This window comes from Lithobates pipiens, unplaced genomic scaffold (genome assembly GCF_037356315.1).
Source record: "Lithobates pipiens isolate NorthernLeopardFrog02 unplaced genomic scaffold, aLitPip1_a1.2 Scaffold_27, whole genome shotgun sequence".
NCBI classification, from domain to species: domain Eukaryota; kingdom Metazoa; phylum Chordata; class Amphibia; order Anura; family Ranidae; genus Lithobates; species Lithobates pipiens.
Window position 1 is genome coordinate 130701577 of NW_027507788.1, and position 288358 is coordinate 130989934.

The window sequence follows — 288358 nt, forward strand, 5'->3', positions numbered from 1 at the left end:
TTCCTGTGATCATAGACAGGATTAATACACAAGTCCACATAAAAAAACTATGCACTTTAGAAATGGAATTCATCCTGAGTGTGTTGCAGAATGTATGAAATATTCAGTATGGATGTCTGACATTTTAAGAATATGAGACAGGCTTTTTTACATCACCACTTTGCCTCCGTGCAGAGAGGCGTGACTAGTATTCTTATTTCCGTTAGTGTGAAGCTGTCTGCAGCAGACGTATTACTTCACCATAACTATATGGTCAGACTTCCTTTGGGAAGTTCACTGCTGATGGGTATACAAGGAAATGAGAGCTGCAAATAAAGATATATATATTCTAAAAGTAAATCACATCCCGGAGCAAAGAAGTACAGGAAATTTCTAACGTGTAAGGTGAGTAAACAAAACTGAATGTCTTTACAGTAATGGAAAACAACCTGTGACTTTGTATGCATGCCAACAAGATACTAAACGAGAGCTAGCATTCTCATATTATATAGTACAGGTTCTTAACTTGGGCTACCTGTACCCCCGGGGTAATTTCTGATCATGTCACTGGTTATTTTTGCTTTATGTATAAAATTCCTCACAACAGTTTAAAGTCTTAGAAAATCATGTATTTCAGTTATTTCAGTACATAATGGATCATTTGGGAAATGTTTAAAGCGGGGAGTTCTGCCGTTTTTTTTTTTTTTGTTTTTTTTTTTAAGTCAACAGCTACAAATACTGCAGCTGCTTTTACTTTTAAAATATGGACACTTACCCGTCCAGCATGAAAGAAGAAAACCCCTTTAATTGGATGGGATTTTAAATGACCACCAACGTCCAACAAAGATTAAAACATATACATACCCTTATACATACTTACCCGTCCAGCGCGTCCGCGATGTCGGCATCCGAAGTCGATCTGTCGCTCGGCTCTCAGGTGCTGCTGCCGCCACCTTGGGTATGGGAATCAGGAAGTGGAGCCTTGCGGCTACACTTCCCGGTTCCCTGCTGCGTGTGCGCGAGTCGCGATGCACAATAAGGACGGTCCCTGCTGTCTCTGGGATCCATGTGTTTCCCAGCAGACAGCATGGGGCCCCACAGGAAGTGGCGTAAATACCAGCAGATTCTGCCGATATCTATGCCTGGAAGAAGGTGCAGATACCTGTATTATACAGGTATCTGTACCCCCTTCCCCCAATTGTGGTACCGCAGGGGGGGAGGGTTCTGATGAGCGGAAGTTCCACTTTAGGGTGGAACTCCGCTTTAAGCACAATTAGAGGTAATGGCAATAAACGTACCCACACCCCGGTGTACTTGAGATCATGTGTCCCACACCAAGGGGTACTTAAGTAAATTACTTTTATAAAGGGGTGCACATTTTTTTATTATTTTTGAAAATCTGTTTATTAAGATTTTAGCATCCAAAACAGTAATGCCGCGTGCACACGACCGGATTTTCCAGCAGACTAGGTCCGACGGTCTTCCCGACTGACTTTCCACGGAGTTCCGACGGACCTTCCGAATGAACGGACTTGCCCACACACGAACGGACTAAGTCCGTTCGAAAGTCCTTTTCGTTTTGAACCTGATGACGTAAGATGGGACTAAAAAAAGTTCAATAACCAGTAGCCAATAGCTGCCCTTGCGTCGTATTTGGTTCATCAGACCACCATAAAAACGAACGGTTTTCCGGATAGGAATTGAGTCAGTCGGACAGATTGGAAACATGTTCTATTTCTAGGTCCGTCTGATTTTTTTTAATGAAAAACTATCAGATTAGCCCCCACGCGATCGGATTGTCTGACGGACTGATTCCATTAGACCTAGTCTGACGGAAAGACCGGTCGTGTGTACGCAGCATAAGTCAACAAAAACAAACATACTGTAGAACAAACATTCACAGAGATGAACACATGCAGAGGCCAAAGACATAAACAGACAGCGGCGCGCAGGCGCACTGAGCGCGCCGCTGTCAACGGCGATATGCCATGAGTGGCGGCTCCCGTGCGCATGCGCGGGAGTGAAGTCATTGCGGCTTCGTCGAATGACAGCGGCGGAGCAGCGAGACCCACCGAGACCCACCAAGAAGATGGATGCTCAGGACTACAGGGGACAGCGGTGACTTCGCTGGCTCCTGTATCAGGTAAGTGACACATAATAGACTACTATGCGATGCATAGTAGTCCATTATGCTTTACCTTTGCAGGGAATCAAAGAGGAAGTAAACTCATCAGGGTTTACTTCCTCTTTAAAAGAGATAAGCATCATCCTGTGGACATGTCAGAAGCAGCCAGGGGCTTGTCTAGCCATTTAGACCATATGCTGTCGTAATTTTCTGGTGCAAATTCTATTGAGATATGCATCCTTGTACAAGGGTAGACTATATTGACCAATTGTTTCCAAAATGTGGTAGGAGAGGAGGTCTTTTTCTAGTGTAACGTTATATACGCGTAAAATAGTATGGGAACCAATGACATTTGATTTACCAGGGACAACACTTCAATTTTAATAGACAGTCATGCAGAGAGACTGAGGTTTGGAAGGGGAGATCCTAAATATCTTCCCAATCATCATTATCAAAGTCTGGTATGTCCTGCTGCCACCGAGCCCTAAGCCCTTGTACACACGGTCAGAGATTCCGACGGAATGTGTCCTATCGGACCGCTTTGTCGGATATCCGACTTTGTGTGGTCTCCATTGGACTGTTTCCATCAGAATATCCGATGGACCAACTTTTCCAACTTGCCAGTAAAATTTTCCGACAAAATGCTCCGATCGGACATACTCCGATCATGTGTAGCCTACTCCGACGGACAAAGTACCACGCATGCTCAGATCAAATTCCTAGACCAAAGCTATTGGCTACTAGCCTGAACGTAGTCCCGTCGTAACGAAATAACGTCATCACGTTATGTACAATCGGATTTTCCGACAACTTTGTCCGACCGTGTGTATGCAACATCACTTCCGGACCTCTTCCGGTATTAATCCGTCGGAATTACTCCGACGGATTTGGTTGTCGGAATTTCCGACCGTGTGTACAAGGGCTTAGTCCCTCTAGAGCAGGGAGAGCTGTAGGTAGGAAAGTTGGTTTATATAAAAATGCTTTGGAAAACTTGTACAGATTGATACATAACACTTTTAGAATTTCAGATATTTGAGATAAGTTTGAGTCAAGCTGATTTTCATTTTTTTGTGTATAATAAATTACGCAATCGGGGAGCTTGCAGATGTATAACTTAAACACATTCACCAAGGTTACATCTAACAGCTAAAAATAAAAATAAAAACATATCCAGGAGAGAAGCTTGTGAACACTAAACAAAATGTGGAAATAAAACCTACTTTACATTACATGTCTTACATGATTTTTTTATTTCTAGTGCTTTAGAACAGTCGTTCTTAACCTCAGTCCTCAAGTACACACAACAGGCCATGTTTTCAGGTTTTCCTTTACTTTGCACAGCTGCTTTAAATCAATATCAATAACATGGTATTGATAAGAGCTATTTTATCTAAGGGAAGTTCCCAAAACATGGCCAGTTGGGGGTACTTGAGGTTGAGAACCACTTCTTTAGAAGATATAAGTAGACTCATTTACAGCTTAACCCCTTCCCGACCAGCCACCGCAGTCATACTGCGGCAAGATGGCTTCTCTGCGCGAGCCCTCATAGCTGAACGTCGGGTCTTTAAGACGATTTAGCAGGCACGCGCGCATACCCACAGCAATGACCATCGGGCACCCGTGATCCCTCTTGACAGAGCGAGAAACACACAAATTCCCATTCTCTCAGAGGAGAGGAGACAGATTGTATGTTCCTATTAATTAGGAACACTGATCGGTCTCCTCCACTAGTCAGTCCCATCCCCTCCAAAGTTCGAACACACTTAGGGAACACAGTTAACCTCTTGATTGCCCCCTAGTATTAACCCTTTCCCTGTCAGTGATATTTATACAGTAATCAGTAGCTATTTTTAGCTCTGATCGCTGTATAAATGTCAATAGTCCAAAAAAGTGTCAAAAGTGTCCGATCTGTCTGCCAAAATGTCACAGTCACGATAAAAATCGCTAATCACCGCCATTACTAGTAAAAAAAATAAAAATAAAAATGCCATAAATCTATTCCCTATTTTGTGGACGCTATAACTTTTGCACAAATCAATCAATATACGCTTATTGATATACTCCTCACTTTAGGAATATTTCCTTTTAGTCTGTCTGGGACAGGAAGTAAATCTCTGGGAACACAGGCAGCAATAGAATGAGTCTTTTCATTTCATACACTTTAGAATATATCTAAGGCCAAAACATTTTATATATTTGTATATATTTAAACTTTAGATTGAGTAGGGAGTAGTTAAAACCTTCATCAGGGCTTTTTGGCATCTGTGTCCCATTGGGGAGATTTGTGTTCACTTCCTGTCCTGTAAACACAATAATGTAAAAACATTTGTATATCCTAATATTGCTACAGGTCAGTTTACGTCTCACACTTCAGTCTCCATGTGCTGGTGCCGACACACTTTGGCTGATAAAACGTATAGCTTGCAAATAAATAAAAAAAATACTGCATATCAGGATGCGTGAATTGTTTCGTTATTTAGTCACAGCATGCAAAAACAACCCCTGAAGCAATTTGTGGGACAACACAGTGCTTTTTCAGTATTTTGCCTCTTTGAGAAAGCATTGTGCTGTGGTGTGAAAAGCATCAGTGTATGCAACCTCAAAAACCTCAATGAAGTACACAGGACGTACATGAGTGCACCCCATCCTTCTCCCCTTTCTAAACACTGTTTGAAATTGAGATAGTGAGATGCAAAGTAATTTTTTTTACTTTGTGTTTACTCCAGTCTGTTCATTCTGTTCATCTGCAGATCAAAGTTGTGATGCCTAATCAGCATACAGAGAATCTGAAAAGTATTCACAGCACTTCATTTTTTCCACATTTTGTTATGTTACAGCCTTATTCCAAAATGGAATAAATTGATTATTTTCCTCAAAACTCTACAGACAATACCACATAATGACAACATGAAAGAAGTTTGTTTGAAATCTTTGCAAATTTATTTTAAAAAAACAAATAAAGCCTCAAGTGTTTTTGAGTATGATGCTACAGGCTTGTCACACATATTTTTGGTCAGTTCCTCCCATTCTTCTTTGCAGGACCTCTCAGGTTCCATCAGGTTGAATGAGGAGCGTCAGTGCACAACTATTTTCAGATCTCTCCAGAGACGTGGCTGGGCAACTTAAGGACATTCACAGAGTTGTCCCATAGCCACTCCTTTGTTATCTTTGTTGTGTGCTTAGGGTAGTTGTCCTGGTAGAAGATGAACTTTTGCCCCAGTCTGAGGTCCAGAGCCATCTGTGGCAGGTTTTCATTAAGGATGTCTCTGTACCATTCTGCATTCATCTTTCCCTCGATCCTGACGAGTCTCCCAGTTCCTGTCACTGAAAAACATTCCCACAGCATGATGCTGCCACCATCATGCTTCACTGTAGGGATGGTATTGGCCAGGTGATGAGTGGTGTCTGGTTTTCTATAGACATGATGCTTGCCATTCAGGCCAAAGAGTTCAATCTTTGTTTCATCAGACCAGGGAATTTTGTTTCTCATGGTCTGAGTCCTTCAGGTGCCTTTTGGCGAACTCCAGGTGGGCCATTGTGTGCCTTTTACTGAGGAGTGAATATAAATGCACTGATTACTGTATAAATGACACTGGCAGGGAAGGAGTTAAACACTAGGTGGCGATCAAGGGGTTAAGTGTTTCCTAGGGAGTGATTCTAACTGTGGGGCGGATGGGCTACATAGGACATGACAGCGATCACTGCTCCCGATGACAGGAAACAGTAGATCTCTGTCATGTCATTAAGCAGAACGGGGAAATGCCTTGTTTACATCTCCCCATTCTGCCGCTCCATAACACGATTGTGGGACACCGGCGGACATCGAGCCATTTGCGCAACCATGCCGTTGTGCCGACGTATATCATTGTGCACTGGTCAGCAAGCGGTTAAAAGGACTTCCTACACAATTTTCCTACACTCACACATTCCTGTAAAAATGGCTGTATTTATAATTGGGTGCTGAAGTGACCGCCGACTGGAATCGTATATAGTCATAGAGAGAAATGTCACCAGCACACCAGTATCTCCAAAAATTGGTCGAAAACTTTAATCAGCAATCACATATTTACAGCAGAAGGCTGCTGTAGATATGTGATCGCTGATTAATGTTTTGGACCCATTTTTGGAGATCCTGGTGTGCTGGTGACATTTCTCTCTCTGCATTAAAAGAAAGTACATTTACAATCTTTAGTGCACTGTGGTGCGTAGGCTGCTTATTCAAAGTGAAGGGTCTGCTTTAATGCAGGGTACACAACCCAACAAACACTGCTTTATTACAGCTTGTGCATTACTCCAACACACAAAGTGATATTTCACTGAGAGAAGCTAGCACTGACATCATTACATACGCTCGGTTGAATGGTGCTTGTGTTTTTTTCACTTTATCCTTTCTGCAGTGTCTTGTGAGTACCAGTTTGAATGATAAAGAGTGGTGGTTTTATATACTACACTATGCTGGCTCCTTTGTTATTTTCCATTGTGCTTTTTATTACTTGCTGAGAACAAGGTGGTTGTTGAATTGCTTTTGGATTTTAATTTGCACGTTATGGTCACAATTTATATGGATGTTCTAATTGGTTAGCACGTTTGTTATATTTATACTCACTTTTCTGGCCATTGTCACTTGTGATTGGCTTTCACTGTGTTTTTGTTTATGCTTCACTGGTTAGCAAAACAAAAATGAGATCTATTGTAACCTTCGATTTTGTTAAGATTCTTTTTGGACTAGATAAAATGGGCTGTGGTCATTTATGAAGTAGGGTTAGTAAGGAAATGATTCATTTTGTCTTATGCCGTGTACACACGATCGGACTTATCGGCAGACTTGGTTTGGACTTTGCTGAGGAGGTCCGCTGGAGTTTCCGAAGAGCGGACTTGCGCACACACGAACGGACTTTCTGGTGGACTAGGTCCGACGGACATTCGGCGGAGGTCCGAATGACTTTCCAAATGAACGGACTTGCCCACAGATGGACTAAAGTCTGTTCATTTTGAACGGGACTCCAGGAACGACGGGACTAGAGAAGGAAGTCAATCTCGCCGATTTCATCGGCGAGATTGATACCTTGCAAGCCCCGTCGCCTGGTATGCATTTTAAGGGTAACCCCAATGCTGAAAAAATGGCGTGGGGGTCCCCCCAAAGTCCATACGAGACCCTTATCCAAGCACGCAGCCCGGCTGGTCAGGAAAAGGGATGAGGACAAGTGAGCGCCCCCCTCCTGAACCATACCCGGCCACACGCCCTCAACATGGGGGGTGGGTGCTTTGGGGAAGGGGGTGCCCTGCGACCCCCCCAACCCCAAAGCACCTTGTCCCCATGTTGATGAGGACAAGGGTCTCTTCCCGACAACCCTGGCCGTTGGTTTTCGGAGTCTGTGGGCGGGGGGCTTATCGGAATCCGGGAGCCCCCATTAACAAGAGGGCCCCCAGATCCTGGCCCCCCACCCTATATGAATAATTATGGGGTGCATGGTACCCCTACCCATTCACCTGGGGGAAAGAAAGTCAATAAAAAAACACACTACACAGGTTTTTAAAGTAGTTTATTAGGCAGCTCCGGGGGTCTTCTTCTGACTTCAGGGGTCTCTTCCGACTTCTCCGCGCTTTCCAGCCTCTTCTCCCGCTCTCCGGTTCTTCTGCCGGGCTCCTCCGCTATCTTCTTCCAGCTCTTTTACTAGCGTTGGCCCGGTCTTCTCGTTCGTCATTGCCCTCCAGTCCGGTCGTGTGTACACGGCATTAGTTAAGACTACTTTTTTTACCTGTTTATTTAATGGAACTTGTATTAATGGATGTTCATAGGTGGACATTTATAAAAAAAAATTTGATAAAGGAATTATCAAACAGTGTGGTGTTTTTATTTACACTTGTCATTTATTGGTAAATAAGTAGGGGTACTATGTTGGACCTGGAGCCTCCTTTTTAAGGGGGCTTCCAGATTTTGATAAGGCTCCCTCCTGCACCCCCACATCCACAGGGGCAGGGTTGTGGGGAAGAGGCCCTTGTCCTCATCAACATGGGAACAAGGTGTTTTTCCAGGCCCCAACTCCCCCATAAAGCACCTTCTCATGTTGAGGGTACATAGCCTTATATAGTTCAAAGGGGGGGGGGGTATGCTCATTTCCTCCCCTTTTCCTGGCCTGCTGGGCTGCATTTTCAGAAGAGGGTCTGGTATGAATTTTGGGGGGGACCCCAAGCCCCCTTTTTTTTTTTTTTTGGTATGAGGTCTCCTCCGAAATCCATACCAGAGCCAAAGGTCTTGGTATGGATTGGAGGGATGGGACTACACGCCATTTTTTTTCTTTTTTACTGTTGACTCTTTTGTTTACATTCTGTTGACAGTGGAGAATCCCTACTTAAAGCAGCTATGGTTGTCAGGAGGCTGAGGGATGCCGGCCCCTTAGCTGCCAACAGCCTTGAGCTGAACTGTCACATTTAGCGGTGGTAGGAATATCACCGCTCACATCCAACTGCAGGCAGATGGGCAATCTGCATTAAATTAACCGGTTCCCGACCGGCGCACGCCGATGTACGTCGGCAGAATGGCACGGGCAGGCATATTGGCGTACAGGTACGTCCAATCTTTATTGCCGCCCTGCCATCGCGAGCGCACCACCAGCAGCGCGCTCGCGTGCCGGTCGGGACACCCGTGAGTCCGGGCATACCCGCGATTGTCTCAAAGGGGATATATCACAGGGCGGCTGAATGGAGAAATGCTGTTGTAAACAGCATTTCCCCATTCTGCCTAGCAACTAGTGATGCTGATCTCTGCTCCATGTGATTGGAGTGTTCACTAAATGAAAGCCCAGCCCCCCACAGTTTGTAACACACCCCTAGGAACACTTAACTCCTACACTGCCACCCACTGGTTAACCCCTTCACTGCCAGTGTCATTTACACAGGATTCACTGTATTTATATAGCAGTGATTGCTGTATAAGTGACAATGGTTCAAAAAATGTGTCAAAAATGTCCGATGTGTCCGCCATAATGTCGCAGTCCCAATAAAAAAAATCGCTGATCGCCGCCATTACTAGTAAAAAAAAATTATTAATAAAAATGCCATAAAACTATCCCCTATTTTGTAAACGCTATAACTTTTGCACAAACCAATCGATAATCGCTTATTGCGATTTATTTATTTTTTTACCAAAAATATGTAGAAGAATACGTATCGGCCTAAACTGAGGGAAAAAAATGTTTTTTTTTATATATTTTTGGGGGATTTTTATTATAACAAAAAGTAAAAAATAATGTGTTTTTTTCAAAATTGTCGCTCTATTTTTGTTTATAGCGCAAAAAATAAAAACCGCAGGGGTGATCAAATACCACCAAAAGAAAGCTCTATTTGTGGGAAAAAAGGACGCCAATTTTGTTTGGGAGCCACGTCGCATGACCGCGCAATTGTCAGTTAAAGTGACGCAGTGCCGAATCGCAAAAAGTGGTCTGGTCTTTGACCAGCAAAATGGTCCGAGGCTGAAGTGGTTAAGGTGCAAAAACACATGTTAAATACTGCAAAATAAAAAAAAAAAAAATTAACTCATGCTGTATGTAACATGTTTTTTTGTGAATTACAGGTTCCAGAGTTAAATACCACACAAGTTATTTTAAACCAATTACTCATGTGGTGTTTAACTCTTACTGAATTTGGGTCACTGTGAGGTTTTGTTCTCTATGCAGCAAAATAACAATAATGAATAGTGTAAGATTTTTTTTTCTATTTTATGATAGTATTTCCGCTAATCAGAAGTTTTTCTTTTCTTTGTTCAATTTGTATCCTGCAGTTCTGCTTTTTTTCAGTTTCACAAAAAAAAAAAAACACTCAGCTTAGAAAAGGGAAATGTCATATAGGTACTGAATGATACATATTCGTTTTGCAATTTTGGAATTTTTGTTTAGACTTGTTGGTTATAATTTCACTGTGAAATGTTATTACTTTTTTTGATACAATTGGTGGAAAATGTTATTTGTCAGCAAAATCCCTGCTTGTGGAAAAAATGTCAGTGTATCACTAAGCAAATTATTTTAATAGCTTTCTCTACCTTATGGAGGCATCTTTTAAACTCTGAATTATTCAGATATTCAGACTAGGGATGGCCTTGCGGTTCGCCCGGCGGTCGCTTCGCAGTGAATTTTGCGTGTTCGCAATTCGCCAAACCAGCAGACTTCTGGCGCTGTTCGCGCGCCGGACATATGCGTTTACATTGTGAAAGAAATTTGACCCATGATGACACATCCATCATGGGGTACAGGACAGCCAATTGAAACATTTCAGCACATGGACAATTGGACATCCCCCTTACCTTAGAAATAGACCTGATCTGGCGGCCATTTTACATTCTGTCTTTTGTCAGTGTAGGGAGAGGTTGCTGTGTGGAGCAGGGACAGACTGTAGTGACACAAATCACTAGCTATTAGGTCCACAAAAGTCCTTTTAAGGACTGGTATAGGTATTGTGACCTGGGGGGACAGGTAGCAGGTATAAAGCTCCCTGGGATGAGCAGTTTCTCAGTCACAGACCAACAGTGCTGTGTTTATTTGTGGTATATACAAGTCCATATACAGGTGCTGTACAGTGCTCCAGAAAACAAAATAAAGGGCAAAGTAGCAAAACACAAAACCTAGCCGTGTCACGGCTCTAGCTATACAATCTGCAGGCCCTCATTACCAGGCCGAACAAGCCTAACGCTTGTCAGTCTCTACAAAGAACTGCTTAACAGGTTTTACCAACCTTAAGCCGCGTACACTCAGGCGGACTGTCTGGCCAACTTAGTCCGTCGAAACACATTTCAGCGGACAGTCCACTCGTGTGTGGGCTTCAGCGGACTTTTTCAGCGTGCAGTCTGGTGGACTAAGTATTTCGGAATTTCCGTAATATTGTCCGTCAGACTTTGGTTTCAGCGGACAATCCGCTCATGAGTAGGCTAGTTCGACAGACTAAGTATGACGCATGCTCAGAAAGGATTTACACGGCGAAAGGTTGCATTGCTGTGTATTGGACTTCCTATTTCTAGTCCCGTCGTACGTGCTGTACACGTCATCGCGCAAAATTTCGACGGACTGTTTGTGCATCCGTGTGTGGTCAAGTCCGTTCATTCGAAAGTAGGACGGACTGTCCGTCGGATTGTCTGACGGACTAAGTTGGCCATACAGTCCGCCCGTGTGTACGCGGCTTTACTCTCTTCACAGACCAACTTTGTGTGAATGTCCCAGGCAGAGAGCAAAGGCTCTCTGCTCAGGTGAGCTTAAATTAGCCTGGGGAATAGGACCAAGACCCGAACTGGATCATGGATCACAGATTCCTGAATGTGTATGAGAGGAGCCTGGGAGAGGTATAAACCCTGAACAGGACTTTTCCTGCCTCTCTCTGGGACGCTCTGCTACATATCCTCCCCCCTTGTTTCAACCCCAGGGTTGGAACACCTGTGGCCCAACAGGAGTGAACACGGGACAGGGCATCTACATTCCCCATCTCAACACCTGGCCTGTGTTTTACGGTGAAGGAGTAATCCTGTAGAGCCAAAAACCACCAGTTCACCCGTCTATTAGTCTCCTTCTTTTGGGCCATCCACTTCAGGGGAGCATGGTCAGTTACTAACTCAAACCGGCGCCCTAACAAATAGTATCTGAGCGCATCCACGGCCCACTTTATGGCTAAACATTCCTTTTCAATGACTGCATACTTTTTCTCATGGTCATTGAGCTTTCTGCTTAGGTACACCACAGGGTGTTCTTCCCCATTGTGTACCTGCGATAGTACTGCCCCGATGCCAACATCAGACGCATCCATCTGAACCAAAAAATCTTTGGAGAAATCGGGGGAGTACAGTACTGGCTGTGCACAAAGAGCCTTCTTCAGGACTTGGAAAGACTCCTCTGCTATTGAGGACCACTTCACCATTACAGAGTCTTTACCTTTCGTCAGGTCTGTCAGAGGGGCAGCTATAGTTGCAAAATGTGGAATAAATCTTCTATAATACCCCACAATGCCAAGAAAGGCCCTGACCTGCTTCTTGTTTGCAGGACGTGGCCACTTGTTAAGTATCGGATAAGACCAGAACTGTGTGGACTGCAACAGAGGAAACCCAAATATGTATAAGTGAAATATAATGATTTATTAAGGAAAGTGAATAATATAAATACAACCACACAGTGCAATAAATCAACCAACAGAGACCCCCAAACAACAACAGACAGATATGTACAATAAATGGGAAATACCAGGATCGTAAACGATAGGCAGGCCAGGGTCATGCACAGAGGATCAGTAGATAAACAAGGGCAGTCCAGAATCAGAGATACAAGCCAGGCCAAGGTCATACATGGGGAGATCAGCAGATGGGGTAAGGAACACAGGACAGGGAGAGGATGGACGGATCAGACTGCAGGACAGGGATGATGGTAACAGGTGGGACAGGGTAGGGACCAGGACAGGGAAACAGGATCAGACCCACGAGTCACAGTTTCAGGGTGCAGAAACAGGTTCAGAATCAGGCTCAGGATCACAAGCAGCAGGTCAGGGCACAAGGACAATACCAAGGCAAACATATGAGTGCTTGCCAGCTATTTATAGGCCTGTGATTGGCCTCAGGTGACACCTGATTGCAGGAGGTGCTGCCTGCTCCATACTGCCAGGATCCATCCGCTGGTGGACTCCAGTACTGCAGCCCAAAGATGATATAACATCAGCAGGGAAAAGCTCTCCTAACAGCTCAAAACTGACAGGAGACACCTGCTGGTGGACCTCAGTACTGCACGCCAAAAGACAGATATTATCAGCGGATGGAACATTTCCTGACACCACTCCTGGATGGCTTCTATTTTACTGACTTGAGGTTTTATGACACGACGGCCAATAGTGTAGCCCAAATACTTGGCTTCCTCTAGACCAATGGCACATTTTTTTGGATTTGCCGTAAAATTGTCTTTGAAGAGGGAATCAAGGACAGCCTGGACACGAGGCAAGTGAGACTCCCAGTCAGCGCTATATACCACTATTTCATCTAAATAGGCTGCTGCATATCATCGGTGGGGTCTTAGGGTCCTGTCCATGGCCCTCTGAAATGTCACGGGGGCATTTTGCAACCCAAAAGGCATTTTTTTATATTGAAATGAACCCTCTGGGGTCACAAATGCAGTCTTCTCTTTGGCGCTATCAGTCAGGGGTATTTGCCAATACCCTTTTGTCAAGTCCAAAGTGGTAATATAGCGAGCTTTGCCAAGTTGGTCTATAAGTTCGTCTACTCTGGACATTGGGTATGTGTCAAACTTTGTCACTGCATTAAGCTTCCTGAAGTCATTACAGAACCTCCAAGTCCCAATCCGGTTTTGGGACTAACACGATGAGGCTAGACCAATCACTATTGGATTCCTCAATAACATCCAGTTCCAACATTCTTTTAACTTCTTTGCTGATGTCTTTTCTCCTCGCTTCAGGGATTCTGTATGGTTTGAGCTTAACACGTACCCCAGGTTCAGTAACAATATCATGCTGAACTGCTGAAGTCATGCCAGGTAACTCTGAAAATTTCTCTCTATTCCTTATCAGGAACTCTCTAGCTTCCTGTTTTTGGGAACATGACAAGGTATCAGGAATTGTGACCTCAGGGATCAGAGGGGACTCAGTGCCCTTAGGCGTTACCGGGAGGGATCTCGCAGTTAACGCCAGTCTATCCTTCCAGGGCTTTAACAGGTTTACATGGTAAACCTGCTCGGGCTGCCTTTTTCCTGGTTGTTACACCTTGTAGTTGACTTCCCCAACTCTTTCAATTACTTCAAAGGGACCCTGCCACTTAGCCAGGAACTTGCTCTCAACAGTAGGAACCAACACCAGGACCCTGTCACCAGGTGAGAAAACCCGGAGTTGGGCCCCCCCATTGGCATGATTGCTGCAATCCTCTCCTGCATTTGAGCGATCTGCTCAATGACACTTTTATGGGGTGTCTGCTCCCCCTCCCAAGTTTCTTTGGCTATGTCTAAAAGTCCCCGAGGGTGTCTCCCATAAAGCAACTCAAATGGAGAGTACCCCATAGAGGACTTGGGAACCTCCCTGATGGCAAACATCAAGTATTGTATCAGGAAGTCCCAGTTTTTCCCATCCTTGTCAACAACCTTTTTTAACATGTTCTTTAACGTCTTATTGAAGCGTTCCACCAAGCCATCCATTTGAGGAAGGTACACTGAGGTTCGCAACTGTGTCACCTTAAACAACTTGCACAGCTCCCTAGTTATTTGTGACATAAATGGGGTGCCCTGGTCTATAAGGACTTCTTTAGGGATGCCCACCCGACTGAATACCATAAACAGCTCCTTGGCGATGGTTTTAGCAGAAGCGGTGCGTAAGGGAACCGCTTCAGGGTAACGGGTAGCATAATCCATGATTACTAGGATATGCTGATGACCCCAGGCAGACTTGGTGAGTGGACCCACAAGGTCCATGGCAATCCTCTCAAAGGGCACTTCAATAATAGGTAATGGTACTAAAGGACTTCGGAAGTGGGGTAGTGGCGCTGACATCTGACACACAGGACAGGATTGACAATAATTCTCAATATCTTTCTGTACCCCGGGCCAGTAAAACCTACGCAACACCCTTTCAGTAGTTTTTTCAACCCCTAAATGGCCTCCTAGCAAGTGCCCATGGGCAAGTTCCAACACCACCCGTCTGTATGGCTTAGGGACCACCAATTGTTCAACCACTTCATCATTAATTTTACACATACGATAAGGTAAATCCTTACTGCTGCTGAAATAAGGAAAACAGGGCCTGTCTCCTGGTTCGACGGGTACCTCATTAATCACTATTACATTTTCCCAGGCCCTGGCAAGGGTCTGGTCTTTTCTTTGCTCTGTACCAAAATTTTCTTTGTGCACATTAAGGTCAGCAAACTCCAATGTAGGCTCGGATTCAGCAGACGGCTGTCCAGCTCTACTGGTGGTGGGGACTTCCTCAGACTCCTCCAGTTCTCCTGCCATAACCGATAGAGGAAAACACGGGGAGTCCTGAGAGGAACCCCCTGTACCCACCTTGTCAGTAGTGGCCAGGAGTTCTGGCTCTGCCACTGAGTCAGGCACTGCGACCGGGTCGGGACAATCCCACAGTCCCCAAAACTTAGGAAAGTCCCTACCAATGATGGCCCTGTGCACCAAGTTGGGGACAAGTCCAACCTGATGGGTCACCGTACCTAAGCCAGTTTTAAACTGAACAGTGGTTATAGGGTACCCCCTGGTATCCCCATGAATACAGGTCACAGCAATTTTTTTAGCATGACAATTCACAGGTTCAATCATTTCAGCTGTAACCAAATTCACTAGACTTCCAGAGTCCAGCAAGGCTGTAATAGGCTTATCATTAACAGTCATTTGGCACATAGGTTTTCCCATATTTGGCGCTGCAGCGCATGAAACAGCGGCAAACATAGACTGTCTCCTTATGGAAAAATCGCACTGCATCGGTTCATCTGTCAATGGACAATTTGCTGCAACATGTCCCAGTTCTTGGCAATGAAAACACATGACGTTTCCCCAGTTTGGTTTGCTGACAGGCGATGGCTTCCCTTGTTTGGGACGCCAAACTTCAGTCCTGGCAACAAAATTCCTCCCCCCTATTTCCTTGCCATCTTTATCACCCACTTCCCCTGGAACAGTCTTACCGGTTGTCTGGGGAGACCATGGCTTTGAGTGGAAAGTCCGCGCAGTTGTAGGGGTGGTGACCAGGTTTTCTGCAGCAAAGAACCTTTCAACGAGTTCCACCAGGTTTTCCACCGATTTGGGGTCTCCTTGACTCACCCACTTCTGCAGGGGAATTGGTAGTGACCTCAGGAACCGGTTCATGACCACACGCTCCACTATTTGTGGCCCAGACAGGGACTCCGGGTGTAGCCATTTCCTCACCAGGTGAATTAGGTCGAACATCTGCGATCTTGGGGGCCTCTCCCCTTGAAAGAACCAGCTGTGGACCCGCTGTGCTCGAACTGCCAAAGTGACAACAAGTCGTGCCAGGATTTCCCGTTTGACCTTTTCATAGTCTCCCACTTCTGCTGATTCCAAATCATAATAGGCCTTCTGCGATTCTCCAGAAAGCAGGGGAGCAACCAGTCCTGCCCATTGGGTTTTAGGCCAACCTTCCCTCTCAGCGGTCCGTTCAAACGTTAGCAGAAAGGCCTTTGGATCATCATCTGTAGTCATCTTAGAAAGAAAGCAACCCACATGGATGGCTGAGGGCTTGTCTCCAACATCAATTTTAGCAGGTGACCGCTATGCTAGCGTCTCCACAACCTCCATCAAGGTTTTTCTATGCACTTTGGCATCAGTGGCTAGCTGTTCAAACAGCCTCTGCGAATGCTCCTGTGCGATAGCATTAGCTTGCTGTAGTGCAGCATTAATTGCAGCATTTGTTTGCTCCTGTACAGCACTAATCTGTTGGAACAGTGCCTTGGTTTTCTCCTGTGCGATAGCATTAGCTTGCTGTAGTGCAGCATTTGTTTCCTGCTGTGCAGCGTTTGCTTGCTGTTGTGCAGCGTTGAGTACAGCGTTTGTTTTCTGCTGTGCAGCGTTGGATATCATCAATTGTTTTAGGATTTCCTCCATGTTTTAGTCACTCTAGGTACCGGACTTTTAAGTAGTAACTTACTACAGCTGGTCGCAGCCTCCACCATATGTGACCTGGGGGGACAGGTAGCAGGTATATACCAAATCCAGAGATGAAGTGACCAACAGTGCTGTGTTTATTTGTGGTATATACAAGTCCATATACAGGTGCTGTACAGTGCTCCAGAAAACAAAATAAAGGGTAAAGTAGCAAAACACAAAACCTAGCCGTGTCACGGCTCTAGCTATACAATCAGCAGGCCCTCACTACCAGGCTCTAACGCTTGTCAGTCTCTACAAAGAACTGCTTAATAGGTTTTACCAACCTTACTCTCTTCACAGACCAACTTTGTGTGAATGTCCCAGGCAGAGAGCAAAGGCTCTCTGCTCAGGTGAGCTTAAATTAGCCTGGGGAATAGGACCAAGACCCGAACTGGATCATGGATCACAGATTCCTGAATGTGTATGAGAGGAGCCTGGGAGAGGTATAAACCCCGAACAGGACTTTTCCTGGCTCTCTCTGGGATGCTCTGCTACAGTAAACAGTATACAGTATAGGGTTCTGGTGCACTGCTGCTGACTGCTGTGCTGCTGATTGCTGAGTGCACTGCTGACCGATTCTGCAGCTGTCTTTTGTCAGTGTAGGGACAGGACGCTGTGTGGAACAGGGACAGTTAGTTTAATCATTAGCTATTACTATTAGGTCCACAAAGGTCCTTTTAAGCACTGGTACAGGTGTACAGTATATAGGGTTGTACACGTATAATATACTTTCTTTCAAATATAGAATGTCTATTATACTTGACCGCTGACCAATTCTGCAGCTGTCTTTTATCAGTGTAGGGACTGAGGGACAGCCTGCAAATCACTAGCTACTAGGTCCACAAAGGTCATTTTAAGGACTGGTGTAGGTGTACTATTTGGTGTGCAGTATATAGGGGTGTAATACACGTATAAAATACTTGCACATATAGAAAGCATAGTATAGTGCATTTCCACTGTGCAGCATTGTGACTGCTGAGCGGTTCTGCAGCGATACTACAAAGAGTGACAAACGCAATTTAAAAAAAAGTATTTTAACTGGTGTGATAGACCAGTGGCCCCCAAAAACGACAGATTGAAGCGAGGTATTATATACCTTCTTACACATACATACTGCACTTCTCTAGAGACTTTTGTCACAGGGTCATTTAAAAAATCACAGGCAGAGGAAGAGGCAGGCCCTTCCGCAGGGGTGGTAGGGGTAGCGCAGGGGCAACAGACTTGAGCCAAAGTGGCAAATTGCAGAAGGTGCTTGCGATCCATCACAAGACATTTCCGATGCGCAGCCACTCAGCAGTCTGACGACAGTACCCAGATCAGCCCAAGGAGGAGGTTGGTCCCTGCTGTTGGTGCCTACTCTGAGATCTCTAATTATAGCGGTGGGGAAGGTGATGTCGATGATGACGTGTCTAGTGATGTCACGTGGGTGCCCACAAGAGAGGAAGGGGAGGGGAGTTCAAAGGGAGATATGGACCAGCAGATAGGGAGGAGAAGCAGGAAGAACTTACATTGCACAGGAGGGACAAAGCAGACTGCTAATGTATCAGGAGCGAGGCATCAACCATGTACGGTCACATCTGGCGCTCCCAGGATGCTGGCACATGGCTCCACAGTGTGGGCTTTTTTTTATCGTGTCCGCTGCTGACAATAGTGTTGCCATCTGCAATCTTTGCAGTCAACGCATAAGTCGCGGTAAGCCCAACACTCACCTAGGGATGACCGCCTTAAGAAGGCACATGAGCTGCCATCACCAAGCCCAGTGGGAGCAACGGAACCCACAAAGCCACACTCCAGGCTCTCACCGTCCAGCCTCGTCTTCTACTTCTCCTTCTCCTCACAATTATCCTCCACTCCACCTTCTATCATGCCATCCTCACTTTTTTCGGGAAAAAGGCAGGCTTCCGTGGGCCAAATGTTCGAGCGTAAAAAAAAATGCCGCCGGATAACCCTCTTGCCCAACGGTTGACGGCTGGCTTGTCAGAACTGATAGCCCGCCAACTACTGCCATATAAACTGGTGGACTTGGAGGCCTTTCGAAAATTTGTGGCCATTGGAACACCACAATGGAAGGTCCCAGGAAGGAAGTATTTCTCACAGAAGGGCATCCCAGAGCCATATGACTATGTTCAGTGGCACACAGTGTCGGTGGCAAGATACATCTGACCACAGACACGTGGTCTAGCAAACATGGGCAGGGAAGGTATATAACTTTTACTGTCAACTGGGTGAAACTTCTGATGGCCGTCAAGCATGTAACCCGTGGCACCCGTATAGATTTGGTTTTACTGCCACGGATTGCTTGCAGGCCTACCTCTTCTTCTCCTCCTCCTCCTTCTCCTCCTCGGCTGACTCCTCCTTTTTGTCTGCTAGCGTCTCTTCCGCTGCGCTGCCCAAGCTTCCCCAGAAGTGCTGGACCAGTGTGGCTCTTGGCTTCCAGGCACAACAGACGCAGCACGACATGGCAACGTCTCACCTGGCATGTCGAATAGGTTTTGGGGAGCTTGGGCGGCGCAGCGGAAGAGACGCTAGCAGCGGAAAAGGAGGAGTCAGCCGAGGAGGAGAGGGAGGAGGATGGAGTAGGAGGAGGAGGAAAAGAAGAGCCAGGCCTGCATGCAATCCATGGCGGTAAAACCAAATCTACACGGGTGCCACGGGTTACATGCTTGACGGCCCTCAGAAGGTTCACCCAGTGGGCAGTAAAAGTGATATACCTTCCCTGCCCGTGTTTGCTAGACCACGTGTCTGTGGTCAGATGTATCTTGGCACCGACACTGTGAGCCAGAGATACATTCACTTGCCGCTGAACATGGCCATATAGCTCTGGGATGCCCTTCTCTGAGAAATACTTCCTTCCTGGGACCTTCCATTGTGGTGTTCCAATGGCCACAAATTTTCGAAAGGCCTCCGAGTCCACCAGTTTATATGGCAGTAGTTGGCGGGCTATCAGTTCTGACAAGCCAGCCGTCAACCGTTGGGCAAGAGGGTTATCCAGCGTCATCATTTTTTTACGCTCGAACATTAGGCCCACGGAAGCCTGCCTTTTTGCAGAAAAACGTGAGCTTGGCGTGATGGAAGGTGGAGTGGAGGACAATTGTGAGGAGAGAGGAGAAGAAGTAGAAGACGAGGCTGGACGGTGAGAGCCTGGAGTGTGGCTTTGTGTGTTCCGTTGCTCCCACTGGACTCGGTGATGGCAGCTCATGTGCCTTCTTAAGGCGGTCGTCCCTAGGTGAGTGTTGGGCTTACCGCGACTAATGCGTTGACTGCAAAGATTGCAGATGGCAACACTATTGTCAGCAGCAGACACGTTAAAAAAAGCCCACACTGCGGAGCCATGTGCCGGCATCCTGGGAGCGCCAGATGTGACCGTACATGGTCGATGCCTCGCTCCTGATACATTAGCAGTCTGCTTTGTCCCTCCTGTGCAATGTAAGTTCTTCCTGCTTCTCCTCCCTATCTGCTGGTCCATATCTCCCTCTGAACTCCCCTCCTCTTCCTCTCTTGTGGGAACCCACATGACAACAATAGACACGTCATCATCAACGTCGCCTTCCCCACCGCTATAATTAGAGATCTCGGAGTAGGCAGCAACACCGGGGACCAACCTCCTCCTTGGGCTGATCTGGGTACTGTCGTCAGACTGATGAGTGGCGGTTCTTGCTACCTCCTCTTCCTGATCCAATGCCAAGAGTGGCTGCGCATCAGAAATGTCTTGATATGGATCAGAAAATAATTCCTGTGACTCAAGCGGAAGGATGTGGTGGTGGTGGTGTTGGTGGTAGTGTCTTTGGGGGTGCACATAGCAGAGAGTGAAGAAGAGGGTGCAGATCGAGAGGATGAGGAAGGTGCAGAAGAGTAAGGCTGAGTGAGCCACTCAACCAAGTCTGGTGCTTCCTTTGACGTAATCGCACGCACCTTCTGCAATTTGCCACTTTGGCTCAAGCCTGTTGCTCCTGCCCTACCCCTACCACCCCTGCGGAAGGGCCTGCCTCTTCCTCTGCCTGTCATTTTTTAAATGAGCCCGTGACAAAACTCTCTAGAGAAGTGCAGTATGTATGTGGAAGAAGGTATATAACACCCCGCTTCAATCTGTTGTTTTTGGGGGCCACTGGTCTATCACACCAGTTACAATACCTTTTTTTTGGATTGCGTTTGTCACTCTTTGTAGTATCCCTGCAGAACCACTCAGCAGTTACAATGCTGCACAGTGGAAACGCACTATACTATGCTTTCTATATGTGCAAGTATTTTATACGTGTATTACACAACTATATACTGCACACCAAATAGTACACCTATACCAGTCCTTATAAGGACCTTTGAGGAAATAGTAGGTTGTGATTAGCAGACTGTATCTCACTCAACCCTATATACTGTACTACGCTATACCATACCAGTCCTTATAAGGACCTTTGTGGAACTAGTAGCTAGTGATTAGCAGACTGTACCTCAGTCCCTATACTGATAAAGGACTGCTGCAGAATAGGGCAGCAGTCAGCAGTAGTGCACCTCAACCCTATATATTGTGGACCTATACCAGTCCTTAAGGATTAGCAGACTGTACCTCACTCAACCCTATATACTGTACTACGCTATACCATACCAGTCCTTAGAAGGACCTTTGAGGAATTAGTAGGTTGTGATTAGCAGACTGTACCTCACTCAACCCTATATACTGTACTACGCTATACCATACCAGTCCTTATAAGGACCTTTGTGGGACTAGTAGCTAGTGATTAGCAGACTGTACCTCAGTCCCTATACTGATAAGGGACTGCTGCAGAATATGGCAGCAGTCAGCAGTAGTGCACCTCAACCCTATATATTGTGGACCTATACCAGTCCTTAAGGATTAGCAGACTGTACCTCACTCAACCCTATATACTGTACTACGCTATACCATATGAGTCCTTATAAGGACCTTTGTGGAACTAGTAGGTTGTGATTAGCAGACTGTACCTCACTCAACCCTATATACTGTACTATGCTATACCATGCCAGTCCTTATAAGGACCTTTGTGGGACTAGTAGCTAGTGATTAACAGACTGTACCTCAGTCCCTATACTGATAAAGGACTGCTGCAGAATATGGCAGCAGTCAGCAGTAGTGCACCTCAACCCTATATATTGTGGACCTATACCAGTCCTTAAGGATTAGCAGACTGTACCTCACTCAACCCTATATACTGTACTACGCTATACCATACCAGTCCTTATAAGGACCTTTGAGGAAATAGTAGGTTGTGATTAGCAGACTGTATCTCCCTCAACCCTATATACTGTACTACGCTATACCATACCAGTCCTTATAAGGACCTTTGTGGAACTAGTAGCTAGTGATTAGCAGACTGTACCTCAGTCCTTATACTGATAAAGGACTGCTGCAGAATAGGGCAGCAGTCAGCAGTAGTGTGGACCTATACCAGTCCTTAAGGATTAGCAGACTGTACCTCACTCAACCCTATATACTGTACAACGCTATACCATACCAGTCCTTATAAGGACCTTTGTGGAACTAGTAGGTTGTGATTAGCAGACTGTACCTCAGTCCCTATACTGATAAAGGACTGCTGCAGCATAAGGGCAGCAGTCAAGTATAATATTCTTTCTATATTTGGAAGAAAGAATATTATACGTGTACAACCCTATACCATACCAGTCCCGAAAAGGACCTTTGTGGACCTAATAGTAACAGCTAATGATTAAACTGACTGTCCCTCACTGCTACACACAGCGTCCTGCCTGTCCATCTGTACACTGACAAAACACAGGCTGCTGCAACAATCACTTGAATAGCAGTGCACTCAAACCTATATCCTGTACTACACCATACCAGTCCTGAAAAGGACTTTTGTGGACCTAATAGTAACAGCTAATGATTAAACTGACTGTCCCTCTCTGCTACACACAGCGTCCTGTCTGTCCCTCTCTGCACTGACAAAAGACAATCTGCTGCAACAATCACTTGAATAGCAGTGCCTCAAACCTATATCCTGAACTACACCTACACCATACCAGTCCTACAAAGGACTTTTGTGGACCTAATAGCTAGCGATTTGGGTCACTGCAGTCTCTCCCTGCTCCACACAACAACCTCTCCCTCTAGTGACAGAAGAAAAAATGTAAAATGGCCGCCGGATCGGGTCTATTTATAAGTTGGGGGAATGTCAAATTGTCCATGTGCTGAAATGTCTCAATTGGCTGTCCTGTACCCCATGATGGATGTGTCATCATAGGTCAAAGTTCTTTTACACAGTAAACACGTAAGTCCGCCGGGCGAACAGCAGCAATAGTCCGCCGATCGGGCGAATCGCGAACAGCCGAAATTCGCCGCGAACCAACCACCGGGCGAACAGGTCGGCCATCCCTATCTATCACGATGCTGGTGTCAGTGCTCTCTATCACAGTGCTGGTGTAGTGTCAGTGCTCTCTATCTCGCTGCTGGTGTCAGTGCTCTCTATCTAGGTGCTGGTGTCAATGCTCTCTATCTCGGTGCTGGTGTCAGTGCTCTCTATCACGATGCTGGTGTCAGTGCTCTCTATCACGGTGCTGGTGTCAGTGCTCTCTATCTCTGTGCTGGTGTCAGTGCTCTCTATCTCGGTGCTGGTGTCAGTGCTCTCTATCACGGTGCTGGTGTCAGTGCTCTCTATCACGGTGCTGGTGTCAGTGGTCAGTCTCTGTCTCGGTGCTGGTTTCAGACAGTGAGGGAGATAGCAGCGGAGAAGCCAATCAGCAGGCAGTGCCAGCACCATGGCTGAGGATCAGCACTGGACTGGCACCTCCGAACCACCGCAGTGGAGCCCTGCATAGGTGGGGGTAAGGGCCGGGCAGAGGGAGGGGCTCAAGCACAGGTTGGCACACTGGGACACTGGCACAGGACTGCGCTGCCATGACTGTGGCACTGATCATCTCCTGCACCCCCTTCATAGCCTGGCCTGACCTTGCCTCTCCTCCATGGCCTTCATTCGCTCCTGAATTGTCAAAATTTCACAGATAAAAAAGAATGCTTGTTGTTGTCAATCCCATATTTACTTAATACTTCTGTTATGTCAGTGTCCATGTTGTGGGACTATGTGTGCACAGCTAGTAAGTATTTTGTGGCTGAAAATATAACCTGGAGGTTTTTAAGGTTCACCTGCCATTAAAGTCAATGGGGTTCGCAACCTTTTGGATGCGTTCGTGAAACATCCGTCGGATATTTGTCCATCACTACCAATCATGGCTCTCTATTTTTTCTGTGCTTTGATTGGCCAAATCATTCGGGTCACAGTGCATTCTTGGCCAATAATCAGCCAGCAATGCACTGCGATGCCGCAATGAATTATGGGCCGTGACGCGCCACTCGAATTTGGTGCGAACGCCCCATAATGTTCTGATTTCGCCGAACGGGCGAACAGCCGATTTTCGAGTCGAACATGGGTTCAACTCGAACACGAAGCTCATCCCCATTTAGCGGTTATCTATGAAACTATTTATATCAATATCGATGTTAAAGAGGAGCTGCACCTAAAAAAAAAATATTAAAAGCCAGCAGCTACTAATATTGCAGCTGCTGACTTTTAATAAAATCACACTTACCTGTCCCAGGGTCCAGCGATGTCGGCGGCAGATGACGAGCGATCGCTCGTCTCGCTGCTGCCACCGCCGCCATCCTCTGTCAGGGAATCTGACATGCGCGAGTCGCGCTGCACGTCTCTTATGGTCCCCCGCTGTGTCTCTGGGAACTGTGTGTTTCCCAGAACACAACGGGGGGCGGGGCGTCTGCGGGGGTCTGCGGCGGTCTGGCCGGAAGTGGGTGCAGTTACCTGGATTATCCAGGTAACTGCACCCCCCTCCCCCCTGAAAGGTGCCGATTGAGGCACCGGAGGGGGGGAGGGATCAGATTAGCGGAACTTCCCCTTTAGGGTGAAGAACCGCTTTAAGACCTAGGGGGAATAATGTACACTTCGCATAAATCCACCTAGTTTCCAACATGAACAGCATTCTACGTTTATTGCACCCTGTCCAATGGGAGCGAATTAAGTGTACCACTACAAATTTATACCAGTAGGGTCTCTATGGTGGCACTCTCTAGAATGTCTAGAGAGAGAGTGCTTCTTTTGATATTATAGAGGTGCTCCCTCAAACAGTCCCTCAATCTCCTGGTTGTCCTTCCTATACAGTGTATTGTCATTTATTTGTTTGATTTTCTTAATTAAAAGTTTAGTATACTTGTCAAACAAAAGTCAGCAGTGGCTCATAGGGGTTGATTTACTAAAACTGGAGAGTGTAAAATCTGGTGCCACTGCATAGGAACCAGTGACATAAATATAGTGAACAGTTCTAATAATATACACTGTCACTGTACTAATGACACTGGCTTGGAAGGCGCTAACATCAGTGGAGATCAAAGGGTTAACCGTGTGCCTAGCTGGTGTTTTAGTGTAGTGGTGGAGGTGCTTTTTAGTGGAAGGCATGGATCAGTGTTCCTGCTTTACAAGAACACAGGATCCATGCCTGCTGTACTGACAGAACGGCAATCTGCCTTGTTTACATTCTTCCTGTGTACCGAATGATCAGTGGGTGCCGGCGGATATCAGGCACACTCACACCTAATACCCAGAAGTGCAGGATTATATAAGTGATTATGCACAGCATGAAACTGCTATAGGGCAGTCGGCAAGTGGTTAAAGCAATATTAAAGTCTGTTTTTTTTTGTTTAAAAATAACAAACATGCTATCCTTGCCAAGTCACTTGCTTTGGGGGAACCTGAGCTGAGCCGCTGCTCTGTGTATCCTTTCAGATACTCCTCATTGGCTCACTGACTTTGATTGACAGCAATCAATGGCACCCTCTGTGCGTCTCAGCCAATCAGGAGGGAGAGTCCTGGACAGCCGAGTCTCTTGTGCCACATCGTTGGATTGAGATGGGGCTCAGATAAGTATTAGGGGGCTGCTGTACACAAAAGAATGCATTAGGATAAAAACCTTCAGCCTTTAGAACCCCTTTAATTGAACAAGCTGAAGTTAGAAGCTGATTGGCTACCATGCACAGCTGTATCAGATTTTGTACCCTCCAGGTTTTGAAAAATGCTACATGTGTTAACATTCCAAAAATAAAATAAATTTTACCAAACACCATTATATTTCCCGTTTATTATCCAAATATTGCAAATTCAATTTGGAATTTTTTTTAAAATAATTTTTCAGATATATATTTTATACAGTGGTGTGAAAAAGTGTTTGCCCCCTTCCTCATTTCCTGTTCCTTTGCATGTTTGTCACACTTAAGTGTTTCGGAACATCAAACCAATTTAAACAATAGTCAAGGACAACACAAGTAAACACAAAATGCAATTTGTAAATGAAGGTGTTTATTATTAAAGGTGAAAAAAAAATCCAAACCATCATGACCCTGTGTGAAAAAGTGATTGCCCCCTAAACCTAATGACTGGTTGGGCCACCCTTAGCAGCAACAACTGCAACCAAGCGTTTGCGATAACGTGCAATGAGGCTTTTACAGCATCCTGGAGGAATTTTGGCCCACTCATCTTTGCAGAATTGTCCTAATTCAGTTACATTAGAGGGTTTTCGAGCATGAACGGCCTTTTTAAGGTCACACCACAACATCTCAATAGGATTCAGGTCAGGACTTTGGCTAGGCCACTCCAAAGTCTTCATTTTGTTTTTCTTCAGCCATTCGGTGGTGGACTTGCTGGTGTGTTTAGGATCATTGTCCTGCTGCAGAACCCAAGTTCGTTTCAGCTTGAGTACACGAACAGATGGTCGGACATTCTCCTTCAGGATCTCTTGGTAGACAGCAGAATTCATAGTTCCTTTTATCACGGCAAGTCTTCCAGGTCCTGAAGCAGAAAAACAGCCCCAGACCATCACACTACCACCACCATATTTTACTGTTGGTATAATGTTCTTTTTATGAAATGCAGTGTTCCTTCTACGCCAGATATACTTGGACACACACCTTCCAAAGAGTTCCACTTTTGTCTCATCGGTCCACAGAATGTTGTCCCAAAAGTCTTGGGGATCATCAAGATGTGTTGTGGAGAAATTGAGACGAGCTTTGATGTTCTTTTTGCTCAGCAGTGGTTTTCTCCTTGGAACTCTGCCATGCAGGCCATTTTTGCCCAGTCTTTTCCTGATGGTGGAGGCATGAACGCTGACCTTAACTGAGGCAAGTGAGGCCTGCAGTTCCTTGGACCTTGTTGTGGGGTCTTTTGTGACCTCTTGGATGAGTCGTCGCTGCGCTCTTGGGGTAATTTTGGGCCGCCGGCCACTCCTGGGAAGGTTCACCACTGTTCCATGTCTTCGCCATTTGTGGATAATGGCTCTCACTGTGGTTCGCTGGATTCCCAAAGCTTTGGAAATGGCTTTATAACCCTTTCCAGACTGATAGATCTCAATTACTTTCTTTCTCAATTGTTCCTGAATTTCTTTGGGTCTCGGCATGGTGTGTAGCTTTTAAGGATCTTCTGGTGGACCTTACTGTGTCAAGCAGCTCCTATTTAAGTGATGCCTTGATTGTGAACAGGTGTGGCAATAATCAGGCCTGGGTGTGGCTAGAGAAATTGAACTCAGGTGTGGACAACCACAGTTATAGTATGTTTTAACAAGGGGGGCAATCACTTTTTCACACAGGGCCATGATGGTTTGGATTTTTTTTCACCTTTAATAATAAACACCTTCATTTACAAATTGCATTTTGTGTTTACTTGTGTTGTCCTTGACTATTGTTTAAATTGGTTTGATGTTCCGAAACACTTAAGTGTGACAAACATGCAAAGGAACAGGAAATGAGGAAGGGGGCAAACACTTTTTCACACCACTGTATTAGATTAAGCCTAAAATGCCTAATTTGCTGTTCTAAAAGGAATACTAAAATTCTAAAAGGATACTAAATACTAAAATTCTAAAAGGAGTGATTGTATACCATTTTTAGGATATGTAGAACTAGGGAATACTTTTTCTCTCTGATTTTCTTTGAAAATTACAGTTGATGTTAATTCTCCTTATACTTAACTTTTTTACATTTATTTTTCTTTAGATCGCAATATATGTTCTGTCCTCTTTCATGAAACCATGAAGTCTTCTGACATGGGCTACTATTACTCAATCAAGCATATCATTGAATTGCTCACCGTGACACTATATATTGCATCACCAATAAAAGCCTTTGGCTATGCTAAATGTTTTTTGACCTATAAAAACAGAGGATATGCTAACTGCATAGGACAAGGTGTTATGAATTTAACAGAATCTATTCAGCATCTTTCAAATCAAACTGTATCGTTAAATATATCACAAAATTATATTAATGTAGTAGAGGACAAAGCTTTTTCCCACTTGCCCAAACTTCTAGAGCTTCAGCTAAATAGAAATAAAATTAGCACAATCTGTTCTGGAGCTTTTTACAATCTAGACTCTCTTTACTATCTGGACCTCAGCAATAATTTATTACAGTCATTGCAAAATGTGGACATGAAGCACTTGACAAGCCTTCAAATTCTTTACCTTAGCAATAATAAGCTAAGCACATTCGAAAATGTACGTTTTAATCCTTTAAATGTTTTACAAGAACTTGATCTGTCTTTCAATCAAATTTCAAATTTTACATCTGTGGCTGAAACAGTGAAACACTTGAACCATTTGCGCAATCTTAATATGAGCTCCAATTCAATAGCCGATTTACAAAGTAAACAAACTCTGTTGGTCCTATCATCGCTCAACATTTTAGACCTAAGCAATAATGTAATATCAGTATTAGATCTTAGTCAACTGTATATGCCTAATCTAACAGGCCTCAATATGATGAGAAATAATCTGAGTTCAATAAATGGAAGTACTTTCAATAATGCACCCAACTTAGCAGATATTAACTTTGATGAAAACCCTTTAAATATATCAGTGCTTCTTAAAACTGAAATCCCCAACTTAACTGGACTTCACTGGTCAAGCATGAGACCTGCACTTGACTATGACTTATCTATTGCTTGCCAGGTTTTTCAGTCCTTTCCCAAAATAAGGATGCTGGACATCAAGCATTCAAAGATCTCTGTTTCAAAACTGCACATCATCGGTGAATGTACTAACCTAACTTCACTTATTCTTTCAACAAGTCCACTTGAAAAACTAGTAAACACAGAACTTCAGGCTTTTAAATACATTGAGGTTTTGTATCTTGACAAGTGTAAACTCAAAATGATTAATAATACTACATGGATTGGTTTAAACTTTCTTCGAACCTTAGTACTTGAAAGAAATGCCCTATCAAGCTTACCAAATTTCTTGTTTAGTCCTTTAATCAATCTTCGTTATTTAGACTTGTCAAAAAATCATTTAACCTACATTAACGAAGACGCATTCAAAAGTTTACACAAATTAACTCACCTTATTCTGAAAAGCTGCAAAATTGCAGTTATTTCCAAGAACAGTTTTTATCATTTATGGAATCTGAGGTACTTGGATGTTCAAGAGAATAGCATATCATTGGTGAAGAGTAGGTCCTTTAAAAAGCTGAATAGGCTTGAGACACTTTTATTGTCAGGAAATAAAATTCAAACAGTACAGAAGTTTGGATTAGAAGGGCTCAACTCATTGGAGACTCTTTCTTTATCTAATAATATTATTTACAGATTCACGGATAATATTTTTACAGGGTTAACATCTCTAAAACATTTGAATATAAGCAGAAACCAATGGTCTTTTAATAAATATGAGTCTAAGAGACCATTTGAGATGCTTAAAGTCTTGGAAACATTAGATATAAGCTACCAGGTACGTCGTTATGAAGACAGTGTCCCAGAAACACTGTTTGAAGGCATGGATTCTCTTAAAAAACTGGACATGAGAGGTATTTCAGTCTCTCTTTTCAAAAATGTCTCGTTTTCTCATTTAACAAATTTGACCGATTTGGATTTGTCAGAAACCTTTCATGAGTTAGATCAACATGCCACAGTTGCGTTTATTCGCAATTTTTTCCATATAAGATACCTTAAACTTGACAATAACAAAATCACAGACCTACCAGAAGATACATTTGCTAATTTCAGATTCTTAGAGAACTTATCATTGAAGAACAACAAACTTAGAAACATTAGTCAGGACCTTCTGATGCCGTTGACTAACTTAAATTATTTTGATGCCTACTTGAATCCCCTTTCCTGTTCCTGTGAAAACTATTGGTTCCAGAATTGGTCACAATTAAACCCTGACGTCCAAGTACCCTTCATACAATCATACAGTTGTTTTGGCCAAGTAGCACGTGACTTGAATTTTGTAAACCAGGACCTCAGCTTTTGTGGAACTGATATCTCCGTGTTCTTTTTCATCGGAAGTTTTAGTCTAACTTTACTATTCCTAGGGACAAGCCTTGTGATGGTGAAGCTGAAGTGGTCTATACATTACTTTTACCACATGGCCAGAGTGTGGTGTGAATGGAAGCTACAAAAGGAACACAGAATTTACAAGTATGATGCCTTCATTTCATACTGCTCCGATGATGAAGAGTGGGTCATGAAGGAATTGTTATTACACTTGGAATGCAAGGGCAGAAGGAAATATAAAATTTGCTTCAGACCTAGAGATTTTATTCCTGGAGTATACCATATTGACAATATTCAGGACGCCATAAATAATAGTCGTAAAACCCTATGTGTAATCAGCAGAAAGTACCTGGAAAGCCAGTGGTGCAGACTGGAGATTGAAATGGCTTGTTCTAAAGTTTTCTACCAAAGAGAGGATGTACTGCTTGTGGTATTTTTGGAAAATATTCCAGATTACAGGTAAAGTGATATATTTTATGTATAAATGTCAACACTGGATTTTGCCCCACCACTGGGTTGTGGAAGAAAACCTGGAAACTTTGTAAAGCAATCCCCCTTCACACTCATAATAAACATGTTAATCTTTTACCTAGCATTATCCTGAGCAGTAATTTACCCATCTTGCTTTATATTATAATTTTACGGTAGGTGCATGTTTCAAGTAGCAAAACAATTATAATGCTTCCTCATAAATTATTCCTAGGAATAATGAGAACAAATGCTGAGTGACTGTTCATGACCAAGGCAAGGTTAGAAGAGATCAACCCACAAGGTTTCCTGGAAACCCTGGGCAACCAGGCAGAGTATCAAATCCTGTCCTATTCGCTCCAAAACACAATAATCTGCTGTGTAGAGTCCACCTTTAACCCAAGAGGAATGAGAGGTTATACAGTTAATTAATCAAATACAAAAAAAATAGTTTTTGTTGTTAGTGTCATCACATTATTAAAGTAATATTCTGTAATAACCTGTAGATGGAAGTCATTGCCATTGCATAGCTATCCGTGGAATTTCTTACTTTTGGAAGCTGCAATTCTAACTTTCAAATCCAGAAGTTATACAAAAGCTGCAGATACAATTTAGATGACCAATATTACTCTTTAATTGCAATATATAAATATCCAGTAACAGAGTACAGTATGTGAATCCAACAATAAAACTATATGATATTCATATTGTCAGCAATTCTGGCCTGACATCTTTCTTAGCGCTTTTCTGAGCTGGAGGGTCCATGTGGAGGAGCTGTTAAAATTAAAATAAGCTCCAATAACTTTCCGTCCCAGCAGTAGCAGTAACACATTGCTGTTTGTGTGTATTAAGGCAGCAGTGTTAAACCCAATTCTTGGATTGTGATGGCTACAATGCCTTGAAAAAGTATTCATACCCCTTGAAATTTTCCACATTTTGTCATGTTACAACCAAATATGTAAATGTATTTTATTGGGATTTTATGTGATAGACCAGTGATGGTGAACCTTGGCACCCCAGATGTTTTGGAACTACATTTCCCATGATGCTCATTTACTCTGCAGTGTAGTGGAGCATCATGGGAAATGTAGTTCCAAAACATCTGGGGGGCCATGGTTCGCCATCACTGTGATAGACCAACGCAAAGTGGCACATACAGTATCTCACAAAAGTGAGTACACCCCTCACATTTTTGTAAATATTTTATTATATCTCTTCATGTGACAGCACTGAAAAGATTTTACACTTTGTTACAATGTAAAGTAGTGAGTTTAGAACTTGTAGAGCTGGTAGAGACATCCCCAAAAAGACTTGCAGCTGTATTTGCTGCAAAAAGTGGTTCTACAAATTATTGACTGAATACAAATGCATGCCACACTTTTCAGATATTTGTAAAAAAAAATGTGAAAAACATTTATCATTTCCTTCCTCTTCACAATTACAGTATCTCACAAAAGTGAGTACACCTCTCACATTTTGGTAAATATTTTATGATATCGTTTCATGTGACAACACTGAAGAAATTACACTTTGCTACAATATAAAGTAGTGAGTGTACAGCTTGTATAACAGTGTAAATTTGTTGTCCCCTCAAAATAACTCAACACACAGCCATTAATATCCAAACCGCTGGCAACAAAAGTGCGTACACACCTTAGTTAAAATGTCCAAATTGGGCCCAAGGTGTCAATATTTTGTATGACCAGAATTACGTTCCAGCGCTGCCTTAACCCTCTTGGGCTTGAGTTCAACAGAACTTCACAGGTTTCCACTGGAGTCCTCTTCCACTCCACTGTGACGACATTACCAAGCTGGTGGATGTTAGAGACCTTGCGCTTTTCCACCTTCTTTTGAGGATGCCCTATAGATGCTCAAAAGGGTATAGGTCTGGAGACCTGCTTGGCCAATCCATCACCTTTACCCTCAGCTTCTTTAGCAAGGCAGTGGTCGTCTTGGAGGTATGTTTGGGGTCCTTATCATGGTGGAATACTGCTCTGCGGCCCAATCTGCTTCAGTATGTCACAGTACATGTTGGCATTCATGGTTCCCTCAATGAGCTGTAGCTCCCCAGTGCCAGGGGCACTCATGCAGCCCCAGACCTTGACACTGCGTGTTTTCTTGTACATCATCTTTAGAAGAGGCTTCCTTCTGGGATTACAGCCATGCAGGCCAATTTGATGCAGTGTGCGACGTACGGTCTGAGCACTGACAGGCTTACCCCCCACCCCTTCAATCTCTTCAGCAATGCTGGCAGCACTCATATGTATATTTCCCAAAGACAACCTCTGGATATGACACTGAGCACGTGCACTCAACTTCTTTGGTTGACCATGGCGAGGCCTGTTCTCTTAAACTGCTGCATGGTCTCGGCCATTGTGATGCATCTCAGTTCCAGGGTCTTGGCAATCTTCTTATAGCTTATGCCATCTTTATATACAGCAACCATTCTTTTTTCAGATCCTCTGAGAGATCTTTGCCATGAGGTGCCATGTTGAACTTCCAGTGACCAGTATAAGACAGCGAGAGCGATAACACCAAATTTAACACACCTGCTCCCCATTCACACCTGAGACCTTGTACCACTGAGGCCGCGTACACACGCGGGAACTGTTCGCTCAACTTTGTCCGCTGAACAGTGTTTCGGCGGACAGTCCGCTCGTGTGTGGGCTTTCAGCGGACAGTTTCAGCGGACATGTGTAGGCTTGTTCGTCAAACTAAGTTCCACGCATGCTCAGAAAGGATTTACACGCCGAAGTTTGCATTGCAGTGTATAGGACGTCGTTTTCTAGTCCCATCGTACGTGCCGTTCACGTCATCGCGCACGGTTTCAGCGGACTGTTCGTTCGTCGTGTGTGGGCAAGTCCGTCCATGCTAATTTTGAGCGGACTGTCCGCTGAAACTGTTTGACGGACAAAGTTGGGCGAACAGTCCCCGCGTGTGTACGCGGCCTAACGAGTCACATGACACAGAGGAGGGAAATTGGCTAATTGGGCCCAATTTGGACATTCTAACTTAGGGTGTATTCACTTTTGTTGCCAGCAGTTTAGACATTAATGGCTGTGTGTTGAATTATTTTGAGGGGACAGCAAATGTACACTGTTATACAAGCTGTACACTCACTACTTTATATTGTAGCAAAGTGTAATTTCTTCAGTGTTGTCACATGAAACAATATCATAAAATATTTACCAAAATTTGAGAGTTGTACTCACTATTGTCAGATACTGTAATTGTGAAGTGAAAGGAAACGATAAATGTTTTGCACATTTTTTTTTACAAATATCTGAAATGTGTGGCATGCATTTATATTCAGCCCCCCTAAGTCAAAAATTTGTTGAACCACTTTACGCTGCAATTACAGCTGCAAGTCTTTTTGGGGATGTCTCTACCATCTTTGCACATCTAGAGAGTGACATTTTTGCCCATTCTTCTTTGCAAAATAGCTCAAGCTCTGTCAGATTGGAAGGAGAGCATCTGTGGTTATTTGCAATCTTGCCACAGATTCTCAATTGGATTTAGGTCTGGACTTCGACTGGGTCATCCTAACTCATGAATATGCTTTGATTTAAACCAGGGGTCTCAAACTGGGGGCCCTCCAGCTGTTGCAAAACTACAAGTCTCATGAGGCATTGCAAGGCTGACAGTTACAAGCTTGACTCCCACAGGCAGAGGCATGATGGGACATGTAGTTTTGCAACAGGTGGAGGGCCGTCAGTTTAAAACCCCTGATTAAACCATTACATTGTAGAAATGGCTGTATGTTTAATGTCGTTGTTTTGCTGGAAGATGAACCTCTTCCCCAGTCTCAAGTCTTTTTTAGATTCTAACAGGTATTTAGCTCCATCCATCTTTCCATCAATTCTGACCAGCTTCCCTGTCCCTACTGAAGAAAAGCATCCCCACAACATGATTCTGCCACCACCATGTTTCACGATGGGGACGGTGTGTTCAAAGTAATGTGCAGTGTTCATTTTTTTCGCCACACATGGCGTTTTGCTTTTAGCTCAACAAGTTCAATTTTGGTTTCATCTGACCAAAGCACCTTCTTTCACATGTTTGCTGTGTCCCCCACATGGTTTCTTGCAAACTGCAAATGGGACTTCTTATGGGTTTCTTTCAACAATTGCTTTCTTCTTGCCACACTTCCATAAAGGCCAGATTTGTGGATTGCATGACTAATAGTTGATTCTCCCACCTGAGCTGTGGATCTCTGCAGCTCCTCCAGAGTTACCATGGGCCTCTTGGCTGCTTCTCTGATTAATGCTCTCATTGCCCAGCCTGTCAGTTTAGGTGGACAGACATGTCTTGGTAGGTTTGCAGTTGTGCCATACTCTTTTCATTTTTGGATGATTGATTGAACAGTGCTCCATGAGATGTTCAAAGCTTGGGATATTTTTATATAACCTAACTCTGCTTTTAACTTCTCCACAACGTTATCCCTGACCTGTCTGGTGTGCTCCCTGGCTTTTATGATGCTGTTTTGTTTCCATAAGGTTCTCTAACAAATGTCTGAGGGCTTCACAGAACAGTTGTGTTTATACTGATATTAAATTACACACAGGTGGACTCTATTTACTAATTAGGTGACTTCTGAAGGCAATTGGTTACACTAGATCAGGGGTACTGAATTAAAATTCACGGGGGTCCGGTCAGTAAAATTTTCTTCCCGCGGAGGTCCGAATGTCATATTGGTCATGACTCCGATCCTTCACATTACAACCTTCCTGTGCACATCACAATTGTTTTCTATTGCCCTTGTAGATACCTGGGTTTTTCTAGGGCAGAAAAACAGATCTCTGCACAAGTGTGGACAAGCCCTTACATCAGTGCCCTCAGTCCCCCCTTCACAGCACATTTCTCACTTTTACATCACAGTCCCACCATCAGAAACCCCGCAACCCATTACAGACTCATCACAATGTGTCCTTTTAAAGACCCCCATCACAGACCCCCCCCCCCACAAACACAGATCCCCCCCATTACAGATCCTCTTCACCACAGACCCCCCCCCCACTCAGCACAGATCCCCACTCCATCACATATCCCCCCCATCACAGACCCCACTCCATAACAGATCCCCCCCTAATACAGACCCCACTCCATCACAAATATCCCCCCCGATACAGATCCCCCCTCCATCACAGACCCCCCCCCCCCGATACAGATCCCCCTCCATCACAGATCCCCCATTAACGGCCCCACTCCATCACAGGCCCCCCCGTTACAGACCCCATTCCATCACAAATATCCCCCCCGATACAGATCCCCCCTCCATCACAGACCCCCCCCCCCGATACAGATCCCCCTCCATCACAGATCCCCCATTAACGGCCCCACTCCATCACAGGCCCCCCGTTACAGACCCCATTCCATCACAGATCCCCCTGCATCACAGACCTCACTCCATCACAGACCCCTCTAATACAGACCCCATTCCATCACAGATCCCCCCCCCAATGCAGACCCCACTCCATCACAGACCCCCGTAATACAGACCCCCCATTACAGATCCCACTCCATCACAGTCCTCCCTCAACATTACAGCGTCAGACTGTCCCTTTCATCATCGCAGCATTCCCGCAGCATTCCCCCTTCCTCCCCCTCCCCACACTGCCCTACCTTATTCACACAAGCCGGGAAGCACGCATGGCAGGTCCGGACAAAGGGCGGGACTTTTCAAGTTAAAAGGGTGTGATTGGTTGCTGGACCGCCCCACTGCCTAGCAACCAATCACCCACTTCGTAACTTGATAAGTCCCGCCCTTTGTCCGGACCTGCAGCGCTTCCAGGCTTGTGTGAATAAGGAAGGGGAGTGATGCAATGATGCCAAGCCTCACCAAGGATTTTAGCGGCAGCGGCGGGCTGGCAATCCGGCAGTGGATAAAAAACACAGAGGCAACTATTTGCGAGTCTGCGGGCCGGATATGGCTGCTACTCGGTCCGGATTCGGCCCGCGGTCCGCCATTTAGTGATGCCTGCACTAGATTTTAGTTAGGGGTATCAGAGTAAAGGGGGCTGAACACAAATGCACTCCACACTTTTCAGATATTTATTTGTAAAAAAATGTGAAAACCATTTATCATTTTTCTTCCACTTCACAATTATGTGCCACTTTGTGTTGGTCTATCACATAAAATCCCAATAAAATACATTTACTTTTTTGCTTTGTAACATGACAAAATATGGAATATTTCATATTTTAGTTTCCTTTTTGGGCTTTCTTTCTTCTATTTTCATCTGGTGATCCAGACAGCAAATTTTTTGTTTTTCACAAGCTCAAGCTCTTGAGCAGAATGTATCAGTTTACATGGATGAGACAAACAATTTAACACTGGCAGGGGTAATTAAAATTATCAACTTTTATTTATTCATGCCTTTATCCCAAAAGGAGAAAAAAACAGTACGCTCTAACTGATTATAAAGTGTGAGCTGGAGTTTGGCTTAAATGTATCTGCTATTACATTTAACATTATCTTTCCCTGCATACTGACAATGCTGCTGTCTGCAGTGCCTCTTGTGCCTCCTCCTTCATTCAAAGTTGTGTATCACTAATACAGAAGGTGTGTTACTGGCCAGATCACTAGGGGAAAATAGAGGGAAAAAAGCCAAAAGAAGAGAAAACTGATGTAGCCACCAATCTAAATTACATTTTTGGTTTTGGGTTTAATACCACTTTTAAGCAGTATGCTCAGGACAAACCCATTTTAGTCATGGTATCTGGGTAGTAGACTCTGGGTTTGAAGAATATGTGTTATATGTATAAATACCATTTCAAATATTCCAATGTAGGTTATAGCAATTGAGTGACAATAAATCATGGCACTCAAGACAAAGGTTTAAAATAATATTTATATAGGAAAAGTGTGCGCTGCTGCAAACTACAAATAATATATAATGAATGTAGTTATCAATGACAGTAATACAAACATGCAAATTTTAAACCATGAGTGCAAAATGAATAGTCCAAATGAATAATATAATGTATTGATGATGCAATGAGATATAAAAGAAAATTCAATTAAATTAAAAATCTTCTCATAAGGAACTTGCTTCAAATTCCACTGTGACAAACGTACTTCACAAAAAACAGCAATCTGTGACTAGTGCTCCCTTTACCGGGTACAATGGAAGCTCACCTCCTTCATAGACCCTAATAGGGTCAAACACACTGAAAACTCTGAGTGATTCTCATCAGCACGTGATTCCACATTGACCTCCAATGACTTCTATAAAGACCTTGCAGGGCTCTGCACATTGACCCCCGCAGGGTCTTATATTACAGGGATATATATTACAGATCACTCATTTCACATTATTGTGTGTTCATCTACTACACTATTCACATACCACTAGGTGGTAGCACACAACTACCTTATTTATTGTAAAATAATATTATATTAAAATCTTAAAATCTGTTACAGGTTTGCAGCTTTGCCACTAATCTGTCTCTTCTATTCCCAAAGACCAACAGGCATGGTGATAAATGTTGTTCCATGGCTTTGATTTGATTGGTTGTTTATGTTTATGACTAGATAACCCCCTGCTGTTGATTCAGTTAGCTACATGCTCAGTCCAGCTAGGCCATCTCCCTTCCTATTTAAGTTTGGCCCTAAGGCTTTGCCTAAGCAACATGTAGGTAGGTGCTGTTTGTCCCCCTATCAATTGTTCCTTGGGGACTCAGTCGTTTTAACAGGTGTTGTAGCTGCAACTTCTGATGACCTCTGACAGCCATCTTGGTGGGACTCTATAAATGAGGGTGACAGCACTATTCAGGTGCACTTGGAACAAGTGAAAAGTTGAGGGACAGAGACCCCATTAGTGAGAGTGTCAATGCAGGGAGAGGTTACTGTTCGATTAGGGACAGTGCAGGGTGGTTTCTCCAGACATTCCAGTATCTGGTGCAGCATTTGGAGTAAATCTTTATCAGTATAGTGTCCCTTTCTCACATCACCATCCGCCATCCCTCCAGCTGTCTACAGGTAAAGCACGCTAACACTGTCTTTCCACAATACTGTGCCAATGCTGTCATTCCTGAGTAATATGCTGCTGCAATACTGTGCCTTACTGAGTGTATTATCACTACAACACTGCGCCATTAAAGCGTTTGTAAACCCCCCTAAAAAAAGGGAGGGGATTGCTAGATGCACTAGTATATTTAGATAAGCTAAATAATTGAAGCCAAACTTCACCACATACTGCAATTACACAGGTTGTTACATCAAATCATTTTTTTTCTTTTCAGATAAAGGTTTTACATAAATAAAAGTTGATCATTGCAACCCCCCCCCCCCCCCCCCCCTGTAAATTGTTTGTCTCAAAACAGTAACAGCTACTTTTGCAGGACAGTTTGTTCTTTTGAAAAACAACAGTCTTAGGCCGCGTACACACGGGCGGACTGTTCGCCCAACCTTGTTCGGCAAACAGTTTCATCAAACAGTCCGCTCAAAATTTGCATGAGCGGACTTGCCCACACACGAGCGGACTGTTTGACGAACAAGGTTGGGCAAACAGTTCGCTCAACTTTTGAAATGAACGGACTCGCCCACGTAAGGCGGAGGCAAGTCCACCCATTTCGAGCGCGTGTACAGGTAGGCGGGGCCCGCGAAGGAGACGTCGCGGGCTCCGCCGCCTGGAATGGGCTTAAAGGGGAACCCCAACGCCGAAAAAAATCGGCGTGGGGGTTCCCCCCAAGTCCACACCAGACCCTTGTCCGAGCACGCTACCCGGCCGGCCAGGAAAGGGGGGCGAGCGAGCGCGCCCCCCCTCCTGAGCCGTACCAGGCCGCGTGCCCTCAACATGGGGGGGTGCCTTGGGGAAGGGGGGGCCGCGCGGCCCCCCCACCCCAAAGCACCTTGTCCCCATGTTGATGAGGACAAGGGCCTCTTCCCGACAACCCTGGCCGTTGGTTGTCGGGGTCTGCGGGCGGGGGGCTTATCGGAATCCGGGAGCCCCCTTTAAGAAGGGGGCCCCCGGATACCGGCCCCCCACCCTATGTGAATGAGTATGGGGTACAATGTACCCCTACCCATTCACCTGTGAAATAAAGTACAAATAAAAACACAACACAGGGGGAAAAAATATTTTATTGCACAGCCGGGGGTCTTCCGTCTTCGGGGGTCTTCTCGCCGGACTCCTCCGCTATGTGTGTGTAGCTCTTTTGCCAGCGGAGGAGTCCGGCTTTCTTCCTCCCCGCCGCCGGCCTCTTCTCCCGACTTCGGGGGTCTTGTCCCCCTCTTCGGTTCTTCTGCCGGGCCACCGCGCCTGGTCCGGTGGCCCGGTCTTCTGTCGCCGTCTTCCGTCGCCGCCTTCGGTTCTTCTGCCGGGCCACCGCGCCTTCTTGTAGCTCTTTTACAGGCGGTGGCCCGGTCTTCTGTCGCCGTCGCCGCCTTCCGTTCGTGTTCTTCTTCTTGTTCTTCTTGTTCTTCTCCAGGCGATGTTGACACGTCGCTCCCTCCGGCCGGAATGCCGGGGACGCGCTGTGCGGTCACTTATATAGTGACAATGGGGCGGGGTCACATGGTATATGTCACATGGGTTGATGTCACATGGTGACCCCGCCCCCTTACGATGTCATAGTCCCCATGTGACATCAACCCATGTGACCAACCCATGTGACATATACCATGTGACCCCGCCCCATTGTCACTATATAAGTGACCGCACAGCGCGTCCCCGGCATTCCGGCCGGAGAGCTCGTCGAGTCAACATCTCCAGGAGAAGAACAAGAAGAACAAGAACGGAAGGCGGCGACGGCGACAGAAGACCGGGCCACCGCCTGTAAAAGAGCTACAAGAAGGCGCGGTGGCCCGGCAGAAGAACCGAAGGCGGCGACAGAAGAACGGAAGACGGCGACAGAAGACCGGGCCACCGGACCAGGCGCGGTGGCCCGGCAGAAGAACCGAAGAGGGGGACAAGACCCCCGAAGTCGGGAGAAGAGGCCGGCGGCGGGGAGGAAGAAAGCCGGACTCCTCCGCTGGCAAAAGAGCTACACACACATAGCGGAGGAGTCCGGCGAGAAGACCCCCGAAGACGGAAGACCCCCGGCTGTGCAATAAAATATTTTTTCCCCCTGTGTTGTGTTTTTATTTGTACTTTATTTCACAGGTGAATGGGTAGGGGTACATTGTACCCCATACTCATTCACATAGGGTGGGGGGCCGGTATCCGGGGGCCCCCTTCTTAAAGGGGGCTCCCGGATTCCGATAAGCCCCCCGCCCGCAGACCCCGACAACCAACGGCCAGGGTTGTCGGGAAGAGGCCCTTGTCCTCATCAACATGGGGACAAGGTGCTTTGGGGTGGGGGGGCCGCGCGGCCCCCCCCTTCCCCAAGGCACCCCCCATGTTGAGGGCACGCGGCCTGGTACGGCTCAGGAGGGGGGGCGCGCTCGCTCGCCCCCCTTTCCTGGCCGGCCGGGTAGCGTGCTCGGACAAGGGTCTGGTGTGGACTTGGGGGGAACCCCCACGCCGATTTTTTTCGGCGTTGGGGTTCCCCTTTAAGCCCATTCCAGGCGGCGGAGCCCGCGACGTCTCCTTCGCGGGCCCCGCCTACCTGTACACGCGCTCGAAATGGGCGGACTTTCCGAGCGGGAACAGTCCGCTCATTTCGAAAGTACAGCGGACAAGCCCACACACGGGCGGACTGTTCGCTCAAACACAGTTTCAGCGGACAGTTTTTCGGAATTTCCGAAAGACTTTGTCCGTCCAACTGTCCGCTGAAACTGTCCGCTGAAAGCCCACACACGAGCGGACTGTCCGCCCAAACACTGTTCAGCGGACAAGGTTGGGCGAACAGTCCGCCCGTGTGTACGCGGCCTTACTGGCTAGATCACCAGGTAAAACTAAAAGAAAGAAAGCCAAAAAAGAAAATGAATACAGCCATCACAGCTAAGAATTGTCAAGTTGCTTTTGGGTTTAATACTGCTTTTAAGTGTTCAGTATGACTTTGTTTGTGGTTCATTGGGTCTCATTATTATCACATGAGGTGTCCCTATCAATGTGTGTGTGTGTTGAAAGGTGGAAAATTCAGCATGACACACCATCTTCTATGTTAAAATAAACTTTATTTGGTAAGCAAATGCGTCACACATTGAAAAGGCTATATTCTTACAAAACACATTTTCTTTTTATATACCTGTAATTCTCATGTTGATAGAGGCAGTCCAGGAAGGGGTCTTTCCATTAAACTAAGGATTTACAGTAGGTTTTGGATATTCCTCCTATGTTATTAGAGGAAAAGGATGGAGCCAGAAAGTAATTGTCTAGTAACTAAAATAATAGGAAGAAAAGTATGGCTTTACCATTGTGATTTGTGTCAGATATTTTTATAGAAGTTTCTGTTAGAGAAGGGCAATTTAGGATTGTTTTGTGAAATATCTCAAATGTAAGGCATGAGACCTTACTGAAGCTCGTATATCTCTATTACCCAAGCATGGTTAATTGTATGACTGGAGTAGAGTATGTACTACCAAATGTAGAGGTGAACAAAAAGATTTAGAATTATATTTTTGTTTAATATGCATAATAAAGAAGTACTATATCTGTAATCTACATAATTGGTTCCATGTCCCTTTACTATTTTGTTTTCTTTTAAAACAAAATATTTAATACATATCAAAATTTATAAAAGTACAGTGCCTTGCGAAAGTATTCGGCCCCCTTGAACTTTTCAACCTTTTGCCACATTTCAGGCTTCAATCATAAAGATATAAAATTAAAATTTTTTGTGAAGAATCACCAACAAGTGGGACACAATTGTGAAGTGGAACAAAATTTATTGGATATTTTAAACTTTTTTAGCAAATAAAAAACTGAAAAGTGGTGCGTGCAAAATTTTTCGGCCCCTTTATTTTCAGTGCAGCAAACTCACTCCAGAAGTTCAGCGAGGATCTCTGAATGATCCAATGTTGTCCTAAATGACTGATGGTGATAAATAGAATCCACCTGTGTGTAATCAAGTCTCTGTATAAATGCACCTGCTCTGTGATAGTCTCAGGGTTCTGTTGAAAGCGCAGAGAGCATCATGAAGACCAAGGAACACACCAGACAGGTCCGTAATACGGTTGTGGAGAAGTTTAAAGCCGGATTTGGATACAAAAAGATTTCCCAAACTTTAAAAATCCCAAGGAGCACTGTGCAAGCAATCATTTTGAAATGGAAGGAGTATCAGACCACTGCAAATCTACCAAGACCTGGCCGTCCCTCTAAACTTTCAGCTCAGACAAGGAGAAGACTGATCAAAGATGCAGCCAAGAGGCCCATGATCACTCTGGATGAACTGCAGAGAACTACAGCTGAGGTGGGAGAGTCTGTCCATAGGACAACAATCAGTCGTACACTGCACAAATCTGGCCTTTATGGAAGAGTGGCAAGAAGAAAGCCATTTCTCAAAGATATCCATAAAAAGTCTCATCTAAAGTTTGCCACAAGCCACCTGGGAGACACACCAAACATGTGGAAGAAGGTGCTCTGGTCAGATGAAACCAAAATCGAACTTTATGCCCACAATACAAAGCGATATGTTTGGCGTAAAAGCAACACAGCTCATCACCCTCAACACACCATCCCCACTGTCAAACATGGCGGTGGCAGCATCATGGTTTGGGCCTGCTTTTCTTCAGCAGGGACAGGGAAGATGGTTAAAATTGAGGGGAAGATGGATGCAGCCAAATACAGGACCATTCTGGATGAAAACCTGTTGGAGTCTGCAAAAGACCTGAAACTGGGACGGAGATTTATCTTCCAACAAGACAATGATCTCAAACATACAGCAAAATCTACAAAGGAATGGTTCACAAATAAACGTATCCAGGTGTTAGAATGGCCAAGTCAAAATCCAGACCTGAATCCAATCAAGAATCTGTGGAAAGAACTGAAAACTGCTGTTCACAAATGCTCTCCATCCAACCTCACTGAGCTTGAGCTGTTTTGCAAGGAAGAATGGGCAAGAATTTCAGTCTCTCGATGTGCAAAACTGATAGAGACATACCCCAAGCGACTTGCAGCTGTAATCGCAGTAAAAGGTGGCTCTACAAAGTAATAACGCAAGGGGGCCGAATAATTTTGCACGCCCCACTTTTCATTTTTTTATTAGTTAAAAAAGTTTCAAAAATCCAATAGATTTCGTTCCACTTCACAATTGTGTCCCACTTGTTGGTGATTCTTCACAAAAAATAAAAGTTTTATATCTTTATGTTTGAAGCCTGAAATGTGGCAAAAGGTTGAAAAGTTCAAGGGGGCCGAATACTTTCGCAAGGCACTGTACAAGTAACAATGAACTTGCAATTATGTATCTGACACTAGTCCTTCAAAGTCTGCTTTGTTCCTTCAAATCTCTACCCATAGAATAAAGAAAACTTGACATAGATATACTGATTCCTCAATGGTTGTGCTTTCCCACTTGATCTAAACCTTACTGAGTGTTTAACTTCTATAGTCGACATATAGTCCGGATATAGTATAGTTCTATAGTCGAGAAGATACTGGAGAGATTAATAAAAGACCACATAGAAGTTCTTGCTGGAAAAAAAAACATTTTAAGCAACAGACAGCATGGATTCATGAAAGATAGAAGTTGTCAAACAAACCTGATTTCTTTTTATGAAGAGGTAAATAAAACCTTGGACAGAGGGGTAGCGGTGGACGTGGTATACTCGGATTTTGCAAAAGTGTTCGACACAGTTCCCCACACACGGCTCATGTGTAGGGTAAAGTCTACAGGCCTGGAAATATCAGTTTGTAAATGGATAGAAAACTGTCTAAAAGACGGAATTCAGAGAGAGTAGTGGTTAATGACTCGTACTCTGAATGGTATAAGGTTATCAGTGGTGTACCCCAATGTTCAGTGCTGAGACCCTTACTTTTTACTATCTTTATAAATGATATTGGGTCTGGGATCAAAAGTAACATTTCTGTCTTTGCAGATGACACCAAGCTATGCAGTGGAATAACGTCCTTACAGGATGTCTCCAATTTACAAGCCGACCTCGATGCTCTGTCTAATTGGGCGACTATGTGGCAGATGAGGTTTAATGTTGATAAATGTAAAGTTATGCACTTGGGGGCTAAGAATATGCATGCATCATACATGCTAGAGGGAGCACAACTGGGGAGATCCATAGTGGAGAAGGATCTGGGGGTTTTGGTAGATTATAAGCTCAATAATAACATGCAATGCCAAGCTGCGGTTTTCAAAGCGAGCAAAGTCCTTTCTTATATTAAGAGAGGTATGGACTCCAGAGAGAGAGACATAATTTTGCCCTTGTTCAAATCATTAGTAAGACCTCACCTGGAATATGCAGTTCAGTTTTGGGCACCAGTTCTCAAAAAGGATATCGGGGAACTGGAGAAAGTGCAGAGAAGGGCAATCAAACTGATAAGAGGCATGGAGGAGCTCAGCTATGAGGAAAGATTAGAGGAACTGAATTTATTCGCTCTTGAGAAGAGGAGAATAAGGGGGGATATGATCAACATGTTCAAATATATAAGGGTTCCATATAGTGAACTTGGTGTTGAGTTATTCTCTTTACGGTCTACCTAGAGGACACGGGGGCACTCTTTATGCCTAGAGGAAAAGAGATTTAATCTCCAAATACGGAAAGGTTTCTTCACAGTAAGAGCTGTGAAAATGTGGAATAGACTCCCTGCAGAGGTGGTTCTGGCCAGCTCAGTAGATTAAGAAAGGCCTGGATACTTTCCTGAATGTACATAATATAACTGGGTACTAACATTTATAGGTAAAGTTGATCCAGGAAAAATCTGATTGCTTCTTGGGGGATCAGGAAGGATTTTTTTTTCCCCTGCTGTAGCACATTTTAGCATGCTCTGCTGTTTTTTGTTTTTTTTTGCCTTCCTCTGGATCAACTGTGGGTATAAAATTGGGTATATTGGATTGTACCATACTTTTTATTTATTTATTGTTTTTAAGGTTGAACTGGATGGACTTGTGTCTTTTTTCAACCTTACTAGCTATTTAACTATGTAACTATGAGTGAACTAGACCAGTGGTTACCAACCAGTAGTCTGTGGACCACTGGTGATCCACAAGAAAATGTTGGTGGTCCTCAGGGGTTATGCCGCAAATCAACATTGTGGCTGATGTATACAGAGAGCTAGAGCATTGTCTGTATAAGGTATGTAAAATTTATGTTAGTGGTCCATGAGATTCAAAAATTTGTGAGTTTAGTGGTCCATGAGATCCGAAAGGCTGGTGACCACTGAACTAGACCACCAGAACTAATCACATTAACTTTGCCACCTGGGAGTTTTATAGGTAAACTGAGTTAAACGTTTTGGCTACGGCACCCCTTACAATGCTTGACTCTTTGTAGGCTTGACTGGAACCCCAGCCTACTGTGAAAGACCAGGGTACTTTTCAAAAGATGGACAGAGCAGGTCAGCATTTAGAAAAGAGTATAGGCGAGGCATATTATGGACTGCACTAAGATAACACTTTGATCAAGGATTTTGTCAATTCCAAAGAATGTTATATATTGACAACATTGTTTTTCAGTTAAAAAGTTTTGTCTTTTTGTAGCATTTCAGACCCATTCTTTGAGTAGAAGAAAAACTATCAATTACAGGACTCTAGAAAAAGTTGTGCCAAATAAGAAAAGATGCATTTTGTGGCCAAGGAAAAGACACCCTAAAGAAAAACTTAGAATCATGCTCACTAAGAAAGCAGCCCTGCTATATTAGTGTCAGTGGAAAGGGGCCCCAATTGCATTGGTGTCCAATAGTGATAAGCCAAACTGCACTGGGTTCAATTCGGCAGTCGTTCTGTAAACTTCAAAGTGTGGATGCCAGATTTGAACCCTATTGAAATGAATGGAAGCTAAATAGGCAAGGAGGTATTAAAAAATAGCAGGGGGGAACATGTTCCAATTCCAAAAAAAAAATCTATTTGGCCAGGAGCAATGATTTTGTTTTTAAATGCTTGAAGTAGAATATTAAAAAATGCTCATTATCCTTTAAATTAAATAAATTTCAAAGTAAGAGAGCTCTTTGCAGTACAGGCAGCTGGCAACAAGGTGCACATACAAATCTCATAAAAATAATAAAGTGAAAGGTGCCACGCCCCAAAACAAATCAATAACAAAATACATAAAATTTATGATATATCTTTTATTAATTTATTCTTTTCTTGAAAATACTTTTTGTAATTAGCAGCATAGGCTAGTGGTTAAGAGGTCTGAAAGGGATGGGACAGATATGATTAAACAACCACTGTGGTGGGGTTCCTGGAGGGCTGAAAGAAGCTCATTATGAACAAAGTATAGGTACACTTCAAGAATTTGTTAGGGTTTGTCACCTGCATTTAAGGAGATACTTTCACCTTGCCCATGGAGGTTTCTATTTGGTGAAATTATCTGTCAGCATCTTAGAGAAAAGCCTAATATCAGTATATATGCAATAGGGATGAGCTTAGTGTTTGGTCTGAATATAAGTTCGGACTGAACACTGGCTGTTTGAATGTTTGTTCAAACACCAAAAGCTTGCAGATGCAAAGTTGTTATCAACCACTGATGCCTCCTAGTCCATTCACTTACATGGTCAGGAAACCTTGGCTATATAAGCAAATGGGCAGGGAACAGATCAGGTTACATCATTGCCTAAACATGGCCCCATAGCCATATTAGGCGAGTGATGTCACCACTATCTCTAGCTGTCAATGGTTGTTAAATCTGTGTGTTTTGTTTGTTTTTTGTTTTTAACAAAGAAGCTGGCAATGACAATTGTCAAAGTCGTTTTCTGACAATTTAAAAAAAAATTCCTTTCTGTACATCAATGAGATGCACCCCTTCATTGGCACCCCCTGGCATGCTTTTTAACCACTTGCTTACTGGGCACTTAAACCCCCCTCAGTCCCAGACCAATTTTCAGCTTTCAGCGCTGATGCACTTTGAATGACAATTGCGCGGTCATACAACACTGTACCCAAATGAAATTTTTATCATTTTTTTCCCACAAATAGAGCTTTCTTTTGGTGGTATTTAGTTACAGCTCGGAGTTTTATTTTTTGCTAAACAAACAAAAAAAGATGCAAAAAAAAAAAAAATCATGTTTTAATAGTTTGTTATAAAATTTTGCAAACGGGTCATTTTTCTCCTTCATTGAAGTGCGCTGATTAGGCGGCACTGATAGGCTGCATTGGTGGGCACTGATGGGCTGCATTGGTGGGCACTGATAGGCTGCATTGGTGGGCACTGATAGGCTGCACTGGTGGGCACTGATAGGCATAGTTAAGGCGGCACTAATAGGCACAGATAAGGCGGCACTGATGGGCAAAGATGGGCACAGATAAGATGGCACGGATGGGTGGCACGGATAAGTGGCACGGATGGGCACTGATAGGTACCACTGATAGATGGGACTGATGGGCACTGATAGGTGGCACTGATAGGTGGCTCTGATAGGTGGCACTGCTGGGCACTGATGGGCGGCACTGCTGGGCACTGATGGGCGGCACTGCTGGGCACTGATGGGCGGCACTGGGGTGCAGCACCTTTGAGGCAGATTGTGGGCACTGTGGGTGGCACTGTGGGTGGCACTGTGGGCACTATGGGCACTGCTGGGTGGCACTGACGGGGGGCACTTACTTTTATTCAGGATGGCACTGCAGGGGGCAGGTGGGCACTGGCAGGGGGCAGGTGGTCGCTTGTATTGCTGGCTGTGATCGGGACTGATGTCCCGATCATGGCCGTCGGTGATCGGCTTTTTTTTTTCTCCTCGCGCTGTCAGCGCGAGGAGGAATAATAGCCGATTACCGGCTCCGTTTTATCACATGATCAGCTGTCATTGGCTGACAGCTGATCACGTGATAAGGGGTCGGGATCGACCCCTTGCACGGATCGGTGATCAGGCGAGTCTCATGGACTCGCCGATCACATAGCGCGACGGGCGCGCCCCTCAGGGGGCGCGCTGGCCGCTCATGCACGGGACGACGTCAATAGACGTAGTCCCGGAAAAGTAGGTCCGCGCTAATGCCGTCATTTGGCAATAGCACGGATCCCAAGTGGTTAACCACTTAAGGATTTGCCCTGACGATGTTGTACACAAACAAAATGTATGTCCTTTTTTTCCCACAAATAGAGCTTTCCTCTGCGTTTTTTTATTTTTTGCGCTTTAAACAAAAAAAGAGCAACAATTAAAAAAACAAAACAAAAAACAATATTTTGACTTTCTAGAATAAATATCCCCAAAAAAAATTTCTTCTACATATTTTTGGTAAAAAAAACGCAGTGAGCGTATATTGATTGGTTTGCGCAAAAGTTATACTGTCTACAAAATAGGGAATAGATTTATGGCATTTTTATTATTTATTTATTTATTACTAGTAATGGCGGTGATCTGCAATTTTTAGCAGGACTGCAACAATGTGACGGACAGATTGGATACTTTTGACACTTTTTGGGGACCATTGACATTTATACAGCGATTAGAGCTAAAAATAGCCAATGATTACTGTATAAATGTCACTGGCTGGGAAGGGGTTTACACTAGTGGGCGATCAAGTGTTAAGTGATCAGAGAGATGTTTCTAACTGTTAGGGGAGTGGACTGACTGAAGGAGGAGAGAGATCCCTGTTCCTGATCACTAGGAATAGCAGATCTCTCTTTACTCCCTGTCAGAACAGGGATCTGTTTGTTTACATACAGAGATCCCTGTTCTGGCTTTCTGTGAAGCGATCGCGGGTGGCCGGCAAACATCACGGCTGCCAGCCACGCACACCGGCTCCAGCGTCACGCCGCGCCCGTGTGCGCCCCCTATTGCTCTTAAAGCGCCCAACATACACCTACGCACCGTGCCAACCTACCGCAGTATAATGACGCCGGCTGGTCGGCAAGCGGTTAAAGGAATTGATCATGTTTATTATTTCACTTAAAACATTTGAAGAATCATTGCTCCTGTGGAAATTATTTATTTTGTTTTTTCATTGGTACACGTTTCCTAGGACCGCCCCCCCTTCCCATCCCAATACTTTATTTACACCCCTTGCATATTAGCCCAGAAAATGAGCATTTTTAATTTGACAGGTTCGGCTCCCTCAGACTTTAACATTAACCCAGGGCAGTTCGGCTCATCCTAAATAGGCAGAAATTGTTTTTTTGTTTTTTTTTTAATCTTTGAGTATTGTGGGGGTCTATATCATATCACACCATTTTGCTATTACAAAAATTTAGCTTGCAATATGCATTTTTAATTAGAACCAATAAAAAAATGTTCCAAGTTGTAGCATAGGGATGTTACTTCTCATTGTATGCCAATGAAAAATCTCAAGGGCAAGAGAAAACCTGATTGAGAACCCCTGCTCTAGGTGTTCCTACATAAAATGTAAACATATACACAATTGACAATCATCAGCAAACATTTTATAACCTATCTTCACCAAATGGAAATTGGAGTCATGTGAGAGCTGTGTGTAATTATTATAGCTAATCTAGGTGGATGATTCAACTTTCAAGGAGTTCTATAACATTAATTTTAAAATAAACATTAACAAACATGAACAAGTGAAACTTAACATTTGATGAAAGAATGCAAAAAAATTGATAAACAGGTGAAAATTGCCTAACTTTTCTCCTCCCACCTATAGAGCATTCCTATTGGTCCTGGATGATTTCATTAATCAGTAGGGAGGCTCGGGAGTTAGGTGGGTGTTCGCTTTTATGGAATGTAAAGATTTACCTATGTTTTCAGGTGCCTTTATCTACTGATCACAGTAACAGATGGACTTCATTGTAGGGTAACCTTTGTTTATACTATTCATCATATGCTTATTTGGAATTATGGAACCTGGAATTATCCAGGTTTATTATAAGTTTACTTTAAATAAAACAATTAAGCTGAGGATGCTCCAGGCATGTATGCAAAACTGTTCATGCAAGTAAACCTTGCCTGAAAGATCTAATAAATTAAAAGCAGTGTAATGAGAGCCAAATAGGATAGGATTATGTATGTACAAGTACAGTCGTACACTACTTGCTGAAATCCACATAAGATGCAGAATAGGATAACCTAGATAATACGAGGGCTAAAATACTGTTATTTGCTGGTTATTTTATCATTGTAATATTTAAATACACAAATTGTACTTCTTATTTTAGTGTCAGTACTGTTCAAAGAGTAAATAGGTCATATATAATCCCTGAAGTAAAAGACAATTAATTTTGTCCATTGTTCTTCCTAGTATGGAAATACTTTACCTATAGTGAACTTATTGAAATCTTAACAGAAAATTAGATGCTAATTAGGGCTGTCCTTTGTGTGATTTGCCTAAAATGACAAAATGTATGTCCTTTTTTTCCCCACAAATAGAGCCTTCTTTTGGTGGAAGTTAATTACCTCTGTATTTTTTTTTGCACTATAAACAAAAAAAGAGTAACAATTTTGAAAAAAAAAAGCAATATTTTTTACTTTTTGCTATAATAAATACCCCAAAAATGTATTAAAAGAACACATTTTATGTATTCTTCTACATATTTTTGGTATAAAAAAAAATCACAATAAGTGTATATTGATTGGTTTGCGCAAAAGTTATAGCATCTACAAAATAGAGGATAGTTTTATGGCATTTTTATTATAATTTTTTTTATTAGTAATGGTGGTGATCTGCGATTTTTATCGTGACTGCGACATTATGGTGGATGCATCGGACACCTTTGACACTATTTTGGAACCATTGTCATTTATACAGCGATCTGTGCTATAAAATGCACTGATTACTGTGTAAATGACACTGGCAGGGAAGGGGTTAAACACTAGGGGGCGATCAAGGGGTTAAGTGTGTCCTAGGGAGTGACTCTAACTATGGGGGGAGGGGCTACCAATGACATGACAGCAATCACTTCTCCCGATGACAGGGAGAAGTAGATCCCTGTCATGTCACTAGGCAGAACGGGGAAATGCCTTGTTTACATAGGCATCTCTGCGGCTCCGTGACACGATCGCCAGGACACCGGCGGACTTCGAGTCCATGGGTCCCATGGGCATGGTCGCGCTGTACACCGCCAATTAAAGGGGACGTACAGGTATGCCCATTTGCCCACCGCTGCCATTGTGCCAACGTATATTGGCGTGCAGCAGTCGGCAAGTGGTTAATAAACACAGGGCTAGGGTTACCATTGGGGTTAGCATTAGAGTTAAAGCTAAAGTTAGGATTGGGTTTTTAAGATAAGGGTTATCATCAAGGTCTTTTGTGGCACATGAATAAGTCCAGGATATTGAAAAGAACTTCTCTAATCTTAATAAGCTTTTAAAGGCCATTGCAGCCTTTATAAAAACAGCTTTTTCTTCACTATTGACTTCAGTGCCTTTCATTGACAAGTACAATTTCACAAAAATGTCTTGATTTTTACTAAAATGTCTGAAATTTTGCCAAAAATGTTGGCAAAGAAAATCTTGCAATTTTACTCATTCCCTATATATAATTCAGATACAAAAATATGTTGGGTGTCCTTTTCATTCCTAATTGTAATCTAAACTTTGCATATGAATTACGAATGTAACATGTTTCATTTTCTGATTTAGAAGCTACCATACTCTCTTTTATAATAATTTGCTTTCAGAAATTCCATTAGCAATAAAGTTAAGAGACCTTTTGTATGATGAAAAACTTTACTGTGTTCTGAGCTTTTACTTATACAGCCAAATATCCTCACAGCCTATTATGTTCTTCCATTTCTAGACTTTCCGGCTACCACAAGCTAAGGAAGCTGATCAAGCAGAATACATACATTAACCTCCCTGAAGATCCTCAGGGCCATGAATTGTTCTGGTTCAAGCTGCGGAAAGCATTAGACATCAGGGTATATGAAGAGGACGCTATCCAGCTTTCTGTAGTTAATTGATCATGTTGATGCTATCAACTGGACTTTTCTAATATATTAGAATTAAACATACAGATATGTTGCTATTTTATTCACAAGTATTTTTACACATGCAAATGATAAAAATAAAACCAAAAGATGAACACAGCTTACAAGTGTATAGCACAACTTGGCACTCAGGATAGGAGCCCCGAGTTTTCTACTGGCACACTGGGTCTCCTGCTGTAAGTATTTCTGCCTTTCGAGATATTACAAACATACTTAAAGTGAATCTGAACACCAAATAGGAAAGTTTGCTATGTTATGGGGGAACGTTTAGAAAATAACGTGTGCCTAAGCAGCACCCTCAAAAAATCTACCTTTAGTCTTGCATTCCTCCTGAAAAAAAAGCAGGGCCATTCCTGGTATGTGAGGGTATCTGTTCACTGTGCTCTATCCTGTGGGCTCTGTCATGGGGAAGCAAACCCCTGCCTCTACCAAGATGTCTACCTCCACACAGAGACACAGTGCAGAACAAGGCATGGTAAGCCAATAATGGGGGAAGATAAGTTGTAGGGAGATCACAGGCAATACCGGTGACTAGTCCATTGCCCTCTGCCTACCTTTTTTTGAGCCCCGCTTCCAGAATTTAGTTTCTCCCTAAGTATTTGTTAAACCTAGGTTGTAAATATTTTTAGTGTATGCAATCTCCACTAATAACTTTATTTTCACTCATAGTTCTCTTGATTCATACTAGGAAAATCATGTAACAAATTACAATATCTAATCAGTTTAACAAGCTATTAGTTGAATTTCAAAATGCATATTTCTTTTTTTTTTTACTGAATAAAGGGGATCTTAACCATTTCACATTTGCAGACAACCCCCCAATGAATTACTCAATATGCTCCATATCATCACTACCTGTTATATACTAGTATGACTTCAAAGAATGACAATAGCTCAGTTTTACAAATTATATTCATGTATTGCTTAGGGAGCTTGCCACCTCAATCTGTACGGATAACAGTAATAGTTAATAGTATAACATAACAAGGGTGTTGCTACCCGTTATTAGGAACCCTTTAACACACTTTATTACTAAAAGTATTGGGACGACTGCCCCAAACTTGCTCATCCATGTCTTTATGGACCTTCCTTTGTGCACTGGTGGCCTGTCATGTTGAAACAGGAAAAATGTCTTGGTATGCTGACATCTTAAGGGTTCCCTTTACTAGAACTAAGGGGCCAGGCCCAAACCCTGAAGAAATAATCCCACACTATAATCCCCCTCCATCAAATGATTTGGACCAGTGAACAAAGCATGGTCCATAAAGGCATGGATGAGCGAGTTTGGGGTGGAGGAACTTGACTGGCCTGCACAGAGTCCTGAGCTCAATAGAAATCCTTTGGGATGAATTAGAGCAGAGATTGCGAGCCAGGCCTTCTCATCCACATCAGTGCCTGACCTCACAAATGGGCTTTTGGAAGAATGGTCAAACATCCTCATAAACATACTGCTAAACCTGGACAGCCTTCCCAGAATAGTTGAAGCTGCTATAGTGGCAAAGGGTGGGCCAACTCAATACTCAACCCTATGGACTAAGACTGGGATGCCATTAAATTTAGGTGCCCCAATACTTTTGGTATTATAGTGTAGATTAACACCCAATGATTAACAATGAGCTCATGCACAAAGTATTTTTTTTAAACATAATGAAGTTGAGTTACTTTTGATTTTGTTTAGCATGGTACAATATTTATCTTTTTTGTAATAATGTTGCATTTGATGTATAATTTTAATCATGTTTATTTATGAAATTTAAGTTATAATGGTTTAAGGCCAATTTATTAGTATCAGCAAAAAGATTAAATTCGTTTTAGACCCTGATCTGATCCTAATGCCGCGTACACACGACTAGGTCCGACGGGCTTCCCGACAGGCTTTCCACAGAGGTCCGACGGACTTTCCAAACGAGATGACTTGCGTACACATGAACGGACTTTCCGGCAGACTAGGTCTGACAGACTTTCAAACTGAACGGACTTGCCCGTCCGCTCATTTTGAACGTGACTCCAGGTACGATGGGACTAGAAAGGGAAGTCAATCTTGCAGCTTTCATCGGAGAGATTGACACCTTGCAAGCCCAGTTGCCTGGTGTGGATTTTAAGGGGAACCCCCTACGGCAAAAAAATGACGTGGTGTCCCCCCCAAAATCCATACCAGACCCTCATCCGAGCACCCAGCCTGGCCGGTCAGGAAAGGGGGTGGGGATGAGCGAGCGCCCCCCCTCCTGAACCGTACCAAGCCGCATGCCCTCAACATGGGGGGTGGGTGCTTTGGGGAAGGGGGGCACCCTGCAGCCCCCCACCCCAAAGCACCTTGTCCCCATGTTGATGAGGACAAGGGCCTCTTCCCGACAACCCTAGCCATTGGTTGCCGGCGTCTGCGGGCGGGGGGCTTATCGGTGGGCATCCGGCCTGGTATGGTTCAGGGGTGGGGCGCTCGCTCATCCCCACCCCCTTTCCTGACTGGCCGAGCTGTGTGCTCGGATAAGGGTCTCGTATGGATTTTGGGGGGGAACTCACGCCGTTTTTTCGGCGTAGGGGGTTCCCATTAAGATCCATACCAGACCTAAGGGCCTGGTGTACAGTACCCTGTAGCCAAGAACCAGCGTGATAGGATCACTCTGGAAACATTCTCGCCGGTAGGTTACTGTTGCTGCCCTTGCATATTATTTGGTCCATCGGACCAGTATACAGACGAACAGGCTTCCTGACAGGAACTTGGTCCGGCGGACCAAGATTTAAAACATGTTCTATTTCTATGTCCGTCTGACTTTTGGGAAGAAAAAGTCAGACGGAGCCCACACACGATCTAATTGTCCGACGGAGTCTGGTCTGCAGGATCAAGTCTGCCGGAAAGTCCGATCATGTGTACGCGGCATAAGAGGATTTTTCACATACCAGTGAAAGGCATTTTCCAGTATTAGCTTATTTCTGTATGGCTTTAATTTGGGATACCTAAGGCATGGTGGAATCCTCAGTGCTGTAAGCTACTTATAAGTGTCCTTTGTGACTGTTCTGCTTCTCTGGCCTGGAACAACCATCAGCAGAGAACCAGAGCAGTAATGAAATAATTTGATGGACGAGAAGCACTGAGAGGAGACAAAATCAAAGAATGAGAGGACAACAAACATAGAAGAGGTATAAAGGAAAAAATGACATGTGAAACAAGAAACAGCCTCACACACTTTTAGCTATGTAGTACTACAAGCCCAGACCATTTAAATTCAGGTGCCCAGAGTGGGCTTGGGTTTTAAAGGACTCATGTAACGCCCCTAATGTCTTCCAGTTCGGATTTAGGAAAATAAAGTGCAGTCCTCTTAGCCACAAACTTGAAAACTGTATTGTTACCACATCTAAGCAACGTTACCGAAAGCAGAATTGAAAAGTTGGTACATCACTGTAAGCCCTTGTAAACACAGTTGGACATTCCAACTGAAAATGTCCGATCGGACCATGTTGTCGGATAATCCGACCTTGTGTGGGCTCTTTCGGACTGTTTCCGTCGGAATATCCGACCGACAAAGTTTTAGAGCTGGGCTATGAAATTTTCCAACAACATGAACATGAACAAAGTCCGATCGTTTGTAAAGAATTCAGATTGGACAAAGTGCCACGCATGCTCAGAACAAATTACTAGACCAAAGCTATTGGCTACTAGCCTCAACGTAATCCCGTCGTAACTAAATTACGTCATGACGTTACAAACTTTGTCTGACCGTTTGTATACAACACCAGTTTTGGACAAAATCCGTCGGAATGTCCGACCGTGTGTACAAGCGCTAAGAGATATGTGCAGTAAGTTTGGAGTTTTTTTTTTTATTTGCATGCTTTATTCTTTTATCAATAAAAAGCAACAATAAAGTTTGCAGGTTTGTAACTAAAAAAAAAAAAATACTGACAAACTACCTGTCAAAGTCATGTAATCAGCCTAGGGTTGCCAACTTTGTTCTGGCAAAATAAGGAACGGGGCAGAATAGCGCTTAAAGAAAATAGGTTCACATAACATTTGTATGATAGGCCATCTTCTTTGCTTCATGTTTCAACAAGGTAATCAGGAAAACATCAGGGTCTTACTGCCCTCTTAAGACTGGGGGAATCCTCAAAGCTAAATGACAAGACAAGAAAGGCGACCAGCCTTGTGCATTACTTCAGATACCATTCATTGTGTGAAATGAGCATATGTAGTATACTCACAAACCAACTTGATCATAGACCTATAAAAATTGACAGGAGGCCAACCTTGCTATCGAATACATAGGATTTTCGGATCATTACTATGGTGCTTTTGACAGCTAATTCAGGTTTTTCAAGCGACAAAAGCTGGATGTGCTGACTATAACATTTTTGTCCTATGTGAACTGAAAGTACACATTGCACATGTATACTGCAGTCCTTGCACAGAATCAAAATTCTTGCAGCACACCTATAGATAAGTGTATTTGTCAATTAGGGCAATCTTACTGACAAGATGGGACCCTGCTAGGAAGCAATATGTTGTTTATATTGTGGCTTTCTTTTGTGTGGGAAATGTTTTTGTAATATGACATAATTATTAAAATAAATTAACTATTGTGTAAATTTACCATTGAATTGACATTTGTAGTTGAGACATACCAAATCCACAGTACTGCTATAGACCTGTCCCTCTCACTGTCTGCATACAACCAGTGTGCTGGCTCTAAGGTGCCAGTCTTTGCACACAATTCAAAGATATAGATTAATGATTTCCTCACTCCAATATCTGCTTTTCCAGGCATTTTTTATTTAGCTATCAACAGAGCAACCATATCCATAATGTCTCCACCTAAAAACCTGAGTTCCCCTGAGTAGTATTTAAAGTTACCATCCAAAACTGATATTTTAGTCATAGATAGAGCCTGCAGGCCTCCTCTGGCTTCTTTCATGTATTGGATAACAGCAATATTACCCTGCCATAGCTCCTGGTTTTGTTCTTGTTTTGGGCATTCCCACCTACATTTTCATGCTCCCTATGGTATTTTCATGCTACCTATGGTATTCTCTATAATATACAATACATTTTAAAAACTCCAACAGAGAAAGGCAATTCTTTACTGATGGAGGACCCGTTTAGATTTGCATCGATCCAAGTTGCTGTTCCGGTCTCCGAATGGTTTTCAGAGACCGGAAGCAACGTTGTGATGACGCAAGCAGATGTGACGTGGTCACATCGTCTTTGACGCATATCACGTCGCTTCCTCACATACATCTTTTAGTCCAAACTGCGCAAAAGTGGAAACGATAGTGACATCCCTGCGTGTGATGATACGCATTGCATCACTTCCTCCCACACATGCGCACTACATCAGGGACACCATCTGCATCCCTCAGTGCCATTCCTCTTGTTTTCACCAATGTGAAGCCATGCTGTCTCCCTCTCTCCGATTGCCGGTCCCTGGGAACTCCGTTTTATGCTATATTTGACACTCAGATATGGGATCTTTGGATCAATGCACTTTTGGCCCAAGGATTTTTCAAGTAAGCTATTTTTTATTAGTTACAGGGCTAGCCTTGTGGGGAATAACATCCCAGGCTGACTCAATATCCCCTGAAATTGAGATACAGTTTGTAAGGGCGCTCTGAACTTCAGGACCAAGCAAAAACAGATGTCTTTATGAACCAGAAAGTCTATAATAGGGTATCCCCTAAAATTGAGACTAATTCTCTTCCCAGTGCATACATTTTTTGCTCTTTCCCTTCACCCTACAGAGCAAAGTTTTCCAGTGCCATCTAGGGCAATTTACATCAGGCAACCAATGGATGTTGACACTTTGGTGTCCTATTGGGGGAGGTTTTCAATGGCCGACGCATGGTATCAGCTTCTGCTAAACACAAATTTTTTGTAAGTGCATGTGGAAAACAATTTATATGCATATTTTCATACAATCATGTTTTACTAATTTAAGCTGTTCTTTCAGAAGTGGTATTATACCCTGATGAAGATTTAAAACAGTACATTTTGAAATGCGTTGGGTATCCCTTCTGCTGTATTCCTTGCCGCAATCAATGATGAAAGGGAACAGCAAGTAGATGGGGACTACCACTTTATGGCTAACAGCCAAAATGTGCAATGTTCATGGCATTATTGATGTAATGCCTTGTATTCTCAATATGAGATTTTTTAATGCAATTTTTCTATAAAAAATAATAATAATTTTCTATATATGAAGTTTTATATATTTTTTCAAATTGCCCATAAAATCCAATCTTTTAGAGGTTTATTCTATGTATTACTAAGGGATGGTAGCAATTTATATGTCTGGTCTGGTGAATCACTCAATTCCACATCCCACCTTATAGCCAGATATCATTATTAGGCTCAGCAGTGCTCAAGGCTCAGATACTCATGGCTCTCTATCCCTCTCGATCTTTCTTAGCTGTGGAACCCTGCTGCTGGGTTAAACTGCTGAGGGCTAAAAGAACACTAAAATAAGTACACGTGCTGCTTATTTGTTTTGGGGAACCCATTAGTGGGCATCCTGTGTCAGGTGCTGACCAGAGTTTAGTTAACGGTTTGGGTGAACAGATGTTTTGTTTGCAGTGGACTTGCTGTGTGAAGCCATCCTACATTAGAAGCGAATAGCCATCCGAATTGTGAGTTGTTAATGTGTAGATCAGCTCCAAATGGTTCTGTCACATTATCATTGTTCCTCTTTTCTTGCTGCTTTTGAGTCCGCCCCTTCAGTGGAGACCCCTTTTGGAAGAGCGCGCCTGTTCCCTTTATCTCCGTATTGGTGCCTGTACGGACGCATGGGTCAAGCTATGTGGAAGCTAGACTTATAAATATGCGGGCTGTAGTACCAGCATATGCACCCCGCTGTGTCCTTTGATCGACAGTATTGTGGAGGGCTCTTTTGAACCCTCCTACTGTCCTTCTCACGATCCCCGCTACTGCCTGAGACGGCGTTTTAGTCTCCGTGGTTACGGAGACGCCGCCGCAATGCACTGTGGGGGTTGTAGGCTCACTTGCTCGGGACGCATGCGCAGTCCCGCATCTATTGTCCGCTCACACCCGGCGTCGCTGATGCGACGCCGGATGTTGAGGGAGATAAAAGGCACATTCACAGTGCAGGTGTGTCGGCCCTGCAGAGCTTGACTGTGATGATCCCGCCGTGAAGGTCAGTCCTTAGAGAAGCACTTGATCTGTCCACACAGCTCATGCTGCTTCTCCAACCTTTATTTACATTTACTTTTATCCTTATGATTTTTCAGGATCTGTCCTGGTTTGTTTTCTATATTGTAGATCAATCCCTCTAGCTGCTGTACCTGTTGTTCGACTGGTTCATCTCTGCAGTCTTTTGCCATATAGTGACCCTATGCCGCTTTTTGTTAAGCATAGCAACAATTAATTCCGTTTTTTCTTTATGCTTATGGTAAGCATCTATTAATGACCAAAGTAAACTTTCTTGAGCATACTGCTACTCTATATTAAGTGAATTTTTTCCTTCTTCGCTCATCTCTATGCCTTTTTCATTCATTCATTCTGATATCACTTATCTGCTTCATTCTGAGAAATTCTCTAATTGCCCCATTACAACCTAGGTTATCATATTGGCTTCAAAAAATCCTAAGGACCTTTCTATTTGTATACTTCAGTTCCCCTTACGTGACATACTTCACATTAAACTGTTCAGGTAGGTTTCCCTTCATTTTAAAATCTACATCTCACCGAAATGAATTTTTCATTCTTTATCTAATAAATATATTTATGGGAGCCTTTTTAGGCCCCATGATGACTTTTTATGAAATTGGACCTTTTGTTTGTTCCCTTTGTCTCCTGCAGTCACCTTCCTTTTTTTGGGGGTTTCGGGGACCGGCTTGCTCTCCAATTTTGAGTGGTGTCTTCACTCTAGTGTATAGGCGAGGCTTTTTCTCTGAGATTGGTAGGTATTATTATGTATTTATCACCATAATGACATACATTATTGGCTTTCCTTTAAACCTATTAAACCCTCGGAGATAAGTGGGCATCGTTAAGGGTTTAGGCTGTGTTTTCTCATTATGACCGGATCCACTAATTCTGTTGTATTCTATTTACAGTGAAATTTTCTCACCTGTTGTTTTTAAAAAAAACTTTTCTTCCATCAATTACTGGCTCCCCTGAAGAAGCCTCTGAGTAGGCGAAACATGTCGGGATTTCTCATCTGAATAGCCAAGAATTTCGTTATTTAAACTAACTGATGGATTGTGAACACTGTCTGTACGGATATTAATATTTGTAGTTTCAAAATTTTGAACTTACTGTACCCTTGTGGCCGTTTTTTTGTATATTTAATAAAATATTCTTTTTTACAAATATATTATTCTTCTCACTACCATTAGCACCGTAACAGTCCCATTTATCTCTCTCTCTTTTTCTCCATATTTGTTACAATTGGGATGAGGTGCGCTGTTAGATTCTTGCCTGACCCAGTTCTCTTCATCTCCCCATTAGAAGCAGTTTCTGTTTGCTACCTTGCTGAAAAAAGTTTGAAGGACAAACATGCATGGGCTGTTTCTGGGTGTCCTTGTCTAGTGCATGGTATATTGCTGCCAGTATCACTTGACCCTGTGCCCCGTACAACTGCCAAACTTCAAAATGTTATGAAAAGATGAAGCTAAAGCTGGGCTTAAACCATTTGCAACCCAGGCACAGCACATTTACTGCGGCAGGAAGGCACAGGCAGGCAAGATCATGTACATGTATGTCATCCTGCTCTCGGGGCTGGGCTCAGCCCTTCCTTCCTCTGAGCTGACCGCTCAGCTGTCTGCTATTTCTTGCAGCTCCTATCTCTCCATAGTGACTCACCTGTTGACGATATCTTGCTCGTCAGTCCTGCCTACTTAAGTCGTCCAGCCCAGATGATCTCTGCCTTCGCCTTGGTCAAAATCAAAGAGACTATCTCCTGTGTTCCTGTTAAAGACTTGCTTGGCTGACATTTCTTCTGTCTCCAGATCCTGCTTGCTGTTCCAGTACGCTGATCTGTAGCTTCCTGACTTTGTGGCTTGTCTGACTATCCGTTCCGGTTACCAAACTTTGGCTATGTTTTGACTATGTTTGTTCTATTTACATTTATTAATAAACAAGTGTGATTTAGCTGTACTTCTGTCTGATTCATGGTTTCTGACAGTAGGCGAAGGCCATGAATTCAGAAGATGCAATCAATCCACTTGTTGGTAATATTTTTTCCAGATTGGATGAGCAGTATCACCGCATTGATAAGTTTGCCATGGCGTTACAAACACTCCTGATTCACACGGCTCACCTGGAATCTCCTACGGTGGCTGCTCCAGTACAACCTGTGTTGCAGGCCATCCCTGCTGCTGCTCCAGTCTCTGCACAAGCACCCGCCTCAAGTTTTACCTCATACGAGGTATGTCTTTTTCCGCTCCGCTTCCCCAGCAATTTGGGGGTGATCCAGTCCAATGTTCAATGCAGAGGGTTTCTCAACCAGGTTGATATATACTTTGAGATGCTACCCTAGGCGTTTCCCACGGACAGAAGCAAAGTAGGTTTTGTGATATCTTTGCTTTCTGAGAGAGCCTTGGCCTGGGCAAGCCCTCTATGGGAGATGCAAAAACCTGTTCTCTTGAGTTACCCTGAGTTTGTGGCTTCTTTTAAAAGGGTATTTGATGTTCCAGCATGCTCTGCTTCTGCTGCTAAATGCCTCATGTCCATCAAACAGAGTACGAGAACTGTTGTCGATTATGCCATTGAATTTCGTACTCTGGCAGCAGAGGTTGCTTGGAACAATGAGGCCTTTGTGGTTGCTTTTTCTCATGGTCTCTCGTATACCATCAAGGATGAGATAGCAGCCTGAGATATACCCATGTGTTGTGGTTTATCTCAATGATATCTTCATATTTTCCAAGTCTCTGGAGAGCCACCACACAGGTGTCTGTCGTATGTTTCAGAAACTAAGAGAGAACAATCCCTATTGTAAATTGGAGAAGTGAGTAATCCATTGTGAACAGGTTAAATTCCTGGGTTATGTAATTTCCACTGCTGGTTTTTCGATGGATCCAGAGAAACTTTCAACAGTCCTACAGTGGCCTTGACCCACGGGTTTACATCCTCTGCAATGTTTTCTTGGCTTTGCCAACTATTATCGGAGGTTTATTCATAACTTCTTGTCTCTGGTCAAGGCCCTGACTGATATCCCCAGAAAGGTCAGTAACCCACAGAGTTGGTCCCTGGAGTTCATTAAGGCCTTTGAGAGTCTCAAGGCTACCGTTGTTTCTGCTTCTATGTTGGCACATCCTGATCCTATGTTACCTTTTATCCTTGATGTTGATGCTTCTGAGACTGGAGTTGGTGCCCTTTTGTCTCAACGTTCTACCTCTGAGAGGGCTATGCATCCTTGTGGCTACTTTTCAAGAAATTGTCACCTGTGACGTACAATTACGAAATTGGTGACAGCTGTTAACGATCATTTTAGCCCTGAAAGAATGGCGACATCTCATCGAAGGTACTTAGTGACCATAAGAATCTCACATTCTTGTCTGAGGCTAAACGCCTCTCTCCCAGAAGGGATAGGCTATTTTCTTGTCAAGTTTCAATTACATTGTCTCCTTGTCTCCTTCTTACCCGGTACTAAGAATGTAAGGGCTGAGGCAATTTTCCTCCACTTCCAGGATGGAGTCGGTTCCGTTTCCTTTGATTTCTCCTGATCGTATTTTGGCTACGGTTCGCACCAGTCTCACTTCTCGATTGGGTGACAAAATTCTTGCTGCTTAGGTCCATGCTCCTCCTGAGAAACCTTGTGACCGCTGTTTTGTCACAGAAAGTCTCCGTACTGCTCTAGACTTACCAAAGGCAGCTGGTCACCCTGGGAGGAATCAACTCTTTTGGGCCATTTCCAACAATTCTAGTGACCTAGTCTATGTGCTGATGTAACCGCCTTCATAGCTGCCTGTTCTGTGTGTGCTCAGAGTAAGACTCCATGACACCTTCCAGAGGGCCTGCTACAACCCACAGTTATCCTTATGGTGGTTAACCGGCTCTCGAAAATGTGTCATTGTATTTCACTTAAGAAATTGCCCACTTCTAAGGAACTGGCTTCCATTTTTGCTTGGGAGATCTTTTTCTTACATGGGCTTGGACAGGGGTAGTCAGTTTGTGTCCCTGTTCTGGCGAGCCTTTTGTGCACAGTTGGGAATTCAGCTGGCTTTTTCCTCTGCATATCACCCGCAGTCTAATGGGGCCGCAGAATGAGCCAATGAGTCCTTGGAGCAATTCCTACGTTTCTATATTTCTGACCATCATAACAATTGGTTAGACCTTACCATGAGCAGAGTTTGCTCACAATAGTGCCTTGAATTCTGCTTCCCGATTGTCCCCTTATATGGCGAACTATGGTTTCCAACCTTCCATGTTGTCTGACTCATTGTCAGTGCCCATCATATAATGGGGTCTACTGTGCCCATGCACGTGAAGTAACACCTCACCCAAAGGTGTGCTGACCAATATCTGGGACCAAGTGAAGGCTGCGGTCATGTGAAGAATTAAAGATTAAAGCAGTCCCCAACTCAGAGATGAGCGACCTGTATGTAGAAATATTGTGCAGAGTTCCCTATAAAATGACATTGTCCCATGTTACTTCTCACTTGTACCTGATATGTTGCATTTGGAGGGACGTGCAGAGTCTTCTCCCACTCCACCAGTCCAGCATACCTTTGTTACCTCACTCCCAGTAACAGAATGGGGTCGCTGTGCACATAGCGGGCCCCATGTATGCTCATTAACTCTTTTCTTCTTGTACCTCATGACCAGGCCTTGAATCCTGTCTAACACTAGTCTGCTCCTGGTGACTGAGTCAAGTCACTGGCCCCCTTACTACCGGAGGTCCTGTCACCTAACTAGGTACCACACCAAAGGACTGGTTTCTGTAGCTGTTCTTCCTTACAATTACCTTTGTCAACTACCTTATCTTCCTTGCCTTGCGAATTAAGCTTTTGTAGTGGCGTTACACATAACCCTTAGTGCTTTTATAGACCCAGGTTCTTAGGAATAGCCAAGACCCAATATGCTCCCCTTGAATAACTTCGGACCAGGCTTATGTCAGTTGAACTACTTTTACTGAAAATCCAGCATAACGTACAACAGGAATAAACATCCTTTTCCCTATCTATCTCTAGTTTCAGCTACCCCAGTGTACCTGTGCAGGTATAGTTCTTTCTGGTGTAGTCCATAACTGGAGGATCTGGAATAGAGGTTTCCATGTTTGCGGGGATCCCAATGAGTCGATGCTCCGAAGGTGGACCACAAGTCTCAACAAGTTTCTGCAAGTTCCCAATCTCTTGCCAGTTTCACCCCCTGAACCCGGACATCTTTTCTTTTTATATGCCACGGCAAGGGAGGTCAGACCAAAAAAGGCTTGCAAACATGATCAGAAAAGCCAGCAAGAAATATTAACTTCATCCCCCTGACCTGGGCAGCCAAGTAACTAACTAGTCACAGTAGGCAACCAGCCTACAACCTGGCACAACGTATTGTGGCTTCCGCTTTGAGCGGCTAGGTGATCATGTGATCGTTATCGGATCACATGATCACAATGAAAACAAAACTGTTATGAAGGAATTGCAGCTATGATTCCTATAGTGATGCTGTAAATGACCCACAGTTACCACATGGTACCTGGGCCAATCCCAGCACTCTGTACCCTGTGATAGGTGTGGGCCAATGACAGCACACAATAGTAAATCACAGCTGTTAATAAATAGAACCCAGTTACAGTGATCATCGGTGATCACTGTAACAAGTGTAAAAAATAAAAGTATGTAAAAAACTTGTAAGAAAAGAAAAAATGATTTTAAACATAGTGGGCTCTATTCACAAAGCAATATGTTTCCCCTTTAAAATGTGATAAAATACCACTCAGAATTTTTCAATTTTTTTTTTGATATCCATAAGAAAATGCTACTAAAATATCGCATGAGTTATCTTATGAAGTTTTGAGGTATTGTAGTAGTGAAAACATACAGTAATTTAATGCCCGGCACTAGCCGGTGTATTTATTAACATTAATAAATAGGTGTTGCTAAGCAGCGGGCGGCCACCGCTGACAGCTGAATGTAAAAAAAAAAGCGTGAAAAAAAAATCTGAAAAAAAAACTTTGTGGGTCTGGTATGGAATTTGATGTTATATTTTTTTTTAAATGGCGTGGGGTTCCCCCAAAATCTATACCAGACCCTTATCCAAGCATGTAATCCGTCAGGTCAGGAAAGGGAGGGGACAAGTGAGTGCCCCCCCCCGAACCATACCAGGCCACATGCCCACAACATGGGTGGTGCTTTGGTCCCTGGCCGGAGGTTGTGGTGATCTGTGAGCAGGGGGCTTATCGGAATCTGGAAGCCTCCTTTAACAAGAGGGCCTCCAGATATCTGCCACCCCCATGTGAATGAGTGTGGGGTACCCCTACTCATTTACGGAAAAAAATAGTATAGTGTAAAACAAGACATTAGACAGTTTTGACAAGTCCTTTATTTAAATAAATAAATGTCCCCTGATGTAGATTCATCGTCAATCACATCGCCTGCCACCACCGACGATCCGACCCTTGGTCAGACAGAGGAGCTGGCAGATGGCAGGAACTGACTTTTTTTTTCAGGTTAACTGTGGTGGGGGGAATCGTGATTGACATTGGCGGCCGCTCGCTCCTTAACAACTGGTACATGTTCCACAATTACCGCATGCCTGGACCACTACCTAATTTCCGCATACATTTAATTATTTATTTATTTATTTCCTTCTGTGAATGGATTTTAATGCCTGTTTATTTACCAAGCGTTTTCAGTGGTTTTCCGAACATACCGCACAAACGGTCTAGTGAATTGGCAGTTTCAGGATCACATGGCATTTTTACAGTAGGCAAAATGTGTCCTGACACCTAAATATCTCATGCAAATCCATTCTGTAAATGGAGTCCACAGCCACCAGTCAATATCCCTGATCACCGCTACACCAGTCATATGATAATGCTGTACTACACAGGTGACAGTATGCAAAATGAAAAATTGTGGAAAAAAAGGTATTTAACCACTTGCCGACCAGCGCACGACGATGTACGTCGACAGAATGGCACGGGCAGGCAAATGGGCGTACATGTACGTCCCTTTAAATTTGCCGTCCTGCCATCGGGTGCGCGCCGCCGGCGGCGCGCTCCCGCGCTGGTCGGGGCCCCCGTGAGTCCGGTCGCGGGACCCGCGGACTCGATCGCCGTGGGCATCCCCGCGATCGTGTCACGGAGCGGCTGAATGGAGAAGTGCCGTTGTAAACAACATTTCTCCATTCTGCCTAGCAACTAGTGACGCTGATCTCTGCTCCAGGTGATTGGAGCAGAGATCAGTGTTCACTAAATGAAAGCCTAGCCCCCCACAGTTAGTAACACATCCCTAGGAACACTTAACCCCTACACTGCCACCCACTGGTTAACCCTTTCACTGCCAGTGTCATTTACACAGGAATCACTGCATTTATATAGCAGTGATTACTGTATAAATGACAATGGTCCCAAAAATGTGTCAAAAATGTCCGATGGGTCCCCCACAATGTCGCAGTCACAATAAAAATCGCTGATCGCCGCCATTACTAGTAAAAAAAAAATAATAAAAAATTATTAATAAAAATGCTATAAAACTATCCCTATTTTGTAAACGCTATAACTTTTGCACAAACCAATCAATAATCGCTTATTGCGATTTTTTTTACCAAAAATATGTAGAAGAATAAGTATCGGCCTAAACTGAGGGAAAAAAATGTTTTTTTATATATTTTTGGGGGATATTTATTATAACAAAAAGTAAAAAATAATGCGTTTTTTTCAAAATTGTCGCTCTATTTTTGTTTATAGCGCAAAAAATAAAAACTGCAGGGGTGATCAAATACCACCAAAAGAAAGCTCTATTTGTGGGAAAAAAAGGACAATTTTGTTTGGGAGCCACGTCGCACGACTGCGCAATTGTCAGTTAAAGCGACGCAGTGCCAAATCGCAAAAAGTGGTCTGGTCTTTGACCAGCAAATTGGTCCGGTCTGAAAGTGGTTAACCACTTAATAACCGGCCCATAACCGAATGACGGCTACAGGGCAGTTTGTTAACTCTGGGAGGGCGTACAGTGACGTCCTCCCAGAATTCCCCTCTCGCGCACCCCCCTGGACCGCGCACCTGAGAACGTGGCCGTTTACCACGTGATCGCTCCGTCAAATGACGGAACGATCATATGTAAACAAACCGGCGTGATTTCCGGTTCCTCCCTCCCCTCTCTGTCCAGTGTGAGCGGAGAGGGGAGAGATCTGTGGCAGCAGCACTGTGGGCTGCATGTGTAGTGCCCACAGCGCTGCTTAGTGGGAGATCCATCGATCAATCCATCCATGCTCACCCATCCATACTCTGCATACCCAGCCATACTCTGCATACCCAGCCATACCCAGCCATACTCTGCACACCCAGCCATACTCTGCATACTCAGCCATACCCAGCCATACTCTGAATACCCAGCCATACCCAGCCATACTCTGCATACCCAGTCATACCCAGCTATACTCTGCATACACAGCCATACTCTGAATACTCTGAATACCCATCCATACTCTGCATACCCATTCATCCATACTCTGCATACTCATCCATCCTCAGCAATACTCATCCATCCATCCATGCTCAGCCATCCCATTCACCCCCATCCATAATTAATCATACCCATCCATACTCAGCCATACTCAGCCATACCCAGCCGTACTCAGCCATACCCAGCCATGCTCAGCCATACTCAGACATACCCAGCCATACCCAGCCATCTCATCTATACCTATCCATACTCAGCCATACCCATCCATACTCATATTGTGTAAATGGACAAATGGTAGATGGTAGAAAAAAATGACATGTTCAAAAGACTTGATATGCCTCATAGATTATACATTGGGTTGTTGCGAGACTGAGTAATTGTCATTCAAAATGTGAGAGCACCGAAAGCTGAAAATTGGTCTGGTTATTAAGGGGGTTTAAGTGCCCAGTGGTCAAGTGGTTAATTTCTTAATTTTCCAACAAACTGTGACCAAAAAATTACAACTTCACAAAAACGGCCTCTTACTAAAAATGTCACTTACTAAATACAGTACTTCAGAGTGACTGTCTATTTTCCAAAAAGGATAATTTGGGTGTATTTGTACTGCACTTTTAAGGGTCTTAAGAAATTAGATTGGCTGTCAGGATTTTAAAATATGAACACCATAGTTTGAAGATGCTATAACTTTCACACAAACTTACACTTATTGGGATTATTTTTTACCAAATTCTTTTTTTGAAGATATATGATTTTATTGGATATGTTTTCTAACAAAATGTAGAAAATATTTGTTTTCTGGTTTTTTTCAAAATTCTCTGCCTTTTTTTATTTATATAGCAAAAAAAACGAAGAAAAAAAAAAAAAAACAATGGTGATCAAATACCACCAAAAAAAGCTTATTTGTGTGGAAAAAATATATTTATTTGCATACAGTATTGCATGACCACACAATCACCAGTGAAAGTTGCACAGTGCTGAATAGCAAAAAAAAGGGTAAACCCTTCCGGAAGTCAAGTGGTTAAATAGCAATGCTTCTTCCTATGTAAAGTACTGTCTGCCAAACACTGAACTTGCTTAAGGGAAAAGAAATTACTTTATCAATGTTCTACTGTTTCTTCATTGTCCATTCATAAGCTGGCATGAGATCTTGACAAGGCTATATTGCTCAACTGCAGTTTGGTCTGCAAGAAAACACAGGACTTGGCTGAGCTGTTTAGTATGGGTGTCTTGATCACAAGATTCGCCAAGCAGAATGAAAAATCTTTTGTATTTCAGCCTGTATTTTTTAATATACTTTTTAATAATTACATAGGAATTTTTGGTTGGAATTTACTTGTGTATTGCATGCTGAGACATAGCCTTATTAAATACCTGCATTAAAAAGGAAAAACTATTGTGCATATTTTGGAACTTGTTATAGAAACAAATCCTAAAATTGTGTAATAAAAATAAATAAGCATAGCAAAATGTATTGTTTAATTGTGTTACTATTCTTTTCTTGCTTCTTTTAGCTTAAATATTTATGTTTGTAATATTTTCCAGTCTTTTAAATGTAAAAAAATATAGGTAAGGTATTCTAGGTTCTAGCCCTAGTATCTGTTGATTATTAAACTCAACAGATTTATACTGACTGTCTTGAAGTGATTCCAGGGCAATACTAGTTTACCAGGGCATCATCTCCTTAAAGTCCTCCTGAGTTTATTAGCTATGTTTAAAGTAAGTCTTTGATCTTCTCTTGCTGCATGTAGGGCACTGAGACTGTAGGTGGGGCCTTCTGCAGATTTAAGAACATTAGCCTTCTAACTAATACCATTTCCAATCCAGGCTGCTGGAACTAGATAGGCATGAAATAACAACAGAAGAGGATTTCATCATTACAGAGGGAGGTGACACCTGAAACACAGCAAATCAGATTTTTAAATCCCCTGAATGTCATTTGTCAATTAAGAAGGACAACTTGAACATTGAGAGACGGAGTGGCAGTCAAAAAGGGACAGAAATTCCATCTTCTACAGAGGAGTGTCGTCTTTGGTAAACAATGAAGCTTTTCCCACTTTTTTTGACAGTCTTTACTCTCTTGTTAAACATATGTTGGAGTGAATACTCTCTACCGAAATTTGTCTGCACCCCAATGCCTCTGGATATGGACTGCCAATCTAATGTGCAGCGTCATAGTTCTGGTGGAGGGGGGCATTGGGTAGGCATGCAGGAAGAAGCAAAAGAAACTATTCTTCACCTTCGTGAAACAGTGGTTCACCAAAAAGAGACTATCTTAGATCAAAGGGAGACTATCAGGGAGCTGACTGTAAAATTGAGCCGTTGTGAGGGGTACCCTCATAGCAGAGTACATGAAGAGGGTTATGGTCATTCTGCTGAACATGGACAAGAAAGAGAACATGGGCATGAAGAAAGCTTAGGACATGAAAGTAGCATTGGACATGAAAGTGGACATGGACATGAACGAGAGCATGGGCACAAAAGAGAACATGGCCATGAATGGGAAGAAGGACATGAACGAGAACATGGCCACGAATTGGAACACCATGAGAGAGAACATGGACACAAAAGAGAGCATGGTCATGAATGGGAAGAAAGACATGAAAGAGACTATGGCCATGAAAGAGATCATGGATATGAGCGAGAACATGGTCATGAGAGAGAGCATCCTCATGGGCATGAAGATATTCATGGACATAACAGAGACCACGAATATCATCATCTCACCCACCGGGAGTATCGGGAACAACCATCACATGACTCCTATCGCAAGCCAAGTGCCCCACCAAACACAATGGAAGACCCACCAGAGGTGACACCACCTGGAATTCCCCAAATGGAAAGATTGCTGGAGTCACTAAAAGACAGACTGGAGCACTTACAGGTACTCATGTTTACTATTGCATTTCCCACTAAAACATTTTTTGTTTTCATTTTGGCCTAAGTGGGAACGCTTTAGAATTTTCTAGGGCTTTTATTGCCAACTGGGGATCCCTCACTGTCTGTTTTAGTGAGAATAGCTTTACCAGACAGGAAGTTAAGGTAAATGTGTAATAGCAATACATACAGAAATAAAAATACTCTCTTACTACAGCAAGGCTGGTCATACATTATACAATCTTCTTATGCAAATTTTCCATTAGATTCACTAAAACCATATAATATGAGGTCGTACCTAAACACTTCCACCTTGTAAGCAATCAGGCAGGCCCTTATTGCTGAAGGTAAATCTAAAGGAAATTGAATAAGAAATTGTATAGGGCATGGCCAGCTTTGGGCCGTACCCTACTGGGTTTTTATTTTTGTCTGTACAGCATCTGTATTTGTGTTGCAGATTTTTCTCTTTCTTCCTGTCTGACAATACTATTGTCCCTAGGACAGAAAGTGAAATTTTCTCAAAATAGAGACTCAGATATCAGCAAAAAAACAGGTTCCAGCCCTTCCCCAGTAAAACTAATATAGAACAGTTTTGTTTCCTTAGTGGGAACTAATTTCTGCAAATGGAAAAAAAAATCACTGAGAGTAAATGAGACTGTCATTTTTTTAAAGTGAACTTATCAAAGCCTCTGGAATTACTAAGGTAAATTGATAAATATTAAGTTAATTTTTATTTTTTAGTATGTTACAAAATGTCATAGGTATACATATTAAAATCAATACTTAATTCAAGTTAATATTTATCATAATTTAGAAGATTGAATGTGAATAGTAAGTGAATATTAAGTGAGTGAGTGAATGCACAGTAAGGCCGGGTTCACACACATGCAAATTGGATGCGGGTTTCCCCGCATCCAATTAGCATGACAGGAGAGTGTGACCACCTCCGAATGGACACATTTAAAAAGGGTCCTGGGCATCTTTGTTTCTGGCTTACATGCAAATTCAGGCAAAAATGCGGACCTGATTAGCACCGCAGCATTTGTGAACCCAGCCTCAAGGTTAGTCAGAGATAGTCCATGTGGTCACAAGGCAGAGTGTTGATCACACAGTGGTGAGATGTGACTGCAAGTAGTAAATATCCAAAACCATGTCCAATTTTATTCAGTCAGAGACCAGACTGCATCACAGGTGCACCCAGACCTAAATATTTTATGTGTACAGCACCGATGACCACATAAATGCAATCCGAGCATCTCAGTCCATATATCTGTATTAATTGTGATGTAGACAGTTCTTTATTGCTGAAATGCCACAGTAAATACCCTACAGTAGTATTCGCCAACCCATAGATTTGTACTTATACTAACCAATGAAAGTTTTCCACCTAGGGCCCCTTGCACATGGGGCCATTCAGCTGCAGCATATTCCCCCTGATATTTTAGTGTACCCGAGTGGAACAGGTGCAGCATCCAACCCTGCAGCAGGCTGCCTGTCAAAGTTTATAGCAGGCTGTGGCTGTATGGGGCTGAAAACTGTACCAAAGACCTGTGTTCTGGACCTTCATCTGTAAAAGAACAGGGCCCTAAACCCCAGTACCACTCAGTACAGTGTTCAGCTCTGTCCAGCTGCAGCTTGCCATAGACTTTGACAGGTTGACTGCAGTGGGGCTGGATGCTACACCTGCCCCTCTCGGGCACACTAAAAGGCCAGGAGGGGCGCACGGTGGCTGGATGGTCGCAAAAGCAGGGAGCCTTAAAGTGAACATTTCGTTTGTTCATGCAGAGTTAAAAATATGTTCATGTATCTGACTCCCTCCCCAGCAGCACACATTCGCTCTCCTGCCACCCTATTGAGTGGCTAGGAACAAAGAGTAATACCTGGTACTTCCTGAGACAGGGATCATGTGACTCGCTACCATGTGACAGTGCTGCTGCTTTCTGATTGGGAACTCATGTATCCAGCACTACCACATTAGGGTGAGCAGAATGTTTTCAGCACTGTGTAAGCTCAGAGTTAGAACATACACATAGCTTCCTCTTTCTTCAACTACTAGCAGCTGATTGAAATGGAAAGGACAATGCACAGGTTTGCTTTAAAAAAAAAAAGCAGATGCTCCCTGCAAATAAAAGTCTTTTAACACTTATCTGGCCTGCCATTTGCACCGCCATTCTCCTTTGTATTCCTGAGCTAGTGCTGCATGAAGTGTACTTTTCATCTGACACAAGTGTCTGTTGTCTGGTTCCATTCTAAATCTACAGTTCATTCTGCTGACCCATACGTCAATACAGTAGTGACATTGGGGCAGATAGAAGGAACCTCAGCCCACAAAGATGGGAGGCATCTAAAACATATGGCAGATTTCAAAATGCCAAAGAGAACTTCAGGCAGGTTATCTCAGGAATACTGGGGTGGATGTATTAAAATTGGAGAGTGCAAAATCAGGTGAAGCTCTGCATGGTAGCCAATCGACTTCTAACTTCAGATTGTTCAATTAAGCTTTGATAAAAAATCCTGGAAGCTGATTGGTTTCTCTGCAGAGCTGCACCAGATTTTGCACTCTCCAGTCTTAGTAAATCAACCCCACGTAGAACAGCAGCTCGGACAGTGGGACAGGTAACAATTAGTTGACAGTGTCGTAGAAATGTTCCTTGTATTCATTATCTGTAAAATTCCAGGCTAACTACAGCCCATGCAATATCTTGGCGTATTTGATATTGCTAATAGCAAAGATGATGAGCTAAGTGCAAAACAATAATAATATGCAAACAAAATATAACACCAAAGTAAGGGTCCTTTAATTATGCTGCTGGTAGCATATGCATTAATAGAAAAAATAGGATACTATTAAAAATACACAATTTTTTTATTGCAAAGACCTGCTCCATAAAAATTAGAAGAACAAATACAAGACATTATAAAACCATTCATTGAAATTGCGGCAAAATTGTGCGACTTTGGAGTCACGGTAGTGTGAAAGGGGCCTTAGTCTAAAACGTAAACAGAGCAAGTCAGCAAATAACAGAAAACCACTAAAAAATAATGGGTACACATATGAACATGAATATTAATAACAATAAGATAAACCATAAAATCAGGAGGAAAAAAAATGCTGCTGGCATTGCTTACTGTAACACCTATACAATCACTATTATGGTTTTATAGTGTCTTTCATTTGTGCTTTCAAATAATATGGGACATATCTGTCCATTCTTTACAATACAAATGGTGTATTTTTAACATCCTTTTTTTTCTATTCATGCATATTCTCCTGGTGGCATAAATAAAGTCTCTTATTTTGGTGCTTTCATTTTGTTTGGATATATTTCTGGGATGATGCTCCTGTGGTCTTTCCTAAATTTTGACTCCTATTAAGCTCTATCACATTTAATATTGAATATTTATTTACAGTAAGCAATAGTTGCTAATTCATTCCTTTATTAAATGGCTGATGATTGCTTGTTGTGGGTTAATGCACTACATTTCTGAAAAGAAGCCTATTTGTAATGAACTACAGTTTTTTTAAATATTAATAATAATTTAAATAAAAATTATAATAAATAATAATTCAAATAATAATAATAAATTATATTTTGAAAAACACGTGGGATATAAAAAAGGAAAACATTTTACAAAAAGGCAGAAAAGGTTACATTGGAACAGGCAGCTGAAATGTGTCATGATAAATGTATGTTTGTAAAAAATAAAAATGTGCAGTACATCTCTGGAATACATGCACATTTATCCATGTTTTATCTATTGAAAGACCCTGTAGGTACAAAAAAGTTTTTGATCTACCAGAAATGCACTCATAAAGTGCTATTAAGCTAAATAAATTCAATATATATTGCAACTTAACAATACTTAAATGTGGTGGCTGCATCAGTTTTATTTTTTAGGCTTTTTTTCCTGGTGATCCTGCCAGTAACAAAGTTCCTGTGTTAGAGAGTCTCCACTCTGGATGGAGGCACAACAGAGACACCCTTGGACAGCAGCAGTGTCAACCTGAAAGGGTAGCGTTAGATGTACTAACAGATTTTGACAGACTTGGTTAAATCACCAGATGAAAATAAAGGAATAAAAACTTAAAGTGCTATTAAACCCAGAAGCAAACTTTTTTCATATTGCAACTTACCAATTCTTAGATGTGATGTTAGCAGTAGTTTTCCTTTTTAGGCCTTCTTTCTTTTATTTTCACCTGGTGATCCAGTCAGTAAGTCCTTTGTCTTTCAAAAGAACAAGCTGTCTTGCAGATTATGGACTATGGGATTTGTAGTGTGCATAGACCCAGAGGCGGCTCTAGGCTTTGTGAGGCCTTTGGCAAAACATAGACATGAGGCACCACTAAACACCCATAATGGGAAAAATAATTAAAGCGATAAAAATTAACTGTATTAGGAGGGTACAGTACAGGGGGTGGATAAGTGTACACAGTACGGGGAGCAAGACGGTACAGTAAAGGGGAAGGGTATGTGGACACAGTAAAGGGGGAAGCAGGAGGGCACAGCACAGAGGGAGAGTAAGTGGACACAGTACAGGGGCAGGAGTGTACAGTACGGGGGGCAAGAGGGAACTGCACAGGGGGAGGGTAAGTGTGTACAATACAGGGGACAGGAGGGCACAGTGCAGGGGGAGGGTAAATGGACACAGTACAGGAGACAGGAGGGCACATTACAGGGGGAGGGTAAGTGGACACAGTACAGGGGGCATCAGGGTACAGTAGAGGGGGGAACTGGAGGGCACAGTACAGGGGATGGGTAAGTGGACACAGTACAGGGTCAGCAGGGTACAGTACAGTGTGTGAGTAAGCTGACACAGTACAGGGGAGAGATGGAGGGCACAGTACAGGGGAGGGTAAGCAGACACAGTACAGTGGCAGGAGGGTCTCCTCAAGCAGAGCTGTGCAGGGAAGCTGTTCTCACAGATCCTAACTATTCTGTCAAGCTGTCACTGGGCTAAATATACACTGGAATGACAATTCCTCCTCTACTTCCACATCTAAGAAAGAAAGAGAGAGAAGTGGAGGTAGAAAGTAAGAAAGAGGGATGGAGTGAAAAAGAAAGCGTGATGGAGGGAGAAAGTAAGATGGAAATAGAAAAAGAAAGAAAGAGAACGTAAGAAAGGAGGTTTGTATGACCAAGGGTGTGGTTGCTGTCATCCCAGTTATTAGTTATCTACAAATTGGATTCCTCTATTTAGTGAGATTGTGAAGGGCAACTCAATTATATAATTAAAGCATAAGAAAAGTATTGGTATTGTTTAGAAAATGTTTTTAAATTTTATTAAACCACATAAAATAAAAGGCCCCAAACAGGGGTGAAGGACATAAAAATACTTTAGAACTTTCCATTAGAAAAGAGAAGATTTACAGTTATACTTATATAGTGTCAGGGAACCCCGTCGCACTCCGCTTGAGTGCTTCCGTCAGTACACTGCTTCCTCCAGTCTGGATCTTCAGATATCAGATATTACAGCCAAACATACAACACTAGCTGTCACTAGCTTGCAGGAACATGGAATCTTTGACAAGAAATACAGGCTTTTATACATTTGAGAAGAGCATTCCCCCCTCCTGATCATATTATACTAACAATACAACTATAACCAGAAACATAAATAAAAATGAGCTAATTAACTAATCATTTAAAATGGAAGTAAACCCTTCCAAACAACTTTGACCTACAGGTAAGCCTAGATTAAGGCTTACCTGTAGGTCCAAGTAATATCTCCTAAACCTATATGGTTTAGGAGATATTTGCCCGAAAATGGGCACCGCTGTCTACGGCGCATGCGCCGTAGACAGCGGCGCGCATGCGCACTAAATGCGGCAAGTCCAAGAATGGATTTGCCAAATTTGTCGACTCCCGTGCGCATGCGCGGGAGTGACGTCATCGCGGCCTCGCCGTATGACAGCGGCGGAGCTGCGAGGCGCGACTCCCGTGCGCATGCGCGGGAGTGACGTCATCGCGGCTTCGCCGCTGTCATTGGTCGGAGCTGCGAGACGCCACCAGCAAGATGGACGCGGCGGACTACAGGGATCAGCGGCGACTTCGCTGGCTCCTGTGTCAGGTAAGTGACACATAATGAGCTACTATGCGATGCATAGTAGTCCATTATGCTTTACCTTTGCAGGGAAAAAAAGAGGAAGTAAACCCATCAGGGTTTACTTCCTCTTTAAATAGCCTAGGTGACTCAGAGGTATGACCTTTCAGGCCAGACTTGTCATCTTTTAGCTCAGAAGACACAGCATACATTATAATAATTGTAAGCAGAGGACACCTTTACATAATAGCAGCTGCTTTTAGATATAGCGGATGGTCTGTCTCCTATATTGCAGACCATGGAATCCACATCCAAGCAATGCTTTGATTAATCAGGGATTGCAGACGGCATGGCAACAGTCTACAAAATTCTTACAATGTTTCATCATTCTGATACAGTGGAATTAATGTATCATAGATTTCTTGAAGGATATTGTTGATAAATATTACTGTTCCATTTTAAGGAATCCAAACCACATTCTCAGTGTCCATTATTTTCTCAGTCACCCTGTGTCCCTGATAGACACAGGATGACTTAGACATAAAAGACATAAAAGGTGCATGGGGAGCTGGAACAAGGGTTTCCCAACCTCTCCAAAGGATTCTGGGTTCCACGGCCCAAAGTGACTCCCATCACATCTCTCCCCTTTCGGCAGCAGACTAACACAGGAGGAAACCCCAGACGGGTTGACTCTGAAGTTAGGTAGTTCCAGTCCCCCAATGCCTATACCCACACAGTACCCCAAACACATTGTCCCAACAAGAGCATTACTCAACCAGCCAACCTCTGCCTCTCTCGTAGAACATACCCGCTGCTGGTCCTTTCCCCTGGAGTCCCTTCAGCCGCTGGAGAGAAGACAGGGTGGCTGGGCTCACTCGGTCATGCTGTTGGGGATCTGGGCCGGCTGCCCACCATCCCTGGGGTATACAAGTGGAGACCATAGTCTCATCCACTTTAACAGGAAATCCATCCTTTGTTAGTGGAGGACGGAGGCCAGCAGCGCTCTGTCCTGTTGCCAACGGTTCAGCTGGGTTATAGAAGCTTTACTACATCAGCTTGTTGCAGTGGATGGAGACCGACTGCCATGGCTCCCTGGAACTCCAAAGTTGTTGCCATTGCTGGGCAGAGGTTGGTAGCACTCTGCCTTGTTGCCAGCACTTCTGCTGGGTTTCTGTTAGTGGAGACTGCAGACCCATTCACCATCACCAGCTCAAGCTGCCGTTGTGAGGTGCCGATTGCAATCTCTCCCTGGAGCTCCTGTGGAGTGGATTGTTGTGTGCAGAGGCCAGTAGCGTTCTGCCCTTTTAGTGCTTCAGCGCTCATATCATCCATTCCAGCTACATGTTGGCGAAGGAAGATAGTTTCCTCCACTCTGGCTAACTGTATGGGGAGGGAAGAGCACAACCTCCTCTCCTTTCTCCCCCTGGATCCTGATCTGATGCTTGGGAGTGACAACCACCTCCTCACCCTGGGCCTCCAGAACTGCTGCAGGTGTAGGGCTGAGGTGTAATGCTGAGGTCTTGGACCTTCTGGCAGGTTACACTGGTGAAGAAGAACCGCCACCTTCTCACCTCGGGCCCCTGAAACTGCCACGGGTGTGGAGCAGGGGTATGCGGTACTCTGTCCTGCTGCCAGCACATCTGCTGGGGTTTCGCTAGGTGGTTCCTCCTCTACAGAAAAGTCTATTACATCTCCATTCTCTGGAATTGCTGAAAGTCCAGGGCATGGGCCGGTGGCCCTTGGGCCAGGTACCAACACTTTGGCAGATGACTCATCATCCATAACATCCTCTGATGAAAAGTCAATGTCTATGGGACACGGATGTGAAAAATCAAAAGTGTTAATTTTAAAGGCTTATATGCAAGTTATTGCCCTGAAAAGTGTTTGGGGACCCGGATCCTGCCCCAGGGGACATGTATCAATGCAAAAAACGTTTTGAAAATTACAGTTTTTGTGGGAGCAGTGATTTTAATAATGCTTAAAGTGAAACAATAAAAATGAAATATTGCTTTATATATTGTGCTTGTGGGTGTTCTTAGTATGCCTGTAAAGTAGCACATTTTTCTCGTGTTTAGAACAATATCACAGCAAAATGATATTTCTAAAGAAAAAATGGCATTTAAAACTGCTTTCGGCTGTAATGTATTGTCGGGTCCTGGCAATATAGATGAAAATCATTGAAAAAAACAGCATGGGTCCCCCCCCAGTCCATTACCAGGCCCTTTGGGTCAGGGTATGAATATTAAGGGGAACCCCACACCCAAATTGAAAAGAAAATGGTGTGGGGGGCCCCCAGGCACTATATATTCTAAACAGCAGTAAATATTCTACACGGCCTGCTCTAAATACTCTGCAGAAAATTGGGCCTTAGATGTTAGTGCTACCAGAACACTGTAAACCCTCACTTGGTGGCCACTCTAGGTGGGCACAGGAATGGGCCCTGGTCCATGTAATGGGGCCCTGGTCCATGTAATTACATGCCCCTTTTAAATAGGGGCAGAAAAATTGGGCCTTTGGTGGTGGTGGTACCAGAATATTGTAAGCCCTCGCAGGTACACTTGGTGGGCACAGGAACAGGCCCTGCTGTGAAATATCATATCAAGAATTGTAATCACATGCCCCTGTTAAACAGGGGCAGAAAGATTGGGCCTTGGGTGGTGGTAGTGGTGGTGTTACAACATTGTAACCCCTCACCAGAATATTTTAAACCCTCGCAGTTACTCTTGCTGGGTGCAGGAACGGGCCCTACTGTGAAATATTAGATCGAAAATTGTAATTACATGCCCATGTTAAACGGGGACAGAAAAATTGGGCCTTGGGTGGTGGTGGTGGTGCCCTAAACCAAAAATATTGTCAAGATTGAGGAGGAATAGAATAGTCAGCATAGGCAGTCTTCAAGGGATCCCACATTTATAGCAAATTCAATCAGTTACATCAGCATCAGGTGCTTGATAGCTCCTGATCCAAGACTGATTAATTTTGTTGAATGTGAGCCTAACAACGGAGTCTGTGGACAGGCACACTCTTTGATCCATTACAAACCCTCCAGCAGCACTGAATGTGTGTTCATAAAGCATGCTGAATGCAAGACAGTAGCTCAATTGCATATTGAGCAAGTTCTGGCCAGTGGTCCATCCTCAAGACCCAATAACCCAGTGGATGCTCTGTTGGAAAGGTCTCCAAATCTGCTCTTGACCCCAGATATTCCTGCACCATGTAATGCAGATGCTAGCGATGGTTGCTTGAAACGATCAAACTTTGGTGCTGAGGTGTCAGGAACTTGGTAGGAGGCCGAGATGCCAGACAACCCTGAAGATAACACAGGATGCGGTGCCCACAGAAGCACGGGTTGCCTGGTAGTGGAAGTTGATGCCAGGAACTTGGTAGAACAAGAAAAGTCACTGGAAGCAGACGTGCTTAAGAGGTCCGGCAGAGAGGACGAAATAGAAGTTCAGTAGCAGAATCAGAAGCCAGGCCAGGGGTCCAACACGGTAAGACAGTCCAAGATCAAGAGTGGCAGGTACAGGAGACCTGAATACACGGAGTCCGTAAGCCAGGCCGGAGTCAGATGCAGAAAGCAGGCAGGAGTAAGTCAGATGCAAGCTGGAAGGTCGAGCCAGGGGATCAGAAAGAGCAGGTCAAACAAGCCGGGTCGGTACACAGGAGATCAGGTAAACATTGCGCATCCATGTATTTGGCCATCCTGCAGAAATGCTATCTGGATAAAGGGGGCCTCCTCTTCCTCCCGCTGTTCTGCCTCAAGTGCCCTATCCATGATTCCACGAAATGTGTGCTCCAATAGAAAGACTAGAGGGACAGTGACACTGTTGCATGCATTGTCGCTGCTCACCATCTTTGTGGCCTCCTCAAATGGTGACAGGACAATGCATGCATTCTTGATCAGTAGACACTGGTGTGGTGAAAAGAAGCCAAGCTTCCCTGACCCTGTCCTGGTGCCATACTCGCACAGGTAGTAATTAATGGCCCTCTGCTGCATGTGAAGCCTCTGCAGTATTGCCAATGTTGAGTTCCACCTGGTGGGCATTGCACAAATGAGGCGGTTGGTGGGCAGGTTGCATTCCCTTTGAATGTCAGCCAGCCGAGCACTGGCATTGTATGACCGGTGGAAATGAGCACACAGTTTTCTGGCCTGCCTCAGGAGATTATGTATGCCTGGGTACCTGCTCAAGAACCGCTGCACCACCAAATTTAGGACGTGTGACAAACATGGAACATGGGTCAAGTGTCCCTGTCGGAGGGCGGAGAGAAGGTTGGTGCCATTGTCGCATACAGCCATTTCTGGCTGAAGCTGGCATGGCATCAACCACCTCTGGGCCTGTCCCTGCAGAGCTGACAGAATCTCTGCCCCAGTGTGGCATCATTTAGCCGGACTGCTTGCTTAGCCCCTTGAATGCTTACAGAGCACTGCAGGTTCAGAGGACAAATCTGCAGAAGAGGCCATAGAGGAAGAAGAAGCGGAGGGGTGGAGGAGAGAGCTGTGGCAGAATCACCACTAGCATTTTGGAGGTGTGTTGGTGGAACAAGCTCGAACAACACTGAACCCTGTCCTGCATCCTTCCCAGCTGCCAACAGAGTTACCCAGTGTGCCATGAAGGAAAGGTAACCTCCCTGCCCATGCCTGCTGGACCATGAGTCAGCGGTAATATGCACCTTACTGCTGACTGCCCTGTCCAACAAGGCCAAAACATTGCCTTCCACATGCCGGTAGAGAGCCGGAATGGCCTTCCGTGAAAAGAAATGGTGTTTTGGAACCTGCCACTGAGGTACAGCACATTCCACAAATTGACAAAAGGGGGCAGAGTTTACCAGATGAAAAGGCAGCAGTTGCAGTGCTAGCAATTTGACCAAGCTAGCATTTAGACGCTGAGCATTTGGATGGCTGGGACTCAATTTCTTTTTATGGTTCAGCACCTGGGGTAGTGAAATTTGCCTGCTAAAATCAGATGGTGGTGTACTGCTAGCAGATTGACTGCAGGTACTTGGGACACCTAGTGTTATACCTTCATTCCTCTCAGTGCAGGTTTTTGAGAGGACTGGAGTTATAGTAGGGTTGGAGATCCCAGATGAGGAGTAAGAAGATGTCTGACTTTTTCTTTGATGTGGGTCTTTCAATTGCTGTTGCCTATGGACTGCATGGCCAAGCATGTGGTGCCGAAGCAGCTGCTTTTCTGGCTATGCTTGATCTGCTTCAGACATAGGTTGCAAACAGCAATGGTGCAATCTGCTGCACACATGTTGAAAAAGGCCCACACCAAGGAACTTTTAAAAGTCAACGTGGAGTCAGCAGTGCCCTGTCCTGCGCATCCTCCAGCAGCATGCACCCGTCACTGTGTTTGAATAATTCTGAGGACTCCTCCATGCATGATGGTGGAAGGAGTGACTGTGGACAAAGAGCCAGTGGAATAGGCCACTTTGGCAGCTGCGTTAGAAGGCAAACTACTCTGAGCCTGGGTGACAGAGGATGAGGAGGACAATCGTACCCCATGACCACCTGCAGAGGATGCACCGTGTCCACAACCAGCACTGCTGACTGTAGATACAAAGGCTGCTTGCCTCTTTTAGTGGCCTGTGAGCGTCTACCTCTCCTTAGTGGTCTTCTGGACACGATGTATATTTTGTTTTGCAACACTGCACTACACTGTATTAGATACTGTGTACACCATCAGAAGTGTAGTAGAAACTGTACACACTGTATTAGATACTGTGTACACTGCCTGCACTGTATTAGAAACTGTACAATGGTTGCACTGTATTTTATACTGTGTACACCACCAGAAATGTAGTAGAAACTGTACACAATGTATTATAAACTGTGTACACACCCTGTAATATATTAGAAACTGTACTATGGCTGTACTGTATTGTATAATGTGTACACCACCAGAAGTTTAGTAGAAACTGTACACACTGTATTAGTTACTGTGTACACCGCCTGCACTGTATTAGAAACTGTACAATGGTCACACAGTATTTTATACTGTGTACATCACCAGAAGTGTAGTAGAAACTGTACACACTGTATTAGATACTGTGTACACTGCCTGTACTGTATTAGCAACTGTACTATGGCTGCACTGTATTGTGTACTGTGTACACCACCAGAAGTGTAGTAGAAACTGTACACACTGTATTAGATACTGTGTACACCGCCTGCACTGTATTAGGAACTGTACTACGGCTGCACTGTGTTGTGTACAGCACCAGAAGTGTAGTAGAAACTGTGCACACTGTATTAGCAACTGTACCACGGCTGCACTGTTTTTTATACTGAAGAAACAAAAGTATAGAAAATCACATTGTATGATTTTTAAATAAATAATTTGCATTTTATTGCATGACATAAGTATGTGATACATCAGAAAAGCAGAACTTAATATTTGGTACAGAAACCTTTGTTTGCAATTATAGAGATCATACGTCACTCATTCATTCATTCACTGCAGCGGGGATTTTGGCCCACTCCTCCATACAGACCTTCTCCAGATCCTTCAGGTGTTGGGGCTGTCGCTGGGCAATACGGACAGCTCTCTCCAAAGATTTTCTATTGGGTACAGGTGCTAGGCCACTCCAGGACCTTGAGATGCTTCTTACGAAGCCACTCCTTAGTTTCCCTGCCACGATCCATCTTCAATGCTCTTACTGAGGGAAAGAGGTTGTTGGCCAAGATCTCGTGATACATGGCCCCATCCATCCTCCCCTCAATATGGTGCAGTCATCCTGTCCCCTTTGCAAAAAAGCAGCCCCAATGATGTTTCCACCTCCATGTTTCACGGTTGGGATGGTGTTCTTGGGGTTCTACTCATCGTTCTTCTTCCTCCAAACATGGCGAGTGGAGTTTAGACCAAAAAGCTCTATTTTTGTCTCAGCAAACCACATGACCTTCTCCCATTCCTCCTCTGGATCATCCAGATGGTCATTGGCAAACTTCGGACGGGCCTGGACATGCGCTGGCTTGAGCAGGGGGACCTTGCATGCACTGCAGGATTTTAATCTATGACGACGTAGTGTGTTACTAATGGTTTTCTTTAAGACTGTAGTCCCAGCTCTCTTTAGGTCATTGACCAGGTCCTGCCGTGTAGTTCTGGGCTGATCCTTCATCTTCCTCATGATCATTGATGCCCCACAAGGTGAAATCTTGCATGGAGCCTCATACCGAGGGAGATTGACCGTCATCTTGAACTTCTTCCATTTTCTAATAATTGAGCCAATAGTTGTTGCCTACTCACCAAGCTGCTTTTCTATTGTCCTGTAGCCCATCCCAGCCTTGTGCAGGTCTACAATTTTATCCCTGATGTCCTTACACAGCTCTCTGGTCTTGGCCATTGTGGAGAGGTTGGAGTCCGTTTGATTGAGCGTGTGGACAGGTGTCTTTTATACAGGTAACAAGTTCAAACAGGTGCAGTTAATACAGGTTATCATTCGAATTCATTCGTTATATTTCTTTCGTATTCATTGTTATTCGTTATTTTTTTATTCCGATATTCGGATGCATCCGAATGTCCGAAAGATGCAAAATTCGGCCGAATTTTGATTTGTTACGAAAAGATTTGCACAAGCCTACATAAGACCTCTGCTTCCATAGCTGTGGGCGGAGATGGGTAAAGCACACTGTTACTCTGCTCCATTGCTGACCCTTCAACCCAGATTTCAGGACTGTCGGCTGGTACTTCTGGATAGTCCCAGGCAAAGGGAACCCAACCATTGCACCGAGTATAGTCTATAAGCTGTCTGTAGGTGATCTCCAGCTCCCATTCCTGAACAGCCAGAAACTCTATATCTTCCAGTGCGCTTCCAAGACATTCAGTATTTCTTCTCTGAAATCCATGATTCAGCGTTACTCCAAATTGCTCCCAAAGTTAGGGTCCCCTGACAGCTTCACGTACAACAAGCCCAGGCCACTGTAGCCAAAGCCTTCCATTGGGCTGTCATCCTCTATCCAAGGCCAAGGTTGGGATACATGCCACCAGAGGGCTCAGTAGCTCTCACAACCTCCTTCCAAATTGCTACTCCATGATGGCTGGTATCTGTATCTCTCCTCTTCTACTATCCGGACCTTGGATCCAGGTGGAGATTTGGATGTCCCAGACTGCAGGAGGCATCCCACTGCTTGCCACCAATGTCACTGAACCCCATCGCGCTCCGCTTGAGTGCTTCCATCAGTACACTGCTTCCTCCACTCTGGACCTTCAGATATCAGATATTACAGCCAAACATACAACACTAGCTTGCAGGAACATGGAATCTTTATTAGACAAGAAATACAGGCCTTTATACATTTAAGAAGAACATTCCCCCTCCTGATCATAATACCCTAACAATACAACTGTAACCAGAAACATAAATTAACATGAGCTAATTAACTAATCATTTAAACAGCCTAGGTGACTCAACACACATTATCTTAATTATAAACACAGGACACCTTTGCACAATAGCAGGAGCTCCCAGAATCAGCAGACGGTCTGTCTCCTACATTGCAGACCATGGAATCCACATCCAAGCAATGCTTTCATTAATCAGGGATTGCAGACATCATGGCAACAGTCTACAAAACTCTTACAATGTTCCCTCATTCTGATACAGTGGTGTGTAGTTGCTGTTAAGAGCTGGAAAAGTTTCCAACACGTTTCAAACATTCAACTTTATCTTCTTCAGGATTATTTACCACTCTGCAAACATAAATACAACCATTTACAAATTTCCATTGATTCACATTCATATGTATATCAAACCACTTACATTAAACATTTAAAACGTTAACTCCCAGACACCACCTGGGCAGATTACATCAATCCTCCTCCTAGCACACAAGGACCATCAGAGCGCTCTCCAGTCACATAATTATTTTTATTTCTTTCCAGTATCGGGCAGGGCCATCTTTAATATTGATAGGACCCTGGGCAAAAAAATATATTGGGCCCCCTCCATGCAGTTTCGCTCTCCACCTGCTCTGAGACATATAATAAATAGCAGCTAAACTCAAAATCAGTTTACTGAATCAGATCAGGCAGCGATTGCAATTGGTTATCAGAGGTTACAGTGTATCATTACCACTCACTGACTAGTTGCTAGAGGTTACAGCACATCATGTCCTCACTGCCTGCACACCATGTAGAGGAGGGGAACCATTAATAGACAGAAAACTCCTAGGGATCCTAGCAACGCTGATTTAATTTTTTTAGCGACTACCAATATAAAGAGGAGTTTCAACACTGGCTACCAATGTAATAGGGGTTTACCCTGGCCACTAATTTAATAGAAGCATTCACAGTAACCACCAATGTAAAGAGGGATTTATACTGACCACCAATGGTCAGGGGGACATTCACACTGGCCACTACTGTGAACAAAAGAATTCTACAACAAGCCCCAATGTAATGAGAAGATTTACACGGACCACCAATGTAACTGAGACATTTAGCCAGCTTTCACATTTGTGTGTGTGGGAACGCATGCAATATCACTTTCCTTACACCAGAGAAACATGCTAACCTTTAGCAGATACACAGCAGTGCCATCAATTGTTAATGACACCCTCATGCATCTGCTGACATGTGCCTTGGCATAGTGTAATTTTGAAAAATGGTTTGGGACTTTCTTCCACATTTGTAGCGCATAGAGCAGCCCATTGAAATGAATAGGCTGCCCTTCACATGACCTACATCTTTATCCACCCTGTCAGTAGACCTTTGCATCCTAAAACCCATGCTAACCTCTGCACCCCAAACCTCCCCATCCAATCTCCCTGCCCTTTAACTCTACCTGCCTCCTCTGCTCATCTTTGTACCTCCATACATCCCCTCCTTGCTCACCTGTGCACCCCAAACTGTGATTCATTCTCTCCCTACCTCTGTACACCCCTACCCTCCCCCCACTGATTTGCTTACCTTTGCGAACAGGCTGATGTTAGGCTTAATGACCATAGTTGTAGGCAGGACTTTCAAGCGTGCCCCTTTAACCCCCCAGTGGGAAACATTCAGTATAGGTGATGGTGGATATGACCTCAGGGGAGCATGATATACTTATAATACTGCTTCTATTTACATATGAATGCTGCTGGTCCGCCACCATTTACATATAAAGGCAGCCACCATTTACATATAAATGCAGCCACCATTTACATATCAATACCGGTATTTACATGTAAACACAGGGTCTGCAGGTGAGTCATCTGTACACAACAATAAGGCAGAGCTCGGCAGCATTAGTAACAGACCTTAACACTGAGATATCAGGACAAAGCACAGGACTAAAACCTCAAGGGAGGAGGAAATTTAAACTGGGATAGTTGGCAATTATGAGGCTGCAGCTTTGGGCCCCACAACAATGACAGGGCCAGGGGCAACTGCCCTTTTTGCCCTGCCTCAAAGACAGCCCTGTGTAAAGGAAAGATGTCTATAATTCTGAGGGAGTTCTGGACCAGTCACATGATCTCTTCAGCAGCAGGCTTCAGTGTAGAGTAGAAAGCATGGACAAGCCTGTGTGGTGACATCACCCATATGCTTACTATGGGGCATTTGTTGTCAGCTGTCCCTCCTCTACACTGAAGATGGTGCTGAGAACAGCCAGATTCTTTGGCATTGGTCACAAATGTTTTAAACTTGTTCCATAGTAGTATGGATGTTTATGTGCCTGTGGGTCTATTGGGAAAGCTTATTGATGAAAATATGGTTTATTAATATTGTGAATTATGGTACTCTGATAGGGAGTTTTAGCTTTGCAATTAAACTAAAACCTGTAATAACTTTTTTTGTTGAGAATGGGGTTGATTAACTGAAGCAATAGTGCATGCTCACTTTCAAAGTGGAGTTTTACTTAGCTTAGTAAATAAAGTGAAATTGTACTGACTTAAATTATGCAAACATGTGCATAAGTAAGTAAAAATTCAGTTTTTCCTTTTTTTTTTTGCACTTCATTGAGTATTGTTCGCAAAATAAATTTTCACTTTAATTCACCCCATTCACTAAAATAAGTGGATTTATCATGCAAAGTGCAAATTTATTGTGAAAGTGAAAATTCTCTACTTCTTAGTGATTTTATAAATGCGATTGTACAGCTATTACCTGAATTACAGTAATAAACCAGTATCTAAATGTCAATTCACTATGAGCCTGCACAGAAAATGGCGAGATATTTTTTGTATTCCCTGAGAAACTACATTTTCCAATGCATTACCCAGTCATCAGGCAGAAAAGATCGAATCTGTTGATAGTCAGGCTGTGCAGACATTTTCAAAGTAAATCAGGTGATCCATTTGGTGGAGTTGGTTGTTGGTTATAGCTGTTGTAAGGTTGTTTCTGTTACACCTTGCTTCAGCTCTTACAGAGATGGTCTCTTCTGTATACGTGGTGTGACCATTTAATTCCTGGAATGCCCATGGTGTAGCACATTTTCGCTTAAGCGTGTTCTAACCTGCACTCACCTGGGCAAGACCAGTTGACTCAGTCTTTATGGAGTAGTAGAAGAAAAAACACATGCCCAATGATTTTGCTTTGTATGTGACAAGATTGCAACACAGTGAAATAATTACCCTATTCCTCACTTCCTCAGGCTTCCTCCTCTTCATAAGACTGATCCCCAAAGTCAGACCCCTTTACTGTCTGACAAATTAAGACAGTAAAGGGGTCTGACTTTGGGGATCAGTCTTATGAAGAGGAGGAAGCCTGAGGAAGTGAGGAATAGGGTAATTATTTCACTGTGTTGCAATCTTGTTAGACCAAGTAAGCATTTAACCTTTGTAATGTGGAAGGGATCCCACTACAAGGGTAACTTTTTGTTAATCCTGGATATCAGTTTTAACCTCCATTCAACATCACACAGTTAACACTAACAGCTCAAACTAAACTTTAAGTTTAAATCAGGTAAATACATTCCAGGCGCATCAAATACAGGTGTTCAAATTCTTACAGTTTGTTTTCCTTATAAAGCAACCCTATCCTGAGTAGAAAAGCATGTCCACTGCCAGCATGCTGTAGAGAAGGACCCTAGCTCTATGTGTGGAAGCAGTGGTCTCTCTGCAGAAGTCTGATAAGCACCCTGCTTAGTCAGTCCTAGAGCTCAACAATCAGCAGAAGACATGCTTCCTATTCAATGATGAGTTCTAGGACTGACCTCTGAAGAGGTCTGTGCTTCCACATAATCAGCAATGGTCTTTCTCTGCACCAAGCTGGCAGGGGACAGACTTCTCTACTTAAAGAAAATAATAAGATTTTACATGCCATCTGTTTAGATACACTTAGAATGTATTTAGTGGATATAAACAGTTCAGTTTGGCATTAAGGTACATCTAAAGCCCAAACTTTTTTCAGATTTAGATATAGTGTGAAATAGAACTTCTGCCAGCTTCCTGTTGGGGATATTTGTCCTGTATATTTATCTTGGCGTTCACTGTCAGTAGGACTGAAAGTGATGGATTAACCAGTTACATTTTCACCAGAACTGGAATGGTGGGGAAATCTTCTAAAAATGTCCCCTGATCTGGTAGTAGTTGTCTAAGCCCTTGTACACACGGTCGGACATTCTGACAACCAAATCTGTTGGATTTTGTCCGACGGATTTTGTTGCATACACACAGTCGGACAAAGTTGTCGGAAAATCCAATTGTACATAACGTGATGATGTTATTTTGTTACGACGGGACTACGTTCAGGCTAGTAGCCAATAGCTTTGGTCTAGGAATTTGATCTGAGCATGCGTGGCACTTTGTCCGTCGGAGTAGGCTACACATGATCGGGGTATGTCCAATCAGAGCATTTTGTCTGAAAATTTTACAGGCAAGTTGGAAAACTTGGTCCGTCGGATACTCCGACGGAAACAGTCCGATGGAGACCACATACAGTCGGATTATCCGACAAAACGGTCCGATAGGACACATTCCGTCTGAATCTCTGACCGTGTGTACAAGGGCTAAGAGGGGATTTTCCTTTGCATTGGAGAGATTTCCCTTCACTTCCTGTATGGTCTCCAGATAACAAACAATACCCTGCCATAAGTTCAAACCATTCCTTACTTTATTCAAAATAAGTTCTGGCTTCTGACACACTTAAACCTGTTTCTTTACAGTTAATCTTCCCAACCCTGACACTTAACCTTAAATCTACAGTATAAAGCCCTTAACACCCCTAAAACACTGAAAGCGTCTGGATGCTCAACCTTTCCTGAACCTAAACCATCCATGCAGCACCAATATTCCTCCAGTAGAAGAAGTAACTTCTGTAACAAAATATTATGCATGCTCCACGGTGACTTCTGTAATAGTTCTTGTTTTGCCTCACATTTTACATTGGATTTATGGCTTGTCATGTGATATCAAGATGAAGAACATAACTACATGCAGTGTACGGAGCTCAATCACTCCTGGTTCTATGAGTTTGGAAGTCTCCAGCATAACTTTTCTGTTTTACCTTCCAACTTTCCGAGGTAAGAAAGAAGGATGACTTCTCTCACAAAGTATGTAGGCATACACTTAACTCAGTTATACTGACAATAAATAATTAATACTAATGCTTGGTTTAATACACAGCTTTTTCACCACTGCTTTTGCTTTATGGGTTTCAAATAGCAAATGCAAAAAAAAAAGCAATTTTAGGCTCAGAGTAGTATTACACTTTTTAAAGTTATGTAATATGTTTGTTAACAGTGGTCTTTAGTCTTTACTTTAGACCAAAAGAGGAACTACTGTGTAGGAGAGAGAAACAGTCAGAAGCTATGCTTTTCAGCAACTTCCTTTTTTCCTCTCTAATGCAACAATAAAAGAAAGTAAATTAAATCAAAGACATTATCGCTCAAATTGGGACTGTCATAGGCATGAAAATGGGGAACTGAGTTTATAAAGGTTTTATTATTGCACAATAGAAGAAAGTACAAAAAAAATATAAAAAACACTGGTGCAGCTGTTACATGCATATACCATATACCAAAGGTTTGCATATATGGCGTGTTTGCTTGATTCTGTCCACAAAGATATGTGAACTATGAAGACAGAGGTTTTGAATATTTTAATTCTTTTACATTCTTCCTCAGGGGTACAGACATGCAGAGTGTAACAATTCTACAATGGCAAAACTCTCATTAACTAGAGTGTCAAAGGCAAATACACATAGTAAGGTACTATACATAAGGTACTGACTCTTTTGTATATGACACAGATTAAAGCCACTTTCATAAAAACATGGCATAAAGAAGCATGCGGTTGTCTTGGTACAGGGATTCCCACTGTAGACATTAAATGAGGGGATTGACCGCTGTAACAGCAAAGGCCCAACACCCCCAAGCCTGCTGGGGCCATCTGGCCAAGGCCGCAAAACTGTCCACAGCTGTTTAATAAAGGAAGCGAGGAGTACTGAGGCTGCTAAAAAGAATGTAATATAGAGAATATGAACAATATGAAGAACGTGTCAGAGCACATACATTTGGTATTGATTTGAAAGTGCTTTTTAATTGTTTAAAGTAGGATAAGTGGAGCATAGGAAGTCAGTCAGTGGCTGTAATGATCTCCTGAGCCTCTAGGGGCCAGAACAAATTTAACGATGATGGCATAACTTTTATACTCCAAAGAAACTGGCAACCCTACTATATAAGAAAGTATGTAAATATAGCCAAGAATCCATAGGGTGTATGTCTATATGGAAAAATTGTTTTGAGAGTTAAGTATCGAAGATGGTAGGTGGGTTTCAATTTGTGTTCGATCCAATAAAACAAGATTTGTCTGAATTGTTCCTCCTGATCTTTCAATTAGGATGTAAGGTCCTCCATAGTCATGATTTCTTTTATTTAAGCAAACCACTATCCAGTCTTTGGGGGTGAGGACTGGAGTTCTTCTTTAAAGGTGGAGTACTTGTTTTTCCCGCATTAGGTATATAGATAAGTAGCAAAAATTTGTAAGCATTTCTGGATAAGGAGGTGAGGTGAAAATTTATTGCTAGGGGGTCATTGTAGAGGGGGAGTCTGGTCAATTTATTTATAATCTGGTTAACTGAGGACCAGAAGGGAGCGAGTTTGGAGCACAACCAGAAAATATCAAGGAGCATCCCTTCATCTTCCTGGCATCTCCAACAGACACTAGGGAAAAAAACTGTAGTTCTGTAGGTTTTCTGTACCAAAGAGTTAGGAATTTATAGTTGGTCCTATGATATCTGTTGGCTATGGATGTCATTGAGCAGGAAAGGCAGCCTCTGTTATTTTCTCTTTGAGCTTTCAATTATAAAAATATCACATTTTATTTATCACTTAAGGTGAAATAAATTGTAATTTGAAATATAAGTGGGAATCTTACATTCTAAATCAAATGTTTTTTGTTATTCCTCTGGTCCAGTACCTTGCTTTAGCTCCTTCATACCAAAAAGATCTTCAAGGTATGATCTATGGTGTGTAAATATGAGATGTTTTTGCTCTTTTTCAGGGAAATAGAAACTCTTCTTTGTTTTCAACTTCACTGAGAGATACCTTACAAAAGAAGATCAGTATTCTAGAACATCAGATATTTGAGAAACACAATAGCTCAGATCACCAGAATAAAGAACACGACCAAACACATGAAGACTTAGTACGGCACAAGATGGATACAGCCTCCCACAGCAAAGAAAAAGGTATGTATTTGTATTTGAGGCAAGGTATTTTTATGCCACACTATTGCTTAATACACATATATTATGTTAAAGGACCTGTCCACAAAAACTGAAGGTGGAGCCTGGGTTGGGTCACCCTGTGGTTGCCACAAGCTCTCCCGTTTCTAGTTCTTGGCTTAGTTAGTACCTGCCTGCCATTTATAGTTTAGGCTGTTCCCATTCACTTTTGTATGTTCTTAGTTATTTTTATGTATTCTCCATTATATAAAATAAATATCTTTCATGGAGTGTGGGACACTCTGATAAAGTACACTTTAGGTGTACAAGTCTGGGAACTCAAGATCAGAAATCTCACGTAAGAGTCCCAGAACAATATATACTGTAAAACCTGTTAGATGGTTTACCTTCCCAACATTTACCAAAAACAGAAATATCAGTTTCGGTAGACCAATAATTTAATTGTTTTAAAGTGATACTAGACACTCACTGTTAAATATACAACGTCACTTCTATTTCTGTATGTGGATGATGGCACTGTAATTATTTTAATTTAAAAAAGTACCTTTTTCCTAATTGATATAAAGATGTCACATGATTCACCTCTTTCCTAGCCTGTCTGCAGGGAAATATAAGCAGGAGGATCTTCTAGTCCAGGGATATGCAATTAGCGAACCTCCAGCTGCTGCAAAACTACAAGTCCCATCATGCCTCTGCCTCTGGGTGTCATGCTTGTGGCTTTCAGAGTCTTGCTATGCCTCATGGGAATTGTAGTTCTGCAACAGCTGGAGGTCCGCTAATTGGATATCCCTGTTCTAGTCCTTTAGTGCTGGTCACATGTTTACGGGTATGTCCTACCCTTTTTCGGCCACCAGAGACTGATCGTGTGCCTGCTGCACGGCAGGCACAATCACTGCCGTCTACATGCGATCACGTGCACGAGCACCAGCACAGGGATTTGTGTGTGTAAACACACAAATCTGTCATGGTCCTCCCCGGAATCCAGTGGCTTATGGAAGGCCTACCCACGGAATCCCCTCGTTGAGAGTTAACAGGTATCCATGGGCACGCGTTGGCGCGAACGGACGCACGCGGGTGCGTGTAGGTACGAACTTAAGGAATCTGTTACAGTGCCCCGGTGCTGTCTAGTCTACAGCGTGTCCGGTTACTCTGTCTCCTGCTTACCTGATTGTTCCTGATCCTTGTTACCCGGCCTGTTCCTGATGACGCCTGCTTGCTGCCAGCCTCTGACCTCCGGACTGTTTGACCACGCTTCTGTCTTCCCCTGTGTACCGTTGCTGCCCGCCTGTTACCGACCCGGCTTGTACCTTGACCTCGCTTCTTCTACCAGCTGTTCCAGTCTGACCACCTGTGTCCGCTGCTGTCTGCTGCCTGCCTGCCAGCTGTTCCAGTCTGACCACCTGTGCCTGCTGCTGTCTGCTGCCTGCCTACCAGCTGTCCCAGTTTGACGACCTGTGCCTGCTGCTGTCTACTGCCTGCCTACCAGCTGTTCCAGTCTGACCACCTGTGCCTGCCATTGTCTGCTGTCAGCTCCAGGGCCGGTTCTACTCTTCACCAGCTCGGCACTTGTGCCCTCTGAACTCTAGAATTCCTGTCCCCACTTCCAGGGATTCTCGAGCCAGAGGCTTACGAGAGGCCGCTCCCTGCATTCTGGGCTCCTCTACCAGGTACGTGACAGTACTGGACAGCCATGTCCGAGCCCACGCAGGGAGCCTCTCCTATGGACGAGCTCTGCCGCCATCTTGCAGGACTTACTCAAGCGGTGAAGAACCTACAAGAAGGCTATAGCCAGTTGGAGGAACGCGTCCAGGCCCTGTCTGCTTTCTCACCAGCTGTTTCCAGGACTCCTGTTGCACCTTCCGTGGTAATGTTGCCGCCAGAACCTAGGGTACCCACACCCGAAAGATTTGCAGGCCACCGGGAAAGATTCAGGGCTTTCCACAACTCCTGTGAGCTTTTCTTTGCCCTTCAACCAAGGACCTTCTCCCTTGAATCCCCCAAAGTGGGATATGTCATCTCCCTGTTGACATGCGAACCCCAGTCCTGGGCTCATCGTCTATTGGAGAAGAAGGATCCTTCTCTCGATACTCTGAGCACCTTCTTTCAGGCCATGTCCCGGCTATATGAAGATCCACAATTAACTGCTACCGCTGAAGCAGCCTTGCACACACTGCAGCAAGGCCGCAGACCAGTGGAAGACTATGTATCGGAGTTTAGACGTTGGAGTGCTGACACAAACTGGAATAATGCAGCACTTCGTCACCAATTCGGAACCCCTGAAGGACGAGCTAGCCCGAGTGAGCATCCCTGAGACTTTGGAAGCTCTAGTGGATTTGTCTATCCAAATAGACAGACGCATAAGAGAACGTCGTTTGGAACGCTCCACAGCAACCTCTCGTCCAGTGTGGATGCTACCCCGGGTACCTAACTCCTCCTATCCAGCCTCTTCTAATTCCACCGCAGTGAACCAGGACTCTCCTGAACCCATGCAGCTGGGCTTACTTAGACCTTCCCTGACAACCGAGGAACGCCAGCGCCGTCGGGCAGGGAACCTCTGTTTGTACTGCGGAGAACCGGGACACTTCGTGCGCACTTGCCCTGCAAAGCTCCGTAAGTGCCTCTCCATGTCTCCTACCCTTACTTCTGACTTACCGAGTAGTACTTCCCATCTGACTGTACCCATTCTTTTGCAGCTCCCAGGAGGGAACATACAAACCAGTGCAATTATTGATTCGGGAGCTTGCAGTGGCTTCATAGACCTGTCCTTTGTCTCGAGACATAACATTCCCCATCGGCCCAGGGCAAAGGGACTTTCCGTACATCTGGCCGATGGTTCAACTCTCAAGTCTGGTCCAGTAACTCAAGAGACTTTGCCTTTGTTTACCACCATTGCCGGGATTCACCAGGAGTTACTGTGTTTGAACGTCATCACGTCCCCTTTATTTCCTATCATATTAGGTATGCCCTGGCTGAAGGCACATAACCCCCAAATTGACTGGTCAACTGGAAAGATGAAATTCCTCTCACCCTACTGCCTCCAACACTGCCTGTCGGGGACTGACCAAGCTTCCTCCTCTTTGCTCTGCCTGGAAATAGACGCAGAAACCCGTCAAGCCGTGCCCCCTGTTTACCACAGCTTCCTGGACGTTTTATAGCAAAAAGGGCGCTGAGACTTTACCCCCTCACAGGCCATACGATTGCCCGATAGAATTGCTTCCAGGTGCATAAATTCCTTTTGGGAGAATCTTCCCATTATCTGAAACTGAATTGGTAGCCCCGAAGACCTATCTGGACGACAACATAAGGAAGGGATTCATTCGTCCCTCTACCTCCCCGGCAGGCGCGGGAATCTTCTTCGTGGAGAAGAAGGACCAATCCTTACGTCCCTGTGTTGACTATCGGGCACTCAACAAAAATACCATAAAAAAACGTTATCCTTTGCCGCTTGTGCCTGAACTGTTTCAGAGACTGGGGTCCGCAGCGGTGTTTTCCAAACTGGATCTTCGGGGTGCCTACAATCTCGTTCGCATTCGGAGTGGAGACGAGTGGAAGACCGCTTTCCGCACTCGCTTTGGGCATTATGAGTACTTGGTCATGCCTTTCGGCCTATGCAATGCCCCCGCCACGTTTCAGCATTTCATAAACGATATTTTTAGAGACTATCTGGATCTGTTTGTTATCATCTATTTAGACGACATCCTGATCTTTTCTTCCTCCCTGGCCGAACATCGGGAACACGTCAGGAACGTGCTAACACGACTCCGTCTTCATGGATTATACGCCAAGCCGGAAAAATGCATCTTCGAACAACGAAGTATTCAGTTCCTTGGCCTGATCATTTCTGTAGACGGTATTGAAATGGACCCCCAGAAGATTTCTGCCATTCGAGATTGGCCCGCTCCTACAGACAGGAAAGGGGTCCAACGGTTTATCGGATTCGCAAACTTCTACAGAAAATTTATTAGAGGATTTTCCACCATCATTTCTCCCATCACAAGACTAACTAAACAGGGCCTGAGATTCCAATGGTCTTCCGAGGCTCAAAAGGCCTTTACCACTCTGAAGGACTTGTTCGTTTCGGCCTCTATTCTTAAGCACCCCGACCTAACCTTGCCATACATTCTGGAGGTCGATACCTCCGAGATAGCGGTTGGGGCGGTACTTTCCCAAAGACATGGACCAAGATCTCTTCTGCACCCAGTTGCGTTCTTTTCCCGCAAGCTATCCGAAGTAGAAAGCAATTATGATGTCGGAGATCGGGAACTATTAGCCATCAAGGTGGCTCTTGAAGAATGGCGTTATCTGCTGGAAGGAGCAGCCCATCCAATCCTCATTTACATGGACCATAAGAATCTGGAGTACTTGAAGTCTGCCAAGAGATTGAGACCACGTCAGGCCAGATGGGCACTTTTCTTCTCCAGATTCTCCTTCCACATAACTTACCGTCCTGGTTCAAAGAATACTAAGCCGGACGCTTTGTCTCATATGTTCAACGAACCCGAAATCTCCTCGCATCCGGACACCATTCTGCCCTCAGGGAACTTCCTCCTGCTTCAAGGAAATCTGCTGTCCCAGATCAAGCAGGCATCCGTTAGTGCTGTTCTACCACCTGATATCACTCTTCAGGCCAAGGACGAACTCTTCTGGTACAAAGACAAGATTTTCGTTCCTCAGGAAATACGAGTTCCGGTCCTCAGTTCTTGTCATGACCATTTGCTGGCTGGCCATTTTGGAGTTCATAAGACCTCCGAACTGGTTCAACGAACATTCTGGTGGCCACAGTTGAAGTCGGATTGTAATAAATACGTGGAGGCATGTGTCACCTGCATCCAGAACAAAGGCAGTAAGTCCAGGGCTTGGGGTCTGTTAAAACCACTACCTGTCCCAGAAAGACCCTAGCGGATGATCTCTATGGACTTCATTGTCGAGCTACCACCTTCAGAAGGCCACCTTCACGATCTTTGTGGTTGTGGATAGGTTATCTAAGATGGCTCACTTCTTACCAATGAGGGCTACTCCCTCCGCCGCGGAAACAGCCAAGATATTCATTAAGGAAATCGTGAGACTGCATGGCATTCCTGCGAATATCACTTCGGATCGGGGAGTACAGTTCACGTCTAAGTTCTGGAGAGCTCTTTGTGGGGTCTTGAAGATCGATCTCTGTTTCTCATCTGCCTACCATCCTCAAACCAATGGGCAAACTGAACGAACGAACCAGACGTTGGAACAGTACCTACGCTGCTTCTCTTCATTCTCTCAGGATGATTGGGCCCCCTTACTACCTCTAGCCGAGTTTGCATATAATAACTCTGTTCACTCAGCCACGAAACAATCTCCGTTCTTCGCAAATTACGGTTTCCATCCTCTGTTCCTGTCCAACGATCTTCCAGAATGCCCGGTACCTGCGGTTCAGGAAAATCTTGACTTCTTTAGATCCAACAACAGGCTTCTGCGGGAAACCATGGCAAAGACCCAGGAGTATAATAAAGAGGTGTTTGATGAGAGAAGAAGGGGAGAACTTAATCTCAAGGTCGGGGATCAGGTTTGGCTATCCACTCTGAACCTGAAAATGGCCTGTCCATCTACGAAGTTGGGTCCAAGATTTGTGGGTCCCTTTCCAGTTGTGAAAAAGGTGAATGATGTGGCGTATGAACTAAAGTTGCCAGAATCGTTTCGGATTCACCCTGTCTTCCACGTAGCTTTGCTCAAGCCAGCCGTTCCAGATTCCTTTGACAGCCGGAAGGTTGCTCCACCTGAACCCGTGATCATCGACGGTGAAGTCGAATATGAGGTGGAATCCATCCTGGACTGCAGGCGAAGACGCAATCAAATCCAATTTTTGGTAAAATGGAAGGGGTATGGGCCTGAAGAAAACTCTTGGGAGCCTGAGTCCAATATTTACGCCAGAAGACTGATACTTGCCTTTGAGAGGTCTCATCCGGGTAAGATGGCACAATTGGGCATCCGGAGGCAGCCCCTTGGGGGGGGCAATGTCATGGTCCTCCCCGGAATCCAGTGGCTTATGGAAGGCCTACCCACGGAATCCCCTCGTTGAGAGTTAACAGGTATCCATGGGCGCGCGTTGGCGCGAACAGACGCACGCGGGTGCGTGTAGGTACGAACGGGCGCACGCGGGTGCGCGATGTTGAGAACGAGCGCACTCGGGTGCGCGATGGTACGAACGGGCGCACGCGGGTGCGCGGGGTCAAGAACGGCTGCACGGTTTCACGCGGGCGTGCGCAGACACGCCGTGCGACCGTTCTTGGCGCCCAAAGGGCTACTTAAGGAATCTGTTACAGTGCCCCGGTGCTGTCCAGTCTACAGCGTGTCCGGTTACTCTGTCTCCTGCTTACCTGATTGTTCCTGATCCTTGTTACCCGGCCTGTTCCTGACGACGCCTGCTTGCTGCCAGCCTCTGACCTCCGGACTGTTTGACCACGCTTCTGTCTTCTCCTGTGTACCGTTGCTGCCCGCCTGTTACCGACCCGGCTTGTACCTTGACCTCGCTTCTTCTACCAGCTGTTCCAGTCTGACCACCTGTGCCCGCTGCTGTCTGCTGCCTGCCTGCCAGCTGTTCCAGTCTGACCACCTGTGCCTGCTGCTGTCTGCTGCCTGCCTACCAGCTGTCCCAGTCTGACCACCTGTGCCTGCTGCTGTCTACTGCCTGCCTACCAGCTGTTCCAGTCTGACCACCTGTGCCTGCCGTTGTCTGCTGTCAGCTCCAGGGCCGGTTCTACTCTTCACCAGCTCGGCACTTGTGCCCTCTGAACTCTAGAATTCCTGTCCCCACTTCCAGGGATTCTCAAGCCAGAGGCTTACGAGAGGCCGCTCCCTGCATTCTGGGCTCCTCTACCAGGTACGTGACAAAATCCTTGTGCTGTCAGGGAAGAGGAAACATATTGTTTGTTCCTACTAAGTAGGAAAAATTGTATGTTTCCTCTCATCCCCACACAGTTAGAACACACTGAGGGAAGATACAGTTAACCCCTTGATTGCCCCCTAGTATTAACCCCTACCCTGTCCGTGACATTTACACACTAATCAGTGAATTTTTATAGCACAGATCGCTGTATGATTGTCAATGGTCCCAAACAAGTGTCAAAAGTGTCTGATCTGTCCATCACAATGTCGCAGTAATGTTACAAATCACAGATTACCGCAATTACTAGTAAAAAATATATATATATAATAAAAATGCCATGAATCCTTCCCATAGTTTGTAGATGCTATAACTTTTGTGCAAACCAATCAATATACTCCTATTGCAATTTTTTTACCAAAAATATGTAGAAAAATATGTATTGGCCTAAACTGAAGATTTTTTTTTATAGGAAAAAGTAAAAAATATTGTTTTTTTTTTCAAAATTGTTGCTTTTTTTTGTTTATAGCGCAAAAAATAATTGCAGAGGTAATCAAATACCACCAAAAGAAAGCTCTATTTGTAGGGAAAAAAGGATGCAAATTTCGTTTGGATACAGCAATGCATAACCGCAAAATTGTCAGTTAAAGTGACGCAGTGCCAAATTGTAAAAAGAGCTCTGATTAGGAAAGGGGTAAAATCTTCCGGGGCTGAAGTTGTTAAAATAAAAACATAAAAACCTTTTAAAAAAAAGTATTTAGGATAGAGAGTAAAAATAAATAATTAATATCAATAAACGGTTTTAAATTGTCATACAAATATATATTTGCAATCAAATCTTTAATTTTTTTTGGCAATAGCATGGTGTGGCCGGATTTCTGCCAGTCACAGGTTGTGTCATATCCCTCTAGTCTGTGTCTTAGAATAACAAAGGTGAAGCCTCCATCAATCAAGATGTAATATCTCACCCCCGATGTGTTTAGCTGGTTAGTGGGCATGGAGGAGGAGGGAGGGTGTGTGCACAGTATACACCCACATATGTGACTTTATAGTCACATGGATTGCTCAGATGTGATGAGGAGGAAATTCTCAGCATAAAAACTGAAAACTAAGCATTTGCAGAAGTTCCAACACTGCCCTGCAAAATCCCCAGCTGTATTTGGAGAGAAGGGGGATATAGAAAACAGCAGGATCAACCAGGTTTTTGCAGAATACAGAAAACAAATCCCATAGTGACTGAGTATGAGCAGCATGGAATACAGCATTTATTGATCGTTTTCTATGATGTGGGTTTAGTGACACTTTAACTGTGAAAATATTAGTAATTCTGCTAAGCCACTTTTGTGATGCACATGCACCTGCCACACTGCACAGCTAGGAAAGCAGTGGTGGTGCATCCATTAAGGGTGCAAGAGGGCAGCCCCCTTTCTCCTGTCACCTCCCTCTTACCATAGATAGATTCATGCATTACATGAATCTATCTATGATCACCGCTGCCGCTCCCTATTCAAGTGTCCACCCCCTTGTCGGGCGCCGGGCACCTGAATTACAGTGGCGGGGTTTGTAAGCGCCTGATTAGAGCCATCGGCTCTAATAGGCTTCCAAAATGCTAAACAGCGGGTGCAATGCTGTGCGTTGGCTGTTTGCTCAGTGTTGTGTTAGGAACACTGACCCGCCTCTCAGCCAATCAGGTGCTCGGTGGCTGATTACCTGTCATCTGATTGGGATCGGAAACATCGAGGAGCGTGGACGTGGAGGACACCACCATGACCCGCTGCGAGACAGGTAAGTCCCGACTCCTGGGGCGATGCACACTGGCAGCATTTGATGGGGCACAGTAGCAGCAATTGATGGGCACACTGGCAGCAATTTATGGGGCACCGTAGCGGCAATTGATGGGGCACAGTAGCAGCAATTGATGGGCACACTGGCAGCAATTGATGGGGCACACTGGCAGCAATTGATGGGAACACTGGCAGCAATTGATGGGGGCACACTGGCAACAATTGATGGGCCCACTGGCAGCAATTTATGGGCACACTGGCAGCAATTGATAGGCACACTGGCAGCAATTGATGGGGCACAGTATCGGCAATTGATGGGCACAGTGGCAGCAATTGATGGGCACACTGTCAGCAATTGATGGGTACAGTAGCTGTGTTTGATGGCACAGTGGCAGCAATTTATGGGTAAAGTGGCTGCGTTTGATGGCACAGTGGCTGCCTGTTTGATCAGGATTTCCAAGTCATGGAATGAGAACAATCATGCTACTAAGTAAAGTCAGTGTCAGATTTCTTATCTCTCTACTCATTCCCAGACAATGACTGGCAAAGTAATTAGCCAAAGCAAACAGGGAGATCAGCGTGGCAACTTATATATTTCTGTTAAGACACATTTCTGGCAGTATCATCAGGCATGTCAGTCATTTTCAGCAATTGCAGTGTTTAAAGATACATAACATGGCAACATGCACATTGCATGTACTGGAGAACTGTGATGGATATTTTTTTTTAGATTTAGTCATCTACTCCTTTAGACAAGCTCCATGTGTTAGAATTACAGCTCTGTGAAATTTAATAGAGCCTGGTTGTCTGACATTGTTGTATCCAGATCAAGTCTATTTATCATTACTATCAGAAAAAAAAAATCATTTGGGGGTGCCAAGAGGCCCTCTTCATCAGGGCTTAAGAATGTAGGAAGGGCTAATATCTGGATCGTATTCAGTATAATCCTCAGAGGGAAATCTGGGCTGTTATGGTGTATTTGCTTCCACTCATCCGTCTGGCAGCCTAATATCAGCACTAATTCCCATCCAAGGACTATGCCAGATTTAAGCCCTTTCTAAGCCCTGGTGAAGGTGCTCCTTTTTCTTGAGCGTGATGATCAATAACCTTGCTCTGTACTGTACTGTGATCACTGTGAAAAAGTAATTAATAATATAAAAAAATACAGATTAGTTAGCATTCTTTTACTAAACATGAAAAAAAAATAACTGATGTTAGGTTCATTGTAGGAATTTTTTTACATCTGAGGTTTGGCTTTTGTTTATCTGTTTACACTGCAGTCAATGGATTACAATACCTCCAGATCTGTGTAAGGAAATGTTGACCTAGGCAAGTGCAAAGTGTAAACTATGATAACTTTGTCAGGCTTCACCCATACTGATGCCAAACATGTTAGATCATTTTTACAGTGAGCATTAAATCTCAAACTGTATGATGGAGGCAAGTGGCTGGTTTGAATGCAGAGGTATAAATGGTCTACACAGCTAGTGGAAAAATAGAGAAGGTTGCATATTACTTGAACTCGAAATGGTCTTGCGAGTCCTTCCAACTTTGCAGCAGCTGCCTCATTCTGCTTAACTCTACCCCCAACAGCTGGCCATTAGGGATGAGCTTCGAGTTTGAGTCGAACTCATGTTCAACTCGAACATTGCCTGTTCGCCTGTTTGGCGAACAGTGAACAATTTGGGGTGTTCGCGGCATATTCGAAAAGCCGCGGAACACCCTGTACAAGTCTATGGAAGAAATCTAAAGTGCTAATTTTAAAGGCTTATATGCAAATTATTGTCCTAAAAAGTGTTTGGGGACCTGGGTCCTGCCCCAGGGGACATGTATCAATGCAAAAAAAAGTTTTAAAAACTGCAGTTTTTTCAGGAGCAGTGATTTTAATAATGTTTAAAGTGAAACAAGAAAAGTGTAATATTCCTTTAAATTTTATATCTGGGGGGTGTCTATAGTATGCCTGTAAAGGGGTGCATGTTTCCCGTGCTTAGAACTGTCCCTGCACATTTATGCGGGAAAAAAGTCATTTAAAATCACTTGCAGCTATAATGAATTGTCGGCTCCCCGTAATACAGAGAACAGTCATTGAAAGTCATTGATAAAAAAAAAAGTGTGGGGTTCCCCCAAATTCAATTACCAGGCCCTTCAGGTCTGGTATGGATATTAAGGAGAACCCCACGTCAAATTAAAAAAAAATTACGTGGGGTTCCCCCTAAATATTAATACCAGACCCTTCAAGTCTGGTATGGATTTTAAGGGGAACTCCACGGCAAATAAAAAAAAATGGCATGGAGTTCCCCCTAAAAATCCATACCAGACCCTTTATCCAAGCACGCAACCTGGCAGGCCGCAGGAAAAGAGGGGGGGACGAAAGAGCGCCCCCCCTCCTGAACCATACCAGGCCACATGCCCTCAACATTGGGAGTCACAGACCCCTCAAAGCACCATGTCCCCATGTTGATGAGGACAAGGGCCTCATCCCCACAACCCTGGCCGATGGTTGTGGGGGTCTGCGGGCGGGATGCTTATCAGAATCTGGAGGCCCCCTTTAACAAGGGGACCCCCAGATCCCGCCCCCCTGTTTGAAATGGTAAGGGGGTACTTGTACCCCTACCATTTCACAAAGGACGTGTAAAAGAATGTTAAAAAGGCACACACACAGCTGCAAAAGTCCTTTATTAAAAATATATATTTTTTTAAAAAGATTCCAGCGGTGGTAATCCACTCTTGCTATCCAGCAACAGATAATCATCTCTCCGGGTTCCAGCGATGGCTGATCTGATCCAGCAACGGGTGATCTCTCCCTGCAGCGCAGCGCATCCATCCTTTGTCTCCACTGACGGAGACACTGCGGGGATCCCGGCAGCCTGACATTTCTTATATGAGGAGGGAAGGGCCACTCGTCACCTGACCCCACCCCCTCTGACGCAAGTGGGAAAGCCTGGCTTCCCCAATGACGTGTGGGTGATTCCGCCCCCTCTGATGTAATGCAGGATTCCGTTATAACTTCTGTGCTTTACTGTGCTGCCATAGATACAAGCCCAAGAGTGCCACGTGGAAATGCAAAGCTGAGTGTTTATTGGTATATCAATCAGTAATCCTAAAGTGTTACTAAACCCACAACAGTAAAATTAGTCTGTATATGAAGTAAAGCATGCTTTTTATAATCACTGTGGAACCTAAGGGGTTAATCTGCTGCATTGTGTAAAAAGGCTGTTCAATCCTGTCTTCTCTGATCCTTCCCTTCGTCCACTGTTCCCAATCAGCTCCTGATAAAACAGAGCCTTTGGAGTCATTCTGCATATGCTCAGTTGCTTGGTGTGTATAGCTAGAGAGTTGTATTTTTTTTTCTGGGTGGGTGCATGTGATCCATAGGCTCTAATAGGCTTCAAAAAAGCATGGGCTTGGGTCGCAGAGCATGCGTCCTAAGCCCACCCAGGTGTGTTGCAACAGCGAATGAATATTCACTGTTACAACACTGATCCTCCTCCTGGCCAATCGGGAAGCGGGTCTGGTACCCATAACTCGATTGACTGACAGTACAGGTGATTCTATTGGATGCCTTGCAAGGAGGTGCATCTCTATGAGAGGAAACAGAGCCGCTCCCGGACACATCTTGCTGCCATTCACCCGCAGCCTGACCCACCACTAAGATGGAGTAAGTGCCTGGCAGACAGCGGGCAGAGGGGTATCGCTGGATGAGTCTGCTGGCAGGGGGGTTGGTTGATTGCCACCCCCCCCCCCCCCCAAAAAAAAAACAGAAGCTGCCACTGGTTGGTGCTATATAACCTATAATAAATATAATTGTTATATGAAGTAAATTCAATTAGACCTCAGCACAGGGTCAATCAGCACTGTCTAGACAGAGGGTCAGGGGTCCTGCAGCCTCATAGAACGATCAAAGGAGAATGAAAACTCCTCCTACAAGCTTTAACCAGTGTTCAGCCAGAAACTGATAGAAGTCACAAGACTGCTATATACTACTAAAAAGGTATTTAGAAGTTTATATTTACTAAAACAATTGCATTTCCATGTTCTGTGTACTGTGGGAGACCAGATATAGTGAATGAAGGGTCATGAGTTTAGTAACACTTTAACTTAATAGGGGATGTTATACTCATTTACACACCACTGCCCACTATAAATATCTCTGGATTTGCACTTGCAGAGTGATTTCTAGCTTGAATATTTGCTATTCTCACTTTAATCCTCCTCCCGGCCAATCAGGAAGCGGGTCGTGAGACCCGTCACCCGATTGGCTGAAAGGACAGGCGACTCTATGGATGCCTAGCACCTAGGAGGAGGAGAAAGGAGACGGACGGCGGAAGGAGAGGAGGAGGAGAGGACACAGGAGCCGCCACCTGTCACCAGCCGCCACTGGACACTACAATCCCTGAAGTAAGGTTAGTTGGCTTTAGATGTCAATACTGTTTGCAGACATGAATAAACTGCAACCAAAACTAGCAACCAGAAAGATGTTTGCATTCTAACCTTCACTACTAAAATAGCAGCTTAAATCTGAAATCATGCCTTCAGTGATGATAGCTTTGACAAAATGCAACATTAAACAATAAGCAATTGACATTTTACCAGTTAGAGAACATTTTGTTCTTTTTTATTTTTTTTTGTACTGTTATGTTACTGACAAAACAGCCAACTCATTTAGATTGTAAGGTTTATTATATCACAATCATAGAGGTATATTTAATACAAATTTCTATAGGTGTACAGAATTGGATACTTTGCATCATGGTGGCACTAACTATAAAAAAAAGCATTTTTCACTGATAATTGTTCTTTTTTTATGTATTGTATTTATTTGGCAAATTTTGAATCAGAATGGGTTTAGTATAGTTCTTCTTTATGGCTATACAACAGTATTCTTTGATCATGCTGTTGCAATTATTCACAATTGTTCCAGCTCTCTGCAACCCATTTCACAAGTCACACTCTACTTTATGCATGTATCAGCATAATGATATCTCTAGGGTGGCATTGGGTAAAGACATATGAACTCTCAGGTTGGGACCATTGTCTTAGCCCGACTGGCGACATCTGATGAGTGGACAGGAGAACCATATAATGGAACCATATAATATAGACACGCATAGTCAACGAACTGCTTAGGCACTGATCACTTGCTTTGATAATATTCCCAATCAGCTGCCCACATGACATTAAATAATTGCCATGAATATAGCAAAGGGCAGGGTTTGTGAACTGTCAGCCTATTATTATCATGATTGCAAAGAAATACATGCTACTGTTATTCTTTTGTTTTAAGAAAACATGAAACTAAGTACCAGTTACCAAAATGGATATTTACAACCCTTATTAAAAAGATATTGAACATGAGCAGCACAGTGGGCAAGTAATAAGCCCTTCTGCCTAGTAGCCAACCAACCATGGCACTACCTACATGGAGTTTGCATGTGCTCTCTGTGCTAGCATTCCCCCTCCCACACTCTAAAGTCTGCTGGTAGGTTAATTGGCTCCTGTCTAAATTTGCTCTAGGATATGTATGAATGTGAGTTAGGGACCTTAGATTGTAAGCTCCTTGAGAGCAGGGACTGATGTAAATGTATATGTAGCACCCTGGGGTTTAGTCAAGGAGCTTCTCACAAATTTACTTGCCAAGAGTAGGTATCTTGATCGATTGATAGCGATCTATTGATTTCCCTAAGCTTGGCCTTTTTGCACTTTCTCTTCTACCACTAGGTAGTCGGGTACCTGGTGGTACTAGATATGAGAAGGGCAACCCAAGGTCAGGTTATGAGTATATGGGGTATGTCAGCCAATGGGCAGGGGTTTCTAGGCCAGAGATCGAGCCTATCTCAGCAGCATCTGGCTGCTAGGCTGTCTGAGGGGCCTATTCAGAAGTAGGGATGAGCTTCGTATTCGAGTCGAACGCATGTTCGACTCGAACATCGGTCGTTCGTGCGTTCGCCGAATTCCGAACGTTTGGGCCGTTCGCGGCAAAATTCGTGTGGCCCACAATGCACTGCGATGGCGCAATGCATTGCTGTCTCACGATTGGCCAAGCATGCACTGTGACCCCGCATGCTTGGCCAATCGCAGCGCCAGTAGCGAGGAGAGCAATGGTTGGCCACAGGCATCCTGCCTGTGGCCAATCATAGCTCAGACTGTGTAGTGCACGCCCCACACTATATAAAGCTGCCTTTCAGGCGGCCTCGTGTAGTGTTTGTTAGCATCTGAAGCAGTGGGTGTTCTGTGTACCTTCAACACAGTTACACACCAATCGTTTTTGGCTGATTTACTATTTTGCTCTTGTGTAGTGGTTACTGTCTGTGCCCTGACCGCAGTATACACCACTATATTCACCTCACCTATATAGCTAGTGATCTAGCTTTAATAATAGAGCTTGCAGTCAGTAGTGTTAGTGCGTGCTGTCTGCGTGCTCTGTACCCAGTACATACCACTATATACACCTACAAAGCTGTTCTCTATTTGAGCCCGATTGTCATTTGCTGGAGTTATTGGAAGTTGTGTGTGCCTCCAGCACAGCACAGTATACATCTGTATATACCCCTTTAACTCTGCTGTTTTCTTGTTATTGTCTGCGTGCCCTGACCGCAGTATACACCGTGATATTCACCTCACCTATATAGCTAGTGGTCCATCTTTAACAATAGAGCTTGCAGTCAGCAGTGTCACTCAGGAGATAGTGCGTGCTGTGTGCCTGCTCTGTACCCAGTACATACCGCTATTATCCACCTACATAGCTGTTCTCTATTTGGGCCCGATTGACATCTGCTGGAGTTATTGGAAGTTGTGTGTGCTTCCAGCACAGCACAGTATACATCTGTATATACCCCTTTAACTCTGCTGTTTTCTTGTTATTGTCTGCGTGCCCTGACCGCAGTATACACCGTGATATTCACCTCACCTATATAGCTAGTGGTCCATCTTTAACAATAGAGCTTGCAGTCAGCAGTGTCACTCAGGAGATAGTGCGTGCTGTGTGCCTGCTCTGTACCCAGTACATACCGCTATTATCCACCTACATAGCTGTTCTCTATTTGGGCCCGATTGACATCTGCTGGAGTTATTGGAAGTTGTGTGTGCTTCCAGCACAGCACAGTATACATCTGTATATACCCCTTTAACTCTGCTGTTTTCTTGTTATTGTCTGCGTGCCCTGACCGCAGTATACACCGTGATATTCACCTCACCTATATAGCTAGTGGTCCATCTTTAACAATAGAGCTTGCAGTCAGCAGTGTCACTCAGGAGATAGTGCGTGCTGTGTGCCTGCTCTGTACCCAGTACATACCGCTATTATCCACCTACATAGCTGTTCTCTATTTGGGCCCGATTGACATCTGCTGGAGTTATTGGAAGTTGTGTGTGCTTCCAGCACAGCACAGTATACATCTGTATATACCCCTTTAACTCTGCTGTTTTCTGGTTATTGTCTGCGTGCCCTGACCGCAGTATACACCGTGATATTCACCTCACCTATATAGCTAGTGGTCCATCTTTAACAATAGAGCTTGCAGTCAGTAGTGTCACTCAGGAGATAGTGCGTGCTGTGTGCCTGCTCTGTACCCAGTACATACCGCTATTATCCACCTACATAGCTGTTCTCTATTTGGGCCCGATTGGCATCTGCTGGAGTTATTGGAAGTTGTGTGTGCTTCCAGCACAGCACAGTATACATCTGTATATACCCCTTTAACTCTGCTGTTTTCTTGTTATTGTCTGCGTGCCCTGACCGCAGTATACACCGTGATATTCACCTCACCTATATAGCTAGTGGTCCATCTTTAACAATAGAGCTTGCAGTCAGTAGTGTCACTCAGGAGATAGTGCGTGCTGTGTGCCTGCTCTGTACCCAGTACATACCGCTATTATCCACCTACATAGCTGTTCTCTATTTGGGCCCGATTGGCATCTGCTGGAGTTATTGGAAGTTGTGTGTGCTTCCAGCACAGCACAGTATACATCTGTATATACCCCTTTAACTCTGCTGTTCTATAAAAAAGGCATCTGCAGGAGTTAGTGGGTGTTGTGTGCCTCCAGCACAATATAAACTACCCAACTACTGTTTTACCCAACTCCCTTCAGGCCATTACCATGTCTGGAAGGCCAGCAAGGAGAGGCAGACAGGCGCGAGCCGATAAAAGAGGGCAAGCAGGCTCTGTGTCTAGAGACAACAGTGCTGGTCGTGGACGCGGTGCATTGTCATCAGCACGTGGCCATGGGACATGCTTGTCCTTCTTTTCTGCAGCTGGACATGTTGAACCGCAACATGCCAACGACTTGGTAGAGTGGATGACCAAGCCCTCTTCATCCTCCTCATCCTCTCTCACCCAGTCTCAGGGTAGTAGAAAAGCAGCTGCCAACACATCGTCGTCCCTCCTCTCAATGTCATCATCAGTGACTCCTTCCCTAGACCCACCACGTCCTCCTGAGGAGTCTCCTGAACTCTTTGAGCACAGTGTTGGGTACATGCTCCAGGAGGATGCCCAGTGTTTGGTGGGCTCTGATGATGACACTCAGCTAGAGGAAGGCAGTAGCGTGAGCACAGAGAGAGGGGATGCTCAAGAAGGACAGCAATCTGGCAGTCATGTTCCACAAGCTGCAGCATACTGCCAGGTTTGCTACAGCGATGAAGAGGGAGGGGATGATGAGGGCACTGACTCCACGTGGGTGCCTGGAAGGAGGGAGGAGGAGGAGGAGGAGGAGGAGGAGGAGGCACATGTCCAACGAGGCAGGATGCCCTCCGGGGGCCAGCTTAGGGGCAGCACACCGACTGAATCACACCGCAGAGCTCCGCCTGCGCAGAGCGCTTCCTCTGCGCAGAGAGCTTCCTCTGCGCGTTATTCTAAAAGTTCTTTGGTGTGGGCCTTTTTTGAGACGAGTGCATCAGATCGCACCGCTGCTATTTGCAACATATGTCTCAAGCGTATCTCACGTGGCCAAAACATCAGCCGCTTGGGCACCACATGCTTGACCAGACATATGTTGACCTGCCATGCAGCTCGTTGGCAAGCATACCTCAAAGACCCACACCAAAGAACAAAGCGGACCTCTCCTTGCTCCTCATCAGCTGGCATCTCCAACCCCACTAGACCTTCAGTCCTCTCTGAAACCTGCTCTGAGAGGAATGAAGGTGTAGAATTAGGTGTGTCACAGCCAAGTGCTTCCGGGAACTCTGCTAGTGGTACATCCACGTCCGATTATAGCAGACAAATGTCCCTGCCCCAGCTGCTGGACCGGCGGAAGAAATTTACTCCCAGCCATCCACATGCCCAGCGGTTGAATGCTAGCTTGGCTAAATTGCTAGCACTTCAACTGCTGCCTTTTCAGTTGGTAGACTCGGCCCCCTTCCGTGAGTTTGTACAATGTGCGGTTCCTCAGTGGCAGGTCCCCAAACGCCACTTTTTCTCACGGAAGGCAATTCCGGCTCTCTACCGGCATGTGGAAGGCAATGTCCTTGCCTCGCTGGACAGGGCGGTCAGCGGTAAGGTGCATATTACCGCTGACTCATGGTCCAGCAGGCATGGACAGGGACGTTACCTGTCTTTCACGGCCCATTGGGTCACTCTTCTGGCTGCTGGGAAGGATGCAGGACAAGGTGCAGTAGTATTGGAGGTTGTTCCGCCACCACGCCTCCAAAATGCTACTATTGGTTGTGACACACCTCTCTCCTCCACCCCCTCCTCTTCTTCTTCCTCCATGGCCTCTTCCAGTGCTCTGTCCTCAGAACCAGCGGCGCTCCGTAGGCGTTGCAGGGGCTACGCAAGTACGCGGTGGAGAAGGTGGCCGTCTGACTGATGCTTTCAGACAATTTTTTAGTCCGCAGCCCCAAGGTATGATTGGTTCCAGCACCCATCGCCAGCGTCTAATTTACATGGTGCAGGAATACCTAGGGGCAAGGTCAGACTTGGACATCTTTCCCACTGAAAATCCTCTGGCTTACTGGGTCTTGAGGATGGATCACTGGCCAGAGCTTGCACAGTATGCAATTGAGCTACTGGCCTGTCCTGCATCCAGCGTTCTTTCGGAACGCACCTTCAGTGCTGCTGGTGGCTTCGTTACCGATCACAGGGTGCGCCTGTCCACCGAATCAGTTGATCGACTGACCTTCATCAAGATGAATCAGTCTTGGATCACCCACAGCTACCAAGCACCTGAAGCTGATGTAACCGAATAATTTTTTTTGAAATACCACATCCCTTCAAGACTGCCTATGCTGATGCTGAGTGACTGTCCTGTTATGTTGATTGTCTATCCTCTTCCTCCTCCGCTGATATGTTGGAAGAACATTTTTGGTTCTGGGTGATGCCAGCAGCCCAATTTTTCTGCCCCTGTTTAACAGGGGCGTTTAAGTAAAATTTTTGATGCAATGCTTTGCAGCAGGGCTAATTCCTGCAATAAAACTAGAGTGTATGGCAGAGGTTGCAGTGTGATGGCACCAGTGCCTAAGGCCCAATTTTTCTGCCCCTGTTTAACAGGGGCGTTTAAGTACAATTTTTGATGCAATGCTTTGCAGCAGGGCTAATTCCTGCAATAAAACTAGAGTGTATGGCAGAGGTTGCAGTGTGATGGCACCAGTGCCTAAGGCCCAATTTTTCTGCCCCTGTTTAACAGGGGCGTTTAAGTACAATTTTTGATGCAATGCTTTGCAGCAGGGCTAATTCCTGCAAAAAAACTAGAGTGTATGGCAGAGGTTGCAGTGTGATGGCACCAGTGCCTAAGGCCCAATTTTTCTGCCCCTGTTTAACAGGGACATGTAATTACAATTCTTGATATAATATTTCACAGGAGGGCCCCTTCCTGTGCCCACCCAGAGTAACTGTGAGGACTTATAGTGTTGTGGCACCAGCACCACAACCACCAAAGGTCAATTTTTCTACCACTGTTCAACAATGGCATGTAATTACAATTCTTGATATAATCGTTCACAGCAGGGCGCTCCAGCGCCCACCAAGAGTCACTTTGAGGGCTTACAATGTTGTTGCAAAACCAACACCTTGTTCCGCCATTTCTGCAGAGCATATAGGGCAGGCCCCTACTTTTAAACATCCAACTTACAAACATCTCCTACTTGCAAACGGAAGGAGACAACAGCAAGTGAGATGAAAAAAGATGGACGACAAAACAAATTATACAGGGGTGATAACCCTTCCCTATGTTTTCCAAAAAGCTTAAAAATATTTTTTTTGACTGGAGCTACACTTTAAAAATGTACCAGTTGAAAATTACAAACAGATTCAACTTAACACAACAAACCTACACAGTCCCAGTCTTGTTTGCACCGCCTGTATACTGCTGTTCTGAGTATATAGGGCCTGGGGGCCACACGCATTTCCTTTTTTTAATATGGGTACAGGGTTCCCCTTAATATGCGTACAAGACCCAAATAGGCTGGTAATGGGCAGGGAGGGCTACCCATGCCATTTTTCTGAATGATTTTCAACCATATTGCAGGAACCAGATATAACATTAAAACCGCAAGCAGTTTTAAATGGTGTTATTTCCGCTTAATGTCATTTTGTGCAGGGACTGTTCTAAACACGGGAAACACGTGGCACTTCACAGGCATACTACAGACACCCACCAGGCACCATATTTAAAGGAATATTTCACTTTTTTTTTTCACTTTAATCGTCATTAAAATCAGTACTCCCACCAAAACGGTAGTTTTTAAAACTTTTTTTTGCAGTGACCCATGTCCCCTGAGGCAGGAGGCAGGTCGCCAAACCCTTTTTAGGACACTATCTTGCATATTAGCCGTTAAAATTAGCACTTTCCAATTCGAACGTTCGAGTCCCATAGACTTCAATGGGGTTCTAACGTTCGTACCGAACGCGGGGGTCGTTCGCAAGTTCTGGTGCGAACCGAACCGGGGGGTGTTCGGCTCATCCCTATTCAGAAGTAAAGAGAGCAGCGCAGGGTTGGGATTGCGGCTTGCAATCCAACCAGAAGTGATGGTTCTGCTGGCCAGAGAACCTGTCAGAGGTTGGAGGTAGAAGAAGGGTAAAAGGGAAGCTGTCGCCACTAAAGGACCAACCACCTTTACCAGGAACCACAGTGAGTAACTGAAGCAAGTACCAAAACCATATTCTCACCGAAAGGGCACCATGGAGAATCGAGAAACCTCAGGTGGTGATCAAGTCAGGGAACCCACGGAGGAAGTCCTTCCAACCCGCGGAGGAGACACTTGCAGAGCAGCCTTGTGAGTCAAGCCAGGGACCTCACCGGTTAGCAGGGGTGCTTAAGAAGCTTAAGAAGTATCTGGGGGGCCAGGCTAGGGACCCAGCAGAGAAGCAGGGGTGACGCTTGAGGGGATACCACAGAGAGATTCAGAGTCAGTGAAACAGAGGGTCTAGTGAGAGACCGGGAGCTTAGTGTTGAAGAACTACCAGAGGCAGTTGTAGTGGAGCTGAAAGGACTTTTACGTTTGAGTTAGGAACTGTTAAAGACTGTTAGCATAGGAGACAGCATTCCTGCATGTGCAGAAGTGGCACCTTGCTGGGGCCTTTCCCTGCACGGCTGTCCTCCTACCGAAGTCTCAGATTCTGCCATTTGAATCTATAACTACTCAAGGGTATCCTGGCCCTAACCCCCTTTCCCCCAAAAATACAAAAAGGACTGTCAAAAGAAATAGAACCTCTTTTACATTCAAGAAGTGTCTGGCGCCCAATGACTTTCACCATCTTTGCATCCACTATGCCTCACAACCCACTACATATTGAAGGATGTCAGCTATCTTTGGCCTTGGAGGTCCTCATTAGATTGGAAGAGGCTAAAGACTTTGCTACATGTATATAAGTCACATTTTGTTTCTCTCCTCTCCACCCCCTATATGCAGTGGATAGATTCATGCAAAGCATGAATCTATCCATGGCCACTACCACCTATTCATGTGTCTGGCCCCTTTGGGGGCACCAGGCACATGAATTAGAGCGGCCAGGCTTTTCTTTTGAAGCACCTGATTAAATCCATAGACTCTAATAGACTTCAAAATAGCGTGGGCTCGGGTCACAGAGCATGCGTCCTGAGCCCACCCAGGTGTGTTGCAACAGCGAATGGAATAATCACTGTTGCAACACTGATCCTCCTCCCGACCAATCGGAAAGCAGGTCTGGTACCCATAACCCGATTGGCTGACAGTACAGGTGATCCTATTGGATGCCTTGCAAGGAGGAGAGAAGATGCGCATGGCGTCTCTATGAGAGGAAAAAGCCGCTCCCAGACACATCTTGCTGCTATTCACCTGCAGCCTGACCCACCAGTAAGATGGGGTGAGTGCCTGGCAGACAGTGGTCAGGGGGGTATCGCTGGATCAGTCTGCTGGCGGGGGGGTTGGTTGATTGCTGCCCCCCCTAAAAAAAAAAAAAAACACAAGCCACCACTGGTCAGTGCTATATAATAAACTATAATAAATATAATTGTTATATGAAGTAAATTCAATTAGACCTCAGAAGGACCTAAAGAATAAGTTTCAGCAGGAATAAAAGTTTACCTGCTGGCTAATTTAAAACAATTATCCTTCACTTTAGAAATGATATGTAAACTTTTTGTCAAAAGAGCACTTCTCCATGTCTTGTAATATTGCCTGTGAGTTCTACCCTGTGTGTGTAACAACCTATAAACTTTACACATAAGATGAATATTTAATGCATGATCAAAACATTCCACAAATTAGCACCAAGAGTTTGTTAAAGACAGAGTTTAGCACAAGTAGTGCCCTTTCAGGCAAGTTATCTGTCAATGAACCCTTAAAATGGAGTTGTCAGAAAGTGAATCCCTGAAAGTGAAAGTAAATTGCACATTTTAGGTTGTCACCAGAACAAGTATAGAGGGGAAATCTTCCTTTGGGGATACTAGTTATGGATACCCTGGTGAAAATAAGGAGTTCCCTCCCTTACTGGAGAATTTCCTCTCACTTCCTGTATTGACTATGGAATGAAGTCAAGGAAAATGTCCCCAATTGGACACAGATGGTAAGAAAAAACCTGACAGGGGTTACAACCCTCCCTTACTCTATCCCAAAAAAAAGCTTTGCCTTTAGTTCTATTTGAATTCCAACACAGTATTGGATATTTTCTTTTGTATTCATATATCTTCTGCACAGTAGTATGAAATTAAATTCTATATAATTTCTGAAAGGTTAATTATCCACTACAAGGGTTTAACTATTAACTAGACTGCAATTCATATTTATACAGTCAACAAAGAGTTAGCAATGGTTTTATGAAGTGTAGTATTTGATGATGATATTTGTTTAAGGGTGAATAACAAACCTGTTCTTCCTTGTTCCTTATTTCATCCAACAGGACATAAATCAGACAAGAAATCCAATGACTTTAGAGTCAGTTTCCCTCTCAGAACAAATTACATGTATGCCAAGGTCAAAAGGACTCTTCATCATGAGATTTTCGCATTCACCATCTGCTTGTGGCTAAAGTCAAATTCATCACCTGGTGTGGGCACACCCTTCTCATACTCCGTTCCCGGCCAAGCCAATGAGGTGGTGCTTATTGAATGGGGTAACAACCCAATGGAATTGCTTATTAATGACAAGGTAACACGTTATGTAGTATTGATAAACCCTTCATAACAAGATGGAAATTTAAACATTTGAAAAAGTTCTATTTCATTCGTTAATGACTGTGCATGATCGTTGGTAGACTTGTTCAATCTGAAAAGATGTCCATAGAGATTTTCCTGAGATGGATGAATGATGGGAGGCATGTTCACATGTGCTGTGAGGCTTGTCAATATCCATAAAACTCAGAATCAATCTTAGCCCTTGTATACACGGTCGGAGATTCCGACGGAATGTTTCCTATCAGACCGTTTTGTCGGCTATTCCGACTGTGTGTGGTCTGCATCGGACTGTTTCCGTCGGAATATCCGACGGACCAACTTTTCCAACTTGCTGGTAAAATTTTCCGACAAAATGCTCCGATCGGACATACTCCGATCATGTGTAGCCTACTCCGATGGACAAAGTGCCACGCATGCTCAGATCAAATTCCTAGACCAAAGCTATTGGCTACTAGCCTGAACGTAGTCCTGTCGTAACAAAATAACGTCATCATGTTATGTACAATTGGATTTTCCGACAACTTAGTCCGACCGTGTGTATGCAACATCGCTTCCGGACCTCTTCCGGAATTAATCCGTCAAAATTACTCCGACGGATTTGGTTGTTGGAATCTCCGACCGTGTGTACAAGGGCTTAGACATTTTACAACATGTACATAAATGTACGCACAATTTCAGGTGCTCCAACTGAAGTCTATTGAGGCCAAAAATACTCAGTCATAAGCCAAAGACTTTTTATGCACGTTGACTGAGAGCACATCGCTCAGATGTGAACAAGCACAATAGAATAACATGAAAATGTTGTCTCACGTGTTCAAGTGCATCTGAAAATATGCTTCAAACGCAGTTGTGAATGGGAGCTGAGAAAGCCACAAATGATGATTTCTGTACAGCACTTGACTTAAGTTCAGTGTCACAAATCAAGTCTGTAGATACTAAAACAGAGGGCAATCCCAGAGACAGTTTAGGTGAAACCATCCCATTTGACCTCCACCTTCCAGTGGTTAGTCAGCTTTTAGGAGAATCTAAAGAGGTGGATGCAACTATTCTAAAGCCGCGTACACATGGTCGGAGAATCCGTCGGAATGCGTCTTATCGGACCATGTCGTCAGATAATCCGACTGTGTGTGGTATGCATCGGACTGATTCCGTCCGAATCTCCGTCCGACCCAATTTTCCAACATGTTGGAAATATTTCCCGACCAACTGGGGCGGTCGGACGTAATCCGATCATGTGTAGAGAATTTTGATCGGACCAAGTGCCACGTATGCTCAGATCAAATTCCTACATCAAAGCTATTGGCTACTAGCCTGAATCTAGTACCATCATAACGAAATTACGTCATCACGTTCTGAAAGATCGGATTTTTCGACAACTTAGTCCGTCCGTGTGTATGCAACAGTTTCGGACACAATCCGTCGGACTAAATCTGACGGACAAAATCCGACGGATTTGGTTGGCAGAATCTTCGACCGTGTGTACAGGGGCTAACACCAGAGAAAGTCCACAGAACCTCTTGAAAGGCTGCATACAGCATAAACTCAAAACCTAAAGGTCCAGAAATGTCAAATGACACTACCATGTGTACCAAATGACATTTCCTGCAACCACGGTTTGCAGGAAGGAAAATTGCAGTGATATAGCTGCTGGCAATAATCACATGAAAAAAATCCAACTTGCTTGTTGTACCCAAGTCGATCGATGGATTGACTTAGGTACAACCAGCCTGTCCATAGATGGTACGAATCCCAGCTGGTCCCTGCTGAACCAGCCGAGATGCAAACCACCAATGGATGGCTTAAAACACATTCAGTTTTTCAATTTCAAAGAATCTACTGGTAACTACGGTTGGGACAGATTAACTTAAAGCTTAGGGTAAAGCTGGATACAGGCATAATACCCCACTTTTAAGTACACAATGGGGTTTATTTACTAAAGCTGGAAAGTGCAAAATCAGGCTCACTTTTGCATAGAAACCAATGATCTTCCAGGTTTTATTACCAAAGCTTAATTGAACAAGCTGGGGTTAGAAGCTCCTTGGTTTCTATGTACAAGTGAGCCTGATTTTGCACTTTCCAGCTTTAGTAAATAAACCCCAATATGTACTTAAAAGTGGGGTATGCCTGTATACACATATACATTTCTTTCCTTCAGAGAGCAGTCTGAACAAAAGAAATCTAACAGATTTCTCCATCCATGCTAACAGTGCGGATGGGCAGATTCCCTCTGCTGGACTATTGTTAGCCTGCCATAATACCCGAATGACTTTTGTTGAATGGAACAGTGCCAGCAAGGCCACATGCTGCTTAAATTTCAGCCGAAAAAGCAAGAATTAGCCAAAATTCAGTGTATGGCCAGCTTAAGTGTTTTTTTTTTCATTGTTAAAGCTAAGATTGCCCCAAGTGCACAGGAAACACAATACAACCCACTGATAATAATAATCATCATAATAATGAAAGTGTGATACAGAAAGCAGTGGAAATTTGAATTTGCCAGCAGAGTCTTTCAGGGAAATACTCTAGGGATCCAACCTCTACAAATTTAGAAATACCCATTGACCATTGGACTTTTTTCTTGACATTTGCCTAAAAGCAAATCTGTTCTAAGGGAAACATACAGTATATCATTACTGACCATCTTTAAGAATACTTGTTGCCTGGCACTAGGTTGAGTGACCTGCCTAATAATAAAATAGCAGACATACTAAAAAATGTATAGAAGTATTTTCCAGGACTCCAATTTTTGTAACATGTTTTGAAAAATCCATATGTATAACTTATAATACCCAACCTTTCAATTTGTACATTTTATTTACAGGCTGCCACACTACCACTGGCCATCAATGATGCAAAGTGGCATCATGTATGTGTAACTTGGTCAACCAGAGATGGTGTATGGGAGTCCTACCTGGATGGTGTGAGGCGAGGAAATGGAGAAAACCTGGCAGCTTGGCATCCAATAAAACCTGGTGGAGTTTTTGTCTTGGGACAGGAACAGGTATTAGTCAATTTATAAAGCTTCTCATAGACTTGAGATGACAGATGTCTGTTTCACTGAAATCGGACAATGATTCAATGGCTGCTATCTTGGGGAGCTACTGGTGATGAAAGTATATTAGCGCTGTTGGACAGAGGCCGATCTACCCACAGAGTAAAATCAGCCATACGTGGATCAAAATTCAGCCGGATCAGCAGTGACCAGACGAATTTCAATTCATGTATGAGCACTGTGGTTGTGCAGAAATCAGCCCGTCTAATTTTCCCCACTCGATCAGCTCTGCAGGCTATAATATTTTACTAAAGGTGTAGAAATTACATTTTACACTCATTGTGCACTCATACACTGCCCAACAAGAATTCTCTTGCCGCGCTCGCTCCCAACACACAGACAAATGCTCTGCTCTTTAGAGGTACCGTTAATTCTTAATGGTACCCCACACATTGGAAAAGGTGGGGTGCTTTTGGTGCAGTGCAATTTAAAAAAAAAAAGCTCTGGGACTTCTTTCCCTGCATTTCCTGTGGGTAGGGAAGCCCATTGAAATGCATGGGCTGCCCTACACGCAGCATGTAGCCACGCAGATGCGAACCAAGGGCTTGTTGGAGGGGCAGTAAAACCACATGGTTAAGCTATTTTTACCACCCCCAACTTCTCCCCCTTTAGCTGCAGAGGGAGCAGCTGGGGGTGTACACATGCTGTGGCTGCAGCTGGAGGTATACCCATGGTGAATGGGCCTGCACTGCAACTATCCCGCAACTGTGTGGATTTCACAGTTGTGGTATAGTGATGCTGCATTTACAGGCTTAAAACAGGTGGTGAGGAGGCAACATAATGCCTCTTTACCACCTTTCAAATGCATCTGAAAAGCGATCTGTGTATGGATTGCTTTTCAGAGGAGCAGCAGTCCTGGCTGCTATCACACACACAAGCCCCACAAAAGCAATTCTGATGGTACAAAAATGGGGGGGGGGGGGTCTGGATTAAAAGTAACACACAGACACATACACACACATACAGACATACACACAGACATACACACATACAGACACATGCATACACATACATACAGACACATGCATATACTTACATACATACAGACACATGCACACACACACATACAAACACAAGCATACACATACATACAGACACATGCATACACATATAGACACATGCACACACATACATACAGACACGTGAACATACATACAGACACATGCACATACATACATACATACAGACACATGCACACACATACATACAGACATACATACAGACACATGCACACACATACAGACATACATACAGACACATGCGTGCACACACATACATACAGACACATGCACACACATACATACATACATGCACATACATACAGACATACACGCACATACATACAGACATACATGCGCATGCACACACATACAGACATACATGCACACACACACACACACACACACATACAGACATACATGCACACACATACACACAGACACACATGCACACACATACATATAGAAACACATGCACACACATACAGACACACATACATGCACACACATACAGACAGACATACACACACATACATACAGACACACATGCACACACATACATACATACAGACATACATGCACACACATACAGACACACATACATACATACAGACAGACATGCACACACATACATACACACATGCACACACACATATAGACACACATGCACACACACACATACAGACACATAAATAAAGCCCTTTTAAAACGAATCTAGCTTGTAGCACAGTACTGTACCTTTCCAGCTTCCTCATTCAGCCGGGTACTGCACTGTAGGGGGAATCAGAGAGCATAGCACACCCTGCATTTTACTTTCACTTTTGAAGCCGACGGAGCTTCATACAGTGCTGGGATGGGGCTCATCTGACAGCCCTGATCCCGCAGCACACCAGGCGGGCCATTCAAAACCAGACCACGGGCCGCGATTGGCCCGCGGGCCGGACTTTGGACATGCCTGCACTAAGCTGAGTGAATAATCACTATACAAAGAGGAAATTCACTTAGCCTACTGATTGATTAAACTGTGCTGACATCAGTCAACAGCGCAAGAAAAAAGCCTGTTTTTTATTTTCCTTGTTTTACTTAAAGGATAAGTTCAACTTGTATAACATGTTACACCCGTATCCAGGGTGCAAGATGTATCGTGTTACAGATGCAGCAGCCCCGGCACCCCCCGAGCGCCCATTGTGGCAGCGGGCTAGGGATCTTCTCCCTGCACCCGCTGCCACAAAATAAAAAAAATGCTTCACCTATCTGGCCACATCATTCATTCACTCACAGAGTTCTGTGAATGGGGGAACTATAACTACTGTCAGCCATTGGGGCTGATAGCTTCTAGTTCTCAGTCAACTACCAAGGTGCTAATGAGCACTCGAGTAGGTAATTGATGCTTAATGTGATTCTGTAAGGCTCGGTTCACACAGTACGCGGCACGACTTGCAGCGCCGCGACCTGCACACGATCAGCGGCGACTTGCAAAATGACTTCTGTATAGAAGTCAATGCAAGTCGCCCGAAGTCGCCGCAAAAGTAGTACAGGAACCTTTTTTCTAAGTCGGAGCGACTCGAGCCGCTCCTATTAGAATGGTTCCGTAGTACAGAACGGGGGCGACTTGTCAGGCGGCGAAGTCGCCTGGACAAGTCGCCCCTCTGTGAACCGAGCCTTCCAGGCCTGCCTGTACGAGGTGCGAAGAGACAGCTACACTGACAGTCTGCAGGAGCCTGAGACTGCACCCATGAACTGCTGATTGCAGGTGCAATACTCTGTAGGCTCCTAATAAAAAATAATAAATGCACATTTTTTTTACCTGCAAAAAATTTAGCATTTTATTTTTTGGTGGTTTTAAAGGTTAGACATTTTTGCCTTAATGCATTCCCTGCATAAAGGAAAAAATATCCCAGTACTAGTATTGCTCTCTCACCCCCTGAATACTTACCTGAGTCCTCACTTTATCCAGCCCTGTGTCCGACTGTAGTGGCTCTCTCCCTGCTCTCACAGGCTGTGATAGCAGCTAGATAGCAGCAGCCACTGGCTCCTGCTGCTGTCAATTAAATCCTGTGAGGAGGGAACGGGGTGCAGGTTTGAACTGCGTTGTGTGTCAATGGATGTATACAGCCGGTTCAGGAGCGAGCCTGCAGGTGCATCAGCGTAGCAAGCAGATTTCTTTTGGAGTTGCACTGAGAAAAAGAGGAGCCTAGAGCACTGGTGGGGGACCCCAGAAGAGGAGGTTTGGGGCTGCTCTATGCAATGCAATTGCGAAGAGCAGATAAGTATAACATGTTTGTTATAAAAAAAAAACTAAGCCTTTGCAACCACTTTAATTCAATATGATAAGTCAAAATTCAGTGTGCTTGGTATAAATTCAAACGTTAAAATTTAACATAATCTACTCCTTTAGTAAATTAACCCAAAAAGCATACTTATATGTTTTCCATTAGAGAGCATACTAAACATCCCTGAATATACCATGACAATCATTCTAAACATTGTTACACAGTTAAGTACATACTGTACAATGAGTTTATCTTGAAAATAACTAAACTATCTTTTTAATAATTAGGACACATTGGGAGGAAGATTTGATGCCACACAAGCCTTTGTGGGTGAAATTTCTGACTTTAATATGTGGAGCCACATCCTAACTCCAGGTGAGATCTACAAGTTGGCCACATGTGCAGCTCACTCCACCGGCGATGTCATAGAGTGGACGGAGTCTTCAATGGAGCTCCATGGAGGTGTAACCAAACTCCCATTTAATTCTTGCCATTGACATGAGGGGTCCCTCCACATGCAGCATGCTCTGAAAGGAGGCCCAGACATGGAATGGGCTTCCACCACCCCAAAGACTATTGCTTCAAATGGAGTAGAAACCATTGTATGTCCTATTTTTCCTATTATATCACTGTTTTCATTGTTTTTGTGATTCAGCCTACAAATATGTTTGTAGTAGTGTGTAAGGGTTTGACAGAGATGAAGGCTTTTATAATAAGGTAAGGCAATGCAAAGTGTAATAAATTAGTTGTTATTGGATGCAGCACTTTGAAAATTGCTATTTGCTTATTAAATAAGCCCGATAAAGTGTAATATTTTGCGGATTAAAGGCAGAAGCTGGTCTAGAAATGTTGTCATACACCAGTGTAGATCTGCTTTCCCAAATCAATGGATGCTGGTATCTTTACAAATGATTAGGGAAAAAGAATAAGCATCCAGATTTATCCCTTCAAGGAACAAGCCTGTCTTAAGGCTCTCAGGTGTTACCAGACAAGTTAGAGATTTCCCCTGAAAGGTCCTCTGTTGGTGAAATCTATAACTGCAACATGACCGTAAGGCTCCATTCACACCTGAGCAGAGTGACTTTCATGCGTTTTTTTTTTTTCTTCTGAATTTTTAGAAGTGTATTAGAAGTGTTTTGCAGCTTCGGGCTTTTTGTTTAACCAATAGAAAGCACTAGGGGGGAGGTGAGGGGGAGAAAATTAGGGGTGGAGAGTTGTTCGAGCAGAAAACATCCCCCAAAGCGCTCGTAAAATGCTCGTCATGCATTTTCCGGATTTTCTATTGAAGTCTATGGGGCCAACAGTGCTTGTAATCTGCCATAAAGAAGCTCATGTACTTTTCTGAGTGACAGGCATTTTCTTTCAGGCGGCAGAATGCTTAAATGTGAACAAGGACCATTGAAATAAATTGTATTTGGCTTGTTGGGCGTCTTAGAGCTACAAGCTTCAAGCAGAAAATTGCTCAGGGGTGAATGGAGCCTTAAAGTCTCTTTCAGACGGGCACAACTTTTCTTCCATTACAAGACTAAAACCAGCCATAGATTGTTCGAATCTTGGCCGTTTCAAACCACATATGAGCAGGCTGAATGTATAATCAAATATAAGAGTGAAAGGCCTCACGCTATGGAGTAGGAAAGACTGCTTAGAATTGAATTAAAAAATATATTATTAAGCTGCTCCCCTCAAAGTGCACAGGTGCTATCTTTGTCTGATTTGGGGTGTGTAATGGTAGGGGGCACCGTAAGTGTTAATTTATATTCAATTGTGACAATACTTTTACATATACAAATTAAAGTGCATAGTGCTAATTAATAATATAGTGCACTCTTAATGGAACCTAATAATCCAGTGCCAAAATTGATTGATAACAGTGATTCAAAATATTACATCAAACAGAGTCCATAAATCTTTTTTGGTGCAACTTCAGTTCTTAAGACCATCACCAGTAGCAAGCTTAATGTAGATCACCCGGTGGATGTAAGTGAATTGCCTACTCACCAGACCACCATGACCTCTTTACCTAAAAAGAAAGTCAGGTTAAGCTGTTAGCATGGATTAGCGGTCCTGCTAGTGTGCCAAGGAGCTGTAAATGGGAACCTTGTTGCTTCTCCACCACGATAGCCCATTAAAAGATAAAGAGAAACGAGACCATAGTGTAACACAATTTATTTTAAAAAAGATAAAAAAAACATGCCCCAAATGGCTGCTTACATTAGTAGGTGCCTTCTCCTGGCACTGAGGAGAGTAGCATGAATCACTAGACAGATGGATACTACAGCCGTCCCGCTTGCGCCGTTGTAGATCGGCACGCATTTCACTACCGTAGTGAGATGAAACCGAATGTGGCCGGATGTGACGTGACCGGGATGTGCCTCATACGTCGACGTGCATCACATCCAGTCACTTCTTGTTTCATATCACCATGGCAGTGAAACACAGGTCGATCAAGAATGGAGCAAGCTGGACCTACTAATGTAAGCAGCCATTTGGTGCATGTTTTTATCTTTTTTTAAACTAAACTGTTACACTATGGTCCCATTTCTATCTATTTTTTAATGGGCTATCGCGGTGGAGAAACAACAAGGTTCCCATTTACATCTCCTTAGTACACCAGCAGGACCGCTGATCCATGCTAACAACTTAACCTGACCGTCTTTTTAGTTAGGCCCCTTTCACACTGGGGCGGTTTTCAGGTGCTACAGCGCTAAACATAGAGCCTGTGTAGCGCCTAAAAAAAAACAGCCCCTTTCACTCCAGTGTGAAAGCCCGAGGGCTTTCACACTGGAGCGGTGTGCTAGCAGGGCGGTAAAAAAAGTCCTGCTAGCCGCATCTTTGGAGCGGTGAAAGGAGCTGTGTATTCACCGCTCCTAAACTGCTCCTACACATTGAATTCAATGGGACAGTGCGGCTATACTGCCGGCAAAGCGCCGCTTTGCGGGCGGTTTTAACCCTTTTTAGGCCACTATCAAGGGTTAAAAGTACCCCGCTAGCGGCCGCAGACTGCCGCTAAAACAACGGTAAAGTGCCGCTAAAAATAGCGGTGCTTTACCACCGACGGCCGCACCGCCCCAGTGTGAAAGGGGCCTTAAAGAGGTCTTGGTGGTCTGGTGAGTAGTCTAGTGATCTACATGAAGCTTGCTATTGGTGATGGTCTTAAGAATTGAAGTTGCACCAAAAAAGATTTATGGACATTGTGTTTGATGCAATATTTTGAATCAGTGTTATTAATCAGTTTTGGCACTGGATTATTAGGTTACATGAATTGCGCACATCTTATTAATTAGCACTATGCACTTTAATTTGTATATGTAAAAGTATTGTCACAATTGATTATAAATGAACACTTACAGCGCCCCTTACCATTAGACACCCTGAATGTATAACCAGCCTGCCAGATTTTACATGCGATTATTGCTAGCGGCTATAACTGTGTTCTCTCAGTAAGGGTGGCTTCAACCTGTGGTTGCAGGAAAGTTGCTCTGTCTATGTGATCTGTGCAGCCATAGTATTGCTTCTGCAGTTGATAATTGTCCCCTGCACACAATAGCGCTGTGAGGAGTATTCCTCCATCCACCTTGATTATGTGGATGGGGGAGTCCATTTGTTTTTTTGATCAACCTGCTGGCTGTTCAAAAAACAAAATCCATGTATGGCCAGACAATGTATTAATATATGGCACAGACAATGCGTAAGTACAATCCTGTCTCACAAATTTTCATCATTGTCAGTTTGATTTTGTAATTGTATTCAATGAACCTGAACAGAAAAATGTTAGTAGGCTTTGTTGAGTATTTTTTTAAAGGTCCAGACTCTGGAGGTTTTATTTTGATTCTAGTTCTGTACCTAGACAGTCACTGATCCCAGAACAAGACTTTGCTGGCAGCATGCTTATTCCAGGTTCCTGACTCGAAAATGGAGCTAGGATGAGAGTGACAGTTCTGGAGTCTGCTACCATAAAAAGTAACCATCAGCTACAGCTTTCATATTTCTCTCCTCACAGGTTCTTTAAGGAAAATCATTGTAAATAATTATAATTGTAGTAATGCTTATTTACACTGTTAGCCAAGAAGAGGCCATTTAAAAGCCTTGTTGTGTGGTTTTGAAGTATTTATATTCTGCCTGTACATAAATGCTGCAGCATAGTTCACACTTTATATTTACTGAGATGTTTTGATGTGGATATATATTTTTGGTAGATTGTGTTGGTAGATATTATATACAATCTGATGTGTTGTGTGTCTCTTGTATTTTGGGGGTCAACTCAGAGCATTTTTAAGTTTAAACCACTTTAACCAGTGCTACATATGCTGGCCACCATCTTCCAGTATGTGCTGCATGGTGGAGGATTGTCCATGTACTGTATATCGATGCATATTGACTGCATTATTTGATGTTTTTGTGTGTTTTATTACTGTGCTTTAGCAACCTGTATTGCTGTGTTTATATAATACATGTGGATAACTTTGATCATTGTGCCCTTTTTAGAATTTGATTTATGTGATTTAAAGTGTGCTATTTCAAGTGAGTTCGCTGTATACTTGCAAGAATTGCAGACCAGTTCCTGGCATCCTACTGGTCACCAGTGTCTCAATCTCTACACTAAGTGAGGATGAGAATATGCATGAAGACAAGATTCAACAACACATGTAAATGGAATTATAGTTCTGGTAACAGAATAATACATTTTTGAAAGGAAAGATTTCTGAACATTAGGGCAGAGAAAAACGGGTTGCCATGCAGACTTGCCAAGACTTCTTTTGACTAATTTATTATTAGCAACAAATTGGATTTCAAGTAATCATGACTAAATGAACATAGCGCTGAAATCTAATTGGCTGCAATGGGTTACTGTACTATGCAATGACTTAAAGTGACACTAAACTCTGGTTTAAAAAAACATATATTCAAGCATTCTTAACTCCAAAATGTTCCTTTTATTGCTCTCAGCCTTCTCCAAATATCCAGATTTATTTTTTATTTTTATTTTTTTCTACTGTGATCTGACTCAGTGGCTAGGTTTGTTCTCAATGGTCTCCCTGTATAAAAAAATAACCCTATTTGATGCGTCTTTTGAAATTTTGACTTGAACCTTACAGAAATGTAAGTGAGGGTGCAATGGATCCAGTAATAACATTTTGGATTAATTGCACATTGTTCACTAGACTTTAGCTGACGGTACCATCTGGTGTAAAAAAATTTACAAAAAAGTGGCAACCACCTCATCCTATAACTTGCCTTTGCAGTAAGGTGCACATGGAAGGGCTATGCACATCACAAACAAAAGATTTCCCAGCACACTTACCAGGGAACCTGCAAAACAACCAAACTGATCCTGTCTAACAATTCAGTATTAAAAACAGAGGGTTTTGTTTGCCCAAATATATGCATAAGCTGCAGTGCCAGGCTACTCTGTATACTGTAGTCCTAACTCTATAATTGTCAGTCTCCCAAGTTAGAGCACAAAAAGCAGTAGATAGATTAAGTTAGATAGATAGATTAAATTGGTTGTAACCCTAAAAAGAAAAAAAAGCTCCTGTCCCTTTAAGGCATGATCTATAGCAGTGATTGTGAAACTTAGCACCCCAGATATTTTGGAACTGAAATTCCCAAGATGCTCACGCACTCTGCAGTGTAGCTAAGCATCATGGGAAATGTAGCACAAAGCTTTTGCAGTGTCAGTTGGCCCTTTCCATGTTGTATAATATCCTGGTTGTACAATACCTTACATAGTTACATAGTAGGTGAGTAAGGATGAACCAAGACCACAGTCAATCCAGTTCAACCTGTGTAAGTGTATGTGTGTCAGTGTCGATAATCATTTCCCATATCCCTGTATGTTGTGTTCACTAAGATGCACATCCAAGAGTCTTTTAAAAATATCTATACTCCCCACTGACACCACCAATTGTGGAAGAGAATTCCACATCCTTATCACCCCTGACAGTGAAAACCCCTATGCAGCTTAAGGTTAAACTGCTTCTCCTCCAATCTTATTGTGTGGCCCCATGTCTTCTTACACTCCCTGAGACTAAATATTTTTTTTTTTCCTATGCTGGGATCACCATTGAGGTACTTGTATATCGCTATCATGTCCTCTCTCAAGCGTCTGTTCTCCAGGAAGAATACATTTAGTGCTTATAGTCATTCCTCATAATTGAAGTCCTCCAATCCCCTTATTATTTAGTTGCCCTTCTCTGCACTCTCTCCAGCTCTAGCACATCCCTGCTGAGGACTGGTGATCAGAACTGGACGGATTACTCCAGATGTGACCGAACCAGAGTTTTATAAAGTGTCAGGATTATAGTTTTATCTCTGGAGTAAATTCCATTTTTTATGTATGCTAATGCCGCGTACACACGTAGCCGTCCAACTTTCCGAACGGGCTACTTGCCCACACACGGCACTTTTTCAGCGGACTAATACGGCGTACTAAGTCCGCCGTACTATCCACCGTACTATCCGCCGTACTTTTGAAATGAACGGACTCGCCCACACGAAAGTCCGCTCATTTCGAGCGCGTCTCCAGGTAGGCGGGGCCCGGGAAGGACCCCGCCACCTGGTATGGACTTAAAGGGGAACCCCAACGCCGAAAAAAATCGGCGTGGGGGTCCCCCCAGGTCCACATCAGACCCTTGTCCGAGCACGCTACCCGGCCGGCCAGGAAAGGGGGGGACGAGCGAGCGCCCCCCCTCCTGAGCCATACCAGGCCTCGTGCCCTCAACATGGGGGGTGCCTTGGGGAAGGGGGGCCGTGCGGCCCCCCCACCCCAAAGCACCTTGTCCCCATGTTGATGAGGACAAGGGCCTCTTCCCGACAACCCTGGCCATTGGTTGTCCGGGTCTGCGGGCAGGGGGCTTATCGGAATCCGGGAGCCCCCTTTAATAAGGGGGCCCCCGGATACCGGCCCCCCACCCTATGTGAATGAGTATGGGGTACAATGTACCCCTACCCATTCACCTGTAAAATACAGTAAAAAAAAAACACAACACACAAGATAAAATAGTTTATTGCACAGCTCCGGGGGTCTTCCGTCTTCGGGGGTCTTCTCGCCGGACTCCTCCGCTATCTTCTTCTAGCTCTTTTACTAACGGAGGAGCCCGGCTTTCTTCCTTGCCGCCGGCCTCTTCTTACGACTTCGGGGGTCTTGTCCCCCACTTCGGTTCTTCTGCCGGGCCACCGTGCCTTCTTATAGCTCTTTTACAGGCGGTGGCCCAGTCTTTTGTCGCCGCTGTCATCATCGTCGTCGTCGCCTTCTGTTCTTCTGTTCTTCACTTCTCTTCAGATGTTGACTCATCGCTCCCTCCGCTCACAATGACGGGGACCGGGCGTGCGGCGACTTATATAGGGACATCACCGGATGATGTCCCCGCCTATTATGATGTCACAGTCCCAGCATCCTCGACAGAAGACTGGACAGTGCAAGTATACTTGAAGTGCAGTGAAGTCACTGTAGATCTGAGGGGGACATACATGGACATACATGTAAAATAAAAAACAGCATTTTAGCTTGCACATAACTGGATGATAAAATCAGCAGAGCTTCCATTCATTTCAGATCTACCCCTTAGATTTAGAGCGACTGCACTTCCAAGTGCACTTTCAGTGCAAAGTGGATTTGCCTTTCATAAATAACCCCCATAATGTTCTTTAAGGCAGTCTGTAATGGAAAATTAGAAGTATTGTGCCTGTGATATCAACATGTTGTTTTTAATATTGAATTAGATTGTACATTTAATTTTATAGATGTCAATATACCTTACAAACAAAACATAGGAAAACTGGTTTGGATTGTTTTCAGATGATTATGTAAATCCAAATTTATCTAAAAAACATATTTAAAAATAATGTGGTCATAATTTGATTTAAAGCAGCGTTCCGCCTGCATGAAAAAAATAAAAATACTGCAGCTGCTGACTTTTAAAATAAGGACACTTACCTGTCTGAAGCTGACCCGTCCCCCGGCTCCGGTAAGTAAGGGAAACAGGAAGTGAAGCCTTTTGGTTTCACAGCTTGTTTCCCTAGTGCGCATACGCGAGTCGCGCTGCGCGTTCTGACTGATCCCTGCTGTCTTCTGGGACCTGTGTGTCTCCCAGAAGACAGCGGGGGGGACGGAGGAGGGGATGGACATGGCATACATTGCTGCGGCGGATACTGCAGTGATCTATCGTTGGAAGTGTGAGAAAATACCTGGATTAGACAGGTATCTGCCCCCCCCCCCCGAATGGTTCCAAATGTGACACTGGAGGGGGACCGGATCAGAGAAAGTTCTTTCACAGGTATCCTGTTCCCACTTCCGGGAGCCTCAGCCAGGGGTATTGACATCACTGCCTGGGCTCCCTCCTACTTCCCTGGCTGCTGGGCTAGTAGGAGAGAGGAGCTGAGCCTCACGAATGTGCAGTAGGGTTCCCGGCATGACGCTCTAAGGCCGCGTACACACGGGCGGACTGTTCGCCCAACTTTGTCCGCTGAACAGTGTTTCAGCAGACAGTCCGCTCGTGTGTGGGCTTCAGCGGACAGTTTCAGCGGACTGTTTGACGAACAAAGTCTTACGGAACTTCCGTAAAACTGTTCGCTGAAACTTGGTTTCAGCGGACAGTCCGCCCGTGTGTGGGCCAGTCCGCTGTACTTTCGAAATGAGCGGACTGTTCCCGCCCGGAGAAAAGTCTGCTCATTTCGAGCGCGTCTCCAGGTAGGCGGGGCCCGCGAAGGAGACGTCGCGGGCTCCGCCGCCTGGTATGGACTTAAAGGGGAACTCCAACGCCGAAAAAAATCGGCGTGGGGGTCCCCCCAAAGTCCACAACAGACCCTTGTCCGAGCACGCTACCCGGCCGGCCAGGAAAGGGGGGCGAGCGAGCACGCCCCCCCTCCTGAGCCGTACCAGGCCGCGTGCCCTCAACATGGGGGGTGCCTTGGGGAAGGGGGGGCCCCGCGGCCCCCCCACCCCAAAGCACCTTGTCCCCATGTTGATGAGGACAAGGGCCTCTTCCCGACAACCCTGGCCGTTGGTTGTCGGGGTCTGCGGGCGGGGGGCTTATCGGAATCCGGGAGCCCCCTTTAATAAGGGGGCCCCCGGATACCGGCCCCCCACCCTATGTGAATGAGTATGGGGTACAATGTACCCCTACCCATTCACCTGTAAAATAAAAGTACCCAAAAAAAAAACACAACACACGAGATAAAATATTTTATTGCACAGCTCCGGGGGTCTTCCGTCTTCGGGGGTCTTCTCGCCGGACTCCTCCACTATCTTCTTGTAGCTCTTTTGCTAGCGGAGGAGTCCGGCTTTCTTCTTCCCCGCCGCCGGCCTCTTCTCCCGACTTCGGCGGTCTTGTCCCCCTCTTCGGTTCTTCTGCCGGGCCACCGCGCCTTCTTATAGCTCTTTTGCAGGCGGTGGCCCGGTCTTCTGTCGCCGCTGTCGCCGTCGCCTTCCGTTCTTCTTCTTCTTCTTCTCCAGGAGATGTTGACACGTTGCTCTCTCCGGCCGGAATGCCAGAGCTGCGCTGCGCGGCCACTTATATAGTGACAATGGGGCGGTGTCACATGGTATATGTCACATGGGTTGGTCACATGGGTTGATGTCACATGGGGACTATGACATCGTAAGGGGGCGGGGTCACCATGTGACCAACCCATGTGACATATACCATGTGACACCGCCCCATTGTCACTATATAAGTGGCCGCGCAGCGCGGCTCTGGCATTCCGGCCGGAGAGAGCGACGTGTCAACATCTCCTGGAGAAGAAGAAGAAGAAGAAGAAGAAGAAGAACGGAAGGCGACGGCGACAGCGGCGACAGAAGACCGGGCCACCGCCTGCAAAAGAGCTATAAGAAGGCGCGGTGGCCCGGCAGAAGAACCGAAGAGGGGGACAAGACCGCCGAAGTCGGGAGAAGAGGCTGGCGGCGGGGAGGAAGAAAGCCGGACTCCTCCGCTAGCAAAAGAGCCACAAGAAGATAGCGGAGGCGTCCGGCGAGAAGACCCCCGAAGACGGAAGACCCCCGGAGCTGTGCAATAAAATATTTTATCTCGTGTGTTGTGTTTTTTTTTGGGTACTTTTATTTTACAGGTGAATGGGTAGGGATACATTGTACCCCATACTCATTCACATAGGGTGGGGGGCCGGTATCCGGGGGCCCCTTTATTAAAGGGGGCTCCCGGATTCCGATAAGCCCCCCGCCCGCAGACCCCGACAACCAACGGCCAGGGTTGTCGGGAAGAGGCCCTTGTCCTCATCAACATGGGGACAAGGTGCTTTGGGGTGGGGGGGCTGCGCGGCCCCCCCCTTCCCCAAGGCACCCCCCATGTTGAGGGCACGCAACCTGGTACGGCTCAGGAGGGGGGGCGCACTCGCTCGCCCCCCTTTCCTGGCCGGCCGGGTAGCGTGCTCGAACAAGGGTCTGTTGTGGACTTTGGGGGGACCCCCACGCCGATTTTTTTCGGCGTTGGAGTTCCCCTTTAAGTCCATACCAGGCGGCGGAGCCCGCGATGTCTCCTTCGCGGGCCCCACCTACCTTGACACGCGCTCGAAATGAGCGGACTGTCCTCCTCGTGTGTGGGCGAGTCCGTTCATTTCAAAAGTTGCGCGGACTTAGTACGACGAACTTAGTCCGCTCAAAAAGTGCCGTGTGTGGGCAAGTTCGTTCATTCAAAAGTTTGAGCGGACTGTTTGACGAACTTAGTTTCGGCAGACAGTCCGCCCATGTGTATGCGGCCTAAGGCTTCACTGCTGGGTTCCCTTACTCCCAATGGAGGCGGCATGCACCCAACAGCTGATGGAAACATCAGCTGTGGTGCCGACATCGCTGCACTCCAGGACAGGTAAGTGTCTGATTAATTATTATTATTATTATTATTATTATTATTAAAAGTCAGCAGCTGTAGTGCAGCTGCGGGCTTTTAATTTTTGCAGTGGCGGGTGGACCTTCACTTTAACACCTTTTCTTACAATGGAAATAATTTACAGTGCATAGAAAAACTATTCATATCCCTTGAAATTTTCTACATTTGGTCATGTTACAACCAAAAACATAAAGATATTTTATTGGGATTTTATGTGATGGACCAACACAAAGTGGCACATAATTGTGAAGTGGAAGGAAAATACAAATGGTTTTCAAAATTTTTTACACATAAATATGTGAAAAGTGTGGCGTGCATTTGTATTAAGGCCCCTTTACTCTGATACCCCTAATAAAATCTAGTGGAACCAATTGCCTTCAGAAGTCACCTAATTAGTAAACAGAGACCAACTGTGTATAATTTAATCTCAGTATACATGCAGCTGTTCTGTGAAGCCCTCAAAGGTTTGTTAGAGAACCTTAATGAACAAACAGCATTATGAAGGCCAAGGAACACACACCAGACAGGTCAAGAATAAAGTTGTGGAGAAGTTTAAAGCAAGGTTAGGTTATAAAAAAATATCCCAAGCTTTGAACATCTCACAGAGCACTGTCCAATCCAACATCAAAAAACTGAAAGAGTATGGCACAACTGCAAACTTACAAAAACATGGCCGTCAGCCTAAGCTGACAGGCCGGGCAAGGAGAGCATTAATCAGAGAAGCAGCCAAGAGGCCCATGGTAACTCTGGAGGAGTTGCAGAGATCCACAGCTCAGGTGGGAGAATCTGTCCACATGACAACTATTATGCACCGTACACACGAACGGAATTCCGCTAAAGCTTGGCTTGCATACACACGGTCACATAAAAGTTCTCTGAACTTTCGACCGTCAAGAACGTGGTGACGTAACATGACAACGAGTCGAGAAAATGAAGTTCAATGCTTCAGAGCATTGGTCGAATTGTTTCCGAGCATGCGTAGGAATTTTGCGGGTTGGAATTGGTACAGATGATCGGAATTCCAGATTGGAACTTTTTCATACCGAAAAATAGATAACCTGCTCTCAATCTTTTGCTTGCGATAATTCAGCCAGCAAAAGTCTGATGGAGCATACACATAGTCAGAATTTACGACCAAAAGCTCACATCGGACTTTTACTGGCGGAATTTCTGATCGTGTGTATGGGGCATTAGTCGTGCACTCCACAAATCTGGCCTTTATGGAAGAGTGGCAAGAAGAAAACCATTGTTGAAAGAAAGCCATAAGAAATCCTATTTACAGTTTGAGAGAAACCGTGTGGGGGACACAGCAAACATGTGGAAGAAGGTGCTCTGGTCAGAAGATACCAAAATTGAACGTTTTGGCCTAAAAGCAAAAAGCTATTTGTGGCTGAAAACGAACACTGCACGTCACCCTGAACACATCATTCCCACTGTGAAACATGGTGGTGGCAGCATCATGTTGTGGGAATGCTTTTCTTTAGCAGGGACAGGAAAGCTGGTCAGAGTTGATGGGAAGATGAATGGAGCCAAATACAGGGCAATCTTAGAAGAAAACCTGTTAAGCCGCGTACACACGGGCGGACTGTCTGGCCAACTTAGTCCGTCAGACAATCCGACGGACAGTCCGTCATACTTTCGAATGAACGGAAGGCGGCGGCGGCGGCGACGGCGGCGACAGAAGACCGGGCCACCGCCTGTAAAAGAGCTATAAGAAGGCGCGGTGGCCCGGCAGAAGAACCGAAGAGGGGGACAAGACCCCCGAAGTCGGGAGAAGAGGCCGGCCGCGAGGAAGAAAGCCGGACTCCTCCGCTAGCAAAAGAGCTAAAAGAAGATAGCGGAGGAGTCCGGCGAGAAGACCCCCGAAGACGGAAGACCCCCGGAGCTGTGCAATAAAGTATTATATCTCGTGTGTTGTGTTTTTTTTGGTACTTTTATTTTACAGGTGAATGGGTAGGGGTACATTGTACCCCATACTCATTCACATAGGGTGGGGGGCCGGTATCCGGGGGCCCCCTTATTAAAGGGGGCTCCCGGATTCCGATAAGCCCCCCGCCCGCAGACCCCTACAACCAACGGCCAGGGTTGTCGGGTAGAAGCCCTTGTCCTCATCAACATGGGGACAAGGTGCTTTGGGGTGGGGGGGCCGCGCGGCCCCCCCTTCCCCAAGGCACCCCCCATGTTGAGGGCACGCGGCCTGGTACGGTTTAGGAGGGGGGGCGCTCGCTCGCCCCCCTTTCCTGGCCGGCCGGGTAGCGTGCTCGGACAAGGGTCTGTTGTGGACTTGGGGGGGACCCCCACGCCGATTTTTTTCAGCGTTGGGGTTCCCCTTTAAGTCCATACCAGGCGGCGGGGCCAGCGACGTCTCCTTCGCGGGCCCCGCCTACCTGGATACCCGCTCGAAATGAGCGGACTTTTCTCCGGGCGGGAAAAGTCCGCTCATTTCAAAAGTACGGCGGACAGGCATACACACAGGCGGATTGTCCGCCGAAATGCGAGTACGACGGACAGTATTTCGAACATTCCGAAATACTTAGTCCGCCGTACTGCGCGCTGAAAAAGTCCGCTGAAGCCCACACACGAGCGGACTGTCCGCTGAAATGTGTTTCGGCGGACTAAGTAGGCCATACAGTCCGCCCGTGTGTACGCGGCATTAGAGTCTGCAAAAGACTTGAGACTGAGGTGAAGGTTCCCCTTCCAGCAGGACAACATCCCTAAACATACAGCCAGAGCTACAATGGAATCATTTATATCAAAGCATATTCATGTGTTAGAATGGCCCAATCAAAATCCGGACCTAAATCCAAGTGAAAATCTGTGGCAAGACTTGAAAATTGCTGTTCACAGACACTCTACATCCAATCTGACAGAACTTGAGCTATTTTGCAAGGAAGAATGGGCAAAAATGTCACCCTCTATATGTGCAAAGCTGGCAGAGACATACCTAAAAAGACTTGCAGCTGTAATTGCAGTGAAAGGTGGTTCTACAAAGTATTGACTCTGGGGGGCTGAATACAAATGCATGCAACACTTTCAGATATTTATTTGTAAAAAATAAAAATTGAAAACCAATTATCATTTTCTTTTCACTTCACAATTATGTGCCACTTTATGTTGGTCTATCACATAAAATCCCAATAAAATACATTTCTCTTTGTAGAATATGTCAAGGGGTATGAATACTTTTCCAAGGCACTGTATATACATATATTATCTTAGCCCTTGTACACACGGTCGGACATTCCGACAACAAAATCCGTCAGATTTTTTTAAGATGGACTTTGCCCAAAACTGGTGTTGCATACACGCGGTCGGAGAAAGTTGGCGGAAAATCCGATCGTTCGGAACATGATGACGTTCTTTCGTTACGACGGGACTACGTTCAGGCTAGTAGCCAATAGCTTTGGTCTCCTAATTTGATCTGAGCATGCGTGGCACTCAGAATTTCCGACCGTGTGTACAAGTATCATTTTTTTCTCAATAACAATTAGTGATTTCCTGGTTCTATGATGAGAATGAAGGTCTATGAAGGTCCTGTATCTGTAAATATTATGTGTTATTCCTTTTATTTTGTTATGTGCAGAATCTAGTTTATTTTATCTACATTTAAAAGCAAAATGCGGGTAGATGCAAAAAGTTAAACTTAAGCATAGTACTCACAGGCCGAATGTCGGGTGGCATCAGTCGGTTCAATAGAAACCGGTTGACATTCGGCCCATGTGTATTAGAGTCGGTCCTACAGAAGCCGGCCATTTGGCCAGCTTCTGCCGATGGAGCATGACTGAGAAAGGTCCGCTGACCAGCTCCTGATCACTACTCTCAGCCAATAGCTTAGAGTGATGACCGGAGTGCTCTGGCTTTGGCGTCCCCCTGTCAGAACACAATAGCTCAGCAGGGGAGATCGATGTACTAACATGGCTTAGTTAGTACAGCGGCTCCTCCTGAGCTGTCAGTTTTTTTTTTCATTCAGCCCTACTCGGTTGTATGGAAAAAACTACTGGTGTGTATGTGGCTTGACACCCCCATGTAAAATAAAGTTTATTTTTATACAGCACCGAACACTGCTGCTACCCAAGATGTGTGCTGGATAGCTGAATACAAAAGTAATAACCTTCTTTTACAGGGGCTACTGGTTTAACTTTTGGTACCTAGCTGTAGGACAGCTCTAAAGCTAGCTTCCTATGGGCAAACTCAAAAACAAAGCAGCTAGCATTCATAAAGCTACCATTACACATTTGCTTTTTCATTTTCATGCAGTGCATTTGCACATCAATGTGCTTAAGCTACATTTTTAATGCATTTTACAAGCCTTACCATTCTTCTCTATGGAAGGTACATTTTGCTGGTAAATGCACTGTATATGCCGTAAGCATTAAAATGTGGAGATTGGAGCATAGCCTTATGTATACCATGCACTACACATTTCTATATAATATTTTTATTCATCCAAAAAAAAATGCCAAATGTTTGCTTTGCAGTTTATACGAATAAATGAGGACTCTAGCTTTGATTCACATTGCATTACTCATTAAAGTGTATTCCCACTTTTGCAGCCCAATAACACAACACCTTCTTTATGTTTGTTAAATGTTCCCATTAATAGCATACATTAAAAAATATTTTAAAATTGCTGGTTACATTTTTAAGTGCTATTTACTTGCTTAAAAATCATTACATGCTCCCCCTGCTTTGTAATGTTTAGGGGGGGGGGGGGGCTGTGGAGTAATGTTTAACAAAATTAACCCTGTCTGAACCGTGTTCGCAGTTCTTATTAGTTGTAAATTGGATTTGAACACGGTCTATCCCAACAAGGGGTTCGAAATTTAGAAACCCCCATCCTGTATTAAATGATAATGAGGGTTAGCTCTGTTTGTTTGGGGACAAAGACGTCATGGGGTTGAATTACTAAAACTGGAAAGTGCAAAATCTGGTGCAGATGTACTTGGTAGCCAATCGCCTTCTAAAGCTTGGTACACATTACTACTACAGCTGGGTTGAACAAAAACAACTGAAGAGCTCAGGAGATGAGGCTGTAATAACTATCCAAAGTTAGTACATCGACGCAGAAACCCACCCACCACCCCAAACTCACCGGTCAGCGTTGACCGAAGACGCCAATCAGCAGACCTTTTTTGGTCATGCCCCTTTGACAGAAGCGGTCGGCTGCTGTACACACAGGTCGAATGTCGGGTGGTTTCTATTGAACCAGCCGATGCTGCCTGTTATTCAAAGGTTTGAAAAAAACATAGATGTGAATGTGTCCCATAGGAAACCATGTTAAATGGACTGTAGTGTTTCTGCAAAAAGCAATAAAAAAATGCATAGGTGTGAACCAGGCCTAAGTAAGGCTGGATTCACACCTATGCAGTTTTAGTGCTTTTTGCATTTTGCAGATTTGCACTACAGTCCATTTAACATGGTTTCCTATGGAACACGTTCTGTAGTGCAAATCTGCAAAATGCAAAAAGCACTAAAAATGCATAAGTGTGAATCAGGCCTAAATCAGTACACATAATTCTGAAGGTGAAATAAGAAATTAAAAAACGATTATCTATTCTTGGCCAGACCTCTACTTTATTAAATAGAAACCTTTTAAAAATGTTATTTATTACTAAATAGCAGTTAGCACTACAAGCAAATAATTTACTTATAAACTTGGTCAACAGAAAAAATGTAAATGTTTAAACTGATTTTTCTGCATTTTTACATGCAAATACATTTCCAAATGTATGGAAAACTATTTTAATCACCCTTCCAGGAATATAAATCAAGGAAGATCCGATATTTCAAAACCAGACTTTGAAACATTATTCACTCATATTGCCAAAGAAAACATTTTTCTAAACCCAGCTCCAGGCTTCAGTTCTCCTCTTGTCCTTCTGGCTCTCCTTGTCTCTGGAGCTCCTGTAGTACCATTCACAGAATAAAATCTATACGCTTACATTTTAGATCAATGTCTTTGGTCCAGTCACAGATCCTCCGCCTCCAGCAGTGAGCAGACTCTTAGCCCTTGTACACACGGTTGGACATTCCGACGACAAAATTCGTCAGATTTTTTCCGACTGATTTTGTCCAAAACTGGTGTTGCATACACACGTTTGGACAAAGTTGGCGGAAAATCTGATAGTTCGGAACGTGATGACATTCGTTCGTTACGACAGGACTGCGTTCAGGCTAGTAGCCAATAGCTATGATCTCGCAATTTGATCTGAGCATGCATGGCACTTTGTCCGATCGGAATTCTCTACAAATGATCGGACAAAGTCAGATCGGATCATGTTGTCGGAAAATTTTATATCCGGCTCTCAAACTTTGTTGGGCAGACATTCCGATGGAAAAAGTCAGATGGAGCCCACACACGGTCAGATTATCTGACAACATGGTCCGTTTGGACATTTTCCGTCAGAATGTCCGACCGTGTGTACAAGGGCTTAGGCCTGATTTACACCTATGCATTTTTTGTGCTTTTTGCATTTTGCAGATTTGCACTACAGTCCATTTAACATGGTTTCCTATGGAACATGCTCTGTATTGCAAATCTGCAAAATGCAAAAAGCACTAAAAATGCATAGGTGTGAATCCAGCCTAAATGCTGCAGCATTCTTCAGGATGGAGCCTTGACACCCTGGGCTCACGGGAGATTTGTTTCATAATGGTGGGTGTTGAGTCTGGGGGGGGGGCACTGATGTGGATTAGGTGAGTTTAGCAGCCAAAGCTACTTTTTTATTTTTAAAATGCTGTAGAGAATTAATTTGTTTCACTTTTGCTCAAGCTGGAACTGAGCATTAGTGAAGATTAAAATGAAATGTGGCAGATAGGGAAAATGATTTTTAAAAAATCAACGTGATCAAGTGTATGCAAATCTTCAATTCATCTAGGACACGTGTCAAACACTAGGCCAAAGGGCTGAATTCAGCCCACCATGCCATTTCATATGGTCCTCGCTCCCAGTGATTTTTTTTCAGATGGAACGTGGTGGAACTCCATTCCACCACATCCAGCTCTCACCTTCAATGCCCCCTCACCACTGTATTTACTAGGACAGCTTTCCTTCCACCTACACAGCCGGAAGGTACTTGAGCTGAGCCAGGTAGGTGAGATGCGAGGAAGCTATTTTGGGGGAAGGAGAGATGAGAGCGTGGAGGTAGATGTGCAGAAGTCAGAGCCAAGGAGGGATGGAAGTGAGATGTGGACGGCCTGTGAAAGAGGGCTGAACCCTGCAAACTGTGCATAGCACACTCCTCAACCCTGCTTTACACAGGGTTCCCCTGAACTTTGCACTATGTATGTAGGGCACCCCAGAAACTGCACTCTGCACATACCTCACTCCTGGTATTTATTGTCCTTTTAAGATCAGCCCACTGTAAAATTTGATTACACCCTGCACCTATTCCCTGAGGAAAAAAAGCCCTAGATAAATGTATATAGCTCTACAAATAGAACTGGCCCTTTGAGGGCAACAATAATGCTGATGTGGCACACAATGTTATTGGGTTTGGCACCCCTGATCTAGGAGGTTGGCATTTGGTCCAATCCCCATTTACTTAGAGGTCTCTCTGCAATGGGTAGTCTCATAGACCAAGAGGTGCAGGTGGTGAGGGGGGGTATGGTCAAAAGTCAACCTACATGGGGGAGAGATATCAACATTAGGGTGCCTTTGGTTTTGACTTCTGAAAGCTCTAGAGATGTTTACAGATGTGCATGCACTTTTCGGTGTTTGCTGTATTTTTAAAAATCTTCAGTTTGGTAAGGCATTACAAAATTTACAAGTATTTATGTTTTTTAAACATGAGTCTACGGTGATTTAATTGCCCTTTAACAGAAAGTTGCAATCGAGCTATGTTGGAACCCCTTTGGACATATTCCTGCTTTGGCAGCTGTAACGCTGAGGGAATCAAACTGTAGGATCAACGTCTACTTAAGATCTTGGCTTTATCCTTCACTGAAAGCAAAACCTTGTGCTGATTATCCCGTTTGCAAGAGGATCAGTGCTGATGTCATCTCATGACAAAGACAAGGTCAAGACAATATATCCATGTAAGCTACTCTGCATTTCTCAAACTTTATTTGTTGCAGCTAGAAGAATTTACCTGGCGCTACACAGAAATAATATATTTTTTTATTGTAGCTGTTATGCAGCTAAACCACAAATCAACATTCTAAAGTTAAAGTGACCATGTCAGTACAATATAAAATAAACCCCCGTCTACAAAATATTTGCTGCCCAGGCCAAGGAACAACACTCCGATCAAGCAAAATCGTCAGCTGATGTCTGTGTAGAAAGTCATATTCAGCGGTGTCAACTTCCTGTATCTTTACACAGCACTCAGTGCTTTCTCCCACTGATCCCTATATCACTACTGTGTCCGGTCCTGATGATAGGGTTGATGGACAATATATAGACATAGAAAGTAAAGTGGCCTTCAGACTTCTCTAGTGCAGCTGTTCCTAGGTGCACAGTGCATAAGTTGCACTTGCATTCAATTCAAAGTGAGTTCCAGAAGCCTTTCCTGATGATAGGGTTGATGGACAATATGGACAATATGGACAATACTTAGACATAGAAATAAAGTGGCCTTCAGACTTCTCTAGTGCAGCTGCTCCTAGGTGCACAGTGCATAAGTTGCACTTGCAGTCAGGTCAAGGTGAGTTCCAGCAGCCTTTCCTGTATATATAGGTATCTCTACAATAAGATAATTAAAAGATAAGACATGATTTTCATCTATAGGGCCCTTGGTCTGTTAAATATACTGTTAAATACGCTTATGCCGCGTACACACGATCGGAATTCCCGTCGGAAAAGGCTCTGATGGTTTTCCCGATGAAATTCGGCTCAAGCTGTCTTGCCTACACACGGTCACACCAAATTCTGATTGTTTATAACACGGTGACATACAACGCGTACGACGCGACTAGAAAAAGGAAGTTCAATAGCCAGTAGCCAATAGCTTCTGTCTCGTAGTTGAATCTGAGCATGCGTGATTTTTGGCATGTCGGAATTGCATACACACGATCGGAATTACCGATAGAAAGTTTTTCCGTCGGGAAAATTGAAAACATGCTATCAATTTTTGGCTGGCGGGAATTCGGACAGCTAAATTCCAATTGCATACACACGGTCGCATTTTCCGATGAAAATCTCTCATCTGTCTTTTTCTGGCCGGAATTCTGATCGTGTGTACGCGGCATTAGTTATATCTGGTCAATAAGTGCAAAATAAATACAGAAATCTTGTCTGCCAATAACTTCCTGGGCTTTCTGCTGAACTTTTCAGTTACATTATTTCCAGCTATCTGAGGACTATAGAATCTCTACCCTGTGTTGCACAGAAGAGAACGTTATAATAGTCTAAATTAGAAGAGCAGCCTAGGGTGACAATGCTGCTTCTCCATATATTCAGCAAGTGAGTGTTTTTACCCTAGAGCAGGCCAGAGGACATCAACTGTTATCTTGCTCTTTTACCCCTTATTGTCCCTGGCCTGCCCCTGTTATTCATTGGATTGAAATTCTTTCAATCAAGAAGGCCCAGCATCACATGTAGGCATTTACTAGGACTGTATGTAAATACAGTCTACCAAGGAAGCATGGTATTGACAGGATCACTCTGTGAAAAAGCATAAAAACAAAATTCACAAAGACTTGTCTAATGCAACCATCACATTCAAGGCCTCATGCCCCTAGGACGTTTAAAAAATGCCAGCGCTGCTGCCAGGAAAAAGCAGTGTTAACAATGCATTATTAGCTGCGTTTTTTAAGTAAAAAAACTCCCTATAATGTAAAAACCCCAAACAAGGCCAAAAGCTTGTTACAGCGTTTAGCAGCATTTAGAGGCATTTATCGTTTTTTTACATCTCAACAGCCTCGGCTCCTGGATGCACAGGCTGTCTTTTTTTTTTCTACTGCCTCTAAAAACGCTTATGCCTCCAAACGCCTCTGGCTGTTTATGTGCATAGACGCATAGAGGGCGTTTAACCACCTCAATACAGTGCACTTGTACCCCGATCCTGCCCAGACTAATTTTTTGCTTTCAGCGCTCTCACAGTTTGAATGACAATTACTCAGCACTACCCATATGAAACTTACGTCCTTTTTTTCACACAAATAGAGCTTTCTTTTGGTGGTATTTAATCACTAGTGGGTTTTTTATTTTTTTGTGCTATAAATAAAAAAAGACCATAAATGTTTTGAAAAAAATGCTTTTTTCTTTGTTTCTGTCATAAAATTTTGCTAATTAGTAATTTTTCTTCATAAATTTTGGCCAAAATTTATACTGCTACATATCTTTGGTAAAAATAACCCAAATTAGTATATATTATTTGGTCTGTGTGAAAGTTATAGAGTGTACAAACTATGGTGCCAATCACTGAAAATTGATCACATCCGATCAGGCCTTAAGTACATCAGGTGTATCTCATTTCTTGAGACACTAACAAGTCCGGAAAGTACAAACACCCCACAAATGCCCCCTTTTTAGAAAGTAGTCATTCCAAGGTATTAAGTAAGTAGCATGGTGAGTTTTTTTAAGTTGTAATTTTTTTCCCCACAATCCTTTGCAAAATGAAGATTTTTTTTTTACACGATTGTCATATTATCAGGTTATTTCTCACACTCAGCATATGCATACAACAAATTACACCCCAAAATACATTCTGCTACTCTTCCCGAGTATAGAGATACCACATGTGTGAGACTTTTACACAGCCTGACCACATACAAAGGCCCAACATTGAAGTGGCATCTTCAGACGTTCTACGAGCAAAAATGATTCATTTCTCAACCACCTATTACTTTTGAAGGCACTGGAGCACCAGGACAATGGAATTGCCCACAAAATGACCCCAATTTGGAAAGCAAACAACCCAACGTATAATCTATGAGGCATAACGGTTAATTTTTTTCCAGAAGTTTTTGGAAAATGTGGACACAATTGAAAATGCATTTTTTTTACACAAAGTTGTCAATTTATAAGATATTTCTAACACATAGGATGTATATAGCAAAAATTACACCCAGATACATTTTGCTACTCTTCCCGAGTATGGCAATACCACATGTGTGAGACTGGCCACATACAGAGGCCCAACATTGAAGTAGTACCTTCATGCATACTAGGAGCCTAAATTACACATCTCATTTCATTCCTACCCATCACACTTTTGAAGGTCCTTGACCACCAGCCCAGTGGAATTACCCACAAAATGACCGTATTTTGGAAAGAAAACACCCCAACGTATATTCTATGAGGCATGGGCTGCAGATAGAAACTCGGGTACTCTGATGGGCTGGAGACAGGTACTCAGATACTCTGATGGGCTGGTGACAGGTACACGGGTACTCTGTTGGCCTGGTGACAGGTACTTGGGTACTCTGATGGGCTGGTGACAGGTTCTCGGGTACTTTGATGGGCTACAGATAGGTACTTGGATACTCTGATGGGCTGGTGACTGGTATTCGGGTACTATGAAGGGCAGTGACAGGTACTCAGGTACTCGGTACTCATATGGACTTTGACAGGTACTCTGATGGACTGTGACAGGTACTTGGGTACTCAGATGGATGGTGACTGGTACTCGGGTACTCAGATGGGCTGCGACAGGTACTCGGGTACTCAGATGGACTGTGACAGGTACTCGGGTACTCAGATGGACTGTGACAGGTACTCAGGTACTCAGATGAACTGTGACAGGTACTCATATGGACTGTGACAGGTACTTGGGTACTCATAAGGGCTGTGATAGGTACTCGGGTACTCTGATGGACTGTGACAGGTACTCAGGTACTCAGATGAACTGTGACAGGTACTCATATGGGCTGTGACAGGTACTCGGGTACTCAGATGGGCTGTGACAAGTACTCGGGTACTCTGATGGACTGTGACAAGTACTCAGATGAACTGTGACAGGTACTCAGGTACTCATATGGACTGTGACAGGTACTCGGGTACTCATATGGACTATGACAGGTACTCGGATGGACTGTGACAGGTAATCGGGTACTCAGATGGGCTGTGACAGGTACTCGGGTACTCTGAAAGACTGTGACAGGTACTCGGGTACTCTTATTCAATTTATGTCATTACTTTTTACATATATATTTTATTTATCTAGCACTGGTTTACTACCAGTGGTTTCACTGTCAGTGCAGCTATCTTTTCCTTTTCTTCATTACTCTGATGGACTGATAGGTACTCGGGTACTCATATATGGACTGTAACAGGTACTCTGATGGACTGTGACAGGTACTCGGGTACTCAGATGAACTGTGACAGGTACTCAGGTACTCATATGGACTGTGACAGGTACTCGGGTACTCATATGGATGGTGACAGGTACTCGGGTACTCAGATGGACTGTGACAGGTACTCAGGTACTCATATGGACTGTGACAGGTACTCGGGTACTCTGATGGACTGTGATAGGTACTCTGGTACTCAGATGGGCTGTGACAGGTACTCGGGTACTCTGATGGACTGTGACAGGTACTCGGGTACTCTTATTCAATTTATGTCATTACTTTTTACATATATATTTTATTTATCTAGCACTGGTTTACTACCAGTGGTTTCACTGTCAGTGCAGCTATCTTTTCCTTTTCTTCATTACTCTGATGGACCGATAGGTACTCGGGTACTCATATATGGACTATAACAGGTACTCCGATGGACTGTGACAGGTACTCGGGTACTCAGATGGGCTGTGACAGGTACTCTGCTACTCAGATGGACTGTGACAGGTACTCAGGTACTCTAATGGATTGTGACAGGTACTCGGGTACTCTGATGGACAGACCCCAGATGACGTCATCCTATGACGAAGCGCAAATCGGGTGGACAGAACGTGCTGACGTCATCACGTTGGACTTTCTGAGCAAACGGTCACTCTTAAGCCAGCCGGCTGTTTACGCAAATTTTACCTCTATGTTTGTAAGTGCTCTTTATATCCTTTACATTAAACTAGTTTACCAGTAATACACTATGGGAAGTTCCCTTTTTTCTATTTCTGGGTGATATCTGCTATACAGTGGTGTGAAAAAGTGTTTGCCCCCTTCCTCATTTCCTGTTCCTTTGCATGTTTGTCACACTTAAGTGTTTCGGAACATCAAACCAATTTAAACAATAGTCAAGGACAACACAAGTAAACACAAAATGCAATTTGTAAATGAAGGTCTTTATTATTAAAGGTGAAAAAAAATCCAAACCATCATGGCCCTGTGTGAAAAAGTGATTGCCCCCTAAACCTAATAACTGGTTGGGCCACCCTTAGCAGCAACAACTGCAACCAAGCGTTTGCGATAACGTGCAATGAGGCTTTTACAGCGTCCTGGAGGAATTTTGGCCCACTCATCTTTGCAGAATTGTCCTAATTCAGTTACATTAGAGGGTTTTCGAGCATGAACGGCCTTTTTAAGGTCATACCACAACATCTCAATAGGATTCAGGTCAGGACTTTGGCTAGGCCACTCCAAAGTCTTCATTTTGTTTTTCTTCAGCCATTCGGTGGTGGACTTGCTGGTGTGTTTAGGATCATTGTCCTGCTGCAAAACCCAAGTTCGTTTCAGCTTGAGTACACGAACAGATGGTCGGACATTCTCCTTCAGGATCTCTTGGTAGACAGCAGAATTCATAGTTCCTTTTATCACGGCAAGTCTTCCAGGTCCTGAAGCAGCAAAACAGCCCCAGACCATCACACTACCACCACCATATTTTACTGTTGGTATAATGTTCTTTTTATGAAATGCAGTGTTCCTTCTACGCCAGATATACTTGGACACACACCTTCCAAAGAGTTCCACTTTTGTCTCATCGGTCCACAGAATGTTGTCCCAAAAGTCTTGGGGATCATCAAGATGTGTTGTGGAGAAATTGAGACGAGCTTTGATGTTCTTTTTGCTCAGCAGTGGTTTTCTCCTTGGAACTCTGCCATGCAGGCCATTTTTGCCCAGTCTTTTCCTGATGGTGGAGGCATGAACGCTGACCTTAACTGAGGCAAGTGAGGCCTGCAGTTCCTTGGACGTTGTTGTGGGGTCTTTTGTGACCTCTTGGATGAGTCGTCGCTGCGCTCTTGGGGTAATCTTGGGCGGCCGGCCACTCCTGGGAAGGTTCACCACTGTTCCATGTCTTCGCCATTTGTGGATAATGGCTCTCACTGTGGTTCGCTGGATTCCCAAAGCTTTGGAAATGGCTTTATAACCCTTTCCAGACTGATAGATCTCAATTACTTTCTTTCTCAATTGTTCCTGAATTTCTTTGGGTCTCGGCATGATGTGTAGCTTTTAAGGATCTTCTGGTGGACCTTACTGTGTCAAGCAGCTCCTATTTAAGTGATGCCTTGATTGTGAACAGGTGTGGCAATAATCAGGCCTGGGTGTGGCTAGAGAAATTGAACTCAGGTGTGGACAACCACAGTTATAGTATGTTTTAACAAGGGGGGCAATCACTTTTTCACACAGGGCCATGATGGTTTGGATTTTTTTTCACCTTTAATAATAAAGACCTTCATTTACAAATTGCATTTTGTGTTTACTTGTGTTGTCCTTGACTATTGTTTAAATTGGTTTGATGTTCCGAAACACTTAAGTGTGACAAACATGCAAAGGAACAGGAAATGAGGAAGGGGGCAAACACTTTTTCACACCACTGTACATCCGAGAGTCTCCGTTACATCTTATTAGCGGTTTACCGGCCACTTTGGGTTCCTGGTTTGACGCCCTCTGAGCTGTTTATCCCGGATTCCCTAGGACAAGACCCTGGCTGGGTGTTAAGCCACAAGCTGTTTGTTGCTTGCCTCTGGTAAGCGCTTATTTCTCACGGTGATCAGCACTTATTGGTGATGGAAGATTGCACAATTTTATCACATTTTCTCAGTTGATAATTGGGACTTTATTGAGTATTTGATTTTTTTTTTATGTTTCACACTCACTTTTATTTTTACTTTTACTTACTTTTTACAATATATATATATATATATATATATATATATATATTTAATTTATCTAGCACTAGTTTACTACCAGTGGTTTCACTGTCAGTGCAGCTATCTTTTCCGTTTTTTGGTGTTATATGTGTGTATTCCATATATTAGCTGCTGCTTTATGTTTGTGTTTAGTTTTAATTAATTTTGTTAGGAGCACGGTATTTTCCTTTTCTCCGTTACTCTGATGGACTGGCAGGTACTCGGGTACTCGGGTACTCGGATGAACTGTGACAGATACTTTCATGGGTGGTGACAGGTTCTCTTTATTGGGGGGGCAATCAGTGTGTATTGGTGTACACTGTAGGCGGTAATGAGATGTTACTGCAATCTCCTCCTCACACACGATCGGTTTCCCAACGTCGGTGACGAGCAGTGCTCCCGGAAACACATCGCTGCTGTCATGATCGCGCTCATGCACCGTGCAAAGTGGGGCGGTACCATCTGTGATCGGCCGAGACTTTATCACGGCCAATCACGTGGTAAACAGCAATATCCAATGGCTGTTCACCCCCCCTCGGTGGCGAGAGGTGTCTCCGTGACACACCGCCACCAAAGGAACAGGGAAGCGTGCGCACTCCTCCCAGAACGAGAGCCACGCTGCCTGCCTGTCATATGACAGCCGGCGGGCAGCAAGTGGGTAGAGGTAGTTAAAAAAAAAAAAAGTCAGATGCCCCCCAACAGCAGCTGTAAAAACATCCTGTGTACCTGAGCCCTTAAGGCTATGTTCCTGTTTTTTTATAATGTACCTCTGCTGCAGAAAAGAAAACATTTTCTCCATCTTCTGGAGCAGGCATTACGACAGGCTCTAGGTTGTTGTATGGAAAACTCTTCTATTGCTTCTTGCTACCCGTCCTGGTATTTGAGATGGGACAACTCATCCTACACCTGCCCTCCCCCTCCAAGAGATTTCTCCCACACACCTGTTCTCTCTCTATACAAAGCAGTGTCTTTGTCTACTGATCAATCCTTTTGTATGTTACCTTGCATAGATTGTTCACTTGGCAGAGTGTGCAGGAGCTGAGCGATCAAATAACAGCCTATGTGCAGCAGAGCTGTAGTATTAAAAACAGAAGTGTGTTCCTGGAAGTCTGTACAGCTCCCTATACCTCTCTTTTAGATCTAACATCAACTATGTAGTGCAAGGGGCTGCCTGATTGAATCCAGATTGATTAAATAGATAATTGTGTCCTCCTATTATATAGGTTTGGTAAATCTAGGAGGAGATCTGATTGTACAATCTCCTTTGATTTTTGGTAAATCAAAAGAGATTGTACAATCAAATTGTATATTGTATGGCCACCTTTATACACATAAAGTTACCTAGTTGCACTTTCGTTGCCATTATTTGTTAACAGCACCCCAAACGCAAATGTACACTTTGTCAAGTGCAAAAATGTGCAAATGCACAGTTAAAAAAAAAAAAAAAAAAAAAGGTGCAAACTGCAACACACCAAAATGCCCCATGAGCTACTTGCGTTGCTCACACATAGAGCAGCCCATTTAAATCATCACATTGCCCTATGCGTGTCATGGGGAAAAAAAACTCACCAAAAAACACGCACATCCTCTACACTATGTGAAAGTGAAATTGGTGTGCTTATACCCTCCCCCTCCCTGAGCTGGACCTGGATTACAAGAAGATTGACAGCTGAATGTCTCCTTCCCATGTACACTACGCAATATGATTTTACAATCTCTGAACAATTAAATTTAGATGTACCAAAACTATGCAAAAGGGGGACCCCACCTGAACAAATCAAGATGGCCCGTGCCCCACATAGCTGATAATAGTTACGATGGAGATTGTATTGTAGGTCACCCTAAAGAAAGGAGGAGGAAAGTTGGAGAAAATAAAATAAAGAGGTGGTATAGTAATAAGGGAGCCCTGGTCCACAGTGCCCTATTCTGTGATGCAGTAAGGCAGTGCATGGTAAGATATGATGATATAGGAAGTTAGGGTTCAAAAATAATTTTTTACAATTTGGAACTGAGAGGTGAAGATTGAAAGCTGCCATGGAGTAGGTGAGTGACAGACAGGCACATTGGAATGGCTTGGGCAGAAGGGACATTAGAAAAGGCTTCTATTTGTTATGAAAAATATAATTCTGGCTGAAAAGGTGAACTTAGCCTTTAAAGTGGTTGTAAACCCATGGGGGGGAAGCAACCTGCAAGGTAAAGGCATAATGAGCTAGTATGCATAGCATACTAGCTCATTATGAATAACTTACCTGACAGCGAAGCGCCCGAAGTGGTCCTCCGTCTTCATGTCTGCCACGGATCCCGGAGTGATTTCCGGGTCTCGCTGCTCTGGCACTGTGATTCGCCGGAGCAGCGATGACGCCACTCCCGCGCATGTGCACGGGAGCCGACACTCGCGGCATATCGTCGCGATCTGCGGCGTGCCCAGTGCGCCTGCGCGCCGCTGTCTGCGGCACAGGCGACCCACTCCCGCTGAGATCACACACAGTGGAAGCCCAGCAGCAGGTACCGCAGACTCAATGTCCGCTGGCACCTGCTCATTAGACAGTATACAGGGAGAACAGCAATTATGTAAACAAGGCAGATTGCCGTTCATTCAGAAGGGAAGGTATTTATCCTGTGTTTTTGCAAAGCAGGAACATGGATTAATGCTTTACCCTAGCCAAAACACCTCCCACACAATGAAAAAGCATAGGCACACAGTTAACCATTTGATTACCCCTGATGTTAACTCCTTCCCAGCCAGTGTCATTAGTACAATAACAGTTCATATTTTTTTTCATCACCGATTACTGAATTAGTGTCACTGGTCCCCAAAAAGTGTCAGTTAGGTGTCCGATTTGTCCGACGCAATATCACAGTCCCACTATAAGTCACTGATCTCCGTCATTGCTTGTAAAAAAATAAATAAATGTAAAAAAAATTAAATATACTCTAGTTTGTAGATGCTATAACCAATCAGTATACGCTTATTGGGATTTTGACACCAAAAATATGTAGCAGAATACACATTGGCCTAAATTGATGAAGAAATTATATTTTTTACATTTTATTATTGGATATGTTTTATAGCAGAAAGTAAAAAAAAATGGGATTTTTTTTTCAAAATTTTCAGTCTTTCTTTTCTTCGTTTATAGCCCAAAAAATTAAAACGCAGAGGTGATGAAATACCACCAAAAAAAGCTCTATTTGTGGGGGGGGGAAAAGGGCCATACATTTTATTTGGGTACAGTGTCGCACCACCGTGCAATTGTCAGTTAAAATAACACAGTGCTGTAACGCAAAAAAAACGGCTTGGTCATGAAGGGGGGTAAACCTTCCAGCCTTCTTACCCTGCTGTGCACCATATCCTGTGCCCATACCCTGTTGTGCCCTGCATCCAGCCATGCCATGTACACTGCTGTTACCTGTACCATTCTGTGTGTCCTATACCTTGCTGTGTACCCCATGCTATGCTGGTTGCCCCATGTCCTGCCATGAGCCCCTTGATGTGCCCCATGTTTTTTGTGAGCCCCATAATGTACCTCATGTTTTGCTGTGTGCCCTGTGATGTGCCCCATGCCCTGCTGTTCCCCATGCAATGTGCCCTGATCCCCCCTCATATTGGGTCCTGACCGCCTGTGCTCTGCCCTGCTGTCCCCTGTGCACTGCTTATCTCAAGTTAAACCCAGAACTGAGCATCTGTGCAGGAGAAAAACAACACACATTTCACATAAAATAAGTTCTAATATTTGTTTCTATTATTTAATGGCATTTCTTAAAATAATTGTTTTATATCACAGCTTGCTGATCACACCAATGTTGCGTGAGCTTTGGATCTGAACACTATGGGTTACAGCACATAAATTGTTAGCCCCACTCCTGAACCCCGAATGGTTGCCTTACCCATACCCCAGTTCATTTTAATCACTTGAATTATTTTTCACATTATGGGCGCGAGTGGGGCCTCATGTCTAAGTTTTGCCTAAGGCCTCACAAAGCCTAGAGCCGCCTCTGATCATCTGCCCTTACTTAAGATGGCCACTGGGTTGTTTTTGTAAGTGATTTCTCTGCAAAATAAAGCATGGAGACGGGTGGATGGGGTTTGATTTAAACATGGAACATGAATCAAATAGTTTTTTTGGTTTGTGGTGCTAATACAGGGTGGTGCCGCTTTAACAAAATTTCAGCTTGTAGTCTAAGGATGCAATATTCTGGGTCCAAATGTTAAAAATTTCCTGGGGCCAGATGGCAAAGGACAGCAGATGCCCGCCACATTTTGATGAGTAGTTGCACCCCCTTAAAGGAGGACTTGTTTGAGGAGCTGAGGGACTTAGGGGTACAGAACTTATAGCAAAACTGCGTTCTAGGCTTTGCCTTGGAGGCTGTGAGAAACGAAAGAACACTCTTAGGCTCAGATGAAGTGAGTTTCCAGGAAGAGGGTTTTGCTTTCTTTTCTTGGAGCAAGAGGGTACTTTGACTTTCGGTGATCCCTTGATCAAATTGTTTAAGGATTTGCCAAAAAAGTATTTCTTGATCATACATCACGGGACACAGAAGCTTCATTACATAGTGAGTTATATAGGCACCTCTGGTGATTGGACACTGGTTGACCCCAATTAAGGAGAATTCCTCCCCTATATAACCCCTCCCATATGGGAGGCACCTCAGTTTTTTCGCCAGTGTCTATGGTGGTTGGTCACGTAAAACTTTAGCTCTGTGCAGGTCCCTGCGGGGGCCTAAGAGCTACAACAAACCGGATCCATACCTCGGGCTGATATTTGACTCCCAAGATGGTATGGTACCCGGGCCTTGTCAGCCGAAGAAACGAGGTTTGGCCTGTAAGTCCTCTCCTATTGGAAGACTGGGCTCTGGGAAAACCAGACTTGGTGTACTGTTTACACAGAGCACACGAAAGTTTCTGGCAGAGTCTTTTACATGGTCCAGGTAGGAGGCTCTTCCGAGAAAGAGCCCCAGATAAACCTGAAGGTTGGCTAACACTGCCCGCCGTGATGGGTGAAGGCTGGAATTTGTCTGTTTCAGCAATTCCTGCGGCGAGGACAGGTAAGAGAAGTTAATCCTATATATATAATTATATGATGGATTTCTTCATTTTGAGTAGTCGTATGTCTTACCTGGTTTCCACCACTAGAGGGAGTAAGAGCAGCCTGATGCATACTTACATGTCTTTCAGTACACACGCTCAGTGAAGCCTGGTTCTCCAGCTGTCTCATGTCTCCACTGCAGTCCCTGCCACAACAAGGTAATACAGGGGTCCCACATAGTCTGGGGGTCCCATGCAGCTCCGGTGGAGTTCTCCTACCCCCCCCCCCCGGATCCCGCGGTCCTCGTGCACGTGCACCGGGCGCGTTCCCAGCCTAATGGAGGAGGGGGGAGTGTGGTTGTGAGCCGTGCACGTCAGTGTGCACGGCGCTGTACTGCACCGGCGCCAGATTTAAAAAGCCCAGAGCGTCAGGGGGCTGTAAGTGGAGACACAGGAGCTGTGGGCAGTAAGCATCCATGGGGATTGGATCCAGGCAAACCTTAGACACCTACTCAGCATCAGGTTGTGCAGTTTAAGCATATATATTTATTGTGAGACTTTAAGCACAACAGTGATTGCACTTGTACTAATACCTCTGCTTTGTAGCTTAGGACTATGTCTCCTCATAAGAGGGTCTCAGGGGGAGGTAACAAGGGCACTGGTAAATCACCGCCTAGGTCCAGGGGTTCTAAAAGTGCCTGTAAGTTACCATCCCCCCCTGCAAGACTGGAGACAGCCTCTCAGGACGAGTCAGTGCCCCTGTCAGGTTTTGCAGCCTCTCCTAATGTCCCAGCCCCGGTTTATGTCACTGAGGACTCCCTTAGGGCTACATTGGAGGGTTTTGAAGGGAGAATAATTAATTTGATTTCTGCTTCCCTGAAAGATAGCAGGAAAAGGGGTAGATCCCCCCTCCCTCTGCTGAAATTCCTCTCTCAGATGATTCTTCTGACAATGAGGAGAGATCCCTGTCTGGGGACAGGGATCATGAGCAGTCGGATGAATCAGAGGAAGAGGAGAGAGTCCCCTCCCTCCCAGGCGCTCAGAAAACAGGTGCAGTATTATACTGAATTGGTGCGTACCACATTCAGAATGCCTGCTGCTGAAGTCGCTACGTCCTCTCTTTCTTCCTTGGGAGTCAGGAAGGCCCCACAGACTGCCTATTCCTTTCCAATTCATCCCTTAATGGATGAATTGTTGTATGAGGATTGGGGACATCCCGATAAACTGTTTGCTCCGCCTAAAAGGTTTTCTATGCATTATCCTCTGGAGGAGAGTTTCACCAAGAAGTGGGGGGTCCCATCTGTTGATGCGGCTGTTTCTTGCGTGAATAAAAACCTGGCTTGTCCCTTGGATAATGCGCAGGTATTTAAAGATCCAACTGATAAGAAGCTGGAAACCTTATTAAAAGCCTCCTTTTCCATGACTAGCGCTGTAGTGCAACCTACAGTCGCAGCCGTGGGGTTGTGCCAGTTCCTCAAGGAACAGGTTAAGCAGATGCTTGGGCTCCTTCCCAGCGAGGAAGTAGAGAAGTATGCAGAGATGCCTCATATTCTGTGTTTCATGATTGATGCGACTTTGGATTCTGTCCAACAAGCATCACGTTTGTCCCTCATGTTGGTAAACATGCGAAGGGCCCTATGGCTAAAGAATTGGGCAGCTGAGCTATCATGCAAGAAGCATTTGATTGGGTTCCCGTTTAAAGGGGAACGTTTGTTTGGAGAAGAATTAGACAAGTTCGTCCAAAAAATTTCAGGAGGTAAATCTACTCTCCTTCCAGTCAAAAGGAGCAAACGTCCTTCATTCAGGCATGCTCTCTCCCCCGGAGCATCAAGCTCTAAGCAGTGGCGACAGCCTTCTCAATCCTCCTCTACAGGAAAGTCTCAGGGCCGAGCCCAGGGGCAGTAAAAGACTTGGGGGCGAAAGCCTGCCAAGCAGAGCCCAAAAGCTTCCTTGTGAAGGGGAGCCCCCACTCGGCCGAGTGGGGGGAAGGCTCCTGCAGCAGGAGCCTGGCGGGAAGAGATCCGGGAAAAGTGGGTGATCGCTTCGGTATCTCTGGGCTACAGGCTAGAGTTTCAGGAGATTCCACCTTCTCGTTTTCCAAGGTCAAGGATCTCCAGGGATCCAGTAAAGCAAAAACCGCTAGTTCTGGCCTTAGATCACTTACTATCCCAAGGGGTGATAGTAGAAGTGGACCCAAAAGAACAGGGTTCAGGGTTTTACTCGAATCTCCTTACCATTCCGAAGCCAAATGGACATGTCAGACCTATCCTAGATCTGAACCGTTTTTTACGCATCCGGTCCTTCCGAATGCAGTCAATCCGCACTGTGGTCTCCTCCCTGCAAGGGGGAGAGTTTATGGCATCAATAGACATCAAAGATGCATATCTCCATGTGCCAATTTTTCCCGCAAACCAAAAATTTCTAGGGTTCGCGGTAGAATGGTGCCATTTTCAATTTGTGGCCTTGCCGTTCGTGCTTGCTACGGCCCCTCGAGTCTTCACAAAGATTCTGGACCCTCTCTTGGCAAACCTAAGAGCTCAGGGTATAGCCGTCATGGCTTATCTAGACGATTTGCTTCTCATGGAGAAAACAGTAGCATTCCTGAACCACAGTGTTGCCAGAACGCTAGAACACCTGGAACGCCTAGGTTGGATTATAAACCTAGAAAAGTCGTCCCTACAGCCTGCCACCAGGTTGGAATACCTGGGTATGATCATCGACACCGCTCAGGGCAAGGTGTTTCTTCCAAGGCGAAAAGCCTTGGCCATTGGGGATCTGGTGCGCCTAATTCTGGCAGGAGATCATCCCCCATTCGATTGTGCATGAGACTGTTAGGGAAAATGGTCGCCTCCTTCGAGGCCGTCCCATTCGCCCAGTTCCACTCAAGGCCTCTGCAAAGATGCATCCTTGCGGCTTGGAACAGGAAGCCCCAATCCTTGGATCTTCCTATGCGTCTATCCCCAGGGACACGCAAGAGTCTCGTCTGGTGGTTACAAACCAAGAATTTGCTGAAGGGCAAAACCTTTCTTCCTCTTCCATGGAAGATTATCACGACAGATGCCAGCCTGACAGGCTGGGCAACAGTGTTGGAGGAGACGTGCTCGCAGGGGAAATGGTCTGCGATCGAGAGGCTATTGGCCGTAAATGTCTTAGAGATCCGGGCAGTTTACATGGCTCTCATAAAGTGGTCTGGCAGACTACGAGGTCTCCCTGTTCGGGTTCAGGCCGACAATGCCACAGCAGTGGCTTATATCAATCACCAGGGCGGTACCAGGAGTCTGGTTGCGCAAAAAGAGGCGAATCGCATACTTGTCTGGGCAGAAAAGAATGTTCCGTGTCTTTCTGCAGTCTTCATTCCAGGAGTGGAAAATTGGCAGGCAGGTTTTCTGAGCTGCCAGCAGTTGTGCCCAGGAGAATGGGCTCTGCACCCCGACATGTTTCGGAACATATGTCACAGGTGGGGTACTCCAGACGTAGATCTGTTTGCATCCAGGTTCAACAGGAAACTGGACAATTTTGTGTCAAGGACAAGAGATACACTCGCTCAAGGGTCAGATGCTCTGACAGTTCCCTGGGATCAGTACAATCTGATCTATGCCTTCCCCCCGAGCCCGCTTCTGTCGCGGTTCCTGGGAAGAGTCAAGAGGGAGACAAAATCGGTCCTTTTGGTAGCCCCGGCTTGGCTCAGGTGACCGTGGTACACAGAGATCATGAAGTTGGCAGTAGGCAGGCCATGGATCCTCCCTCTTCGGCCAGATCTGCTCTCACAGGGTCCAATTTACCATCCTGCTTTACACAGTCTAAATTTGACGGTTTGGCTGCTAAGACCCAATTCTGAGAGACCGTGGCCTTTCGGGGCCAGTCCTTTCTACTCTGGTCAATGCCAGAAAGCCGGCCTCCAGGCTTATTTATTACAAAATCTGGAGGGCATATGTTTCCTGGTGTGAATTCAGGAAATGGCATCCTAGAAAGTATGTCATTAGTAGGATCTTGGCCTTTCTTCAGTCAGGCCTAGAAATTTGTCCATAAGCACTATCAAGGTGCAGATTTCGGCCCTGTCAGTGTTTTTTTCAGAAGCCACTTGCATCGCATTCCCTGGTGCCGGCGTTCGTCCAGGGGGCCATGCGGATAAGACCGCCAGTCAAACCTCCGGTATGCCCATGAGATCTGAATTTGGTTCTCTCGGCTTTGCAGGGGCAACCATTTGAACCTTTGCATCTGGCTTATTATTATATTATATTAGTTCTCCTGACTAAAAAATTGGTTTTCTTGGTAGCCATATCCACGGCTAGAAGAGTATCAGAGCTAGCAGCTCTTTCCAGCAAGGAGCCGTATCTAATTATTCATAAGAACTGGGTGGTCATGCGTCCCAACAGGTCCTTTCTACCCAAGGTGGTTTCGGGATTCCATTTGAATCAAGACGTAATCCTACCATCCTTTTTTCCGGACCCACAGTCCGCAGAAGAAGAATCTTTGCACACTTTGGATGTGGTTAGAGCAATCAGTATATATCTTCAAGCAACTGCTCAGATAAGGAAAACTGATTGCTTGTTTATTTTGCCGGAAGGCCCTAGGAAGGGCCAGGCGGCTTCAAAATCCACTCTCCCAAGGTGGATTAGACAGGTTATTTCTCAAGCCTATAGTGTTAAAGGGAAGATCCCTTCTTTTCAAGTGAAAGCGCACTCTACTAGGGCTGTAAGTGCTTCTTGGGCAGTGCATCACCAGGCTTCCCTGGCTCAGATCTGTAAGGCTGCAACTTGGTCATCAGTCCACACATTCACCAGATTCTATCAGGTGGATGTCAGAGGGCAAGAGAATATCGCCTTCGGGCGCAATGTACTGCAGGCTGCAGTTTAGGTCCTCACGTCCCTGGCGGTCTATAATTAGGATCTGTGTCTCTCTCCCCTCAATCTGAGCATTGCTTTGGGATATCCCACTATGTAATGAAGCTCCTGTGTCCCGTGATGTATGATCAAGAAAATGGGATTTTTATATACAGCTTACCTGTAAAATCCTTTTCTTGAGAGTACATCACGTGACACAGAGCTCCCGCCCCTCTTGGGTTTTACGTGGTTTCTTATTGCTTTTCTACAAAACTGAGGTACCTCCCATATGGGAGGGGTTATATAGGGGAGGAATTCTCCTTAATTGGGGTCAACCAGTGTCCAATCACCAGAGGTGCCTATATAACCCACTATGTAATGAAGCTCCTGTGCCCCATGATGTACTCTCAAGAAAAGGATTTTACAGGTAACCTATATATATAAAGATCCCATTTTCCCATCAAAGAACATTGAAGCTTTGCAGACCAACATTTGAGCCAAAGGGTCCTTTGCACGTGCACCAAAATGAGGCCCGTGCAGGATATTTTGGCGAATATTATCAGCTAGTCTGTCAACACAAGAAAGCAGGGTGAGAGAATGTCCCCAGCACATCAAGGATCTCCAGAATGGGTCCTAAGCTTTACTCAGAAATCAGTGTTACAGCAAATCGCAACATTTTGGAGCCTCGCGAGACCCCTTCATCAAGCATGTGACATGAAGGTATCCTGTATTTGCTGTAGCGATGTGATAGCTGCATAAAGCTTTGGACCCATTATGGAGATGCATGGTGTTCTGATGACATTCTCCCGCTCAGTCTATTCATGGTTTCAGACGGTGGTCGCTTCAGCAGCACCCAATTATATGAACAGCCATTGCTACAGAAATGTGTGCATTAGGCATAGGGTGTTGGAATCACAATAAAGCAAGGCGACAGGCAAAAGCTCCAGTTGTTGGAGGATTGAAAGGTCTATCAGGCTTGAACAAGGATCCTAAGACACGCTCTTGGACCAGGGAGCTAAGGTCTGGCAAATGGACACAGTTGCAATGGCAGGTTGCAGGGCAGGATCTGCAAGCAAGAACAAAGTCTTGGTTAGGGTTTTCTGCCTTTTATCCACAGGGTCTTATATTAAGTCAACTATTTTAATAACAATTACTCAATAGAGCCTTGCTGGGCAAAACATTTAGGCGGTGTAATGATTTTATTTTTTTAAAGATAAGGCCTGTCACTGTAGAAAAAAACAAGCTGTAAAAGTAAGTGTACAGGGAGGGTTCTAGTAGACTGGCGACCTTTGGCATGGTAGATTCAGGTTAAGGCAAGTGCAAACTGCATCAATAATGACCAAAATGCCATCCTTGGGTTTAGGAAATACAGTATGTCTAAACTCATTATACTAGGTCCTCAAAAACCAACTAGATACTACCCTCATCCTCCGACACCAAGTGAATAAAAGCAGCTGCAGCCAACTGAAAATCATAATTGAACTTTGGAGAAGAGGGCGTGGGTACTTGGTTGCTACCCCTGCAGTCTCAGATAGCCAACATGGCTGAAATTAAGCCTGTAGACTCAGACATATTGGCAGAAAACTCTTGATAATAAGGAGGAGGGGACCATCCCAGAAGGGGTTAGACACTTCTGAGGAGGATGACTCATGCAGGAGACAGTTCTCCAGGACTCTGTGTAAGGACCCTTATGGGGTATGTTGTAACCCTGTTTCTTCCCCTCAAGCTGTCAGCTGATCATAGGCTGGTAAGGCCTGCAGGGCTGTCCTCTTCAGTTTATGATTTAAGATAGAAACTGCTAGAGCATGGCAGAAGAGAGTGACCAGTCCGCCCATTTGTTCAAAAAAATGGCACACACATACAGGGGGTTATTTACGAAAGGCAAATCCACTTTGCACTGCAAGTGCACTTGAAAGTGCAGTCGCTCTAAATCTAAGGGGTAGATCTGAAATGAGTGGAAGCTCTGCTGATTTTATCATCCGATCACGTGAAAGCTAAAATGCTGTTTTTTATTTTCCTTGCATGTCCCCCTTAGATCTACAGCAACTTTACTTCCAAGTGCACTTGCAGTCCAAAGTGGATTTTACTTTAGTAAATAACCCCTACAGAGTACAACCAGAAGGATCCATAAGATGTAAACCCCATCCAAACGGTGACAAAAAAAAAAAAAAAAAAAAGTGTTGCAGCCAGTACTCCAAAAGTTAACCCAATAGGGAACTCAGACAAGCACATCCAGGCACACAAAACTGCAGTCCCCACAAGATAAGCAGGATCCAGGGACATGTCCCATCCAGTAGTCTTCTCCCCCTTGTGGGCATACTCCCTCAGTAGTCTTTAGTGACAAGACTCCCTCGGACTGGTGGAGAGCGGCTCTGGACTAGTAAAGCACCCTGCATCTAACTAGGTTTCAAAATATAAAGTGCAGTGCTAAAATTAAACTAACAATTCCTGATGACAATAACAAAGAAAATTGTGCTGGACAAAGAACACCCATTATAGCAGCAATACCACGTGAGATACACACCAATAACAATAAAAATCCAAAAAGGTTGCAAATTAAATACCGTATATACTCGAGTATAAGCTGAGATTTTCAGCCTCTTTTTTGAGGCTGAAAGTGCCCCCCTCGGCTTATACTCGAGTCATCGCCGTCTGCCTGCCCGATCAGCGTGTCGAGCAGACAGACGGCAGCCATTCTACTATTCAAAAGCCGCGCCTCCCTCTCTGTGATAGGCGGAACACTCAATTTCCCAGCAGTCAGTGTTCCGCCTATCACGGACATCCGCTCATCCTCATACTATGGACGAGGATGAGAGGATGTCCGTGATAGGCGGAACACTGACTGCTGGGAAATTGAGTGTTCCGCCTATCACAGAGAGGGAGGCGCGGCTTTTGAACAGAGGAATGGCCGCCGTCTGCCAGGAGGAGAGCGTGGCACACAGAGGCTGCAGATTGGCACAGGTAGGCAGGGATGGACGGACAGCACAGCACAGCGATGGACGGGACACAGCGACGGACGGGACACAGCGACGGATGGGACACAGCGACGGACGGGACACAGGGATGGACACAGGGACGGACGGGACACAGGGATGTCTCACCCTCGGCTTATACACGAGTCAATAAGTTTCCCAGTTTTTTTGGGGGTAAATTGGGGGCCTCGGCTTATATTCGGGTCGGCCTATACTCGAGTATATACGATATGTATAAAAATAATTACCTAAAAATAAATAAATTCATGATGTGAACAATAAACTAAAACAAATGAATATTGAATCCAGTGAAAAAAATTACCAATAACAATTCAACAAATTCATGTATGTGATCATAAAAAATGTATATAAGTATGTACATGAAAATCAAGAAAGAAAAAAAAAAAGAAAAATAAAGTGAAAATTAATATATAAATCAGTCCGTGAAGAAATTGAGTGACGGCTGGAATATTTTCCACAGTAGTGACTTGTGCTGAAGGAATCCCACCACCAAGTAAAGTGCATGCTTACCAGCTGTGAAAACTTGAAACACATATGCTCGAAAGAAGGGAAAATGGAGCAATCATAAATAAAACCCGTAGGGCACTTTTAAATAAAAGTTAAAAAAAAAGCCACAGCGTATAGACAAAAAAAAATAAAAAATTTGCATAAAATTGTGGCCGGCCAGCTACAGAACACACGTGCTTACAAACAAATGGACGTAGCGCGCGGTGACATTAGAGCGTCGCTCCTCCCAACACGTTTCATCACAGATTTGACGTCATCACAAATAAATTTTTTGATGTTGAGATATTTTATCTATATAATACCGTGAGGGGGAGGTTTCTTCTAGTAAGAGCATCTTGTTTCCCAGATCCAAAATGGCGCTTTGAGGTATGTAGCCATTTTGCCACTCAGATCGAGGCTTGGTTTCTGTATATAAAGCGGTGCGTCAGCACGCCACCTGTGCCCCATGACTACCGTTTGTTTGTAAGCACGGGCGTGTGTTCTGCAGCCGGCCGGCCACAATTTTAGCGTTTTTTTTGTTTATACGCTGCTGCGTATTTTTACTTTTATTTAAAAGTGCCCTTTGGGTTTTACCTATGATTGCTCCATTTTCCCTTCTTTCAAGCAAACAATTACCTACCTTTTGCCATATCATGGTACCAGTGGAGAGCCGATTAAGTTGGGCTGGGTGACCTTTGCAGAGGATTTGTCAATTGGATCGTTTTGGCGATTGGGGAGATCTTTCTGGGGAAAAGGCCACGGCCGGGTTATGGCCATATGTGTTTCAAGTTTTCACAGCTGGTAAGCGTGCACTTCACTTGGTGGTGGGATTCCTTCAGCACAAGTCACTTTACTGTGGAAAATATTCTAGCCATCACTCAATTTCATTCCCGGACTATGGACTGATTTATATATTTTAATTTTTTTCCCTTTCTGAATTTTTATGTACATACTTATGAATTTTTTATGATCACATACATTCATTCATTTTCATTATTTTAGATTTATAGCAATGAATATTTTATTCATTGTTTATTTACATTTGTATAGGTATTTGAATTGTTATTGGTAATTTTTTCACTGGATTCAATATTCATTCATTATTTATTGTTCACATCATGAATTGATTTATTTTTAGGTAATTATTTTTATACATTTTTTTTTTGAGCGCAACCTTTTTGGATTTTTAATTCATCGATGACACAATGCATATTGTATGTGATAAACAAAGTGCATACATGCAATGAAACAGGATATGGTGCCAACTATGACTAATATTCAGTACCAATACAATGGCGTGGAATGGAGCCTGCTTTGCTATTTTTAATGCCATAACACCTGCAAGGCACCTCAGTGTGAAAGGGGACTTAAAGTTTGCGTTGCAGTTAGAAAGTGTTACAAAGGCCTGCTCATTCAGTCCCAAAAATGCAGTACTTCCAGCTTTTGTCACACATGACATTCCATCCAGCCTACCAGTCAACTTTCTTACTGTCATGCGGGTTTTGAATTTCCGAAAAAAAAAAAAAAAAAAAAAAAAAAAAAAAAAAATAGTACAGGTAGGGAAAATGGGAAAGGCAATACAAGGTGGTTTATGGTGCTTGCTTCCTAACTGCAGTGTTTCCTTCATCCTAGAATTTTTCCCTTTACACTGACTCATTACATTTTTCTTCAGTACAAATCATTATGCACACTGTGAATTGTGGGTCCAGGAGAGGAACTTGGCAAGTTCCATTCACTTTGACTTGTTTAATCCTGGTTGCAGAGGAGAAGAGCTGCATCTTGACGACAAATGCTCAGGATTTGGATAAGGGTGGCATAATTAGTAACAGACTTCATAGTGAAGTTTGAAAGTTTTTATTAAACGCAAAATCTGTGTACATTATAATATTAAATAGAAAAAAATACAACAAAAACCAACCCAATAATACCAAGTCTTACCCCGTACAAGGAAGATGAGGTATTCAGTCCTGAATCATTTTCACAGTACTTCCTTTTATAAGAAGGTAACAGACAGGCACAGTGCGGTGGGGTCTCCCCCCACTTTGGCACAACAATTTACAAAACCTGCCAGACATACCACGCTACAAAACTCAAAACAGTTTAAAGTTAATGCCCTATAGCTTACATATTCAAAAAGATGTGCTTTAGATTCCATTCGATTGTCACACTGGAATAAGAGAAGCGTGCTTTATCAGTGTTTGATCAAGTGTAACCACCTTTTACCAACCGTAGTGTTTTATTGCCAAGTAAACTGACACGCAGTCTGAAAGCTCTGTGTGGGGTATTAAATATCCCCAAAGCAAATCCAGAACACCAAAAATCATCCTCAGAGGAAAATCTGTCTCTCTGGTCTGGTGGGCCCATTCAAATGAGTGCATTGCATGTTACCTGCATGTGTGCAACTCTGTGCCATTCATCTCTAGTTACACCCCACCACGCCTGGCTTGTGGACATGTGTTGCACTGCCAAAAATGCACCTGCACACATCAGAGAATGGGCCTAAAACTTAGCTCTCAATATGGAAGATTTGATTTACAGAAATACCAGTAATTACTGTCATTTTTAACCAAACTGCTATTATTGCTTGGGAATAGCAGAACAATGGACACAAGCAGTCTTGTTGAATAATCAGTACAAGGAACAAAGCCCAAGTGCTAACCACAGTTAGCCAACAGAATTAGATCTACTGAAGTCGCCCTAATACAAAATAGATGCTGTCTGATTGCTGCGAGTACTGCATGGATTTATTTAAGAAGCCCAATACAGACCTTAAACACACAGTGGGGATTAGAAGTACAGAATCACAGCAATCAGACTTCACCTATTCAAAAGGAATATAGGATGTGTTTTTTGGTTACCAAGCTGCCATATAAAGCATACCCGTACATTACTTAAGTTGGTTCAGCAGGCCGCCCTTGTTTGACAGAAGAGGATTGTTTGATCGGCCTCTGTCAAAAGGACATGCTGGAAATGTCTTTTTTTTAGATCAGTGGCTGCTGATCAGTGTATTCTGACAGCAAGTCCCACGGTCAGAATTCAATGTCCCAGCAGGGGGTTCCTCAAGTCACCTCGGGCTGAACGAGAAAAAAATAAGCACATCTATGGCCAGTTTTAATTCTCGGTTACAAAAACAAAAAAACTAACCAAGAAGCTGACCCCTTAATTGCAGTACAGCAAGAATACAGCTATTCACTATGCCTTTGGATACACTGGCATGGAGGCAAAATTACTGTACAATACAAATTAATTAGATACAGTAGTGCAAAATTCTCAGTGTATGGAGTGAAGATGGTCACAGCACATTGAGCATGGCTGGAAAATTTTAGCCTACTTTCCTGTGATGACAAGGCAAAGGAAATCCAGACCACATGTTCCGAGACTATCTGAAATGTCCCACTTCCTATAAGTGTATGGTGGGTGCAAAAAGAAGACCTTCTAAATTTTGGATTAGTCACACAGGAGGAAAGTAGCTTCTAGGTGTGTGGGTACCCTAAAAAGGAGGAAAGCTCTTTTTGCCCTACTTATCCCATGGGTCACATGAGTGCACTTTGTTCTGCAATTCTGCGATTCATTTTCAGCCAAAAGCGTGCTAAAGCCTGCTGAAGTCACTGAGCCAGTCAAGACTATGGAGAGATCCCGGCTTATAGGCCAGGATCCACCCGTAACCTGGATCGGCAGCTGGCTCAGCCTTTCAGTGAGGGGCGCTGCCGCCACCCCAGTGAGCGCTAGAGGGGTAGAGTAGAGAGCCGGTGACAAACAGTCACCAGCTCTCTGCTCACTGAAGACAGAGAACCGAGCGATCAGCAGGACTTTGATTGCTCAGTTCTTAGGAGGTGGCAGGGAACAGATGCAGCATCAGACCAATGTTACAGTCACCTAGGTAAGTATGTAGCATTTTTATTTATTTTTTTACATTCCTGAACTACTAAAGATTTGCAGTGCATCCTCAATGTAGCAGCACAGAGCCCCACATCGTCCTTAAAAAGTCCCGGTCACACTAGTATCTACATTACTGGAAAGTCTAAAAGGCACAACTTTCAGATACAGAAGTGTGAATAGCAAGATGCCCGGGGGCCCTGAAACGGTCACTTTACCTCCTGATCCAGGTAAAACCAGCAGCAGTGAGGTAGAGGTTTCTGCTTTACATGGAGGAAACCGTTATAAAAAGGGAAATTTCTATTTAAAGTTCTTAAAAAGAAATTAAAAATCCATGCGATGCCCATGCACCATAGATGACCATATAGGACTAGCAAAACATTCCTAAAGGATTGCTGGAATAAATATTTTTTCAGCCTAAAAATACCTCCTTGTACAGGGTTAACACTTTTTTTTTTTTTAAATGCTCTTAGAACCCAGACAACAGTTTACATTTTCTAAAGTGTGTGTACCCCTGTTCACTTCAACTAACCAATCTTGAAGAAATAAATCTAGTTTTTCAAATTCCAATGCACATAACTGAGGCTTTACATGCACACAGGGGCACTTCTTTGCCCTACCACAGTTCAGTAAATGAATCCCAATCAGCATACATGTATGCAATGCCAGTGTGTTGCACAGACTTGTACTAAACTCTCCAGTGGCGCTTTTGAACCAACTTCCCCCCCAGAGGTAGAATCTCCCACTGGTGGCCCTGTCTGCCCCTGCATAGATCACCATAATCTGCAAGCAATCGATTTTTCACTTGAATCCATTGAAAAGCAAATGGAGAACCCAATTGGAGAGACCCCACATAATGACCGGGTAGGTGGTGCGGATAGCTTTCTGCCAATGTCCTTGAGAGGTAAGAAGCTTTAGAATCACATTAGCGTTTGTTCCAAAGCTTAAAGGTTGGGATTTAGATACCCTTTAATTGTAAACACAGAGTAGGGAATAGTTAAATCCCTGTCAGTTTGTGCCGTCTGGTTCCCACTGTGAAAATTTTCCATCAATTTTTGTCCTGAAGACACAACAAATGAGGGGATGGAAGTGAAAAAAAAAAAAAAAAAAAAAAACAACTAGCAACATGCCATTGACATTATGCTAGCAATTGAATGGGTTTCCTGACATTTAAAAATATCACACACAGAAGATATTTCAATGTAGATCAGAGGTTGGTCACATCAACAGTGTGTTGCGTTATATCTGACCACACTTCTTATTCTCATTGAAACAGATGTCTGCCTTTCATGTTAAATAGGTGGTACATTCTAAGTTTAACAACATACATAAATAAATCTGGCAGAGGCCTAGCTATAAGACTACTGGGCTAAATTTACAGAGCAGTCAATGTGTGGACAGCTGTACTTTAGCTATAGTGTCATGTTGTTACATCTCCACAACACCATTTAGATCTGACTGTGCATCCAACTGTACCCAAAAAGCATTTAGCATGAACTACATGAACTTTTTACTCAGCTCAGCCACATTATCTGGGAGAGGCAAGTTTCCCATTACTATGACATCTCTGAGCAAATATTTAGACCTACTGTAAAGAAAAAGGTTGTAAAAGCTCATGTAGGTTCAACCACCATATATACCATTATACATGTATAGGGGAACCAAAACTACAAACTCTGCAGGTATGGGTACTGGCCAAACCAACCAAACTCTTCTGTCACCAAAATAGGCTGTTTTGGTGGGAAAAGCTTAGCATTCCTAGCAGCGTTGAAGCTTGTCCGACCCTTCCTACACATTCCTATTGGTCACTGAGGCCTTTGATGCAAAGCACACCTTGGTTTGAGAATACCCATAGACATTCTAGTCATTCCTCCTGAAATCAACAAGCTGGGTAACAATTCAATATCTATGCATGCTTTAAGAAAAAGTAACTATACTAAAAGAAATGTGTAGGCTGCCATTGCTGACCTGATAAATAACAAAACCTGCACAAATCACAGTGGCCATAATCTGCTTACTAGAGCATGAATGTAGCTGGTACTATGTAGAAATGATCCTGTATCTGGCCATTGACAGGTCTAATACAGCTAGGACTTGGTCCTCATATCGGGTCACAGCTTTCCATCAGCTGTCTAGATATCTTGTCTATCCAGCCCCAGTATAGGTTTCCAATAAGAGCCAGAATTAGGACAGGGCCACATGGTGGCATGAAAAATGGTTGGACTCCCAGAAGATATAGCGCTCTACCCTCTCACATATAAAGAAATCAAGGTTATTAAACATATTTCCGCAGCAATTGTTCTATGACCTTAACACCAGAATTTTATATAGATACAAGCTGTTTCTATAATACTAAAGATATTGTAGAATGACAACTGTCTTTCAGAACCTTCAAGCGCCATCAATGATGAGTGATAAGTTTTTTTTTTGTTTTTTTTTGGAAGAACAGAATATTGTTTTCAAAAAAGTGTGGAGTTACACACAGTCCTTGACATTTTGTGCCGTTGAAATGCTTAGGTTGGGGTTGTATTGCTCTTCCATGCAAATTATTTATTTTCTTAATTTATCTCAAAGCTAACTTGCCAACATGGCTTAGAGTCCTAGTTAACCAAAATATTTTACACAGAAAGAAATGGCAGACGCACAAAACTGTGGCTACCACTGCTAAACACAGGCCTGGACCCTCGAAAGAGAAAACTAGTAAGTCTTGAAAGTTGTATCACTTGCAGCCACAAAGATCCCGTATCTGATGCCATAGCCCTCATGGTTTTCACATTGCACAGCCAATGGAATACAAAGATCTTCACTGTCCTCATCTTTCCAAGGAGTGCTCAGGAGTGGCTGCAGGCCACAAAAGGAAAAATTGCTCCAACGTCAAATCTGTCGTTTAAGACTGTTCTTGTTGCTGCTGCTGCTGCATCTGTTGCTTTTTCTTGACGGAGATCCGTTTTTTCCTGGCAGCCAGCATTTCATAGAAGGGATCCACGCTTACAGCTGCTCTAAACATGGGAATAGAAAGATTCAGTCATTTTTTTTTACTGTATTATAAAAAGGTGTTAGGGTAATAATGCATTGCTACTCACTATTCTATGTGCCTCTTATATTACTTAGTGAAATGCAAGTATAAATTCAGAAATGGCTTAAAAATTTCAGTATATAAAATGTTTTTATTTGTTTTTTTAAGAAGAATCACAGAAAAGTAGTGAAGACAGATCTGTCTACAACCATAATCGATAAAATGCTGCATTAAATCTGCTCAGCACAAATGATGAATGCACCTCCATTGGTTTAAAGCTGGCCATAGATAGAGAAGAAAAAACAAACAAAAAAACCCCCAAAACACAACTATGGATTCCCTCATCCACACAGATGATGCTGTGCTATTGTATGAACCATTGATCAGCGCAGCAAGCGACTTGCTGCAGCACTGGTTGAAAAATGATTTTCCAACACTCCCATTTAAGAGATGGATCGAAATTTGCCCAGTCCTGTTGAACCGGCCAAATTTAGATCCATCTATATCCAGATTAAGAGATAACACGAAAAACGAAATTCATCTTGTTACGAATACAAGAAAATCCACAGATGAAACAGAAAACACCTGTATATAATGGGCAGCACAGTGGCTAAGTGGTGAGCACTTCCATCTCACAGCACTAGGGTCATCGGTTTGAATTCAAACCATGACATTACCTGCCTGCAGTTTGTATGCTCCCTGTGCCTGCGTGGGTTTCCTCCAGGTACTCCGGTTTCCTTCTACACTCCAAAGACATCCTGGTAGGATATTTGGCCATAGTATGTGTATGTATGAATGAGGGTTAGGGACCTTCGATTGTAAGCTCCTTGAGGGCAGGGAGTGATGTGAATGTATAATTACAAAATATGTACAGCACTGCATAAATTGACAGCACTATATAAAGTACCTGGAATAATTAAATATGCAAATCTTCAGTCCCAAATCCTTATCACTGAATGCCTTGGGTAAGTTTATAAGATCTATTTTTTTTTTTTTTACAAAAGCTATATGGCATTACGAAACCATGTAACAACCATGTTGGTTGCTCTTTAGTTCTCCATTTTCCTTTATTAGACAACAGATTCCACAGTTAAATGCCAATGTATTTTGGTACAGGAATGTATAACTGCTCACACATTTTGGTCCTGGTCCTTTTTTTTTTTTTTATCAAGAAGAATGGTAAAAATATTTACAAGAACGTGGTTTATAAAAAAAAAAAAAAGGAACCTTGAGCTGCCATTTTTGGACTTCTGAAAATATTAGTTGCCTGGCTGTTTGTGGCATCAATACCTTCTAAATGTCAGGACTGCTCATCATACTTGTTCTGGATCAGTATCTGAAAGTACTGAAGCAAGAAAGTCAGCATGAGTGGCATGAAACAAGCATATTCAGAAGCAGGGGGTCTGTAACTGCAGCCCTCACATTCCGACAGGTTTCTTTTAAGTCATTTTGGTAATTTCTAAAACCACTATAAAATAGACTGGTCTTGGGGAAATATATACGGCAGGGCTCCAAAGGACAATTAAAGACCAGACAATGATTTAAAAAAAATTGAACATATATCCCTCATTCCTGGAAAGCAAACTTAAAACTGCAATGAACAGCTATATGGCTCATTTTTTTTTTTTAAGCAGATAGCAAGTACATAAAAAAGGAGATGTTCAGATCTGACAGCTTTACTGTCTGCTCATACAATCTAAGTGGAGCTGCAATTAGCTGAGCAGACTTCCTCTACTGCACAGAGAGACAGCCATAAGTATTTTTTCAGTACTGTACAGTCAGCTAAAACCACAGGATGGCAGTAGAGGACTTCTTACTTTATAGATTTGATCCACTCTTCTTTCTCTTCTGGGGTTGGTGCTGAAATTCGGTACACATTATGGTTGCCCTCCACCACTCTCCCATCAGCCTCCGTTTTGCAAGCTTTGATCAACTGGCCCTTGTTGTTAGGTATGTACAGCTCAAAGCAGTTCTGTGAGAGAGACCAAATGTAATCAGTAATTCAGAACACAAGCCACTGGAATTTTTAGTATTCGAGAAATATATCCATGACGAGCCAAGCATCTTAAAATACAATAAAATTTACCGGTTTCCTGGGATCCTCAACTTCCCGAATACTGAGATTCTCCAGTGGAATAATTCCTCGAGGCTCCTTATCCTGAAGAAGTGTACAACACTTGTTAAAAAAAAAAAAAAAAAAAAAAAAAAGCTTGCGAGAAAGTAAAATATTTAAATTTGAATTCCAGCAATGGCTATTTTTGCAAAGTTACATTGGTCCAGCTTGGACCTATGCAAGTATGTGCACTTGTCCTACATGGCTAAACCCTATGGAAGTCGGAAATCAATGTAGTTGACACCGCTACTACAGTGAATGGCGCTAGCTTCCTGGGTCCCCTGCCAAGTGGCTGCCCTAATGCTTTGTAGCACAGGAGGTCGCTCATTTACCATGGGCATCATTCAGAGAACACTTTGAAATGTTCTCAATGAATGCAAAGCATTCTCCGATTACAAGAGGTAAAAATTGAGATGTCACCGCCCTTGCCTACCCACCTCATTCAGCCAGAGAACACTTTGCATTCATTGAGAAAATGAAACGTGCCCTCTGAAGGACATCTGTGCCAAGCAAGCAACCTCCTATTCCTGACTTTTCGGTTAGAACGTCAAATTAGCTGAGTGGGACACATGCTGGCTGGTGGAGCAGAGGCAATTCCTACACACCCGAGTAGTCAGCTTCTCCTTTTGGGTACCAGAAGGGCACCATTATTGAGGAGGAATAACGTACCCCTGGAGTTGGCATTTACTGGAGCTTCATAACAAGTGCAGTTTGACCTGCTTATGTAATATAAAGGAGTCAAGATGATCTGGTCAGCACTCTTAAAGAGCACTTCGGAGCGCATATAATTATCATCAGGAGGTGGTGAAGATTTGGCACCGTGTTTCCACCAGGGTGAACAGACTTTTTGACTCAAATTTACATACTGATCACGCTCTCGTACCTTTTCTTACACGTTAGGAGAATACGTTCATTTTATTGATTCGTGAAAGACACAGGCTTTTACCAGTGCACATGTATTAGTATTTTTTGTGAGTTATCAAGTTCATGGCACTGTTACACTTTAATCATACGTTTACATTGATTTTTTTTTTTTCAATTGATAGTGCGAGTGAGTGATATCATCAGCACCACACATTCCCTTGGAAAAACAGATAAAGACTAATGGGATTAGTCCTCTACTAGTTTCGCCACACCTCCAGATGAAGCCACGTGGGAGGTGATGAAACTAGTAGAGTTGGAGCCTGGCGGTGGACCGACCGTTACTGAGTGAGATTGTTCAGATTTGTATAGAGGTCGACCGATATATCGGCCGGCCGATATATCGGCCGATATTTGCCGTTTTTTAAATAAACGGCATCGGCTGATTGTGCTGCTAAAAAGCCGATTCTACAGCGGGACTTTGAAATGACTTCTGTAAGAAGTCAGTGTGAGTTGCCTGAGTCGTCATAGCAACACTTTCCTCCTCTCTGGGCAGGCTGCCAAGAAAAGAACTAAATGATACAATGTTTACACTTGAATGAATGAAGTCATCTCTGTGTGTAGAAGTTCTCAGTTTAACCATTTAAAGACTAAATCTTTTCTGACACTTGTTGCTTACAAGTAAAAATCCTGTATTTTCTGCCAGAAAATCACTTAGACGCCCCAAAAATTATATATTTTTTTAGCAGAGATCCTAGGGAATAAAATAGCGGTTGTTGCAATATTATGTCACACAGCATTTGCACAGAGGTCTTTCAAATGCATTTTTTTGGGAAAAAAATACACCATTTAAAAAATAAAAATAAAATAAAAACAGTAAAGTTAGCCCATTTTTTTTTTTTTGTCCAAAAGTTTTGACTACCCGTTTTTATTTAATATATATAGGTTTTTTTTTTTTTTTTTATCTAGATCATACATACATACATACAAGTAAACTAATTGGAGGTTTGTTTTGTTTAATAAATGTTTAAGTGTAAGAAATTTTCTGCATCACTTATGAAAACTGCTTTCACACTGGAGCGGGCAGGCGTTGATGGTAAAACGCAAGTTTTAGCGGCTCTTTACCATCATTTTAACGGTGCTATTTGGCTGCTAGTGGGGCAAATATAACCCAGCTAGCGGCCAAGGAAGAGGTTAAATGCGCCCATGAAGCACCGCTGCCAAATCGCATTGCATGCGCTTCGGCAGTGGTGCCCATTTATATCAATGGGCAGGAGTGGTGGAGGAGCGGTATACACCACTCCAAACGTGCTGCTTGCAGGACTTTTTTTTTAAGATCCTGCCAGCGCATCGCCTCAGTGTGAAAGCACTGTCTTTCACACAGACTGCAGGGGAGCCATTTTGCAGGCACTTTACAGGCGCTATTTTTAGCCCAAAAGCGCCTTAAAAACGCCCCAGTGGGAAAGGTGTGTTAGATCAAGGGGGATTAAAAATAAATAAAATAAAATAAAATCGGCCTAACATATCGGCCCAAAAAAAATCGGCATCATATATCGGCTATCGGTGCCCTTACCGGTGCCCCCGATGGCTGGGCAGGGACTGGAATGAAGCCGTAAGCAGCTTCATTCCAGTCTCCTAATGGTAAACACGAAAGCGATGTCATGACGTCACTTCCTGTTGTCTCGGCTGCCAATGGCGCCAGATTTAAAAATACATACACTATTCAGAAGTGCCAAAAACGACGATCTGAATACATTAAAGTGTAAAGAAGGGATCGGGGGTCTTTTAGACCCCCGATCCCTCCATAAAGAGTACCTGTCACCACCCATTACTGTCACAAGGGATGTTTACATTCCTTGTGACAGCAATAAAAGTGATCAATTTTATTTTTAACAATTTATTAATTTTAAATAAATAATAAAAATTTAAAGCGCCCGCCGCGAAGCAAAGAAAACGCATATGGAAGTCGCGCCCGCATATGTAAACTGTGTTCAAATCACATATGTGAGGTATCGCCGCAATCGTCAGAGCGAGAGCAATAATTCTAGCACTAGACCTCCTCTAACTCTAAACTGGTAACCGGAAAAAAAAAAAAAAAATTTAAAGCGTCGCCTATTGAGTTTTTTTTTTTTTTAGGTACCGTAGTTTGTCGTCATTCCACGGGTGCATGCAATTATAAAGCGTGACATGTTTGGTATCTATTTACTAGGCGTAACACTATCTTTCACATTATGCAAAAAAACTGGGCTAATTTTACGGTTTCATTTTTTTTTATATTCATGAAAGTGTCCCTTTTCCCAAAAAGTTGCGTTTAAAAACACTGCTGCGCAAATACCGTGTGACATAAAATATTGCAACAATCGCCGTTTTATTCTCTAGAGTCTCTGCTAAAAAAAATATAATGTTTGGGGTTCCAAGTAATTTTCTAGCAAAAAAATCTGGATTTTAACTTGTAAACACCAAATGCCAAAAATAGGCTTAGTCATGAAAGGGTTAATAAATGTGGAGTTTATTGCTAGCTGGGATGGAGAGGTTTCATTTTCTAATCCCTCAGATACTGTACTATAGGAGGCACCTTTTCTTGTTTTGTTTGTATTGCTGCATCTGCTGGTCTCCAATATGGATTGAGGCTTAAAGCAGCACAGAGGATGGAACCTATGCTGGCCATAGACCACTTCTCTATACCTTGAGCAAAGTAAAGACCACAGAGGATTCTTTGGAGAGATTTATTGGCACTAAATGCAAAGTGTGTTTGACCCCCTTGGGGTTCTATTAAGGAGGTGAGCGGCCATTGCATGCAGTGGTGGGAGCGCACTGGATAAGGAGTTCTTAAGAAGCATCACATTTGTTTTTTTATATCACTGAAGAAATTATCATTCATTGTTTACTGGATTTTGTTTCACTTTTTCTCATTTTCCTATATTGCACGGTTAGTTGAATTGTCGATTTATTGTATATAAATATTGCAGCGCTATCACTTTTATTTTATTATTTTTTACTGTTATCTGTGGGAGCACATGCGTGACAGCTGCAGCAACTTTAAGCAATTTTAGGTTTATCATTCGTTTTCTATCAAAATCTTTGCATATTAGTGCGCAACTACTTTATTTTTAATGGAACATGGATAGTTACACAGGTCCAAGCTGGACAATGTAACTATGCAAAAATAGCCATAGCAAAAATTTTGAATTAAAAATATACAATTATTATACAAGAAACCCAGATACAATGACATTTACCAATGAATTTACAATCTGTAATCTTAGAAATTAAAAATAAAGCTCAGGCAACACCAATTGGTGCAGCAATGTATAAAAAAAGAAATACATGGAGCAAAGTAAAAACACAAGCCTATCAGCCTCTTCAATAAGGTAGGGAATGGGAGTACCTCCACTAGCAGCAATCAGACTCTGCAGCATTACACATTGCTTTCAAACCTGAGGACAGAAGGAGAGCACAGGGCGAGCTTAAGGATGATCTCACCAGTGTGCTGCTTCTCTTTTATGGTCGAATCAGCAAGCTGGTCCTGTGTCTAGGCCCTGTTGTGGTTCTGAAAGCTGCAGTAGAGGTTGCAGACTCTACATTCCTTTATGGAAAGGTTGTCTGGATCACAAGCCCAGCTAAAAAGAATTTGCAGGAAAAAAAAAAAAAAACACAACATACACTTATGTGTATTTGACCAAGTATTTGCCTTGGGTTCAGCTTTAACGGAGACCTGCACTGCAGTCACAAGTAAATACCAGGCAAAGGAGAACAGATGTGCAGAGGGAGGATTCATACCCGAATGGATCTATGGCACATGCTTTAGCCATTCTAGATTCACAGCATACACAACCAGTGTCACCACATGACCCAGAAATGTTCTAAAGGCACACAACATTGGTGCACAAAATGCTGGAAGCAATGCATGTCAAAGAACACAGGTAAATATGTACATAGCATAATCGTGACCGATTTCTGGGTTTAGTCCTGACTTCTTTAGCACCAATCTGTACAAATATTTGTATGTAGGCCTGTTTGAGGTGCATGGCTTTGGCTGTGTGGAGAAAAGAGTTAGTAAGGTGATGTCAGTGAGTCTACTGGTTGTCTCACACTGAGTAATACAGGCTGTGAACCACATAAAAAGCATTCCAAACATACGAAACATTCACAAATCAAACACTGTACTGCTACTACAAAGATTGACAACTTCATTCTAATAAACACACTTCACTACCGCATTTAAAAGTATTATTTGAGTATAATCAAAAGGCAAAACTTTTTGGATAGCGTGGAGAGGGAGAGAGAGAGAGAGAGAGAGATCAGACCCCTCAGGTTTTTATTGCTGTCTGCGCCCCCATTAAGGAGATTTGCCCTCTCCATTTGTCATGTTTACAGTTACTGCAGAATGAAAGAAAGTCATACATTTTTGGTGGTCACCAGAACAGTAATAGAGAGGAAACCTTTCAACGGGACATTAGCTCTTGTGACAACCAAGACTTTCCTCACTTTGGATGGACCTCCTCTCACTTGCCATTTTGTTTATGGAACATGAGTTATAACCATCTCTTACTCAATCCACAAACCAAAAAAAAAAAAAAGTATTTTGGTCTTTAGTCCTACTACTTCCAGCATCTACCCAAAAACTGGAGCCAACCGGGGAAAGATGTGGGAAAGGATTGGGGGTGCAGGTACATTTACCCCCCTGTTGGTGCATTAGCAGACCTTTCAAATGAATGTGCTGCAAAACAAAACGCTTTACGAACATCTCAAAAACTCTTACAATTAGCATACAGCTATTGTGCCCAAGAGATGAAAGAAGCCAAGACTAAACTGAACCTGTGCTTTGCCAATGCAGGGCAAACAGCCTGGCTATAATAATGCTGACCCGCCAACTTCAATATTCTGACCCATTGTCCGGCACACCTATGCAGATAAAGTCAGAGTCCAGGAGTCCTGATCTGCATATTCTGGGTCTGTGACTAAACTGTAGAGGCCAAAAGGATCAACAAGATAATCAGGCAAGGGAAACCTTCAAGTTTCTCTCAAAGGTTTCTTATAACCATATACATTTATATTCTAAAAGCAAAACCATGCTCTTACTGTAGTATATTCAAAATAGTACAAGCAGTTGTCAGTCAAGATGAACCAGCGCCGTTTCCATGTCTTCACACGCCCACCTGTCAAGACAACAGGAAATGTAGGGAGGGGGTGATAAAAGAAAATCACTTATTTACAGAGCTGCAAGAGTTGCTGTGATCTAACTACACTTTGTGTTTCATTCCACTGCACCGTACAAAGTGAACATCCACATATAAGTAAAAAAAACACGTGTGATGACCCAACCCAAACCAAAAAGTGAGTTAACAATTTTCTAAATGGCGTGATGAGTACAATAGACTGTTACTGACCTTCCTTCAAGTCAGTGCAATATTACACACATACAAAACACATGAACTACCTTATCCAGATCACAGTCTAGAATGATGGTACTAATTTCTGGAATTAGTCATTTTGCAGTGATGCAAAAGTTTTGCACTATAAAGAAAGCATAACTACTGGCAGAGGAGGGATCCATTATTAAAACTGGATGATTATGAGGCAACTGAAAATTAGCAATTTGAATTAGTTAATGTTTGGAAAATGGCGTTCAACATATACCAGTGTAGGAAAGCAAAAAAAATAAAATAAAAAAAAAGTTAACTAGGAGACTAGTGAAATACATTTTTTTGACGTCATAGTTGCAATTTTTGTTTAGCTTTCTGTAAATGGCATGGAGACACACTGGAAGCTTTTAGCAGGGTTTCTGGTGTGTCCATGCACCTTTAAAGGAAGACTGTGCTGCCTCCAACATGGAGGCTCTCACAGATTAGAGTTAGGATCACACTTCACAGAGGAGCCTTGACAAGGCACTACGGCTTCCATATATGTCTGCAGACCGTCCACAGGACTTTGATTTCTAGCCAAATCAAACCTAAGCCCCATCTTCTGCCATTGGGATTGTCAAATGACAGAGCTTCAGAAGCCAGAAGAGGTTCTGACAGTTAAATAATGGATATGATCGTCTGTAGTGATGTCAAACCACCCACAGTATTTGTTGTAGCTAGGGACTATAAATCGAGGCTGCCCAAGCATTAGGTCACATTAGGGAGTTCAAGAACAAACTTTTTTTTATATACTCATGCCACAAAGTTAATCTCTTGCTCAAAATAATCATGTGATCTAGTAATGCTTATAAGATAAGAGTAAGAGAAGAGCGTTATAGGTGCCTCTGTGGGGGGCCATTACAGCACTGCTGCCTCCATCAGTCCCTTCGGCATTTGACATTTATAAAAAGGTCCGATGCCTGTGTCTACTGCTGCATGCAGTGGTTCCTTCTACCAACCTCTATGTCTCTACAGGACTCTGCAGTGATTTAGCAGGTTGGAGGATGGAACCACAGCACGTGGCAGGAAGTCAGGGGCACCTGACACTCCCAGAAGAGTCAAGAGCCAATAAAACTGAAGGAAGCTGCAGTGCTAGAACAAAAGGTGGGATGAACAGGCTGTTAGAGAGGTGATTGTATACATCTTTGAATTACTTTTACCCCGGGGGGGGGGGGGGGGGGGGTTGCTGTAATTTTAGTGCAATCTGATGATCATTTTAGATGGAAATTTCCACGTTACTATCTCAAAACATCAAAGCTTAATACTTTCAGGACTAAAAATGCCCTAAGACTCCCAGTTAAGCTTTCCATACATAAAAAAAACTACTGTGTGCATAAGCCGGGCAGTTGTAGAGCAACATAACCCCAGGCTACTATGCAACAACAAAGGTGTGGTAGAAACTATTTTCCAGCAATCAGTTGAAATGATGGATCCCTGTATTACACATAAAACCTGAAATATGTTTGCAATTCACTGATCACTGGACAAAATGTGCACTGTGTTATTACATGAAAACTAGGATGAGGGTCAAGTTTAACACCTACCTCCTGAGCAATTATTGTGAGCAGACGGAAGAGCAAATGTCATCAGCGGCGGAGAACACAAGGTATGAAAAACAGAAAGTCAGGGAAAAAAAAGAAAGAAGGTGCACACAAGATAGGGAGGGCAGGCAGGCAAGTGAGGATAAAAGAGAAAAAAGGAAAAATAAGTCACATAAACAAAAGGTGGAAATCAAGGTTCATACACATCCACAAGGCACAGTGCACTTTTAGCGCATTCAAGTACTAAATAAGAGAATCAGCAGAGCAAAAATTAGGTAGGAGCCATGTACTGGACGTGGAGGGAAACCTGTGTTTGCTACAAAAGTGGCGTTATTGCTAAAATGGCAGATATTCTATTAAAGTACATTTGAGATTTCAAAATCAACAGCACACCAATTGTCGGGAGAGTTAACATTATTTCAATACACTCAATTAGCCTATCTGTACAACATGTCAGGGTTTGTTTACATTCAAATCTTCTGTATAGATACCACTGGTCATCACACCCTGTATCCCAACTGACATGCAGATGAGCTAAGAAGTTATAGGAAAGCATGTCCTGAGAGACCTTCAGCTTTTCTACCCACCTGAGATGTCACAGCCCAGCCCTATTCTGAAAACAGCCTAATGGCAAACTGTCGGCTACAGACACATATAGGTGACTAGTCAATGCTGGCAATAATGCATGGATAGTAGAGAGAGTGAAAAGGTTGAGGGGGATTAAAGCTGAAGTAACTTATAAACATGTCTTAATTATGGATAGTGGGGAACAGTTAGAACCTCTGTCAGATTTTTATTGCGGTTCCTATCTCCATTTGGAAGAACTCCCTTCACTTACTGTTCCATTGTCACCTGGTAAAGAATATAAATTAAAATCTCAAAGTTTCAAGTCACTTCTCAATATCCAAAACATTTAATCCCTTTACAATCGAGTTACAAATAAATGCAGTGGGCCTATAAGCTTAACCAACACATATATGCATTATTGTCTTGTTCCGATGTATGCGCCATCAGTGTCCCCAGAACTGCTTACGGTCAGGAGCCGGTAGACATTACTTAATTAGGTCAGCACTGTGCAGCAAATTCCAATACAGCAAGATTCGGGGCCCCATCTACAAGCTCTGGGTGTGATGGCTCATTTAAAGTCCTGGCTATGAATAGCCAGAATGAATCAAAAGTAGATCTATTGCCTCAGCCTACACTGGCCTCACCTACAATTACAGTTTTCTCCTAGTCCTCCCCCAAAGTCCCACAAATACCTATTGGGCCCACCAGTAAAGTCCACCTAATGCAGCCTCCTGGGATGGTGTGCCAACAGTGCTGCACTGCCACTAAATTCAAAAGGAGAGTTGTCACTTTCACATAGGCTATGCATGCTTGCACTAGACTGGGATGAGAAAATGTTCCAGGGGATATGGATATCAGCATTGTCACTGCATAGTAACAAGACTACAGGATTGCCAATCAGCATCTGACCACACCTAGTCCTACCCACTGCTTTCTGGATGGACATTGCCTCATTTGCTGAAACCACCCCCATTATAAGGTAAGGATTTCACAAAAAACTAAAAGGCCAGAGCCTGCTCCCATAGGAAGACAACTTTCCTCTGTGGAATGAACACTGTGTTCTGAATTGTAACCAGCAGTAAAATTAAGTATTTCAGACACTGGGACAGTTCCAGAACAGATTTCTGAGGGTTGAGGATGCAACCCAAGTTCTAGAAGACTGTCATTGTAATGAAAAGTGCTGACCACAAAAATCAGATTATACGAATATCCTAGGATATGAATCCCCAGCAATAGCAGCAAAGTCAACACTGGAGCCATGTAAAGGACTTGGGACACAGAGGCTAAGCCGAAGGGAAGCACCTCAAACAGAAAGGGATTTTCCACTGAAAAGCATAGGAAACATTGGGATGTATACCACTGCAAAGATTAAGAAACATCGATGTGGTGGAAAGATCAGGATGTGCAAGTACGCATCCTTACTATTGATCAATGCTGAGAATTCTCCTGGGCGACGTGTCGCCATGGTCTTCCATTCCTTCTGGAACTTCTTGACTTTCAGAAAAAGAAAAAATTTACCAATTTAAAGTGGAGTTGCACTCAAAAGTGGAACTTCCGCTTGTTCGCCCCCCCCCCCACCTTTTTGTTTGACAGGTCCCCTTCCCCACTTCCAGGAGATGGGGCCGGGGTGCCGTCTCTCGGAAATTCCGCCTCCTTCCTCAATTTAATTAGAAAGCACAGCAGGGAACCAGCTGTGAAGCGGAAATGCGTCACTGCTGGGTTCCCTTAGCGGCAATGGCCACGGCTGCGCCCGACAGCCGATCCGAAGATTGGCAGGGGTGTCTACATCGTGTGCTTCGTTGACAGGTAAGTGTCCATATATTAAAATTCAGCAGCTCCTAGCTTTTAATTTTTCATGGGGTGGGCGAACCTCCACTTTAAAGTCCAGAATGGTTCTGACCTGTTTGTTTGGTTTGGGAACTGTAATTAGGTTCAAGTAGAAACCCTGATACCCACCGTCCTCTGAGGCCTGTATCAACTCCCCGAGTCTGAAGTTGCAATACAGCTTTCAACAAATTGGCGCTGCATGGAGGAGACAAAGGAAAATAAGCTGGCCAAAAATGAGGTAGATGATGGTTCTGAAATTCCAGTTTGTAGCTGGAGAATATCCACGTTCACCCAGGAGTCTCCTGTCCCCAGATGTTTAAAGGCCAGAAAACATCCTCACTGGTCACAGTGGGAATGCCCCTTTCATTGCAAAGGGGGCTTGGGACTCCCTTTAGAGGGCCTGCAAGACAAAGACTTGCAGCGAAAGGAATTGCCCAGTTTAGTCTTCTATGTAGGTGCCTTTGGGAAAAGGATAATTTCCTCTGCGTGGAGGGACCCGGTTTCCAGGGGAGATCATCATCATGTTATTGCAAAGATGTGTATACTTTCCACCTATAGTCTTCTTGATATAGATGTCCAAAGACTGCCCAAAAAAAAAAAAATAAATAAAAAAAATAATGTTCATAAGAACTAAATCTAAAAAGACAGCCTTTCCGGCTTCTTATAGGCCGATTCAGCAGGCCAACATTTTTCCTGGATGTTTCCAATCCTCATTCAAAACACCTTTGTTTAAGGCATGAACTGGAAAGATATTAGTTTGTTTTCTGGAGCCCGTGCTGGTCACCTTGGGAACCACAGGCACAGTGGATTTTACCTTAAGACATTTGCAGACTTCAATCGGCACTGAAATAGTATCAAAGTTTTACCAACACCCTAGCAGAAGGCCTTTTTTTCTCCCCCACAAGTTAGTGGAAGATTCTGTCCTGGTTACATCCTCTTTCTTTAAAAAAAAAAAAAAAAAAAAAAAAAAAGGAGAAGTCCAGCTTGAGCTTGTTTGGCTGGGCTTCTCCTATGGGTCACAGGAGTGCAATTCAGTTTGCACTCCTGTGACCCATTTTCAGCAGAGAGCGGTCTGAAGTCCTTCTCTGCTGATATCAAAGGAATCAGTCCAGGCACTGCATCACCACAACAATGTCTGGATCCGTTAGGTGCTGAGAGCCTGAGACAACCACTCCCCACCTCTCTACAGCTAAGCACTCCAGTGAGTGCGAGGGGGAGAGCAGTGAGCTGAAAGAACAGAGCTATGGGCGATGTTCGATCGCTTGGTTTTCATTGCAGAGATGCCGGGGGGACAGATGCAGCATCAGTCCCATGCTGCATCCACCTAGGCAAGTATGATGGGTAAAAAAAAAAAAAAAATACATACTTCTCTTTTAAGTCTGACCAGTTGGAAGATTCTGAGACAGAAGGCTGAGAGGAAACAGAGTGGCTGTGGCTTCAGACAAGAATGAATTTTCTGAAGACATTTATCCTGGTCTCCTTTGGAGGGCCAAAAACAACAAAAACAAAACAAACAGACCCTGGGAAAGTAATAAGAGACTGGAGGTCAGCTGGACTAAGCTCAGCCTCCCCCTCCATGCTGTCCCTATAAGATACTCACGGCCTCCTGAACAGGCAGCAGATTTGCAGTGTCCAGTCCCCAGTAAGTGGACGACTGTCTGCAATCACCGTTTCTTGAACACCCCTGGGTGTTACAACCGTGATGTCTGTGACTGGTTCTCCTTGTGGATCATGCACCAAACCTGCAGGTGAGGACTATCCACTGTGTACAGAAAGCTACAAGCCTGTAACTTGCTGCCGGTCTGTGTGCCCATGCATGTGTAGTGAGGGGCAAGATGGCACCAAAATGCTATTTAGTCAGGCAGGTTTAAAAATGTGTCAGTTAAAGTGGTTGTAAACCTCAGACCTGAAATATGCTATAAGCATGAGTCACTTCTGACGAGTTTTCCTGACACCAAGAGAAAAATTGTGACGGGAGGGCACAGCCTGTGATTGACAGCTTCAAGTCTGTTCCTTTGTGCTGTGTGAAAAGGGATGTGCCCCTTGCCTCCAATCGGCCCTGCACATGAAGCTGTCCTGGTAGCGCATGCACTTTAGGCCAGACTGCACTAATAGGCAGCTGAGAAAAAGGAGGGGAAGACCCCAAAAATCCAGTGCCTGCTTGCTGATCCTTCAAAGTTGACTCGCTGGACCCACAGGAAAAGTTTACCTGCTTCGGCTTAGGTAGAGATTAAGCCTACCAAACTGGACTCGCCTGCAAGCAGACCACTGTCTTGGACCTGTATAACAACCAAAGGAGCATACACCCTACCAAGGTGAATCGCCTGCCTTAGCACTGGGTGCAGTGCAGCAGCTGCTTACAGACCAGCCCTGCTCCTATCTTGACGCCGGGTCCAGATACAGTCCCTGTAGTACAAAATCAGGAGACACGGATACACAGCAATGACACACTCTGCCGAAGATAGTAAGAGATTTAAGAGTTTCTTTTATCAAGACTATTTTCTCTCCTACAGAGATCAATCATCACCTGACACGAGCCAAAATCTGAGGATCACAAGGTAGGAGGGGTTACAGTGCCAAAAAATAAATAAAAAGTACGTAAACCACTTGGAATAAAACCATAATTTGACAAAAAAAAAAAAAAAAGTCCCATCTTCAATCATAACAGAAGACTTGCATGCTGCACCTTCAGGTAATTGGACACTGGTAAAGCCACTCAAAGCTTTAGACACTTCTTCAAATTTGTATATAAGGGAGTGTCTAAAGCTTTGAGTGGCTTTGCCAGCATCCAATCACCTGAAGGTGCAGCATGCAAGTCTTCTGTTGTGATCGAAGACCTGTATTGTATGATAAAAGAAAGTACTTTTTCTGTTTACTGCAGGAGGCCTGTGACATAGCAACTGGATGGGTACTTTTTTACACTGTTATACAGGAGCCTTTAGTTGTACTTCAAAAAAGGTTGTTAGGATGTGAGCCATCATTGACATTAGATTTCAGAATGGTTCATGTGCTGGTCTGCTGCAGGGGGCTATTGCAGTTTAGGTCAGGGTACAGGGGCAAAAAGGAACAAGTGCACTTTGGAAACATTTTAGCCTTGACAGATTTAAAACGACAGTTAAAACTACAGACACAACATCTTAAGAGTGGCGATTCAATTTTCTTACAATTATTAAAGATGTAATGTTGATGTACTGCTCACTTAAAATTCAGTTCCACACTAAAGGGACAAGTTTAAAGAGGACCTGATCAACTAGAAAATACAAATTTCTGCTAAGCTATGTGAATATGCAGACCAGGTATTCCCAATCCCATGTACTGCCTGCTCCCTACAGTCCGACACCTAGACAGGGAAGCTGCACAGAACTGCAAGAAAAAAAAAAAAAAAGTAGAGGTTTGCCCTCAGCATAACTCAGGAGCAATCATCTGCATCCAGGCTCAGACATCGTATTGGAACAGCAGCCAATCGTTCTGTGTGTGGCTACATACGATCAGCAGCGACCGCTTTTAACCCGTCATTTGTTTAAATGAGCTGAGCGGCCGGGGGGCTAAAAATCACATAACTCGGTCCTTCCTGCCACAGGAATCCGGAAGCCGCGACAAACTGGCCGTGTGAAAGAGGCCTTACAGGGCTCCTTACTTTGGTACAGCTATAAATTTTAAGTGGACTGCATTCGCAGATCAATGGCTGAACTCACACATATAGGAAAACCAAAAAAAAAAAAAAAAAAAAGTTTAAATCAGCAAAATCCGCAGTTATCCTGGAATCTTTAAGTATCAGGAACAAGAATGGTAATGAAGGTATGTGCTGCATATAGTCTATAACACAGGACAATCTGATAGAGGGACCCTGGGCAGATTAACGGTCTCAAAAAAGAAGGGGCGCACAGAAGGCAATTGTTATGTGTTTGAGACACTCACCTTCAAAAGGCTAACATTAAAGATGAAAAGATACTGTATTCCATCACCAGGCTAATACCCATTGATCAACATAGATTATGGACTTAAAATGTGATTATGCTACTTGTGGGGCTCCACTGGACAGAATTATGTGGTGGGATTGCAAGAGAAGGAGAAGCTGAAAACAGAAGAAAGCAAGGCTAGATTCATGTCTGCTATACCCAAACCATGGCAGCCAGACTTACCGAGTTTGAGGAGCCAACCTTCTCTATCCGGATTAAAAAAAGTATGTGTGAGGTCATTCCCATCATCCTCTGGGATCTTAAATGGCTCATTCCTTATACTGTCATAGAGGTTCTGTAATTATAAACAAAACATCTTAAAGGCCAGTTCCAGGAAACAATCCAATTAGAGTATTGTGTCCAATTTAAAACACAGCATGATATTTATGCATTTGCCATTCTGCACATAGAGTATAGAAAGGCCGGAGAGCCAGGCAACAACCACTTCCGAAAATACCAAGTGCCTGGCTATCATGTTTATCCTGTGGCTTCAGTACTTTGTGTCACTGATAAGCAGAGTAGGAGAATGGACTTCATTTTTTTTTTTTTTTTTTTTTTTTTTTTTATGTTCCAGGTTAGAGTCTCAGAAAATATTGAAGCCAGAGGCAGCCAGGACATTTGGCTTTCAGTTTGTTCAGTGACCTGGAACTATACAAATTAGACTGCAGAACAGCCAAAACAACATTTTCAGAACAAGGTTAGCAAAGGCAGCATCCATAAGCCTCTTAGTACAGATTTCCTTTAAACATTTACAGATCTGTGAACCAAGAATTCCCCTTTTAATACAAAGTTAGGAGCAATAATATTGGAGTCATGTTTGATTGAATGGTATTTTGAGCATCACCAACAGGTGTTCTCAGATCAGATTACCAACAAAACAGGGGTATGGCTGAGCAGCGGAGACATAAGGATCTCTTCTGCAGATTGCCACGTCTGTTACTCATATGTTGCCTTTCAGCCAATTATCACTCAGTGGTCATGACTAATAAAAAGCTCTTATTTACTACACCAGGGGTCTCCAAACTCTAAACAAAGGGCCAGTTTACTGTCCTTCAGATTTTAGGGGGGCAGACCATGGCCACAGAGTACAAAAGGTCCAGACGTCAGTTTTGGTGTCGGTGGGAGGAATCAAGTCCCACCATTGGTGTTATTGGGCCAAATTGTTGGTGTCATTGGGAAAATTGTGCCCCATCAGTGGGAGGAATTGCGTTACATTAATGGTGTCATTGGGCCCCATTGTTAGTGTCATTGGGATAAATTGTGCCGTTTCATTGGTGTTAATAGGAGGAATTGTGTCCTTGGCCCTCCTTGTTGGTGTCATTGGGAGGAATTGTGCCTATCGTTGGTGTGATTAGGAGGAAACAGGCCTTCATTGGTATCAGTGAGGGGAATTATGCCCCATTGTTGATATCAATGCATGAACTATTGCCCCATGGGCCAGATAAATATAAGCAAAAGGCCACAAGCTTACAACTCAACTAAGCCAAGAGGACCCCCACATAACAGTAAAAAATGCCAGCAACACGGTCGTCAGACAAACCCAACAGTACTGAAAACCATCCTGAGACCTCTCAAACAGAACAGCCATGGACTTACTAACATCGTGTATTAGGTCAGCTCTAAAGGAGCAGGTAGGTTCAATTAAGGATTGCACAAAAGAGAGTCTAGAATCAGTGCCCTATAGCACAAATATCCCTAGGTCATCCAGCAGCTCTCCAAACTGAAAGCCTAAATTAAAAACAATTGCCCAGGGGATGCACTTTACTTCAAGTAAAATGGTTATGGGACTTTGCAGACCCAGCATTGTCTTTAGTTCCTAGAGAATTGTTTCACTACACTAGAATACTGGCTCTGTACGTAAATATTTTATCTTTTGTAGCCAGGATGTATGGCAGCATATTACACCTATTATTTTGCAAGTCAAGCTCCGAACAGGATTGCACATGCAGCCTACTGAATAAACAGTAATCCCCTTATGGCGTTATATACAAAATGCAGTAGGCATTTTAGCATTGTCCATATGTTGCCAGGGAAGCATTACCAGCTTGTCCCCAACTGCACTTAGTTAACATTAAGAGGACCAAGAAGAAGTATATATAAAAAATACACGCAAATTTTTCTCTACTCTGCTAAGCTTCTGTGACATATCCTCCATCACTGTTGTCCTCAGTCTAAGCTCCTTTAGGGCCCCTAAGATGGCCAATGTGTTTTCAATGCACCCATTGTTTACTGTCCTCCTTTAAGTAAATATTTAGCATGAAGGTGCGCCTCCACTTTTCAAAGTGGGGAGGCATTAGCCTTTGTAGATACTTACATCTAAGTTTCTTGGGTGCAGGAGACTATTTCCAGTGGGTACAAAACGGAAGTTACACTCCAAGCCCCACCCATGTGGCCCCACAAATTAGCAGATCTCTATACAGTCTTGGTGGGTTTTCTGAAGCAGGATGTCCTGAACCTTCAGAAGCAAGTGCTAGAACCGACTTATTCAGGTAAATAAGTGCAGCGCTAAACAGAACATATAAATCAAAATATACAAATAAAAACTGCACACCAAAGTGAATCTAAAATGTGCAAACATTCAAGAGACCTTGAGTCCATTAACAATCCTCTTATGTTGGCCAATGGCTGACAAAACCATAATCAGTCTAAAAGGGAGCTCCAAGAGTGTGACGTAAACCAGAGAAGTCCTCTACAAACCGTGATCACACACAGCCTCTTAACACATAACTTTGACCACCAAACAGCAGTCAAATAGTAGAGCTGCACAATTAAATCCTAAAAAAAAATCGTGATCTCGATTCAACCCCTCTGACGATCTCTATTGCAGAGTTTGCCATTCTTTCATATAACAAGTGGAGAAACTTAGCTGCTCACTCAGCTGTCTAAAGAAAACATCTGGGCAGTCCAGCAAGTTTTTAAAATGAAACACTAACTAATTCTTACTTATTAGAGCAAAGGGAAACTTCTGTGTGTAAAAAAAAAAAAAAAAAAAAAAAAAAAATCCAGGCAGTCTGCCAAGTTTTTAAACATGTAAATGCAGCAAGTTCAACCACTTAAAGTCAATCTTTTTCTGACACTTGTTTAAGTCAAAATCAATATTTTTTGCTAGAAAATAACTTGGAACCCCCAAACATTATACATATTCTAGCAGAGACCCTAGGGAATAAAATGTCAACTGCTGCAATATTTTATGTCACACCGTATTTGCCCTGTGGTCTTTCAAATGCACTTTTTTTGGGGGGAAAAAAAAAACACACTTCAATGAAAAAACAAAACAAAAAAAACAGTCAAAGTTAGACTAATTTCTTTTTGTTTCAATGTGAAAGATTATGTTGTGTCGCGACAATCATGATCTATCTTCTAAGCAAAAAAAAAAAAATTGGGATTCTCATTTTAGACAGAATCGTGCAGCTCTATCAAACAGTGCAGTCAGATGGCCAACGGTAATGTCTGGACTTCCAGTGCCGGACTTGCCAGACTCCTGCTTCTCTATGAGAGTCCTGGGACTGATGGTAGCCTCCTTCAAAGCAGTTCCAATTGCCCAGTTCCACTCTAGAGTTCTTGTTGTCAGGAAAGTACTTCCCTCTGACCTTCTGCAACATCCCGACAAATACCAGCTTATTGGGCTGGGGAGGAGTCCTGAGCATCTTGTCAGTGCGAGAGACTTGGATATCAGAAGAAACTGGTTTCCTGATCAATACTGAAACTTTGGGCGATTCGGTTGTCCCTGCAACAATAGACCTCTCGGCAGGATTTTCCTAACTTTGAAGAGATTTTTCTTTTACTTTCTGTTGTGTTTACAGGACAAGAAGTGAAGGGAAATCTCCCAACTGGGACACAGATGGACATGTTTAGGACATAATTTAGGAGAGGGAAAAATTCAGTTTCCAATCAAGTTACAAAGAAATAGATCATTCTTTTTACCCGTAAAAGCTCCTCAGGTAGGTCACCTCCATCATTAATCCCTCTATTCATTGAGATGAACCGCTCCACACCTGGCTTATCACGGACGTTGGGATTGTGTAGGCTAGTGTTCAGCATGATGACCGCAAAGGACAAGACATAACACGTATCTATATAAGAAGAGAACATTTTTTTTTTCGAATTAGGTAGAAGTTGCATGTTGATATAAGGACTCCAGAAACACACACACACACACACACACACACACACACACACACACACACACACACACACACACACACACACACAGCTGGGAACTTGTAGGCTTGCCAGTGTATTCAGATGAGGGAAAATTTCAAACAAACATGCTTAATAGCTCTGGTGAGACAGCTCCAAAACACAGCTTTACTCAATAGACACTCAACAGTAGCTCAAACCATAGAAATACAGAAAAGAACACCAGGCCAAAATAGGAATAAAGAGTCCAAGATTTTTTTAACCAATAAAATGAAATATTAAAACATCAACGCATTTCAGGGGGAACGCCTCTCCTCCATCACGGCTCAATACAGGATACAACTTGTATGGACTCTGAGAAAAGAGCGACTTCACAGATTTAGATTAGAACACTCCACATGGAGTAACAGCTTAATAGCAGCTGCTGGGCAGCAATGCACCGAAATACGTTGGATGTTTTTAGAGGATTTTTATCAACAATTAAAATGATACTGGATTCTCTTATTTGGTTTATTTCTGATGCTCCTTTCTGTATTTCTATGGCATATTGGTGTAAAACAGCTTATAAACAAATCAAGACAGTGTGATTATTATGCAATACCTGTTGACTGGAACACTCCTGGATTGCACATGCAATATCTCTGAGCAAACGCCTCCATCATGCGGTCAATTTTCTGGGCCTCACCTGGTAGACGAAAACTCCACAAAAACTGCCTGTTGAACAAATGAGCAAGAAATAAGCATCTACCAAACACCACAGGTCAAAGAGAAAAAAAATTGTATATACTAACGCTTAATACAAGCAGAATTTACCTTCCCACAAGGCTTCATATACACATGAAGGCCACTGATACATTCATGGAAAATAGGTTTCTCACATAAACCAGAACATGAATTTTATTGGAAAACCCTCTAATGCAAAAAAATCAAATAAAAAGGGGGGTGGGGGGAAGAGCGCCTTGGGCTGAATTCACACATACTTCTTTGTAAAGTGCCAATACGTGCACGGACACAGGAAACAATGGTTTCCTGTGTGCCCCATTCACACTGCAATGCAGTACAGAGCTGCAAAATGAGCACTGTATGAAAATGCACCACCTCTCAATGTGTGATAATGTCACTCATGCTTGACGTATGGCTTATCTCAAAAGTTGTCTTCCGGAAGCATTCAGGTGACTTGAATGCTCATTTTTACACCATGTTGTACTTTATATAGTTTTGAGAGTAACGATTTTTTTTTTTTTTTTTTAAAGCTTCAACCTAAAAACTACGGAGGGTACTTTGTGTTGGTTTTCCTAAAACATGGCTGAATTGTTAACGACTGAGCTGCAGTTTATGATGAGACCGTTTGGTTCCTGGCTGCTCTTCGGATCCCATATTCAGTCTTGGTAAACGGTTTGATGTGATGATGGAGGAGCACCAGGATTATTCTCTAAACACAAGTAACAGGTTTTGAAGCATGGTGTGTCGACACCTATGTGGACTTTTAGGCGTTTGTGTGTTTTGACACTGTAGGGATGATTTTGTTGTTGATTTAGGTTATTAAACATGATTTTTCATAATTGAGTTTAATGAGATAGCACAACACATTTATTTGATTCATATGTTTTGCATTGCTGATGTTCAAACAATAGTAAATGCTGCTGCCTCAAAAATTTAAACTAAGCACTTAAGTTCAGGTTTTATTTACTTTGTACATGTTAAAAGTTATCTGGGTTAAGAGATGTGGAAGCAGCCCTTCCTTCTTTCAAAAGATACAGGTGGCAGGGCTTGCATGTTAATGAAGTCTCCATCAGCCAACAATCAGTTACTTGATGCTTTACAGACTGTTCAGGTTTCTATTACACAGCTACTTTGGATCTTTTATATGTTGGGTATTTCATATAGCCAACCCCAACTTCTGACTTTGTTTAACTTCAGAGAATTTAATTGGTGGGTGCATTTTAAATGGCACATCACCACACATGCCTGATGAGGTGTCTTGCGCAACTCAAACACTGCACTTAAACCTGATGGGATGCAATCGCTTTAATAAATCTTTGGACTTTTGAATTGATCCATTACGTGCTGACGACATCTTTCTCCTTGCACAGTAATACAATTTAACCATCAGATCATTTCTTCAGCATCCTCATATGCCAGGCTCTATCCAGAAAGGAGTGCAATGGGAATATTCATGGTCTATTCTAAACTGCCCATCAGCTTCTTTTTTGGGGCTCTGGTACAAAATCGTCACACTAAAAACATTCCTAGCATTACAGCCCCTTTCCACTAGGACAATGGCAAAAAAAGTAGGATTCTCCCAAATACCTTAAAGTGGTTGTAAACCCTTACATATACTCAGTGAAGTGACTGGCCTCAGGCAATACACAGATCAAACAAATCCACCTACAAAAGTTGTACTGGTTTATCTATAGCAGGGGTCTCAAACTGGCGACCCTCCAGCTGTTGTGAAACTACAAGTCCCATGAGGCACTACAAGCCTGACAGTTACAAACATGACTCCCACAGGCAGAGATGGGACTTGTAGTTTTGAAACAGCTGGAGGGCCACCAGTTTGAGACTCCTGATCTACAGCCTTCTTTCTCCTACATCAACTCAAGTGCAGAATTTATACAGGATCTCTAAGCTCTAAAAGCAGGGGAAGGAGAGTTGAAGTTACATCAGTGAGGAAAGCTCCGAGAGCGAATTGGAGGGAAGGGACACACCCCCTTCATACAGCACACAGAAACAGAGTGGAGGCTGTCAATCACAGGCTGTGCTGGAGCTCCATCCTGCCATTTTGCTCTTGGTGTCAGGAAGACGTGTCAGAAGTCACTCACGCAGATAGAGGAAGGAAGCAGCAGAGAGAAATGACACTTAGTGCTCTGGATTGAAACAAGTACACAATATAGTGGGATATGCTTGTCTATATTTCAGGTCTGAGGTTTACAACCACTTTAAAAAGACAAAAAGGAGTAGAAAGAAGGATCCTCCACGTTAGTGAACATTGGTCCTCATGTATGGAGAGAAAAACATTTACAAGGGTGCCTCTAAGAATGTCATTCTGATCAGTGCAACGTAAACCACTAAATGGTGTAGGCTCATCTGGACTAACAGATGGGAAACACTATACAGCGTACCACATCAATCAAACTTGTAATCTAGTGCAATTTGATTCCTTGCTTTGATAAATATTGCTCTGAAAGACAAATACAGGCTTCTCTGTTCAGTATGAAAAATACTGATGCCAAGCTCACTCATTCAAAAAGCAAGGTAGCATACATAAACTCCATGGTCCGTTATGCTTTTGTTACGCCCACACAGTTTGCTGCTGTTGAATACGGGCTTTAAAAAACAAGGTGTTATTTGGAATGGAGTACAAGCACTCTTGAACAGATGAGCCTTTTCTTAGGCAATTCTTTCCTTTTCAGTAAAGCTTGCTAAACACTGAACAGGTAGATGTACTTAAAGTGATTGTAGGAGTCTTTTTTTTTTTAAATAACATACCATATACTAACCTCCACTGTGCAGCTCATTTTGCACAGAGTGGCCTCGAACCTGCTCTTCTGGGGTCCCCCGGTGGCTCTCGCGACTCCTCCCTGTATCAGATAACACCCTGGGAGAGTGCTCTGCCAGGGGATTACCTTGTGGGTGAGCTCCTGAGTCCAGCATTCGTCGTCCATAAAGGCCAAATGCAGGGCTCGGCCCCACCCCCCCCAAATCATTGGATTTGGATTGACAACAGCGGGAGCCAATGGCTGCACTGCTATCTATTCAATTAAGAGCGAGCGAGCGCGAGAGAGCCAGGTGTTTTTTCACCTTAATGCATAGGATGCATTAAGGTGAAACACAAAGCTTTACAACCCCTTTAAAGAGCCTGTATTTGTGTTTCAGGTCTACACCCATTAAATTGGGGGAGACTATCAACCTGATCATGATCTTTACAAGCTTGTTTGTCATTGTATACTATATAGTGTTTTGCTGGTACATATCTGGGTAAAGCTTATAGCATTTAGTGTCCCACACTGTAGCAAACGGATCCTCTTAGTGGTACCCTTGTATTTCTTTTTCCTCTAAAAATGTTATGATGGGGATCAAAGTTTTACTGTTAACACTTTTTTCCCCTCGGCATTTCCAGGTCTGTCATTACATGTCCAGGGGTGTCTTTGGAGAGACTGGAAATAACCTTCAACAGAAATCCCAGGAGATTTAAAAAAAAAAAAAAAAAGTGCTTGTAATTTAACTTAACAGTAGCCATGAAAGACTAAACTTACGAGCAGTGTTTGCCTTTAATAATCATCTAACAATCATCCTATGTGAATTGACACTGCTTGCTTTGAAAGACCATCAAGCAGAAAAGCTTTAAGTAAATTGCAATGGCTTGATTACACAGAACAGTATTGTACATGTACGTGGGTGGCCAGCTAAAACCTCAAAGTACTACCACAATTGTATATGTAAACAGTCAGCCACTTGCAACATGTTAATTGCACGCTCAAAACGTACTCAGGGTTTCCAGACAAACCAGCCATATAAGCCTTGCATTGCATCTATACTAAAAATTATTTAAGAAGTGTTACACAGCACACCTTATCTACATTTCAAAATATTATGTTCTGCAAAGTGGCTGAGTTTCTCATCGCCATCACTTGTTTTACAGTTTCCTGAATAGACCAACTTATTCTGGTCGGTAAAACTGACCACTTCCTCTTTTAGATTAGCCTTCCTGTTTCTTTGCACATAAGCGAGATGAAAAAGGAACCAGCTGGTGGTTTTAATGCAAAATCTATAGAAACAAGCTGCTGACCTGAGAGCTTGAACAAGATTTAGGTCTGTAAACTCGTGAAGGTCCACAAAAGCATGAAGTACTGAAATGTTGAAGTCCTCCCTAAAAACAAAGAAAAAAAAAGAAAAGGAATTAGTTTTCTTTATACTACATACCTTGGTTAACTATATATTTTAAGATTTGAATAAAGTATAAAAGTAAAAAATATGGCCACAACTTTTTCAATTGAGTGATGACCTGGGATAAACTGTTATTGCAACAGAAAGTTGAGAGCAATTTTCCCAGCAGGGACCCCGACAGCAATTAAACCTGACAGAATTTATAACTCCCTCCTATTCTAAGCCCCCAGTCACACCGGTGTGACTGGTCAGGTTTTTGACCGTTTCAAATTACGGGAAAAGTTGCATCCTATTTTCTGCACTGGAAGCAGTCAAATTGCACTGGTTTTGGAAGTAGTTCCTGCACTACTTTTTGCAAGTTCAGGTGCGACTTGCATAGACATCTGTGCATGAAGTCGCACAGATGTCTTCCAAGTCGCACTAAAACGCTACTTTGAAATCGTGCTACTTAATTATTTCAACGTTGTGATCGGTGTGACTAGGGTGTAAGAGCTTTACGGCCATCTGTGTTCGTTTGGGTAACCGCAAAGGAAATGAGTAAAGAATGCCACAACTGGAACACAGAGCAATAACTGAAGAGGGATTGTAACTTTTCCCCAGTGTATTCAAAATCCCCAAAAAATGTTGGGCTGGATTATTTTTTTCACAAGGAAATAGTAACTTAAAAACAAAAATGACTGACAAGTAATGAATTGCTTATGGCTGGGTTCACAGGAGACTGACCAGCTCTCAGTGGAGCCGGTTAGCACATCCCCATAGCGGCCACAGAGGAGATTACACAGGGGTCCTCGTGAGTCTTTGGGTCTGTTTTAGGTCCACATTCAGGAAAATATTCAGGCCGCATCTGAAGACAGTGTGAACACAGCCTAAGACCTCATACACACTATACAACTTTTGTTGTCCGATTTCCTTTAGATTTACCAAAACATGTAGTGCAAGGGCCTGCCTGATTGCATACAAATTGAAACTCTTAAGGTTTGACCTCATATTATATGGTTTTAGTAAAGGGGGGGGGACAAACAATCTACAGAACATTGTATAGTGTGTATTCAGCTTAAGGGTTGAAAGGATACATTTGTTTAAAAAAAGAAGTGCACTTTTTTTTGCTTGGGACACAGAGTTGGGCTAATATTCATTACCTACTGGGTTATACTTAATCTCCAGCTGAATGGACACTGGTAGACCAAAGGTCTTTAGACAGGAAGTGATCCCCTATATAACCCCTCCCCCATACAAGAAGTACTTCAGTTTTGTAGCAAGCACCAAATCCTCAAGAAAGGAGGGGATGGATCTCTGTATCCCATGATGTACTCAAAGAAAAGGATTTTACAGGCAAGTATGATGGGGAAAAAAAAAAAAAAATCCTATTTTCTTTTTCATACATCATGGGTCACAGAGTTAGGCTAATATTTATTACCTACTGGGATGTCCCAGAGCAAAAAGCCTTGAGGGGGAAGAAGCCACCATCTTTCCCAATAACTTTATGCAAAGTTGAATAGAAGGATGATTCTTTGTTTTGACCAACTTAATCAGTTCCTTTCTTGTGGGAAAAAAACACCTTGTTCTGAACTGTATCTAATGATCAGCCCCAAGTACTGCAATCTCCTTGATGGTTTTAAGGAGGATTTCTCTAGGTTGAGAATCCAACCTAGGTATTCCAGGTAGCCAATTGCGGTGACCAAACTTTGGTTTACGCGGGTTACCGACTGATCTATCAAGAGTAGATCGTCTAAGTAGGCCAGTATCGTTATACCTTCAGCCCTTAATCTAGCGAAAGGAGCCAGGACCTTTGCAAACACTCGAGGTGCAGTAGCTAGACCGAAAGGCAGAGCTACAAATGGAAAATGAAGATTTTCTACCTCGAATCGTAGAAATTTCTGGTGAGCGGAGAAAATTGGCACATGGAGAGAGGCATCCTTGATATCGTTTGACGCCAGAAATTCTCACCCTTGTAGGATGGAGACTACTGATCGGATTGACTCCATGCGAAAGGAAGGGATATTCAAAAACTGGTTTTGATCTCTAAAATCTAAAATGGGTCCGACATCCCCGTTTGGTTTTGGAACCGTGAAAAGGTTTGAATAAAACCCTAATACTTGCTCTTCCAAGGGGACCACCGATATCACTCTGAGACAAGAGATGATCCAAATCTAGAAAGAGAGACTTCTTTTTCACTGGATCTCTGGGAACGTTTAATCTGAGAAAACAAGGAGACATTTGTCCATCTGTCTTGACATTGTTCCTGCCAGACCCTTGAAAACTGTAGAAGGCTTCCCCCCCACTCGAGCGAGCAGGACGCCCCTTCATAAGGAGACTTTAGCATTTTGTTTTGTGGGTTTCCTCCCCCATGTCCTCTTTTGGCCTTGGGACTGACACCGACGGTGGAGGACGATGCCCCTGGCGCTGAAGAAGCATGTTTAAAAGAAAAAAAAATGCTTTAACTTCTTCTTAACCGGTAAAAGGGAGCTTTTCCCATTAGCAATTCTTTGGATTTACTTATCCAGATCATCTCCAAATAACCGTTCACCATGAAATGGGAAACTGGCCATGAGCTTTTTGCATGTTGCTTCGGCTGACCAATTTTTCAACCATAGGATTCTACGCACATGTATTAGCCCTAGTAAGAGCCGTGAGGCCTGGAGAACAGAATCTTTCATAGAGTCTACTGTAAAACAACGCTTCAGCATGCCCAGGATTTGGCCGGGATATGAGATCAGGAATAACCTTGAGTACCTCTATAAACTGGTCCTTTAAAAGGACGGAGATACTCCGATCACTGCCAGCGCAGGCTGAACATCTAAACCTGCGAGCAAAATAGTTTTTAAAAAGGAATTCCAACTTATCTTGGATCCTTTAGCATATGAGCATTGCCTACTGGGCAAGTCAGGTTTTTGTTTACAGAGGATATTGCAGTATCAATTGCTGGAATTTCCCATTTCTTATAGAACTCTTCCTCCATAGGATAAAGTATTGAAAACTTTTTTGAAGGGAGAAACGGTTTACCCAGGTGCTCCCACTCAGAATACATAAGCTTTTTTAGCCATGAATGGATAGGAAAAGCATGAACAGATTGTGGAAGCTTTAGTGAACCTAAACCAGAAGTGGGCTCATTAACCAACTGCGTTATTGGCAGTAAAAATGTGGAGCGGACCAAATCAGTGAGAGATTGTTCCAATAACCTTTCCTGCAAACCTGATCCTTCCATATTAGGATCTTCAGAAGAGGAGACATCAGCCTCTTTCTGGTCCTTTGAGAGAAATTTGTCATCCCTCACTCCTTGTTCCTCAGCATGAGGGTCCTGAGCAATGGACAGGGACCTGCTACGCTTAGTCCCACTCTGAGATGCTATTAAAGCATCAATTTTTTGATCCAAAACCTTAAAATGGTTGAAGGAAAAAAAAAAAAAAAAAAAAAAAAACTCCTTAGTAATATACACAGGGGCTGCAGTGAAGAGCAGCTGCAACACTTGCCCCTCCTGATGGTTCATTCTGACCAGTCATATTACTCTCAGGGGAGGATGCCATCTTTTTTTAGATCGTTCTAGACTGCCGTGTGACTATAGTACCGCTAGAGCCATTTTTGAGGCGTTTTTAACCCCCCCTTCTGACCATGGCCCGATGCACAAAGCAGAGGTACTACCAGAAGGAATGCATCCACTGCTTGAGCAATAGTTCAGGTATGCCGCCGAGAAGAGGGGAAGAAAAAAATAGCACAGGGGGGCGCCTGGTGGGGAGTTAACACCCCCCCCCCCCCCGACTTACCAGAGGTCTGCTGTCGGCCAGAAAAGAAAACTGCTTTTTCCTGCACACGTTGTGAGCTCTCTGAAAAGCAAGAGACAGGAAGTGCTCTATACAGCCCCCAGTGGTGACGCATAGGCATGAGAACATTTACTAAATTAAAGGAGACATTCATAAGAAAAAATCTTTAAAAGTTTTAAAAAACGCCACTTACTTTTCCCGCCGCAGGGTTTTCTGTGGTAAACCAACAGACCCAATCTTCACCCTTCACGGTGGGTTCCTTTAAACCTTCAGGAAGCTGGGAATCCTTGGGGAACCCCACAATCCTGGACCTGTAATAGCACCACCACCAGTAAAACTTAATGGCCTTAATGCCAAAAAGTACTGGATCCCGGGTTCCAGGCAAGACCTTGTTTCTTCGTATATGAGGCCCGGGTACCATTCAAGTCGGACAAAAAGACACTTTGAATGGATCCAGCTGCAGGGCTAGCCCAGCAAGGATTGCGCCAGTGGAGCTCAGCACAGCACATCTTTAATCATGAGCAACACTTTAGACACTGGCAAAAAAAATTGGAGGTCCTCCCAGTAGTGGGGGGGGGGGGGGGGGGGGTTTATATAGGGAGTGCACTTTTTGTCTTAGGGTGTGCCAGGGTCCATCACCTGAAGGTGGCCTATAACCCACATAGGGACTACTATGGCTCTGTGTCCCATGATGTACAATAAGAAATGTGCATTCTTTTTTGTTACAGTAGATCGCTGATGCCATGCAGGTCTCCTGCACACGGTCAGCGTATCAGCTTACCCATACATACCATACGGGTAAGCCAATAGTCCCTGACAGGAATACTAAATGAACTACCACAGCACTCCACAGTGCCATGGTAGTTCATTAAGAACTACAAGCAACATCAGCTAAGGATGTCGGGGCTTGTACAGTAGTTCATTCAGACACACGGCAGCGGGCGGCAGCTGCAGCTCTGGGAACATGTTACAGTTTCCACCCTAAAATCAGGAGGAACATGTAACATGTTCCCAAACTGTGAACTTATCCTTTAATCTCTTGAGATCCACGCTATAGCCGAATGACGGCTACAGCGCGGATCTGCTTTGCCGGGACGACGTCTATTGACGTCGTCCCGTGCACGAGCGGTCTGCGCGCCCCCTGAGGGGCGCGCGCGGCGCGCTCTGTGAACGGCGAGTCTATGAGACTCGCCTGATCACGGATCCGAGCAAGGGGTCGATCCCGACCCCTTACCACGTGATCAGCTGTCAGCCAATGACAGCTGATCACGTGATACAACGGAGACGGTAATCGGCTATTTTTCCTCCTCGCGCTGAAATCGCGAGGAGAGAAAAAAAAGCCGATCACCGGCGGCCGTGATCGGGACATCAGTCCCGATCACGACCAGCGTATCAGTGCCCACCTGCCTCCTGCCAGTAACCCCCAGATGATTAAAAAAGTGCCACACAGCAGTGCCCATAGTGCCACCCAGCAGTGCCATACATCAGTGCCCACAGTGCCACCTATCAGTGCCCACAGTGCCACCTATCAGTGCCCACAGTGCCACCTATCAGTGCCCACAGTGCCACCTATCAGTGCCCACAGTGCCACCTATCAGTGCCCACAGTGCCACCTATCAGTGCCCACAGTGCCACCTATCAGTGCCCACAGTGCCACCTATCAGTGCCCACAATCTGCCTCAAAAACATTGCTGCACCTCAGTGCCACATATCTGTGCCCATCAGTGTCATCTACCAGTGCCACCCATCAGTGCCACCTACCAATGCCACCCATCCGTGCCCATCAGTACTGTCTTATCTGTGCCTATCGGTGCCCACCAGTGCTGCCTATCAGTGCCGCCTATCAGTGCCGCCTCATCAGCACATTTCAATGAAGGAAGGAGAAAAATTACCTGTTTGCAAAATTTTATAACTATTAAACATGATTTTTTTTTTTTTGCATCTTTTTTGTTTGTTTAGCAAAAAATAAAAACTCCCAGCTGTAATTAAATACCACCAAAAGAAAGCTCTATTTGTGGGAAAAAAATGATAAAAATTTCATTTGGGTACGGTGTTGTATGCCCGCGCAATTGTCATTCAAAGTGCATCAGCGCTGAAAGCTGAAAATTGGTCTGGGCAGGAGGGGGGTTTAAAGAGGGATTCTGCCCAAAAAGAAAATATTAAAAGCCAGCAGCTATAAATACTACAGCTGCTGACTTTTAATAAATGGACACTCACCTGTCCCGGGTTCCAGCGATGCCGGCAGCCGAGGCCGATTGACCGCTCGTGCCTCGGCTACTGCCGCCGCCATTCTAGGTGAGGGAATCAGGAAGTGAAGCGAATCGGCTTCACTTCCCGGTTCCCTACTGCGCATGCGCGAGCCGCACCGCGCAATGGGAAATCTCCGCGCTGTCACTGGGACCCGTGTGTGTATCAGCAGACAGCGCGGCAGGGCAGGAAATGGCGTAGACTCCCGTGGGAGTCTATGCCCGGAAGTGGGTGAAAATACCTGTCTAATATTTGAGTTGTTTTTGTATTTACATGACGTAGAAGAAAAGCACATACATACTTGAATTCTAAAATAACAGAATAAGACATGGCCAGCGCTCAAGGAACTCCAGGGTAATTTTCCTCTTTACAGTAAAAGTATAGGTCAGCACAAAATACATATACACAGTGAAAAAGTACTAGTTTTCTCCCAACCCTAGTGCATTGAAATTCCTTAGCAGTGTTGTTGGCCCTGCCCAAGCTCTCCTCTTCACAACAGAATTCTGCCCCCCCCCTTACGTTCCAGAGAAAAGGAGACTGGGAGTGTTCTGTAGTCCAGCAACTGAGAAGTGGGCAGAACTGAAAGCATTGTTTGGGATTTCAGTGTGATCAACAACTGTGCAATGGTACGCTTAGCCTAACAGATAGAAGAATCTGAAATGCCCATAGTTTCCAGTTATCATTGTTCTATTGAAGGTGAGAGAATGTGATAAATGGGGTAGCTGCTACAAAAACAAGAAAAGGTGTATGTACAAATATGTGTACCTTTCTCCTAGATAGTCTCCAATGGCCGTCTTATTCAGGCCTTCACCTTTGTATAAAAAACGAGCTATATCCTCTGCAGTGTTTCTTAGCAGATCATTCTCTTGAAGGTACAGGATCCCCTGAAATTAAATGAGGAAAAAATAAAAAAAGTGTACAATTTATATACATAAATAATTTACATAATTTTCTGTCACACTAATTGAAAGGGATTCCATCACCCCTTATTTGAAAGATATGCAAGCTTAGGGCCTTCCTTCCTGCACAGCACATTTTCCCCCTTTAAAAAGGAGACTAGGTATAAAAAAAAAAATAAAAAAAAAATCTCACCTCCATGCTGCAGCATTGGTCGGATTCTGCGGCTGACCCCTGCCTGTTCCAAGCCTCAAAACTGAACCACTGATCACTCAGTTCTACGTTGGCTTGAAGCAGAGAGCAGTGTTTACCAGTCTCTCCCTTTTCCCCTCTAGAGTTTACTGGAGCACCACACACAGGACAGGGGGTGGGCGCAGGTGGTTCTGGCACTCAGCAGCACACTGAGAACTGGAGCCAGTAGTCAATCACGCAGCTGGGTTGATCCTAACATGGTGAGGATCCTTCCAGAGCCTGGATAGCCCATTAGCCAGCTCTGGGTCACAGATGAGTAATAGTAAGTGCACACCTGTGACACACAAAAGGAGTATGTCCAAAAAATCTTCGGCCACACTTTTAAAGAAAGCCTCTCTGTCTGGTGGCAAATCTGGCATGGCACTGGCTGAATTTTAAGCTCTTTGCCCCTCATGGCACTATAGGCTAGAAGATGGGCTCGGTATGCCGCTGGATATATAACGTGAACTAAAATCCTTCAGGACATCTAGCTGTTGTCATGACATGCAGCATGAAGAGCTGCTGAGTAAACGCTCAGGCTCTGTTCACATCTTGGCGTTCTTTCGGGTGACAGACATCCCGCGGTTCTGTTTACGCAATTTTACAGCGACTGTCGCCCGAAGAAACGTGTCATAAATTGCACTGCGATTGGGGTGCTACTGTAAGCGATAGTGAACGCACGGGCATCCAGCAATTTGCCATTTCAAATCACGTCAATTCTGCTGGCCATTCAAAATGCCAAGATGTGAGCAGAGCCTTACAGAACGGTCTCAACAGAAAGACAGGCCAAAGATTAAGATTTATGGTATGGAATAGAGAGGTTGCAGGCCAGAGTGGATAATATAAATAATCTCTCCCTCTCTCTCTCTATACATATATACACACACACACACACTTTTTTTTTTGATTTAATTAAAAAATTATTAAAAATGCTTTTGGAGTAAAAATCCATCTAAAGATAGTTTTCTATTTAACAATAAATTTAGTTTATTCAGCATTAATTGGAGCTTAGTTATGCAGCGTGAGGCTGTATATTCTGTAATATTAAAATTTTTGGTAAACTCATTCAATGAATCCAAGCTCTGCAAGCTGAGATAACATGCACAGTCACACAATTTCACAGTAACCAGGAGATAAAGTTAAGGAATATTCCTTTATCCCCCGTTAAGAGTTACCGGTAATGGTATTTCAATGAATCTTCCAGGGCAGCTACTCCGCCCTCTACAGGAGGTACAAAGCAGACAGACAATTTAAAAGGAGCATGTAATCTAGGGCATTTGAAGATAACTTTCACAAAATCGGACTGAAAGGCAAACCTTCTTTTATGCCCTCTAGACTGGAACAAACTTTTTATTCAGGTTCTTTCCACTCAGATAGAATCACGTCCTTGAGTGAATGATGCATAGGAAAAGACCTAGACTTCAGTCCCTGTACACTTTAGGCTTGCTGAGGCATCTCTATTTGTTCAGAAGTAGATATTGACTTTAGTAGTTTGTCAATATCTTCAACTGGAAAAAGATACAAAGTTGAGCTACCAGTATCCTCATCCTCTGATGCAGACTCCTCATCAGATGAACTGGATTTTTCGCCTTCTTTCAGGTCAGAAACATTAAGGAAACTAATGGTCTTTGCAATTAAGAGAGACAGAGACCTAGCTGATGCTGAAGGCTCCTGAACCACAGGCTTAGACTTGGAAGGTCCAAGCACAGCTAGTCTGTCGTTAAAGGACCGAAAAGAGGCCACCTCCATAGAAGTCATCAACTCCTTAAAAGAAGCAGTAGACCCAGAACCCGCCTTTGACAATATACAATCTTCACAAAATAGTTTTTTACAACTATCAGAAAGCCTGGCTCTACAGTTCCCACGTTTTTTCATTACAGGTTTGTCAACCTAGAAAAAAAAAAAAAAAAACAGAAAACCATTAAAAAAAAAAGGCTTGTACAGAAACAGTGTCCCGGAAGTGCGTAATGCGACTTCCGCTTCCAGTGCCATCCTGCCACGTCACCGCAAGTCCTCCAACACCATTTTGGTACACCCAATGTGGTTGTTGAGTCACTGCCGCACCACCAACCATCTCATTAAAGTGAATGGGACTGTCGGTGAGTCAGAGGGTCATAGGAGGAGCCGCTGTGGGAGCGAGATGACAATTGCTCTTTAACCAGTTCCCAACTGGCTCACGCAGATATACGGAGGCAGAATGGCTCCCCTGGGCAAAATCCCTAATGGTTACGTCCTTCCTTTTTTTGGCCACCAGAGGGTGCGCACGTGCCAGCTGCACAGCAGGGGACCCGAGGCATGTGACCAATGGGCACGATCGCCGCCAATCGCGTGCACGAGTGCCAGCACTGATATTTGTGTGTGTAAACATACAAATCCCTGTGTTGTCAGGGGAGAAGAGCCATATCGTTTGTTCCTCCCAAGTAGAAAAAAAAAATTTCTCCTCTCCAAGTAAATCCTATCCCCAAACAGTTAGAATGCATCTAGGGAACACACATTTAACCCCTTGATCACCTCCTAGTGTTAACCCCTTCCCTACTAGAGACATTTACACAGTAATCAGTGCATTTTTAATAGCGCTGATCGCTGTATAAATGGCAATGGTCCCCAAAAAGTGTCAAAAGTCTCCACAGTCTCTTTTGCAATGTCGCAGTACTACTAAAAATCGCAGATCACCGTCATTACTAGTAAAAATAAATAATAATAAAAATGCCATACATTTTTCCCATAGTTTGCAGACGCTATAACTTTTGTGCAAAGCAATCAATATACGCTTATTGTGATTTATACAAAGAACATGAAGAAGAATATATATTGGCCTAAACTAAGGAATAATTAATTATTATTTATTTATTTATTTTTTATTTGGGGGACATTATAGCAAAAAGTAAAAAATATTGTATTTTTTTTCCCCAAAATTGTCGCTCTTTGTTTATAGCGCAAAAAATAAACTGCAGAGGTGATCAAATACCACCAAAAGAAAGCTCCATTTGTGGGACAAAAAGGGCGCAAATTTTGTTTGGGTACAGCATCGAACTACCATGCAATTGTGAGTTAAAGCGACGCAGTGCGAAATTGTAAAAAGTGCTCTGGTCAGGAAGGGGGTAAAACCTTCCGGGGCTGACATGGTTAAAAAATAGGATTTAAAGCAAGTTTATTTAATTTAAATCAAGCCTTTTTACTAGTGATTTAAAATCAATTTGATTTAAATGAAATCCACCCTGTTGCAGACACCAGTAAGGTAGGCGTGACATAACTTTGGATCACTACTGTCCAAACATATCCTAGCCAGAGAAGTTTCCAGGTGCACCCTGAAATTAGGGGGGTAAGCAGAAGATGGAGCAATGGCCCTAAACATCGTGTGCATTTACAACACAATGGAGTTGATTTACTAAAACTGGAGAGTGCAAAATTTGGTGCAGCAGTGTACATAAACCAATCAGCTTACAGGTTTTATTGGCAAAGTTTAATCAAACAAGCTGAAGTTAGAAGTTGATTGGCTCCCATGCACAGCTGCAATAGATTTTTCACTCTCCAGTTTAAAATAAATCAACCCCATTGTGTCGTTAATACAAAAGATTTACTTTGGTAAACCTCTAAATGGATAGAATGCATTAAGGTGAAAAACCTTGAGACTTTACAACTACTTTAAAGCAGAACTTCACTCTCTCAATCACCATTTTTAATCCTTATGCTGCTAGTTCTTCAGTTACTTCCTGGTATCTTGCCTAGGCAAAATATGCAATACATCCCAGGAGTCTTCAAGGAGGGGAGAAGGTGTTTTCTTAGCTAAGCACACCCCCTTGCCTGCATGCATGAGCAACGTGCAAATGGATTCCAGAAAGTAAATGCTACATTAATTCTCTGCCCTTACTCAAGATGGCCACAGCTATGCTAGGGGGTGGTTTTCAAAGTGATCTCTCAGCAAAATAAAGCATGGAGACATGGATGTCTGGATGGAGGAGTTTGCTTTGAATATTCAAATTTAAATAAATAGCAATTTTTGTTTGTGGTGCTCAGATGCAGTGCAGTTTCCCTTTAATAACAGCCATTATAAAACATTCTCCCAGCAAATTAAGAAAAACAAAATACCTTTTTAGGATCCATATTGAACTTCTTTCTGCCCATACCAATTTTTCGATTCCTCTGCAAAGTTTTACTGCCAATGAAAGAAAAAACAAATTGCCATATATCCATAAATGCTCTCACACAGTTCTTGACAAAAACTAATAACTTGTTTTTGCCAAACAATGGGTAATATCATTCATTTGTGGTTTTACTGTTGCCCTTATTTCTCAATACAAGACCCGATACCTATATAACGGTTGGAAAAAGGGGGTGGGGGCAGGAGGATCAGGGACCTTCCCTTTTAAAAAGGTGAAGTTCTCCTTTATATCACCTTCTTTGGGATTGACATTGACAGCAATGCGTATACCTAAAAAGGTCCGCTATGATCCCCAATGAATGCTGGGAAAAAAAACAAAAAAACAAAAAACAAAAACAAACACACACATAAAACTAGACCTAAAGAGCTTTTAAAATTTAAAGCTGAAAAACCTTAAATTCCATCACAGTCATTTGAAAGAACAGTCAGGGTAATCAGATGTATATGTACTTGGGAAAAACATTTATTTTATTTTGGTTTAGAATGATCTGCTGATCTGTATACCTGCTGTCTTTTTCTGTTACAAAAGATCTTAGATAATGCAAGTGATAACATGAAAACCTGCATCCTGCAGAACTTGGCACCCATTATAAAAAAGTGCTTGGATGAATCTACAAGGCTATTTGGCATGTGCATGAAAAAAAAAAAGCACACAATGTCCACTTGAATGCTGAAGTCATACCTTCCTTCGTTGGCCTCAAGCCCTTCCACTTCATTCATGGCCTCGCTCAGCTCATCCCGAAGTCTCTGGATCTCCACCAGCAGTTCCTGCTTCCTGCGGCGGATATTCTCCAACTCTATGCGCTCTTCAGGAGTCAGGTCAGCGGGGACTGCAAAGGAAGCAACAAAACAAACATTCTCAAGGCTTCGCATACTCAGCAGCGCATTACTCATGGTGAAAGCAAGGAGGAACTTGGTGAAATTTCTCAGTGCTGCTTCAGCAAAAATGGATCCCCTTGACATGCAACCCTTTAAACATGAAGATCAGACTGCTCTGTGCTAATGAATATGATTTCCATTAACAATAAAAGCTGTAAATCATTCTGTAGAACAGCGACAGTTATGGCAAACTTTACAACTCCAGTGTTCCTCGGTGTGGCAGATGTGAACCACCATTGTGAAGGATTTCTAAGAGCTTATTAGAAATTGTTTCATACATAACCTCAGTCAAAAGAAATGATGCTTTGTTTAAACTAGATTCAAACATTTGCAGCTGCTGCTGGAAACAACAAGACATTGTAACCCCCCCAACCAGAGACAGCCCTTTACTGTACAAATAAGCCCGGACAGTGGACGCCATTGGCTGTCCATTTTATGATATTGTATAATTTTAATTTTTAATTTTATGAGAACAAGCTCAAAACAGCAAACCCAGGACCCTGCATTCACTATATATGGTCTCCCATGGTACACGGAAAGCAATTATTTTAGTAAATATAAATTACTTTCTCATCAGCTGTATAAAGGAGTCATGTGACTTCTGTCAGTGTCTGGTTAAAGCTTGTAAGAGGAGTTTTTATTCTCCTCTGATTGTCCTATGAGGCTGCAGGAACCCTGGCCCTCTGTCTGGATAGTGTTGATTGGCCCTGTGCCAATCACATGCACCCTCCCAAGGAGGAAAAAAAAATAAGAAACAAACACTCTAGCAATACACACCAAACTGAGCATGTGCAGAGCGCGCCCCAAGGCTCTGCCTTATCAGGAAATGAATTGGGGACAGTGGAATAAGGGGTGGATCAGAGAACACAGGATCAAACAGCCTTTTTACACAATACACAGGATTAACCTCTTAGGTTCCACAGTAAGTATAACAAGCATGCTTTACTGCATATACAGACTGATTTTACTATTGAAGATTTAGCAACACTTTAAGTACCGAGCGCCAAGTCCATAATTAATACCATGCGGCCCTGTGGGAGGAAACAGAGGATTGCTGTGGGCTGCTGTAGATGAAAACCATGGAGTAATGGTAAACCAGGAAAAAACATACAAATAAAACAGTGCTCAAAGACTTTGGTAGGAGTGGGACTAATTAGAAGCCAATCACCACATCATACCGCCGGAAACATAGTCATTCAGGGACTGCCATGTAACCTTCAACGAACATAACTTTATTCCAAACGTGAAACAGTCAGCGAGCCATAAAAACCATCAGTAAGATCAATTAAATAAAGCAGGGCCAGTTATCGAGCCCCCGGTCTGTGATGGAGAGTACCGTATATTTCTCAGCGGAGGAGCCAGTGTGGGGGATGAAGGATGGCAGTAAACAGTCGGTGTGTGGACTCGCCGTGCCGAGGACAACAACCACCAGACTCCGGAAGGAAATCAAGGGAGCCGGAAAGGACAGCAATCAGTGGCTGCCGTGACTATCAGAGCAACCACCTCCTTCACTGAGGGATATACTCTATCATCACAGCCCAGGTGCCCAGTAATTGGCCCTGCTTTATTCCATTTTAGTGATGGCCTTTATGGCTCACTTACTGTTTCATGTTTGGAATAAAGTTATGTTTGCTAAAGTTTACATTGCAACAGGGTGGAAAGAAATCAAGGATTTCAAAAATAAATCAAACAAATATGATATTTTTTTTCTTTGATTTAAATAAGATTTTTTGATTCAAATCAAATTTATTTTAATAAAAACACTTTTGGAGTAAAAATCTAAGGATAGTTTTCTATTTAAGATAAATAATTTAGTTTAATCGGCATGACATTAGTTATGTAGCACAAGGCTGTATATTCTGCAATATTTACATTTTTAGTAAACTCAATGAATCCAAGCTCCACAAGCTGATAACTTGCACTGCATTGATACATTCACACAATTTCACAGTAACCATAAGATAAAAACAAAACTCAGGAATATTCCGTTATCCCATTGTTTTGCAAATCTATGTACACTACAGACTGCATGATTGAATTGGTTCAGATATCCCCGTTTTATTAACCTGACAGCTTATTATTCTAAATAGGAAATCTTCTTCTCCTCATTTCAGATCCATCATGGCAGTGCCTGTTAGCGGGCATCCACTCAACTGCTGCCACCACATCCCTCACTTTGTTGCGTCACTGCTTCATCACCAGCCATCCCGTTAGGGTCCTTTCACACGGGGCGGATCAGTTCTGATCCGCCCCGTGGATATCCGTTTGCTCAGCGGGGATCACTCCGCCGATCCCCGCTGAGCAGGGAGATGACAGCTCCGTCTCTGCACACTGCGCAGGGACGGACCTGTCACAGCGCCGCTCTCCCCTATGGGAGATCGGATGACGACGGACCGCAGTGCCCGTCGTCATCCGATCCGATCCGCAGACGGATGGAAAATGACCAGTTACACTTACCGGTAACTGTGTTTCTGGGAAGTCTTCCAGGACGGCACCCTGAGAGATGACTGGTCCACCTGACAGGAAACACAATCAATCAAAGAGGTTAAAAGCCCCCGCCCCTCCCCGTGCTCCTCAGTTGTGACAAAGTATTGACCCACACCAGTGCACGAGAGTGAAGAAAACCACACCACACCACCACACTCTATACCTTAATTTAAACCTAAAGAGAACGGGTGGGAAGTAGGCCTGCCGTCCTGGAAGACTTCCCAGAAACACAGTTACCGGTAAGTGTAACTGGTCATTTTCTCAAGTCGTCTTCCAGGACGGCACCCTGAGAGAGGAGCAAGTAGCTCAGGCCTACCTTAGGGCGGGACAACCGCTTGCAGGACCTTCCTGCCAAATGCCAGATCCTGAGGGGACAGTAACTCCACCCTGTAATGCCTCAGGAAGGTGTTCTGGCTTGTCCATGTAGCGGCTCTACATATCTGCTCCACTGAAGCTCCGGCCCTTTCTGCCCAAGAGGTTGCCAGAGATCGCGTGGAATGAGCTTTCAGGTCCCTAGGAACTGCATTACCTGACTGCTCATAGGCTAAAGCAATGGCATGCTTAATCCATCTAGCTATGGATGCTTTGGAGGCTTGTTGGCCCTTCTTTTGGCCAGAAAAATTAACTAAAAGATGGCTGGACCTTCTAAACTCCTTAACTTTTTCTAAGTAGGATAATAAACAACGTCTGACGTCCAGACAGTGAAAAGAAATTTCCCTCTCATTTTGGGGATTATTACAAAAGGAAGGTAGCACTACTTCTTGAGACCTATGGAACCTGGATGCTACCTTAGGGAGGTACAGGGGGTCCTGCCTAAGTATAACCCTGTCCTCAAATAAACGAAAGTATGGTTCCTTGACTGAAAAAGCCTGAATATCGCCTACTCTCCTGGCTGATGTAATAGCAAGCAGAAAGGCCAACTTAAAGGTGAGGATCCTGAGGGGGATCTGGTCTATTGGTTCAAAGGGGGGCCTTGTTAAGCCCTCTAACACCAAGGTAAGATCCCATGGTGGGAACCTAGACACCTGGACAGGGGACAACCTCTCTCTGACCAAAAGGAACCTCTTGATCAGAGGATCTAGTGCCAAGCGTCTCTCCAAAAAACAGGATAAGGCTGCGACCTGTGCCTTAAGTGTCTTGGTTGCCAACCCCTGCTCTGCTCCATCCTGGAGAAACTCCAGAATGGCCGGGATCTCTTGCTGTGAAGTCCCTCTCACCTGACACCAGCGAGAAAAAATCCCCCAGGTCTTAGCGTAAATACGCCTTGTGACCGGCTTCCTACTAAGGAGGAGAGTATCCACTACTCTGTCCGACAGGCCCTTCTCCCGCAGGTTCTGCCTTTCAAGAGCCAGGCCGTCAGCCTGAAGAAGCTGGGGTCTGGATGGCAAACTGGACCCTGAAGGAGAAGGTCGCGCCGAACAGGAAGGTGTAGAGGCGGGGCTATGGACCAACCCTGCAGGGCTGGAAACCAAGCTCTCTTGGGCCACCAAGGAGCTATCAGAATCAGGGCGCCTTCCGAGAGAAACAGCTTTTGAAGAACCCTCGGAATAAGCCCCAGGGGGGGGGAAGGCATAGGCCAACCGGAAGTCCCAAACCTGGGCCAAGGCGTCTATCCCCTCTGAGCCCCCCTCTCGGGCAAGGGAAAAGAATCTCTTTACCCTTCTGTTCTTTCTGCGGGCGAACAGATCTATCTCTGGATCGCCGAACTGCCGACATACCAGGGAGAATACCTCTGGATTCAACTCCCATTCTCCCTGAAGAATCGGCTGACGACTGAGATAGTCTGCCTCTACATTCAGGGACCCCTTTATGTGGACTGCGGAAATGGAGATAATCCGATGCTCCGCCCAACCCATGATCTCTAAAGATAGAGCCAGTAGAGTTGGAGATCTGGTGCCCCCCTGATGATTGACAAATGCCACTGCCGTGGCGTTGTCTGATAGGACCTGAACTTCCTGGTCCTTGATCCTCCTTTCGAAAGCCTTTAATGCCTCCCCGATGGCCAAAAGTTCTCGAAAATTTGAGGATGTCTTTCTCTGACTCACGTCCCAGGAACCCTGGGCTGTTAGATCCTCCAGGTGGGCCCCCCACCCCCAGGAACTTGCGTCTGTTGTTATCCTGAGCGGCTGAAGCTGACTCCAAAGGAGGCCCCCCTGAAGCCTCTGAGGGTGAAGCCACCAGTGAAGAGAATCCTTTACCTCGATCGGAATGGCCACTTCTACTTCTAGAGAAACCCCTTTCCTGTCCCAAGAGGAAAGGAGGAAGTGCTGGAGGGTCCTGGAGTGCAGCTGTGCCCAAGGAACTGCTGGGATAGCTGCCGTCATCAGGCCCAGCACCCTCATAATCCCTCTGTATGGAGATGTCTTTGCCTCTAACAGAGAAAGGACCGCTGAAATTATACCCTCTACCTTGCTCTGGGGTAGAACTAACTTCTGTTGTGCGGAATCCACCAGGAATCCCAGATACATTTTCGTCTGGGCCGGAATCAGTGAGGATTTTTCCTTGCTGATGATCCATCCCAGGGATTCTAAGGTCTCCACTACCCTGGCTAGATCCAAAAGGAGCTGATCCCGATTCTGATTGTAAATCAGAATGTCGTCCAAATAGGGAATCAGCGCTACTTCCTGGAGATGCAGGAAGGCCACTACTTCTGCCAGGATCTTTGTAAAAACCCTTGGACTGGATGCCAGCCCGAAGGGGAGGGCCGCAAACTGCCAATGCTGAACTCCCTCTGGAGAGGCAATTGCAAATCTTAGGAAGACCTGATGGTTCTGAAATATAGGGACGTGAAGGTAGGCGTCCTTTAAATCCAAGGTTACCATGAACACGTCCCTGAGAAGGTGTCTCCTGAGAGAATAAACACTCTCCATGCGGAACTTCTTGTACCGTAGGAAGACGTTGAGATGCCTTAGATTTATGATGAGGCGATATCTTCCTGAGGGCTTTGGTACCACAAATATGTGGGAGTAGAACCCCTGACCCTGCTGGCCCTCTGGAACAGGCACTATGACCTCCTGCCTGGCCAGTTCTTCTATATTCTGTAGGACTCCTGCTGCCTTGCCAGGATCCCTGGGAAGGTGGGTCAGGAGAAATTTGGAGGGAGGAGGGGAAAGAAATTCTAACCTGTAACCCTCTTTTATGATCTGTAGAATATGGGGGCTCTGAGTGACCCTTTCCCACTGAGGGACAAAGTGGGAAAGCCTTCCCCCCACTGGAATGTCACTTGGAGGTCTTGTCGCTTGACTTCTGGCTGGAAAAGAGAATGCCTGACTTCTGCTTATCCTTCCCAGCCCCCCAACGTCTATTAGGGGAGACCTTTTTCTCCGAGAAGCGGTTCTTTGCCTGGGGGCCACGAAAAAACCTCTTCCTATCCCTCCTCGGTTTAGTAGGGAATTTCTTCCCCTTTTCGGTCGACCTAGCAAGGGCTTGGTCTAGGCCAGCACCAAAAAGGAGGGAACCCTCAAAAGGGAGGCCACATAGACGGGTCTTAGACGAGCCATCCCCGTCCCAAGTTTTAACCCATAGGGCTCGCCGAGCCGAGTTTAGTAAGGCAGCAGACTTGGCGGTTGTGCGCACCGTCTCCACGGCCGCATCCGCTAGGTATGCAACAGCGCTGCCTACGACCTCCAATGAATCTAAGACCTCCTTAGACTTGGAAGTCTGGGAGATGTGGTCTATCAGCTTAGAGATCCACATGTCCACATTTCTAGCGATGCAGGCTGAGGCCAACGCGGGGCTCATAGCCGACGCGTTGGCCTCCCAGGCCCTGCGCAAAATAGTTTCTGCCCTCCGATCCATCTGATCCTTGATGTTCCCAGTGTCTTCAAAGGAAAGATCGGATTGTTTAGAAACTTGTGCCAGGGAGGCGTCTAGCCTAGGAGTCTTGAAAAACTTCTCCTCATCCTCCTCAGTAAAGGGGCATCTACGCTTCCATGTTTTGTACTTTAGGAGCCTCTTCTCTGGATCCTTCCACTCCCTTAAGATAATATCTTTGAGTGCAGGATGTACCGGAAGAACCCTGGTCTGTGGTTTAATTAAGCCCCTATACATTTTGTCTTGGGCAGAGACCTGTGCCGTGGGCTCCTGAATCCCTTCAGAAGCGTAAACCGCCCTCAGTAGTCCCTCCATGTCATCGGCTGAAAAGATATGCCTGCTAGACCTGGAGTCCTCCCCCTCATCCTCCTCCTGGCTGTCCAACACACCCTCGTCCGAGAATCCCTGCCCATGGGATTCGGACTCATCCTCCTCCTCTGAATCCTGAGACTGGAGATACCTTGGGTTGTCTGCCCGCCGTCTAGACCCCCTAGAGGAAGCGGAGCCCTCCTGGGAGGAGGCGTCCTTGCTGGTGTGAGCCTCTGAATCCCTAGACTTAAGGGAGGACTGAAAGGCTTTCAGAGTGGACAGCATCTCAGTTTGTACTGTGAGAAACTTCTCCATTATCTGAGAGGTTTCCTTCCCTGTCAGCTTCTGTATACATTTAAAGCAGAAGGGTTTAGGATGATCTGGGGGTAATCTAGCATTACAGTTTCCACAACGCTTAGAGCGGGTGGAAGATTTCACGGGACGGCTGGCAACCCCAAGGGCAGTGGCATCGTCCCCTGAAACAAAAACATACAGGCATTACAATACAGCACTGTACCACCCAGAGGAGAAGAGTTGGGGTACCCTCCCCCATCTAAACCTCCGGCGGCCGGTCGGACTCACCCCCTGTGGTCTCCTCCATGGCCATGGACCCTGCGGGTCTCTCCTCACGTTCCATGCTGCTGGCACCAGTGAGCTTCTTCGGACAGCTAACACAGGCGAAGGCAGCCGGTCTGTGGGAGAAGTGGGCGCCTGCTCCTCCTGGATTTATGTCCCCGATTTGGCAAATCAGCTGTGAGGCTGAGGCTGTGGTTACCTCCATGCTGATACGGCCACCATTTTGCTGTAGACAGGAAATGACCCGAACTCTGAGCTCACTTCCTGTTCTGTGGAGGAAGTGATGTCATTCCTCCACCAAGCTCCAGGAAGATGGTGCCAAACCTCCCCAGAAAGCTGAGCACCTCTGCTGCAAAGGGGAGATACTGCCTCCAGCTGCACCAAGAACCCTCTGGATTGCTGGACCTGGAGTCTTCAGAGAGATACCCTGAGCCAAAAAGGGACACCAGGCTCCTTTTCTGCACGGCCACCGCACAGGTAAGGAGAGGAGAGGAAAATTGGCCCCTGAAGTTCTGGGTACACCACTGTACCCAGGGTCCTTCAGCGCCCAGGGGGGCTCTTCCAGTTTCTGCTGCCCCCCCTGAGGAAAATATAGGGGAACCCCCCAGGAAGGATGAGAACATCCTGCCAGACCTAGAGGCTTCCCAGGCATTAGGTCTGGCTCCCAGGGGGAGACCACCAGCCCCAGGCTTCGGGTCTAGGAAAAAATAACAAACGGTTTCGCTGTGGGGAAACACAATCAAAAACTGAGGAGCACGGGGAGGGGCGGGGGCTTTTAACCTCTTTGATTGATTGTGTTTCCTGTCAGGTGGACCAGTCATCTCTCAGGGTGCCGTCCTGGAAGACGACTTGAGAAAAATAGCTTTTTCCTCCGTTACACTTTTTCGGATCGGAGCGGGTCGGATGTCAGCGGACATGTCACCGCTGACATCCGACGCTCCATAGACCTCTATGGAGCACCCGTTCAGGTCCGCCTGAAAAACTGACAGGCGGGCCTGAACGGGACATCAGTGTGAAAGAGGCCTTAAAGTGATTTTTTTTTTATTGATTTTTTTCAATTTCAAGCTTCCCAGCCTAGAGGTGAGATGTGGGGTCTTATTGACCCCCATATCTCACTATAAAGTGGACCTGTCATGCCATATTCCTATTACAAGTGATGTATACATTCCTTGTAATAGGAATAAAAAAATAAATAAAAAAAATGTAACAAATTTTAAAGTGTCACCTATGGGGATTTTTCAGTACCAAAGTTTGGCGCCATTTCACGAGCGTGGGCAATTTTGAAACTCGGCATGTTAAGTATCTACTTACTCGACGTAACTTCATTTCCCCCCACCCCCCCCCCCCAAAAAAATAAATAAAAAAATGCTGTGCAAATACTGTGCAAGATAAAAAGTTGCAACGACTGCCATTGTATTCTAAAGGGTCTTTGCTTAAAAAAAAAATTAAACACAATATATATATATATATATATATATATATATATATATATATATATATATATATATATATATACACGCCCCTGCAAATCTAATGCGAGTTCAGCCATACAACCATTCGCAGGTGCAAATCACGTCATGTCTGATCGCACTGGTGTGAACCTGGGCTCAACGCAGCGCAGCACCCGTCAACGGCGATATGCCACGCGTGGCGGCTCCCTTGCGCATGGGCGGGAGTGACATCATCGCGGCTTCGCCGAATGACAGCGGCGGAGCAGCGAGACCCACCGAGAAGATGGATGCGCCGGACTACAGGGGACAGCGGTGACTTCGCTGGCTCCTGTGTCAGGTAAGTGACACATAATGGGCTACTATGCGATGCATAGTAGTCCATTATGCTTTGCCTTTGCAGGGAATGAAAGAGGAAGTAAACTCATCAGGGTTTACGTCCTCTTTAAGTCTCATTATGTAGTCCTGGGCATTCTCCACATAATCAATTTATAATTATAAAGTTAGCTGTCAACTATTTTCATAATCAATTAGTTGGCTTGCATACAGAATGCATTATTTGCCTATCAGAGAAAACAATGCAGCACACATACAGCTCAGTTAGAGCTGCACGATTATTCCCCGTTGTGATCTTGACAAAAACATTTCACCATTCTTGCTATGCAAAGAACTTTCTGCTCTTCTGCAGCCACTGCCGTCAAAAGAAAAGGAAGAAATATAAAAAAACAAAAACAAAAAAACAGGCAGTCTGCCAAGAATCACAACATCCTTTAACAGCGGAACCAAGTCTAAACATTGTAACAATTTGTCAATGGAATAGACTTCGTGTGTAAGTGAGGAAAGTTTAAACCACTTAAAGCGGAGTTCTGCTTAAAAAGTCAGCCGCTACAAAAACTGCAGGAGCTGGCTTGCGCCGCGCAATCATCTGGGAAACATGACGTGTCCCAGATGATTGACAAGAGGGAGGGGGCAGAGCTGATCTCCCTTCCTGCACCGAGAAGTGATGTCAAGAGCCCAAGCACTGAAGGAGTTAGACTACGAGGGACCCCCTAGCAACAGGTATTTAGAGGCGAGTAAAAAAAAAAAATATATAATAAAAAAAAAAAATTTCTCCAAATTATTATTATTTTTTTTAATGAAAATATATTACTTTTTTTAGGTGGAACTCCACTTTAAATACTAAAACCTTTTTCTGACATTTGTTGGTTTCAAGTTAAACATTTTTTGCTAGAAAATTACTTAGAACCCCCAAACATTATACATTTTTTAGTAGAGACCCTAGAGAATAAAACAGTGGTTGTTGCAATATTTTATGTCACACTATTTGTGCAGCGGCCTTTCAAATGCTATATCTTTGGAAAAAATTACTTGAATATATATATATAGTAAAGTTAGCCCATATTTTTTGTATGTGAAAGATTTTACATAGAGAGGATCGTGATCTTTTTATTCCAAGCAAAAAAAAATTGTGATTCTCATTTTGGCCAGAATCCTGCAGCTCTAAGCCCAGTACACCGTTCATGTCAGTAAGTGCCTGAGAACTTGTGAATGTGACCGTGTGAGGATTTAAGTCTCATTATATAGTCCTGGGCAGGAGAAGGAAGGGAGTGATGCTAAAGGCAGAAGTGTGTTTTTTTTTTTTTTTATCTTGTTATAGGGGCCCTCTATATTACACTTTGCTATAGGGACAGCAGGAGCCAGAAGCGCTGGTGGGGGCCCCCAGAAGAGGGGTTGGGGCTGTGTGGAAAAACCATTCCAGAGAGCACATAAGTGTGACAAGCTTGTTTAAAAAAAAAAAATAAATTATAATCTATTTAGGGGCTCTGTACTGGGAAGATCAGCATCCGATAGACTGGGAGGTAATACAAAAAGGCATTACAATTAAAGTAAACGTTTACCAGTATTGTGCATTATATTTAAAACCATTATATCCATTCAAAAAAGATTTATATCCACCCTTCAAGTAGCTTAAAGCGGAGGTCCACCCTAAAATGGACCTTCCGCTCATCGGATTCCTCCCCCCCTCCGGCACCACAATTGGCACCTTTCAGGGGGGAGGGGGGTGCAGTTACCTGGATAATCCAGGTAACTGCACCCACTTCCGGGCTAGCTCTCTGCGGAAAGGGGCGTACATTACGCCCCCTTCCGCAAGTGCCCCGCTGCCTGCTGGGAAACACACAGATCCCAGAGGCAGCGGGGACCGTCCTCATTGCGCAGCGCGGCTCGCGCATGCGCAGTAGGGAACCGGGAAATGAAGCCGAAAGGCTCCATTTCCTGATTCCCATACCCAAGATGGCGGCGGCAGCACTAGAGTGTCGATCTAGAGATCGGCTTCGGGTGCTGACATCGCGGGCGCGCTGGGCGGGTAAGTGTCACTATTTTAAAAGTCAGCAGCTGCAGTATTTGTAGCTGCTGACTTTAACAAAAAAAAAATAAAAAAAAAAAAAAAAAAACGCGGAGTCCCGGCGGACTCCCGCTTTAATGAATGACTCCCAGTTAAGATACCCCGTATATCTGACTTCTAGATAGAGAAGATGGAAATATTATATCATTTATTATTTTAACCTGCTGTTTTTGTATTTTTTTTTTTTACACCATGACAGGCGATTATAAAAAAAAAAAAAAAAAACACAGCTGCTAACTAAAAGTGTTATGCTGGCCATACATGTATTGATTTTTGGACAAGAATATTCATATGAAGAGTCGTATGAAAATTCTTTTTACATTCGATGAATGAACGAATGCTATTAAAAAAAAAAACGTAACTTGATTTTAAAACATTACATTTTTAAATGAATGTATTTTCTGAACGAAAACCACATACTCTGTCCAAAAACTAGTTTGATTGAAGGAGCAGAATAGAGGAGCTTTTCCCACATTTTTCCGTCAAAGTGGTTGAAAACTAATATCAAATTGGCCCCAATAATGACTAGAAAATCGAATGAACAATCTAACTTACATTTTTCGAAGAAAACATTTGTTTGTGTATGGCCAGCATACAGAAAGTTAGGTCTTAACTTTCTCTCCCCCACCCCCCCCCCCCCCCTTAACCACTTTGTTCCCGGCTATTTCTGACACTTCACTCCTACATGTAAAGCTACTTTTTTTCTTGCTATTTTGTTTCCATTTTAGATTAATTTAGGTTATAACCCCCATCCCTTTTTTTTTTTATCCGTGTCCCATTAGGAATACTTCACTTCTTATCCCATAGCCAAAACAAGGGAAAGAAAATTTCTCCAAAATTGAGGGAATCCCGGGGTGTCACTGGGGTCACCAGAACTAGTGTTCCCATTGGAAGGTTTCCCCTCTCATTGTGTTCTGATGGTTTGCCTTTACACTTTAACATTAGATTTCCTAAAGGTTCCAAATCTGTTGATTACTCTGATGTCTATTGTGCAAAATAATTTGATAGTCATCTAAATGTTAATACATTATTCATTGCATCTGTTATTTACAGTAATTATCCACAATGAAGCCATTTTTGCATTCCAGTGCAAATGCTGCTTGGTTAAATGTCATTTTCATTGTACTGCTTACACAGCATGTATTTGTCTATGGCACCAGCTGTGGAGAGCGGGGAAATCACTGGGATGTATTGATCAGTTTACTGGATAATCTATTCAGGTCTCATTCAGCATAATTACTTTTCTGACAATAGGTCTAAATCAAAATTAATCAGGTTGTAACAGTTAAAATAATTATTTAGGCTGGATTCACACCGTTGCGTTTTCCATAATGCCCTTTCCAATAAAAAATAAAATACATGTGTTAACATGCATATCACCACGTGTCTTGACCCATATCAAAGCCCTTTATGACACATTGTGACATTTAATGCAAAGTGCGACATTTAATGCAAAGTGCGTTGCAACACACAGAGGGTGATAATGCCCATCCGCATGCATCTTGATGCATTCCCTTTGATTTAGAAATTAAATAAAACAAATTGGCATGAATCAGAGACTTTAAACTATGGATAGTGCCAACGCTGGCCATAGATGGATTGAAATTTAGATCCACTGGGATTGTCCAAAATTCAGTCGGTGGGTGGCCTTTCCTGTTTGACAGAAGTCAATCATTAGTACATATTCTGACTAGAGCTGCACGATTGTGGGGAAAAATGAGAATCAGAATTATCAAAACTTTAAAAAAAAAAAAAAGAAAAGAAAATCTATAAATCAACAAATCAAACAAACAAAAAAAATAATATAATATAATAATAATAATTTTTCTTTAGATTTTTTTTTTCTTGTTGAGTTTAACTTCAATATATTTTTTTTTTTATTAACCATTTTTAAATATAGATCTGTGGGTGGTGCAGCATGGTGACTTGGAGAGGACTGAGATTAACCCCTCCTATGTCATGGGCTTTCTGGATATCGAGTCAGAGCAGTCATAATATATTATAAGCTCACATTTGATCAATGCTCCAATCAGATCAATGCTAGTGCGCACACTCCACACTGCTCAGTCACTACAGCGTTTCTCGGCCGGGGTCTCCAATGAATAAACATGGTACCACCCACGCCTAGGCATTCACCGTGGCGCATCGTGCTCTCTGCTCGGACGACGTCAGTTCCTGCTGCTGACGTCAGTTCCTGTATCGGCACCATTTGCGTTCGACACTGGTTCCGACGGCTTCTCTGGTCCAGGCTACATCCCAGGGATACCCGGAAAAAAACAAAACAAAAAATGTGGTAATCCATGATGGAGATCACGGGGGAGGGGTTTAATCCTGCAGCTCTAATTCTTACACAGCCAAGTCCTGATAGGAGAGGGTTCCTCTATACACCTCATTTGTGTGGATGGAGGCATCACACAGAGTGGGTGGATCAAGCCCCCTGATTCCCAACCTCCCCCACTCGGCACAGCATTTTGATGCTCTCATGCACAATGCTGGATCGGATCAGGTAAGTATAAGGGGGGCCAGATTTTGCAGCACAGAAGATTTTTCACCTTAATGCATTAAGGTGAAAAACCTCAAGGCTTTAGAACCACTTTAAACTATACACTGGTGGATAATCAGTGTATAAAATAAGAATTGTTTAAGCTTTTTGGATAGTATAAGGAGAGGTCATCAACCCTGCAACATTTGTTTTGCTGTCTGTGCCCCTGCTCAGAAGATTTTACCTCCCTTTCCATGACAGTTTTGCTGTCTGTGCCCCTGTCTCTACGACAGTTGGATTTTGAAAATTATGTTAGGCAAACATGGACTGGCGATAAAGCTCCAATGGAGACATACTTTTCCTACAATAAACTCTTACAGGAGAGAATTTCCCTTCCTAGGTGTAGATTTCATCTCACTTCCTGTTGTCGCCCTGTTTGTAACTAGGGGACCACCTGTACTAGTATGGGTATCGGTGCCGATACCAAGTATTTGCACAAGTATCGGTACTCATGTAAATGCACAAATAATTTAAGGCTCTGTTCTTTGAGCGGTCAGTGGGTCTTCCCTGTTGACAGCTAAAGTGTTAAAAGAAGTCTGGTAATTGGAGCTGTGAAAAATAAAAAATAATAATAAAAAAAGCAGCTGGCAATGTTTAACATTGCTCAGCTGCTGAAACACTAAAATAAAAGAAACATTGTTACTTTTTGTATCTTTCTGTTTCTTCATCTGCAGATCAAATGAATGAACAAATGTTCTTCTGTTTAACCCCTTATTAACCCTTAATTTACTCTAATCAGCCTTAACTCCCTACTCTCCTCCATTTAATTATAATTTTCCTGCTTCTATTTTTTTTGTTCACGTCTATTTTATAAACGATAAGCAATTAAAACTTTGTTGCTTTGTTAGTGAATATTTTTGCACACGTGCATCATATGTACACATTTCACATTGAAAAAGCGCAAAATTAAAAACAAAAAAATCATGTTCCGTGATTTTGTTGGTCCCATCGTAAGCCACACAATTAGGCTTTAACTTCTCCATCTAGCAAAGCATACACCAGGGGGGAGCGTGTGTCAGTCTTTCGATAATTTACGCCTCTAACCCGATCGGCGGAAGGGTTTGTTCCTCCATTGCTCATCGGATCTTGTCACCCAATTCACTGACTCTCAGAAGGAGAAGATCCTCCATAGCTACCAGAGTTCAAGAGAGTTACAAGATCTTGAACCAATGGTATAAAAAAGGTACCCACTACTCTGCATCATTTCTTTCTGTAAGTCTCTAGTCTATGTTGGTGGTGTGGCAGTGCAGAGGGAACGATGCATCTTTTGGGACTGTTCCAATCTCAGCCCTTTTGGCATGAGGTGACCTGAACAATGTTACTCTAGAGGGGAACCCTGCGGCTTTCTTGCTCCATCTTTCAGAGCGACCGATCAAGAAATACAAAGCCTCCTTCATCATCCAATTATTGAATGCAGCCAAGGCATGCATCCCCCTCTGTTGGAGAACCAGTCGTCGAAATCTCTGTGGTTTTCTAAAGTTAACCAACAGAGATACGGAGGATGTAACCGCCACCTTGCACAACCTTGAGGAGACCATGGCATCATTTTATGTACACTGATGCCTACCTCAGAGTGTTTGTACCCTGACTGACCTCCCAGATTAGCTTTGCCCCCTGGGTGGGAGGCACTACCTGCCTCCTCTTTTTCTCTCTGCTCTTGATTTCGTTCATCTCACACTAGAGATAGATGACCCCATAGCCTCGTCCCCTTTGCCTGCCCCCCTTCTCTGTATACTTGGCTCAGTTATGGGCTGTATTATTCAGATACTGTGACTATCCTCACTTGCATGATCCCTACCTCGGTGTTCCATTTCTGTGCCCAACTGACCATCGGAATGCCCTGCCTCCTGATATACTGCAAGAGTTTTATTTTGTTGCCAAGTTTTGCTTCTGTGAATATGTGTTTTGGGTCTCCTGTAGTTGGTTGGGGGTCTTCCCAGCTCTATGCATTGACAACATTTTCTACACCATGCTATTCCTTTGTACCGCCCATACTGTGTATTGACGGGGCAGTTGATATTTTGATTTCATTGTGTGACCCTTTCTGCAATCTGACTTTATTAATTATATAGCTGTTATTTTACTTTGGCTGTAAAATGCACTATGGAAAATATACACACACACACACACACACACACACACACACACACACACACCAAATCAGTTTTTTTTTTACATGTAAACAATCTGCTTGACATGGATTATCAGTATGATTTACATTTCAAAAGTCTTGTCTTTATGTAAAATTTGAATAAACATCCATGTACAATATAGGTGCAGCCATGTCTGCAGCAACATCAGTAAACCAGTAAACATGAGTTACTGGTTTGTAGTTCTACAACTGGCTTATGCCGTGTACACACGATCGGACTATCCAGCAGACTTTGCAGCTGAGGTCTGCCGGACTTTCAAAGGAACGGACTTGGCCACACACGATCACTCCAAAAGTCTGGCGGATTCAAACGCGATGATGTAGAATAAGGAAGTTCATAGCCAGTAGGCAATAGCTGCCCTAGCGTTGGTTTTATTCCGCCAGACTAGCACGCATATGAATGGACTGTCCACTAAAAGCAGAGTCTGGCAGACAATTTTGAAGCAAGTCTTCTTTCTAAGTCCGCCAGACTTTTGGGAAGAAAAAGTCCACTGGAGCCCACGTGCACACGATCGAATTGTACGCGACATTAGTTGTATTGCTCTTCCTCACAATTCAAGTCTAAGGCCCTAGCTCAGAGGGAGATTGCTCCGTTGAACTCCGCCCAGCCAGCAGATGACAGGTCTGTCTCTTCTCACTGAAGCAGCGAGGGGCCGGTCGGAGCCCTGCTGATTCCTATGGAGAGATTGGCCGAAAACGGAAAGCATGTCCAATTTCATCAGATCTCATTCAATCCGCCAGACGGATGGCTGAACGTATCACCATACGTCTGATTTTAGCGGATCGGGTGGTAGATGGATGTTAGCGGCCACATCTCAGCTGAAATCGTCCTGCCCATAGGAGTCAACAGAAGGCACGGTCAGATCTGCCTGAAAAAACGGACAGGGGGATCTGAGCGGGCTTGCTGTGTGAAAGGGGCCTTAAGCTGACTAAACAGTAGAATTTTGCTCATACGGAATTCTGAAAAATCCCTTTGTCAGATTTTGGTCGTACCATTTAGGGAACAGCCCAAAGCCGGCCATAGACGGTTCAAATCTCAGTCGGTTTAGCAGGGATCAGCCGAGCTTTGAAACCATGCATGGACAGGCAAATTGCATCCAAGCCGATTAACTTGGGTACAACCAGCTGGTTGATTTTTTTTTTCTTTGCGATTATTGCCAGCGACTATAGCCGCTAGCAATAACCAAAGTGGTGTCTCCCAGCAGGGAAGGCTCCCCGCATTCCCCGTCAGGAGAACACAATGGCTCAGCGGGAGGGATTTCTCAGTCAACAATGACGGGGAATCAAGCAATTCTCTTTCCTGCAACCAAAAAATTTACACCCTCATAGGTTAAGAGTTGGTATATCCAATGGAGGTTCAGTGTGGTTCTAGCTGGCAGAGTATAGTCATTATAGCAAGCACTTTTTCCCAATCGGTAAGCCTAACACAAAAACAATATTTTGCACAGTTGGAACCCACCCTCCAGCTTCTTACACCTATCAAATGACTGCATCAAGGAGATATCCCCAATGTTGCCAGAGTTACCCACCAGCCATGGTCATGGTCATAACAAGAAAATCTCATGGTTTGACTTCTCATTTGTTAGTACTGCACAAGGACTGACCCTCCTCTTTCACAGGGTCGGGTGGTAATACGGGATATTTTCAAAGGAAAAAAATAAAAATCATACTTTTGAGACAGAAGCCCAGGGACTACTTCCATCCACCAGCATCTATACATAACCAAAATATCAGATTTGGGTAGAGAGGGTTGGCCAGATAACCAATACACTTTGGACAAAATGACTCCAGAACTCTAAAAGGACTGTGTGCACTGCAGTGTAAAACACACACCATAGTTGAAGTACTAAAAACTTCCCGAAGCAGGACATTTCAGCAGTGGCGCCAAGAGTCAGACCATTTATCCCTCGGAAATTTGGCAGACAACAAAGCCGCATGAGAGAATTCATTGTTATAAACATCTAAAGTACATTACAACAAATCAAAATGCAAATTAGCAGTGGCCTCAGATACTTCAAATACCAGCCTAATAAAATCCTTCCACAAAGCCATCTTTATCATGGCATAAACTGATTTCCAGGCTGATATGCTTACAGTTACTGAACAATGCTGCAGATCTGGCACAAGTCACATGAAATAATGAAGCCTTTTGTATCTAGGGGCGATTCTCCATTACATGAGCAGTAAAAGGAGCACAACCCCATTCTGCATCCAAAAGGCCAGCTTTGAGTTCCACCAAGGATGCAGTGGTTGATGCTACCGATTAGGGTTGTATGGAATCAGTCACTGGCAGCATTTCCAACCCACCAACCACACTCCAAGCAACCTTTTCCTCACGTAGGTCTACCACTGAAGTCACATCTTACAGCGCACCACCCATGTCATATTTCTTCTTACAGCACAAGATAACCATTAAACCTGGAAAGATGCTAGAGGCTTTGCATGAAGATAAAATGTTGGGTCATTCTCAAACCTCCCCAGTCTCAGAAAGAAAACAAAATTTGATAAGGCTTTTTACTTGACTGAGCAACAAGGGGGTGCCCTCAGCTTTCCTGGAGGAGGATTTGAAAGACGAGAGTTTCCCTATGAATTTGAAAAGCTTCATTCCTAGCCATAATACATGAGCTAGGATCTATACCCATTGAGACTTCATGTATCTGAGGTTAAAATACATTCTATTGTAAAATACAGGACGTTTCCCCCTTCCGGGGAGCTCTGGGTAGCCAGTTTAGCTGGCCATAGAAGTGAATGGCTGTACATGACAATACACCAATAGTTTTGCACACCTGCTTAAACATGCATGATTTATTCCCCAAATGCAGAGAACATCGACATAACAGAGTAAGGTCATGTATCAGACAGGGAAAACTTAATCTACATTTCAAGCCTCAAACTGTCCGTCTGCACGAGGCCTTAGGCTTATGTAAAACTTAATCCACTCAGACTTAAGCAGACTGAATAAGTAAGCTTTTGTCTAAGGAACTCAAATGGTGAGATCTCATGATGGTTGTCCTAGGCTTGTCTAATTTACACAGCCCTTATATGCTCATTGTCAAAAGAGACTGTACTACATATTGCTGCAAGCTCCATCCCAAGAGAAATTTACGATATTGCTCTTCATGCCCTCAAGTCAGACATCAGATTAACATTGTGACTAAACGGAACACATTGTACAGCACAAGAGAGCAGGCTGCCACATGCTTGCTCTCATGCAGCAATAAAATATCTACGATCATGCTTAGTGGTTTAAGGAGAAAAAAAAATGATATCACAGCATTCTAGTTTAATAAAACATCCAAAGTTCAGGGATGACTATGGAAATTCCAAGTTACACAGGCCACCATCTAGTATATGGGTTGCACGTGGTTTAACTGCTGAGAGACACAAAAGGAGGGAGGAAGACTTGAGCCTCATGTAGCTCAAAAATACAGACTCAATGGACCACGTGGCCTTTTTTTCTGCCATCACCCTGTTCTATGACTTCTTCATATGCCCTACTTATCCTTACTAACACATTTTGTACTGCCTCTGTGCATCCGAGTTCTCGTTCCCATGCAGCCATTTATTTTTTAAACGGCTGTGATAACTGCACATTTGTGAGATGCATTGGGGGGGGGGGGGGGGGGCCCTTCTCAAGAGATTTTGTGGAATGGTTTTGTCCCCCCCCCCATGCCTGTAGTGTCATACGCGCATGCACGAGATAAAGCGCATGGCATAACATGCTTCATCTTGCACATGTGCAGAATGAGAATATTGCAAGATCCCAGTTTGGGTACAGGGCTTCCCTGAATGCAGCGGTGACGTTGCCCTCCCAGGGGGTCATCAGTGGGTAGTGAAGAAAAAATAAAAAGTATGCCAATGTGAAGGAGAAAGGTCCACAAAAAAAAAAAAAAAAAAAAGAAAAAAAAATGTATATGTAATAATATATATATATATATATATATATATATATATATAAAATAATAAATTGCCTTTGAATGTTTGATACTGTTACATTTGTGATGTAGATAGGTAGAATTAACATCGTTATTTTGACCATGTCTGGAAAGGATAATCTCTTTAGATCATTAACACCAATGGTAATAAACGTTTTAACCAATCCCTTTAAAAGATTTGCGAGTTAGGATTTAACGCCAGACAACTGTCTCATCAAAAAAAAGAAGTCAACAGCTCAATGGTATTACTAACAAATTAAGCCACGTAAAAATGAATTTCAAGGCCAATTTTTATTTTTTTAAAGTGGCGCTAAACCCACACCATAAAAAATAAAAAAACACACCAATAAAATGCTTTATTACATGTGATCATACTCAGTTAATGGGAGGTTCATTTTCTGCAAAACACACTGGTTGAGCCTGCTGCTGTCTCCCCCTTCTGTCCAAGCAATCTATTTCTGTATGTGGATGATGTCACTGTAAATATTTTAATAAAAAATAAAAAAAAAATTATATATATATATATATTTACAGTGACATCCACATACAGAAATAGATTGCTTAATTTAAACTGTGTGTTTAGTATCACTTTTATATTCTTAATCACTTCCGGACCGCCCGCCGTCGTCGTTACTTTGAAGAGGAATACCAGTGTTATGGTAGCAGCTAGCTGACCTCAAATCCAAAGTGTCATATCTGTCCATCGCAATGTCGCTGTCTCGCTAAAAGTCGCAGATCGCTGCCATTACCAAAAGATATAATATAATAATCATACCTAAATCTGTCCCATAGTTTGTAGATGTGATAACTTACAATATACGACTATGCGAATTTGTTTTTACCAAAAATAAGCAGAAGAATATATGTATCAGCCAAAACTGATGAATACATTTTTTTTAGATAGATATATATATATATATATATATATATATATATATATATATATATATATATATATATATATATATATATATATATATATATATATATATATATATATATATATATATATATATATATATACACACACACACACATACATACACACACGTGACCGCCGGGCCCGCATCACGGTAAACGGCTGTTCATCATGGCCATTTACCACGTGCTCACTCCATCAAACCGGCATCATGACGCAACGCTGGTTCCTCCCTCCCCTCTCTGTACAGTGGAGGGGAGAGATCAGTGACAGCAGCGCTGTGGGCTAGATCTGTAGTGCCCACAGCGCTGCTCACTGACAATTAACCCAGCAATACCCTGCCATGTATGTGGCCAGGCTGTGGTATTGCCGCACTCAGGAGAAGTAGGATAATCTATTTTGGGGTGTCATTTTGGTATGTACATGCTATGCAATGGACAACAAAATAAAAAAAAAATTGCATTTTAACCACTTCCCGCCCACCATCATACGACGTCCTTGACTTTGTGCAGCTACATGCATCATTCAGATACCAGCTTTTTCAGCCGGCGATTCCTTACACCATAAGAACGATCATAGCGGCTTTTCAGCTGCTTGATCGTTCTTATGGGAAGCGAGAGGGGACATCACCCCGCCACCCTCCGGTGCTTCTACTGACTTAAAAAAATGATTCTGGCTTGGATTGTATTTTTTTTTTCAGGCTTCCCAGTCTAGAGGTGAGATGCGGGGTCTTATTGACCCCATATCTCACTGTAAAGAGGACCTGTCATGCCATATTCCCATTACAAGGGATGTTTACACAAATTTTTAAAGCGCCCCTGTCCCCGTGTGCTCGCATGCAGAAGTGAACGCATACGTAAGTCCCGCCCACATATGAAACCGGTGTTCAAAGCACACACGTGAGTTATCGCTGCGAATGTTAGTGCAAGAGAAATAATTTTGGCCCTTGACCTCCTCTGCAACTCAAAACATGTAACCAGTAAAAAATCATTTAAAGTGTCGCCTATGGGAATTTTTAAGTAGCGAAGTTTGGCGCCATTCCACGAGTGTGTGCAATTTTGAAGGGTGACATGTTAGGTATCTATTTACCCGGCATAAAAAAACATATATATATATATATATATATATATATATATAATGTTTTGGGGTTCTAATTTTCTAGCAAATAAATGATAATTTTTACATGTAGGAGAGAGATGTCAGAATTGTCCTGGGTGCTCCAGAACGCCTGATGGCGCTCCCTGCATGTTGGGCCTCTGTATGTGGCCAGGCTGTGTAAAAATCTCACATGTGGTATCGCCATACTTGGGAGTAATAGCAGAATGTGTTTTGGGGTGTAATTTGTGGTATGCATATGCTGTGTGTGAGAAATAACCTGATAATGACTTTTTTTCCCAAAAATATCTTGATTCTTACTAAATACCTTGGAATGTCTTCTTTCCAAAAAAGGGGTCATTTGGGGGGTATTTGTACTTTTATGGCATGTTAGGGTCTCAAGAAATGATAGGCCGTCAGTACTTCAGGTGTGATCAATTTTCAGATATTGGTACCATAGCTTGTGAACTCTATAAAACTTTCACAAAGACCAAATAATATCCACCAATTTGTACTTATTTTTTACCAAAGATATGTAGTAGTATAAATTTTGGCCAAAATTTATGAAGAAAAATTAATTATTTGCTAAATTTTCTAACAAAGAAACATTAAAGTGATTGAGACTGTCGTGAGTCAACAGTGGGTAAAAGGAAGAGCCGGACACAGATGACAGTTTCTCTTTAAATGTTACGATTTAAATCAAGCCTTTTTACTAGAGATTTAAATCAAATCCACCCTGTTCAAAAGTACCATGCGATCTGGTGCAGGAAGGTGCGGGCAAACGCACTGCGTTTGCGACCTGTGTTTAGGGTGTCAGTGACTTGACACCGGCTGGAGATCGCAATGGAGAGTTGAAGGGCAAGTATGGAGGACACCATTTCCAATGCGTTTTCTCTGCCCTCCTTACTCTATTCTCAAAGAAAAAACACAATCATCATCATCATCACGTTCTCCGATTCTGCTGTGCTATTCACACACTAAAGCAGCCCATTGATTATTTGCTTTCATTGTTCAACCTGTGGGTTGAATGAGGAAAATTTACTTGATTGTCCAATCCACACATTCGAAGTGGATGGGGGAAGTCTCCCCACTGAATCACTGTATTCTAAATCAATTTTTATTGAAAAGGTTTTTTAGAAAAATGTAAAAACGAACACAAGAACAGCAGATCAATAGTACAATCTCTGATGTCATAGTGGCAAGTACATCTAGACAAGGCAACATACAATGGTCGGCAAATATTGAGTAGGAGCCATCAAGTATAACCAGGTTGACCAATAGAATGCTATATACGGGTTGCTTTCTCCAGGTTTCAAAATTACAAACATATAGTAAATGCCAAAAATAAACAAACAAACAAAGAAAAACACAAATGTGGACCAACCCGACTGAGAAATATGTCAATGTAAGGCCCATATCCAGAGCCAACACAAGAGGTAAATGTTTCCTAGGACAGAAAACCAAGTTTCAAAAATGGAAATATCAAGTAACAACTATTAAGGAAATCTTAAAATAGTAAGTTTAGGTTCCTGTACTCTGCACACAAAGAGAAGGAAGTAACAGGAGGAAGAGAAAAAAGGAAGAAAAAAAGGGTAATTGAAGAAAAGAGGAGAATGGACCAGCCCAACCCAACCGCCCTCAAGAAAGCCCACCCTAGGATGGTGACTGCAGGTAATTAAACCAAGGGTTACAAACCCACTCAAATTCAGACCGTATCATTTAAAAGACTGGCTAATTTTTAGTGGAAAAGATAATCCAGGAAAGTAGTCACCCTTGCCATCAGAAGAATAAAGTAAAGCCCCATAAACACTATCAGTTTTTCTGCTGAGTTTTTTCCTTTAGATTTACCAAATACATATAATATGAGGTCAATCCTTAGGAGTTTCAATTTGTATGCAATCAGGCAGGCCCTTGCACTTCATGGTTTTGGTAAATCTGAAGGAAAAACTCAGCAGAAAATCTGATAGTGTGTCTGGGGCTTTAGAGTGCACTCAGGTGCCCATGGGTTCCATCTGACAGGTCACTAAAGAGCGACATCTTGGCATTTTTAGCAATATTAAGACCTGTGATGGAAAAATCAACGTTATAGCACAAACTATACTGGAATTGTTATTTATTTATCTGACACTAGTAATTGCAGCAAATCAGTGACTTATAGCAGGACTGTAAGACCCCTTTTCACACTGGAGACGCTTTTCAGGCGCTACAGAGCTAAAAATAGTGCCTGCATAGCACCTGAAAAAGCCTTGAGTGCCTTCACAATAGAGCGCTGCACTGGCAGGGCGTCACAAAAAGTCCTGCCAGCAGCTTCTTTGCAGCGGTGTAGGATTGGGGAATACACCACTCCTGTCCATTGAAAACAATGGGGCGGCACCTCCAAAGCGCCGCTGCATCAGCATTTTGCAGGCGGATTTAAGGCCCCTTTGGGCCCCTCCCGGGGATTAAAACCTCCCTACTAGCGGCCAAATAGCGCAGCTTTACCGCTGACGCCCGGGGCAGCTCAGTGTGAAAGGGGTCTTATAGTGCGGCAGGCAATCTGACTCTAGGGGGAACTGACATCACCACACAGTGATCAGCGCTGATATACACTGTCACTGTACTAATGCCACTGGCTGGAAAGGGGTTAAAAATTGTTTGACTATAATGTTTACTAAACGACGTGGCAGTTTTTACTCCGCGCCCCCTACCCAAGATTGCTGGATCACGTACACTTCTGGGTAGGGGGCCCGCAAGCAGATAAAATTGTATCTCATTTGTTTATGAACATTTCACTATCCTTTTCAACTCTTTACTTGAGGACGGCTTCATCTGAATGAAATATCCATTCAGATCTGAAGGACCTAGAAGGGGGTTACAAACATTATCCAAGATATTTACAGCATAGCTCACTAACAGATGACTATAAATAGAAGACATGTAACATCTCTTTTCACCAATGATCCTTTAATAGGCCAAAGATGTTCTTGTCCTAACTAACCGACATCCTCTGACACTGCCAGAGAAGCAATGTAAGCTTCAAACTGCTGGTGTTCCTAAAATGATTCATATGGTGGGAACAAATACTACTGTGTCATTTACTGGCAGAAGAAGGATTTAGACAGGAAACGCAGGGAACTGCCTCAACTAAAAATACAGGAACTACTCTGAGTCAAAACGTCTCAAAGTTCCAAGTCCAGAACAATATATAAGATATACACATTGATAATTATAATGATTACACACATTCTAAGACAGCCATGGACAACCCATGGCTTAGTGGTTAGCATTTCTGCCTTATGGCAACAGGGTCCTTTGTTGGAAGCTCGGCCAGGACGCCATCTGCATGTTCTTCCTGTGTTGGCGTGGGTTTCCTCCGGGCATTTCAGTTTATTCCTACATTCCAAAAATATGTTGGTAGGTTAAACGGCTCTCATCTAAATCTACTCCTTGCTGCATCTCAGTAATAAGGGAAAGTTCCCCAAAGTGACACACAAAAGAAAAACCGGACAGGTGCTTAACGTGGAACTTTACTTTCTCAGTGAACAGTGACGATTTTTAATCCTTATGCTGTTAGCATTAGCAAACACATAGGAAAGCATATCATATTTACTGGTTTTAAACTTTTTTTTTTTTTTTTTTAGATTTCTTCAATTACTTCCTGATTTCCATGTCCAGGCAAATGCAACATCCCAGGAGTCTTCAGGAGGGATTTTCTCAACTAAGCACAACTTCCTGTCTGCATGCCTGAGCTAAGGTCAGATGAATTCCAGGAAGTAAATGCTACAATCATCATCTACTCTCACTTAAAGCGGTAGTAAACCCGCTATTTTTTTTTTTTTTTTTTTTACACCTGCAAAGCAAAAGGCATAATGAGCTAGTATGCACCGCATACTAGCTCATTATGAAATACTTACCTTAGAACGAGGCCCCGACATCTGGCCCAATCCACACCGAGGGAGCCGACATGCTCCCTCCGCGTTTCTTCCGGGTATCGTGGCTCCGGCGCTGTGAGTGGCCGGAGCCGTGATATCGTCACTCCCACGCATGCGTGCGGGAGATTTCATTCCGGCCGGTCGGCCACTGCCGGATTTTCAGGCCGAGAATCCCCTTGTGAGCATGCGCCGCTGCAGTCAGCGGCGCATACTGAGGGGAATATCTCCTAAACCGTACAGGTTTAGGAGATTTTTTTTTACCTACAGGTAAGACTTATTATAGGCTTTCCTGTAGGTAAAAGTCCCAAAAATTAGTATACAACCACTTTAAAGTGGGGTACCCCCTAAAAAAAAAAAATTAAAAGTCAGCAGCTACAAATACTGCAGCTGCTGGCTTTTAATAATCGGACACTTGCCTGCCCCAGGGTCCAGCGATGCGGGGAACGAAGCCCCCCCCCTCGCTCCCCGCTCCGCTTGCGGCGCCGTCATGCATACTGTGGGCATACTGTGAAGCCACAGCCGGGCACCCACTGCGCATGCGCGAGCGGCGCAGGGCGCCGTGATACGCCGTACAGTCACCTGAGACACATGACAGGTCCCAGGTGAATGTGCGACGCGAGGGGAAGTGATGTCACCAGCCCGGGCAATGAAGAAGGCAGATTACGAGGGCCCCCCTAGCAACCGGTATTTAGAGGTGAGTAAAAAAATTTTTTTGGACAATTATTTTTTTTTCTTTTTTTTTTTACGAATTTTAAGCAGCTTTTAATTTTTTGGTGGCAACACCACTTTAAGCTGGCCGCTGCCAGAAATGCTAGGACGTGGTTTTCAAACAGATTTTTCAGCAAAATAAAGCATAGAGACATGGATGATGGGCGAGTTTTCTTTCGATACTAAAAAACAAATGAAATAAGCGTTTTTGATTTGTGGTGCTCAGATGCAGTGTAGTTCCGCTTTAACCATCCCCTATTTTTTCTATCTTTCATTCTACAGCTCTTCAGATAGACGGCAGCCATAAAAACAATGTAAAAATTAACTTGACAACATAATTTCTGTCTACCTTCCTTTGATTCTCCATTGGCTGGATTTTGCTTTTATTTTTATCAACTGGCAATGCGAGGCAAACTGGAATATAGTGATGATGAGAAAGGGTCCCTGTACCCAGGCAAATTGGAAAAAACTTTCAAGGTAAACTCACGATCTAAGAATTGCCGAGGTGTGACATGAGAGAAGGGCCAATTTAGGGTGTTAGATTCTATACCAGTGATGGTGAACCTTGGCACCCCAGCTGTTTTAAAACTACATTTCCCATGATGCTCAGCTATACCGCAGCATGCATTAGCTTCTTGGGAAACGTAGTTCCAAAACATCCGGGGTTCCAAAGTTCGCCATCACTGTCCAACTTTCCTCCAGCTTCCCCCTACAGCACCTAGGTAAGGTTGAAGTCATTCTCCTTATGGCAAGATCTGGTGAATGTAGAGTAGCCCAGATCTCACTCAGATGTTCCTGGCACCGTGGTTCCCTCTGCAACACAAAAACTGGAAAGACACGTAGAAGTACCCTTTTCCATAAAAAAAAATAATAATAATCTGTATTGATTTCAGAATTTCTACACAGGCAGGAAGGTGCATTTAGGCGAAACTTACATTTAGTACAATTTCAACTTTTGTTCATTATGGTGATTGTTATAAAATATCACAAACGTAGACCTTGCTGACCCTATACTCTAATGTAAAATTCCACATTTCTAACTTGACCTAAACTAGGAGTTACACGTGAAAACAAAGCATCTAATCTGTTCAAGCTTTACTGGTAATATCGTTATACAATATGTATTATGGGAAGGGTTATCTGCTTGAAAGATCCAAAAGCAAGGTTTTCCTGAACAAATGACAAAGCAATACCTGCATGACCCGAGCTGTGTGTAGCCATCAGATCACTATTACACAAGCAGGTCTGTAGAGTTTCCTGAAATAGTCCACATATCAATGAGCAAACACCACAATAGTGGTCTTAAAGAGGCCGACACCTCCACCCTTTAGGGCAAACTGACAAGTTCTATTGAAAGAACAAGTCCTCACCCACCGACATGCCCCATCGGATCCCCCAGGAAATACTGAGTTTCTCGATATGGCGGGACGTGGACTTCATCCCTTCTCTCCGGCATGCAGCATTAAGGCCTCACGCACATGGACCTCCTGTGTTTAGGACTGGTTCACACCAGGAACATGCTTGCTTTCCTGTGTGATTTGAGTGCAGTGTGTTCCCAGCCTATTCATTTGAATGGACTGAAATGGCACTGTACCAAGAGTAGAGCTGGCACTACTTTTACAAAATGTGCTGCAATTGGATTGCATAGTACTTCTGTACCATGTGAACCAGTGTAGGTAAACGCACTGTGTTTCGGGCATCACTAGCTTTGCATGAACTAAGCCATCTGACTTTTGCAGAGCACTTGGAAGGGGTCAGAAATGTCTGCACCCGAAAACTGCCAGGTAGTGCCACAATGGTTGCGAATGAGTCCCAGAGCTGAAAAGGCATCTAATTCCTGTCTGGTATCCTACAGCTCAGACAGAACATTTGGTCATATGATGGTTTTAGACCACCCACAGGCAAAATAAGTCTTATAAGTAAACGTTCGCTCTGAAATCCTTTCAGACAATATGGAATTAGGTCAGAAAAAAAAAAAAAGAGAAATAAAATCTGCAGCTTTTCAGCAAACAAACAAAAAAGTGATTATTTTCATTGTCTGCGCCATCTTAAAGAGGAACCCTCATGGGTTTTACTTCTTTCTTTTATCCCTGCAGAATAAAAGCATAATGTGCTAGTATGCATCACATACTAGCACATTATGTGACACTTGCCTACAAACGAAGCCTACGCTGTCCCCGCTGTAGGCCGTATCCATGTTCGCCCCTCTTCCTTCCAGGGCCGCAGACTGCAGCTCTGGACTGGTTGGAGCCGTGTGATATCACTCCCACGCATGCATCGCCAGTCATAGCACTCACTTGTGAAGAAACGGCATGGGGGGTGCTTCTTCAAAGGGAATGCACCGATGAGGAAAAATATAATGTTTTTTGGGGATATTTATTATAGCAAAATGTAAAAAATATTGCATTTTTTTTCTAAATTGTCGCTCTATTTTTGTTTATAGCGCAAAAAAAAAAAAAAAAAAATTTAAATAAAAAAATTGTCAATTTTATTCCTATTACAAGGAATGTAAACATCCCTTGTAATAAAAAAAAAAAAAAAGCACGACAGGACCTCTTAAATATGAGATCTGGGGGTCAAAAAGTCCTCAGATTTCATATTTACACTAAAATTAAAATATTGTGATTTAAAAAAAAAAAAAAAAAAAGTCTAAAATGGCCCTTAAAGAGCTGTGGCGGAAGTGACGTGGTTTCCGCCCAGCAATTGTATGGAGACGGGTGGGTGCCATCTTCCCCTCACTTGTCTCCATACCTCACAGGATGCGAACGCCTCCACCGCTGCCAACGGCTCCAGTAAGCGGCGGAGGGCAGTGGGAGGGGAGGGGCCCCTCTTCCGCCACCAAATAAAAGTAATCTTGCAGTGAGTCCGACACAGAGACCACTTTTACTTGTAGAAAATTCGCAGAAGCAGTACAGAAAAGGTTTCTCAAACAAATTCCTTACAGTGTATGGTTTTCATTCTGGAAATTATATTCACTGCTAAATCTGGCAAGTGTTCTCTCATATCAATCAGTATCCTTGGACATGGAACAATCCAGATCCTTCAGACAAGGCCAGAAGACATTGAAAGGAGAAGTATGGGTTTGTGAAGCAGCAGCACACTGAGCTTCCCAGTGAATGGCTGCGCAGTGGGGGGTCATGACAAGTCTGATCATTGGGGGAGAGCACATTGAGCTCCTAGCACAGCTAGAGAACTGACCAGTGTGCTCTCCTGCTTAGTGTGGTCAGCTTTTAATAGGAAAGCAGAAGGACTAGCAGGAACACCATGGATTTCACACAAAGGAAGCGATACAAAGAGCAGGATATTTTCTCATACCAGTACATGGAACAGCAGGCACAAATCAGGAATATGAACTGTTGGAGTAACAAACGCTTCAAGTTAAAATCCCAGCAGACCCCGCTGCCAGAAAAATGGAGACAATATTCGTGTTTAACAACTTTGTTGCGAAGAGCGAGATTACATAACCTCACGTCAGAAACATTACTGGTATCCATTAAGTTCACCACTTCCTACCCTGGAGCACATGGGCATGTAAGCACAGTCTGGTTGGGTCATGCTTCCAGATACTGACACAGATCCCTGGGTGCCAATAAACTTCTTGGTTTTCTGAATCACTATGGAATATTTGCAATACTGTTAATTTTATACAGCCTCAGGGTATATTATACATCCGAGTGCTATAATGATTGCATGAATTATACAAGCTGCACCTTTTCTCCCCTGAGTGATTGGGAAGGCAAAAAACAAATTGCCAAAGAGACGAGTACATGAGAATACCAGACTGCGAGGTAAACTAATCAGCGAGGTGGCAAGGCATGAAGTAGGTATGCTTGTTAAGGGAACTCATTACTGCACCAATGTTTTACAGAAAGCATACATTGGGTGATACCAGTCCTCAACCCAGTATGCAGCATTTCAACCATCAAAGCAAAAAAATAAACATATATACACTAACCATAAGCAAAACTATTCCTTTATCATCACATCAAGGACTTGTTCAATAAGGATGTATATTGTTCAAAGATCATCTACCAAGAGCAACTATAATGTGCAAAGTGCAGCAAGTCTTGGCATACATGGATCGAAATCTGGCCAGTTCAGCAGGGACTGGACAAATTTCAATCCACGCACGGGCACTGTGGTTATACATATAAAGTTGATCAACTTCTGTACAACCACCCTGCCTGATTTTACCTCCTTTATCATCGCCGTAGTCTATTACCTGCAGTGCTGATCAGTATATTCTAGTGGGGGGGGGGGAAGTCTCCCCTCTGTCAGAATACAACAGCTCAGTGGGAGGCTCCCCCATCCACCTTAAATGTGTGGATGGGGGACTCATCAGTTTTTCATTTAACTGTAGGCTGAAGGTAAAAAAAAAAAAAAAAAAATGGACTAACCTATGGGCTACCTAAGCTCCAAGAATATTTTGGAGCAACAAAATATTATTCTGCTGGATGTCCTTGCTGTCTTTTCAGTTACTTCGACTTATTGGACATGGCTTGGGTTAGGCCCTCAGCATTAGCGTATACACATTGGTTCCAGCAGTTACTTCACCATGTGGTAGGTTTGCAATACCTTGCCCACAGGTACTGTACTTCTAAGACAGACTGACAAGAGGGCAGAACTTTCACCTAGCAGCAAATAGGGTTGCTGGTTCAAATCCTGACCACGACACCATCTACCTGGAGTTTGCATGTTCTCCCTGTGTGGGTTTCCTCCAGGTACTCAGGTTTCCTCCCACACTCTAAAGACGTGCGGGTAGGTTAATCGGCTCCTGTCTAAATTGGCCCTAGTACGTATGAATGTGTGTGAGGGACCTTAGGTTGTAAGCTCCTTGAGGGTAGGGACTGATGAGAATTATATGTAAAGCGCTGTGTAAATTGACGGCGCTATACAAGTACCTGAAATAAAATAAGTCCAAGTCCACCTTTCACAGCACGTTTCATATTCCACCCATATTTAAAATTGTGACAACATTTTATTTTATTTTTTAAAGTAAGGTGGAACACCCCTTTAAATTATTCTAAGTGGTGGCACACAACATACGAGCATTATCCTTGTCCCACGCACACAAATGATAGCCCAGGACTAAGGATGAGCTTTGGCGTGTTCACCACACCCGACGTGCAGAGCCCCGCCAGGAAGTCGGCACTGCGCTGATCACATTATCCCGATGTGTGGCTGCAGAGATCGGACAGTGTCTGACTGCCTGCGATTAGCGCAGCGCCGACTTCCTGGGGGTGTGCGAACACGCCGGAGCTCATCCTTAGTCAGGACACGATCCTACTGCATATGGCAGTCGGGGCTGAGGGAGAAGAGTAGACACATCATTGAACTGGTGCAGTTTACACTGAAGCACAATATAATCGTTTTGTAACGAAGATCATTATGTGTACCCAATAGGAGGTTCACATTCTCTGCAAAACATTAGCACTATTCAAACAATACAACTCTGGGGGAACATTCCCTTCCCCCAGTAATGCACAATACATACATTGCAATAAACGTCATGATGAAAAATGAGTAGGCTGCTAAACACCGTCAACAAGCTTAACAAACGTTGGCATGGGCAGCAACCAATCAAAATGTATCTCAAGCTCTGACAATAAATAGCTACCCTTTGCTTATCATTGTTCTTTGCACTCCCCAATTACTTGATCCCAAACTATTTTTCAGCTAGCTGAAAGTGGTTGTAAACCCTTACAAAACACTTTGACCTACAGGTAAGCCTAGATTAAGACTTACCTGTAGGTCCAAGAAATATCTTTAGGAGATATTTACAAAAAGACAGGCACTGCTGTCTACAGCGACTCGCAGGCGCACTGCGCATTCCGCTGCCAACGGCGATATGCCGTTAGTGGCGGCTCCCGTGCGCATCCGTGGGAGTGACGTCATTGTTGCTCCGGCGCTGTGAGTGGCCGGAGCAGCGAAACCCTGAAGATGGACATTCCGTAATACAGGGGACAGCGGTGACATCGCTGGCTCCTGTGTCAGGTAAGTGACACATAATGGGCTATTATGCGATGCATAGTAGCCCATTATGCTTTACCTTTACAGGGAGACAAAGAGGAAGTAAACCCATCAGGATTTACTTTCTCTTTAAGACAGAATTCCATACTAAAGTATAACTAAAGACATTTTTTATTAATTTTTTTTACTGTTGGACAGAGTGGAGATGAATTGAAGCACCAATTAGGTTATTATTGGTGACTGTGCCTCAGTTAGGGAGATTCACCCTCCCTATCGGTCCTGTTTACCATTATCATTGAAAGTGAACGTAAAAGAAAATAACAAAATTGGGTTGCCCCCAGGACAGTAATAAAGGGGAAATATTCCAATGGGGACACCAATTTTGGTCTCCTGGGGGGACCCCAAGAGATTTCCTTAATTTGCTGGGATTTCCTGTTTTGGCTATGGGACAGGAAGTGATGGCAGTTTTCCCAAAAGGAGACACAAACTGAAAAAAAAAAAAAAAAAAGTTAAATCTAACAAGGGTTATAACCCTCCCTCACCTACCAAAAATGAAAAAAAGATGACTACGGTTCCACTTTAAAATGACAAGTTTGTGTGAAACCACAACTTGGGTACATTCAGCCTGCCCACACATGGTTCAAATCTCAGCTGGCTCATGCTGAACGGGCAGATTCAAACCGCCTATGGCCCGTATAAGGGCCCTTCTAGGCGATACGATGTAATAAACACTGGGTCTTCCTGGCAGAAAGTTAACCTGTAATAACCAAGTGTGTGCGATTTACATGTGCAAGGCTCGGGTCACACTGCAGCGATGTGGAAATCCTGCGACTCCACTGCGGGTTCCCGGCATCGCATGTCCCCCTACGCAGTGCTGGGAGTGCTAATTAAAAGTTAATGACACCCCCAAATCAGTTTGCATATCTCAGTGTTTACTGCAAATTAAGACAGGAATCAGATCACATGGGTGCAAACACTGGAACCAGCATGTTAGTGTGAACAGGAAGTGGAGATAAATAAGAGGAAAGGGGAATGTGGTGTACTCTGTGCAATTGACACCAGAGCGATATCACTAGAACACATTCTTTCCAATGGTAGGGAAAAATAAACCTTAAAAAGAAAAACGGTGTAGTTTCCTTACATCAGGGGTCCATAAAGCCCCCTTTATATTGGCAGTAACCAGGAGTAGGGCCCAGCTCCTGCACCATGGCGCTCAACCGAGAAGGACCCTCCTTCTCTTAGCATCACCAGGGAAGAAGACCCCTCTTCCCTCGCCCTGGCAATCAACCGACAAGGGACCCCCTTCCCTCCGCCCTGGCAATCAACCGACAAGGGACCCCCTTCCCTCCGCCCTGGCAATCAACCGACAAGGGACCCCCTTCCCTCCGCCCTGGCAATCAACCGACAAGGGACCCCCTTCCCTCGCCGTGGCGATTAAAAGGAGAAGACCCCCCCCCCCCCGGCATCACCCGGGAAGAGGGGGCCCCACAGTGGTAAACCAAGAAGTGCCCTGGTGATGATCCACTCAGGAGAAGGACCCCTAACAGACAGATGACTGGGGGTGGTTATGAGAGGCAGGACTAGCTGAGGTGCATGCTCTATCGATGGACACAGTGGACAGTCTATAGAGCAGCCATGATCACACACTGACTGCTGGGACCGGATGGACCCATCCGGGGGGGGGGGGTCTGTGATGGGAGGACTGTGCCTCTCCATACTCAGGGTTCCCAAAAACCTCCCCATCAGGTGTGCTAGCCCTGTACAGCGCTCAGCCTTCCCTCACCACACCAGGACTGCACCATTACCCTCCCCCTCCAGGAACAAATGGAACGTTCTCCACACACAATAGTATCACCCCTCCCCGGCACCAACACCGTGCGCTCTGCCCGGGAACAGAGTCCATACAAGGCCGCCTGACCATTCGCTAAGTCATAGACACCCCTCCACCCCGTTTTGTTGGTACTCTCCGCAGCTCACTTACCGTAAATGGTTTCGTCCATTTTCAAAGAAACGGGGGGCAACGACTCAGCAGACAATCACACACCCCCGTCAGATATCCCCTCACCGATGTCCCCTCAAGCACAACGGCTATAATATTCCTCAAAGCGGCCGACATTCATCGGAACACACACCCAGCTCCCCGATTATCCATATCCCACCCACTGGCTTCTTAGCAGCCACTCTCCAATCCCACCCACTGCCCTGACCGACAGCGGCCTCCGCCAATCCAGAGTCCGGTCATAGAACAGGCCGGGCGGAATGTGGGCGGTCCTGTAGGACCCCTTTGTTTCAAGGCTGTGCTTTCGTTTGTGATGGACAGGCCTGGCGCCCTATCAGAGGCAGAATTCCTTATCAGCGGGCGCAGCAGCGCTTGAGGGAGAGGACACTGACCAATCACGTTCCCTGATGGGTGTGAAGGCGGGGCGCACTCCGGGCGATAGTGAAAGGAAATGCTGTTGGAATTAGTCAGGAATAGTTATGTTGAGGCGGATCTCAGTGTCATGTACGACGGAGCATGTTCATGTGTCATTCCTATACTGAGAGCACTTACCCTTTATTCCTATACTGAGAGCCCTTACCCTTTATTCCTATACTGAGAGCATTTACCCTTCATTCCTATACTGAGAGCACTTACACTTTATTCCTATACTGAGAGCATTTACCCTTCATTCTTATACTGAGAGCTCTTACCCTTCATTCCTATTCTGATAGCCCTTACCCTTCATTCCTATACCGATAACCCTTACCCATTCATTCCTTTACCGAGAGCCCTTACCCTTCATTCCTATACTGAGAGCCCTTACCCTTTATTCCTATACTGAGAGCCCTTACCCTTCATTTCTATACTGAGAGCACTTACCCTTCATTCCTATACTGAGAGCCCTTACCCTTCATTCCTATACCGAGAGCCCTTACCCTTCATTCCTATACCGAGAACCCTTACCCATTCATTCCTATACCGAGAGCCCTTACCCTTCATTTCTATACTGATAGCCCTTACCCTTTATTCCTATACTGAGAGCCCTTACTCTTTATCCTATACTGAGAGCCCGTACCCCTCATTCCTATACCAAGAGCCCTTACCCTTCCTTCCTATACTGAGAGCCTTTACCCTTTATTCCTATACTGAGGGCTCTTACCATTCCTTCATATACTGAGATCTCTTACCGTTTATTCCTATATTGAGAGCCCTTAACCTTCATTCCTATACCGAGAGCCCTTACCCTTCATTCCTATACCGAGACCCCTTACCCTTCATTACTATACCGAGAGCTCTTACCCTTCATTCCTATACCGAGAGCTCTTACCCTTCATTCCTATACTGAGAGCTCATTCCTATACCGAGAGCTCTTACCTTTCATTCCTAAACTGGGAGCCCCTAGCCTTCATTCCTATACTGAGAGCTCTTACCCTTCCTTCCTATACTGAGAGCCCTTACCCTTTATTCCTATAATGAGATCACGGCTCTTACCCTTCATTCCTATACTGAGATCAAGGCCCTTACCCTTCATTCCTATACTGAGATCAAGGCCCTTACCCTTCATCCCTATACTGAGAGTCCTTACCCTTTATTCCTATACTGAGAGCCCTTACCCTTCATTACTATACTGAGAGCCCTTACCCTTCATTACTATATTGAGAGCCTTTACCCTTCCTTCCTATACTGAGAGCCCCTACCCTTCATTCCTATACTGAGAGCTCTTAACATTCATTCCTATACTAAGAGCTCTTACCCTTCATTCCTATACTGAGAGCTCTTACCCTTCATGACTATACTGAGAGCCCTTACCCATCATTACTATACTGAGAGCCCTTACCATCCCTTCCTATACTGAGAGCCCTTACCATTCCTTCCTATACTGAGAGCCCTTACCCTTTATTCCTATACTGAGACCCCTTTACATTTATTCATATACTAAGAGCTCTTACCCTTCATTCCTATACTGATAGCTCTTACCCTTCATTACTATACTGAGAGCCCTTACCCATCATTACTATACTGAGAGCCCTTACCATTCCTTCCTATACTGAGAGCCCTTACCATTCCTTCCTATACTGAGAGCCCTTACCCTTCATTACTATACTGAGAGCCCTTACCATTCCTTCCTATACTGAGAGCCCTTACCCTTCATTACTATACTGAGAGCCCTTACCATTCCTTCCAAAACTGAGAGCTCTTACCAGGCCTGGACTGGGACAAAAAATAGGCCCGGGCAATTTAGACTGAGCAGCCAATTTTCCAGCAACCGCCCGTTCGCGAGGGCAGTTGGTGACGGAATAATCACGGAGTCAGTCCTCTGCACTGTAATGTAATGGGGGCACTGTGATATAAAGGGGACTGCACTGTAAATGAAACTGTAATGATTACAGTCCCCTTTAACAGTGCAGTTCCCTTTTCATCACAGTGCCCCTACCAATCACAGCCTTCCATTACAGTGCCCCTTACAGTCATGCCCCCTCATTTTTCTCTGTAATCACAGTGGCCCCTTTTACTCTCTGCCTCCCCTGCACAGTCCTACCTTTGGCAGGGCAGAGGCAGGATTCAGCCTGTGTGTCCTCTACTGTCTCTCCCACCCCTCCAACGATGTCCTCCTATAAGCAGAGTAGGCGGGAGGAGCTGTAGATCAGGATTATATTAACGGGTGATTACCTGCTTGTTGATATTAAGACTCCCACTTTATTGAACCTGTATTACCATTGATTAGGTCTTTCTGCACCAAGGCTTTGTTCTCTTCTTTTTTTACCTATAATATTTTAGGTTTTCCCATTTTCCATTTTTCTTTTTTTCCTTTTCTTACTCTTCGTGTTCTTTCATTTTTATCCTTTATTATTTTATCCTTTATTATTAATTTTTTCTCCTTTTTTTCCTTTTCGTTTATTATTATTTATATTTATTTTTATATTTATGTTTTATTATTTTTTTTCCACACTTTATTTATATATTTATTTTTTATTACTTAGTTAATTGTCTTTACTTGTTTGTTTTTTTTAAGTGTATTTTCATCCATTTTTCTCAGTTGCACCTTATCCTCTTAAATTGTCTCCTTTTCCCACTCATTTCTTCCTTTTTTCCTATTTTAATTTCTCTATATTCTTTATCCTTTTTTATTTTTGACTCATATTTTTCTCATTTTCCTCTCCTTTTTCTGTTTATTTTTTGCCTTGTTTTTCTCTTTATATATCCCCCTTTTTTTCTCTATCTGTGCTTCTTCCTTCCCTCCCCTGTTCTTCCCCCTTTCTGCCGCCATTCATTTTTATCTATTTACACTTTCCTGTGTCCTCCATTACTCCTTTTATCGTTTACCTGTTTTCCTTCTGTGCCTCCTTTCCTTGTCTCCTGATCTGATGGCTTCACTTCTCTCTATGCACGTTTACTTTCTTCTCACTCCTGTTGGTTTTTTTGAATGGACGTAATCTGCCTGGGTGGGCGGGGTCTCCAGACGTCATACGTTTCCATTACATGAGCGGCCCCAGCCCTGGCAGCGTCCCCGTTGCCTAGCTATCGCCGGCAGCAGTGCGCGTGCGCGGACAGCAATCGCTGTTTTGATTGGATCCGACCTGCTGCCTAGCAACCACGGATCCCTGCACTCACGCTGTTCAGTGTCTCCGGCTCCTCCTGCCCCTGCTCTGCTGATAGATTACATTGTCGGCAGGGCAGGAGAGCCTGGAGAGGAGACACAGGCACATCCGCACAGCGGGAGGTGACCGCGGCCTGTGTTAACCCTCTCCAGGCCGTGGTCAGAGCTTACCCACCGCTGTGCGGCCCGGTCATCACCAGATATCGGACTGCGGCCCCAAGGTTGATCCCGGCGGGCCCGGCCCACCGGGCAAATGCCCGGTGTGCCCTATGGCCAGTCCGGGCCTGGCTCTTACCCATCATTACTATACTGAGAGCCCTTATCCTTCATCCCTATACTGAGAGCCCTTACCCTTCATTCCTATACTGAGAGCCCCTACCCTTCCTTCCTATACTGAGAGCCCTTACCCTTCATTCCTATACTGAGAGTTCTTAAGCCCCATACACACTATCAGATGTTCTGTTGATTTTTGTCTTCAGATTCACCAAAACCATGTAGTGCAAGGGCCTGCCTGACTGCATACAAATTGAAAATCATACAGTTTGACCTCATATTATATGGTTTTGGTAAATCTGAAAGAAAAAATCAGCAGAAAATCTGATAGTGTGTATGGGGCTTTACCCTTCATTACTTGACTGAGAGCCCTTACCATTCATTCCTATATTGAGATCATGGCCCTTACTCTTCATTCCTATACTGAGAGCCCTTACCCTTCATCCCTATATGGAGAGCCCTTACCCTTCATTACTATACTGAGAGCCCTTACCTTTCCTTCCTATACTGAGAACATGGCTTTACCCTTCATTCCTATACTGAGAACATGGCCTTACCCTTCCTTCTTACTGAGAAAATGGCTCTTACCCTTCATTACTATACTGAGAACACAACATTTACCAGGAAGGAAGGCTAAGGGCTCTCAGTATAAACAGGAACACTCAGGAAGCAGAATTCAAGGCACTATTGTGAGCAAACTCCGCCCATGGTAATAGGTCTGACCAGTTGTCATGATGGTCAGAAATATAGCAAACGTAGGAATTGCTCCAAGGACCCATTGGCTCATTCTGCGGCCCCATTAGACGGTGATACGCAGAGGAAAATGCAAGCTGAATTCACAACTGTGCACAAAAGGCTCAACAGAACTGGGACACAAACTGACCAGCCCTGTCTGAGACAATCACCTTGGGTAGCCCATGTAAGCGAAAGATCTCCCGAGAAAAAATGGAAGCCAGACCATTAGAAGGGCAACTTCATAAGTGTAATACAATGAGACATTTTTGAGAACCGGTCAACCACCATAAGGATAACTGTGTTGCACTGGGAGTTGGGTAACTCCACGATGAAATTCATAGACAGGTGGGTTCAGGGCCTCTCTCCATTAGGTATGGGTTGTAGGAGGCCCACTGGAAGATGTTGTGGAGTATTACTCTGAGCACACACGGAACGGGCAGCTATGAAGGCGGTTACATCAGCACATAGACTAAGCCAGCAGAAATGGCCCAAAAGAGTTGATTCTTCCCAGGGTGGCCAGGAGCCTTGGGAGAATGGTAAGTTAGGAGCACAGCAGTATGGAGACTATCTGGGACAAATCAGCAGTCACAAGGTTTCTCAGGAGGAGCATGGACATGAGCAGCAAGAATTTTGTCACTCAAAGGAGAAGTGAGACTGGTGCGAACTGTAGCTAGAATATGATCAGGAGGAATCACAGGAACTGGAACTGACTCCAACTTGGAAGTGGAAGAAAATTGTCATGACGGGGCGTGGCTTGGACTCCGACGGGAATGGACGCTGCTTAGTTGAGCTCCGCCGGACCGTGACACCAGCTTCCCCTTCCAGCCATATCGAATGTGCGATGGGCAGACGAGACAGACTGCCTGATTGTCCCGGATCACAGAGTTCCTACTCTACCTCCGGAGCTCGCCGTATAGCGGACATTTTCGATCCCCAGGCACAGAAGACACAGAGGTCCAGGGGCCGCCCTGCTAGCAAAATGGCGCTGAGAAGCCACGAGGCAGAGCATAGCGAGGACTCCATGTCGGCTTCAGAGGACAGGGTAAGGGAGCAGGACTGCTCAGACCACCCCCTTAAGCTCTCAGAAATGACAAAAATAGCGGCAGACATTAAAAGCACTTTGTTTTCTGCTATCACTGATTTAAAAGCTGACTTTATGGCTCTGTCGGATCGGCTGTCCCACACTGAAAGAGCAGAGGCAAAAAGGGATAGAGCGGTGGAGAGGTTGTCTTCCACTGTCTCATCCCACACCACCCATCTTATTCAGATGAATGGGCACCTCGAGGACCTCGACAATCGGGGCCGCAGACAGAACATTAGAGTGAGGGGGATCCCCGAGAAGATTGAACCTGCTCAGATTAAACAAGCTTTGCAGTCAGTGTTTAAAGGAGTGCTGGAGAGACCTAAGGATACTGACATTGAGTTTATAAGAGTGCACAGAGCGTTAGCATCAAAGCCAAGTGACACAGCCCCTCCAAGGGACACCATATGTTGCCTGCAAAGCTTCCCATTGAAGGAAGAGATATTGGGGAAAGCAAGGAAGAATGACCAGATCTTCTTTAATGAGCATGTTGTGGCACTATATCAGGATCTTTCCCATATCACATTACAGAACAGGCGAGCTCTGCGTCCCTTGACTAACGTTCTAAGGGAGAGGGGTATCCCTTATCGATGGCGCTTTCCCTTTGCGCTGAACGCCACGTTTATGGGAAAACAATACCATCTGCGCATGCCTGAGGACATTTCAAGCTTTTGTGCACAGCTACAAACCCCTTTGATTGATGTGCCGGAATGGTACAGGGAATTTCGCTGTCCCCCGCTGGGGACCTCCCCACCACATACCCCACCACATACCCCACAGTCATCTCCGTTGAAGCCATCAGTCAACAAGAAATCTCGCCCGGACAAACTCCAGAGCTTGGACAGGGGCAGATCCCCACATCTAGTGACAGAGTACTGGCCACAGTCACATGCTTGAGTTTAGAAGTGGGAGTCTGTCTTCCTCGGTTCCATTTTTTTTTTTTTTTTTTTTGGGGCCGGTTGGTAACCGGCTTTACGTATTTCACACTGGGGCAAGGTTAAGCTGGATAGCCACTTTCTCAACTGAAGTTACCTGCTCGGGATGTGCCGAGCTGTTTCTAAAGATCCCCCCCCCCCCCCTCAGAAAGCAATTTTGATGGGGGGATGCTCCCCCGCTCCCCCCCCCTTTTATTTTTTTATTTTTTTTGGGCTTGACGGCTTTTCTCCATAATGACTTTATTGTAGTTGAACTGAACATGTTTCTATCAGGGGAATGGCCTTGGCGTCACAAGGACACACTGTTTCTGCACATGCAGTGGTGGGGGGGGGGGCGGGGGGTATTATTCTTATTATTCTTATTATTGTTATTTTTGTCATGTTTATACACTGGAGGGGGAGCAGGTACCTGGCCCTTTGTTGTGCGGGTGGGCGGGTGGGGGGTGGCTGGGTAGACCTCCCGTGTGGCCTAGACGGATGGGTCGTGTGGGGGGTCGGTCCAGAGGGGGTCCCGGCCTCGTGCCAAATGGTGTGGGGTCGGGACGTAGCTGTGACCCGATTGTTCACTCTTAGAGACTGCCACCCAGGGAGCGGTTCACAGACCGTCATAAGGGGACTGTATGAGTGTTAAGTGCGGCAGCTGGGGGTATATTGAGCCCCTGGACCTGCCAGAGTTATCATGGGTGGTATGGTAGTTACTGACTACTGCAGTTTTCATTTTAGTTGTTGTTTATTAGATGCGCCCATCGCGCAGTATTAAAATAAATTTCATGTTCATAATTGTGTTCATGATCTTATCCTTCTGGCTGGAAGGGTATATATGTGGCCTTAATATGTGTTTGATTTCTGAGTCACGGAAGGCTTGGAGCGGTTTTCTTTATATTCATTTAAATTGTAACAGATAATCAATCGTTTTTGTACTTTGGGCTTTATTTTTTTTTTTTTGGTTTTCCATTTGATGAAGGAAAGTCCTCCCACTGCTTCCACCTGTGCATCGCTGTCTGGCTTAAACCAGACAGGGATTCACAAAGTTTTTTTTTTTCTTCTCCTCTCCTACAGCTGATAGGAGGAGACATTTTACCTATTCACTCCATTTGGGTGTCTATCCACCTAAGTGACGGATCTTTTTCTTTCTGTTCTTTTCTAGTCTTTCTTTACCCCCCCCCCCCTTGTATTTACTTAGCTATTGTACTTAATATGGCGTACTCTATGTTAGACGAACATGCTTTCGTGATCTCCCATAATGTTAGGGGTCTAAATACGCCGGAGAAGCGAACGGCGTTGTTTAGGGAACTCCATAAGCGGAAACCGGCAGTGGTGTTTCTTCAGGAGACCCACTTCCGGTCTGGCAAGACTCCTAAAATGCATGATAAACACTATCCATATGCTTTTCACGCAACAAATCCCGAGGCCAAATCTAAGGGGGTGACCATCTTGCTACATAAAAATGCTGACTTCACTTTACACCAGCAGTTGGCGGACATTGACGGAAGGTATTTATTTTTGAAGGGGATTTGGGCGGGAACTTCGGTTACCTTGGCTAACGTTTACTTCCCCAATACTGCACAGGTCACTTTTTGTCAACATGTGGTAGACGAATTGAAGGGCTTTGCATCTGGCTGTGTGGTGTTGGGGGGAGATTTCAATTTAGCGCTAAACCCCCTGCAGGATACATCGGATGGCAGGTCCAGCATCCCGTATAAAAAGTTGCGTAAAATTAAGACACTTTTAGCTTCCCTCACTTTAGTAGATACTTGGCGTTTGGCAAACCCTTCAGGTAGGGACTACACTTACTTTTCTTCCTTGCATAACAAATTTACACGCATAGATTACATTTTTGTTACTCAAAGGGATATATCCCGTATAAAATCTGCCAAAATAGGTGTGCAGACCCTCTCTGATCATGCCCCTATATCGCTGCAATTTCACAGAACGAACATACACCGTCACCCCCACTCGTGGAGACTAAATCCCTCCCTACTTACGGACAAGGACAACATTGACAAAATAGCGGATACAATTAAACTGTATTTTATAGAAAATGTCACAGAGGAATTGTCGCCTCTTACAATTTGGGCGGCTCATAAATGCGTGGTTCGGGGGGAGCTCATACGGTTGGGGGCGGCGAGAAAAAGGGTCGCGGAGAAGGAGACCAACGATCTTATACAGACCATTAGAGACCTAGAGGGGAAGCACAAACAATCCTTAGCAACTGATACAGCAGTAATTTTATTAGATTTGAGGAAAAAACTACAAGCTCACCTGAACCTTAAAGCACAGAAGATCCTTTTCTTTCGGAAGGGGTTCTTCTATGAATACGGTGATAAAACAGGCAAACTTTTAGCGAAGGCTCTTAAAGAAACACTTCTATCGACGAACATTGCTGCAATTAAAACCAGTGCTGGTCAGACAACACAGGATGCTGCAAAGATCGCGCAAAGATTTCAGGAATATTACTCCAACTTGTATAATTTACCGCAGCTACATAAACCTAGTGACTTAAGGGGGACGTCAGCAGAGATTACTTATAAATTTCTTGCCGACAGCGGACTCCCCAAACTTACTGAGGAGGATGCGCTGTCGCTGGAAGAACCGATAACTGAAGGTGAACTCACCGCAGCTATTAAGGAATTAAAAAAGGGGAAAAGTCCCGGACCGGACGGTTTGACAGCCCATTACTATAAAACCTTCATGGAATTACTGATACCACACATGACTAAGATATTTAACCACTTTCGAGATCCGCAAGCGTTACCAGAAGATTTTCTGAGAGCACACGTTACGGTACTGCCTAAACCCAACAAGGACCCTCTAGACTGTGCCAGCTATAGGCCGATTTCTTTATTGAATGTGGACCTAAAACTTTATACGAAAATACTAGCGAATAGATTGCGCTCATTATTGCACAAACTTATAGGCCCCGAACAGGTAGGTTTTATGCCCGGTAGGGAGGCGAAAGATAACGTGATTAAGGCCCTTAATCTTATACACAAGGCCTAAACAGAACAATTTGAAGGCATGCTTTTATCTACAGATGCAGAGAAGGCCTTCGACCGTGTGTCGTGGGACTTCCTGTATGCGACCTGCTCCCATATAGGCCTGAGAGCACATATGCTATCCTGGATTAAAACTATTTATTATAACCCGACGGCACAGATTAAGGTGAATGGGACATTGTCAGACAAGGTGCGGATACGGAATGGGACTAGGCAAGGGTGTCCTCTTTCACCCTTGCTGTTTATACTCACCTTGGAACCGTTAATCCGCACAGTTAACTTATCATCCTCTATACATGGCTTTCATGTAGGCGACAAGGAATACAAGTGTGCTGCTTATGCGGACGATCTATTGTTTTTTATAACTCAGCCGCATGTTACTATGCCCAACTTGTGCACTATATTTAAGCACTATAGCTATATAGCGAATTTTAAAATCAATTACAAAAAATCTGAAGCCCTCAATCTAACGCTACATGAGACCACGCGGGAGGCCGTTTTACGCAACTGCAAATTTAAGTGGGAATCCCGTTCCCTTAAATACTTAGGAGTTCTTTTGACCCCTAGTTTGAACGAGATATATAGTCAAAATTTCTTGCCACTGTTACAAAACGTAAAAAAAGACCTGGAGAGATGGACACTTAAACACTTCTCCTGGTTCGGTAGGGCAGCTATTGTCAAAATGACAATCCTGCCCAGATTTCTGTATTATTTCCAGACTTTGCCCATATGGTTACCTGCAAATTTCTTTCGGTCACTGAATGCCATTCTTAGACACTTTCTTTGGGCGTCCAAAAAGCCACGCATAAGCCTTGTAATACTCACTAGAGATAAAGGCAGTGGGGGAATGGGATTCCCCAATTTCAAAAATTATTATAAGGCCACTCACCTTACTAGAATGATCGACTGGACCTGCCATGCGGACAATAAAGACTGGGTGACACTTGAAAACGATGTAGGCCCTACCCCAGTGACATATGCCCCTTGGATCCCGTGGGACCTATGCCCTAAACAGCTTAAGCAACATCCCCTCATAGGGACCACTTTAAGATTACTACAAACAGTGACTCAAACGACGGGTTTGACTACTTCACCTGGCCCATTAACACCATTAGTAGATAATCCTGACTTTACCCCAGGCATGTACAAACCTATCCGGCACTTCACATGTGGGAATTTGCCGTTATTAGCCACTCATTGCTTCGAGGGTAACAAGATTAAATCAATGTCGGACCTACAACATATTCTGGGCTTAACCTTTCTGGGCCACTGGACGTATAGACAAATACATGACTATATTTTGAGCCCACGGAGGCTTAAACATTTTATACGACCACTAACGCCATTTGAGGCGGTTTGCTTTCAAGCCACCGCCTCTACGAAAAATATCTCCCTTACGTATGCTTGGTTGCAATCCGCAGCACGTCTAGAACCCAATAAACATAAGCTTTTCTGGGAAGCAGCATTAAATGCATCATTTACAAACGATCAATGGTTACAGGCATGTGTATTTGCCCATAAATGTGCAATTAGCACTCGATTACAGGAAACTTCTTTTAAACTTTTGACGAATTGGTATAATACGCCAATTAAATTGCATAAGTGGTTCCCCGCCGTTTCAGACTTATGTTGGCGTTGTAACCAAGCTAAGGGCACTTTACAACATATATGGTGGGAATGCGACCTAATTAGACCATATTGGGCTCAAGTGATTAGCATTATACAACAAATAACCGATACACAGATCCTTCTAGACGCTAAATGTTGTTTATTACACATTACTGACCTCTCAATGAGAAAATTAAAAAAATCGCTGATCAGATTCCTACTAACGGCCGCCAAGGCGGTGGTACCGAGATATTGGAGGAACACTACGACTCCCTCAATTACGGAATGGCTGGGAGAGATAAGATATCTGCACAAAATGGAAGAAATTAGGGCCATAGCTCACGAAAGCACGGACAAGTACATGGTTACCTGGCGACCTTGGGTCGTGTTTATTTACTCCTCTGCATATGCCTCCCTGACACGAGCATGAGGTGGAGGGGGCGCTGAGTGTCTGGGCTGACAATGCCCGCCTTTTTCTTAGGGACAACCGCATCTTTTCCCTTTTTTTCTCTCTATTTTTCCAAGGTGCCAGCCTTGAGACAGGCTGTCACCTCTTTTCTATCTTCATTTGCCACATTTGGCTCTTGGATTATAAGTAGTAGGGTATAACCTGATTGGCATAAAGTTATAATGCAGATATGTTGGGACAAACTTTTACAATACATTAGTGTATATGTTTAGGTCCTATTGATGCATTAGGAATGGCAATGTACCTATCCTTCTATTAAGAGATCTTTCCACTTTTGGAGGGGCCCACTAGCGTAATGGGATCTTTGTCCATCCGTTTATACACAACCGAGATATCTAAAAGTATGAGTCTGTAACGCTGTTGCTACCCTATTGTTCATTCAGGCAGTTGCATCTGCGATCATTATGTTTTGTTATGTTGTATTGTAACTGGCTATTTCTTTAATAAATTCTAACTGTTTAAAAAAAAAATGACAAGGTGTCAGCCCTTACATTCTTTTTTTTTTCACAAGAAAAGCCTGTACATTCTTAGTAGCTGGTAAGAATGAGACAATGTAAATTAAACTTGACAAGAAAAGAGCCCATCGCGCCCTTCTGGGAGAGAGGTGTTTAGCCTCAGACAAGAATGTGAGATTCTTATGATCAGTAAGAATGAGAACCGGAGCAGTGGTACCTTCAAGGAGATGTCTCCATTCTTTCAGGGCTAAAATGATCGCTGACAGCTCTCTGTTACCAATCTCGTAATTGCACTCCACAGGAGAAGTAGCCACAAGGATGCAAAGCGCTCTCAGAGGTAGGACATTGAGACAGAAGGGGCGCCAACTCCAGTCTCAGAAACATCAACCTCAAGGATAAAAAGTAATGTAGGACCAGGATGTGCCAACACAGGAGCAGAAACAAAGAATCTCAAAGGCCTTAATGGACTCCGGAGACCAACTCTGTGGGTTACCGTCCTTTCTGGTCATATCAGTCAGGGGCTTGACCAGAGATGAGAAGTTACAAATAAACTTCCGATAATAGTTAGCAAAGGCCAGGAAACGCTGCAGAGGATGTAAACCCATGGGTCAGGGCCACTGTAGGACTGCTGAAAGTTTCTCTGGGTCCATCGAAAAACCTGCAGTGGAAATAACATAACCCAGGAATTTACCTGCTCACAATGGAACTCGCACTTCTCCAATTTACATTAGAGATTGTTCTTGTTCTCTGTTCTTAGTTTCTGAAGCACATGACAGACATCTGTGTGGTCGCTCTCCAGGGACTTGAAAAATATGAGGATATCATCGAGATAAACCACCACACATAACTGCAACAAATCTCAGAGGACATCGTTAATGAATTCCTGGAAAACTGCCAGGGCGTTACAAAAAAAAAAGTCATTACGAGGTACTCATAATGGCCTGTTCTGGTATTAAACGCAGTCGTCCTCCTTAATCCTTGTATGCCCCTCTCAAATCAAGCTTTGTGAAAACCGTTGCTCCCTTGAGGTGGTCAAAAAACTCCATAATCAACGGAATCGGATAGACATTCTTAATCATGAAACAATTGAGACCCCCTATAATCAATACAAGGTCTCAGTTCACCACTCCTCTTCACGAAGAAGAAACCAGCAGGGGACGAGGATTTGCGGATGAAACTTTGAGAAAGTGTGTCTGCAACATACTCCTCCGTGGCCTTATCCTCCAAGACCGACAAAGAGTAAACCCGGCCATGAGGTTGTATGGCACCAGGTTGAAGGTCAATTGCGCAATCATACGGTCGGTGTGAAGGGAAACTACCGGCTTGACCTTTGTCAAAGACATCACTAAAATAGCAGTACTCCTCCAGCAGGGAGGAGAGTGGAGAGGTGCACAGGACCTTGGTCACCTTCTGGAAGCATGTCTTACTGCATTCTGGCGACCAGGAGAGAATCTCAGCACGGAGGCAATCAAAAGAGGGGTTGTGCCTCTGTAACCAAGGATAACCAATAAAAAATTGAGTAAGCTGCGCTAAATCATAAACCCACATAAAAGTCAATGAAGTCAATGAAGTAAAAACATTAGACAAAATTTCAATAATAATGTGCAAAATTAGGCCTATTACCCCCAGTCCTAAAGAATAAGGGTTATAGGATAATTGATCACAGTGAACCACGAAAAAGAAGAAAAACCAAAAAATATAAAACAAAATAGTGAACACCCAATGTGTAATTATATAAACATTTAAATTCCAACATAGATGAAATCATCAAATCTTCTACTGTGTAGCAAGTGCTTGATCCACCACCATACAGCCAAAATTACTCCTTACCAGAATTTCATGACCCCCCACTACAGAGGGTCACCAACAGCATGTAACAATAGATATCTCCCACTTCAAAAGGGTCTCAGCTGTTCTCCTCCCTCCACCGATATCATGACCAGGTTGTCAAACAAGTATCTTTAGTTATCTCCCATATATTAGGTCATATGTGCCAATTCCATGCAAAAGAAATGAAGCTCCAATAGTGTAAAACCTTTTAATATAACTGAATGAATGAATGAAATACTTGTATAGCGCACAATGCGAACTGAATCGCCTCTAGGCGCTGTGGCGAGCTTTGATCATCTGCTAAAAGAGGAAGGTCTTGAGTTTTTTCCTAAAAGCCAGGTGATTTTCTTCCAGGCGGATGTGGATTGGTAGAGCATTCCATAGCCGAGGCCCTTAAAAAAATTGAGCCAAATTGAGTACTATGGGAGGAATTTGGGAATCTGATCAACCGATTGGCTATCGAAAATGAGGCTTGGTTTGAGCGGGAAATGCCGAGGGCCCAGAGCGAGGCCCAGAGCGAGGCTTGGTGAGGATGTGGCAGTATAAATAGAGGTGACACAGCGTGCCGCTCGTGCCCCTGGATGACGCAATTTTTTGCGAAACGCGTAGGGATGAGCGATGCGCTGACGTCACCCCTTACGAAGGAATTGTACCCAGGAACGACGAGTTTGTCCGTTTGCATCCGGCCGGCGCATCGGACTTAAGGCTGATCTTTCCTTTGTGCTTTGTAAGTGCATTTTTGTTTTTATATTTGAGTTATATTAAAAGGTTTTACACTATTGGAGCTTCATTTCTTTTGCATGGAATTGGCACATATGACCTAATATATGAGAGATAACTAAAGATGCTTGTTTGACAACCTGGTCATGATATTGGTGGAGGGAGGAGAACAGCTGAGACCCTTTTGAAGTGGGAGATATCTATTGTTACATGTTGTTGGTGACCCTCTGTAGTGGGGGGTCATGAAATTCTGGCAAGGAGTAATTTTGGCTGTATGGTGGTGGATCAAGCACTTGCTACACAGTAGAAGATTTGACGATTTCATCTATATTAGACTCTGTTGGAATTTAAATGTTTATATAATTACACATTGGGTGTTCACTATTTTGTTTTATATTTTTTTGTTTTTCTTCTTTTTTCGTTGTTCACTGTGATCAATTATCCTATAACCCTTATTCTTTAGGACTGGGGGTAATAGGCCTAATTTTGCACATTATTATTGAAATTTTATCTGTTTTTTACTTCATTGAATTTTATGTGGGTTTATGATTTAGCGCAGCTTACTCAATTTTTCATGTGTTTTTTTTCTGTAATTATGTAATACAGTCAAGCCGCAGCTGATCAAAGTTCCATTGTGGACGATTAGTATAATATTTTTATCATAGCGCAGTTTTTTCCTTTTTTCCAAGGATAACCAATAACCAGCGGAAAGTTAGGTGAGGAAATAACTTGGAATTGGATTATTTCATGAAGAGCCCCTACGGCCATGGACAATGGAATCGTCTCATGCGTCACATGGGCAGGCTGTAGGGGCTAAGAGAATGGCAAGTGGAGTGTCACGCAGCTGCAGCGGAATCAAGTGCTTTGAAACAAAGGCAGCGTCAATGAACAGGCCTGCAGCCCAAGTCAATTAGAGCCTGTATCTCGACGAACAACTCAGCCCAAGAAAGGGTGACCGAAACCAGGGGCTTATCCTTCTGGATAACGGAGGACAAAACAACTCCACCTAAGGTCTGTCCGTGACAAGACCTCAAGGTTAGGGCATTGCCTAGACGGGTAGGACAAGACTTCAAAAGTGACCCGCCCGGCCACATTAAAGGCACGATCTCTCACCCACAGAGAGAAGCGTGAAGCCAAAGTGCATGGGTTCACCTTCACTGACCGATTCGGTATCAGGAGGCATGGGAGGTGAGGGAGGCACGAGTGGGACTGCAAAGCTTGGAGGCAAACGTACAGGAGGCTTCCGCAAGCGCTCCTTTAAAAGGGAGTCTTTCTCTGAGTCTGGAGTCAATGAGGATGACAAATGTGATCAACTTCTCCGGCTCAGTGGGTATATCTCGGGCTGCTATCTCTTCCTTGATGGAATCCTTGAGACCATGAGAAAAAGTAGCCACGAGGCCCTCATTGTTGCAAGCAACCTCTGCTGCCAGAGTGCATAATTCAATGGCGTAGTCGGCAACAGTTCTCATACTCGGTTTGCTGGACATGAGGCACTTGGCAGCAGAAGCGAAGCGTGCGGGAACGTCAAATACCCTTTTAAAGGAGGCCACAAACTCAGGGTAACTCAAACAACAGGTTTTTTCCTTCTCCCATAGAGCGTTTGCCCAGGCCAAGGCTCTCTCACAAAGCAAAGATATCACAAAACCTACTTTTCTTCTGTCCATGGGAAACGCCTGGGGCAGCATCTCAAAGTATATCTCAACCTGGTTGGGAAATCCTCTGCATTGAACTGGATCACCCTCAAATCGCTGGGGAAGCAGAGCGGAACCAGACATACCTCTTATAGAGCTAATACTCGAGGCAGGTGCCTGCACAGAGACTGGCGCAGCAGCAGGGATGGCCTGCCACTCAGGTTGTACCAGAGCAGCCACAGTGGGAGATTCCAGGTGAGCCGTGCGACTCAGGAGCGTTTTTAACACCATGGCAATCTAGTACATGCGGTAATCTTGCTCATCCAATATGGAAAAAATATTACCAACAAGTGGATTGACTGCATCTTCTGAATTCATGACCTTCGCCTATTGTCAGAAACCATGAACTCAGATCGAGACAGAAGTACAGTTAAATCACACTTGTTTAACAATAAAAGTAAATACAACAAACGTAGTCAATACATAGCCAAAGTTCAGGAGCCAGAATGGATAGTCAGACAAGCCAAACGTTAGGGAGCCGGAGATGAGCGTAGTAAAACAGCAAGCAGGATCTGGAGCCAGAAGGGATGTCAACCAAGCAAGTTTTTTAACAGGAATGCAGGAGAGTGTCTGTGTGATGTTGACTAAGGTGAAGGCAGAGATACTCTGGGCTGGATGGCTTAGGTAGGCAGGACTGACAAGCAGGATTTCATCAACAGCAGGGTAACTGTGGAGAGATAGGAGCTGGCAATTAGCCGACAGCTGGGCGGCCAGCTCAGTGAAGAAAGGGCTGAGCCCAGCGCTGAACCTGGGACAGATAATCCGTAAACACCTTCTTCAAAACTATTGAATACTTGTAGATATTACCAATACTAAAGGGGAACCCCAGGCCAAGCCATTAACCGTTAACTGTAATGAGATATTTGACCTAAAGGTAATGGTTTAAGGGCCTTTATAGCAGCGATGTTCCCGCTGCAGATCTGATGTTTTTCTTCACCGGCTAGTTGGAGCTGTAATCCGATTAGGTGTATTGGGAACAGTAAATATTGTGTAATGAAAAAGGCTAAAGATGTCTAAGCACAGTGTTCAAATAAATGCAGTAAATTATTCCTGGAGTAAAGACGTCTGTGCAAAGTGTCTGAATGTAACTGTGACAAAGAAGGGGTAAGGTCCAGCGATTTGCCCTCTCACCAATAACCAGATCGCTTTGATGTACAGGACACAGGACACTCATGCAGCAGATCTGCTGTCTCAATCTCCCAACATAAAGCTTGACACACACAGACTGGCAAGCGACTGAAGTGGTGCTGAATAGATGACAGACAAACAGAAAATCAGGCCCCTCTCATCTGAGTTGAAACATGGTATACCGCCTGGTAGGCCGCAATCCCCCTCTCACAGCGACGGGAGGGTGTCCACGCGAGGGGATCCAGGAAGCAAAGAGGCTGGGCCTAGTCCGCCCTGTACTTTTATAGTTTCTCCCACAATTCTCTTAGCTCTGCAGTGCAGCCTGGGAATTGCAGTCCTGTCACCTTCAAAGTCAGTCAGGCTGGTTTGTGCTGGGACTTCATATTCCAAACTTCCTTCTGCTGCTCCCTAATGATTGGCTCTCTGCCTCTGTCAATAGGGAGGCAGGGGGAAAGAGAAGAGTGTGCGGGTGCCTTGTGTGTGAGTGTCATTCTGCACACAGGGAAACAAGAGGGTGAAAGGAGAAAGCCCGCGCAGGGGCCTACAGACACGTCCGTGCTTGTGTCAGTCTGTCTGGCGGGGATAACATGAGGTGCGGGAGCCGCGGGTGGCAGAGCAGACACTTGCTACATACAAAATCTACAAAATCGCACTGCATTGTAAGGCAGCATATCACTCTGCTGGACATTACAGTGAATGCAATATACGTTTTGTAAATATTACATATATCCCACCTCAAATAAAGCTTCTACAAAACAGATTAAAAAAGGAGCTGTGTGATGCACTGAATCACACACCACACTGCCCCCTAGCGCAACTGGCAATGCAGAGTGGTGAATTGCTCCTGATGCTCTGCGTTGCAGTGTAAATTGGCCCTGATAGAAAAAAAAAACCCCATCCACGTGCAATCCAAAATCTTCCACTGGTTTAGGCCACCACTGCCACACAGTCTTACTGATTGCAACAACCCCAATTATAGGTGGTCTCAATGCACTCACAGTCAAATAAAAACTGTTGCTACAAGATGTGTTCTAAAACTTAGGAACCGCAAGGCACACCAGCAGGCCCTGTAGCAGCAAGAGGTCTCTTAGGATCTGGGAACTGCAGGGCACACCAGCAAGGACTGTAGCAGAAAGGTGTCTCTTAGGACCTGGAAAATGCAGGGCAAACCAGCGGGGACTGTAGCAGCAATGTGTCTCTTAGGACCTGGGAACCACAGAGCACACCAGCAGGGACTGTAGCAGCAATGTGTCTCTTAGGACCTGGGAACCACAGAGCACACCAGCAGGGACTGTAGCAGCAGGGGGTCTCATAGGACCTGGGAACTGCAGGGCATACCAGCAGGTACTGTAGCACCAAGGTGTCTCTAAGGCTGGATTCACACCTATGCAGTTTTAGTGCTTTTTGCATTTTGTAGATTTGCACTACAGAACATGTTCCATAGGAAACCATGTTAAATGGACTGTAGTGCAAATCTGCAAAATGCAAAAAGCACTAAAAATGCATAGGTGTGAATCCAGCCTTAGGACCTGGGAACCACAGAACACCCCAGCAGGGACTGTAGCAGCAAGATGTCTCTTAGGACCTGGGAACAGTAGGGCCCACCAGCAGGGACTGTAGCAGCAAGGTGTCTCTTAGGACCCGGGAACCGTAGGGCACACCAGCAGGGACTGTAGCAGCAAGGTGTCTTTCAGGACCTGGGAACCGCAGGGCACACCAGCAGGGACTGTTCCAGCAAGGTGTCTCTTAGGACCTGGGAACAGTAGGGCATATCAGCAGGGACTGTAGCAGCAAGGTGTCTCTTAGGACCTGGGAACCGCAAGGCACACCAGCAGGGACTGCATGTTTCTACATGTCAGATGTGTAGAAAAATACAATCTAACACCATTATTATATGTTGTATCCTGCAAAAAATGACACATGGATTAGGAGACTTCAGATGATTATCTTGTATTACAAATCCTAATGAGAGTTGGCAGTATCTACATATTAAGAGACTGAAATGAATTTATCAGCAGTAGTAAATATATTTGTGCAATAAAATTGGCTTTAGTATGAATTCTTAAAGCCCCATACACACTATCAGATTTTCTGCTGATTGTTGTCTTCAGATTTACCAAAACCATGTAGTGCAAGGGCCTGCCAGATTGCATACAAATTGAAACTTCTAAGGTTTGACCTCACATTATATGGTTTTGATAAATCTGAAAGAAAAAAATCTGCAGAAAATCTGATAGTGTGTATGGGGCTTTAGAGTGTGAAGGTCGTGGAGTCCTTTGGAGTGTGAAGGTCTTGGAGTCCTTTGGAGTGTGAAGGTCGTGGAGTCCTTTGGAGCGTGAAGGTCTTGGAGTCCTTTGGAGTGTGAAGGTCTTGGAGTCTGTGACAGACCTAGCCGGGACACAGGCTTTTTGAGAGGACTGAGTGCGAGCCTCTTGCCGATCGATTATGGGCCCTGGATTTTAAGGTGCACAGGGTGAATGAGAACCCCACTATATTCTGTGCTAGTCAGATTCAATGCTGTATATATGTATATATGATGTGTGTTGTCTCATGCTGTTGGGACACACACTGTCAGATGCTAATGTCATTAACTCCAGACACCTGTCTGAGGTGTAAATGAGTCTAGTCTGACTTGTAAGGGCATTCCAAACGTTGTTGTTTGTGCTAATTAATCCTTTGTTTATGTTTATAGTAATGTTTATTGAATTGTGAGTTGGAGCCGAAATGTCTTATCCCTTCAGTCAAACTAGTCTGAGTGTTGATTAGATAATTAGCTCATGCTAATTAGGTTAGGTTTTAGTCATATGTATGTATATATATACAGTGGTGTGAAAAAGTGTTTGCCCCCTTCCTCATTTCCTGTTCCTTTGCATGTTTGTCACACTTAAGTGTTTCGGAACATCAAACCAATTTAAACAATAGTCAAGGACAACACAAGTAAACACAAAATGCAATTTGTAAATGAAGGTGTTTATTATTAAAGGTGAAAAAAAATCCAAACCATCATGGCCCTGTGTGAAAAAGTGATTGCCCCCTAAACCTAATAACTGGTTGGGCCACCCTTAGCAGCAACAACTGCAAACAAGCGTTTGCGATAACGTACAATGAGGCTTTTACAGCGTCCTGGAGGAATTTTGGCCCACTCATCTTTGCAGAATTGTCCTAATTCAGTTACATTAGAGGGTTTTCGAGCATGAACTGCCTTTTTAAGGTCATACCACAACATCTCAATAGGATTCAGGTCAGGACTTTGGCTAGGTCACTCCAAAGTCTTCATTTTGTTTTTCTTCAGCCATTCGGTGGTGGACTTGCTGGTGTGTTTAGGATCATTGTCCTGCTGCAGAACCCAAGTTCGTTTCAGCTTGAGTACACGAACAGATGGTCGGACATTCTCCTTCAGGATCTCTTGGTAGACAGCAGAATTCATAGTAACAGAAGAAAAAACAGCGCCAATCTAAGTGCAGTATTGTTGAATCAAAGCAGAATTCATAGTTCCTTTTATCACGGAAAGTCTTCCAGGTCCTGAAGCAGCAAAACAGCCCCAGACCATCACACTACCACCATTTTACTATTTTACTGTTGGTATAATGTTCTTTTTATGAAATGCAGTGTTCCTTCTACGCCAGATATACTTGGACACACACCTTCCAAAGAGTTCCACTTTTGTCTCATCGGTCCACAGAATGTTGTCCCAAAAGTCTTGGGGATCATCAAGATGTGTTGTGGAGAAATTGAGACGAGCTTTGATGTTCTTTTTGCTCAGCAGTGGTTTTCTCCTTGGAACTCTGCCATGCAGGCCATTTTTGCCCAGTCTTTTCTTGATGGTGGAGGCATGAACGCTGACCTTAACTGAGGCAAGTGAGGCCTGCAGTTCCTTGGACGTTGTTGTGGGGTCTTTTGTGACCTCTTGGATGAGTCGTCGCTGCGCTCTTGGGGTAATTTTGGGCGGCCGGCCACTCCTGGGAAGGTTCACCACTGTTCCATGTCTTCGCCATTTGTGGATAATGGCTCTCACTGTGGTTCGCTGGATTCCCAAAGCTTTGTAAATGGCTTTATAACCCTTTCCAGACTGATAGATCTCAATTACTTTCTTTCTCAATTGTTCCTGAATTTCTTTGGGTCTCGGCATGATGTGTAGCTTTTAAAGATCTTCTGGTGGACCTTACTGTGTCAAGCAGCTCCTATTTAAGTGATGCCTTGATTGTGAACAGGTGTGGCAATAATCAGGCCTGGGTGTGGCTAGAGAAATTGAACTCAGGTGTGGACAACCACAGTTATAGTATGTTTTAACAAGGGGGGCAATCACTTTTTCACACAGGGCCATGATGGTTTGGATTTTTTTTCACCTTTAATAATAAACACCTTCATTTACAAATTTCATTTTGTGTTTACTTGTGTTGTCCTTGACTATTGTTTAAATTGGTTTGATGTTCCGAAACACTTAAGTGTGACAAACATGCAAAGGAACAGGAAATGAGGAAGGGGGCAAACACTTTTTCACACCACTGTATGTGTATATATATATGTATATATATTTTGTGTGAGATCTCAAATAAAGGTCATTCCTGATGTCCTCCAAGGCTGGTGTCGTCTAGTGCTTGGGGGTTCCTATAGCCAGATCCATTGGACTTGTGTTCCAGGGCTAGGAAGCTGTATATAGACGGAAGCACTCAATCGGAGTGTGGGATCGGTTCCATCACAGAGTCCTTTTGAGTGTGAAGGTCTTGGAGTCCTTTGGAGTTGGAGTCCTTTGGAGTGTGAAGGTCTTGGAGTCCTTTGGAGTGTGAATGTATTGGAGTCCTTTGGAGTGTGAAGGTCTTGGAGTCCTTTGGAGTGTAAAGGTCTTGGAGTCCTTTGGAGTGTAAAGGTCTTGGAGTCCTTTGGAGTGTAAAGGTCTTGGAGTCCTTTGGAGTGTAAAGGTCTTGGAGTCCTTTGGAGTGTGAAGGATTTGGAGTCCTTTGGAGTGTGTAGGTCTTGGAGTCATTTGGAGTGTGTAGATCTTGATTGTTTTTAACCTTTTTGTAGTCCAAATTTAAATGTAAAGAGTTTACTACTGCCATAAATCTAGTGGACATTTATTTCTGTACTCATAACAGTGCAGAATACGCCCTCAGACGACCAATGCAATGGACCGATACCCCCTCAGACAACCTGGGACTTGGGAGAGCCAACAACCAGGGCCAGATTAAGAACTTCGTGGGCCTGGTGCTGAAGATTTTTGTGGGGCCTTTTATAAACAATAAATAAATAAAAATGCAAACTATTTTTGTTATAACAAATTAAATTAGAGAGAGAGAGGGAGAAAGGGGATGAAAGAGGTGTGAAGGGTAAGGGAGGGAGGATGGCAGCCTGGCCAAGGCAAGTGTCCGAAGGCACAGAACCCAGAAGGAAGACCGGGTGAAGATGGAAGTGCTCACAGCACAGCACTGGAGGGCTCAGTCTGACAGGTAAGTGTACCCTAATGTGCTAATATGCTGGGCATAATTGTACATTGTGGCATAACCTACCCCAGGGCCTCTAAAAAGTAGTAATGTTAGAAAAGTTTACTACTGCTTTAATATCACAGGAGCCTGTCATGGGGCCCCCGACCTGTGGCCCTTGAGCAGTGCCTTAGTACATAGTTGTCAACATTTCAAAAATATTTTCAGGGACACTTTTTTTACAAGTGCTATATCTGGAGTAGCTGACATCCCCTATGTTCCTCTATACATCACAATAGTAATTACAAAATTAAATAAGTACTAATAATGGGGCAGAACAAATATGAGGACTGTGAGATTTCCTTTAGTTGAACTAACAAAAGTGTGCTCATTCTAGAGTTGGTAACACTGAGGATATTCAGTATAATTTTAAAGAACAGTTTTTGTGGGTAAGAGGCATAGGGGAGGAGTATGAATGGTATAAAAGTGGGAAGTATGTGCAGGTGAGGGAGAGGAATGTGGAGGGTCTAACAGTGGGCACTATGTACATGAGAGGAGTGCAGAGGGTATGGCAGAAGGCACTATGTACAGGAGAGGAGTGTGTAGGGTATGACAGTGGGCAGTATGCACAGCAGAGGAGTGTAGGGGGTATGACATTGGGCACTATGTAGAAGAGAAGAGTGTGGAGGGTATGACAGTGAGCAATATGTACAGGAGTGTGGAGGGTATGACAGTGGGCACTATGTATAGGAGAGGCGTATGGAGGGTATGACAGTGAGTAGTATGTACAGGAGAGGAGTGTGGAGGGTATGACAGTGGGCACTATGTATAGGAGAGAAGTGTTGGAGGTATGACAGTGGGAACTATGTATAGGAGAGTAGTGTGGAGGATATGACAGCGGGCATTATGTATAGGAGAGAAGTGTGGAGGGTATGACAGTGAGCAGTATGTAAAGGAGAGAAGTGTGGAGAGTATGACAGTGGGCACTATGTATAGGAGAGAAGTGTGGAGAGTATGACAGTGGGCACTATGTATAGGAGAGGAGGATGAAGTAATCTGGGAATGAAAAATGGAAAGGTTTGTGGAAGGATGTTTAGGGACTGCGTAGTGGTTAAGCTGGCCATACATGGATTGAAATTTCACCAATTAAGCAGAGACCAGCCATAGTCGATCTATGTATGGGCTAGCTGGTTTTACACAAGTCAACCTATTAACCGACTTGAGTACAACCAGCCTGTCAGGTTTTCCCCAAAACAATCAGTGCTGCCAGCTATAGTTAGCAACACTAATCATTGTATTCACTGGCAGAACACAATAACACTACGGGAGTGATTGCCCCATTCACAGGTCAGCAGGTGAGGGTGTGTGGGGACAGGCTGGGGAGAGATACTAGTCAGTCCCTGGGTAGACACTGGTTAGTATCAGAGCCAGATACACACAGGTTACATACGCCACGATCGTTACTGTGAGAGCAATAATTCTAGCACTAGACCTCCTCTGTAACTCTAAACATGTAACCTGTAAAAAAATGTAAAGCATCGCTTAGTACACAACAAAAAATCGTGCTAACTTTAGTGTTTTTTTTTTAATGCATGAAACAGTTTCTTTCCAAAAAAACACGTTTGAAAAATTGCTGCGCAAATATCGTGTAACATTGCAAAGACCACCATTTTATTCCATAGGGTGTCTGCTAAAACAATATATAATGCTTGAGGGTTCTGAGTAATTTTGTAGCATAAAAAAAATGATGATTTTTACATGTAGGAGAGAAGTCTCAGAATGGGCCTGGGTGGCAAGGGGTTAATTATCATAAGTAATATAAAAATAATTATTATAAGCTATGTGAGTTCATCCTCTCAGTCTGCTGCAGAGTGTTCCAGCTTGTATTTATACTGACCGCTCTGTATGTAGCTTATGACAGTCTGCGCAAGGAGCCCCGTATCCATAGATGATAGCAGCCCCATATTTTAACCAGTGCTGGAGTGGGTCTTTAACTACCTACTCCCCAAATGTGGGGTCTCTGTGACTGATCGCCGAGCTACAATCCTTGTACAAGTCTATCTTTAAAAAAAAAAAAAAAAAAAAATTGTTTTTTTTTTTTTTTTTTTTTTGGGGCAAATGGGCCTATCTTGAGAAAGGGGCCTGGAGCTGCAGCTCCAATAGCCCCTATGTTAATCCGGCCCTGCCAACAACGGATGGGCCATTGAATCCTATGAGTAACTTCAAGCTCCCAGGCATTACCAGCCAATGTTGGAGCTCTCTCTCTCTCTCTCTCTCTCTCTCTCTCTCTCTCTCTCTCTCTCTCTCTCTCTCTCTCTCTCTCTCTCTCTCTCTCTCTCTCCTCCCCTCAGCTGCCATTGACTGACACTGGGTAGATCACCCGACAGGACCAGATTTGCCTGAAAATAGGCAAGTATACACATCTAAAGTATTACAGTAGTATAACCAGAGCTAAAGTCCTCCTTGCATCAAATAAATACTAAAACAACGCTAAAACGAAAATAAAAATAGGCACAAAAATTGATGGTAATGAAACCATAGGGCAATGGCAAACACCACGGCCAACAGTCTTTATGTAGCAGATGGATATGTGGACAGTTCAGATAATTCACAGTCACTTTTCTCTTAGCGCGCACCTTCCACTTTCCACCTTAGCGTGCAGCGCTCCACCACACTCTGCCTTCTACCCGGGAGTGTAATATAGTGTCTGCAAGGAACAGCACACTTCCAGCGGACGGCTGGAGATGGTGATAGCGCCCTCTATTGTATTTCTTTATGCTTGTTGATTGCATTTTAAATGTAAGCAGCTAGGGTTAAGGGGGGTTTCTGCTGTATGGGTATGTTACATTATAATAAACAGGATTACGCTATGTACATCTATCCTTGTGTTTTATGATACAATCGGATTACCTATACCAGTGGACCTTCTGGATAAGTGGGGTGTCAGCACAGAGCGGTGTTTGGGCACAGATACAAGGCTTTATTTCTAGCAGCGTCTGGTGAGATTGAACCCCAGAGCGGTGTGTGCTTCACGAGGTGGATAATTACACTCTTACTCTGGTGGAAGGAGCACGCTAAGAGAAAAGTGACTATGAATTATCTGAACTGTCCACATATCCATCTGCTACATAAAGACTGTTGGTTGTTTTAGTATTTATCTGATGCAAGTAGGACATACTTTATTTATATTTGTTTAACCACTTGCCGACCGCCGCACGACGATATACGTCGACAGAATGGCACGGGCAGGCATATGGGCGTATATATACGTCCCTGCCTTCCCGCAGGTGGGGGGCCCGATCGGGCCCCCCCCCCGGTGCCTGCGGCGGTCGGTATCCGTTCAGGAGCGATCCGGGATGAGGGGGCGGCCATTCATTCATGGCCACCCCCTCGCGATCGCTCCTGACGAATGGAAGTGAGGCGTGACATCACTTCCTCTCCTGTAATGTAAATACAGGCAGAGGAAGTGATGTAATCTCTACTCCGTGTAGGTATTTTTCGTTCCGGCACCAAGGAGAGAGGATCGGTGAGTTGCACCAACACGACACTAAACAGTAGAACATGCCAGGCACACTCTATCCCCCCCGATCACCCCCCCAATCACCCCTGCCCCCCCCAGTCACAGTGACACCAATTGCATTTTTTTTTTTTTGCATTGGTGTCATTTGTGACTGTAATAACTGTTAGGGCAGTTAGGGTTAGCCCCCTTTAGTTCTAAGGTACCCCCCTAACCCCCCCAATAAAGGTTTAACCCCGTGATCACCCCCCCGTCGCCAGTGTCACTAAGGCTGGGTTCACATTGCAGCGGTTTATGAGAACAGATGTGATTCGCACCGCACTGCAGTGCAAATCACATCCGATCTCTGTGCGATTCGAGTTCAGCCATACAGATAGTATGGCTGAATTTGCGTCGCACCCGCCGCACCCGCCGCAAATTCGCATGGGACCCTTTTTTTGGTCCGCAGCAGAATCGGATCGCATGGGTGTTCACACCATGCAATCCGAGTTTGCAGATCGCACTGCGATATGCGAACTGATCTGGGGGTGTCATTAACATTTCACTGACACTCCCAGCAGTTCGCATAGGGCAGTGTGAACTGCCGCCGGGAGGCATGCGATGCGGGAACCCGCCGCGGATTCGTGGCATTCCTGCATCGCTCCAGTGTGAACCCAGCCTAATAAGCGATCATTTTTCTGATCGCTTTATTAGTGTCACAGGTGACGCTAGTTAGGCAGGTAGGTATTTAGGTTCGCCGCAGCTTTTTATAGCACCAGGGACCCCCATATACTACCGCATAAAGCCCCCTGATTGCCCCCTAGTTAACCCTTTCACCAGTGATCACCATATAACTGTTACAGGTGACGCTGGTTGGTTAGTTATATTTTTATAGTTTCAGGGCACCCGCCATTTATTACCTAATAAAGGTTTAACCCCCTGATCACCCGGCGGGTGTCATTTGTGACTGTAATAACTGTTAGGGCAGTTAGGGTTAGCCCCCTTTAGTTCTAAGGTACCCCCCTAACCCCCCCAGTAAAGGTTTAACCCCGTGATCACCCCCCGTCGCCAGTGTCACTAAGGCTGGGTTCACATTGCAGCGGTTTATGAGAACGGATGTGATTCGCACCGCACTGCAGTGCAAATCACATCCGATCTCTGTGCGATTCGAGTTCAGCCATACAGATAGTATGGCTGAATTCGTGTCGCACCTGCCGCACCCGCCGCAAACTCGCACGGGACCCTTTTTTTGGTCCGCAGCAGAATCGGATCGCATGGGTGTTCACACCATGCGATCCGAGTTTGCAGATCGCACTGCGATATGCGAACTGATCTGGGGGTGTCATTAACATTTCACTGACACTCCCAGCAGTTCGCATAGGGCAGTGTGAACTGCCGCCGGGAGGCATGCGATGCGGGAACCCGCCGCGGATTCGTGGCGTTCCCGCATCGCTCCAGTGTGAACCCAGCCTAATAAGTGATCGTTTTTCTGATCGCTGTATTAGTGTCACAGGTGACGCTAGTTAGGCAAGTAGGTATTTAGGTTCGCCGCAGCTTTTTATAGCGCCAGGGACCCCCATATACTACCGCATAAAGCCCCCTGATTGCCCCCTAGGTAACCCTTTCACCAGTGATCACCATATAACTGTTACAGGTGACGCTGGTTGGTTAGTTGTTTTTTTATAGTTTCAGGGCACCCGCCATTTATTACCTAATAAAGGTTTAACCCCCTGATCACCGGGTGATATAAGTTTGAGGGTCAGATAAGGTCTGCGTCGCCCCAGGCAGCGTCAGGTTAGTGCCAGTACCGATAACACCCACGCACAAAGCATACACCTCCCTTAGTAATATAGTATCTGATCAGATCTATATTAGCGTCGCCAGCAGTTTAGGTTTCCCAAAACGCATTGTTAGCGGGATCAGCCCAGATACCTGCTATCACCTGCGTTTAGCCCCTCCGCCAAGCCCAGAACAGCCCACCCAAGTGCAGTATCGATGGATCACTGTCACTTACAAAACACAACACACATAACTGTAGCGTTTGCAGAGTCAGGCCTGATCCCTGCGATCGCTAACAGTTTTTCTTGTAGCGTTTTGATACAGTCGCTGACAGCCTAGGTGCTTTTTTACCTGTGAGTCTCACTAGTGTACCCCTAAATTTAGGGGTGTCTACTTTCCAAAATGGGGTCATTTGGGGGGGGGGGGGGTTTGTGCCATCTTGGCATTTTATGGCCTTCAAAACTGTAATAGGTAGTGAGGAGTGAAGTCAAAAATTTACGCCCTTAGAAAGCTTGAAGGCGGTGCTTGGTTTTCGGGGCCCCGTACGCGGCTAGGCTCCCAAAAAGTCCCACATATGTGGTATCCCCGTACTCAGGAGAAGCAGCAGAACTTATTTTGGAGTGTCATTTCACATATGCCCATAGCATGTGTGAGCAATATATCATTTAGTGACAACTTTGTGAAAAAAATAAATAAATAAATAAAAGTTTGTAATTTTCCTGCAACTTGTGCCAAATATAAAATATTCCATGGACTCAACATGCCTCTCAGCAAATAGCTTGGGGTGTCTACTTTCTAAAATGGGGTCATTTGTGGGGGTTTTATGCCATCTTGGCATTTTATGGCCTTCAAAACTGTGATAGGTAGTGAGGAGTGAAATTACAAATGTATGCCCTTAGAAATCCTGAAGGCGGTGCTTGGTTTTCGGGGCCCCGTACGCGGCTAGACTTCCAAAAAGTCGACCACATGTGGTATCCCCGTACTCAGGAGAAGCAGCAAAATGTATTTTGGGGTACAATTCCACATATAACCATGGCATGTGTGAGCAATATATCATTTAGTGACAACTTTGTGTAAAAAAAAAAAAATTTTTTTTTTGTCATTATTCAATCGCTTGAGGCAAAAAAATAAAATATTCAATGGGCTCAACATACCTCTTATCAATTTCCTTAGGGTGTCTACTTTCTAAAATGGGGTCATTTGGGGGGGTTTTGTACTGCCCTGCCATTTTAGCACCTCAAGAAATGAGATAGGCAGTCATAAACTAAAAGCTGCATAAATTCCAGAAAACGTACCTTAGTTTGTAGATGTGACAACTTTTGCGCAAACCAATAAATATACAGTTATTGAGTTTTTTTTTACCAAAGACATGTGGCTGAATACATTTTGGCCTAAATGTATGACTAAAATTGAGTTTATTGGATTTTTCTAATAACAAAAAGTAGAAAATATCATTTTTTTTCAAAATTTGCGGTCTTTTTACGTTTATATCGCAAAAAATTAAAATCGCAGAGTCAGTCAAATACCTTTAAAAGAAAGCTCTATTTGTGGGAAAAAAAGGACGCAAATTTTGTTTGGGTACAACATTGCATGACCGCGCAATTACCAGTTAAAGCAGCGCAGTGCCAAATTGTAAAAAGACCTCTGGTCATTGACCAGCAAAATGGTCCGGTCTGAAAGTGGTTAAACAGCTGCTTAGTCTTATTTTGTGTTTTGATTTCATTGTTTATTTATCTATAAAAAAAAATGTTTTAATGTCTGAGACATCGACATGATATTGAATAGTTCAACACATCTACCCGCTGCTGGCACTGTAGGATTGAGGTGGCGCTGAGTGGGTGACCCATAGTCCATAGTTATACCTCATTTATCTAAGTATACACATCTATCTTACACAAGTTAGTAAGCATGGGTGTTGGGGGGGGGGGATCATTTTAAGAGTAGTTAGGGTTATCCCAGAATACACTTTAAGCCCTGGTTCACACTGGTGCGGCTTTGAAATTGTGCTACTTAAGCGTGATTTCAAAGCCTCAGATCAGTTCGATTTGCACCTCCAATTGCATTGCCACTTCGTTTAACAGAAGCCAATGCAAGTCGCAATGAAATTGGCAAAAAGTAGTGCAGGAACCTTTTTCAAAGTCACTGTCACGAGTCATGGCAATTTGAACGGCTCCATTGCCGACAATAGGGCATGACTTGTCATGCGATTTGGAACTGTCAAATCACATCCGCAGACACCCGCTATCCCATAGGGATGAATGTATGTCCGTATTTCATCCGCAAACGGATGGATGAAATACGGACATATCGTCCGCATGTGTGAAAGGGGCCTTATTTTTCCAAAATAATCCACACACTTCCACTGTTGCCCCTGTAATCTATTTTTCATTAAATAGTTTCTTACTGTGTTTTTCTGCTTCCTTGTAACATCCTCTGTGGGCTACGCAACCTCTCCTTTTCCCCTTCACTTCTGTTTGTATGTAATGAGCGGTGATTGCAGCCATGTGCACTGCTGTATGTGCACTACATAGTCCATAGTCCACAGTACATCTCGGGGGGTGGATAGGATCTTACTTACAGTGGGACCATGGATGGAGAATGAACCTAGCCACCCTAAAACAGGAGGTTTGAAGAAGCACTAATGGCAGTGTGAAATGCGTCACCTCCTGGGTCCTGTGTCTTGGTCTTAGTGGCTGCTGTGTGTGACGTATGTTGGAAGAATAAAATCACTTTGGATTGTTTTTGTTGGTGTGCAGCCTTTCCTTCTTTTTCCACCCTATAACAGGAGGTCGGAACGCAGCAGCAAAAATAAAGAAATCTGGAGAAGGCTGAGAGCAATAGGAAATAGGAGGGACTATGGAGGGGATTCAATAAAGCTGCTGTGCTACTTTTCTGCCGTTAATTCTGACAGTTTGTCTCTTACGAAAGTGGAGATAATTAAAGTGATACTAAATAGAGAAGTGTTAATTGCTATAATTCATTCACATAAATCATATATACTCTATCATGTCACTGTATTATGTTTTTTGCTTTTTAAATCCTGCAGCTCTGTTGTGTGGTCACATAATCTTTCCTGTTCTTTGCCTTCTGTAGGGAAAGATCTTTGGAAGGGGCTTCTATTACTGTGCTGATGTATGCTCTCAGTGTAAGTCTATGTCTGGCCAGCCTTGATTGGTGCTGTACAGGTCACACGACTAAAAAAAAAAAAAAAAAAAAAATAAAAAAAACTGTTCCAGAATAGCAATTCAAAAGAGATTATAAATATGAAATATCTGTTTTACAGCTCCCAATAAATCTTTATTAAACAGCAAATGTGTATGTTTTGTGCATTAATATGATGTAGGCAGAGTCAAAGATGTTTGACGCTAGCTTTCATTTTGTTCAGATGGCATCTGCATCCAAGGCTCTTTTTTTTACTTGGGAACAGAGGGTCGCCAGACTGAGTGCAGTATAAATCATACATTTAATACAAACAAGTAGTAACTCACAGGTTAAATTAGATGAGTTCAGTATGTGGTGAAAATCGCCAGCCCTGGAGTCTCACAAATGTCTTCCCTTTGCAGCCTGGGGCACTGGTGTGATCTTACAGGGATCCAGAGAATACTGGGAACCAGGAGGCAGGAAACAAGAAGCAGCTGCTCGTGACTTCACAGGAACAAAGTGTGATTATTCACAGTGGCAAGGAATGGTAATGCGTTTCGAAGCTACAGCTTCTTTATCAGATGGTCTGGCGATCGTGTCGTTCCTAAAGGAGGCCGTGCCGTGACGTCATTGCCACTCCAGCCAATCACCTGTGCCGGAGCCGCAATACCCGGAAGTAACCACTGGGAGAGATGTTGCCCGCCCAAGCGGTGTATGAAGACGGCTGCGGGGGCTTCCCTCGGAGGTGAGTATTACATAATGAGCTAGTATGCTATGCATACTAGCTCATTATGCATTTGTCTTGCATGTGGTGTTTTTTGTTTTTATTCGATACGTGGTTTTACAACCACTTTACGGACCACTAAACTCACAATTTTGGATCCTGTGGACCGCTAACATGAATTTAACATGCCTTATACACACAATGCTCTGGCTCTTTGCCCCACACCCCACACCCCACCCCCACACTCTGCATCACATTGCTGCCTTACACAGACCTACACATGTGCTCAAGCTCCATGCTCCCTCCCCCAGTCTGTGATTGTTGGAAGTCCCCTCCTTCTTCATCTCTCGCTCTCTGCACTACTCTCTCTGAGTTCACAGGTGCCGGAGCTACAGAGGAGGCAGTCAGGTATCAATGCGTGCACTATCAGCCTGCATTGAGATCACCACTGGAAACAACATTGGGTGGTATACATCCACCACAATGTTGATTTGTGGCAGAACCCCTGGGGAGCATCAAAATTTTCCACACATTTGGCAACTGCTGCTATACACTGCCTAGGGCTCCAGTCCTGCAGGAACGTGTCAGAACGACGTCCCTGCACTTTTTTCACAGCAGGAACGCCATCCCCAGGGAATGGCAGGGCGTCCATGCCAAGTCCGCCCCAGGTGCCACTCATTGGGGAGGGGGATGTCATCCCAGCGCGCCTGTCCTCCCCTTCACTCGGTCCTTCTCCTCGTCCAGTGGCCACTGTACAAGGTCCTACCTCACTGATTTGGGGGCACTGATCTGGGGACACTGATCCGAGGGAACTGAGCTGGGGACACTGATCAGAGGGCACTCATCTGAGGGCACTGATCTGGGGGCACTGCTGGGGACTCTGATCTGGGGGCACTGATGGGGACACTGATCTGGGGGCACTGATGGGGACACTGATCTGGGGTCACTGATCTGGAGGAATTGCTGGGGACACTGATCTGGGGGCACAAATGAGGAATCTGATCTGGCTGCACTGATGGGGACACTAATCTGGCTGCACTGATGGGGACACTGAGCTGGGGGCACTGATGGAGACACCGAGCTGAGGGCACTGATGTTGACACTGAGCTGGGGGCACTGATGGGGACACTGATCTAGGGGCACTGATGGGGACCTGGCTGCACTGCTTGGGGCACTGATCTGGGGGCACTGCTTGGTGCACTGATCTGGGGGCACTGATGTGGGGGCATTGATGGGGACACTGATTAGCCTGCATTGCTGGTGACACTGATCAGGCTGCATTTCTGGGGATACTGATCAGGCTGCATTGGTGGAGACACCGATCAGGCTGCATTGATGGGGACTCTGATCAGGCTGCAGTGGTGGAGACACTGATCAGGCTGCATTGTTGGGGACACTGATCAGGCTGCATTGATGGGGACACTGATCAGGCTGCATTGATGGGCAATGGTGAGGCTGCATTGATGGGCACTGGTGAGGCTGCATTGCTGGGCACTGGTGAGGCTGCATTGCTGTGCACTGGTGAGGCTGCATTGCTGGGCACTGGTAAGGACGCATTGTTGGGCACAAAAGTGAGTACACTCCGCACATTTTTGTAAATATATTATTATATATTTTCTGGTGACAACGCTGAAGAAATTACACTTTTCTACAATGTAAAGTAGTCAGTGTACATATTGTATAACAGTGTAAATTTGCTTTCCCCTCAAAATAACTCAACACACAGCCATTAATGTCTAAACCGCTGGCAACAAAAGTGAGTAAACCCCTAAGTGAAAATGTCCAAATTGGGCCCAATTTACCATTTTCCCTCCCCGGTGTCATATGTCTCGTTAGTGTTACAAAGTCTCGGGTTTAAATGGGGAGCAGGTGTGTTAAATTTGGTGTTATCGCTCTCACTCTCTCATATTGGTCGCTGGAAGTTCAACATGCACCTCATGGCAAAGAACTTTGTGAGGATCTGAAAAAAAGAATTGGTACACTACATAAAGATGGCCTAGGCTATAAGAAGATTGCCAAGACCCTAAAACTGAGCTGCAGCAAAGACCATACAGCAGTTTAACAGGACAGGTTCCACTCAGAACAGGCCTTGCCATGGTCGATTTAAGAAGTTGAGTGCACGTGCTCAGTGTCATATCCAGAGGTTGTTTTTGGGAAATAGATGTATGAATGCTACCAGCATTGCTGCAGAGGTGGAAGGGGTGGCGGGTCAGCCTTTCAGTGCTCAGACCATACGCCGTATAGGGCATCAAATTGGTCTGCATGGCTATCATCCCAGAAGGAAGCCTCTTCTAAAGATGATGCACAAGAAAGCCCGCAAACTGTTTGCTGAAGACAAGCAGACTTAGGATATGGATTACTGGAACCATTTCCTGTGGTCTGATGAGACCAAGATAAACTTATTTTGTTCAGATGGTGTCAAGCGTGTGTGGCAGCAAACAGGTGAAGAGTACAAAGACAAGTGTGTCTTGCCTACAGTCAAGCATGGTGGTGGGAGTGTCATGGTCTGGGGCTGCATGAGTGCAGCTGGCACTAGGGAGCTACAATTCATTGAGGGAGCCATGAATGCCAGCATGCACTGTGACATACTGAAGCAGAGCATGATTCCCTCCCTTAGGCTGCAGGGTAGTATTCTAACATGATAACGACCCCAAACACACCCCCAAGACAACCACTGCCTTGCTAAAGAAGCTGAGGGTAAGGTGATGGACTAGCCAAGCATGTCTCCAGAGCTAAACCCTATTGAGCATCTGTGGGGCATTCTCAAACAGAAAGTAAAGGACCACAAGGTCTCTAACATCCACCATCTCCGTGATGTCGTCATGGAGGAGTAGAAGAGGACTTCAGTGGCAACCTGTGAAGCTCTGGTGAACTTCATTCCAAGATGGTTAAGGCAGTGCTGGAAAATAATGGCGAACAAACAAAATATTGACACTTTGGGCCCAATTTGGACATTTTCACTTAAGAGTCTACTCATTTTTGTTGGCAGCGGTTTAGATATTAATGGCTGTGTTTTGAGTTATTTTGAGAGAGAGCAAATTTACACTGTTATACAAGCTGTACACTCACTACTTTAAATTGTAGCAAAGTATAATTTCTTCAGTGTTGTAATAAAGATATAATAAAATATTTACAAAAATATGAGGGGTGTACTCACTTTTGTGTGATACTGCATATATATATATATATATATATATATATATATATATATATATATATATATATATATATATATATACACACACACACACACACACACTTTTTTATTTTTGAGGTGGGTGTAGGGACCTTGGGTGAGTTCCCACGCTTCTTTACCAGGATATGACCCCTAATACTGCCCATATAGTGTTTAGCAATAGGAGGACATGGAAGAGGAGGAAGGAAAGGGAGTGTCATTTATCATTGTGTATATGCCCACATGGGTGACTCTATACTCATGTGGGTGCTCAGATAAGAAAAAAGAAGGAAATTAAGAGCTTAAAAGGGAACTAGAATTGAGCATGGTCAGTAGAGGACACCATCTGATCTATATAATATCAGGCTGCAGTGGGGACACATAGAAGATGGGAGGGACAGTTGAAGGCAGGATCAACCAGGTATATTTCACTCTACACAAAACAAATGCATTAGACACTTTGTGAGTATGAACATTCTGTTATATAGCATGTAATGATAGTCTGGGTTTAATGACACTTTAAGCCCAACTGCCTTTTGGCATAAGAGAGAAACTGGCGCATACAGATTTTTCGAAAGTGTCCCATGTGCATTCTAAAAGTGGTGCAACGTGCGCCAAATTCAAGTCTTAATGAATTCCAAGGTATATATTTTTCTTAAAACCAGAGTTTAGTATCACTTTAACAAAGCCCTTATGGCAGATTTAATAGGGATTATTGTATTAAAATCTCCAGATTTCAAAATTTGAAACAACATTTTAAAGCCTAAAGAGGAGCTCCAGGCTGTGACCAGGGTGAAGGCAGAACTCCTCTGGACTGGGCGGCTTAAGTAGGCAGGACTGACGAGCAGGATATCATCAACAGCCGAGTAACTGTGGAGAGATAGGAGCTGGCAATTAGCTGACAGCTGAGCGGCTAGTTCAGAGAAGGAAGGGCGGGGCCTAGCCCTGACAAAGGCTCCATTCACACTTTTCAATTTGTAATTGCAGGCAGAATTGCTGAAATTTAGTCCTCGATTCCAAATTGCATGGTGATCGCTGCATAACACACAACATGCATGAAGCTTGTCGCCCGAAAGGAGCAAAATACGTGCATAGGGAAACATACATGCATAGGGCTGCATATTCAAGTGAATAGGCTGGCCCCATGCAACATGCAAAATCGTGTGCTATTCATGAAACTAGGCTTGTGCAATTCGTTTTGTAACAAATCAAATCCCAACCAGAACACCACCTGCCTGGAGTTTGCATGTTCTCCCTGTGCCTGCGTGGGTTTCCTCTGGGTACTCCATTTTCCTCCCACACTCCAAAGACATGCTGGTAGGTTAATTGGCTTCTGTCTAAATTGGCCCTAGTATATGAACAGGGATCTTGGATTGTGGGCTCCTTGAGGGTAGGGACTGATGTGAGTGCAATGTACAGGGATCGGGACAATTGTAGACGCTCACTCAGGTTGAACTGGATGGACTGGTGTCTTTATTCAACCTAACTAACTATGTAACTATGAATCGAAATTCGGCCGAATTTTGCATCTTTCGGACATTCGGATGCATCCGAATGTCCGAATAAAAAAATAACGAATAACAACGAATACGAAAGAAATATAACGAATGAATTTGAATGAATTCGACATGATTCGGTAATTCTTTAAAGATCTAATGAAACAAAAGGTCAGCTCAAAGTAAATCTTATAGTCCAGTGATGGCGAACCTTGGCACCCCAGATGTTTTGGAACTACATTTCCCATGATGCCCTGGCACTCTGCAGTGTAGTGGCGCATCATGGGAAATGTAGTTCCAAAACATCTGGGGTGCCAAGGTTCGCCATCACTGTTATAGTCCAATCAGCTAATTAATTTTGTGCCGGAGGATGGATTACTGGCAAAGTGCATTCCTGAGAACTGAGTGAGAAGGGTGTTGTATTGTATTTGAGCCGAGGAGAAGAGATGTTGTCATTGTGTGTGTTAAAAGATTCAATAAACAAATGACTTTCCAAACTACGAATCATTATCACGAATGTCTATGCATACATAATAAGAGAATTTCAACGAATGCGAACGAATGAATTCGACACTCTACGAATAATAACGAATTATCCGAAAACATATTAACGTAACATAACGAATATAACAGAACGAAATTATGTATTTTACGAATGACAACGAACCGAAACGAAACAAAATTTTCTGTTGTGCACAAGTCTACTGATGAAACCACTGCTATTCAGTGGTGCATTTTCTGTGCGTCAAGTTAACAAAGTTATAAGACAAGTTCTATGTGATATATAAAAAATTGGGAGAGGAACAGGGATTTTAACGGTGCAAAAAATACACAAATGAGAGAAAGTAGTAACCCAGATATTTTAGAAAAATCACTTAATTTTTAATAAGTTTAAAGTTAAAAAAGCACAAATGTACAAAAGTTAATATAAAAATAGGCAGAAATTCATATCAATGGTGGTCAAAACAGGCAGGTCACGTTGAGAAGAATGGGCTGCACATTATCCTGACATGTTTCGCTGTAAAGCTTCTTCAGGGGATGTGCAAATTTAGACCAAAATTTCAAGAATAACTGTACAAATATAGAGACAAAAACAATATAAATAAGTATAAATTGATATAATGGGTCAATAAAATACATACAATGAAACATATATCTAAACACGCGTGTGACATTAAATAAGTCCCGCTTACCCCACGACAGATTCCACCCTGGAATGCCACTGCCAGATAACGGGACCAAACAAAATCCCTCAAGGAAGGAATTCCCAAGTGGTCGTAGAGGACACACAAGGGCCTCGCTGCATGAGAAAAAAAAACTACGACCACTTGGGATTTTCTTCACCTTAGTGAACAAACAGCATTATGAAGGCCAAGGAACACACCAGACAGGTCAGGGATAAAGTTTTGGAGAAGTTTAAAGTAGGGTTAGGTTATAAAAAAATATCCCAAGCCTTGAATATCTCACGAAGCACTGTTCAATCCATCATCCCAAAATGGGAAGAGTATGGCACAACTGCAAACCTACCAAGACATGGCCATGTAAGGAGAGCATTAATCAGAGAAATAGCCCTGGGGCTGAGGTTCACCTTCCAGCAAGACAACAACCCTAAACATACAGGAAGAACTACAATAGAATGGTTTATCAAAGCATATACATGTGTTAGAATGGCCCAGTCAAAGTCCAGACCTAAATCCAATTGAGAATCTGTGGCAAGACGCTCTCCATCCAATCTATCATAGCTTGAGCTATTTTGCAAATTTTGCAAATAAGAATGGGCAACATTTTCACAAAATTTGAAAACCATTTACTATTTTCCTTCCACTTCACAATTATGTGCCACATTGTGTTAGTCTATTACATAAAATCCCAATAAAATACATTTATGTTTTTGGCTGTAACTAGGGTTGCATTGATGTGCCGATAACAAGCATTTGCAGGAGTACTTGTACTTGTGCAAATGCTCCGAAGCTTGACCCGATACCTGGGCAGTCAGGGGTGATCGGGGCGATGGTGGGGGAGTTACAAGCACTGATCTTCCTGTAAAGATTTCAATAAAGCAGCTGACAGCTGCTTCTACCCCCTGCAGCTATCAGCTGCTTTATTGAAATCTTTACAGGGAGACCAATGCTTGTGATTCCCACCACCACTACACCGATCACCCCTGACTGTCCTCTGTGTCCCCCTCTCCATGCTCCTCTGTTCCCCCGCCATGTCCTCCCAGCTCCTCCGGTCCCCCGCCATGCCCTTCCTGCTCCTCTGGTCCCTCGCCATGTCCTCCTTGCTCCTCCGGTCCCCCACCATGTCCTCCCTGCTCCTCCGGTCCCCCACCATGTTACCCCTTTTCCTCCGGTCCCCCGCCATGTCATCCATGCTCCTCCGGTCCCCCGCCATGTCCTTCCTGCTCCTCCGGTCCCTCGCCATGTCCTCCTTGCTCCTCTAGTCCCCCGCCATGTTCTCCCTACTTCCCCGGTCCCCCACCATGTCCGCTGTGCTCCTCCGGTCCCCCGTCATGTCCTTCCTGCTCCTCCAGTCCCCCGCCATGTACTTCTGGCTCCTCCGGTCCCTCGCCATGTTCTCCTGGTTCCTCCGCTCCCTCGCCATGTTCTCCTTGCTCCTCCAGTCCCTCGCCATGTTCTCCTTGCTCCTTTGATCCCCCGCCATGTCCTCCCTGCTCCTCCAGTCCTTCACCATGTTCTCCCTACTTCCCTGGTCCCCCACCATGCCCGCCGTGCTCCTCCGGTCCCCTTCTGTCCTCCTCCGCCCCCCCCCCCCCCGTCCTGGATCTGTCCGGATGGAGAGTGTAGGAAGGAGCCTGTAAATCTGTCATTTACCAGCTTCTTCCTTTTCTGAATCAACCGAGCCAGTGATCACTGACTCTGTCCATTCACAGAACTAAGCATATTAATCTGTATTTAAGATGTTTCAGTTTATGGATGGAAAGGAGGCGCTGTCTCTTGTCCATTCACTTTCAGTGCAGCTGAAGCTGCAGAGAAAGGGATTGGGGAATCTGTGTTCTCTGTCTCAAAGGGGAGATGATAGGGGTTTAGACCCCTGATATCTCACCAAAGCCCCCCCCCCCCCCCCCAACAGGGCTGAAAAAAAATAATAATAAAGAATAAATAAAAATATGTAATAAATATTTAAAAGGTAAAATTGTAAAAATAAAAAATACAATAAAAAAAAACACTGACACTGCCCCCCCCACAAAAAAAAGAATACTGTATATATCTATATATAAATAAATTGTAATCAGTAATCGATATCGGTGAGTACGTGAAAACAAGTATCGGTACTTGTACTATGTCTTAAAAGGGGTATGAATACTTTTTCAAGGCACTTTAGGCGCATTTTTTTGTGTGCACCAAACTTTGTATATTCCCCTTTTTGTTGATATTGTTAGCCCTAAGCAGCAATGGCCAACACATACTGTACGTCGGATGCTGTACACATGTAGACATAAGTACAAATGTTTATATGCATACAGTGGATAATACTGCAGAAATGAAATTATGACCCTTGATACAGTGGTGTTCTATTACACTGCCAGGTGCAGCAATGTAAATGGGCCCTATAGACTTCTATAATGTTGCATACAGATGCTTACAAAACTATACGCTTTATGCACCCATACATGGCATTTTTTACACCCATGTGTATTAGCCCTGATCTTTTTTTATTTTATTTTAAATGTAATCATTTAATTAGTGGCAAAGGACTTCCAGAGCACTATGGGTTAGATAAAAAAAAAAGAACTGCAGGAGTTGGCGGTCTTGAGGTTTGGTTTGTCTTAAACATAGCTGTCTGCTAAAGTCACTGCTTTTGTTTAGCACAAGGAATTATAGTATTGCAGTCAGTGATAAGTCTGTGTTTCAAAATCACTGAGCTATGTACGGTAGTACCTTGGATTAAGAGCATAATTCATTCAAGAAGCATGCTTCTCCAAAGCACTCGTATATCAAAGCGAGTTCCCCAGAGGAATCAATGGAAACTTAGATAATTTGTTCCAGTGTCCCTGCTAGTGTATGCAGTACCCCTTGTTGACAGAGGTGGCGGGGAACCAGAGACACTTGGAAACACTTGGAGGCGCTCGGAGACCACTTGGGGACACTCGGAGACACTCGGGAACTGAGTGTCTCCTAGTGTCTCTGAGTGGTGTCTGAGCATCTTCCAGTTTCTCCGGTGCCCCCCCACCTCTGGCCACATGAAGTACTGCACAACCTAGAAGCTTGAATTCTGCTTGTCTTGTGAGTTTTAAAAAAAACAGGTCTTATTGCGAGTAAACCACATTACTCGGGATCCGAGGTTTTCTGTATTTTTTAGTGTTTGGAGCTAGCAAATGAATTACCAGCTTCAGTAGCTACTAGTATTATTCAGTGCAGTTACTGCTGATCATAGCACCCCAGCATTTTGTAGCCTCCTAGAAAACCATTGTGGTCACCTACAGCTGTAAGGCCTCACATGGATGACCAGGGGGTGGTAAAAGCACATGTATGGCGGCAGAAAATTTACCATAGCTTGTTGAATTGACAGGTGGCACACCCTGTCATGGCCACAGGAATGCACCACAATTGCAAGCCAAACTCTTGGCTTCTAAATGTGATGCGTTCGTTTTTATGCAAGATCATTATTCAGCAAATGAAAAAATATATATAAGGAGGTGGCAGGGTTGCCTTCTGAATGCCCTGGAAGCCTTTGCTTAGTTGCCCTCTGAAAAGCAGTCCACTGAGTGCCAAAATGCAAGCGTACTCTTAAACAGGCCATAAATGGATAGTTTTAAGCCAGAGGGCTGAATGGAAAAAAAAGTAACAGATTCCTTCATTTACATAAGCAAAGTAGTTGTTAGAATCCCTCCCCTGCCAGGACACTGCATTCTGACAGGGGCACCCACTCCTGTCAGAAACCATTGATCAGCAGCTGCAGCCACTGATCAATAAAAGTTTTCTAGTTCCAGCTTGTTCTTTGGCAGATGTCAATCAAACTTGACTACTGTCAAACAGAAACAGCCACACACTGATCAACATCCTTCCTGCCACATTTCAATCCATCTATAGCCAGCTTAAAGAGATATTAACCACTTAAGGACCACCTCCTGCACATATACGTCAGCAGAATGGCACGGCTGGGCACAAGCACGTACCTGTAAGTTGCTTTTTAAGTGCCCAGCCGTGGGTCGGGAGCGCGCCAGAGGAGGCACGCTCCCGACCCGGTTCTGTGCTCCGTGACCGTTGCCCGCGGGACCAGCGGACCCGATCGCCGCTGGTGACCCGCGATCGGGTCACAGAGCTGAAGAACGAGGAGAGGTCTGTGTAAACAAACCTCTCCCCGTGCTTCCTACTGAGCCTGTCACTGATTGTCTGTTCCCTGTTATAGGGAAAGACAATTAGTGACGTCACATGCCAGGCCATGCCCCCTTACGATAAAAAAAACACATAACGTCATACATAACACATACACTGCCCCCTAGTGGTTAACTCATTCACTGCCAGTGTCATTTACACAGGAATCAGTGCATTTAAATAGCACCGATTGCTGTATAAATGACAATGGTCCCAAAAATGTGTCAAAAATATCCGATGTGTCCACCATAATGTCGCAGTCACAATAAAAATCGCTGATCACTGCCATTACTAGTAAAAAAGAGATTAATAAAAATGCTATAAAACTATCCCCTATTTTGTAAATGCTATAACTTTTGCGCAAACCAAACAATAATCTCTAATTGCGATTTTTTTTACCAAAAATATGTAGAAGAATATGTATCGGCCTAAATTGGGGAGAAAAATGTTTTTTTATATATTTTTTGGGGATATTTATTATAGCAAAAAGTAAAAGATATTGCATTTTTTTTCAAAAATTGTCGTTCTATTTTTGTTTATAGCGCAAAAAATAAAAACCGCAGAGGTGATCAAATGCCACCAAAAGAAAGCTGCATTTGTGAGAAAAAAAGGACGCCAATTTTGTTTTGGAGCCACGTCGCACGACCACGCAATTGTCAGTTAAAGCGACGCAGTGGCGAATCGCAAAAAGGGGCTTGGTCCTTTGGCTGCAAATTGGTCTGGGGCTTAAGTGGTTAAAGTCTTGTTTTTTTAAATAACCCTCCCTCCTGCTGGGTGCCCCCACAGCAAGCACCTTTCTGTAAAGGCACCCAAACAGGCACGCTCCCGACCTATAGCTCTGTGTGTCCATTCACTCGACCTGTCCCCTTTGTCTCCTGATTGGCCCACTGGCTGCCAAAAGCAAATCAGGAATGTGAGTCCCTCAGGAGACAAGGCTCTCCTGGACATTGCTGGGTCGAGAGGGGGCTCTGGTAAGTATTAGGGAGGGTTGGGGGACTTCTGCACACAGAAAAAAAACTTGTGCCTTTCCAGCCACTTTAACTCTGCAGCTAGTTACAAATCACCAGTAAAAAATGGGATTTGTAGTTGGTACAAATCTGCTACAAATTGTGACATGGACCTGGCAGCAAGGAGAAAGAGGAAATGAAGGAAAAAGCCCAAGAGCTTCACCCACTGGCCAGATAAAAGACTTCATAATATTTATATGCAATATTTCATATCTCCTACTAAATATTTTGAATGGTAACAATTGTGGCACTGTGTAGTAGAAAAGCCGGGCTGGATTTTGATCTGTACTGCAGTAAAAACATTATAATGGAATAAATATATCACTATGATTTAAACAGCATCAACTGCAAAGCAAAATGAAACAAGATAAGATCACTTGATCCGTCTTGAGATGAAAGGAAGCCAACACAAGTCTGTTTGTTCTTATACAGGTTTTTTGTTTGAGATAAAGCAGCTTGAGGCCACTTCAAAAACACAACTGAAAAGCCATATCTGGCTATTCAATCTATGACATCCGCTGTGTTTTAAATCATTCAGTGCCGGTTCACACTAGTGCGATGCGAGAACCCTGCGAATCAACTGCAGGTTCCCGCATCGCACTTGACACGCACGGCAGTTCACACTGCCATATGCGATCTGATGGGGAGTGTCATTATATGTTAACGACACCCCCATTTCAGCTGACAGTTCGGACATGAATCGGATTGCATATGTGTGAACACACATGCAATCCGATTCTGGTCCGAACAGAAAAAAGGGTCCTGTGCGTGTTTGGACCGAATGCGGTGCGATATCAGCCATACTATCTGTATGGCTGACATCGCACCCGCACAGACATCGCATGTAATGTGAACAGCAGTGCGCTGCGAATTACATGTGATGTCTGGCATCGCACTAGTGTGAACCGGCACTAATAGTTTAGGCTAATAGGCTAAAATGTTTTTTTTTTTTATTGCAAAAATATAACTGTTGTTGATATTTCCATGAAACTGATGTCAGTTTATATGCAGACATCTTGTGGACATTCTGCTGGGGTTTGTGGAATATGGAGTAGGCCTTGATGGAAAAGACAGAGTTTTTGGGTTCTTTGTTCCCTATTAGTTACACTTTCCATTTTTGTCATTCTTTTTTCTAATAGCGATAATACTTATTATTTTTAGCACACATATTACAGTGTAGGCTCAAATCCTGCCAGTAATAAGCTGCTCTGGCTAGCATGGTTACAAAAGTGAGCAAGAATGAAACATCTTGACATATACAGTAGCTCATCGATGGACCTCAGATTGCAACAGAAGCTTCCTCATTTCTATAAAATAAAAGTTACACGTATAGCATTGCCATAGAGATGACAAACCCAGTTATTATTTAGGAATTTATGTCTGGTTTCAATAAATAAGACAGACTATAAAGCTAAATGAGGCTGAGCAGCCACTGCCAGCAAGCTATACAAATCATACTAGACTGGCAGAAGGAGCCAGTGTGGGTGACTGCATCCCTCACCCACCGATATGCAAAACCAGAAGCCTGTTGCCCACTGTTGTCTGTAGGAGCGCCCACATTGCAGCAATGTGCCAGCCTTACCAAATCTCAAATAAGAGTGCACAGAGCCAAGGCCAATGCCAAAGAGGCTTCTCTTTGGCGTTGCAATCTTACATGGACTTCCCACCAGGATGTTTTTTGCTGTGGGAAAAGTGAGCGTTTTTTGCTTGAAAGAAGGGTACCTTTTTGGAGGGCAGCTTAGTGGTTAGCACGTCTGCTTTGCAGCACTGGGTTCCTTATTTCAAATACTGAAAAAGATGTGCATATATGGAAGGAGTTCCAGATCAAAAAGTAAAGGAGTCTGAATTATTTTATTGATATTGTGCTAAAAGACATCCAATAAGTTTCAGGAGTCAAAAGGAACTCTCCCTTCGGGGCTACAACAGAACATAATATAATGTTATTTTTATATATGTACTGCCACCCCCGAAGGAGCCGCTTGAAAATTTTGGGTTCTCTGTTCTACGCCTCAACTCCAAGAATGGCCTCAGCCCCTCTGGCACACCTGGTTAGTTATAAAATGACTGCAAACACTTTCTGATATCAGAAACAGGCAGACTACTGCAAGTAGACAACTGGAAGTGATAAATGAGCTGAATATATTATCATGGTTTAAAGCATATGGAAACTTACAAAACGTTTAAAACCTTGCTGCAAAAAATTTATATTTTAGAGAAGACAACCTTCAATGCTTACAAAAACTGTAATGCCGCGTACACGCGACCGGACTTTCCGGCAGACTAGGTCCGAAGGGATTAGTCCGTCGGACAGTCCAATCGTGTGTGGGCTAGTCCGATCGTTTTTCAAAAAAAATCAGATGGACCTACAAATAGAACATGTTTCAAATCTCTCCGACTGACTCAATTCTGACGGACTAAAATCGGAAAAATCGTTTGTCTGTGTGCTGGTTCTACGGACCATATACAACGCAAGGGAAGCTATTGGCTACTGGCTATTGAACTTCCTTGTTTAGTCCTGTTTACATCATCACGTTCAAAACAAACAGACTTTCGAACAGACTTAGTCCGTTAGTGTGTGGCCAAGTCCGTTTGTTCAGGAAGTCTGTCGGAACTCTGCGAAAAGTCCGTCGGGAAGACCGTCGTACCTAGTCTGCCAGAAAGTCCAGTCGTGTGTACGCGGCATGAGTGTAGAAAAGGTAATAATCTATATGCCCTTAACACTGGTGCTGAGAGGCAGTAGAGAAGAAGACTGGTCAACTTCTCAGCTCCTTCAGGGCTGCAAACACCATTGAAAGTAACAATACAAAAAAGAACAAATGGGTTAACAGGTAGAGCAAGCACAGTTCTGTAACATTACAGGTCTTGAGTTGAAGGGTACTAATGTCTTCTGCTAGCAAACGTTGGGGCCCTTTATAAAATCTGGGCGGCACAGTGGTGTAGTGTGTAGCACTTTCGCCTAGCAGTAAGAAGGGTTGCTGGTCCGAATCCCAACCACAACACTACCTGCCTGGAGTTTGCATGTTCTCCCTGTGCCTGCGGGGGTTTCCTCCGAGTACTCCGGTTTCCTCCCACACTCCAAAAGACATACAGGTAGGTTAATTGGATCTTGTCTAAATTGTCCCTAGTATGTATGAATGCAAGTTAGGGACCTTAGATTGTAAGCTCCTTGAGAGTAGGGACTGATGTGAATGTACAATGTATATGTAAAAGCGCTGCGTAAATTGATGGCGCTATATAAGTAACTGAAATAAATAATAAATAAATAAATAAATAAAGAGAGTAGGTTTTATCAATCAAAATTGAGATAGTAATCCTCTAGGAAATCCCGTTAGGTAGCGGTTTGTAAGAACAGAATGGCTAAAAGTGGCAGCTCCAAACAAGCATCCTCTGACAGCAGAAAGGGGAATAGGTGTTGGCATGCAGTGTCTGTACTGTGCTAAGAAAGATGTTGGGTTTACACCTGCTCACCAATCCTCTGGGTGATGATACAACGGAAGTCACAAATAGTGATTCAGGCTCCTGGCTATGTTGTAAGGCACTGGATCACCTCCTGCTGGCCGATCAGCGTGGCTGGTAACTGAACTGGCAGGGTGATGGGACAACAGCCAATAGGACACCTGGATGGGTCTTGTGATCCCTGAAGTGGTGTGTGTGGGTTGTTTCTGCTGGGCTAGATGGCGCTGAGTTGCTGAGCAGGGTCTCTGGACTGAACGATGGAGGCCCATGTGGGTGACACTGTTCCTGGCTCCTTTATCCTCAGTCTCTTGGCCGCAGTTTTGGGAAAAGCGTGTCTCTCTCTCTCAGATTCTGGTAGACAGTGTGGCTCTCTTTCTCTCTTAGGTGGAGTTCCACCACACAGTCCCATCACCTCACCACTCCTATCCTCTATCCCCCTCTCCTCACGATAACTCTCCCTGGTCGTCTCAAGAGAAACGTGGCTTTCTCTCCCTCTGTTGGGTCACACAGTCCCTGGTGTCAATGTAAGTCTCTCCCCTCTATCAGATGCTGGCACTTCAGACTGCTCTCCTCACTCTCCTCAGACAGCCCTCCTCAGATCTTGTCAGCACTCTCTGTTTAGTGCTGTGTGGAAAACCTGTCTCTCTCTCTCCTTTCTCTCCCCTCAGCACTCCCCTCTCCTCATTTACCTCAGCCTTCCTGAAACTCCCCCCTTTTCTCAGTGTGCTTTGTGTTTTTGAGTTTTCTGGAAGAACAAGTCAGCATCTCTCTGTCTTCATCTTGTGGCCAAAAGGAGAAATTGCATTACAACATGCCTGCTACACATTTTATATATATATATATATATATATATATATATATATATATATATATATATATATATACATACACACAGTTGTGCTCATAAGTTTACATAGTAGTAGAAAATATACCACGCTAGTTACTAGAAAATCAAACCTGCAGTAATGAAGTATATGTGATATACTAACAGAAATTAATAACATAGTAAGGTGACTCAACCTCTATGCATTTCTATGCATTCTGCCTGTCAAATTGGCCATCCTCAGGAAGTTTCAGTTCTGCCATTTTAACTGAGGGCATAAATACCCTCAGCGTGAATCATGTGTTTAAACGTGGCCAATAGCGGTACACATCAATGTATTCACCCAGTCTGGTGAACAATGAATTTATCCCACTCAGTATTGGTCTACCTGTTTTTTTCTCTACACTTTTATGCACCTTAGGGACTTGGTATAATACTAGCATAATTGGAGCATCAGGGACCAAATACCTAGATTCCTTTTTACTCAGTATATCCCCTGCTTCATTCACCATGTTCTGTAATGCTATTTTTAACTCTTTTGTTGGATTTTTAGTGAGTTTCTTGTATGTGCTCTCATCACTAAGGATGCGTTGCATTTCTGCATCATAGTCATCCTTGTCAAGGACAACCACACCCCCACCTTTATTGGCCGGACGTATTACCACATTTCTCTGTTTCTCTATGTTCCTAATCCCTTCCCATATGTGTTTGTCTTTAAACCCTTTTGCTATTGGAATTTCCCTAATCTCTGCTTCAACCATTTTCTTAAAAACCTCTATCAATTGATGTGTAGGAGTTTTGGGGTTAAAAGTGCACTTTTTCGAAGTCCACTGTGGGTATACTTGGAAGGTTGCGTGGTGGTGGTACAATTGTTCCTTATGGCGAAATGTTTTTTAATTCCTAGTGTTTGACCACATTTTTGCAGATCAATATATATGCCTCAAACTTGTCTAAGTTTTTTGTGGGGGCATATATTAAACCTTGATCTAACACATATAGCTCCTATGCTATTGATCCTTCTACGCTATTGATCACGTGGACAGGAATTGGAGAGGTTCAAACATGATAAAACAAATTTCCCAGAATAAATCTAGGTGGATTTTTGAGCTCCAGACTCTCACCCCTCAGGGGTTAAATATTGAGCTGGACCTCAATTGTTTTATCACCAACTACTAGAGTCCAGTCCTAAATTTGTCAGCTTGCCCCTTCCCCTCTTTTCCCCCTTTCCCCCCCCCT

At 43.9% G+C, this 288358-nt stretch overlaps 4 protein-coding genes across 5 annotated transcripts; 2 read left to right on the top strand and 2 right to left on the bottom strand.

Annotated features, from left to right (window-relative positions):
* Window positions 1–218: 218 nt before the first annotated feature.
* LOC143934122 (uncharacterized) lies at window positions 219–69350 on the top strand. Its single transcript, XM_077457446.1, has 3 exons — window positions 219–384; window positions 27770–30506; window positions 52197–69350. Exons 2-3 carry the CDS (start codon window positions 27805–27807, stop codon window positions 52357–52359), a joined length of 2865 nt encoding a protein of 954 aa, XP_077313572.1. The 5' UTR covers window positions 219–384; window positions 27770–27804; the 3' UTR covers window positions 52360–69350.
* Window positions 69351–69775: 425 nt separating this feature from the next.
* LOC143934123 (neuronal pentraxin-1-like) lies at window positions 69776–123806 on the top strand. Its single transcript, XM_077457447.1, has 5 exons — window positions 69776–70831; window positions 92288–92474; window positions 115424–115671; window positions 118516–118695; window positions 122305–123806. The coding sequence occupies exons 1-5, from the start codon at window positions 69989–69991 to the stop codon at window positions 122512–122514; spliced, it is 1668 nt and encodes a 555-aa protein (XP_077313573.1). The 5' UTR covers window positions 69776–69988; the 3' UTR covers window positions 122515–123806.
* Window positions 123807–162969: 39163 nt separating this feature from the next.
* Window positions 162970–240050, bottom strand: CYTH2 (cytohesin 2). Of its 2 annotated transcripts, none has more exons than XM_077457449.1 (12): window positions 239748–240050; window positions 205301–205448; window positions 204546–204612; window positions 200094–200212; window positions 193226–193306; window positions 189038–189150; window positions 188221–188369; window positions 184479–184591; window positions 176080–176158; window positions 170110–170181; window positions 169841–169995; window positions 162970–168001 (listed from the first exon to the last, which is right to left on the bottom strand). In XM_077457449.1, exons 1-12 carry the CDS (start codon window positions 239764–239766, stop codon window positions 167977–167979), a joined length of 1140 nt encoding a protein of 379 aa, XP_077313575.1. In that variant the 5' UTR covers window positions 239767–240050; the 3' UTR covers window positions 162970–167976. The 2 variants fall into 2 exon arrangements, with proteins under 2 accessions (XP_077313575.1, XP_077313574.1); XM_077457448.1 differs by having other exon boundaries at window positions 162970–168006; window positions 176080–176156; window positions 184480–184591; window positions 239748–240046.
* LOC143933326 (uncharacterized) lies at window positions 205590–213447 on the bottom strand. The gene is made up of 3 exons (XM_077456197.1): window positions 212689–213447; window positions 211911–212582; window positions 205590–205753 (listed from the first exon to the last, which is right to left on the bottom strand). Exons 1-3 carry the CDS (start codon window positions 212885–212887, stop codon window positions 205590–205592), a joined length of 1035 nt encoding a protein of 344 aa, XP_077312323.1. The 5' UTR covers window positions 212888–213447.
* Window positions 240051–288358: the final 48308 nt, after the last annotated feature.

Coding starts and splice junctions, on each gene's coding strand:
- LOC143934122 (XM_077457446.1), top strand. CDS start 27,805: ATGAAGTCTTCTGACATGGGCTACTATTACTCAATCAAGCATATCATT. Junction 30,507..52,196: donor GAAAATATTCCAGATTACAG/GTAAAGTGATAT, acceptor TTCCATTTCTAG/ACTTTCCGGCTACCACAAGC.
- LOC143934123 (XM_077457447.1), top strand. CDS start 69,989: ATGAAGCTTTTCCCACTTTTTTTGACAGTCTTTACTCTCTTGTTAAAC. Junction 115,672..118,515: donor AATTGCTTATTAATGACAAG/GTAACACGTTAT, acceptor TTTTATTTACAG/GCTGCCACACTACCACTGGC. Junction 118,696..122,304: donor TTGTCTTGGGACAGGAACAG/GTATTAGTCAAT, acceptor TTTAATAATTAG/GACACATTGGGAGGAAGATT.
- LOC143933326 (XM_077456197.1), bottom strand. CDS start 212,887: ATGGAGGTAACCACAGCCTCAGCCTCACAGCTGATTTGCCAAATCGGG. Junction 212,583..212,688: donor CATGGAGGAGACCACAGGGG/GTGAGTCCGACC, acceptor TTTTTGTTTCAG/GGGACGATGCCACTGCCCTT. Junction 205,754..211,910: donor AAAGTACAAAACATGGAAGC/GTAGATGCCCCT, acceptor ATTTCTAATAAG/CTCTTAGAAATCCTTCACAA.
- CYTH2 (XM_077457448.1), bottom strand. Junction 204,613..205,300: donor CTTGAGGCCAACGAAGGAAG/GTATGACTTCAG, acceptor TTTCATTGGCAG/TAAAACTTTGCAGAGGAATC. Junction 200,213..204,545: donor TCAATATGGATCCTAAAAAG/GTATTTTGTTTT, acceptor ATTTAATTTCAG/GGGATCCTGTACCTTCAAGA.